Source organism: Haliotis rufescens, unplaced genomic scaffold (genome assembly GCF_023055435.1).
Source record: "Haliotis rufescens isolate VD_foot unplaced genomic scaffold, xgHalRufe1.0.p SCAF_16, whole genome shotgun sequence".
Classification (NCBI taxonomy): domain Eukaryota; kingdom Metazoa; phylum Mollusca; class Gastropoda; order Lepetellida; family Haliotidae; genus Haliotis; species Haliotis rufescens.
In genome coordinates, this window is record NW_025963846.1 from 8735095 (window position 1) to 8939041 (window position 203947).

Here is a 203947-nt window from a genome sequence, read left to right on the forward strand (position 1 = left end):
TCACGGTGGGGGACACCAGAAATGGGCATCACACATTGTACCCATGTGGGGAATCGAACCCGGGCCTTCGGCGTGACGAGCGAATGCTTTAACTACTAGGCTACCCCAATACACCGTGTTGTACCCAGTTAATCAAGTAAGAATAACCCATGGAGAAACTGGTGAGTGAGTGAATTGCCCATTTGCATTATTCCACCTAATGCCGGGCAAAAGAAAGTATGCACTTGACCAAAAAATAATGAACGTTATCAAATCGTTAGGCTTGAAACAGTCGCCGAAACACTGCAAACTTAAGATCCCAAAAGCAACTATGATACCCGTTTCAAATACATCACCATCGAAATACCATTTTTCGTTTTTAGCCGCAATCAAACAAGAAGGGTGTATATGTTTCTATTGTCCGACAGTTTGTATCACGGCAGCCTGAATGTGATCGACGAGTTAGTCAGATGAAGCATTGCCAACAGCCTATCCTCATTTTAGTGTACTCTCGACACAAACGCGGTCCTGTGGACATATTCTGACCCGTAATCCCCACGTTCAAGTACAGCCTCAGAGTCGGCATCGTATCTATTCTACTCAAAAGAAGTTCGGGACCACCCGGTGTTTTCATGTCACGTGGATGTCACGCCTTGTCAGATTAACCCATAGTCGTATGAAAAAAGATCATCGGGTTTTCTTTAATTTCTTTGAGTAGTATACCAAGAAGGCAGGGAGTACCTACCGGACACACGTCACATGAAATATGCTGTCCAGACGGACGAGGTGTCATAGACTGTAGACACATTTATAAAATAAATAATGTTTTGTTCTTTGTGTTTTAAGCTTAAAGATGTTGCCTGAACATGTAGAACCACCTTAATGTATCAGCACTGCCACCATAATAATAAATTGAAAATGGAGTAGACAAGAGGCTGAGGCGTTGGTTCGTTACTCCAAAGATCCGGGTTCGATTTCCCTCCCCTCCAAACACATGCCGGTGTTATGCTAAAATATTGCTAAAAGCGGCCAAAGACCATATTTATTTTGATAAATCCAACACAGTAAGCATGCCTGTTTGTACGGCACTCTCGTACGGCACAGTGATGGATGCCGACATTTGCTCGAACAATACCCCCACCTAAAATTAAATGTCAATAACCCCCTATCAAAATACAATCGTCTTTCTTTACTTGTAAACAAGTTTGTTTACCTGCGCAGTGAAGGAGTTCAGAGATGCAAATGTCAGTAACTGAAACCGACAGTGAAATGAAGAAAGAGTGACGCGTCAGAGAAGTATCTATTTTGAGTTGTTTGTATAACTGGAGTCTGAATGACGTGCGACAAACAGAAATAACTGCTAGAAACGAAATATAATGCACAATCTAACATATACCGTTGCCATGGCAACTGTGAAGGATTTTTCTCTTCAATTATAAATAATGTCTCCTTTCCGTGGAACATATCACTTGGTAGTCAATCACTACTAGTTGATAGCCTTCAATAACATCTATATATTATCATTGTGCATTTGGAGTCAAATAGACTAAGTATCACAGAAACGTTATACAACATATACGAGTAGATAACAGCAAGTATGAAGGGCAGTAACGAGTAGGAGGTGTACCTATCACGACTTTACCCGAGTCAGCGGTGAGGGGTTGATTGACATTGAAATAGACATATAGCTAGGGGTTGATTGACATTGAAATAGACATATAGCTAGGGGTTGATTGACATTGAAATAGACATATAGCGAGGGGTTGACTGACATTGAAATAGACATATAGCTAGGGGTTGACTGACATTGAAATAGACATATAGCTAGGGGTTGACTGACATTGAAATAGACATATAGCTAGGGGTTGATTGACATTGAAATAGACATATAGCTAGGGGTTGACTGACATTGAAATAGACATATTGCTAGGGGTTGACTGACATTGAAATAGACATATAGCTAGGGGTTGACTGACATTGAAATAGACATATAGCTAGGGGTTGACTGACATTGAAATAGACATATAGCTAGGGGTTGATTGACATTGAAATAAACATATAGCTAGGGGTTGACTGCCATTGAAATAGACATATAGCTAGGGGTTGACTGACATTGAAATAGACATATTGCTAGGGGTTGATTGACATTGAAATAAACATATAGCTAGGGGTTGATTGACATTGAAATGTCCAAGGTTTTGTGGCCCCTTAAAGATCCGGGTTCGAATTGGTCTTCTCTTACCCATACTTGTCGTAAATTTGTCTAATGCACAACATTTACTAACGTAAGTAATTTTGCACATGTGTAACTATACATACGTGTGTATGTGTACATTTACTAAAAATTTACTGAAAATCAACTTAGGTGTGTAAATAAAGTATGTAAATTGTGTAAGGCACACATATTTATCAGTCTGTTCACGACTTTCAACACAAAACAGGTTGTTTTCCAATTGAATGAGAAGAGAGTTACTTCACCTAATTTTTTCGCGTGAAGCAACATGTAAACATTTAATTCGTACACAAAGTTTTGACTCCGTGAAACCAAAAGAAAACACCTACCGCTCTACTCTGTACATACACATAAAAGTTGGCAACTGTTGATGCAACTGTTGGTGTTTGCAACATATACACACAGTGCAAATTTACATTTACATTTGCACCTGCTCCAGACATGATGCAAATCTGCTCCTGGTGTAAATATACACACACGAGTAAACGCGATCACATGACAAGTATACTCACGTATGTATTTCTACACACGTATACACATACACACATATGTATAGAGGCGCATGTGAACGGGGTATACGGGGTGGTCAGGCTCGCTGACTTGGTTGATGCATATCGTACCCCTCATCGATGCTCGTGATATCAATCACTGGATTGTTTGGTTATGTAACTGGAATATTGCAAACAAACAAACAATATTTTGTTTTTCTGACTGGTCCTGTCCTGGTATTTACAAACCTGTGAAACAACAGCTGAAACAGTAAAAATAATTACAATACATCAGATTACGATTTTTCATAGAAAATGTCTAAATGTTTTTTCCTACCATAATTCTTCATTCAGCTGCATGTTAATGACAGTGATCACCGTCCGTGTCTTTGTTATTATTGTCATCGGCCCTTGATACCTTTTACCTACCTAAATACAATAATTGTTTACTATAAACATGTATGAACATACGCGAAGCCATTCTCTGATCCAGGAGGGGTAGAATAGGTCTTCAGCAACCCATGCTTGCCGTAAAAAGCCACAATGCTTGTCGTAGGAAGCGACTAACGGGATCGGGTGGTCAGGCTCGCTGGCTTGGTTGATGCATGTCATCGTATCCAAATTGCGTAGATCGATGCTCTTGATATCAATCACTGGATTGTCCGGTCCAGACTCGCATATTTACAGTCTGACGCCATATAGCTGGAATATCATTTCCTAAAAAATATTTTGATTTCATATGAACCTTTATAATAATGTGGTTCTTAACATGTTATAAGTACAGTGTGTTCAAATGCATATGAACTGTTATATTTACGTGTTATGCAGGGAATTGTATTCATTTGACCTTTGCCTGTGACTTACAGTGAAATTCCTTCCTCACGATAAGGCAATGATAAACAGCTGACGATTGTAAATTGCCATTTGACATATCTCGCGGTGGTCGCCCTTCCACGCCCGGCTGCGCGCTGCACGTGTTGTAGCCCCGAGGATATAGAGACGGCACCCAGTTTGTACGCACTCTGTGACCTCGGGCGGGGTTGAGTTCTGTGGCGAACTGTATCATTAAAATTCATACGCGTGAGAAAGTAAAGTAGACCTAGGCGGAGTGTTTTAGGATCGTAATACAGCGTGCCTGGAAACTAAGCGTACAAAACAGTTAAAGATTAGACATTAACTTTCTACGCTGGATGGATTGTCAGGCTATGTGGGCATAGTGACATGATAGACGACGCTCATGTCAAAATTAAATATTTTATTCTTTGAGTGAAGAATGACACTCGCTGCACGCTGGTTTTACTTTTCTTGGCAAAACGCGAAAGCAATTTGAACGTTTTTGTCATTAGCGACAGCTGTTTAATGGGGAGTAATGAGCTCTGTGTGCAGCCCAAGAAAGTTACGAGGTCAACATTCTCGGCTGGCAGATGGCTGGCGTGTCATCATGATGTATATTCTTGCAGCAGGAAGGGTCATGTTTACACTTACAGGTAAATTAAGAGTATAATGTGGCCCGTTTATAATGCCAAACTGGTTGCGACATCAAATCTCACGTCCTTGTGAGCAGAGATCGGACTCCCCTTAATAATACCCACCATGAACTGTCGCAACTGACACAGTTTTATGATAAAAATGTTTTTGTTTTGCTTCAACAGCTGGTAGTTTTTAAGAACATTTTTTTTCTGAAATAATTGTGAAAAAAAAAACCGAGGCCAAGTCACTGATAGATTTACACTGAGAGATAACTAGCACTACCCTCCCGTTACACGGGTACTTCAGACAGCGACTGATCACAGTCGCAGGTATTTGGTTATGATACCAAATTTATAGTTATTGAGTTCATGCGTCTCTTTCTAATACCAACCTTACCGTTAAGCATTTGTATATAATTCCAAAATGCGTGTTACGCATCTGAAAATAATGTTAAACAAGTCATAATGCATATGTTTATAAGGTCAAACTGCTCACTGCACCTGTTATCAGGTCAAACTGATCATAATGTATCTGTTATCAGGTCAAACTGATCATATTGTATCTGGTATCAGGTCAAACTGCTCATATTGCATCTGTTATCAGGCCAAACTGCTCATATTGCATCTGTTATCAGGTCAAACTGATCATATTGTATCTGTTATCAGGTCAAACTGATCATATTGTATCTGTTATCAGGTCAAAGTGCTCATATTGCATCTGTTATCAGGTCAAACTGATCATATTGTATCTGTTATCAGGTCAAAGTGCTCATATTGCATCTGTTCTCAGGTCAAACTGCTCATATTACATTTGTTTATCAGGTCAAACTGATCATAATGTTTCTTGTCAAAATGTCAATGTGATTACAATGTTTTCGATTTATCATGCTGAATCAGATTTTAATGTGCAACTGATCGTAACGTATACGTGGTAAAAATACAAAAACCGGCCAGGATTTATTCGGTTATGATGCCTAACTAGGGATTGTGTATAACATGAGGCAAAACAGTCTATATGGTGCATTTTACCCCCTTGATAAAACGGACCCCCTTCGTCGTCTGGTGGTAGAGCGTCCGCCCGGAGAGCGGAAGGTTCGGGGTTCGATCCACGGCCGCGTCATACCAAAAGACGTTAAGAGATGGTACTTGTTGTTACCCTGTCTGGCGTTCGCCATTAAGGGACTTAAAAAACAAGAACTGGTCGGCTCGGAGTCAGTATACTCTGTCTGAGTGGGGTATTCATGTTAAACTGCGGCATGATATCTCAATGGGCTAGCACTATAAATCGGCATCAGTCCGGACTAGTACAAGCAGCCACACACACATGCATGCACGTCGCTATAAAAGTGCAATAATCTTGGACGCGATGTAAACCCAATTTCACCTCACCTTGACAAAACGGCCACACTGTATAGTGAATATACAGTGTATAGCCACTTTGCGGAGTGTTTCTGTTATAAAACGTGGGACGAAAGCCCAAAGCATTGCGGGTCTTAGACGGGTTTTACAACACATGGCGAACAAACGAGCGAAACGATATTCGAACCCATGATATTAGGTTTCTTGCACGCCTAAGAGATGTAACTCTGCACATCCAATTCCTTAAACCACTAGGTAAACCTTGTCCGGCGAAACTATAGGGGTGTGTTTGTACATATACACTTCTGACCAAATACCTTACGTGTATAGGGGGCGGTCGGGTAGCCTAGTGGTTAAAGCGTTAGCTCGTCACGCCGAAGACCCGGGTTCGATTCCCGACATGGGTACAATGTGTGAAGCCCATTTCTGGTGTCCCCCGCCGTGATATTGCTGGAATATTGCTAAAAGCGGCGTAAAACCATACTCACTCACTCACTCACTCACTTACGTGTAGAGAGCGCCAGGTAGGGAAACGAGAAGTCATTTAACGTATTTCGGTATGATGCGGCCGGGGATCGAACCACCGACTTTCCGCCGACCGGGCAGATTATCCACTAGACCACAGAGGCAGCTCACATCAGAACATAATGTAATTATAATGTGTAATGATTACTGGGTGTGCCAGATGTTTCAATAAATGTAAAATATAGTACGGCTGCCATTAACAATGTTCCCAGCAATAAAACGACAACTTCCTCAAACTGCATCCTCGGTATAAACACGCCTAACAGTTCTACGCAATCGATGTTTTAATTACCCGAGACTAATTTATGGTTATAATGTCATGTTTTATATACGATGTGAATCCGTTTTGATGTTTTGTGTGACATGGTGAAATAGAAACGTTGAATGACTTTTAAAAAGTCACAATAATGGAAGATGCCTGGCATGACCATGGTGGCCATAATTAAATAAGTTAACAGGTTTTACACTCAGTGTCATTAATATCATACATTGTATACATAATTAACAAGGTTTACATTCAGTGTCATTAATATCATACATTGTACTCAGTGTCATTAATATCATACATTGTATACATAATTTACAGGTTTTACACTCAGTGTCATTAATATCATATATTGTATACATAATTAACAGGTTTTACATTCAGTGTCATTAATATCATACATTGTATACATAATTAACAAGTTTTACACTGACCTCAGTGTCATTAATATCATACATCGTATACATAATTTACAGGTTTTACACTCAGTGTCATTAATGTATGTAACATCATACAATGTATACATAATTAAGTGGTTTTACACTCACCCCAATACTATTACTATCATACATTATATACATAATTAACTGGTTTTACACTGACCTCAGTGTCATTAATATCATACATTGTATACATAATTAACTGGTTTTACTCCCATCTCAATACTATTATTATCATACATTGTATAAATAATTTACTGGTATTGCACTGACCTCAATACTAATAATATCATACATTGTACACATAATACACTGGTTATATCCCCATCTCAATAATATTGATATCATACAATGTACACATAATTAACTGATCATCAATAATAAGGGCCTCTAAATAGTACCAGGGCCGGGTCCCCATCCCATGTTGGGCGTGTAAGGCGGCCAGGGGTCAGGCTCTCAAGTTCTACATAGCTATTACACATATTTAATTCTTAGCAGAGAGTAAACTGTTGTACAAGACATAACCTTTACCCCTAAAACCTTCAGGTTAGAATCGGTCCCCAGCTTCCTTTACCCCCACCCCTAAAATCCTAAAACCTTCAGGTTAGAATCGGTCCCCAGCATCCTTTACCCCCACACCTAAAATCCTAAAACCTTTAGGTTAGAATCAGTCCCCAGCATCCTTTACCCCCACACCTAAAATCCTAAAACCTTTAGGTTAGAATCAGTCCCCAGCTTCCTTTACCCCCACACATAAAATCCTTAAACCTTCAGGTTAGAATCGGTCCCCAGCAACCTAAACTCGTCACAAGAGAGGCAGGCGACGTGGTGGATCGGGTGGTCAACGACTTGGACGATGCATGTCAACGTTATCCGGCGGTGTGGATCGTTTCTAAGATATCAGTTGCTAGGTTTCTAATCCTGACTCGATTATTTACAGACTGCTGTCATATGGCTGGAAAAAACACACAAACAAGCAAACAAACAAACCAGGGGTGATGTATACGCCCAGTGGGTAAAGCTCGTGACGCCATTAACACCCAGTCGCTTCCCCACATGGTGTCACGATGGGATACATACAATGACAATACTAACACATGCTAAATCAACGTTACCCTCATAGTAATACGTTTTCAACAGAAATCTCTTGGTGTAATATTAAATCGGCTTATTTCTTGCAATTAGTCTCACACTTATGTATTTTATCGTGCCAGTAGGAGTGTGTGAATTGCTGCATCTTGATAATCATGTTGTCCGATTGTCGCAACACCCTTACAGTATACTTATGAAAATCATCTTCCAAATCCGGCTTCCACGGGAGATATTGCTTGGGTGAGGTCAACGACATCTCCAAGGAGATATACATTGTTACGACATCGGTTACCATGGCATCAGAATGAAAACTGTGATCTCTCTGCCATTGAAGTTGTTTGGCTGTATTTCTTACACAAGACGCATCTTATTACCGTTTACAAACTGAAAATGGGTTCAGAATCCAATCTGTGATCTCTCTAGAAATACTAGCAAATACTAGAATCTAATTTAAGGGTGGATTTGACCAAGGGAATCCGATGCAAACACCACTGAATATTTTACAATGATTTTGTTTGTTTGTTGTTTAACGCCGCACTCAGCAGTATTCCAGCTATATGACGGCGGTCTGTAAAAAATCGAGTCTCGACCAGACAATCCAGTGATTGACATCACGAGCATCGATCCACGCAACTGGGATACGATGCATCAACCAAGTCAACGAGCCTGACCACCCGATCCCGTTAGTCGCCTCTTACGACGAGCACAGTCGCCTTTTACGGCAAGTATGGGTTGCTGAAGACCTATTCTACCCCGGGTCATTATGTAAATAGTACATGTAACCCCACGCCACGTGTTTGTTGCGAGCCTCTAAACAATATGTAACCACGCGCTTAATGACGTAATCAAGGGTGGAGCGTCAACCCACTGAACCTCAAAGTGTTCGTCACTTGCCGCTGCAGTTATGTTACAAACTAAGCTCCACGAGGTAAGATATTCAATAAGTAATGACAACATACCTCAAAACGTAAATGCACATTTTAACTTGACCAAACCTGATCTAATGATAATTTTGCATCAGCACAATCGTATGCACCGATGATGTATCGACTGCTGTTTGTAAACGTCCTGCCTGTCATGTCACGTGACTGATGTTTTGCATCTATTTTTAACTTTTGACTGTAATGGGGTAATGACGGTAACAAGATGGCGCCAGATCGACTTGTCTGGAGTGAGTGAGTGAGTTGTGTTTAACTCCGCTTTTAACAGTATTCCAGTTATATCGCGGCGTGTCAGCTTAATGTGGGAGGAAAACCCGAAGTGATGCAGATATAAGACGTTTACCACTTCGGTGAAACCCACGAGCACAGAAACATAATCGGGGGGAACAAAGATTCGAACCCACAATCATAGGTTTCTGGCCTGCCCAAGGGACGCAAGTCTGCACCGCGAATTGCGGCGCCTTAGACGACTGGGCCACCCGTGCCCTCGATTTGTCTGCATCCGCGAACCATTAACACTATAAAGTTAACAAGACGCGGTCATTTGACCATCAAAGTGTTACCAGAAATATATGTTCTAAAAGTTGAGACGTAATTTTAGTGTATTGGGATTGTTACAAGTCACGTTGTCAGAAATACATTTTAGGGGATCGAAAACACAATAAGCCAGGATATATATGTAAATAAGAATGCAATAATGATAAAAGTTCAATTTAAGGTAAAAATCTACTGCTTCATTTCAAGTAGTGATTTATCAACGTGGTATCTAAAAAACACATTTTTATTGACAAGTGATTTCGAAAGTCGTGTTCAGAGTGACATCCCTTTGCTGCAAAGATCTGCTCAGTTTCGTATCGATATAGACCCAATGGTACTTCTGAAACACACCTTTGATCAACACAATTGTGAACGTATATTAAATTGACACACCATGAAACTCACGAAGGAAATACTTTTCAAAGCAGCGTTAAATCAAAAGAATCGTTCACCTATTCATCTGTTTATCCTGTCTACAACCACAAGATAAACCACGACACGATATCACTGACGGCACTCCTTGCACTTATAACCTCTAGTTGTGTGGAAAGTAAAATTTGAAATAACGCTAGATCTGTTGAACCCTCTTACGGATATATGAGGTCGTAAGTGTAAAATAATTGCTTTGATAACCTAGCCCGAGTCAAACCATTCCGCTCTCCTCGCGACCTTCCGTGAGGTCAGAGGTTCCGTGTGTTCAGACAGCAACTGACTAGCGACTGTCACAGATGTATTTGTTCCTGTCAAAACGCAAAGTCATGCAACCGGAAATGACTTCCGGAATCAATCATAGTGATTGGTGAGGCCGGGAGAGATCGCGTGTCTTTTTCTCAGTTGTTTGAGAGATGTCGGTTGTGATGTAGGCCACGGCCAACACCACCACTTTATACCAACCCTTATCGACAATAATACTCCACCTCAAGACTCCCACGTCCTTACTCTATATCTACCCGTTTCCACACCTTCCCTGTCGCAACCTCAGTCGTTCACCAAGCTCAACCCAGAGCCCTACAACCACAGTCACGCTCTACAACCACAGTCACGCCCTACAATCACAGCCACGCCCTACACTACAACCACAGCACGCCCTATAACCACAGCCACGCCCTACAACCACAGCCACGCCCTACAACCACAGCCACGCCCTACAACCACAGCACGCCCTATTACCACAGCCACACCCTACAACCACAGCCACGCCCTACAACCACAGTCACGCCCTACAACAACAGCACGCCCTACAACAACAGCCACGCCCTACAACCACAGCACGCCCCTACAACCACTGTCACGCCCTACAAGCACAGTCTCCCCCTACAACCACATCCATGCCCTACAACCACAGCCACGCCCTACAACCACAGCCACCCCCTACAACAACAGCCACGCCCTACAACCACAGCCTACCCTACAACCACAGCCACGCCCTACAACCACAGCCACCCCCTACAATCAATGCCACCTACACCCGCACCCGCACTCGCATCTGCACTCGCACCCGCACCGCACCCGCACTGCACCCGCACCCGTACTCGCACTCGCAACCGCAGCCGCATTCGCATCCGCACCGCACGCGCACCGCACGCGCACCCGCACCCGCAACCGCATCCGCAGCCGCAATCGAAACCGCACTCGCACTCGCATCCGCACACGCATCCGCATCCGCACGCGTCCCATACCCGTACCCGTACCCGCGTATTTCTACCCGTAGCCGTATCCTTGCCATACAGCTTAACCCACATACCACAGATACGGTAGACTAACATTTAGTCTCTGAAATCTTATATTACACAATATCCTTCTTGACTTTAAAAATAAAAAAAAATCCCTATGCTGGAATAGAGCTAGCTTGAGCTGGCTAGACTTGCTTTTGTATGCATTTCTAGATTATTATTTTTTCATAAAATAAATATATTCCACGGTCATGGTGCAGGACTACAGATACGGATTCTAGTCGAAATAAGTCGAGTCACAAGTGTCCATTTGAAATCTTTGCCGTTATTTTATCACTCCAAATACCCTCGGTGATCTAACACAAATGTAAATAGCAGGATTTGATACTCAACTAACTCCACAACCTACGCAATCAAATTACATCCGGTAAGAACGTTTTTAAAATCAACTCAGTTTAACTGAAAAGCGTATCCTGTTTTTGTGGTTGACACATAATAAAAGCGTTTAATGTACATCCTCTTTGTTGTGCTTTGCCGGGCCTTGAACAGGATATTGACGAGGTGAGGGGGCTTTCATGACCATAAGTGACACAAGCCACGCTGTAATATAATCTGTTTCCTGTTTCGTGTCGGATATTGGTAGTTATAACTAGTACAAGGACGATGTATCGATTTGGTGTATGGTGAACTTATCCTTCTTATTCAAGTGAGTGGGTGCGTGGGATATCACGCCTGCTTTAGCAACAGTATTCTAATACAGAGACGATCATCATCATCATCATCATCATCATCATCATCATCATCATCATCAACTCACTCGAACGCTAACTCACTCATTCAAATGATTGTAATCAAGTATTGTCCTCACGTTCGTCCCGAACCATGCCAGTTTGCCTTGTAATAAAGAAGGGTAGCCTGGTGGTCAAAGTGTTCGCTCATCACGCCAAATGTCCGGATTCGGTTTAAATGCTATTATGTCCTCTGGAAGAGATCAGCTTGTTTCTCATATGGCTCATTTGACGGATGGCGTCGCCCGAAGATAAAAACAGCAGTTCACATAAAAATTTCGCAAGTTAGAGTGAGTGTGGTTTTATGTCGTTTTTAAGCAATATTCCAGCAATGTCAGAATAGGGGACGCCACAAATGGACTTAATACTTTTTACCCACATGGGGAATCGAACTCGGACCTTCGTGACGAGCGGACGCTTTAACCATTACACTACCCCACCGCCCTCACAAAATACACAAACATTTACCTGCCTAAGGGATTAGAATTTGGTTTCTTCTAGCCAATGTTATATTGGAAATATAGTATCTGTAATGTACAGAGTTGGTTTTATATTTGGTATTGAATTCTGATATCGTGAAACAACTAAATCGCACATTGTCACTCCTTATTAACGCTTTACTCCCGCCCTATTGACGTCGGCATGGTAACTCGACATCACGTTTCTGCGATATACATGTTTTGTCGATGTTTTGACAATTTTAAACTAAAATGTCAACCGTCACGTCAACAGGACGTTTCAAAGACGCAAACAATCCGTGAAAAGGCAGATTATTTTCAGTTTGTGATAGAGAATAGCCGTAATTGCATGATAAACCAATCCCCGGTCAGTGAACTCGCGGCTAATCAACAGTTACTTTGCCCATAAGAATGATAGTCCAAACCTCATCAAGTGAAATCTCAGAGACAGATTCTTGCTGAACAATTGAGTAGAACGGTGTGTAGTCCCTACTGAACATGTAAGTCGTCCTCACTGAACATTTGTGTAGAACAGTGTCTATCCCGTACTGTACATGTGTGTAGAACAGTGTGTAATCCTCACTGAACATGTGTGTAGAACAGTGTGTAGTCCCTACTGAACATGTGTGTAGAACAGTGTGTAATCCTCACTGAACATGTGTGTAGAACAGTGTGCAGCACGTACTGAACATGTGTGTAGAACAGTGTGTAGTCCTCACTGAACATTTGTGTAGAACAGTGTGTAGCCCCTACTGAACATGTGTGTCGTCCTCACTGAACATGTGTGTAGAACAGTGTGTAGTCCTCACTGAACATGTGTGTAGAACAGTGTGTAGTCCTCACTGAACATGTGTGTAGTCCTCACTGAACATTTGTGTAGAACAGTGTGTAGCCCGTACTGTACATGTGTGTAGAACAGTGTGTAGTCCTCACTGAACATGTGTGTAGAACAGTGTGTAGTCCCTACTGAACATGTGTGTAGAACAGTGTTTAGTCCTCACTGAACATGTGTGTAGAACAGTGTGTAGCCCGTACTGTACATGTGTGTAGAACAGTGTGTAGTCCTTACTGAACATGTGTGTAGAACAGTGTGTAGCCCGTACTGTACATGTGTGTAGAACAGTGTGTAGTCCTCACTGAACATGTGTGTAGAACAGTGTGTAGTCCTTACTGAACATGTGTGTCGGCCTCACTGAACATGTGTGTAGAACAGTGTGTTGCCCGTACTGTACATGTGTGTAGAACAGTGTGTAGTCCGTACTGAACATGTGTGTAGAACAGTGTGTAGTCCCTACTGAACATGTGTGTCGTCCTCACTGAACATGTGTGTAGAACAGTGTGTAGCCCGTACTGTACATGTGTGTAGAACAGTGTGTAGTCCTCACTGAACATGTGTGTAGAACAGTGTGTACTCCTTACTGAATATGTGTGTAGAACAGTGTGTAGCCCGTACTGTACATGTGTGTCGTCCTCACTGAACATGTGTGTAGAACAGTGTGTAGCCCGTACTGTACATGTGTGTAGAACAGTGTGTAGTCCTCACTGAACATGTGTGTAGAACAGTGTGTAGTCCTTACTGAACATGTGTGTCGGCCTCACTGAACATTTGTGTAGAACAGTGTGTAACCCGTACTGAACATGTGTGTAGAACAGTGTGTAGTCCTCACTGAACATGTGTGTAGAACAGTGTGTAGTCCTTACTGAACCTGTGTGTAGAACAGTGTGTAGTCCTCACTGAACATGTGTGTAGAACAGTGTGTAGTCCTTACTGAACATGTGTGTAGAACAGTGTGTCGGCCTCACTGAACATGTGTGTAGAACAGTGTGTCGGCCTCACTGAACATGTGTGTAGAACAGTGTGTAACCCGTACTGAACATGTGTGTAGAACAGTGTGTAGTCCTCACTGAACATGTGTGTAGAACAGTGTGTAACCCGTACTGAACATGTGTGTAGAACAGTATGTAGTCCTTACTGAACATGTGTGTCGGCCTCACTGAACATGTGTGTAGAACAGTGTGTCGGCCTCACTGAACATGTGGTCCCTACTGAGCATGTGTGTAGAAGTGTGTCTTGTCCTCACTGACGTGGGTGTAGAATAGTCCCAACTGTAGATGTGTATTGTAGTGCTCTGCGCTCTACGCAAATCATAAATTAGGTAAAACTACATATAAACATGTCATTGACAACTGGTAGAATCGTTCTCGATGTGATAGGCTCCTACAAGTGAGGGAAGTGCGTGTTTAATGTCTGGCTATGACATCAGACTTGAACACACACCTTAAGGCTAATATGCTAACAATTTGCGAAGGGAATTCAAGGAAATATGTTATTTAAGCATTTGTTTCAGTAATATTTACTCAAATTTCTTTATCCATAACACACTATGGATTCCTATGCGTGTCCCTCTTTCATAACATGACAACTGGGAATGAAATAATGTTTCATCAGGACGAATTATTTGAGAAATATTTTTCTCAATAGGGAATCCGTTTAGCCTGTGTCCCAGACCCCAGAAAATAGATTTAAAATGAATCTCAAGTCTAGAATGATTTGGCAAGGCTAGATTGCCTTTGAAATTAAGCATTGTTCTGGACTCCATTTGGATTTTTTTTTGTTAGTAGATATGTATTTTGAACCAAGATAACTTTATTTCCGGGACTAAATGTTTCTACAGGCTCCTTACACAGGCTTCAGCGTCAACGTGTGGTGAAGTAAGGGAGGTAACCCTGCCGATACACATGGACACGCGTCTCCTCACAAGCTCGCGTTGTTGCACTACATAAATCACACTCACTGGGATACATGCACACAATAACTACAAGATCTTGGGTACCAGAAATCAGACCACATTACCCCTTTCGGTTCTTTGTCGTGGAGTCAGATTCGAATGATAAATTAACAAAACAATTACGAAGTTGATGGACGTTCTCATCTTCACAGTGAAATAGTCGTTGTAGTAGACGTCAAAAGACGAAGTTGATGGACGTTCTCATCTTCACAGTGAAACCGTCGTTGTAGTAGACGTCAAAGACGAAGTTAATGGACGTTCATATCTTCATGTTTAAACCGTCGTTGTAGTAGACGTCAAAGACGAAGTTGATGGACGTTCATATCTTCACAGTGAAACCGTCGTTGTAGTAGACGTCAAAGACGAAGTTGATGGACGTTCATATCTTCACAGTGAAACCGTCGTTGTAGTAGACGTCAAAGACGAAGTTGATGGACGTTCTCATCTTCACAGTGAAACCGTCGTTGTAGTAGACGTCAAAGACGAAGTTGATGGACGTTCATATCTTAACAGTGAAACCGTCGTTGTAGTAGACGTCAAAGACGAAGTTGATGGACGTTCATATCTTCAAAGTGAAACCGTCGTTGTAGTAGACGTCAAAGACGAAGTTGATGGACGTTCATATCTTCATGTTTAAACCGTCGTTGTAGTAGACGTCAAAGACTAAGTTGATGGATTTCACATCTTCATCATTAAACCGTCGTTGTAGTAGACGTCAAAGACGGCCATTGTGATGGGCGAGATAGAAAGTCCTTTAACATCATAGCGCCATAATGAAACCGGCTTAGTGACATTCGTCGCAGTTGGCGTTGTATAAGGCTCCATCACGACTTCGTGTTGCGTTGTAAAAAAACTAAAGGACATGATGTCAGTACCTGGATTGCCTGATCCACACTTGTTTGTTGTTTAATGCCGCACGCAGCAATATTCCAGCGGTCCAATATATGACGGCGGTCAGGGTTTGAAATTACGAGCATCTACCTACGCAACTGGGATACGATGACATGCATCAACCAAGGCAGCGAGCCTGACCACCCGATCCCGATAGTTGCCTCTTACGACAAGCATGGGTTGCTGAAGAACAGTTCTAACCCAGATCTTCACGAGTTGCTTTAACAAAGCGGTATTCTTAATGCCACACTGTAGTGCGTTCGATGCCATAAAATGTTTATACGTGGATGCCAATATTTTAATGTTGAAATATATTTTCGTCTCTGTTTATTTTGCAAAGGGTCACAAATCAGAAAATGCCACTGCGCTTAAGCGTAGGCATGGGGATACTATCTACGTGTAAATCCCTTACACATTTGATGCCAAGACAAATTAAGTGATATTTTTCTGTTATGTAACAAGTCTACGACTTATATAGGATTGTGGGCTGACATATCACTGTTTGTTTGTTTGTTTGTTTGTTGTTTAACGCCGCACTCAGCAATATTCCAGCTATATGACGGCTGTCTGTAAATAATCAAGTCTCGACCAGACAATCCAGTGATTGACATCATGAGCATCAACCTACGCGCTTGGGTAACAATGACATGCATCAACCAAGTCAGCGAGCCTGACCACCAGATCCCGTTAGTCGCCTTTTACGGCAAGCATGGGTTCCTGTTCAAAGAACTGTTCTGACCCGGATCTTCATGTGTCCCATATCACTAAGATAGCAAAGTAGGAACATAATTGTGCTCTCAGGCCATTAAGCAAATGTCTGTCAACGTAGTAGAATATTTGTGAGCACATTTTAACACATTGTACTGAATAACGAAGATTGAACGGCAAACGGTTAGAACGAGAGAGTGAGTGAGTGAGTATGGATTTACGTCGCTTTTAAAAATATTCCTGTAATACCAAAGCATTTTAGGTACACCAGAAAAGGGCTTCACACATTTTATCCTTAAGGGAAATCGAACTCGGGTCTTCGGCGAGGAGAGCAATCTCAAAGCTACGATCCATCAAGATGCCGTCACATTTTAATACACAAGACAACATGTGTGTTAACGTTTATTTCAGGTGATATATATCCCAAATGATCAACATCTAAATTCTAACATTCACATCATCTTAACCTGCAAATCATCAACAGCGACGACGGACGTTCCAGTCGTCAACAACTCAACACCATTGTGAAGATGTCTTGTACTTGAAGCGGTGGTAAAATATCTAATCGCTAACCAGCTGAGACCCGACCACAAAGGATCGTAGCGATACTACTTTTATACACGACACACGGCCGTCGTACCGCTATGACCGCTTTGTAGGTCGTGGCCCAGACCAATATGATTTTATGTATTGCTAGGACATAAAGTGTACATAAAAAGATATGCTAAAATGTTTGACTGACCTATATTCTCTATTGGTTACTGTAAATCATGAATTCAATGCGAAAGTTCCAAGTTTAATTGCTTGCATTAATAGTGTGACACTGCTCACGCACGTAGTGAACATGTGCAGCAAAACTTGTGGGGAAAACATAAAACTGCTAATTTACGTTCAAAGGTGAGTGAGTGAGTTGGGTTTAACGCTGCTTTTAACAGTATTCCAATTATATCGTGGCGTGTCAGCTTAATGTGGGAGGAAAGCCCGAAGTGATACAGGTCTCAGACGTTTACCACTTCCGTGAAACCCACGAGCACGGGTATGGTGCTGACAAACCTAGAAACATAATCGGGGCGAACCGGGATCCGAACCCACAATCATAGGTTTCTGGCGTGCCCAAGGGACGCAACTATGCACAGCGAATCGCGGCCTTTTAGGCGACTGGGCCACCCGTGCCCCCTACGTTCAAAGGATTGTTCTCTCTCGTGTAACAACACTAGTATAACATCTTGCAATCTTCGGTGACCCGACCTATCTCACTTGAAAATGCGCTTTTGGAATTTCCTTAGTTTGATTTCACGTCAAGCAGTTGAAGTTAAGTTTGTGAAGATAGCAAATGATAGTATTCGTTCAAACAGCTATCGCCTCATACTATCCAGCCTACGGTGTTGGTATCAGTTTTTTTATGTTTAGTTTTTCCAGTTCTGTCAGGGCTACTTGCATTAAGTTTATGACGCATTTTAGGCCAAGGGTCGACACTGATTTTGTGACACATGAATTTCACGATTTACAGTATATTTACACAACTGCTGGTCATCTCAGGACCACCTTCACTCACTAAGCAAGCCAATACTACAATTATGCTGGTTCCGCGATGGCCCGCCAACAGACTTGGACGATTGGAAACAGTTATATAAGACCATGCCGAGTATAAAGGATAGACGACAGGACAATTACCCTTGTTATTATTGCTCATAGCGGAAATCAAGGAACATGTCAAGTTGCAGCTGATTTGATATCAACAATGTATAATAGATGTATTGCTTGTCAAGAATCAACCTAAGACCTCCTAAAGGAGGGTTCATTTACCGCACGCACGTTGTACATGTACTACAATCCTATATTGGTCAACATTTCGACATAGGCCTTCAACTGTTTGGTAGAGTGCACCGCGGAATATATCGACAGGAGCAGATATTTTTATTGCACACCTGATAAATACATACTGATATAAGTAAAACATACAGTACAGTTTTTATAGCAAGCCCTTTATATTGTATAGCTTGGTCCTTAATACATCTTCCCGAGGCAAGGGCGTTAACTGACTATAAAACTCCAGTTTCCACCCTTGCCGAACTAGGCTGGAATTTCGAGGCTCGATCGTAGCGCCACCTGTGGCTATTACGAGTTACGTCTATTCTATGTCCCTTCTTCTGACCAATCAGATCCATCTCTCATATCACTTGCATTTGCTTCAAACAAAATGGCGGCGCACAGTCAAGACGATCTGATCGATAATCAAGATCTATATTGTAATAAAACGGGTCTTACCCCACGAAGTGCATGAAATCACTTGAGCACCTTGACTCAAAACATGAATAAAATTGCAAAATATCTGTCAACACCCAGTTGACGGTACTATTGCTTTGCAATTCCTGCAGTCGACCGAAATTTGCACGTTGAAATCCATGTTGTTCAAAAGCCGGATGTCTAGGTCTTTACGCGAATTTGATTGGTCTATGCATAGACTCGTTAGTCCAGCCAAAATTTTACTCCGGAATTATATAACGCAGTTAACACCCTTGCCTCGGGAAGATGTGCTTAATAGAGCTATGTGGTTGACCCATGAGGACACACACAACAACCATACCATCGTCATATTGCACGGTAAGTTCCATTGCGGATGAGACGAGTCCCTGTTGAGCATAAGCATCTCACTACACACATCCACGATACACCAGACGCTCGATTCCAAGCTAGAGAAACACACTTAAGCAAACATTTCCTATCCCCAGTTCCCAACTGCATCAACTGATCGCTGAAAGGAAGTTTAAGTCTCTCATGATATCTCCATTGCGATACGTATCGTAAAGTAGACATCGTAACACGTATCGCTGGCCAGATACTGCAATACGTATCGTAAGGTGCATGTGACACATATCGTAACGGTTATATCGAAATAAAGTAGGTGTTATCTCGATGCGTATCGTGAAGTATAAATCGTGATGCGTATCGTGAAGTATAAATCGTGATGCGTATCGTGAAGTATAAATCGTGATGCGTATCGTGAAGTATAAATCATGGTGCGTATCGTGATGCGTATCGTGATGGCTCATAATTGCAGCATCTCGCGCGTCGTCTCATCCCCTCATCATCATCACCATCTATACACGTTACAAAACAACAACGAATATCACAGACTAACAATATAAAACAACGTTCGATCTAGCGAGGACCACAGTTCATATATACACAAACACTCATTGAGCATAAGAATATTGTAACACATATATGTTTATATACACAACAATTCAGCAATAAATAATAAGCTGTGCCAATTGCTTCATCACCCGAGTACCCAAAATGGTTAGTATTGAGTCGGACATCATCGACCCTTCTCGTAATCTGACACATGCGGGTTCATTCGGCTTCTGCGGTTATCATCACCTAATTGAGGTACAGCGAATTCGGAACATACAGACTGCGAGCGTGTATCTCGGATCTACATTGCCGGGCAAAAGAAAGTATACACCCATGTTTCATGGCGGTTAAAATGAAACAAATCAGAAATGGTTCGATAGTGATGTACTTGATACGTTATCATACCCGCGTTTTGAACCTTAAGTTTTCCGTGTTTCAGCGACTGTTTTCAGCCTTTTATGTTTTGATAACGTTTGTAAAAAATTAGACAAATCCAATTTTTTAGTGTATACTTTTTTTTGGCCTGCCAGTTCATTTTAAATTTATAGAAACATGGACTTGCTGGACACATGGGCTCAGGTATGTGTACAATGAATGACTTGAAGCAGTAATTATTTTTTCGTTGTGTTATTTGTGAAACATTTTTTAATTGTTTTCTGCAAACTTAACCTTGGAACACATGGAGAAAACATGCCCTAAAAATCAGGAACTGAGCACTGCCATCTATTCAAAGAGGCACAACAAACATCGGCAACTAAACAGACACTGTGCGTTTGATATAAGTTATTTTGTGTATTATTGATTGAGGAGGCAAACGTACCACTCCTACTCTACCTCTCCATCATCAGCAATCAAGCAGGGTCAGCTGGCTGGTGGTAAACCTCACATGCGTCGTTCCCTACCAAGTCTACACGTGTTCCGTGGTGTTGTGTAAAGCATCATACCATCTGACATTACGGAGAGGTGCTCAAGGCTACAAAACTACAGCGAACGAGAAAATAATACACGCTTCAAAAACTGTAATGAAAAATGCCACTGGCTCCAAGAAATGACACAGGCCTGAAGGTGGTTGGCAACCATCTAGAATACAATATATTATTGGAAATAACATCGATAATTTATACTTGCGCCAGTACAAGTCTAAACTTGTCTTCATCAATATTTGTTGACTATTAACGCCCAGGTTTGATGGGTAGATTCACCTACAACGGGATACTACGACAGAATATCATACTCATCAATGGTAGGTTGACCTTGAACCTGCGATTCCCCTTGTACCTGCGAACAACTGCGGGTAGATTCACCTTGAACCAGCGAACTACGCCGAGTAGATTCACCTTGAACCAGCGAACTACGCCGAGTAGATTCACCTTGAAACAGCGAACTACGCCGGGTAGATTCACCTTGAACCAGCGAGCTACGCCAGGTAGATTCACCTTGAACCAGCGAACTACACCGAGTAGATTCACCTTGAACCAGCGAGCTTCGCCAGGTAGATTCACCTTGAAACTGCGAACTACGCCGAGTAGATTCACCTTGAACCAGCGAGCTACGACGGATAGATTCACCTTGAAACAGCGAACTACGCCGGATAGATTCACCTTGAACCAGCGAACTACACCGAGTAGATTCACCTTGAACCAGCGAGCTACGCCAGGTACATTCACCTTGAAACAGCGAACTACGCCGAGTAGATTCACCTTGAAACAGCGAGCTACGCCGGGTAGATTCACCTTGTTACGTACCTGCGAAGTACGACAGGTATAGCATACGTAGAAACCAAAAATAAGAAAAAAAGTTACTTGAGGTTTAATGTCGGATTGACCATCTGATGAAACAAGTCCGCTAACATGACGACGTCATCAAACAAAGTGTGTTTTCCCAGCAGGTACTGTTCCCCACACAACTGGCCCCTGATGTCTGGCAAGCTCGACTGTGTCCTTTTATAACCAGACAACAGACTAGCAATTACACCCATAAACAATATATCACAGTCACATCTGCTGTAGCCGACTCGCTGTCGGAACGCTAGAAACATTATTATTATTAACAACATTACTGCCACGAGACAGAAAGTCGAACATTCAGTTCTTAATGTCAAGTGTATTAAAGCGTAATATCTTTACCAGAAGAGTGATCAATCTGGAAATCTTATAAAAAGTGGTTGTCATATTTTCACGGTTTCACAATATTAAGTTTCTTTTAGATTTAATAGATTTTTACATTATAAGTAAGAAAAATCTTTAAGTGATTAGGTGTAGGTTTTTGTCTAAATATTACTGACAAATATGTCACTGTCCAGAAAGCATAAACTATAAGTAAAGGTTTAACAAGTGAAACTGTTTCACGTATTGCCGTGGTTTCAAACAACAGAAAGGTCAATAACAACATTGTACATAATTACAGTCATAAACAATATACACAAACATATACATATCACAACGATTTAGTCGTCGTTATCACGTGACAGAAGCTACATAATACTGGCGATGATTACATGGGGAGAGGTTAGGGTAGTGGGAGGGGGTGGGGTGTGTGTGTGTGTGGGGGGGGGGGGAGTAATGGGCGGGGACAGCGAAGTTGAGGGAGGCGTTCATGATTGGTTGGTGTGGTGGGAGAGGGGGAGGGGATGCGTACATAATAGTTGATGTGAGTGGGGTTGGGGCTAGGGGCTGCGTTCGTGATGGTTGATGTGAAGAGAGAGGGGTGAGTGTGGGTGCTGAGATGACAGTGGGAGGGAGCGGGGTGGGGGTGGGGGGTGCGTTTATGGTGTTTGATATGACTGCACTTGTAGCGGTGATGGCTAGTAGTTTAGTTATATCTGGCTCGTATCACGTGTCCCAAAAAATACTGGATGCAACCATTCCATAGCTGCTTCTAAACTGGGCAGGCTAAATTGTTCCAGAGTAGCGGGGTTTCAAGTCAACAACGAGGTTTACTTATGTATGGAAACTACCATTCTGAGGTGTTAATTTGAAATAATTTTCGGCTTCAAATCGTAATAACAGTTAAATAAAGTAATGCAGTACTGCCACACAAGTCCCGCCCATTATATTGTCAACTAATCAGGAAACAGTGATAAACTAGTGGGTGTGGCATATAAGCAACGCAAGCCAATCAAATGTCACGGAATCACTTGCAACTTGTTTGTTCTCAACCGACATAAAATAACCGGAACAGTTCATGTACATGTAGGTATCGGGTGTGGACAGTTAGTGAACCATATCGCAAGGGGTCAGACAAATGGGAGGAGAGGGATGAGGGACAGGCTAGGTTGTAGGTAGGGGGTAAAAATCACTTGATTTGATGAAGGGCGGTTAACCCATGCGCTGCTCATCTTCACTGACAAAACATTTGTAAGTGTTGCACAAACTGAATTAACAAAACTCGGTCAGTTGGAAAATGCTAAACATCCTAAGGGACCGACTATTTCATATTCTGGGGGTGGTATGGGGGTGGGTCTGTAATCTTATCGAAAAAAAACCCCAAATTGTCACGGAACAGAAATGAAATAATGCTACAGACTAATAAAAAATGTCTGTCACAAAATATACATTGTTGCAAGGTGGGTTTTTATGAATAATAATTAGGTTCATAGTTTCATAGGTTTAATTAAATAAAGATCTGATTACTACCCAGTCTCCAAACAGTCTCCAAACAGTCTCCAACCCCACCCCACCCCACACAACATCAAATAGTCGGTCCTTAACAACCTTTAATAATTCTTGTCTAACATTAAGTAACACATATAAATTTGAAACTTCAAAAGACATAACATGTCATCTTCATATAAAATAAAAAGTGTTTCCTTTGAAAGATACCCCTTTTAAAAAGGATTTCAACGATTACGCAGTAATTCCTAGTGTGGAGTTTCATACGAAATATCACCACTCATTAACGTGCAGATATAATGAATATGTAGTATTGCAATAAAACATACATTCATTAACGCAACAATGAAATATAAAATAGATATTTGTCAGATTCGTTAAACTAAGATTCATATGGTTGTTGGTGCTCAGTGTTGTTCGGTTGATGGGGCTCGATCGCGGCCATCTCCACGTTGCTGTCGCTCTCCGGCATGCGCGAGTAATACTTGACACTTGACGGGTCGATCAGAGTGCTCTCCCCTGCTGCAGCCACGGGGTTACTGCTTAACCAGACGAATGATCTCGGACTGGCTACTGAAAACATGTGATTAAATCAAACATACAAACTAAGAAGTTGTTATTATACATATACAGAGTGCATTTAATTAAAATGTTTTTAAGTGTTCACCTTGAAGAATCTACAACTGACTATACCTGAGGCCACATGCTATAACAACTACCTTCAACATATTTAGAGAATAATTTTATTTTAAATTACATAAATATGGGCCCAGGTTTTTTTTTAGTACAGAGCTTTTGAAGAGACGCATTGACCTTGGACCTTACAACTCACCTTTGTATTTGGCCTTCTGTAGCTATTGTACAGAACCCAGTACATTATGACCGACACTAGGAGTAGGGTACAGTACAGAGCGTCTACAACTCACCTTGGTATTTGGCCACCTGCAGCTATTGTACAGAACCCAGTACATTATGACCGACACTAGGAGTAAGGTACAGTGCAGAGCGTCTACAACAGATCTTGGTATTTGGCCTTCTGTAGCTTTTGTACAGAACCCAGTACATTATGACCGACACTAGGAGTAAGGTACAGTACAGAGCGTCTACAACTCACCTTGGTATTTGGCCTTCTGTAGCTATTGTAAAGAACCCAGTACATTATGACCGACACTAGGAGTAAGGTACAGTACAGAGCGTCTACAACTCACCTTGGTATTTGGCCACCTGTAGCTATTGTACAGAACCCAGTACATTATGACCGACACTAGGAGTAAGGTACAGTACAGAGCGTCTACAACTCACCTTGGTATTTGGCCACCTGTAGCTATTGTACAGAACCCAGTACATTATGACCGACACTAGGAGTAAGGTACAGTGCAGAGCGTCTACAACTCACCTTGGTATTTGGCCTTCTGTAGCTATTGTACAGAACCCAGTACATTATGACCGACACTAGGAGTAAGGTACAGTGCAGAGCGTCTACAACTCACCTTGGTATTTGGCCACCTGTAGCTATTGTACAGAACCCAGTACATTATGAGCAACACTAGGAGTAAGGTACAGTGCAGAGCGTCTACAACTCACCTTGGTATTTGGCCTTCTGTAGCTATTGTACAGAACCCAGTACATTATGACCGACACTAGGAGTAAGGTACAGTGCAGAGCGTCTACAACTCACCTTGGTATTTGGCCTTCTGTAGCTATTGTACAGAACCCAGTACATTATGACCGACACTAGGAGTAAGGTACAGTGCAGAGCGTCTACAACTCACCTTGATATTTCCCCATCTGTTTCCCGGCCATGTAGAGCGCCCAGTACAACAGGAGCGTCACAAGGACTATTGAAAAGCAGAAGGCCAGAAAACTCGTCGCTCCGAGAGACACCACCAGCTGAAAGTAAAAGCACAATGAATATCACATTGTCCAGTACGGGCACTTCAAGGGAGGTAAACACGGACCGGACCCACATACGTTACAATTGAGATCTGATGTGATGACATAAACGTTTATAGGTCTATACCAATACACCAAAGACAGTAAAATATATTAATTAACACAGTCCAGGAAACTAAACTCCCAGTGGTATAAGGGTCTCCAAACAATGGCGACAATGCATAGCCCACCCAGAAACTGTGTGCAGACTCCGAGTCCACCAGTCCCTGTTTCATCCTCTTTATGGCGAACGTCAGGCAGGGTAACAACAAGTACCATTTTTTAACGACTTTTGGTATGACGCGCCGGGGATCGAACCGTGCAGAGGCTCTACGTGGAAATGAAATGATCACAGTCTACCTATGTGTGTCGAGGTACTCACGTTGCCGACGATGATGGGACAGAGCGCCTCTCCAAGGGCAGCCATGACAACCAGGCACGTCGTGATGGATGCTGCAGAACAGAGGTGAAGGTCAAGTAATTCTTACACTAAAATGTTCATATGAAGGAGATCATCAAGGCGGTCTCAAATCAAGGACGCCAGATCAGGACATGTTAACACATTACATAACCAAAAAACCAAGGCATGCTTTTGTTGTTTAATGCCGCACTCGCAATATTCCAGCTATATGACGGCGGTCTGAAAATAATTGAATCTGGACCAGACAATCCAGTGAAATCATGAGCATTATATCCACGCACTTTGGTAACAATGACATGCATCAACCAAGTCAGCGAGCCTGACCACCCGATCCCGTTAGTCGCCGCTTACGACAAGCATAGTCGCCTCCTAAGACGAGCAAGGGTTGCTGAAGACCTATTCTACCCCGGATAGGTCAGATGTACCGTCTCTTGAATGTCTGTATGATATACTTTAACACTGAAGGCTTTCTGATGGGATGACATAAAGATAACCAACTTCACAAATGAAATAGCTTTGAGTTTAATTATTCATAATAGTATTGATATAGAAATATAGAAATATATTAAGTGAATTAAATATGTATGGTACCAGAGTTACGATAAGGACATTTTGTAATTACAAAACACTACTTTGAGACGACAGGTTTGGTTATCAGCAAAGGAGCAGGTTCATTGACAAATGATTAAAACATGACGCTGTTTGACGACACTCACAATTCATGTCAATGAACTGCTCCGTGAGGGACAGCGCCGACGGAGACATGCTGCTGACGAACAGGCCAACGAAAATCGTGCCGACGTAGATGGAGACGTGGTTGAATCTAAAGATGAGTGTGAACACAAGAGCGAGGCTGCAGCCGACCTGAAACACAGGACCACCGTTAAGGAGAACCGGGTTCGGACCATTGGCAGGCGTAGCATATATGATTGAAGTCATTAAAACTGTCATTTGTGGGTCAAACATGAACTGAAATTGTGCAGTGTTGGCAATACACTGCCGGGCAAAAGACAGTATACACTTGAAAATTGGATTTGTCCAACAGATTACAAATGTGATCAACACGTTGCTTGACTAGAAACAGTCACCGAAACACTGCAAATTTCAGGTCCAAGACACAACTAAGACACCTGTATCAAATACATGACCATCAATATAACATTTCTGGTTTCCAGCCACTTATAGCCAACATTAAACACGGGTGTATACTTCCTTCCGCCCTGTCGCCCCGTCGTTCACATCATAAGCATGTGTTTATGAATCACATAGTGATGGTAATAGGGGTTCTGGGAAATAGGGAAAAGAAAGCTGACCGTATACAGCCCCATCCGTGGCACCCGTTACAAACACATGCAAAGGCAAGTCAGTTGTTCAATGTGCAGAATGAAATACAGTCACTATTAACGTATAATACGGTAATAAAAGTCACTAATTGAAATGTTTAGATCTTGTATGGAAATTAAACATAGTCCCCTAAAATACTCTCGTAGACACTCACTCACCCCGAAAGCGATATTCGTTTAACACCGGAGACTGGAAACGTACGTCGCGAAGCTAAGTCGCGACGCATCAACTTCAAAATCCAAAGTAATACTAAAGAACATGAAATGCCCATACCCACCGCTGATGATATGTTCTGTTGAGTGTAGAACTTAATCATCTGACCACTTGTTCTAAAGCGCCAATGACAATGAACCAAAAACTGATCATAAATGCTGCGAGTTTTGTCACCCCATTGAGTGGTGCTACTGTACGACGATGACTGGAAGCATTGTTGACAATCGTACAATGGCCTCTGCATTTCGCAGAAAACTTCTTATGACTATGGAAATGATTTACTTTTGTCGCTTTTGTTAACAGCAGCTTTACACTGATTTCTCTTTGTTTATTTGGGTTTAAAACATAGAGAGTAAAATAACCAAACCGTAAAACTCACCAATCACCAGTGATAAGTGTGAAAAATACACATGGCACATGACTATTGAGAATACCAACGTCACGCCAGTGTCATTACAATGCGAGGAGGGACTGAAAAGTTCTGAGCCTAACTACGACGGATGTTGCGTACACACTTAACTGTTTGCATTGCAAGAACAGTATCACCCATGCTTACTTTGCTGTATTGGAAGCAAATACACAACCTTGCAGCATATTTCTGCAGGCATCAAAGTGACTATTCCTTGTTAATGGACATGGACTAAACTGGACTAAACTGGCTACTGTGCTGTCATCGAGTATCTCCAACTGAAAGGGCTAACTCCAGCAGCCATCTATGCCGACATGGTGTCGACTACTTCCTTTGTGACTGTTTAGAGGTGGGCAGTGGAATTCAAGAGGAGAAGAGAGAGCCTCGAAGATGATCCAATATCAGGAAGACCTTCAACTGACACCACTAAGGATAATGTTGATAAAATATACGCTATGAATATGGATGATGGACGATTCGCCACACGTCACACAGCCACTACGGTAGGCATCTCTCATGAGGGAGCTGAGCACATTCCGAGGAATGAAATGGTCATAACAAGGTTTCATCACGCTGGCTTTCGAGGCTTCTGAATCCTGATCAGAACCGCCCCTGGGATTCCAGTGTATCCCACTGATGGGTCCCCAAGAAGGCCAGACCATAAATGGCCAACATTACGCTAATCTGCTTAGATAACTGCGTTAGAATATCAAGGCTAGCCTTTGCGGAAAAGTCTCTTAAGGTATGTTTTTCTACCAGGATAATGCATCCGTGCACAAGTCAGTTGGCGCCGTGGCTGCAATGCATTACTATGGCCTTCAGCTCATTGAACATTCTCTGTATTCACAAGAATTTGGGCACCGTTTGATTCCCACCCCTTCCAAAAATTGAAGAAAGAATTGTCTCAGACTGGCAAGCATTATGCAAATGATGATGACGTCATTTCTGCTTAGGACGTGCTTTTGCACCACCTGGAGGAAGCCTTCTATACCAGGCTCTTATGTTGAAAAATAATTAGTAGCAAACGCCATCAACACAGTCCTTTATAGTTAGGCTCAGAACATTCCAGCCACACCTCGGGCCGTGCTGGTAAATGTCCGTGTTACAATCCGTTATATATACAGTATATATCAGGGGATGAACATACGGTATTCCCTTCATGAGATGTACGCTGTGCCCTGACTGAGTCGTATAAGCAGCCCTTTATATTAGGATACATTCGCCAAGCCCTATATAGTAGGATACGTACGTTATGGCCTTTATATTTGAATACGTATGTTATGCCCTTTATATTAGGAAACGTACGTTATGCCCTTTATACAAGGATACGTACGCTAAGTCATTTATATTAGAATACGTACGTTATGCCCTTTATATTGGCCTTTACATTGGGACACGTACGTCATGTCCTCTATATTAGGATACACGCGGCATGCCCTTTATACGAGGATACGTACGTCTTGACCTTTATATTGGGATACGTACGTTATGCCCTTTATATTAGGACACGTACGTCATGCCCTCTACAATAGGATACGTATGTTATGGCCTTTATATTAGGACACGTATGCCATGCCCTCTATATTGGGACACGTACGTCATGCCTTTTCTATTAGGACACGTACGTCATGCCCTCTATATTAGGACACGTACGTCATGCCCTCTATATAAGGAAACGTACGTCATGCCCTTTATATTAGGACACGTACGTCATACCCTCTATATTAGGATACGAACATTGTGCTCTTTATATTAGGATACGTACGTCATGCCCTTTATATTAGGACACGTACGTCATACCTTCTCTTTTGGGACACGAGCATACTGCCCTCTATTTTAAGATACATACGTTATTTGTGGATACGCACGTTAAGCCATTTAACGAGGATGAGTTAGATATGCCCATTCGATTGGTTTACGTACGTTATGTCCGCTTAACGAGGACACATGTGCTTTACGTGTCTTCTTTCTGCAGAGTAAACGTAACATATCACCATACCTAATTTACATCATCATAAAGTCGTACTTTACAGCAGGAAGCAACCAGTTGTCTCATTCTGTATGCAGCAGTCGTATAGATCGTTCCCTTGCCAACACCATTAGCCTTATATATTTTATGGATTTTTTATTTCAGTAAAGCTTTTATGGCGCCCCAGATGTTCCAATGGACGCAAGAATACCATGTCCGGAAAGACAACAAATCACAAGCTTCATATATACTGCGGCCTGCAACATGTGGCGGCATCGATCTCGGTGGGAAGACAATAGGTAGAGAGATAGCGGGCGTACTTACAATACTGAACAGTAGCATGAAGCTGGGGGTCAACTTCGCAGCCGCCGGGACAGACAATAGTCGACCGAGTGCAAACATACCCTGCAAAATAAATGTTGGTGTGATAATAATAATAATAATAATAATAATAATAATAATAATAATAATAATTCATCTGAAATACAACTAATTATTTATCTAATGCTGATCCAGAAATAGAATACCTGTTTGGACATTGTAAAATATATCTACAGTAGTAGTAGTAGTAGTAGTAGTAGTGACAGTAGTAGTAGTCGTAGAAGTCGTCGAAGTAGTAGACGTCGTCGTCGTCGTAGTAGTAGTAGTAGTAGTAGTAGTAGTGGTAGTAGTAGTAGTAGTAGTAGTAGTAGTAGTAGTAGTAGTGGTAGTAGTAGTAGTAGTAGTAGTAGTAGTAGTAGTGGTAGTAGTAGTAGTAGTAGTAGTAGTAGTAGTAGTAGTAGTAGTAGTAGTAGTTATTGGGATTAGATGTTTTTTCAGCATTAGGTGCAAATCCAGAATATCAAATGCTCGGCCCCTAACGATGTATAGTTTAAGGCTTCAGAGCCTAATTCATCAATGACCAGCCCAAATGTGGCTTCTGTGACGCAGGGTTCCCTGTATTGATGACTGGGACATACTCACCCAGAAGCAGGCATCTAGAATAGCACCTTCGAATTTCTGTAGAGACTTGACGCTGGCTTCGTGGGCGTAGGTGTAGATGTAGTTGGCGTACGTGGACTGAAGAGGAAGACAGAGAGAGTGAGTGAGTGAGTGATTGAACACCGCAGTATTCCAGTTATATCATGGCGTGTCAGCTTAATGTGGGTGGAAAGCCCGAAGTGATGCAGATCTCAGACAGTTACCACTTAAGTCAACAGTTACCACGGGTATAGTGCTAAAAGAGCCTAATCGGGGAGAACCGGATTCGAACCCACAATAATATATTTCTGGCGTGTCCAAGGGACGCAACTCCGCACAGCTAATTGCGGCGCCTATAATATAAGACAGCAGACAGAGGTATGTAGGGGGAGGCTGATGGATGAAGAAAATGCACATCATCATGTTTGTGGATGAACAGTAGTCCACATCATTGTGGTAGAGTAACCCACTACCAACCAGACCAACACTGAGGTCACCTTATCCTCATTCAAATATAATAGGTAATATGAAATAGGTCCTGTTCAGACCAGAATGTAATGGGGAGGTGCTGGTTAAACATTGTTTGCACCAAACAAAACAAACAAAAGCACCAAAAACGTCAATGCTATATATTTTCAGCGTTGCAGTAGTAGTCGCTGACGTTGTTGAAGCCTGTCACTGTCTCATCCGCAAGCATTGGCGACACGACAGGGCAAGTGATGTTTGGCTTGGCAAACTTGCGTCCTATATGCGTGCCAGGATTTCAGATTATCCTTGGTTTATCAACACCATCCTGAGATCGTGGGTTTTCGCAAAAGTGGTAAACCGATATGGCATACGTGACGTTTTGCTTTTCTTCCGCATGAATCTGAATCGCAGAAATATTTCTGTTTGATTTAATGTATAGAGTGATTTAAACTCCATCTAAACCACTCACCTGTAAACCATCAAAGAGGAAGACGGAGATGGAGGCGAGGAGCGTTATCAGAAACACATCTCGGGGACTACAGGCGCAACACTTCCTGACCCAGGCCATCCCACCTTCACTCGCAACTGCAATACAAGAACACCATGTTAGACCTACAGTAGGACAAACACACAGATCCACCTTCAGTCGCACCTGCAATACAAGAACACCATGTTAGATCTACAGTCACCATGTTAGACTTACAGTAGAACCAACACACAAATCCACCTTCAACGACACCTAAAATACAATAAGATCACGTTAGACCTACAGAAAGACCTACACACAAATCTACCTTCGGCGACACCTACAATACAAGAAGACCATGTTAGACCTACGGAAAGACCTACACACAAATTCATCTAAGACCTACACACAAATCCACCTTCAACGACACCTACAATACAAGAAGACCATGTTAGACCTACAGAAAGACCTACACACAAATCCATCTAAGACCTACACACAAATCTACCTTCAGCGACACCTACAATACAAGAAGATCAGACAAATCCACCTGCAGTACAAGATTACCTATCGTCTATCTTAAAAGAGACACGTTATAGGGATAGGCTCTCAGTGCTCATTTCTCCCTATCTAATCAAGCCGAGGTTGTTTACTCATTAGAGTGTTGAGTTAATTAGCTCTCAGGTGTTAATTGGTCACGGCTGACTGTCTGTGCATCTTGTCGATTGTTTTGTCAGAGTGTTTATTTAGCTATCTTTTGTTACAGCTGTTATACAAGTCTTTGAATGTCATTTAGAAGTGATACACATAAGGAAGAGAACTAATGGAGTATATGCTTACTCCTTCATCTGGTGAATGAAGGATGGTGACGGAGTAAGAATATACCCCGAAACGTTGTGTTCCTCATAATAAAGAAGTTGACATCCATAAATGCACTTTCTTAGCTGTTATACAGTTGCTTAGCAAATCAGCTTGTATATATCGTCTAGTTGAATTAGTGATAATTGTCAGTGTTCACTGGGATCTTGATCCTTTAGATTGCCTATCTTTATTTAGAAGTAGCTGATGATAATAAACCTGTGCATTTTACAACGATACTATTATAACTTTCTTCTTACTGAATAACACCGTGGGCTCGGAAGCAGAACTTAGTGACAAGTATGTGTGAGAGTCAAACTGTCAGCCCACAAGATAGCTAGTGGAAGGTGACATCCGTTATTTGAAGGAACTCTTGTGATATCCTTCCCGCTGCTACACAGAAGACAAAGTGTCATCTTGGAGGGGACGTATTTAACATGTTTCGTAGTTAGATAACGTGATTATGTCTCCAAAGTCATTCTCTGCTATCAGTTTCGGTTTTGTCAACAACATAATAAATGTCACTGCGGATGTATTGTAAACTTCTACAAACAATTCCAAAGGTCAGGATCGGTTGGGGTACCTAGTGGTAATACCGTTCACTCATCACCCAAAAGTTCGATTTGCAAAATTGGTGGTGTGTGAAGCCAAGTCCTGGTGTCCCCCTCGTGATATTGCTGAAATATTGCTGACAACGGCTCAATTCACACTCCCTCACCCTTATACCAGCTAGAGTTATATGACCTACAACCACAGTCTACCAATACCAACTGACAAGCCATCCATTATCTTGTGTAATACAGCACGATGAAGCATTTTCCTTAAACTACGAAGCGTAAGCCCATCATTTAAGAAAAATATTTTTACCCTAACACAAATTCTGATAAATCTAATTATAACGGCTATTCGTCAGCCTTAAAACGTAGAGGAAAGCCAGAAGTGACACTATCTACCACCAGACAAGAGGCTTTCAAAGAAACCCAATTTCTTGTTCACACAATCTCCGCCACCCTGTTTGAACACGGAGACAAATGATTGTCCCCAGGGACAGCCTTGTCACGACGAGCCATTGTAAACCGATTCCAGTCATTGAAATCCCACTGCAACCGACGGAACTGTAAGAAGGTCCCTTTGAGACTGTGTGGAATGAAAGGAGCCTTATTTTAATCTGCAGCATGTTTTAACTAAACCAGCCTTCAAAGACTTCATCAAAGTAAGGGTCCGTTTGAAGGAGATTTAGGTTATTCTTTGTTTATCGCTATATGTCGATCCACAAGATGACGTACAGCTAGCTACCTTACATTTACAACCTGAAATACGTAATGGAGGTGAGGTGAAATAGGGTTTAACGTCGCGTTTATGATTATTGCACTTGTGTAATGACGTGCACGCGCGTGCGTGCGTGTGTGTGTGTGTGTGTGTGTGTGTGTGTGTGCGTGCGTGAGTGTGTGTAGGGGGGGGGGGGGGGGGGGGGGGCTGCTGTAGTCGTAGCCCACTGAGATACCATGCCGCAGTTTAACATGAATACTCCACTCAGACACAGCTCACTGACTCCGAGCCGACCAGTCCTTGTTTTATACCCTTACTGTCGAGGGCAAGACAGGGTAACAACAAGTACCATCTTTTAACCTCTTTTGGTATCACGCGGCCGGGGATCGAACCATCGACCCTCCGCATTCCTGTCAGACGCTCTATCTACTACACCAAGGAGGGACACGTTTGACGACGTAAGTAAGTGATAATGGTTTAAATCCGCCTTTAAGAATAAACCAGCAATATTACGACAGCGGACTCCAGAAAAGGCTTCACATATTGTACAAATGTGGGGAATCGAACCTTGACATTCGGCATGCCAGCTGACGCTACCCGCCGCCCCAGTTGACTAAAAGTAACTTCTTCATCAATACATTTGGACATCATATATTTGGTTCAGATACCATCCTTTAATACCAATGAAAACGTCTTACTATCACTGTCCGCTTCACACCACGTCTCGCTTATATAAGTGTAATAATCTTAAACGCTACGCGAAAACCCACTGCACTACAACATACATTATTGCATATCTAAACACTGCCTATGCAGTTTCCATGACTTTTATAGTGAGTGTAGGAATGGTATATAACGCCGCAGTCAGCAACATTCCATCCATATCACTGCGGCCCGTACAATATCGTGCATGGACATTGGCGGATCATAAGCAATGATCCTGATCCACGTCATCTGGGTGAGTGAGTGAGCGAGTTGGGTTTAACGCCGCTTTGAACAGCATTTCATTTATGTCACGGTGCGTCAGCTGAATGTGGGAGGAAAGCCCGAAGTGATGCAGGTCTCAGACGTTTACCACTTCGGTGAAACCAACGAACACGGGTATGGTGCTGACAAACCTAGAAACATTATCGGGGCGAACCGGGATTCGAACCCAAAAAAAACAACAACAAAACAACAAAAACAAACAACAGAAACGACTGACCACCCGATTTCGGTATTAGTCGAATACTGGAAACGAAAACAAGATGCTTTGCTTTCATGCTGAATGTCAAAATAGTCTAATGATTAATAAAAAAAAATGTTGTTCACATTATACGTCTTGTGGCAAAGGTGGATAACTTATTCTGTTCTATTCAAACAAATCGTACGAGGTTCAAGAAGTAAATAGTGGGTCTCTAACATCTAGCACTGTGGCACCTACAGACAGAGAGAGACTCACCCCCTTCTCCGCTGTGAGTAGTCTGTTGTCCCACCGGGGACTTCACCGGGCCTCGCATCCTCTCTCGCAAGATGACCAGCGCCACTTCTAACGCCACAAGCAACTGAAACATACATGAAGTTATTGTTGGTTCAAAGATGTATAATGCGGGTCATATTTTCAATTCTAAAATAATGATAAAATATCAAATATGAGCTGAAATTGTGCTTAGTTGGCAAATACGCCGGGGAAAAAGAAAGTAAAAGAACTTCAAAATTGAATTTGACCAACAAATTACAAACGTTATCAAAACGTTATTGGGCTGAAAGCAGTTGTAGAAACACTGTAAACGTAAGCTCCAAAACACAACTATGATACCCGTATCAAATACATCGCCATTGTATACCATTTCTTGTTTGCTTCATTTTTAGCCACCATCAAACATGGGTGTATACTTTCTTTTGCCCGGTATTTTTTTTGCCAACTACGCACAATTTCAGCTCTCAAACTGATTTATTTATTAATATTTTTATTTTATTTCATTTTATTATTTCTCCCTTTGCGTTACACACTCACAAATAAATAAACATTAGATATATACACAAATAAACATTGCTTTTTCGGTGTCAAAACAGATTTTTCCTTCGTCAATATTTTCCAACCATCTTGTCAAATCCCTCCCTATTTTCAGCACATGTGTTTAGTGCAGGCTTCACGTGATTTACATGAAGGAGAGTTGTAATACCCAACAGTATGCAGACAACTATTTGTAGTCAACATATCATGTACTACATTGCTGGAACCATCTGATGTTAACACGTTGTGTACAGCTAAAGACACTACATTACGAGTTTCCAAATACAGTCAAGACTCGTTAATCCGACAATCGGCTTTATCCGACACCAATGATGGGAACCGATTAAATCAGTGCTCTTTAGACCCGCTAATCCGACAGTCTCGCACTCCGACTCCGACACACCTAATTTGCAACGAATTGCTGAAATCACTCATTAATCAGTCTCGTTAAACCGACACAGTGATCAGCGTACTCCGTGGTCATCTGCCCGCGAGTACACAGCCCGTGTTTTGATGCGAGGCGAGTCGGCTGGTAGCTGCATATTACAAAGCTGCAGCGATAAACTTGCTTAACAATAAACAATTAATGCTTTAAATAAAGATAACAGGATAATTCACATGCTTGGATTACCTCAATCTTATTAAAATCAGATACAAGTTCTTGCTATCGACGAGGACATCCCATTACAAGTCACGTCAGAAGACGTAATTATCATCATAGCTTCAGCGTAGTAGGTGTTCCCGTTTATTATAACAATTTGTTCTCATTAAATATTAATTTAGTTGGGATTATTACATTTTTTTGTAAGTTTGTAAGGTCAAAATGCATGCAAAGGAAACCCAGGTCTTGGAGACGTTTTGTTAGATCAACACTGAGCTTCCGGACATTTATTTTTCATGGCAATAGCTTCCGAACATGATTTAGTATTGAATTATTTATACCCTGCTATGAAAAAAATGCCATATTTGTTTTTAAATTTCTCATAATTTAGAAATTATCTCTTATATATATATATACTAACGAAAGTATTTCAATTATGTCAAGGACGATAGGACCGCGAAGATGATAGATGGGGCATGGGTGATGCAATGATCTAAGGCGTTCCAATTTGCTTGATAGAGTTTTGTCCCTTAGTAGTTCCAGGATCCAGTGATCGCCTTAGGCGAACGGGCCACCAGTGAACTACCTTCACAACACAATTTCGGCGCCTTCAACCACTGTGTCTTACGTGCCCAATCTAACCTCTTTCGGGCCGTGGGGTAGCCTAGTGGTTAAAGCGTTCGCTCGTCACGCCGAAGACCCGGGATCGATTCCCCACATGGGTACAACGTGTGAAGCCCATTTCTGGGATCGCCCGCCGTGATATTGCTGGAAAATTGCTAAAAGCGGTGTAAAACCATACTCAATCAATCAATCTAACCTCTTTATAAAATAAACCCAGACATTCTTCGAAATCCTGTTTCCTTCTCAGTCGTTCCAGAACATCATGTCAGCTCAGTCATACTTCAATAGTAAAGATTATATCTTCAAGAAGCCAAACTTGACATTTTAAACTCTATTGGCAATAACGCCATTAATTGATTCACATTTAAACACGAACGTTCTTGTCAATGCTCTAAATATCATGGAAACAAGATGACGTGAAAATAACGCAGTGTTTCCGGGCGTGTAGGAGGGCGAATGAAAACGTCTTTCACAACGTCGCCATGTTTGCACGCCTCTCGCCACGGCTCAAAGACTGACTTGCGGATCTGTAACGCAAGAGCTCCATGCAGTAAATGCCGATTCCACACAATGGTAAATCCGACACAAGTGTGCTTCACTAAAGTTGAAGTGAATAGGGAACTGGTGCGGCTACAAGTTTCCGCCCGTGACAAGCAATGCTACTACTTAATCACCAGTCGTGCTATAACATCTCTATGTAATCAGTGTATCGACCGGCACTGGCTAATGGACAGGTGACAGGTAGTGAAATAAGTTGCTGCCAGACATTGATCAGGTAATACGTTGTGTAAGCACGGTGAGATTGTCCCTGGGGTGACATTTGGCTCTCATGGGTGTCTTACAGCCGTGGGTAAACACATGCATGTGTCTTCTAGGCGTCGTGCATGTTGAAGGATGCAGTTAACATGAAGCTCGGTTGCTAGGGGTCATGAAATCAATGCTATGAATTCTCGGATGTGTACTATGTAAATACAACACGTCAACCACCGAGAGTAATCAGCCTCGGTTATCTGCCAAAACGTATTCCATGGGGCGGAAAGGGCAAATATTGGAGAATTATAGGAATGGATCACTGAAAATCAGCAAGGACACCAGGTGTTCGCGAAAAGGGCACTCATGTCCTGGTGTACCTGTACACCCCTCAGCCATAACTTGCATAAATAAAGTAATAGTTTGTTTGCCTCAATAATGCATAACAATTACAGTACCCCATTCTCTCTAACCCGATAAGAGCATTTATATAGAGAGGAGCTCCATGCGTCTTGTGAAAGATGATGCATCTCTCATATGATGTATAGTTTCGCGAATGCTGCTCGTCACGAGATGAGAGATACATCATATTTCACCAGACACATGAAATATCATATTTATTATATACTTCATTTGTTATTGCATTGTTTGTTTTAAAACAAATTAGCAAAAACAATTAATACGAAAATCTTAATTCTCCTTACCATACATATTGACCTTGTCACACATGACACGTAAACACGATATAGAGCTGATATAAAATATATAAAAAAATAATTAAAATAACAATATTTCACGCCTTCTGAATTAATAAATTCTCATTTTCTATTTGAGGTATTTAACCAACCTAATGCACTCACGTCGCTACAGAAATGCAATACTCTTAAACCACATTTCACCTCATCTCACCAGAATCAGCTTGTCTGGTTCTATAGATAACTTGATACACATGTTTGTCACGAAGACTTCAAGTTAACAAGTTTCTGTAATTATATTTTACAAATAAACGACAAGTGGGAGTTGTTTATTGTACAAGAAAACACTGCAGGGAGAATAAACCATGATGGGCGCAGGTGTTGTTGATAGAACAATGTTATATCGTGAAATAAACCACGCTTCGTTCTTCATTGTTCTTTGAGATTTATTACACAGCTGTCTAATATATATATATGTACTATGTATTGCGACATCGATAATTTATGTACATATCACACATTCCATCACGTCCAACACATGTTTTACTGTTTTACCAACTGGTACCTTACAAACTATACAGGTAATATATATTTATCTCAACGACATCCATATTTACATATGATCAAGTCACAGACCAACTGCACGTGATCTGGACCCCGTTCACATGTGATCGGCCCTCCTACTCATCAACTAACTCCGCTGCCCGCCTATAGCATTACATCAAAGGGGTTGAAACCGTTATACGGCTTGTGAGTAACGTGACGTTCTACACGTACTGACAGCACTTCGGGTAACGCGAACCAGGTCTACTTCAAATTACATCACACTCTTAACAGTCATCATCTATCTTGATTGTTTAAACACAATTTACGTACTGAGTTTGGTGATCTAATTGTTTTCTACTTTATCCACTTTATCCTTCATCTTTATCACTGTCTGGTTCTTTAGCGGACATGTTCTTCAGCGGATAGATAAGAACGCACTTTGAAAGCGCATTTTTCTGATTTATTCCTCTACTTAAGCAATAGTCAGTTTTAGTTAGCACATAATAACTCATAAAAAGTGTTTGTGTGAGTGGCGGAGATACCGACAGAGCAGGACATGCTTACTCTTTTTGCGAACACCTGGTGTCATCACTGACTTTCAAAGATCTGTTCATGTGGTTTTAGCCGCTATTTTACCTTTGGCGCCCAGTGGAATGTGTTTCTGTAGGTGATGGAGACACGTTGTTCTATGGCGTTGGCGTTTTTTATTTAACCGGATTTAATTACAATTGCGAATAACACGTGCCTGTAGTACGCACTTAAACTCTAGCCATTTGGTTATCTCTTGAGCCATCACTGTTTCACGTGACAAACATCCCCATTTTCAAATAATGTTGCAGATTATATTCATGATTATTCCCTTAAACCAGATTTTATTCATGATTATTCCCTTAAACCAGATTTTATTCATGATTATTCCCTTATACCAGATTATATTCATGATTATTCCCTTAAACCAGATTATATTCATGATTGTTCCCTTAAACCAGATTATATTCATCATTATTCCCTTAAACCAGATTATATTCATCATTATTCCCTTAAACCAGATTATATTCATGATTATTCCCTTAAACCACTTGTATAACACAGCGGGTTCCATTTTCATTTATGTTTTTGGTTTACGGATTCTGATTGGGAAACCTTTCGGCAGGGCGGAAAACAAGTAAAAAATATAATGCATTGTAGATCTACAGCATTTTTTAATCATCTTAAAGTTTGACATGGAATGGTAGGCGATATAAAAAAATCTTTAAAAATCTTGACCTGGTTCGGGTCCTTATGAATATTAAAGACCTATCATCTGTCTGTGGCTTTTAATGTCATTTTTATTGTCAAAATGATCTTTAACCTTATTCAAATTTTATTTATTTATTTTGAAGTTTCGATTTTTAAGGTCTGCGGATCCGTAAATAAAGTAAAAAATGTAGGGCCAAAGCCTGGTATTTAGTAAAAGAGCATTTCGTTTTCGATATTGTCAGATAGTCTTCGTGCCAGTGGGTATTTTGTATTCGTTATCTTGATTATCTTGTTTGATATTAAATAGAATAAACAATTTGAGTGACACACTCTCTTAAAATCTCATTGTTACGTTTAGTTGTATTTGACAAGATCCAGCAAGTCATTTTCGGCGCTTGCTTCAGGCTGTAGCCAGGGCCAGATTGTAGACGGACACAGAATTCAACACACGCAGGGGCATGATTAGCTTGCTCAAGACAAGAGTAAACTGTCACTTGCAGAAAGCCCCAACAGCTCGCCTAACAATCAACGGATATGTGGGGGTCAGGTGGCAAGGCTGGGAAGTGGGTTTCATTGTGAAAAATCTATAAACATTCCATGGGTTTTGTTCGGAAGGAATCGAGGTAACTACACTTGCATCCCAATATAACTATCTTACCTTGAGAAATATCAACGTTTAATTCAGTTATCTGTGGGGTTATTTATTCAACAATAGCTATGACATCACGTTTCCTGAAAATATTATTTGAATTTACCTGATATTTGAATTGGTGTGAGAACCACAATGGGGATATGGTGGGGTGAGGGGTGGGTGGTTGTAAGGGTTGGGTGAGGGGTGGGTGGTTGTAAGGGTGGGGTGAGGGGTGGGTGGTTGTAAGGGTGGGGTGAGGGGTGGGTGGTTGTAAGGGTGGGGTGAGGGGTGGGTGCTTGTAAGGTTGGGGTGAGGGGTGAGTGCTTGTAAGGGTTGGGTTGTGGGTTGGCGTGAAGGAATCAGCAGAGGTGGGGAGGAAACTAGTTGAGGTGAAGGTTGGAGAGTGGAGATAGAATGGGTGAGTGTGGGATGGTATGAATGAGTGTGGGATGGTATAAATGAGTGTGGGATGGTATGAATGAATGTGGGATGGAATGAATGAGTGTGGGATGGTATGAATGAGTGTGGATGGTATGAATGAATGTGGGATGGTATGGATGAGTGTGGGATGGCATGAATGAATATGGGATGGTATGAATGAATGTGGGATGGTATGGATGAATGTGGGATGGTATGAATGAGTGTGGGATGGTATGAATGAGTGTGGTATGTTATGAATGAATGTGGGATGGTATAAATGAATGTGGGATGGTATGAATGAGTGTGGGATGGTATGAATGAGTGTGGGATGGTATAAATAAATGTGGGATGGTATGAATGAGTGTGGGATGGTATAAATGAATGTGGGATGGTATGAATGAATGTGGGATGGTATGAATGAGTGTGGGATGGTATAAATAAATGTGGGATGTATGAATGAATGTGGGATGGTATGAATGAATGTGGGATGGTATAAATGAATGTGGGATGGTATAAATGAATGTGGGATGGTATGAATGAGTGTGGGATGGTATAAATGAATGTGGGACGGTATGAATGAATGTGGGATGGTATAAATGAATGTGGGATGGAATAAATGAATGTGGGATGGTATGAATGCGTTTTGGATGGTATAAATGAATGTGGGATGGTATGAATGAATATGGGATGGTACAGGTGAGTGTAGAGGTGGATGATGGGTGGGTTTTGATGTTGTAGAGAAATTGAGACGGTAGGGATGTAGTAGCCAAGAAACAAGCCAGAACGACCCGGATGGGTTTACATCTGTACCCAGTCCTGTTCAAAACAGGCGCATGAAGTCAACTACGTTGAAAAAAGGAAAGCCATTATCTGCCCATTGTTCCCCACCTGTCTCCATGCTGCACACACTCCACGGCTTCTTTAAGAACCCACCCCAACATGATAGTGACGTTATATTAGCCGATAACTGAGACAAGATTCGGAAACAATCTTTTGATCTTGCAGCTTGATGCATCGATTTATTTTTCCAAAGTCATGACAAGTAAACGGAATCGTTCAAGAAAGACGTGGCTGCTCTTTAACTCCGCGGTGCCATTTCTTTACGGGCAGATAAAGTGACGCGCAATCCGCCTTACCGTCGTCTCCCAGCTGTTAACAGGGAGGTGGGTGTAATTAACTCATCTAATGGGGAAGGAGAGATGCGGAGCCTGACCGAGTGAGTAAATATTGGTTCTTGGGAATCTTACGTTATCGGGAGTGTATACTACTCAAAACAAGTAAAAGAACACCCACAAATTGGTAGGCTGTTTGTTGCCATACCAACCAGACGTGACTGGTTAACTATTGGCGTTGAATTAATCGGATGTTCTTTATCATCTTTTGAGTAGTATTTATCACAACCAGGCGGTAGGGGCACTTCTTGTAGAATAATTAACACCTTGTAGCTACGGCACAAAGAATAAGTTGGTAATCATTATACAACAGCCTCGTGCAGCGGAGGTGGTATTGGAATTTTTTAATGTGGTCTCACGTTGGAACGCAAATAATAATTGTGTGTGTGTGAGAGAGAGAGAGAGAGAGAGAGAGAGAGAGAGAGAGAGAGAGAGAGAGAGAGAGAGAGAGAGAGAGAGAGAGAGAGAGAGAGAGAGAGAGAGAGAGAGAGTATTTTTTCGTTTGAATAAGCTTCGTACAAAGGTAGCCGATGGAATATCATGTATTGATTACTTCGTTTGAACATCTTGGTTGGAATCCCGATGCTGGCCTTGGGTTGGTTGGTTGTTTAACGCCGCACTCAGCAATATTCCAGCTATATGACGGCAGTCTGTAAATTATTGAGTCTGGACAATCCAGTGATTGATATCATGAGCATCGATCTACGCAATTGGGATCGATGACATGCATGAACCAAGTCAGCGAATCTGACCACCCAATCCCGTTAGTCGCCTCTTATGACGCTGGCCTCAGGACTTCGCTCGCAATGCGATTCACCGGAGGCACGAAGAAACAATGGCACTGCTTAAACCAGGGACTAACACGGTGTCGAACTCGGGTGGTTACAGGGTAGGTTGGTCTGGTTGCTTTAGTGTATCATTATACCCGATGACCCATTGCGATTATACCTCATGAATATGCATTGATATTCTAATGTGTGAGCTAGCCCTCGCATGATGATATTCCGTTTTCTACCCGATGACATTATAATTAGCAATTACATAACGCGGAGGCATTGCACATTGTTATTAATTGGCACAGTTACCCCTAACTAATTAGCCTATCGCACGGTCTCGTATACATATTGAAAGATTTGTCAACTTATTTTTGTTACAATAAAATAACTGTTAGTAAAGGTATATAAAGGCGTCTCCTTCAACCAACATACATTGAACATAGTTCCACACTTGTCAAAGCCGAGATATCTTTCCCTTCTTTGTGGTCCTCTTGGTTGTTGTAGGCACGGGTGGCTGTGCAGAGTTGCGTCCCTTACAAGTGCCAGAAACCTATGAATGTGGGTTCTAATCCCATTTCGCCCCGATTATGTTTCTAGGTTTGCCAGCACCATACCCGTACTCGTGGGGTTCACCAAAGTAGTAAACGTCTGAGACTTGCATCACTCCGGGCTTTCCTCCCACATTAAGCTGACACGCCGCGATATAACTGGAATACTGCTTAAATCGTATTCACTAACTCACTTTTGGTTTTTGAGGACACGATAATTTTAGAACACTAACGATTTATGCTTGGACCGATAACTGGCCGGACCCTTGACTCGTGGGCCCCCTCAAGGGGCTAATTGTCTCACCAGTGGATCTGAAGAGGACAAACACTTTACGACAAATTAGCCGCCGACGATGAATACAAACTTGTTTGATTTCAAACTGCATGTTTTCACCAAAACACAGTCTCTAACACGCATCTGAGGAAGCGGTTACCCTCAGCACTCGCTCACAACCGTGCGGGACACACGAGTGGTATATTCTCCTTGTAGTGTTTTATTGTACGATAAACAACGATCACGAGTCGTTTATTTTTTATATGAGATATCAACATTATGTACAGCCTCTTTAAGGATGATGATAAAATGTACAAGCTTTGAAAATATTACCCGTATTTTACTAATGATGACTCCCTGGGGAACAACTCACTAGACACTACTACATTCGTGACCATCTCGTGTTATTCCGGGACAAGCCGAATAGCGACTCGTGCCCCTCTCATGGCCATTTTGTGCGACCGGGTTCCGTCTTAGCGCAAACGGGCATACATAAAACAATTGTCAACTCGTTCCGTAATGGTTCACACATATTTCCCCATATATTATATATATTTCAGATGCAATTTAAAGCACATCGGGACGTGCGGGATTATACACTGTGATTGAACACACTTAGCTGTGTCTTGGGTATATTTTTAGACGCAGGACATATATAAAATCAAAAATTATTTCTGAGGGATTCTTTGATGAAGAACTTGAAATCATACGCGCATTCTGATTGGTTTGTCGTATTTTCGCACATAACATTTATCGATAGGGGGACGAGTCTTCTTGCAGGTTACGGAAATGGGCGAGTGGTGACGAATGGACACTACTAGTCATCAAGTCGAATCTCCAGAAATGACGTCATGATAGAACAATGTTTTATCGTGAATTAAACCACGCTTCGTTCGTTATTGTTCTTTGCGATTTATCGCGTGGCTACATTATAGAGATGCATATACGACCCCGGACTGGGGTATAAACACCTATGTATGCCGTAATTCCGATGAAGCATCTCTGTAATCACTTGGTTATCTTTTTCCTCAGGGTGGGTTGTCAAAAATATCTTCATTATTTGTTTTGAAAGAAATGACGGCAAGGTGAAATTAAAACAAGAAACGAAAAAGATTCCCGACACAGGAGTATATCTTTGATGATTCATTATGCTTTGGTTGTAAGATATATATATATGTTTGCCGGCGGCCATCTTGATAAAAATGTTCAAATTGGATTTATTAGCGTTGACGTTTCTCAATTATAATAACTGATACGTTAGAATGCGAAAACTGTTCTCAAAATGTTTCCATCTGTAAATCAAGTTATGAAAGAACAGCGCGTATGGCAGCAATATTCTATAAAGGCTGGAGAAATAACCTCATCTTTAGCTCCATGACAAATGCAGTTTTTGCAGTTTTGGAGGGTCGACACACAAATGGCATGAAGTCATTATTTGCTTCAAGCCCCTATCTATAATAAACCCAGGTCCCAGACACTGAATACATGGTCACTGGGTCATACAAGTGTACAGGAGCAACACGTCTTTGTAGAAAAGAAATTAATGAACATACAGATTAATTTACATTATAACACGCTCGGACAAGTTTCGGTGTTTGAGGATATAACCATAATACACAAACTATGAATATCTCCCGAACTAAAACGTAGATTCAAACGATCATTTATTAATGAATGCACATGTCTATGAACAGAAACATTAACTCCGCTACTGTTTGCCTGCAGACATAACAGCGATCACAGTGTCTACAGGTGTTCACAACGTGGTAGATAGTTGTATGTGGTTTTATTACGGTAGATAAATCATTGGACGAGTGTTATAATTTGATTGGTGCGTTTTGTATGTTGCAGCAGATGTTTCTAGCGATGAATTCATTCTCCAGGAAAAAAAATAATTTAATATATTCTTCACTAATAGGTACAGGTGAGTCCACACCTACGAATCACATGGAAGTACGTGAACCCTACCACTCAAACAAACCATGCCAAGTCAGTTGTGAAGTGACAAGATGCTGCTGCCGTTTGATACATTAGTCTTGAATGTTTAATGTACTCAGATTGAACTCATCAACAGTCGACAGCAACACGATATTCTTACAAGCGTAACAATTCTCCAGATAGTCACAATTCAGCAAGTAACCAAAACAAACAAGACAAACTATGTACAATCATGATCATACAGTAGTATTTATCCGGCAAATATAAGGTGTGTGTGTTGTTGTGTTGAATTGTGTGTATAGCGTGTGTTTGTGTGTGTGTTGTGTTGTTTTGTTTGTGTGTTGTGTGTGTGCGTGTTATGTCGTGTGTGTATGTGTTATGTTCTGAATGTTGTTTTGTTAGTGTGTTGTTGTGTTGTGTGTGTAGTGCGTGTGTTGTGTTTTGTGTGTGTTGTGTTATGTTTTGTATGTTATTTTTTTGTATGTGTTGTATGTGTTATGTGTATTATGTGTGCTGTGCTGTGTGTATTTATCCCGCAAATATAAGGTGTTTGTTGTGTGTGTTACGTTGTGTGTAATTATACCGCAAATATAAGGTGTGTGTGTGTGTGTTGTTATGTGTGTTATGTTGTGTTATGTTGTGTTGTGTGTAATTATACCGCAAATATAAGGTGTGTGTGTTGTTATGTGTTTTGTTATGTGTTGTGTGTAACTATCCCGCAAATATAAAGTGTGTGTGTGTGTGTTGTTATGTGTGTGTTGTGTTGTGTTGTGTTGTGTGTGTGTCTGTCTGTGTCTGTGTCTGTTGTTTTACGCCGCACTTTATTACAGCTATATGCCGCCAGCCTGTAAATAATGGAGTCTGGACCACACGGTCCAGGTGTGGGTAACGATCCACGCTGTAAGGGGACAATGAAACGCTATCAACCAAGTCACAGAGCCTGACCACTGATCCATTACGTTGCTTCTTAAGACCAGCATGGGTTTCTGGGGACCAATTCTACCCGGGAATACTGGCGGGGCCACAAATACAAGCCTGGAAAAACGTTCAGCACTGCTCCACCCCAATGTCCATATATTCAATGTACCATGTGATACTGAGCTCATGTTAACAAATATCTAAGATACCTGATGAAAAGATGGTATACATAACTGTGTGTTCCTCCAGATGGTCGTTAGGACTGGTCATATCACACGAGGCATGGTATGGTTTTACGCCGCTTTTAGCAATAGTCAAGCAATATCATGGCGGGGGACACCAGAAATGGGCTTCACACATTGTACCCATTTTGGGAATCGAACCCGGGTCGTAGGCGTGACGTGCGAACGCTTTAACCACTAGGCTACCCCACCACACCCATGAGGCAAAGAAACAGGTAGCAGTTGAAATAGTAGTCATATTAAACGTCATAATAAACTGCCGGGCAAAAGAACGCATACACTTGAAAATTGGATTTGACCAAAACATTATACGTTATAAAAACGTTAACAGGCTGAAACATTCGCCGAAACCCTGCAAACTTTAGGTCCAAAACACAACTATGATACCCGCATCATCATCATTCAATAACCATTTCTTATGTTTATTTGTTTTCAAACATTGGTGTATGCTTTATTTTGCTCGGCAGTTTATTTATGTGCTATCTGCATGTAGTTTTAACGTCAACGAAAAGCATAATACTATTGATTTAAGGTACTTCATCAAAGTATGCATCCAAGCGGCGTCATATAGCGAATTATTAGCGAGCACCAAAGACGGGTGTGAACTTTCTTTTGTCCGGCAGTATAGTTATGGAGCAGTTACATACATTATGTATTAGGTAATCGATTCCGATTTCTGTATTTTAATACGAGTACGTCACTTTGAAAATAAAAAATAAAAGTGTTTTGTCCTTACCTAAAAAGCAGATATTATTTCAAAGCATTACAATTGTATGTGGAAAAACAGAAAGCGACGCCTAACACTTCTCCAAGTGTAAAGTATAACAAATAATTATGTCAACATCAACTTGTTCTGGGAGTGTTTCAATACTAACACCTACCTGCAGCCCTCCTAGTATATAGAACGCTATAGGCACGTGACTCATGTTTCTGTAACGGAAGACCTTCCGTGGCTGAGGGGGAATTTCAACAGAGACATTTTCCTTCTTCTCAATAGCGGTGTGGGGTTCGACGGTGTACCCGTCGACGAAGGGGGTACAGTCCATGTTGAGTAGGAACGCTGATGCTATCATTGGACTGACGAACGCCCCGAGACCATAGCAGCAATGCATCGCCTGTAGACAAGGACATATGTACGGTAACAACAGAGAAGTCTGTAACTGAAGTTAATGTTTTAACGCCGCTTTGAGGTGAAATGGGGTTTAACGTCGCGTCCAAGATTATTGCACTTACATAGCGACGTACATGCACGTGTGTGTGTGTGTGTGTGGGGGGGGGGGGGGGGGGGGGGGCTGCTGTAGTCCTAGCCCACTGAGATACCATGCCGCAGTTTAACATGAATACCCCACTCAGGGTCGAACCTTCCGTTCTCCGGGCGGACGCTCTACCACTAGACCACGGAGGCGGTCTAATGCCTCTTTGAACAGTATTACAGTTATATGACGGCGTGTCAGCTTGATGTGGGAGCAAAGCCAGGAGTGTTGCTGGTCTTAGACGGTTACTTTGGTGAAACACACGAGCACGGGTATGGTGCTGACAAACCTAGGATCATAACCACGACGAAACAAGGATTCCAATCCACTGGCCCGAGAAAGTGGCGAGCCTCTGAACGACCAGGCCACCCAAGACAGAGTGAGTTGAGTTGTATTTTACGCCGCTTTTAGCAATATTCCAGCAATACCGCGGCGGGGGACACCAGATATGGGCTTCACACACTGTACCCATATGGGGAATCGAACCCGGGTCTTCGGCGTGACTAGCGAACGTGCTTTAACCACTTGGCTCCTTACGCCCCCTCCTTCAGCTGAATATATTTTGTACTACTGCCTCCACATTGCACAACCGTTAAAAATGTATGCTTGCGAATTGTCAGGTGACAAATGTCACGAAAACGCTAGTCAGCACCATTCCAGTAAAACAATAACGATGGTGATAATTAATAATCGAGTCTCGGCCAGACAAGCCATTGGGGACTAGTGGCCAAGGGATTGACACGGCCACTACTCCGTTAGACCGAGACTAGTGAAACTCTAGGGGCGCTCGTTGTTTTCTCCCAATATCTACATAAATTACATAAGCCGCTAGTCCAAACTAGTGAGCTGAGGATTACCTAGATTTGACCAATGGTGTCAACTCCCATTGGTCCAAGCTGTCGGGGCACGCACGCACGCACGCACGCACCTGTTCGCACGCACAACAAACGTCACACGGTGTCCCCACCCGATCCATAAGCACCACCCGGACAAATAGTGCACTCAAACTGATGAACTGCGAACGATAAGCCGTTTTCACCCCAAACAGCTCACCTGGAGGAACGGACCGACGTTCTTGCCGAAGAGGGTGATCATGCGCAGATTGGCGATGGTGTCGATGCAGCCCATGCACCAGCCCATGATCATCAACACCACGATGAGGCCGCCGAGGGTGTCGCAGGCGGGGATGAGGACCATGGAGAAGGAGACGCCGGCTGCACCCACGAGGAGGAGGATGTTGTTCTGGACCCTGGAAATAAACAGACACAATATATATAGTAGGTCTGGGAGTAAACAGACACAATCTTTGACTAAATAGACACAATAATAGCTGTATGTCTGGAAGTAAACAGACAATAAATAAATGTAGGTCTGGGAGTAAACAGACACAATCTGGGAGTAAACAGACACAATAATAGCTGTATGTCTGGAAGTAAACAGACACAATAAATAAATATAGGTCTGAAAACACATACAATATAATACAGACAATAACAGGTGTTTGTCTGGGAGCAAACAGAAACAATGAATAGGCGTAGGACTAAACAGATACAATCAGTAGATGTAGGCATGGGAGTAAACAGAAACAATAACTGGATGTATATCTGGGAGTAAACAGACAAATAAATAAATGCAGGTCAGGCACAAAACAATATCTAATAGGTTTAAATCTGGAGGAATGGTCAGATACAACTACACAAGGTGGCTCAGCAAAGCAATTTTCTCCTAAAAACGTCGAGGCAACAAAATAGGCTGTTCTTTGATTTGTTCTTGAAAAAAAGTAAAGTAAGAATTAAAAAACCCGAAATCCATAACTCAATATAACAAATAAGATAATGCCAAATTTCGAAGTTATTCTGAAAAAGGCAGCCCGCTTGCCTCGAACGACGAATATGTCAACATATTGGGACTTTGATCGAAGAACTTTCGGTGTAATTTGCATTCATTTTTTGGTCCCGGCCATTTGCTGTATATATGCTTAAAACGAAATACAAATATCTCGAACTAAAATCAGTGGTCACTTCGTTATAACCGTAGTTTCCTGTAAATTAATGTCTTGTCATCTGAGCTGCTATTTGTCAGAGATGAAGACGGGGAAGAGTAATGTTGCTTCGTGCCATCTTCGATTATCCAAGGAATTGCATCTTCTTTCTATTACGATAAATACCCATTAGCTACAAGTGTTAAGCCCAACTCACTCATTAGCTACAATAGTTTCCTTTTAAGCCCGATTCAAATTACAAGACGCGAAAAGTAGCCGCCCAATCAAATCACACCCACGAGCGAGAGAGAAGTTAGTGACAAGAGATATTGAGATAGTGACGTCACTTCAGAAAAGAAGTTTTGTTGGCGACGGGTGAGGTGGTAGTGAAAGATTATTGCACTTATATAGCGACGTACATGCACGTGTGTGTGTGTGTGTGTGTGTGTGTGTGTGTGTGTGTGTGTGTGTGTGTGTGTGTGTGTGTGTCTGTGTGTCTGTGTGTGTCTGTGTGTGTGTGTGTGTGTGTCTGTGTGTGTGTGTGGCAGCTCGTATTATCTCTGACCAATACCGGTTTTATAGTGTTAGCCCAATGAGATACCATGCCACATTTTAACATGGATACCCACTGAGACACATACTGACTCCGAGCCGACCAGACCTTGTTTTATCACTTATTGCCGAATGCGAGGCAGAGTAACAACTAGTACTATCTCGTCCCGTCTTTTGGTATGGCGTGACTGGGTATCGAACCAACGACCTTCCGCTCTCCGGGCAGACACCCTATCCACTTGACCACGGAGGCGGTCTGTTTCTGAATGAGGCCAATGTATTTTTCTCAATAGAATGGAGGTACAATACATTAGGTAATCGAGCTGCTCCCAGCTGACACCCACTCTACTGCTCGTGCGTCATACGGTTCAGTCTGAATGAGATCTGTTACACTTACAGACATCAATCTTAAAGATGGCCGGGATCTTATAAGAAGAACCAGCATTGCAATTAGGATATTTTCTTTGAAATAGAAAAACGTAAACAGATTTTTTTAAATATCATCTAAATTTGTACAGCTCATCTTTCAAATGCAAATTTCCCGTAATAGGTGCACGATTTCAAAATGGGTCACTTATTGACCACTACACGACTTCACACAATCGCAGATAATAACTTCAAAGGGGAGACCAATTCTGGGTTCTCTTCACTTTTTGCAAAGATCAAAGGCTTATAAATGGCATTACTTTTGCTTATGTAACCCGTCATATTCTACTTGTGATTTCTATAACAAAAGCGCATATGTTCCAAAAAAAAAATCCAATTGTCATCCACGCACAGGTGTAGCTTTATGAAACATATGTGTCTGCATAGTCATTATGCACGGTGAATATATGGTGCGTCCTCTTAGCCTTGTCATTTTGTATACAGAACGTATTGGTATATCAGCATTGTTTGTTTGTTTTCTTGTTGTTTAACGCCGCACTTAGCAATATTCCAGCTATATGACGGCGGTCTGTAAATATCTAGCTGGGACCAGAAAATCCAGTGATTGACATCATGAGCAATTGAGCAACGATGGCCTGATCAACCAAGTCAGAGACACTGACCGACTTATCCCGTTAGTCGCCTCTTAAGACAAGCATGGGTTGCTGAAGACCGAATAACACGGATCTTAGCGGGGGGTATCGGAATTGACCTCTAAATTTAATTGGAAGCCAAACAATTCTTATGCATGTGTTTATTACGACTATACTTAACAAGATGACGCGGCCCCTCGAAACTGAATTAAAGAAGGTTTAAATTCCCTTATTCTGGAATGTATCTAAATTCTGGACTGAAAACAACGCGGATCAAACTTTATAATAGAGGAACAAATCCAAATATAGTTGCAGTTAATGTTGTTTAGTATAGGAGATATACTCCCCTGATATACCCCATTAATGTATTCTAAGAATGTATTCAAGTGACAGCCCAGTGATATATCCCCGTGATATACTTTAGTGATATATTCCAGTGATATACATCAGTGATATTCCTCAGGGATATATTTTAGCGATATACTCCAGTGAAATATGCTTGTGATATACTCCAGTGATATGCCTCAGTGATATATTGTACTGATATACTCCAGTGATATACATCAGTGATATATTGTAGTGATATACTTTAGTCATTATATAGCAGTGATATTCCTCAGTGATATATTTTAGCGATATTCTCCTGTGGTAGTGACATACAGCAGTGATATTCCTCAGTGATATATTTTAGCGATATTCTCCTGTGGTAGTGACATACACCAGTGATATTCCTCAGTGATATATTTTAGCGATATTCTCCTGTGGTAGTGACATACACCAGTGATATTCCTCAGTGATATATTTCAGCGATATTCTCCTGTGGTAGTGACATACAGCAGTGATATTCCTCAGTGATATATTTTAGCGATATTCTCCTGTGGTAGTGACATACACCAGTGATATGACGAATACAAACCACCTCCCTCCACCTCAGTCATATCCAATCGGCGGTTTATGCAACACAATTTCCTCTGCAGTCCCTTGATGCCATAAATGACTCATTAAATTATAAATGATGAAAGCAATATGTGCAAATGATACTTTGTAAATTCATGATCAAATGTGATAACAAAATTACCATTCATATCAGATTTCTTGTATTTATTAATACTCATATATAACACACTCCGGCAATAGATTTGCGCAAGTTATTTTTTTCTGCATCATTAACGACAGAGTTTAGGAGTTTCAGAGAGACAGGTCTTGTAGTGTTTTGGCGAATCTAGTTAAGTATTTACGAGTGAGTGAGTGGGTGGGTGAGTAGGTGGATGAGTGAGTGGGTGGGTGAGGAGGTAGATGAGTGAGTGAGTGGGTGGTATTCGAGTGAGTTAAAATTAAGTCGAGTCTGACTTGAACACGTTTAAAATTATAATGGTACCAACTAGCAATATATTTCATATTGACTTAAAACCAGTTGGATACTATTGAAAATATCTGACTATTAAACAACGATACAACCGAAAAATGGGTCTCTTGATCGACAGCAACAAACTACAGTCACAATACTTGGGACATGGCCTCCCGCTTCATTAACAATGATTTCAGTGGTTCCATTTCAAGCAATTATCCAGAAAGGCTTATTTTCTCACTGTGAATGTCTTACGACAGTAACTATAGGGGGAATGACTTTTTTCAGGTGAACAATTGACTTGCCTTTGCATGCGTTTGCGACACATGTTTATGATATAGTCGAAATCCCACATTGGTCCGTGCTTTTAGCAGAAATGTCTTATGGTTATGGAAATGGTTAATGTTTTTTCTCTCTGGGTGTACTGAACAAAAACAGCCGTCTCATGAGGATCGAGAGGCACGACGCGGGGATTTGGCTGACTGTGTAACCTCATGCCCTGATGGCGTGAGATGCTGCCATTGCTGTCAGTCAATGATTTGTCTGGCCCGGACTGGATTATTAGCTGACCGCGATATAGCTGAATATTGTTGACTGCCGCGTTAAACAAAACTCTGGAATGGAAATGAATTGCCACTGTACCTACATGATAGGTTCATCTCGTCTTCTGCAACATAGAGTCTAACCCTTAACATGCCCCTAAATAGTTAATGCACCATCTGCAGAGCGGAAGAAATACCGATCAGAGGTTCTAAACCTCACAAGTGTTTTTCGTCATGGGTTGAAAGCTCTAATGCCATGCCCTGTGACATTTACACAGAAAAAGCCTGCCCTTGTCTCCTGTTAAGTTCTTTCCTTGAAACATTCACCCATCTGGTCTGCATCCTAGCTACTCCTGCGTGCCGCATCCTGTCACAAGGACATCAAACTGAGTCCTGCAAGAACACCACGTCTTTCGCCTAAATAATTCCAGATGACGCGAAATCTTACAATGACAGAGCGTAATTACCCACTTGTGTAGTTAATCACCCAGAGGTTGGAGAAAAGTAATTGGATTTGACTTGTATGGCTCACGTTCCAGCCCTGGGACAGGCTCTGCTGGAGAGTCAGAAAGAAGACACTACGTCGTTATGGAGGCACGTGCACCGGGCACAACGTATTGAATTCCGTTGTGCAAATAGGCAGAGGAATTTCTAAGATTTAGATACAAGAATTTCATAACCTAATAGCTATAACAGATAGGGTGTAATACGGAAAATGGTTCGAAATACATCTGTAATATATACACAGCCGGACTGTATATTTGACGATGTGTTTTGTGCCTCTTTGAATAGATGGCAGTGCTAAGTTCCTGACTTTTAGGGCATGTTTTCTCCACGTGTTCCAAAGCTAAGTTTGCAGAAGAAAAAACTAAATGTTTCACAAATAACACAAAGAAAAATAATTTCTGCTTCAAGTTATTCATTGTACACATACCTCAGCCCAAGTCTCTAGCAAATCCATCTTTCTATAAATTTAAAATACACTCCTGGGCTAAAAAAGTATAAACTTGAAAATTGGATTTGACCAAAGAATTACAAAGGTTATCGAAACGTTATAGGCTGAAACATTCTTCGAAACACTGCAAACTTTAGCTTCAAAACAGAACTATGACACCCGTATCAAGTACATCACGTCGAATAACCATGTCTTATTTGATAAATGTTTAGCCACCATCAAACATGGGTGTATACTTTCTTTTGCCAGGCAGTGTATATTCGGTTTGTTCGTAATTGTTTATATTCTTTTGTATAAGCAGCTTTTGAAGCAGAATGGAGTTGATCTTAATGTGCGTTTTGGAATATACAACCTTTGATATGTGTTTACAAAGCACATGTGGAAATGCGAAGCATACATGGATGGTTACAGCACACACTGTTTATCTTACAAAATGAGTGTCAACAAATAACAATCTAGCAATGGCCTTAACAATTTGTTTACAGAAATTCTGCAGTACCGGCAGTCAGTGTCCAATATTAGTACCAAGATAATCCCCAAGTATAAAAACAGATCAAATCTCCATTTAACTAGCAGCGTTTGTCCTCATCTATTTTATGAAGACTTTATGACAGTATGTGTGTGTGGGGGGTGGGGGTATGTGTTCGTGTGTGTCTGTGTGTGGCCACGTGGTACTCGTTGCGTGGTGTTCCGACTATTTGACCTCTCTAAAAGCAACACACAGACACACACAGACACACACACAGACACACACACAGACACACAGACACACACACACACACACACACACACACACACACACACACACACACACACACACACACATACGCACGCACACACACACACACACACACACACACACACATATGAATTTGAAAAACAGGGTGCCAGTTTGTATATCATTTGGAACTCAAACACTTAGAAGCTCTGAGTGCTCGGAGGCCAAGGGCATGATGACCCCACACTGCCGCCACGCTAAAGACACCATGTCATAGTGCTCGTTGATCATTGTCTTGACGAATAGCGTTGCGAGTCCATGCCCTGGGCACTGACGGAATAGAGCGGGTGAGAGATCTTGTTGATCAGTCTGTTATTGTCAGCCTGTTGGCACCAAAGGATGCCAGGTTGAGCTGATCTGTAACTGAGCAACGTGACACATGCTGCCATCAAATGATACTGCATAGATGAGTACATTGGAATCCGTTATGATTTGTCATTTGGAAATCATTCAGCTATTTAACGTCCATTATATATTTTGATTGTGATTATTAATAAATATGGACGCCCACAGGCAGACATACACACCAGCAGGGACCAACAGGGATTATTTATAAACGACAGTTTGCGACAACAATAGACCGTTATTTTGACAAGAATAAACCCTAGTGTTGACAGAAATCTACAATAATATGACAAGAACATACCGTTATTTTGACAAGAATATACCGATGTGTTGACAGGAGTTTACAATTGATGACAAGAATATACCGATGTGTTGACAGGAGTTTACAATTGAAGACAAGAATATACCGATGTGTTGACAGGAGTTTACAATTGATGACAAGAATATACAGTTATTTCAGACGAACACGTCAGTAAACTAATTGCATTGTCTCGCAACTGGAGGTGGCACCTTGAGGCTTTGCGAGCAGTGCCGTGGTGATTAGGTAAATGTGAGTATAGAGCCCCTCAGATCTGAGGGTTAGCTGCAGACAACGAGAGGGCGCCATGGCTGACTTCGTCATCGGCAGTGCTAATAGCAATCAGCGATTGGACACTCGTTTGAAGAAGTCTTAATTAATTTAGTTAATTGGTTATTTTCTATGTCACAGTAGGGCAGAACCTGCTTATCAATATGAAGGGCACATTATGTCACAGTAAGGCAGAACATGCTTACCCATATGAAGGGCACATTATGTCACAGTAAGGCAGACCATGCTTATCCATATGAAGGGCACATTATGTCACAGTAAGGCAGACCATGCTTATCCATATGAAGGGCAAATTATGTCACAGTAGGGCAGAACATGCTTATCCATATGAAGGGCACATTATGTCACAGTAAGTTAGAACATGCTTATCCATATGATGGGCACATTATGTCACAGACAGAACCTACCCACACATAAGTTGTCACAGTAGTATACTTATCTATATATTCAAGGCATAATATTTACAATACATTCATCCGAGGTACGACAATGTTGTTATTTATCTGAATTTAAATCAGATAGCATATATTTGATAACAATATCATGACACTGACATTCTCTTACTTAACAACGATGTGTAGGAAAGGAATTTCAAGAAAGTGGAGCATGTGATGAATCGGATCTGTCCCAGTAGGATCCATGTTAATATTAATACAGAGTTACATCCGTCATATTCTCTGCCCGAAAGGTGATAGTGCCACGTGGCCACAGTGAGTTAAAGGGCACCTTTCATCTTGAAATTAATTATCCTATTGGTTTGTAAACTCAATGGATCCATCACACAGGAAACATGATGCACCAGTTAGAGTAGGCTGAACCCATAAGTCCATTATCATCGGAACATGTTATCTTTATCACATCATGGGATGATCTTCCCATCACGTCCCTACACCAGTGCCTTGGGGAGCCAACAGTACTAAAGCACCGCCCCTGGGGAAACAGTAACCATATACAGACATCACCTGAATAGACCCAAACTAACTTCTGACGCCTCAAAACACTCAAGTTGAAAGACGCAAATTTGTAGCCTGACGAATATAATCACAGGACAAGGACTAATTGGATCACGCAAAACGTATTATAATATTGGTATTCCAAGGTGCTTGGTTCAGCCGGGTATTGTATTAATTACCATGGTTATTCTGACCGCGACAATGGTGCAGTGACCAGAGACAGACACAGCTATTCTTAGCCCGCTCATTCAGGTAATGAAATTTGTCGACTGTTGCAAGGGATGGACCTCAGCTCTCAGACCAGCACGAACCATTACGAACATATCCAATTATTATCGATTTGATTGGAACATGGGCACCTAAAGTAACGAGAACGTTGTTACCACGTCCACGTCGCGGCACGCTCAGTCGGTTCCACGATGACGTTAATGCTGACGGAATCACCTCCAAATAGAATTCTGAAATGTCTTTGTAATCCAAAGATATCTCATATCCAAGGTTTTTGACTGTTTGCATTTACTAATGAAAATGTGGTTTGGAGTTTGGAAGGCCTGGCGACTCTGATGAAACACAGAGCATGGGTATGGTGTTGACGATTGAAGATCATAATAAGAGCGAGTCTGGGATTCGAACCCATGATCAAAAGATACTGCCAGGCCCTTGGGACACCACTCACAACGTCTAACATTGACGGGAGTGTAGAGGTAGTGGTTTGCGCGTTCACGCAGTAATCCTGAGTTTGACTCTCATGGAAATGTAATCACTTTGATGCCATATTTTGTATTCTGTGATATTCAATACACCCGTGACCTTAGACAAAACCCACAGGAAAGTGACATATCAAAGAGATATGTCCAACGATATTATAAACAGTTTAAAGAACAAACCCATGCGTTGCATTTTCAATTTTCAAACATTCGTTTATAATCATAATTAATAATACTTAATAACTAATGCCATTAAAAATATGAATAACCCATTTCCATAATCAGAAGAAATCTTCATTGCACGATTCCGATTATATCAAGCGCATGTGCTTATGAATCACTATAGAATAGCCATGATTCCAGGTCTTCGCGAAAAGGTCAGCGTATCCTGCCCCACCGGTCAACCATACATATCCTGACTCCCTATTCCCACCCACACATCTCCACCGTTCACATCACCACCCCCCAACCACCACCACCCACACCGAATGAGCCAGCATCAGGTCTCTAGGGATACCTTTGATATTTAAATCCGTAATCTTCTCGTAACACGCTCAGCAATAGAATAAATACGTGTTTTTCCTTCGTGGGCGTTATGCTATTTAAGAATTATTGTTTGAAGGGTGCTACTTTTTTTAAAACATAATTGTATTTAGTATTTGTATGGGAAGGATTTCCTGAAATCGTCGTTGGCAATGTCTGATTGAGGTGTCAGCTCACAGTTGTAGCTTAAGGGCATAATGATATTTACATTGATTAGAAAACAGATACCCCATCTGTGTGACGGCTTCGCTATTGGAGTGGGAAGTTCAGTCTTCACGTTTGCGTTCCCTAATCAAATTCTTACTTTGCTAGTTTCCGGGTCAGCCGAAGCCACGCAGTGTGATAAATGCTTAATCACGATTGGATGAAAAGGTTTAGTGAAAGGGAACTATTCTTAAGGCAAGCTTCGTTGTACCAATACCGTCTATTTGAAAATCTGGATAAAGAAAATACAATATAACAAATAACTATTCACGCTTTTTTGTTTCCACTGTTTTGAGAGCAATATGGATATTTGCCCAACATATGTCGTTTCCGATGACGATTTGGCACTTGGCTGCTTCTTCAATCAGAATATTTTCAGTTCATATAACCGCTCCATTTGCTGCATCGATCGTATGTTAGGATGAGCGAGTGTGAATGACAGGCCATATGCTTTGACTGCAGAAACCAAGCTATTAATTCATACATTTATTTGCTTTTATTGACAGAGTGCATAATTGATCCGATCAGCTGGAATAGGTTTAATATCAGCAACCGGATCTATAACGTACTCCGGGACCCAGGATTAAAGCTGGTAAACGAATGAAGATTTAGATATACATGACGGAATAAGAGCCATATTTCAAATACTGACAAGTGTCATTTTATCCAAATAGGTCAAATATCTACGGATGATCATCCTTTCGGGCAGATACCCCATGACAAAGCTCTCTTCCCATCGCCGAAGTGTTCGTAAAGGACAGTGATAAGCGGGAATATCATTCATCATCAGTATCTATACGCCTCATGCCCTAATCGATGAATTCAGCTTTTGTATAACAGAATACTGCTATAGAAAAACTAGGAAACCGCGCGCGGTTACATGGCCCGATAGACACCTGATGCCCTCGTCGATCATTGTTCAGTTACAATAGATTAACCAGCATCATGGACAGAATGGTTAAATGGTTGGGTTTTTTTAACAGGCCTGCTAGAATCCTATGCCAATGCTATGACTTGGCAGTATCATCCATAACTGGCCTCCACGGGAGATTTCGCTGCAATGAAATTGCATCATAATGCTTTGCAGACCACCATGAGTGAGTGAGTGAGTGAGTATGGTTTTACGCCGCTTTTAGCAATATTCCAGCAATATCACGAAGGGGACACAAGAAATGTACCCATGTCGGGAATCAAACCCGGGTCTTCGGCGTGACGAGCTAACGCTTCAACCACTAGGCTACCCGACCGTCACTGCAGACAATCAAATGACATCACTAATCTCCCTGCTATTGAAGCTGGTTATCAGTAGTATTTACACTAAAAAAGTTGGAAGAATGATGTTGGGTTACAAATAGAATCTAATCCTTATGTCTTTTGTTATATATTATCAACACACGTCAATTCATATTTAAAACTCCTCGGCAAACTCCTCGACTTATCGAGGTGAGATTTTATATTTAGTTAATTACAATTCACAGACCTATATCAATATTTTAATAATTATTCTTATGGCGCCCAGTCGTCTAAGGCGCCGCGATTCGTTGTGCAGAGTTGCGTCCCTTGGGCACGCCAGAAACCTATGGTTGTGGGTTCGAATCCCGGTTCGACCCGATTATGTCTCTAGGTTTGTCAGCACCATACCCGTGCTCGTGTGTTTCACCGAAGTGGTAAACGTCCGAGACCTGCATCATTTCGGGCTTTCCTCCCACATTAAGCTGACACGCCGTGATATGACTGGAATACTGTTAAAAGCGGCGTTAAACCCAACTCACTCACTCACTCACTTGATGCAATCGTCTGGAGGCGCCCACTCTCGGTTCACCAAAGTATAACGTCTCCGTTCTATTATGATAAATACCCTGGACCCATAGCTTCGTCTCGGAAGTGACGCAACTATGTCCTATCACAAACTTAGCACAGGGTGTCTCTCGCTCATTAGAGTAAATTCACTGGATGACTAGCTTTAGTGTTGCTCCGACCTAAGAGGGCTACAAATGAAAGCACAATAGCGAAATTGTCAGAATATTTTACTAAAATTGAGGTATAATACACTGGATGATTGAGGGTGCAGGCAGACGTAAAAGAGCTGGAATATTTGTTTTCTGTAACGTAATACAATATTGTTTGTTTGTTTAACGCCGCACTTAGTAATATTTAAGATTTATAACTGCAGTTATGTAAATAACAAAGTCTTGACCAGACAATCCAGTGATAATATCATGAGCATCGATCTACGCTTTCAGATACGATCACATGTATTATTCCTGTCAGAGAATCTGACCACCCGATTCCGTTAGTCGCCTCTTACAAGGATAGTCCCTGTTACGGCAAGCATGGGTTGCTAAAGACCTATTCTTATCTGGATCTTCACGGGGCGTAATACAATATTAACTCCCCGTGATACAGACACAGACATCCGACAGTGGTGATGAATGTTGGCTGACTGTGGACTGACTGTGGACTGACTGTGGACTGAGTATGGACCGACTGTGGACTGAATATAGACTGAATGTGGATTGAATATGGACTGACTGTGGATTGAATATGGACTGAATGTGGACTGAATATGGACGGACTCTGGACTGACTGTGGACTGACTGTGGATTGAATGTGGACTGAATGTGGACTGAATATGGACTGACTGTGGACTGAGTATGGACGGACTCTGGACTGACTGTTGACTGAATGTGGACTGAATATGGACTGAATGTGGACTGAATATGGACTGACTGTGGATTGAATATGGACTGAATGTGGACTGAATATGGACTGACTCTGGACTGACTGTTGACTGAATGTGGACTGAATGTGGACGAGGACTGTCCTAATGGTATGGATGTATTCAGCGAAGTAGATCCATGCTCGCCCCTGAACAACAACAGAGCGTGACAAGGACACGCCGTGTATTCCACTCGGGCTTGTCCCTGCCTCTTCTCGATTAACTTGGACTCTTATCGCGTAATGAAAACCTGCTGTCATTCCTTATTAACGACCACTGTCCAATTGAAGCGATCCGAGGTGGAAGTCAGTGACCGGAAATTGCTGTAGTTCCATGAGGTGACCAGCTCAGATGGTGAATAATTTCTCCTGGATGCCAGCATCCGATCAACAGATGTTATCTACCTAGGGATGTTTCAGTCGAGGGCCAAAGTAAGAGCCATGCATAATAAAAAGCAGCTGTCTACAACTGGTGAGCCTCCAGGCAGTAGGAAAACTCCCTAAAGTCTTTAATATTGGTGGTTCAGATTTTCATAGCGATTTTGTAACATATGTTTTAGAACTGCGATATTCGCCAGTAGTTACGGATACAATCCTACATAATTCTACACAAAATCCTTCATGGCACATAATCCTACACATCACATAACCCTACACATATTCCTAAATTACGCATAATCCTACATAACACGTAATTCTTCATGCTACATATTCGATATAATCCTTCATGACACATTATCATATACAACATATAATCCTTCATTACACATAATCATACATAACACATAATCCTTCATACCCCATAATCGATATAATCAATCATAACACAGTATCCTATGCAACACATAATCTTTTATAACACCTAATCCTGCATAACACATAATTCTTCATACCACATAATCGATATAATCCATCATAACACACTATCTTATGCACCACATAATCTTTCATACCACATAATCCTTAATACCACATTATCGATATAATCCTTCATAATATATTATCCTGTACAACTCATAATCCTTCACAAATCATAATCATACACAACGGTGTCCTCCCATTAGTTAGACGTCCCAATAGTAAGACAGCTTATAACAACACTTTAAACGGTTGAGTGCACACTAATCCTTATGCTTGTTACCTCAGACTTTAAAATGGAATAGTCCAGATAAGATCTGACAAACAAAGCAAAGTAGCTTTAAATAGATACTTTAATATTATACTTAACATTTAATGACACTTTACATTTGATAAATTTTATACAGTTTGTAACAACACTTTGTGACAGTTTTTGGTAATGTACACTTTACATTTAATAACTGTTACAGTTTATTTATCGCCGACAGTCGTACATTTCTCATTGCACGTCTTGACGACACATCTCCAATGTGTGCAGGTTTGCCTCTCGCGGTTTCTGTTGTAAATATATCCATCTAATATCAACTGCTTACTTCCACCCCTGAGAGGTGATGTACTCCTCTCCTTAAACCAGCCATATCGATACTGATAATGACACGTACCTCAAGATCATATTTATTTGTTTGATAAGTAGATAATCTAAACTCAACTCCTCCAACTGATCATACAGTAAGACAATTAAGCTACTCCATAGTTTACATAGTTAATCTCATGCCTATTGAACCTGTGCTGAGAGTAAGGTAATTTAGGTTAATCAAACGAAATTGTAACATATATACTCCCTAAACTGTGAGTCCCCTATCCCTACTCAGTACTTTAATCTAATAAGGACTGATCCATTACACCTGTAGGTATACTCCCTCTTTGCCTAAATAAAAATGTCTAACAATTGGGACATCTAACTAATGGAACGTCTAACTAATGGGATATAACCTACACAACACATCGTCCTACACAACACATAATCCAACATAACACATATCCTACATGATTCTGAGAGAAACAGACAATCTACAAAATCAAGTTTACTCGATTTACAAATGCCTTATTGGGCACCTACTCACTATAACAAAATAAATCCATTCGTTTTAAATCCTTATGGTAATACGCCAATGAGAGGAAGTTTGCTCAAGACTCGCATTAATAGGCTTGATCCTCTATATGGCATACGAAATGATAATAATGGCAATAAATAGATAAATATATTTATATATATTGGATCGTTGATTGAACCAATATAGATGAATCTCCTAGCTCTCTTTCAAAGTCTTTAAACACATCGAGTATTCCACGACCAGTGAGCGTGTGAAAAAAACAATATATCACCGGCATCGGACACGTATTGCCAATAATTTGCAACGAACGTAGATTATCCTACAGGTGGATTAAAGCCGTCTTTTCTACGCACAATGTTGAAAATGGTAAATAAGAGTTTATGGAGAAAAAGGGAGATTTCCTATCAAATTTGCATCGATTTGAGCCTGAATTCGCCGACGCTCGGGTATAATCCGAACTGTGAAAGTACCGCGGCTCTAGAGTAGTGGCAACACGGATAACGGTATCCTGGTCCTGCGGTAATGTTGTCCATACGACTGATTAGATAAATCAAATTGCTGGCAAAAAGACGAATCCACGCCAGGCTTGCAAAACTCGTAGTGCATCATTATAAGTCGACGAGAACAGTTTGGACCAGAGATTCTCCTGGCCATGCATAAAGAATTCCGTTCCACAAGCTGCTAATCAGTTTGGAAGGCGTGAACACGTGTCCCATGTGTAATACAATACAGCATTATGTCGTTAAACTTTTTCACAAACAAACTTTATTGCCAAAATAAATCATGTAAAAGCTTCCGTTAAATATTGCTCTCCGCAAGTGATGAACAATAAGAAGAGTTGGGATCAATCATTCTTCTTGGCCGTACAAGTGGATTTCGACATGTTTGTGTAATAAGTTATTCATGAAAACGATAACCGAGTGTAAGATTAGCAATGGTGGGGATCTGATCGTACACTACGTAATCGCGTTCATGAATAACTTATTACATAAACCAAAGTATCCATGGAAACGAAAAAACCTTAAATTTTAATCACAAGATCAGATCATTCATCCTGCTCAGAGGCTACCGTATACGGAACAGACATGATAGGCTTCTGTTTGGCGTCTGCCCGAAGAGCGGAAGGTCGGTGGTTCGATCCCCGGTCGCGTCATACTAAAATACGTTAAGAGATGGTACTTGTTGTTTCCCTGCTTCGGTTTTAAGAAGAACAACAAGGACTATTCGGCTCGGAGTCAGTATACTGTGTCTGTGTATGGTATTCATTTTTAACTGCAAAATGGTATCTCCGTGTTCGCACGTCGCCATATGTGTGCAACAGTCTTAATCTTGAGCGCGATCCTATTTCCCATGCCTCTTCTATTTCAGGGGCGGTGGGGTAGTCTAGTGGTTGAAGTGTTCGCTCTTCACGCTGAAGGCCTTGCGTGCCCATGCGTGATATTGCTGAAATTGCTCAAAACGGCATAAAACCATATTCTCGTGTTTGAGACTTGCTAATATATATTGTTTTGTATCACAGCAAATACTGGTAACAGAAATGACAATGAACTATTTTGACAATTTTTAAAATAAGATTACCTCGGAAAACCTATAATCGGTGCCTAGTACAGCCAAAGGCCGCAACACTGAACACTTGGCCAACCTTAGGCATGAGACTCTATTATATAACAGGTATCCGTGGTGTGTTGTTGCCCACGGCTCAAAACAACAAACAAACATGTACTGTACTCCCAGATGGTGTTTACCAACAGTAATAGCCACTAGCAGCCATTAAACGAATGCTTGTTGGACAAACTTCCATTCCGATACTTTTATATCAATTACGGAATCTCTAAATCTTACGAATGTACCCCAAAACACTTTATCAAACGTCAAATGGATACAACTATTGTGTAAAACTGAAAATTTCGCAGAGAACCTGTTATATCTGCCATCTTGATATATATTTGGTATAAATTGTCTTTATCATTTAACTAAAGCATTTATCCATGACATAAGCTTATGACATAAAAACATGTATGAGATACCCCAATGACATAAATATGCAAATTAGATATGCAAATTAGATAACCGGAAGTGGGACTTTTTTCGCCGGTGCACGTGAGTAGGTGTTTACAAACAACATGGATACCTTTGATGTTGGAGACATTATTTCAATTATTCTGCAAAAGTCTGTTCAAGTATTTTGTTTAAAATAATCCGAGGAACTTTTTTTCTCAGCGAAGGAATATGCCATAAAGGGGTTAAGAGGTTGTTTATTTTGGTTTACACGGCTATGGAAAACATGTATCACTACGCACGATCTATACGTAAGATTTCGACAAGTTGCTGATGTTAATGTTTAATGCAATTATTCCTTAATTGGGAAGCAAAAATGTGAATATGATAAATAGAATTCATCACTCGTGTTTTTTAATATGGGAAATATCAACCTCGTCCCGTTAATCGGTATTTGCCTCGCCAAAGGCTCGGCAAATACCGATTAACTAAGACTCGGTTGATATTTCCCATATTAAAAAACACTCGTGATGAATCCTCTATGTATATACTCATGAACCACCGTTGGTGGTTTGGAGAATACAACTTTTCTTGTCCTAACAGTTACAAAGTTACAAAGTAAACTATTGCTATATGGTTATTTAATCTGTCTCCGAATTAACAACTCTATACGTTTATCCCCCTGAAATTACCACGCACATCTGGCTTGATTGTAAACATGTAGATCTCTGATATATGCTTCACAGTCCCTGGAACCAGGATCCATAAATCACACGCTTTACCGCCATATAATTCTCTCCGTCAGCGAGTTAATTGTATGGTACTTAATGGCTGCCATCAAGGAGGGTCGCATGTGACATTTGTGCCAAAGTCTTCAAAGCTATACAGCATTGTAGTCCATAGTATACAGCATTGTAGTCCATAGTATACAGCATTGTAGTCCATAGTATACAGCATTGTAGTTCATAGTATACAGCATTGTAGTCCATAGTATACAGCATTGTAGTCCATAGTATACAGCATTGTAGTCCATAGTATACAGCATTGTAGTTCATAGTATACAGCATTGTAGTCCATAGTATACAGCATTGTAGTCCATAGTATACAGCATTGTAGTTCATAGTATACAGCATTGTAGTCCATAGTATACAGCATTGTAGTCCATAGTATACAGCATTGTAGTTCATAGTATACAGCATTGTAGTCCATAGTATACAGCATTGTAGTTCATAGTATACAGCATTGTAGTTCATAGTATACAGCATTGTAGTCCATAGTATACAGCATTGTAGTCCATAGTATACAGCATTGTAGTTCATAGTATACAGCATTGTAGTCCATAGTATACAGCATTGTAGTCCATAGTATACAGCATTGTAGTTCATAGTATACAGCATTGTAGTCCATAGTATACAGCATTGTAGTCCATAGTATACAGCATTGTAGTTCATAGTATACAGCATTGTAGTCCATAGTATACAGCATTGTAGTCCATAGTATACAGCATTGTAGTTCATAGTATACAGCATTGTAGTCCATAGTATACAGCATTGTAGTCCATAGTATACAGCATTGTAGTTCATAGTATACAGCATTGTAGTTCATAGTATACAGCATTGTAGTTCATAGTATACAGCATTGTAGTTCATAGTATACAGCATTGTAGTTCATAGTATACAGCATTGTAGTTCATAGTATACAGCATTGTAGTTCATAGTATACAGCATTGTAGTCCATAGTATACAGCATTGTAGTCCATAGTATACAGCATTGTAGTTCATAGTATACAGCATTGTAGTTCATAGTATACAGCATTGTAGTTCATAGTATACAGCATTGTAGTTCATAGTATACAGCATTGTAGTCCATAGTATACAGCATTGTAGTTCATAGTATACAGCATTGTAGTTCATAGTATACAGCATTGTAGTCCATAGTATACAGCATTGTAGTCCATAGTATACAGCATTGTAGACCAGAACTGATCATGGCAGTGCAGGGGGTTATCTCCCAAAACCCCTACATCCCATTTCCCCTACAACCCAGTTCCCCTACAATTAGTTAAAACAACACGCGGCATTTACCTGTCTGGCATTATGAACTCACCTAAAGGAGAGATTAAGGTCTGGAGTAGAGGTAGTAGAAATGAAAGGGGTAGAGCTTTATGGGATAAGGGGACTTAAAGGAAAGTTTTAAAAAAAATTAATTATTGTAAGTGTAATGAAAGATGCCTGTATGATGAGAAGATCCTGAAGTCTGCAAGAAGAGCAGCTGGCCTACCCCTACTACCCAAGAACAAGATCCCATTTGAGATGAAATTTATTATAATGTATTATGAATTTCTCAATCTATTCGTGTTTCTTGGGTTGTTCCATTGTATGAAATAGGTAACAGACTAGGGATTAGCAGTGCCATGGACCGTGAACTTTGTTGTCTTAAGCTGCAGGGTCACCGGGGCCAACAGAACGGTCGGAAAGGTGCGGCCGACAATTCTATAAACTGTCCCCGGGGATAGGCCCTGAACCGCAGGGGGACAACAGTCTAATAAATGTAGATTAAGTTTACGTAGCATAATGTGCCAAGGTAAAACCACTGCATCAATGTTTGAGGTCAGGTCGGCACCTCGGCGTTGGAGGTCTGACGTTGATATTGGAGAAGGAGGTTTAGGTATAGCAGACGTAAGGGTGAGTGAGTGAGTGAGTTGGGTTTAACGCCGCTTTTAACAGTATTCCAGTTATATCGCGGTGTGTCAGCTTAATGTGGGAGGAAAGCCCGAAGTGATGCAGGTCTCAGACGTTTACCACTTCGTTGAAACCCACGAGCTCGGGTATGGTGCTGACAAACCAAGAAACATAATCGGGTCGAACCGGGATTCGAACCCACAGTCATAGGTTTCTGGCGTGCCCAAGGGACGCAACTCTGCACAGCGAATCGCGACGCCTCAGACTACTGGGTCACCTGTGCCCCTCTGTAGACGCAAGAAAAAGACGTCAACGCCAGAGTAGAACCAGTCTCGATTGTCTGCCGATACAGATTCCATTGGTCGAAAATGCACACAAGAAAATGGTATGAATGGTTCAATGAAAATCAGGGATGACACTGGGCGTTCGCGCAAGGGGCAAGCATGTCCTGCCTTACCGGTAACACCGGCCCTCACAGAATCTACATGAAAACTGTAAGTTAGGAAAGTGCGTGTACGTATGTGAACCACACTTAATCCATCTAATGAAAACTATCGGAGGGGACATCGTCATTTTCCATCAAGCAAACGTGTTTATAAATCATACATTCAGATAGAAATATGTAATGTATTATACATACATACAGAAATATTATCCTGCAATTATATTTATATTTTTTTGTACACCACTTTCATACACGCATATTTGTCACATATACCTCTTTTGTACGCACATATTTGTCACATATACTACATTAATACACACATATTTGTCACATGTACCACATTAATACACACATATTTGTCACATATACCACATTAATACACACATATTTGTCACATATAACACATTAATACACACATATTTGTCACATATACCACATAATTACACACATATTTGTCGCATATACCACATTAATACACACATATTTGTCACATATACCACATAATTACACACATATTTGTCGCATATACCACATTAATACACACATATTTGTCACATATACCACATTAATACACACATATTTGTCACATATACCACATTAATACACACATATTTGTCACATATACCATATTAATACACACATATTTGTCACATATACCACATAATTACACACATATTTGTCGCATATACCACATTAATACACACATATTTGTCATACATACAACATTAATACACACATATTTGTCGCATATACAACATTAATACACACATATTTGTCACATATACCACATTAATACACACATATTTGTCGCATATACCTCTTTCGTACGCACATATGTATCACATATACCATTTTCGTACACACTTATTTGTCAACAACAGTCCATTGATACACACGCATTTGCTATGAATACCGTATGCACACACGCACACACAAACTCACACACGCACGCAAGCACGCGCACACACACAGACACACACACACACACACACTGTCATGTATTCTTCATAAAACGCAGACATGTCAATAATGATACGTGTCATATGCACGTCACATATGAATACCCAAGTCTATCAATACAGCAGTAAGTAGCGGTTAAAGTACTTGGCCATTATCTACTGAGATCCCAGCATTACGGTGGCGGACATAATACCACAATATGTAGACAGCCATTATGCTTTTCCCCAGCAGCTGCGCTCGACACATATAGCAGGGAATAGACTGCAAAAACATGCACGTTTTACTGCCGGCGATTGTCATAGGATGTCAGTACACGTGCATCGTCTGTTCTATTCTGCACGTCGTTGAAAGACGTTGAATAAATTTAATAACTACAACGAAGGGAAAGAGCAGCAAAATTCTTCCAAAACATATCTTTCCATGATCGGAGAATACACATGTACTGTGGGATACAATATATTGAGGATTCGATCCCCGGCCGCGTCATACAAAAAGACGTTAAAAGATGGTACTTGTTGTTACCCTGTCTGGCGCTCGGCATTAAGGGGGTAAAACAAGGACTGGTCGGCTCGGAGTCAGTATACTGTGTCTGAGTGGGGTATTCATGTTAAACTGCGGCATGGTATCTCAGTGAGCTAGCACTATAAATCGGCATCAGTCCGGCCTAGTACAAGCAGACATACACACACACACATGTGCATGCACGTCGCTATATAAGGGCAATAATCTTGGACGCGACGTTAATCCCCATTTCACCTCAATATATTGAACATATGTGAACCAATTAATGACAAAACTAACAATCAGTCAAGTGTTAACACACAGTGTCTTTATTCTTATCACGATATGCTGCAAGTAATTTCTACACTTTACACCCTAATCGTGCACAAGACAAATGGTGCTTCTCGAGTCATGGATCTATGACGTCACATGTGATGCGTTCATGAGCATCGGTTCGCACACCATACCAGTATGTTCGTTTGTACATCAAACCAATCTAATATCTCTTAAATATGAGTAAGCCTTTATATATTAACCAACATGTATGATATTCGCCTTTCTGTTGGCGGAAAATATATATTTCCGTGCTTGTAATTTAAGTATCCATGTTTATTTTTTACGAAATGTTATATAATCTTGATTCAGACAATAATCAGCAAAACATGTCAGGCATATTGTATTCAGTTCAGGTCTTGATGCTTGGGTTTACCAAGATGTTAGATGCATTATTAGTTTTCTTAACTTTGTCAATCCAGATTGAAAGATATGTACAACTAAGAATGAACTAATATATTATCATCTTGTACTAGATATGAATGCTATACACTGTTTAAGATAAGCCTAGAAGTAGAGAAATATTTAACAGATTTGACCTTGTGTACATTTGCTATTACTGATTTCGCTCGTGTCGGATATACACGGCCTAATCTTGTTACCGGGACACACCACAAAACCCGAAGGATCATGTACATATCATTGTAATCTAACCTTATCGAAGATCTGCACCATTTCCCCTTTATATATCTATTTATAAGAGACATTCGAAAGCAAGCCATTCCAAATAATAATGTAATTCGACGTTCAGTCAACAATGTATTCGCCTTATGGCAACAATAAATTATTAGTGAGTGAGTGAGTTTGGTTTTACGCCGCTTTTAGCAATATTCCAGCAATATCACACCGGGGGACACCAGAAATGGACTTCACACATTGTACCCATGTCGGGATTCGAACCCGGGTCTTCGGCGTGACGAGAGAACGCTTTAACCACAAGGCTAACCGACCGCCCCTAGAAATTATTAAGATATAAAATGTGTTCTGTTAACTTTCATATATGCCTTCAAGAGCAGAAATGTCCCGAAATTAAACGTGAATCTAATTGTAATAGGATCCTGCACCATATTGCATGCACTTCATTTATTAGGGTCAATGGTCTTGCCTGCAATAGATATTTGAATTGGATGACAGTACACCATCTGGGCATACCGTTTCTGCCCTTAAATCACTGCGTGAAAATATTGGTTTCCTTTAAACAGAAACCCTACGGAAATCAACAGAACCCTGATAGGAAACTTCCTGGAAGGTTGCAATGACACGGAGCTAGGCAGTCGCGGGCATGTCCGCGGCTGTTTCACACAGACGTATGTTCACAATAGTTGACCATGCATTGATTTATGGGCAATACAGCACATATGTGTGCTGATAATTTGATTGGCTTGTAAGGTTATATGTTTTTCATCAAACCTAAATATAGCACTCATATCCTGTCCAATATCGTGTCTGTACAAGGAGAAGAATCTTTTGCAAAATAAGCTTAGCTGGGAGCCAGAATTATCTTTGGCTATGTCTAAGCTACAATTACTATCTGTGGTTTGGTTGTCTGAATAGCTCCATGCTGGAACATATGGACAAATGTATTTCTCCCTCGACATGCCGAGCTCAAGTAAATCCGCGTGGGATCCATTCTGTGTCCTTTTATACACTCTTTGTCACAGCTGTTTATTTTGTTGAAAACCTCTTCATCGGCCCACGGAAACGCCATCCTCGAGTTACGTTTTAGCGATGTCAACCGCTGGCGTGTTGAAAAACTATATAAACTTATTTCTGTATTTAGATGTTTATCGTGGGTTATGGAGGTTCCAGGTGTCATGGGGCTAAACTAGAATGTGTTAGGGGTTAACAATATTACAGTTACAGTAAACTACGGTTAAAACGAACACGCTTAAAACGAACTGACGGATATAACGAACTTACCTTTTTGGTCCCGACTATTTGCTGTAGTTATGCTGTATATATGCTTATAACGAACTACGGTTATAACGAACTAAAATGAGTAGTCCCTTTGAGTTCGTTATAACCGTAGTTTACTGTATATTCAGTTATGGGAAAGTCCAAAAGGACGACCTTAGACGAATCAGGATGAACAAGAATATGATTCAGGAGTCTTTTTTGTTGTTGTTGTTGTTGTTGGTTTGTTGTTTAACGTCGCACTCGGCAATATTCCAGATTTATGACGGCGAACTTTAAATAATCGAGTTTGGAACAGACAATCCGGTGATTGATATCATGAGCATCGATCCACGCAATTGGGACAGGATGACATGCATCAACCAAATCAGAGAGCCTGACCACCCGATCCCGTTAGTCGGCCCTTCCGACAAGCACAGTCACCTTTTACGACACGCATGGGTTGCTGAAGAAGGGGTCTTTCTAACACAACAGTACAGTGTAGTTTGTCTGTTGCATATTTCAAGTGAGCGAAATCAATAGTCTCTTCATGTTGAAATTATTCGATTAAGTTAGAAACGTTGCTATGGTTACTTTGCTATATGACGCTGCTTAGTCACATACTTCGATGAAGAACTTGAAATCAATTCAATTATGCTTCACGTTGACGTTAAAACTCTATGTAGCTAACCCATAAATATACTGCCAGGCAAAATATAGTATACTTCAATGATGGTCGCTAAAAGGAAACAAAGCTGACCCGGTTATTCGATGGTCTTATACGGGTATTTTAGTTGTGTTTTGGAGCTTAAGGTTGCAGTGTTTCAACAACTGTTTTCAGCCTAGTAACGTTTTAATAATGTTTGGAATTTTTGGTCAAATCCAGATTTTAAGTGTATACTTTCTTTTGAAAGGCGGTTTAAATGTTAACATGTATTCTATTATGATGCAAGAGTAAAATATTATTAGTCAAACGCTTCTTACCAAACATTCACTCCTAATGACTTTGATTTCCTTTGGTGTTAATCAACAAACTTAGCGCAATGCCAGCACGAAACACACGAGTGAGTGAGTGAGTATGGTTTTACGCCGCTTTTAGCAATATTCCAGCAATATAACGGCGGGGGACACCAGAAATGGGCTTCACACATTGTACCCATGTCGGGAATCGAACCCGGGTCTTCGGCGTGACGAGCGAACGCTTAAACCACTAGGCTACCCGACCGCCCCACGAAACACACGAACACCTTATAGGTGCATGACACCATTAAAGAAACAGACGGGAAGGTACGAATGTTGTTTTACGACGCAATGAGAAAGGTTTCAGCTACGTAAACATCACACATCCATATAAACCATCAAACCTTGGCCAGGCCAACTAATGGTTAATAGTATGAGCACCGAGCAACGCCGTCGGGCACAATGACGCTGCAATGTCACACAAGTCAGCCCTCATTATTATTAAATCTTTATAACCATATGAGTCTCCTATATTTCAACGACAGTGGGGTAGCCTAATGGTTAAAGCGTTCGAACGTCAGGGCCGGGTTCGATTCCTGATATGGGTACACATGTGAAGCTCATTTATGGTGTCCCCCACTATGATATTGCTGGAATATTGCTAAAAGCGGCGTAAATGCGCGCTCACTCACTGCTATTTTTCAAGTGCATCATGTCTAGTTCAGTGCATGAGTGAGTGAGCGTGTCAGCTTGATGTGGGAGGAAAGCCCGAAGTGATGCAGGTCTTCACTACGACGAAACCCACGAGCACGGATATGGTGCTGACAAACCTAGAAACATAATCGGGACGAACCGGGATTTGAACCCACGATCATAGGTTTCTGGCGTGCCCCAAGGGGAAGCAACTCTGCACAGGGAATCGCAGCGCCTCAGACGACTGGGCCACCCGTGCCCCCTCAAGTCCAGTGAAGAAACACAACGGTCATTCATCGCAACAGGGACAGCTGTTACCAGATTTGAAACACAAGCGATCACCAGAACACAACATTTTACTAAAACGAAGATGTCAGACCTGGCAACCAGAAAATGGCGACTGTAATTGATAAAGAGGACTCCAAACGAGATGGAGAGAGTTAATAGAATGACGTTTGAAAAAGGCTTCAGTGTCCACGAATCAGGCGTCCGCCCTGTAACAAGAGTTCTAATAGATTAGATAAAAGACTGAGAGTTTCCTATAACAAGAAATCGATATGTTATTTCCCCCTGGGTCAGGTGGTGGTATCGAATTCATCTGAAGTCAATTGCTGAGATAGCTTCTCATTATGAGGACCTAGGGCCCAGTCCCGGTACTTGATAGCATTACATCATCAGAATAACGAGGTATTAACGCCACTGCATGGTCAACGCCAAAACAATCGCAATAATTGCCAGGATACGGTCTCCGACATCCTTATCCTATTTGGGTATAATATTTGTTCCTGATTATTGACGTTTGATGTGATGGTGATGTTTCGTTGTAAATGGCTTGGATAACTAATGCTATTGTATGTAGGGTTAGGGTTATTGTAAGCAAACGTAATTTCTGTCCTCTACTAAGATCCGAAATGAAAAGCTTAACTGTATTTTAGCTGTAATCAATCATGGTGTGTGATCTGGCAATATAGAACATATCTTTAAATAACACGCTACCAATGGGTATAATTTTTATATAGACCACATTCATACATACATATTTGTCATCCATACCACATTCCTACACATATATTTGTCATCTATACCACATTCCTACACATATATTTGTCATCTATACCACATTCCTACACATATATTTGGCATCTATACCACATTCATACACATATATTTGTCATCTATACCACATTCATACACTCATATTTGTCATCTATACCACATTCCTACACATATATTTGTCACTTATACCACATTGATACACATATATTTGTCATCTATACCACATTCATATACTCATATTTGTAATCTATACCATAATGGGATATTCCTACACATGTATTTGTCATTTATACCACTTTCATACATACATATTTGTCATCTATACCACATTCCTACACATACATTTGTCATTTATACCACATTGATACACAATTATTTGTCATCTATACCATATTCATATACACATACTTGTTATCTACATCACATTCATACACACATATTTGTATCTATAAGATAACTACGCGATAAACCGCAAAGAACAATGAAGAACGAAGTCTTGTATAATTCACCATAAAACATTGTTCTATCATGGCGTCGTTTCTAGAGATTCGAATACGTGCTCGAAACTTGATGAGGTCGTATATTGGACGACGTTATTTTTTGGAGTGTCTAGTGAGTTATTCCCCGGAGATTTAGCTGGGCAACGCAGATAAACGCCGAACGGTCGCATTCAAAAGTGGGAGAGATATGACAATAGATATTGGGAGAAATGGTACAGATAGTAGACGTGAGGATTGTGAGAATATGCGAGAAATACCAAACTTTATTCACCTGTTCATAAAAAAGGACTTGTCCGACATAGCCGAAGTCGGATTGTATTCAGGGAGTCATCATTATTAAAATACGGGTAAATATCTTTAAGCTCGTACATCTTATTAATATCCTTTAAGGGACTGTACTTAAGGACTGAAATTGTATTTGTTCATGTTCATCATCTGATGAAGATAGTGCCTCGCGTGAGCAAATTCCATGATGCGCGAAGATAGCTTAGATTCTTTAATGATAATATACATGTATATGTCACCATAATCCCTTCATGAGTTGCACGGGCTGTGTCTAACCCACGGAACGGCTGGTCGGTACAACTTTACATTAAAATATCATTACATATAGTACTTGATATACATATCAATAGTTCTCGGAATGATGGCCGTCGAACTACACGCGGTCACAGATAAAGCAATTTGATGCATACGTGGTCAACGATAGGGCAGCATACGCCCACCTGCTCGCGAACACCTGGTACCATTATTATTTAATAGTGATTCATAAACACATGCTCATGATATATTCGGAAACGTACAATGTATAGATTTCTTATAATTATGGAATGGTTTTTGTCGTTTATTTTCAGGACGGATCACGCAATGGATGACTTCCCACATGCAGCAAGCAATCACATTTTGCCTCCTTATCACTGTCCCAGGTGACTCTCCAGGCAGCGCTTTCCCTCCATAAAACATAGTTTGTTTATTTAAGACATTAATTGTTAATACAAAGTGGTTTATTTTTGTCTCGCCATTTGTACATAAAGAAAATAAAAGTCAACGGAGCATGATACATTAAAATTCAAGTACAAACAACACCCAAACGGGTTATGAGAGACAGCAAAAATCAAGAATAATTCTTCATAAAAAAACACTATAATTACATACACATAAGGTATGAAATATATGAGTATATATACATAACTTAGCGTTACATACACCATAGAGAAGGGACAAGTAAAAGAAATAAAATACATAAAATGAGTAAATGCATAAAAAAAAGGATAAAATAACAGATAAAATTTATGAATGATAGAAATGTTTTCTACGGCTGAACATTTGAAAGCGAAGTGTACCGAATGAAGGTGCTAGGGTATTATCGTTGAGCAATTTATTCAAGTACGTGGCAGTGCAATCACTGAATGAGGTCGGGGGTTCACTCCGGTGGATATCATTATTAAAAGAACATTGAAGTAGGAAATAGTTTTCATCTCCAACAGCATCTGAATAAAAATTACAAAAAAACGTTGGTTTGCTGGGGCTGGTGGGTTACTGTATCAGCCCGTTTCAGTCTCCAACTTTAGGGAGCCAGATCTCAAGGAAGCAAGTAGTGAGTGAGTGAGTATGGTTTTACGCCGCTTTTAGCAATATTCAAGCAATATCACGGCGGGGGACACCAGAAATGGGCTTCAAGGAAGCAAGGAGGGATCTCTTATGACGTGGTAGTTAAGTGTAGGGTCGGGTGTATAATTCTGACTTAAACAGTTTATAAGTTCTGAGTTTAGGCATTCACTGAACACATGCAATCAGTTACGTTTATCAATACCGTTGATACATTGCAGCAATCGCTAAAGGACACGGTGAAAAGGCGGCCGTATTTGCATCATTATGATCACATGTTTTGTTTGTTTGTTTGTTGTTTAACGTCGAACTCAGCAATATTCCAGATATATGACGGCGGTCTGTAAATAATCGAGTCTGGAACAGACAATCTAGTGATTGACATCATGAGCATCGATCCACGCAAATGGGATACGATGACATGTGTCAATCTAGTCAGCGAGCCTGACCAACCGATCTCGTTAGTCGCCTCTTACGACAAGCATAGTCGCCTTTTACAGCAAGTATGGGTTGCTGAAGACCTATTCTACCCCGGATCTTCACGTGTCATGATCGCATGTGGCACGGCCGAAGAGCTATAGAAGCATTTAACAGCAGCTTCACTTTGTGTGTCATCGAATAAAGATCATATGATTTGTTAAAATGCAAATGATGCTTTGAAAAGTTTAGCAACACCCCAGGCACAAAAAGTCATTATTACAGTCACGTGGACAGAAAGTCATTATTACAGTCACGTGGACAGAAAGTCATCATCTCAGTCACGTGGACAGAAAGTCATTATTACAGTCACGTGGGCAGAAAGTCATTATTACAGTCACGTGGACAGAAAGTCATTATCTCAGTCACGTGGACAGAAAGTCATTATTACAGTCACGTGGACAGAAAGTCATTATTACAGTCACGTGTACAGAAAGTTATAATCACAGACACGTGTACAGAAAGTCATTATTACAGACACGTGTACAGAAAGTTATAATCACAGACACATGTACAGAAAGTTATAATCACAGACACGTGTACAGAAAGTTATAATCACAGTCACGTGGACAGAAAGTCATAGTCACAGACACATGTACAGAAAGTCATAGTCACAGACACATGTACAGAACGTCATAGTCACAGACACATGTAGAGAACGTCATAGTCACAGACACATGTACAGAAAGTCATAGTCACAGACACATGTACAGAAAGTCATAGTCACAGACACATGTAGAGAACGTCATAGTCACAGACACATGTACAGAAAGTCATAGTCACAGACACATGTAGAGAACGTCATAGTCACAGACACATGTACAGAACGTCATAGTCACAGACACATGTACAGAACGTCATAGTCACAGACACATGTACAGAAAGTCATAGTCACAGACACATGTACAGAACGTTAAGTCACAGACACGTGAATAGAAAGTCATAATCATGTACACAGAAAGTCACAATAACCGCAGTGACGTGTACACACAAGCACAGAGCCTGTTATTCTCCAAGGTACAAGATCAGCTGACAACTGTCATGTCTTCAAGCTGTAACCAACCCAAGGAGAGATAAATCAGTGTTTCTGCAGTGTGACCAGAGGCGGGGGGGGGGGCAACATTACCTTGACAGTGATGTCTGACGATCAATTACACGGCTACAGATCTGATCTGCAGCCCTTGCTGTTAATGACTTGGATTAACTGGGTAATGAGCGAAGTGAGAGGGGCTTATTCTAATATTTTCCTGAGACTGTACTTTATTCCAGCGCACCATCCACGAGTTGAAAGAGTAGCCACACCATGTACCGTAAATCTTCAATCCTTATAGTTTTGAGATCAATAAATTGCCATTTATTCTGGGTTTTTTCCCGTAGCAAATCTGCCGGTGTTAAAGACACGGGGAGTAATTGGCGACAACAAGGGAGAGTGGTTTTATCATTAACTCGAATAAAAGGAAATGTTCCATAGAAAGAGCTTGCTTCATCAGGTGCTGATTCGCCATGGAGAAACATTGCCCTGTGATGTAGTCCCAGAGTATTAATAAGAGTCCTATTGAAATTCCATAATGCGATTCAATCAAGAATATTGGCCGGGGAGTTTACAACTTGATGAAACCCACGCCAACAGTTTTACGCTGACAGACCAGGGATTGTTTTACTGATGAAAAAAGATACAATCATCTCCTAACCCAAGTCATGGGACAACAATACATTTATTGTGAAATCTAAGTCCATCTTGGCACATGCCAACGTTCATAAAATCATCTGAGAATATGAGGACCAATGGCCAAAATGGCGTAGTATAATGAATGCCCTGCAAACCAAGCCTTACTTTGGGTGGAGACGATCTGTGGGTCCATCCACGCAAAGAGTTATCGTCTTTAAAGAAATACAAAGGGACCACTAAGTTTAGTTCGTAATAACCGTAGTTCGGTATAAGCATGTATACAGCATATATATAACAAATGGCCGGGACTAAAAAATAAGTTCGTTTTATCGATCAGTTCGTTGTAAGCGTGTTCGTTACAAACGTAGTTTACTGTAGTTTAATTTGTTTTCAATTATGAAAATTACATTTTGGCAGGACACAACCATCCCGTGTTTCATCTCAATAGGGAGAAGTAAAAATGCGAAACATCTCCGGCCGACTCTCCCGACATAAGTCTATAGGCTGAACCAGATATCCTATCATTCGCCTGATGGCGCATGTAGTTGCCTCGAAACGTCGTGACTCGAAGTTGAAATCGATATCTCTTGTGCCGCTATGAACTACCAACATCTGCCCATCAGAGAACTGAGGTAGTCTATCATATTCGAAAATGATCTTAAGATGCTTTTGAATGAATATATATAGTACCCTCTGAAGGCAGATCAATCTGTGTGGCAGATCAAACAGTGGTGTTGACGCGACACCTGATTTGGATCCAAAACAAAAGGAGACCTTGGAACCGCGCTCTTTAGTCAGTAAGTTAAATGCCGCTTTGAACAGTATTTACGTTATTTCATGGTGTGTCAGCGTCGTGTGGGAACAACGCCGGGAAGCGTTTACCATTTTGCAGAAACCCAAAGGGCACTGTGTTAAAATTTCAGGGCAAATCTGGAATTCGAATCCACGATCACTGTTCGATCCTGGCACGTCAAAGGGACAGAACTTTGCACAGCCACTTGCGACTGGATCACGCTTTTCAATCAAATCACCTCTGCAATAGTGTTCAAAGGACCGGAATTCTACCCTCGTTGCTCTCTTTATCCAGAAGATACTTCGAATTATACACAAACCCGTTAAATATTTCAAAGTATTAAACCGTACTTGGAGTGACATGATGAAAACACTAGGAATCGTTAACGCGTGCTGACGCAACAAAAAATTAGAATAACTTAATAACTTAAATAAAACAGCAGTGATAAAGGACATTAGACCTGACATTCAATCATTTACCGAAATTGGCAGCAACGTCACAAATAATTCTAAAAGCACCCTCAAGAGAGATGCGAATCTCTTATATAAAACTGAAGTTTCTCAATGATATTCTAAGCAGCATGAAATACAACACTAAGTGAACATTTCACTCCATGTCAGCGTGATCAATTAATGGCTTCACAACACATTTCCAACTTCTCCGGAAAGTCATATATTTTTTAAACTATTCCAATTATATGAACAAATAGTTTGCAGTGAATCCCGTCATTTGCTGTGACGAGAGCCACGGAGCCTGCAGGATGCCGTGATAGAAATAAAGGAAACCACAAAACGTCTGTGTGATTTCCCACGGCTCTCGTGCAACCTTCACGGGACCATCTTTGGTGACCGTCTTAATTGAATCATGCATGCCATCTTATTAAGTTTTTGTCACTTTCCACCCACAGGGTGCTAAAAACGTGCAGCGTAACTTCCGCTACAGAGAAGCTAATATTTTCGTAACAACTATCCAGATTTTGTAAATTATACGTGCACGACTCTCAGGAGGGGAAGTGGCGGCGAGTCCATTTCCTTCCTTTAACGGAACTCTGATTGCTACAGTGCGCCGACCATTCCTAGCACCAAAATCCTGTCAAACAAAATACAGTCGGACCACATGATACAGTGAGGTGGTATGCTTTGATAAAATGGAACCTGAATATCTAAAATTACGCAATCAAGAGTAATAATAATCGTAGAAGCTCTAACCATTGGATACCTGCCATATTAACAGGCGAAATGGTGTATCTGGAATATAATGTTCATCCTACTAACAGATATAATTTAGGTCAATAGTCTTGTCGACCCGTGATGATTCGGGTTAGAATTGTTCTTCTGCAACCATGTAAGAGGTGACTATGCTTGTGGTAAGAGGCGACTAACGGGATCGGGTGGTCAGACTCTAGGACTTGGTTGATGCATGACATCGTATCCCAATTGCGTGGATCGATGCTCATGATACCGGTCACTGGATTGTCTGGTCCAGACTCGATTGTTTACAGACCCCTGTCATATATATGGAATATTACTAAGTGCGGAGTTAAACAACAACAAAAGATACAAAACAATATTTTGTCATATAATCCCGCGGGCTCTTGGATAGAGTAGGTCGCACATGCTTGAGCCGATAACATTGTTATGTTACCGAAATTACGATGAATCTGATAGTTACCGTGTATGTAATAGTTATGGTGCGTCTGACAATTATGATGCCTCTGATAGTCACGCCGTGTCTAACAGTTACGTATACGATGCATCTGATAAGTACGGTAGTTCTGGCACAAACGAACTCAGGCAGTTAAGGTGCATCTGCTAATGCTGATGAATCGGATAATTCTGGTACATCTGAAAATTACGATGAATAGTTAAGGTGCACGTTGTCCATCACTGAGTACACTAGACCCGTGAAGATCCGGGGTAGAATAGGTCTTCAGCAACCCACGCTTGCCGTAAAAGGCGACTATGCTTGTCGTAAGAGGCGACAAACGGGATCGGGTGGTCAGACTCGCTGACTTGGTTGATGCATGTCATCGTATCAAAATAGCGTAGGTCCAGTGAACCAGTGGTTTGTCTCATACGATGCTCATGAAATCAATCACTGGATTGTCTGTTCAGGCCTCCATTATTTACAGACCGCTGTCACATAGCTGGAATATTGCTGAGTGTGGCGTTAAACAACAATCAAACAAAGTGAGTACACTAGTGAGGACAAGGATCCCTGCGTTTGCATTATTTGCAAACAATCTTTGGGTGCGTGCTAATTAAATAAATTAGCAAGTGTTAAGTCACGTCTTCTAAGATGAAACTAAGCAGGACAGCAGCATGTCTCACATTGTTTATTAGTTAGACTGGCCAGAGGAGTGTCGAGAAGCCACTTCAACGAGTAGTAATGACATGTAAGGTGTGACGAGGGGACTTTAGGCCTAATGATGGTCACCAGCCACGTCTCGGTCGCCCACGTCTCTCGCCTCACAGTCATCACATGATTAAAGCACAGAGCAAGTTTGTCTCTGTTGACCTTTCTCTATACGCACAGGATTAGCCAATCAACAAAGGTGACACTGTGAGTGGGCCTCGGGCAGCGAACCAATCAGAAGGGTTTGTTCTTTTCCTGGCCATTGTGATGCCGCCTATGAGGATACTGTTGGAATAGGGTGTTGTCAGAGACCATCTATTATATGGTCTCTGGGTGTTGTGGTTCGGTCACTGTGTGAGTGAGGGAGTAGGTCTTATTCCACAAATTTGCAATATTGCAGCAATATCTCGAGGGACATGCACCAGAAATCTGCTTCACATCGTGTACCCAAAGCCGGGAATCAAACCCAGGCCTTCGATGTGACGAGAGGGCTACAACCACAGGACCACACACTCTCGAAATATGTCTGGCCAGTAATTGTTACGTTACCCAACCTTTTGGGAAATCAACCCGGCCCTCGCCCGACTACCGAACACTTTAACCACTGGGCCACTTCATGAATACTGTATGATAGAGACCAGCACGAATGAAACTAGTGAGCGAGTACCCCTAAAAGAGGACAATCTTATTCTACGGTGCTCCTTTTCTGTCGAGTTCCTGACATTGTAAGTTGCGCCATGTGTTCCAGAAGATTTGGGCTAATGGTCATCCAGTAGATTAATCTACATCATCAACTAGCAGACAAGTGAAGTGGTGTTTGAGGGTCGTCCTGGGACAAATAATTAGCCCGACCAGAGACCCTCTTTTAAAACTGTTTAGTGGTAATATGAATGCCTAAGTTTTCAGTAGCTGAGCTCTGAACGGTTATCATGAAATATTCACTACCAGGCCACTGTATAGTTAGTAGTGTCATGAAAACCTCAGTATCCGAGCACCGAGCGATTTTCATGAAATACTTGGTACCTGAGAATGGTTAAAATGTGAAACTATTTGGTATTTATTTTGACTTACCAAACAAGGCATACTGACTAGAAATATCGATTATTTTGTACTGTTCAGTACATCACTTGGCGGGTTGCAGTGTATGCGGCCTTTGTCTACCGCGGTCACACGCTCAGATCCACACAGTACCCTGCAATACAACGGAAGATGCTGACAATCCCGTCATTAATGTACGCCAGGGTTCCCGGGGATGCAACATGTTCAATAATCGAGAATCGACCAATCAGTCTACATCCAACCCTACAGTAATCGAAACCAGATGAGGCAAGAGTGTTTAATGGCATTTCTAATGTGCCTGAGAGTTTGTCAGAGGGTCCCAAAGTGCAAATGGATATTTTCCGGTCTGCCACTGTGTTTCGGATGCGACTCATCGTTGCTTCAGAGTCACGCCTCTGCAGCGTCTCGCTCTGAAGAGACTTCTGCGGCGCTCTTTATATTTCAGAGTAATTACATTACAGAGAAATCCTGACCGATTACCTAACAGTCGCTGCATGCTTCGTTACAGAATAATCTTTGAGCTCGGTCTTGCGGCGGGACGGCGGAAATGACGCGTCACTGTCCAAATGAGAGCTCGGTGTTTGGTCTCCTGTGAACTCGGACAGACATACCACGGTGCACGATGCTTGTATTGTCATTAGATAACAGAGACAGAAGGTCCGAACTAGGGGCCACACATCTGCATATTCCATTTGGGCTTTGGCAGGAACAAATCTAGTGAGTGCCTGTGTGCGGTTTCAGGTCGCGGATTACCAATATTCCTGTTAAGGAACACCAGAAATTGGCTTCACAACATGTACCCATGTGGGGAATCGAACCCGGGCCAGCGGCGTGACGAGCGAACGTTACAACCACTTAGCTACCCAACCGCCCCTGTTTTACAGACGTGTATTGTAATTTATTCTGTAACGTGTTATTTGTTTGTGTGTTCTTTAACGCCACACTCACCAATGTCCAAGCAACCCGTGAAGTTCCGGGTTAGAATCAATCAATGTTCATGATGTCAATCAATGGATTGTCGAGACAAACAACAAACAAACAAACAAACAAACAAACAGTGCCAGTCATCAACCAAGTCAGCAGCCTGACCACCCGATCCCGTCCGTCGGCTCTTACGACAAGCATGGGTTGCTGAAGAAAGATTCGAACCCGGAATCCTCACGGGACGACATGTAACGAACACAATGCCCATCATAACATAATGAATACAAAGAACTAATAAAATAATAAAAAATATGACTATTTTTAAAATAACATTGCTTTTCCTTAAACAATGATACTAAAAAAATATAGCCTGTATCCAACGAACGTGGCCAAATACATGTACAGTTCTAAATTTAACTAAATACCTTACAGGTTACAATAAATAGCAGAGGAAGTGATGCTGTTTTACGCCGCGATGGGGTAGCCCAGTTTTTAAAGCGTTTACTCGTCACAGCGAAGGCCCGGGTTGATTCCCCATATGGGTACAGCTAGTCCTGCACCATGACCGTGGAATATATTTATTTTATGAAAAAACATAATCTAGAAATGCATACAAAAGCAAGTCTAGCCAGCTCAAGCTAGCTCTATTCTGAAATCAGCATAGGGAATTATTATTTTTTTTAGAGTCAAGAAGGATCTTGTGTTATTTAAGATTTCAGAGACTAAATGTTAGTCTAGGGTACAGCATGTGGAGCTATATCTGGCGTCCTCCGATGTGATATTACTGGACTGACTAAAAGCGAAGTAAAGTAACAATCACTCACTCATAATTAAACACCAGTGAACTATATATCCTTAAAGTAAAAGAGAGGAAGCTGATTTTGAAATATCACAATACCACATAAAAAAGCTAATTACCTTTACTGCTATCTGGTCTTCAAGAAGACGATCATTAGGAAACAATAAATGATTAACTCAATTCATATATATATAAATAATATATTATTATTGGTCCAGAAAGAAAACATGCATAGGAAACATGAACCACCCACTAACAGATTGTCGCTATTTTAGAAGATTCATAGCAAGGCCGAGTCGTACAATTGCCTCTTCTGATCAATTTCTTGCTAACCTTCAAGGATTCCTCAACGCCATCATATCGGGAGGAATATTCCCTGGTAATTACGCAGTACCATCTGCCTGGGGTGCCTCGGCCTTCAACAAACAGCCCTGGCCAAGTGGTGAGGTCAGGACATATCTTTCTTCATGAACAAACACCCAAGGTGTTGTCCGTCAGCCCTGCCATTACCAGGCAGTTGGAGTCGTTAATCAATCGTGTGTGAGATACCCTGTACAGAACAGTACCAGCACAATTTTAGAACTGACATTATTCTATATTATACACCCGGATACGTATTATAAACCACTATAACCCCGGCCCCGGCCCCGCCTCCACGGTAAGAGTGAGTGAGTGAGTTGGGTTTAACGCCGCTTTTAACAGTATTCCAGTTATATCGTGGCGTGTCAGCTTAATGTGGGAGGAAAGCTCGAAGTGATGCAGGTCTCAGACGTTTACCACTTCGGTGAAACCCACGAGCACGGGTATGGTGCTGACAAACCTAGAAACATAATCGGGGCGAACCGGGATTCGAACCCACAATCATAGGTTTCTGGCGTGTCCAGGGACGCAACTCTGCACAGCGAATTGCGGCGCCTTAGATGACTGGGCCACCCGTGCCCCCTCCACGGTAAGAGAGAGTGAGTGAGTGAGTATGGTTTTATGCCGCTTCCAGCAATATCACGGCGGAGGACAACAGAAATGGGCTTCACACATTGTACCCATGTCGGGAATCGAACCCGGGTCTTCGGCGTGACGAGCGAACGCTTTAACCACTAGGCTACCCGACCCCGCCTCCATGGTAAGAACTTGAAAATACAGATAGGTACAGGAGACCGTAAGAAGGAAAGAACAATAAAACTGAAGGTAAGGAATATACGCACGGCTGTAAAATTGGCACTGCATGTATCATAAGATAATCTGGCAATGTGGTGAACTCCCAATTCTAACTTCTGGCAGCATAACGCCTGCAATACCATCCTCGTTATGATGACCACGAGACTATATCGACGGCTAGTTTTCAGGGGGAACAAGGCAGTGCCTGAGTTGAGACACTCTTGCCTCGAGAAGATGGTGATTCCACATATTGAATATATGAACTTGTAATGAACACAAACAATAAGAATAAGAAATTGAAATACTAACATCAACTGCATACAATTGTTTGTTGGTTGGTTGGTTTATTGGTAAGAGAGACGGAGATGACGAATGGTTTATTTATCATAATACAGTTTGTTTGTTTGTTTGTTTGTTTGTTTGTTTAACAGCACACTCAGCAATATTCCAACTATATGACGGTGGCTTGTAAATAGTCGAGTCTGGACCAGACAACCCAGTGATTGACATTGTGTGTTCCTTAACGCCACACTCATCATTATCCAAGCAATTGATCAGTTTTCATAATGTCAATCTCGGGATTGTCGGAACAAACAAGAAACAATCAATGTCCGAGTCATATGACGACTGTCTGTCAATAATCGAGTGTGGACCAGAAAATCCAGTGATTTACATCATGAGCATCGCTCTACGCAATTGGGATACGATGACAGGCATCAACCTGGTCAGCGAGATTGACCACCCTCTCCCGTTGGTCAACTCTTATGGGTTGCTGAAAACCTTTGTGAAACTCACAGTGCTGACAGACAAAGGGGTCGTAATTCGAACCCACGATCAGCGGATCTTGTCACGACAAAGCGACGCAACTCTGCACAGTAAGATGCGGCACCTACACAACTGAGCCATCCATTCCGCCTAGCATCTCTATGAATAAACGCCACAAATACACGGGAACTGTTAAGCCGTCTTTATCATTCCACTGTATCAATGTACTTTCTGCAAGTATTTAACTTCCTGGATCTCATATTTCCAAGACGAAAGGATGCAGGTTGATGAGCGGTACTGAATTGATGGCACCCAATTGGTCGGAGATGTGACAGATGCGGGCTATAACGCCTCATAACGCATTCCACAACAAAGGGTTGGCAAAGACTGATCATTGCACACCAGCCTTTGGAAATCTGCATCTGTCATATTGACATGTCTCCCATAAAACATGTGAAGCATGTTCGTGGTGTAATCACTAAAGTTGTTAATGTAGAGACCGCAGTAAAAATAGATTTTCAGTCTGATAGCATATTGGGTGACAATGAATTGGTCACCACAGCATGATGGAGTGCCGAGGGTGTTGCCAGTTTTCTGTAAGGGGAAATTACAGTCTTATAAAACACCTCGAAAAAAAGTTAAGCACCACCCTTCTTTATTTTAATATATCCAGAATTTCCATGTGTCTTTTTGAATATCTGCAATGGAAGTATTCTGATGTGATAAATGTCCAAGAACAGTAGTTAGGTCAAGAACACAGTATGCTCTTCCAGATGTAGGTCAGATAATATACAAAATGAGTGAATATTTTTCTGCGCCAATTTAAGAAATATTCCAGCAATATCACGGCGGGGAACACCAGAAATGGGCTACACACATTACCCATGACGGAAATCGAACCCAGGTCTACGGCGTGACGAGCGAACGCTTTAACCACTCGGCTACCCCACCGCCCACGATGCAAAGAAGCAGAGGAAGAAATTGAAAGGATTCCCAAAAAACTTTGCATGGATCAGTTACAAACATGTCGTTGGGTTATTCGATTTCGATTTCGATTTCAATATGTGCGAAAAAATTATATAATTTGTTTTGTCATATTAGAAAATGGTCCGATTTAGAAAAATAAAAATAATTTCTACTTTATATGACAATAACTGTGCATATCGAGATATAGCAAGGAGTAGTGAGGCGAAATAAGGTTTAACGTCGCGATCTAGTTTTTTGTCTGTATCAGTGTACGTGTGTGTATGTTTTTGCGCTTAGTAGACCTGACTAACGCCAGAGACAACAAGTATCATCTTTTAACGCGTGTTTGCATGACGTAGCCAAGTGATCTAAGGTGTGGGGACGGCATCGGATAGTCCGGTATAACAAGGTTCTACTGTATAGAGACACGAGTAGGGGTCTACATATGAGGAATGACTGGAACGTCTTCAGAGTTACAGTATATTTGCTGAGTTGGCGTTATCAGCAGCACACCAGGAGTCGGTTTACATCAACGCGCTCTACCTCTGCATAATGCAAACTCAGCAGGTGTTTCAGGCAGCGTTGTTCTGAGTGGACGAACTTCACGACTCCATTATAGATCAGCTAGACGTAACCTTTACACACGCGGAGTTGACAAAGGGACATTCAGAAACATCTGGCTTCCTGACAACTACTCTAGCTTCAGCCTGAGAGACGCGTGCTGGCATCACACTCTTTGAAAGCCGGCTGATAGCAAGGAGTACAGGTAGAAGGTATACACAACGGCAAACGTAACTGCGATCATGTTTGTTTGTTAAGCACCACCCTTCTTTTTTAATATATCCAGAATTTCCATGTGTCTTTTTGAATATCTGCATATGGAAGTATTCTGATGTGATAAATGTCCAAGAACAGTAGTTAGGTCAAGAACACAGTATGTTCTTCCAGATGTAGGTCAGATAATATACAAAATGAGTGAATATTGTTCTGCGCCAATTTAAGAAATATTCCAGCAATATCACGGCGGGGAACACCAGAAATGGGCTTCACACATTACACATGACGGGAATCGAACCCAGGTCTACGGCGTGACGAGCGAACGCTTTAACCACTCGGCTAATTTGTTTGTTTGTTTGTTTGTTTGTTTAACGCCACACTCAGCAATATTCCAGCTATATGTCGGCGGTCATTAATTAATCGAGTCTGGTCCAGGCAATCCAGTGATTGACATCATGAGCATCGATCTACGCATTTCGGAAACGATGACTGGCATCAACCAAGTCAGCGAGCCTGACCACCCCGTCCCGTCAGTCGCCTCTTACAAGCATAGTCGCCTGTTACGGCAAGCATGGGTTGCTGAAGACCTATTCTGTCCCGGATCTTCATGGTTCTGTGATCATGTTCTTATTGTTCAAAACTATGATAGTTTCAAAAGCACATTACCTCAAAACTTCCCAATAAATATTATACCATGCATTGTTTGTGTCCAATCTTCAAGTTGAGGTAAAGTGTTTTTCATATCCCAGTTCGAAAGTAAAAGAAATGATGAGGCGTGATCGTTATGTTGGATCACAATAGGTAAAAAGAAGCTGGTCTCTCTTGACAAATGTGTTTTATCATACATCCATGTCAGAATGATGATATCTGATTGGTCCACGTGATCTTGATAAAATACTGTGTATCCCGCCTTTGAGGGGAATAGATTTCTCAGAGGAGGAATAAATTTCTTGTACCCCGCCACGAGCAACACTCTCAAATTTTTGAGAGGCTGAATAAATCCCTTATACTCCGCTTCTAAGCAAAAAGCCGTACGTTTTTTCCGAGTCGATAAACGTCACGTGACATAGCACAAATTCACCTCCAGCTGATTTCTATCTCTTTTGAATTTGTTTTAACTTATTTACAGTGTCATACAAAAACATATCGATAAGATCAATTCGTTGCAGCATGACCACTCGGGGTACATTGGGTATCAGCGTCCCTCGTTAGGTTTTATACCACTCGCCTCCGGCAGTGGTCAGTCTCCGTGACTTGATCACTGGATTGTCTGGTCCAGATTTAATTATGTTCAGGCAATCGCCATACAGTTGGAATATTGCTAAGCGTGGCGTTAAACCAAAACCTGATCAAAACGTGTAAATAATGCTCTGAATTAATATTTCTAAGTCTTCTCCATATTTTCACATCGGAGAAATAACCAACCGCCCCCCCCCTAACGACCGAATTACACAATAGTTACTTATCATAATGTAACTTAAAAGATGGCTTTATAAATAGAAATGTGGCGACAGTTTGGGGGAGACCGAAGACACATAAACCAGACTCTCTGTATATGGAAAAGGTCATCTCGACTGTTATTTAACGACTAACACCACGACTGATGTATTTATGGCAACGCTGGTCCGTCAAGGCCAAAGACTCGCGTCGTGTCACCCTATCACAGTACAGCATAGAGAAGCACCTGGGAGCAGGAAGATGGATGCTGGTGATGAGACTGGTCAACATGATTTCCTTTGTACGGTGTACTTAGTCTCGCAGTATGTTCCTGAGGTAGAATTCATCGCATTAACGCAACCTGTCAGATCCCTTTCTAGCACAGGAAACCCACTGCGTTACGTCTACGGAAAAAAACATCTTGTTGAGGTATAATTGTTGTGTGGGTTTGTGATTTCTTTAAAAACATCCTGTGACGTCAGTTAGTGTTTCCATTGATTTCTGACTTGCTCATAGTCTGATACTTCTTTTCGGTGTACTAGTACTTAATGAGTGACGTAGGGCTTTATAAATATTATGTTTTGTTTGTTTGTTTGTTTGTTGTTTAACGCCGCACTCCATATTCCAGCTATATGACGGCGATCAGTACATTATTCTGGACCTACACAATAGGGATACGATGACTTTGCTACCACGTGCCTGCTCCAAATTAGGTGTTTACAAACCGCTATCCCCGTCGTTCAACATGTGTTAGTGCCAGTGTCAGACAACACTGACCAGAGATTACAAATATAAAGTGGTCTTATACTAAAACATAACGTTAACACGTTACGACGTTAACACATTTATTCGGTCTCTGGTCGGTGATGTGGCCTTGTGGTTTTAGCGTTCGTTCGTCACGCCACATACTTGGGTTCGATTCCGGGTGTAATTTGTGAAGCCTGTTCTGACTATTCAGGCTGGAACAATCCTAAAACACTGGAACAATCCTAAAACACTGGAACAACCCTAAAACACTGGAACAACACTAAAAAACACTGGAACAATCCTAAAACACTGGAACAACCCTAAAACACTGGAACAATCCTAAAACACTGGAACAACCCTAAAACACTGGAACAACACTAAAAAACACTGGAACAATCCTAAAACACTGGAACAACCCTAAAACACTGGAACAATCCTAAAACACTGGAACAATCCTAAAACACCGGAACAATCCTAAAACACTGGAACAATCCTAAAACACTGGAACAACCCTAAAACACTGGAACAACACTAAAAAACACTGGAACAATCCTAAAACACTGGAACAATCCTAAAACACTGGAACAATCCTAAAACACCGGAACAACCCTAAAACACTGGAACAACCCTAAAACACTGGAACAATCCTAAAACACTGGAACAACCCTAAAACACTGGAACAATCCTAAAACACTGGAACAATCCTAAAACACCGGAACAACCCTAAAACACTGGAACAATCCTAAAACACTGGAACAATCCTAAAACACCGGAACAATCCTAAAACACTGGAACAATCCTAAAAAACACTGGAACAATCCTAAAACACTGGAACAATCCTAAAACACTGGAACAACCCTAAAACACTGGAACAACACTAAAAAACACTGGAACAATCCTAAAACACTGGAACAATCCTAAAACACTGGAACAACCCTAAAACACTGGAACAATCCTAAAACACTGGAACAATCCTAAAACACCGGAACAATCCTAAAACACCGGAACAATCCTAAAACACTGGAACAATCCTAAAACACTGGAACAATCCTTAAACACTGGAACAATCCTAAAACATCACTGAGTGACTCACTCTTATTCAGTGAGTACCTGGGTCACAATTATGGGAGTACATTGCAACGTTATACTTTGGAATGGTTAGGAACATTTCGGGAACATAATATCATTAGTGGGCATACTGAAAACCACCTGGATGTGTCGTGTTTTGTTACTGAAGAGGCCCAATCAAATCCAAGCGTTTCTTAAAGTTCACATTGTCTTTGACAAAGTTTGTAAATAGCTGTGAACCAGTATTGATTGGAACAGGTGCCTAATTGACTAGAAAATTGCCTAGACAACAAAAGAGTGTTTTTGATCGATATTTAACACTTTTTAGCAATTTCTTGACATATGCTATGATTAACCTTCTAATTATATAAATTACCTCTCGACTATGCTATAAACAATTTTGATATTGATTGTTGCTACACAGAGCTACGGGCTCTATAGTGTTTTCCTAATAGAATCCGGATTCGGAACATACCTCACTGACATCCCTGCCATAACGTACATAAATCGTAATCCAACGAGAAACTGCAACATGATTCCCTTCCTAAGATACTTGACTTCAAATATGTGTACGCCTCCAAGGTCTAGTGGGGAAGCGGAAGGTCCTGCGTTCGATCCCCGGCCGCGTCATACCAAAAGACGTTAAAAGGTGGTACTTGTTGTTACCCTGTCTGGCGCTCGCCATTAAGGGGCTAGATTTGCTTCTTAAAACACTTGTCTTCAAATATGTAGACTTATATTTTCGATCATGCAACATTCTATATTCTTAGCGAGATGGAAGCATCAAGGTTCGGAGTTTTGGCCGCCATCGCAGAGCAAAATAGTGGAAAATAATCTTTACCGGTAACGGTTTCCAACTCGGTAAGAGAATATATAGTTGCATGATCTAAAATATAAGTACTCGTATTTGAACCCAAGTGTCTTAGGAAGTGAATCACGATGCATTTGTTGTTAGATCACTTTTCTGAAGCACATAAAGAGATGCGGATTTTGATCGGGGATCTATTAGGAAAACACGATGGAACAGTCCGAAGCTCTGTGTAGTGAGAAGTCAATATCAAAATTGTTTGCAGAGAGCAGCACCGAGATACTGTTACCGCAGTAAGCCTTGAGGGCACGGTTGGGTCAGGAGTTACGCCCCTTGTCATGTCAGGATCCGCTGGTTGTGAGTTGGAATTCGCCAAGTTGATGTTACAACACCTTACCCGTTCTTGTAAGCTGGCGGAAATACCGTGAACCTGTATCATGTCGAGCTTCCAGTCTACATTAAGCTGATACTCCGTGACGTATCAACAGACAGTTCAAGCCGGAGCTAAATCAAAGTGCAAACAAAACCAGGTCATTAATTTAAGGCAGTAAATTTGTCGTAGATATTTAGCACGGAAAGTCAGTATGCTCTCAGTAAACAGAACTATAACGGGTTCAGGGAAGCATTTGAGATGAATAACAACCTTCTCCGCTGATCCCCACGCTCATTGATCTGAGGACGCTCAAGAGGTACTATTCTCAGTGCCGTTTCTGCTCTGCCGAGATGGGAACAAAACGGCTTGCTGTGAATACCGCTTTTTGTACTTCAAAGAGATAATGTCATCTCAGTAAAGACAGACAGGACAACCTTTTGATGTTCCGTCTTTCACTAGGCTCTACTATTTATATTACCTTCTTCAACTGAAACGTAGGCAGGCTTACTGAGACGGGTTGTGGACTCACCGTGGTGAGTGTTGACGGCTTAGGGGTATTGGTGGCGTTTAGGTGTTGATGCCACCGCTTTGCTTGTAAGTATTGATAAAACCCGTCTAGACAGACAATTGTCTAATACACGATGTCAAATACAATCAACGACTGAATCTGTCGACCATTGCAAAACAGTAACTGTATCTGACAAGTAAGATGGCCGATAACGATAAATGATGGACGACGCGCAATTCTAAAAGGGGGCTACAGTCGGTGGATGTGTACTCCTATGGTTAATTTAAGTTGAGAGAGAGAGAGAGAGAAAGAGAGAGAAAGAGAGAGACTATGGCACATATCATTATCCATAGGCATATTTATCTTAAAATGAGCACCAGGCCACGCTCTTTATCGCCGCATCATTAGACAAGAATTTGTATTTAAGACCAGATGCCGGGCAAAAGGGAGTATATACCCACGTTTGATGGTGGCTAAACATGTTACAAACAAGAAATAGTTTGCAGTATCGATGGTGGTGTATTTGATACGGGTATCATAGGCGATATTACATGCATCATATCAATAAGTATCTCACAACAGGTGACGTGACTTCTCCAGAAACATGGACCTCGCAATTTCCAATCCAATTTTTAAGTGCATACTTTCTTTTGCCAGTCAGTATATTTCATTAGAATCCTTTTTACGACCGAGAATAGTATTTTATTTAACGATTAACACATGTATCCTTATTCCCTGACCCATCACTGTTTTCTTTAATCAGAATCGCATCGCAATGCCGTTCCCAACCGATACCAATCAGTGAGTGAGTTGGTCTTAACGCCGCATTCAGTTATTAATATTCCTACAATATTACCACGGAGGACGCCAGAAATTGACATCATATATTGTATCCATGTGAGCATAAAGCCATGATGTTAGCAATATTTCCTTTATTGTTCGTCTCGATACATCTGCCTTGTAGTTCCCCGCTTCCGTTTCCTTGCACCAAGGGAGGTAACTCCCAAGACAATGTATCAGCTATGATAGTTCAGCGGTTAAGACACTACATATGCCCGTTTGCGTGACGAGCGAACACTTTAACCACTTGGCTAACCCGCCGTTCTGTTACAAGCATGACGATCTGCTATTGGTCACATCGGCCATCACGGTTCTCATATCAGGAAGTATTGGTCGTCTGGCACATGACCTTTGTGAATAATGTTCATTTCTTCTCCACAGGGCACAGTATTACACCAAAGCGTGTAACCCGTGAAGATCTGGGTAAGAATTGGTATTCAGCAACCCATGCTTGTCTTAAGAGGCGATTATGCTTGTCCTTTGTGGCGCCGAAAAGGATCGGTGGTCAGGCTGACTGACTTGGTTGATGCATGTCACGGTATCACAACTGCAAAGATCGATTTTCATGTTGTAATTCACTAGAGTGTCTCGCCCAGATACGATTATAGATATTGTCCGCCGTCATATAGCTGGAATGTTGCTGAGAGCAGAGTTAACCAACCAACAAACAAACAAATCAAAGTGTGCATGTTGTTTGAACGTAGCCTTGCCATGGTAACATACCAGATGGTATTAGTGTAATTGTAGCTAGTTTCAGTATCACCCTGACATGCCCGTCGCATCATGATTCCGGGATAGAATAGGTCTTCAGCAACCCATGCTTGTGGTAAAAGGCGACTAACGAGATCGGGTGGTCAGGCTCGCTGATTTGGTTGATGCATGTCATCGATCCCAATTGCGTGGATCGATGCTCATGATAATAATCACTGGATTGTCTGGTCCAGACTCGATTATTTACAGACCGCCGTCATATAGCTGTAATATTGCTGAGTGCGGCGTTAAACAACAAACCAACCAACCAACCAACCAACCGTCGCCGCATCTGTAGTAAACTGCCGGGCAAAAGAAAGTATACACCTGTGTTTGACGTCTTATACTCTTTAAGCTATAACCCAGCAATATCCCGGCCGGAGACACCTAGAATGGGTGTCACACATAATATGTAGTTCAAACCATGTGGGAGAATTTAACTCCGGTCTCGATGACACTAAATACATAATTTACATTAATTCCAACATAAAAAATTTTAAAAAAAGAAAAAGTAAATATCCATTAACTTTTGCGACAATACCCTTATCAATAGTTACCACTGCACAAATATCTTGCTCGAACAGAAGCCCATAAACTCTGTCATGTAGGTTACTGTTACAATGGCCCACATCTGTTGCAAGCCATTGAGATTTCAAGTTCATCACAAAGTATTGAATATTTTCACACAGAAATTGCACTTTGAACATAGGATTACATCTGTCAACTTCTCCTTCAAACGGTTCCTCAGGACAAGTAACGCTACTTACAAATATTGAACCATGTAAGACCAGTTTAATCGCCTGATAAGCCACGGTTATGCCTGCCCCTTTGACGAACGCTCCAGGACTATTTGACCTGAAGTTACAGCTCCCTCCAACACAATACTCATACACTTACAGTATTAACCAAGACAGTACTGTGTACCTCGTCACACGTACGTGTCACCTGTTATGTTCGATATTAAGCGTTGTTGTGTTTGTAATGCCTTACTTATTCATCAAGCCTAATGGCCCACGGTGACATAAACAGAAGTAATATCCGCCCGCACCGGTCACCTGATGCTGTAGAACTGCTCAATAAGCGCAACGTGTCACCCGTTCAATAAATCAATGCTCACATGCAGACAAGTCACTTGCTCTATCTGCACGATATGAATACTGCTAATAAAGTTCTCCTGATATTAGGATTATTTGAGTGAGTGAGTGAGTGAGTTGGGTTTAACGCCGCTTTTAACAGTATTCCAGTTATATCGCGGCATGTCAGCTTAATGTGGGAGGAAAGCCCCAAGTGATGCAGGTCTCAGACGTTTACCACTTCGGTGAAACCCACGAGCACGGGTATGGTGCTGACAAACCTAGAAACATAATCGGGGCGAACCGGGATTCGAACCCACAATCATAGGTTTCTGGCGTGCCCAAGGGACGCAACTTTGCACAGCGAATCGCGGCGCCTTAGACGACTGGAACACCCGTGCTCCCAGGATTATTTGAATAAAGCGTCGTTGCATTTTTTTCCTGTTCAAAACGAGTCACACTATTTCCTTCAGTTGGTTGGTTTGTTGTTTAACGCCGCACTCAGCAATATTCTAGATATATGACGGCGGTCTGTAAATAATCGAGTCTGGGCCAGACAATCCTGTGATTGACATCATGAGCATCGTTCCACGCAATTGGGATACGATGACATGCATCATCAACCAAGTCAGCAAGTCTGACCACCTGCTCCCATTAGTGGCCTCTTACGACAAGCATAACCGACTTTTACGGCAAGCATGGGTTGATGAAGACCTATTCTACCCCGGATCTTCACGGGCCAATGATGTTCTGCTGAGGTGGTGTTTTCATATTAATGTTTTATTATCCCGAAATCCAACACTATTTGAAGCAAATATTGGCCCAGTAGAGGACGCCTTCTGTATCACATGTAAACATTAACGATGTCATAATTATTTGCCCTTTGTATAGTTCGTTAAGAAATATATTTTTTTCATTTAAAGTCAATAATTATGTTAAGGATTAACAAATGTTGTTTTCATCTAGATACGGGACGACATTGTACTATTTTGCTAAATATATTTATGATGGCTTCCAGTAAAGAGAAAAATTGTAACTTCCCGCATGTGTTTGTCCCATGTATGTATTGAAACATGGGTCACATGGCCTTTAATGAATGGGTCACATGGCCTTTAATGAAAGGGGCACTTGGTCTTTAATGAAAGGGTCACATGGCCTTTAATGAAAGGGGCACTTGGTCTTTAATGAAGGGTCACATGGCCTTTAATGAAGGGGCACTTGGTCTTTAATGAAAGGGGCACCTGGCCTTTAATAAAAGGGTCACTTTGTCTTAAATGAAAGGGTCACATGGCCTTTAATGAAAAGGTCACATGGCCTTTAATGAATGGGTCACGTTGCCTTTAATGAATGGTCACATGGCCTTTAATGAAAGGGACACTTGGCCTTTAATGAAAGGGTCACTTTGTCTTTAATGAAAGAGTCACTTGGCCTTTAATGAAAGGGTCACTTGGCCTTTAATGAAAGGGTCACTTGGTCTTTAATGGAAGGGTCACTTGGCCGTTAAATTGAATAATCATTTCTCTCTCTGAAATATTAGCTCATATTTTTGGGTAAGCATCTATTGAATATGCCATGAAGGTAGTGCCATGAGATAAAGTAACTCCAACATCGTTCATGTTCGGCTGAAGAAACCAATACTATATAATGAAATATAGTTCATATTAACAAAAGCGTTGAAATCGATAAGTCAGCGATGTTACTACAGATTCTAAACGTCCACTTACAGACATGTATAGTTATATGTGTTAGTTCAGGCGTATAGAGTTCAGACAGAAACAACCTCCGCTATTTTCTAGCGCAAGGAAACAACCTATAGCACAACGCCGTGATGACACAAGAGCTCCAAGCCGGCCACAGGCTCATCATTAAGGACAGTGCGCTACTCGGTCTCCCAGCTCTATGACATGTTGAGGATGTAGTCGTCCATATGTGACGTAAATAGACCTGGATAAAGACATCTATACTACGCAACTAAGGACAGGGTTTGTGAGATATTAATCCTGTAACTCACAACACAACGGAAGGACATGAGTGAGGGGTGGACACCAGAAAAGGGTTTCACACTTTGACCTCATGAAGGGTATCGATCCCGGTCTTCAGCGTCACGAGCTAATGCAATTACCACTAGGCTACCCCACCGCCCCAAATTTGTCATAGACGTGTATAGGTACCCATGCTAGACAAAATACTGCCAATAGGTCTAGGGTAGCGTTAGAATCCTAACCAAGGCATTCAAGGTCTCAGACATGCTTTCGAAACGTTTTAAGGTAGATATGTGAAGGGCATTTCCAAATCTGACGCATCAGGGTCTAACAGTATGTCCTTTTCAATTCAGGCGAACAGTTGGACTTGCCCTTGCTTGTGTGTGCGACGGATGCCACCGATAAGGCAGGATACGCTGACCTTGCGAACACCTGGTGTCATCACTATTTAATAGTGGTTCATAAACGCATGCTCATGATACAGTCGGAATCGCACAATATACTCTGCTTTTCGCAGATATGTCTTATAGAAAATGTTTAGTTTGTCGCGTTTATATTTATCTTAACACGTTTAGAATTTAAATAGGTATTTTGCTCAGAATTTAAACACTTTAAAAATCTGAATATTGATCATATTTCGAAGATGTACTTAGATGTGACATTTCACAGTTACCTCCCTTACGCGAGTCAATCGGAAGTACGTCATTATGCGTAGAGCACATCTGCAGTCGCGTCAGTCAGGTTATCAAATACATAAGCATGGTGCTGACAAACCTAGAAACATAATCGGGGCGAACCGGGATTCGAACCCACAATCATAGGTTTCTGGCGTGCCCAAGGGACGCAACTCTGCACAGCGAATCGCGGCGCCTTAGACGACTGGGCCACCCGTGCTCCCAGGATTATTTGAATAAAGCGTCGTTGCATTTTTTTCCTGTTCAAAACGAGTCACACTCCTTCCTTCAGTTGGTTGGTTTGTTGTTTAACGCCGGGACAATTATATCGCACATCGGCCTGGAGTGAAATATTCATCATTGTGTGTCAGCATGTTCAAGTCTGAACGATATTATTGTCTTAAGATGATCGATCACAAAATCATAGTTCAATATTCTCTTTCAGTCCTTTACACATCAAGTATTGATGGTCTCCATATTGCTTTTATAAATACAGCAGCATACACAAGTCCTGGGTTGCAAGGCGGTATCTATTTTATCTGACATATGTTTCTAGTTCAGACGACTCTTTTTCAAAAGTGGTCTGATCAAAGTTTCAACATTCAAGGCCTAATCAAAGCTTTCAAAACTTTTTATGGTAGACATGTAGAGGACATTTCCAATTTCCAAATTCAGTGACACAAATTATGTCCGATGCAAATCTATGTTTTCCTTGTACCATATGTCCACATGTTGTTGTTTTTCAGGCGAACAATTGAATTGCCTTTTCATGTGTTTGTGACGGATGCAGGATACGCTCATATCTTTTTGTGAACACATCAATATTAATAAATAGTGGTTCGTAGACACATGGAATCGTACAATCGACTTTCGACAAATATTTCTTATGAACATGGAAATAGTTTTATCGCTTTTAAATATATAATCAACATTTAGATTTAAAACATTTTACGATCCTAAACACGTTTTTGCTTCAAATAACGAGACAAGATACTCGTTCAGGTTCTACTGTGTATTGACATATGTCCTTGTGTTTACCATTGTGAATCGAAGTTATACATGCGTCAGTTTCATGGCAATGCCACATACTATTCGACCCGTGAAAATCCGGGTTAGAATAGGACTTCAGCAACCTATGCTTGCCTTAAGAGGCGACTATGCTTGTCTTATAAGGAAACTAACGGGATCGGATGGTAAGGCTCGCTGACTTGGTTGATGCATGTCATCTTATCCCAATTGCGTGGATCGATGCTCATGATATCAATCACTGGATTGTCTGCTCAAGTTTCGATTATTTACAGATCGCCGTCATATGGCTGGAATATTGCGGAGTGCAGCGTTAAACAACAAACAAACAAACAAACAAACAAAACCAAATACTATTCAAATGTACTCCAAGAAATCAGTCACATTTGCCACCTCGACATTCAGATTATCTCTAATATAATTGGAGTGGTATATGTTCGATATCGCCCTTGGCTGGGAGACTGTCTACCTCGGATATAGATAACGCGGCTCAATCTGTGCTAGCTGTATGATGTCGCGGTATGTAGGTATCATTAGCAGAACCCACATACCTATCTCATATTGCATCGTGGCAGAGGCGGCAAAGAGTACGAATACTTTCTTACCGCCTAAAAATATCGATATTATTATCGATCTTCTCAACACACTACACATAAACACGATGCAGTGGTCGTTCAGAGAGTCTTGCCTTAAGAAACCGAACCTGTGGCGGTTTGATGTGGCACTTCGCTTTGTTGACACTTATTTCCGTACCATCCAGCACCACAGCCCCATTGACAATATCTACACTGGCATTGAGATTATATCCTACATCCTTGGCTCGTTTAAGAAACTGTTGAATGCCTTGTTTTAATTAGGAGTCTTGACATGCTTCACAAGAGGATCATCAGACAAATAAATGTGTGCAAAAGTGCACAATAAAATTCTGTCATGAAGAGCCTCCACGTTAATCAAACCACGCCCTTCCATTATAACTGGTAACTATATGCGTTCCTTGGGATGGGTTGGATGGTACGCTGTAAATGAGTAAATGTTCAGTTCTGTTATGTCTATCAAAACCATTGAAATAGATCCTTGTATCCGGGATGTCAATCTGGAATGGTCGACAAAGTATTGTCAATCTGGAGAGATGGTAGGTGGCTGGCTATCACTCTAGAGATGTTACAAGTAAGTAGCTATCACTCTAGAGATGTTACAAGTAAGTAGCTATCACTCTAGAGATGTTACAAGTAAGTAGCTATCACTCTAGAGATGTTACAAGTAAGTAGCTATCACTCTAGAGATGTTACAAGTAAGTAGCTATCACTCTAGAGATGTTACAAGTAAGTAGCTATCACTCTAGAGATGTTACAAGTAAGTAGCTATCACTCTAGAGATGTTACAAGTAAGTAGCTATCACTCTAGAGAGTTGATACGGGGAACTAGCTACATGTATCACTCAAGAAAAACCGTACAGGGTACTGGCTATTTTACCAGGCCTTTCAGTGCGGCGAACAATTGAAAATACGCTAGACAACTGTTTAAGAATCGAAAAATAATATTTTTAGAATTAACACTTTTTAACGCAGAAAAATAAATTTGTGCGACTAATTTAGCGCGTTGGCATTAGATGTGCCAGAAATGTTTAGAACTTCGTTTTGTTTTTTACTGACGGGAATATTTGCTGGTGAACGTGCGCATCTATTCAAGCGTCCATACATTCTAAAGATCATTGTGTTCTTGAACAACACAATGTGCGATGTTATTACGCGAACAAAACATCTTTCAAAACAAGTGTCTGAATGCATTTATGAACGCCAGAATATTCAGTAGATCTCACGGTAGATACATCGATCAACGTTGATCAGTATGCAACCTACTCATTATTTTAGATAAAGGCTATTAGTATATGCTACAGCAAGTGCTGATTTAGCACCACAGCGTGTGCTATTCTATTGAAGTATTACCATGCCTGGCTTATCTGTTCACGCTTGGGGTGTTGAAGCTTAACATAGCTGCATGATCACTATGTGCAGCTTTCCTGCCGACTGATAATCGTCATGTAGAAAATCCGATCAGCAGTACTGCCGATACGATTACGATTTAACATACGTGTATATCAAAATATTTTGTAATATGTAATTAATATGAGGCAATGATTGAACATGTGTTGCAATAGTTGATGGCAGGTTGTGATAATTGAGAGCAAACGTTGTAGCAATAGTTGGTAGCAGTGGGAATAGGAAATAGTGTGTAGTTATAGTTGGTAGCAGTGGGAATAGGAAATAGTGTGTAGTTATAGTTGGTAGCAGTGGGAATAGGAAATAGTGTGTAGTTATAGTTGGTAGCTGTGGGAATAGGAAATAGAGTGTAGCTATAGTTGGTAGCAGTGGGAAAAGGAAATAGTGTGTAGCTATAGTTGGTAGAAGTGGGAATAGGAAACAGTGTGTAGCTGTAGTTGGTAGCAGTGGGAATAGGAAATAGTGTGTAGCTATAGTTGGTAGAAGTGGGAATAGGAAATAGAGTGTAGCTATAGTTGGTAGCAGTGGGAATAGGAAATAGTGTGTAGCTATAGTTGGTAGCTGTGGGAAAAGGAAATAGTGTGTAGCTGTAGTTGGTAGCAGTTGGAATAGGAAATAGTGTGTAGCTATAGTTGGTAGCAGTGGGAATAGGAAACAGTGTGTAGCTATAGTTGGTAGAAGTGGGAATAGGAAATAGTGTGTAGCTATAGTTGGTAGAAGTGGGAATAGGAAATAGTATGTAGCTGTAGTTGGTAGAAGTGGGAATAGGAAATAGTATGTAGCTATAGTTGGTAGAAGTGGGAATAGGAAATAGTATGTAGCTATACTTGGTAAAAGTGGGAATAGGAAATGGTATGTAGCTATAGTGTGCAGTAGTGGGAATAGGAAATAGTATGTAGCAATATTTGGCAGTAGTGGGAATAGGAAATAGTATGTAGCTATAGTTGGTAGCAGTGGGAATAGGAAATAGTATGTAGCAATATTTGGCAGTAGTGGGAATAGGAAATAGTATGTAGCTATACTTGGTAGAAGTGGGAATAGGAAATGGTATGTAGCTATAGTTAGTAGCTGTGGGAATAGGAAACAGCATGTAGCAATAGTTAGTAGCAGTGGGAATAGGAAATAATATGTAGCTATAGTTGGCAGTAGTGGGAATAGGAAATAGTGTGTAGCTATAGTTGACAGTAGTGGGAATAGGAAATAGTATGTAGCTATAGTTGGTAGCAGTGGGAATAGGAAATAGTATGTAGCTATATTTGGTAGCTGTGGGAATAGGAAACAGTATGTAGCAATAGTTAGTAGCAGTAGGATAGGAAATAGTATGTAGCTATAGTTGGTAGCTGTGGGAAAAGGAAATAGTGTGTAGCTATAGTTGGCAGTAGTGGGAATAGGAAATAGTATGAAGCTATAGTTGGTAGCAGTGGGAATAGGAAATAGTATGTAGCTATAGATTGCAGTAGTGGGAATAGGAAATAGTATGTAGCTATAGTTGGGAGAAGTGGGAATAGGAAATAGTATGTAGCTAAAGTTGACAGTAGTGGGAATAGGAAATAGTATGGAGCTATAGTTGGCAGTAGTGGGAATAAGAAATAGTGTGAAGCTATAGTTGGCAGTAGTGGGAATAGGAAATAGTATGTAGCTATAGTTGGCAGTAGTGGGAATAGGAAATAGTATGTAGCTATAGTTGGTAGAAGTGGGAATAGGAAATAGTATGTAGCTATAGTTGGTAGCAGTGGGAATAGGAAATAGTATGTAGCTATAGATTGCAGTAGTGGGAATAGGAAATAGTATGTAGCTATAGTTGGTAGAAGTGGGAATAGGAAATAGTATGTAGCTATAGTTGGCAGTAGTGGGAGTAGGAAATAGTGTGAAGCTATAGTTTGCAGTAGTGGGAATATGAAATAGTATGTAGCTATAGTTGACAGTAGTGGGAATAGGAAATAGTATGTAGCTATAGTTGGCAGTAGTGGGAATAAGAAATAGTGTGAAGCTACAGTTGGCAGTAGTGGGAATATGAAATAGTATGTAGCTATAGTTGGCAGTAGTGGGAATAGGAAATAATATGTAGCTATAGTTGGTAGAAGTGGGAATAGGAAATAGTATGTAGCTATAGATTGCAGTAGTGGGAATAGGAAATAGTATGTAGCTATAGTTGGTAGAAGTGGGAATAGGAAATAGTATGTAGCTATAGTTGGCAGTAGTGGGAATAGGAAATAATATGTTGCTATAGTTGGCAGTAGTGGGAATAGGAAATAGTATGTAGCAATAGTTGGTAGTAGGGGAAATAAGAAATAAATAGCTATAGTTGGTAGTAGTAGTACGAATAGAAAATAGTATGTAGCAATAGTTGGTAGCAGATAGAAATAGGAAATAGTATGTAGCAATAGTAAGTAGTAGTGGAAATAGGAAACATATGTTGCTATATTTGGTAGTAGTAGAAATAGGAAATACTTTGTAGCAATATTTAGTAGTCGCGGAAATAGTATGACTGTTGTAACAGTTCTTAGCAGTTGGAAATAGGAAAGTGTAATTAGTAATAGTTGGTAGTCGTTGAAATCGTATGTAGTAACAATTGGAAATAGTAGCAGGATGAAGTAGGAAATAGTATATATGGTTGGTAGCAGTGTGAATAGGAAATAGCAAGTAGCAAGCTTTTGTAGCAAAGGAAGTTGGAAATAGTATTTAGCAGGTGGTAACAGATGGAAATAGTAAGTAGCAATATCTAGTAGGAGATGGAAATAAGAACTAGTTGGTAGCAGATAGAAATATGAAATAGTATGTAGCAATAGTTGGTAGCAGATAGCAATAGGAAATAGTATGTAGCAATATCTAGTAGAAGATGGAAATAGTTGGTAGCAGATAGAAAAAGGAAATGGTATGTAGCAATAGTTGGTAGCAGAAATAGGAAACAGTATGTAGCAATAGTTGGTAGCAGATAGAAATAGGAAATGGCATGAGGCAATAGTTGGTAGCAGAAATAGGAAACAGTATGTAGCAATAGTTGGTAGCAGATAGAAATAGGATATGGTATGAGGCAATAGTTGGTAGCGGAAATAGGAAACAGTATGTAGCAATAGTTGGTAGCAGATAGAAAAAGGAAATGGTATGTAGCAATAGTTGGTAGCAGAAATAGGAAACAGTATGTAGCAATAGTTGGTAGCAGATAGAAATAGGATATGGTATGAGGCAATAGTTGGTAGCGGAAATAGGAAACAGTATGTAGCAATAGTTGGTAGCAGATAGAAATAGGATATGGTATGAGGCAATAGTTGGTAGCAGAAATAGGAAACAGTATGTAGCAATAGTTGGTAGCAGATAGAAATAGGATATGGTATGAGGCAATAGTTGGTAGCAGAGATAGGAAACAGTATGTAGCTGTGGGTGGTAGCAAGAGGCAATAATTGCTAGCACGTGGAAATATATACTTGGTAGCATATGATAAGAGTTGATTGCACATGTTATAGCTCCACTATCACGAGAACACACGTTTGATCAATACTCATTATCTTAAGCTATAAAGATATCGCCAAACGCCGATATATACAGAATTTTAACGTGGGAGGACGCTGGGTGAGATATTGCCGTGCTTTCAAAAAGTTACAGAATCAGTATTCGGCACCAATCGCAGCAAAGAGATGAATCTGGTACAACTTGGCGACGAGAATATCTGATGAAACCTCTTTTGGTGTGGACAAATTGTTCCTGGCACTCAAGAGTCTCGTTAGTTGTACAATTAAATGGATTAAGGTCAAACACGTCATGGCCTTGCATATCCCATGGGCCACACAGACAGTTCGCGAACTGCGATCTATTGCAAATGTCAGTGCAGACCCAAACATGATAGCAGTCATTTACAGTAATGTAACAGTCGGACAAATCCTGATGTCCAAGGGTACAGATTCGTTAACAGGACTCCCTTCAGCGCTCAGCACATGCCGTGATAGAGCGGAAATATTGCTGAACACGGGAGTAAATCCCCAAGCACCCATTCAATACACTCCGATCTACCACTTGAATATCGGCACTGCAACCCACAGATGCGATGCCTTATACATATGACATATCTTTTTACGACAGTCGCAGAAAGTATGTGAAAATCTAGGTGTCTAATACACTGTCTTAGCTCTTAAACCGCATAGCCAGTTCTGTTTACAGCTGGTGCCTGTCACAGTCCGTCAGACAGCAGGTCAATTTTGACCGGATTATAGATATTTCAAGGGAATACAATATGTATTTTTTGTTTTTTTCCACATGTAGTTTCTGTATCTGATATTGCCTTGTGTTAAGTTTGGCAATGGGCCAGGATTAATGGCGTGTGTGTGTGTGTGTGTGTGTGTGTGTGTGTGTGTGTGTGTGTGTGTGTGTGTGTGTGTGTGTGTGTGTGTGTGTGTGTGCTATACCACGCAGGTTAACATGAATACCCCACACAGACACAGTATACGGACTCCAAGCCGACCAGTCCTTGTTTAAGCCCCTTAATGCCGAGCGCCAGACAGGGTAACAACAAGTACCATCTATTAATGTATTTTGTTATAACGGAGTCTCTAGGTCACAGGTCAAGAAGATTAACAAAAGACAAACTTCATCCAATGTGATCAAGCCTTTTAACATTAATGAAGACTTTCGGGGCATTATTAATATATAACAAGTTGGTGGGGTTTTCACACTATTAAAACAGCGAAACAGTTCACATATTGAACCCACGTGAGGACTAGAACCCGACCTAAGGTAATACGAGTAAACGCTTTAACCGATTCGCCACCCAATGCCCCCTTTTAACGTATTAAATTATCAAATTTGATATAAATAATCTCACCTCTCATAATGTAATTTGACTATATCACGTTGTACCAAAGTCCTTTTAAGTTAATTAATCAACTAAACTCTTTTTGCGTATGACATCAACACATTTTATTTATAATTAATTTTGATTTAAAATCTTACCTCTGGAATTGTAATTTTACTACATCACTTTGTACTAAGTTGATGAAATTAGTAAATACACCCTTTTTATGTATTAAATCATCAGATTTGCTTAAGAATTAATTATGATTTGTAATTTCACCTGTTATAACGTAATTTTACAATTACATGTATGTCACTTTGAACTAAAGTGCTCTTAAGTTAATGACATTAATAAATTAAACTTAAAACCAAGTCTTTTAACATCCAGTAATTAAATATCACCTTTGTAATAGGATCTTTGTAGGTGAAGTATGTTCCTTGAGTAGCGTGTACTTGGATACCTTGTGCCAGCGTATAACATAATGGCGTTATACCATATTTCTATTTCACTGTCCTTCTACTTGGGTTATTCCGATCTCACCTCATACAAAACGTGTACGCCTCCCAGGGGAGACAATTCTCGCTCTTGGGTTACAACTGTTTTTGTTTTATTCATGCCTCTCCGCATGGCTAACCATGTAACCTTGGAAACAAGAGTATACAAGCACTAAGCAAAATGGATTCTCTTGATGTGATGTCTGTACGACACAATACCTTGGGGGACTGCTTCTTCACCAACACATACTAGCCTCGCTTCCATTCCGTAAGGTAAATGGATTTCGTGCGGTTTTATATTCTTCTGCTGGGATTCACTAACTCGGCCCAGCTAAAGAGTGAATGGCATCAGATCAGATAATCACGTTTTTAGTACAGATTGTAGGAAACAGAGCGCTCGACTCTCGTGTGGAAACATCAGACTTCCCCAAAACATGCCGACAGTAATTAAAATAACCCTCGTCAAAAGCCAGACGCACCTATAAAATAATAATGACGGCTGTCGATCAGAAACAAATGGTCTCGCTGACAAAGACGGAATCTTAAAGCATGAGGGATGCTCTCTTTCGTTGTGCCACCTCTTAAAGATGCCGATCTTGCATTAGCATCTTAGTGTTGAGAGCCGCAATGTGGTGTTGTTATTGGCATCGCTTTCATCTCTGATCAGGTATGATCATGCGTCCGTGCGCCTAACTCTAAATCATTGTGAAATTTATACACTGATCCTTCTCCTAACCATTTTATTCATATATGTAAGTCGTAATATGGCAGAAATTGTGGTGTAATATATCTAATGTTTCTTCTTCAAAGAGAGTTATGCAACCTGTGTAGATCGTTTACTATGTCTCCATAGCAACAGTGAGGTATGTGGTGCAACTTTTATGCATTTCATGAATTTTATGGCAGAAAGCATCATCAAATACAAATTAAAACAAACACGGCTAAATGGTACCAGTGCGTTGAGTCTATTGCCGCTTTGACGAGTGATTCAGTTATATCATGACAGTCAGACGAACGTGAGAGGTAAGGGCAAAAGTAGACCTCTTGTGAAACCACGTGAAAACGTGTGATTCTGATAGATCATGAGATAAATTATTAGTTTCGACCCCGACCCCGTGACCAAAGGATCCTGAAACAACAAAGGAACGCAACACTTCGCGGCGACTTGAGGCGACTTTCGGGGATATTGACCAAACCGAAAGAGCAACTATGTCTTCGGCAGATTTCAGCAATATTCAACACTATCACAGCAAGGGACACCAGATTTGGACTTCAAACAGTGTACCCATTTGGGGAATCGAACCCGTGCCTTCGGCGTGACAAGCGAACACTTTAACCATTAGGCTACCCCAACCGCACCCCATCCGGATGAGCCTGGCGTTGTTCAGAGTAAGACTATTACTAAACATTGAGGTGAACACAGAACTATATATAACAATTTGTAAAACTAAAAATGATTATAGACAATAAATAAATGGGACATCAGGTTCCCAATTGCAGTAATACACTGCCATCATCCCGAAGATCGATGAATGAGAGTTAAGAGTGAAGAGATGAAAGATCCGCAGGTGTTATGAAAAATAACGGATACTTCTTCAATAATTCATACACATCCTGTCAGGTGACGTCGTCAATGCATGCAAAACTCGGTGAAACAGATGCATCAATTCTAAGATTTAAAATAATTACTATTTTACATTTATTTTAAATTTTAAATACATTTTCTGTTGGTCATCACCTATCACTGGTATTTATTGATATTAACATGTACCCATGGTATAGTGTTGGTTATATGTGTTGGTTGCGTTATTAAACTGGCGGGCAAAAGAAAGCATGTATACACTTGAAAATTGGATGTAACCAAACAATTACAAACAGTATTAGAAAAGACTTTACTGGGCTGAAAACAGTCACCGAAACGCTGCGAATATAAGGTCCTAAACACAACTGTGATATCTGCAGAGAATACATCACCATCGAATACCCATTTCTTGTTTGGTTCATTTTTAACCACCATCGCACATGGGTTTACCCGTGAAGATCCGGGGTAGAATAGGTCTTCAGCAAACCCATGCTTGCCGTAAGAGGCGACTAACGGGATCGCGTGGTCGCTGACTTGGTTGATGCATGCCCTCGATTCTTATGGCGTGGATCGATGCTCATGATGTCAATGACTGGTTTGTCTGGTCCAGACTCGATCATTTACAGTCCGCCGTCATATAGCTGGAATATTGCTAAGTGCGGCGTTAAACAACAGGCAAACAAACAAACCAGTACTTTCTATTGGCCGGCAGTTTGACTTTAATTAAAAACAATGTTCATGTCCTACAGCATAGAGACATGTTCCGCTAGAGACTAATCTAGTCAGTAATAGTAACTACTAGTAACACAAATATCAACATATACCAACAGTGTGGAGATTAACTCACTAAAACTACATTCACCTAATCACGCAGTGAGTACTGCTTTTCAGCAACGCCCCTTTTAATGATTTAGTTTTAGGTAAACAACTATGTACATATATGTCACCTCTGTAGGTTAAACCAGCATAATCATTATGACAATATCAATATATTTATTACACAACTGATGTTTTCGCCAAACAGTAGGCATATGCGCCACCCATCTTGACTACCAAACACGTTCACATACAGATTCAAGTTAAAGATATATATTGTCTCAGAATTTCTTTGAAAAAAAAAAATTATGCTTCAGACAGATGACAAAATAAGAAATTTTCTGCCACAAAATTACATTGTTGCAAGGTGTTTTCCATAAAAAAAATATTTAAGCACATAGTTTTATTTTTAAAATATCTGTTTTTGTAGCTGAAGCCGAAAAACATCTATTGTCAGTAAAAATAATCCCAGCCCCAGCCCCAGCCCCAGCCCCTACTGGACGCCTATTATTTTTTTTTAAATAGTAACAAGTGGAGATACCTGAAAAGCATGAATAAATAACTGTTCCCACTATCAACCTGTGTTCATTCGTTGCTACGCCACCGATCACTAGTATGCATGCACCTGTATTTGTTGTTATCAAAGACCACGACGAAAAACACAATAGCTCACTCGTAAGAAACCGGTGACTTGGCAACAGTTCAAATACACGTTTGTTAATTTAAACAGCTTAGCATTTATCCGCAAAGCTTCATTCCAAGCCTGGGTCTTGTCAGATTTGATATTATTTTATGAATTGTCTTCAGATACCCTTTGTTGTATTATAAAGTCCCTCAAAGCATGACACCCCCCTTGCGTGTGGCGCATTCAGCTCTTCGACCTGCCACGACCGTCAGTCCTTATCCCTCCGCTCTGTCATGTCAATCCCGACAGGCGGATGTTGATATAATGGAACATTATGGCCTAAATTAGGTAAATAAATCACAAACAAAGCATCAGGAACAATGGACATTGATCCGGGATGGGCAGAAGCTCACTCGGTAATATTGACACCTTAGCGACTTCAGGAGACAGACAAGTCAGTGTTGTAATACATCCGGAGCGTGCGTGCGGTGCGTGCGGTGCGGTGCGGTGCGGTGCGGTGAGGTGCGTGCGGGCGTGCGTGTTGTGATGGCGGCCTGTAAATACTTGAGTCTGCAGTGATTGCAGTCGGGGCACGATGACAAACAATCAACCAAGTCACCAAGCCTGACCACCCGATCCATTTGGTCACCTCTACCGACCAGCATAGACTGCAGGGGACCACTTATAAGCGGATTTCCCCCTGGGATTACAAAAAACAAAATTAAAAAACGAACAGTTGCTAATCGCCACAAGTTCCTATGTACTCAGCAAAGATTCAATCATAAGATTCATATACGAGTCTTAAGAACAATAATAATCTAATATTCGTAATATTAAGAAATACTTACGTAAATATAAACTGAGATATATTCTCCCTTTTTAATTTCTCTCCAGCGAGAAAGTCGCAAGCGATTGATTACCATCCAGGAACATAATCCAGAAAGCGAACGCAGAACAACAGCAGTCGTAAGCCTATGTTGAACTAAGAGCAGTGCCACGAGGCCCGTGAAGATCCGGGTTAGAATAGGTCTTCAGCAACCCATGCTTGCCGCAAAAGGCGACTATGCTTGTCGTAAGAGGCGACTAGTGAGTGAGTGAGTATGGTTTTACGCCGCTTTTGGCCATATTCCAGCAAAATCACGGCGAGAGACACCAGAAATGGGCTGCACACATTGTACCCATGTCGGGAATCGAACCCGGGTCTTCGGCGTTACACTAAGCTACCCGAACGCCCCATGTAAATGGCGACTATCGGTTTCGGGAAGTTATGACATCGTTAATGTTTACATGTGATACAGAAGGCGTCCTCTACTGGGCCAATATTTGCTTCAAATAGTGTTGGATTTCGGGATGATAAAACATTAATATGAAAACACCACCTAAGCAGAACATCATTGACCCGTGAAGATCCGGGGTAGAATAGGTCTTCAGCAACCCAATGCATGCTTGCCGTAAAAGTCGGTTATGCTTGTCGTAAGAGGCCACTAATGGGAGCAGGTGGCCAGACTCGCTGACTTGGTTGATGATGCATGTCATCGTATCCCAATTACGTGGATAGATTATCATGATGTCAATCACAGGATTGTCTGGCCCAGACTCGATTATTTACAGACGCCGTCATATACTGGAATATCGCTGAGAGCGGCGTTAAACAACAAACAAACAAACAAAATGCTACGATGTGTTGTGTCAAAGTGCTGAAACTGAGCCTAGTTCCCATGTGAGTTTAATGTATTAGCTGCATTTGTGAAATTCAGGCCATTTGGGAACTACTTGTTATCACAAATTAGTTTATTGATCGCCAGTGCATCACGCATCATCATATGTCGTGATCACACAGATGACACACTGGTCGATGTCATGTCGCCATGCACCAGCGTCAGATACAACTATTCGACACTGAATTATTAACAATGAACAGCTGTGTATAACCTTTAACGAGTATTACCGACAGCGTTCCCCGACAGCGTGAGACAATGCTGCCACTACCCAACGTGTTAGAAGTACGCTGGAACAACACACCATGCCTTCCTAGTCTGCCATACAGACCCTGAAACAAATATATCCCTTACAGCCTGTGCAAGTCTATAATAGTGGGCGAATGTAGATTACTGCAGTTTCTGAACATGAGGTAGAGTCGCAGAGATCTTTTTGTCATATTTTATAATAATTTAACAACTTTGTTTTCTGTAAAATATGTTCATTTCAACGTAGGACGTGAGGTATTCCTGGTATGTTCTGATTGTACCTGTAATGGAAAGTCATCAGCTTATTGTGTAACGGTAGCGAGCACTGAATCAGTTCAAGATGTTAATTTAGTGCGTTCGATTAGTAAATGTGTGTGACCGGAGATAACCGAGGTCACCACTTTCAGGGCAACACGGGTTGGCGATATTCAAGCAGAGGTAACCATTAATCAAGGGAACCTAAAATAAACCACATATAATTCAACCTTGGTTTTGAAATCGAACGCAAGCACACGATCGGCCATTTCTAGTTACGTAAAGGGGCGAAGTTGACCGATTGTGAATAGCAGTGAGGAAGATCATGCTGTTGATGTATGTGTTCTATTAAATTACCCCTTTCCATTAATAGCAATAATGGAACCGTTAGGCCCGCATGATGGGATGTATATACATGCTGAGATTTCCAGTGAAATATGGTACAAAACAAGACACGTCAAAGCACAAACCGCTTACGAAGTACTATTATTGTCACTTAGGAAAATTGATTACCAGTAATGAGGATGGCAATTATCACTTGACTAAGTATGGCAAATTAGGTAAATTATTCGCCTCCGACTTACAGACAAGTAAATCCATATTATCCACTCGACGACTCCAGCAACTTCTCAACGTTATATAGCTACCTGTAGTCCAGGCAAAATAAGGTTTCACTTGGAACAAATTGCAACAGAATATATTTCTGGAATTTTGGGCCACCAGGGGGCTCTGGTGACGGAGTTTCTATCTAAAAGTGTTAACTATCCTTCAATGAGTTATGGTGCCAAGTTATATGCATATACGTCCTAGCAAACTGTTTTAGAGTTAAAAGATTCAACAGAGTAAACGACACATTTAGGAAACGTGTCGGCCATCTTGAAATTGGCTGAAATCTTAATTTTTTGCAGATTTGTCAATAGTCTAAAACGTTCTGTAGTTGTGAATATCTTTTTAGAAACATACTACGGCTATTTCGCAATACAACAAATGCTTTTTTTTCATCAAAACATTGATCCTCATCTGAAATATGGAAGATATATTGACAATTGGTGGCCATATTGGATTATGCAAATTAGACATATTTTCCAAACTAGGATTGCTTGGGACTTTTAGTATGATGTTTTCGGGACCTTGTAGAAATGCATTGTGGTGAAATAAATTCTGAAGTAATTTCTTCCAAGTTGAGTGAAAAAATGGCCTAGACTGCCTGGCCTACTGTGGGGACTTCGGGTTAGAATATATGCAACATATCGTAAAAGGCGTATAATGGATGGCGTGAACATGTTCGATGACTTGGCTGATGGCATGTCAATATACCAGGGAGGCGTGAATGAGTTGTTGCTCATGATGTCGATCACTCGATTTACAGGCCGCCATTATATAGGTGTGTGTGTGTGTGTGGGGGGGGGGGGGGGGGGGGGGGTGGCCCAGTCGTCTAAGGCGCCGCGATTCGCTGTGCAAAGTTGCGTCCCTTGGGCACGCCAGAAACCTATGATTGTGGGTTCGAATCCCGATTCGCCCCGATTATGTTTCTAGGTTTGTCAGCACCATACCCGTGCTCGTGGGTTTCACCAAAGTTGTAAACGTCTGAGACCTGCATCACTTCGGGCTTTCCTCCCACATTAAGCTGTCACGCCGTGATATAACTGGAATACTGTTAAAAGCGGCGTTAAACACAACTCAACTCAACTCATATAGGTGGGATATTGTGTGGCGTTAAACTAAAGACAAAATCTCGCAGTGTATCCCACCATGATGACAGTTCCTACCAAAGTGGATTGGGTGGTCAGGACTCGTGACATCAACCACTTGTTTGTCCGACGTAGTGAGTGAGTGAGTTGGGTTTAACGCCGCTTTTAACATTATGGCAGTTATATCATGACGTGTCAGCGTAATGTGGGAGGAAAGCCCGAAGTGATGCAGGTCTCAGACGTTTACCACTTCGGTGACACTCACGAGCACGGATTTGGTGCAAAATGATCTTTCTCCATTAAATATTGAATGTTTATTTATAAAAGAAGATACAGAAAGAGGAGACAGATATCTGGAAAATTGCTAAAAGCGGCGTAAAACCATACTCACTCACTCACTTTTTAAATGAGATGGCATAGTTTTTTCATCTCATTAAAATCTGATTTAGTGCTCGCTACCGTTACACAATAAGCTGATGACATTCCATTACAGGTACAATCAGAACATACCAGGAATACCTCACGTCCTACATTGATATAGTTAGGCTGAATCTGTCTGGGAATACCTCACGTCCAAGGTAGGAGTCAAACACGGGCCTTCGGCGAGACGTGAGATGGCTTTAACCACGAGGCCACCCTACCACTACTTAGCATGACTGGTTGTTGTTCTAGATCCCGCCCTTGTCTGTACCAACATTTACACAACCATGAAAAGAAACATGCGAAAAACGTTCGCGGATTTCTCTGTGAATAACTACCAAACAACGTTATACATAATGACCAGTGTAATTATCAATGCTTTCTAGAATGACATTTGATTTTGGCACAATAGGAAATGTCCAACACTTTGAACCTAGAGCAGGACTCCACTAATAACGTGTTATTATCCTGGTATGGAATGCAAGAGTATGAGGTGCACAATGCCGGTCTGATTAATGCCAGGAACGCTATTATAGATCAACGACGTGTAAAATTCCAACCGTGCATATTTCTACCACAAAAGCAAATGTGCAGCTGTTCGATGTAAACGACTTTCCAATGATACAAGTTATAATGAACAAATCTGCAATGTCCCAACAGGCTTTGCATGAGTAAATTGATGTGGCCTATCTTTGAAATTGTTTGTACCATTGAACAGGGTACTTGCTCGAAACGTATCATAATCTAATTCTCGTCACGTCATATGCTACAGCGGTGCAGCTGTCCTGAAATTACATTTATCATCCAAAACTGGCTCTCACGGGAGATATCGCTTGGGTGAGATCAAGCGATATTTACACTGAAGATATCGCTGCAATGAAATTGCATCACAAGGCTTTGCAGACCGTTGTGACGTCATTGGTTACCAGGACGTCACAATCAAATGACATCACTAATGGCTCTGCTACTGAAGCTGTTAGCAGTACTTTTTACACTTAAGACACAGTGCTTATAACTGCCTACAAACTGAAAAAGTTGGAAGAATGATGTTGGATGATAAATAAAATCTCACCCTCGTGTCTTTTGATATCAAATATATCCACACGAGTTGATAAAAGTGGAAAAAGTCCTCGGCAAGCCTCGGGTTTATCCCACTTTTACCAACTCGTGTTGATATATTTGATATCAAAAGACACTCGGGTGAGATTCTCTATTTATCACCAAAGGAGGTATCATAGCTGCAATGAAATTGCACTACAATGCGTCGCAGACAATCATGACGTCATCGGTTACCATGACATCACAATCAAATGGCATGACTAATTCTCTGCTCATGAATCTGGCTGCCTGTACATTTTACATTCAAGACATGTTTTATTACTGTTTACGAAGAGAAACAATTGGAAGAACGATGTTGAAAGGCAAGCCTCAAAATGTTAAAACTTTATCGACTCGTGTGTCCAGTATCATCTATGTATATTTGTCATAAAATCCCAAACAGGGAAAAGCGTTGAACCCCTTATCTCGGCCCTTAATGAATAACAGATGCAACGGAGGTGTTCATTACGTATATGTCCGATACATCATTCATTTAACACTTTAAAGTGCAAATCATTCATTTGTAAGAAGAAAACTGAGAAACACACACCCATTTTGACGTGTTTTGACGCCTGTGACACGAAACTAGTAAGAGATAGAATAGGTCCTCAGCAACCTATGCTGGTCGTAAGAGGCGACGAAATAGATGAGCGGCCATGCTCGGTAGACTTCCGGTCATCATTCGTCACCACGCGCCCCTTTCCTGCAAGAAGACTCGTCCCCCTATCGATGAATGTTATGTGCGAAAATACGACAAACCAATCAGAATGCGCGTATGATTTCAAGTTCTTCATCAAAGAATCCCTCAGAAATAATTTTTGATTTTACATATGTCCTGCGTCTAAAAATATACCAAAGACACATTTAAGTGTGTTCAATCACAGTGTATAATTCCGCACGTCCCGATGTGCTTTAAATTGCATCTGAAATACATGTGAACCATTACGCAACGAGTTGACAATTGTTTTAGGTATGCCCGTTTGCGCTTAGACGGAACCCGGTCGCACAAAATGGCTATGAGAGGGGAACGAGTCGCTATTCGGCTTGTCCCGGAATAACACGAGTTGGTCACGAATGTTCCGGTCATCACACCCCGACGGCCTGGGACACTTCGAAGTAGTTTTGTGAACCGAAACCCCACTGGGGATGCCTGGTGAAATAAAACAGGTCCCCACAACCTGTGCTGGTCGTAAGAGGCGACGAAATAGATGAGCGGCCATGCTCGGTAGACTTCCGGTCATCACACCCAGACGGGACACTTCGAAGTAGTTTTGTGAACCGAAACCCCCTGGGGATACCTGGTGAAATACAACAGGTCCCCACAGCCTGTGTTGGTCGTAAGAGGAGATCAAATGGATTGGGGGATCATGCTCGGGGACTTGGTGTCAATGTAACCCGACGGCGCGGATCGTTGCTCACCATATTGATCAGTGGAGTGTCTGATCCAGATTTGTTTATTTACAAGTCGCCGATATATGGCTGGCATTTTGAGTTCGGTGTTAAACAACAAACAGGAATAGCTCCCCTGAATGACAACCTGACATTTACATACTGAATAATTGGTCTTATCTGCCGCTTCCACGCTCCACGCCAAGGCCTACAATTAAACCATCCAATAATAACATAAATATTTAGGCCACGTTGGAGCACTTTCCTCAAAAGCAGGCATGTTGAAGCGATGAAAGAGAGCCTAAAGCTGTTACTTCGTCAATTATTCAACATTGTTTCCAATGGCTGTGAAACTGCAGCAATGTAATTTCTCTGGCCCCTCTGACATCACATGCCTTGGAATGGTTCCTGTAAGTATGTGAACACAAGTATGATGGTACAGATTTGAAATTATCAGTTTACATCGTCTCTGGCGGATATATAACACATCTGGTATACCGCATCCGGATCAGACAAATCTGTTCCTGATAGCGCGGGTAACGGTCTTTGCCGTCGGGGCACGATGACATGGCCAGCAAAGTCGCACAATGTTACCAGGAGATCCAAGTGTTTGTCGTTCTTATACAGCTCGGCTAAATCTGTCTGAGAATACCTAACGTCCTGGGTTGATATACTAAGGCTGAATCTGTCTGGGAATACCTAACGTCAAAGGTTGATATAGTAAAGCTGAATCTGTCTGGGAATACCTAACGTCAAAGGTTGATATAAATAGGCTGAATCTGTCTGGGAATACCTCACGTCCTAGGTTGATATAGTTAGGCTTAATCTGTCTGAGAATACATCACGTCCAAAGTTGATATAGTTAAGCTGAATCTGTCTGGGAATACCTAACGTCCTGGGTTGATATAGTTAGGCTGAATCTGTCTGGGAATACCTAACGTCCTGGGATGATATACTTAGGCTGAATCTGTCTGGTAATACCTAACTTCCTGGGTTGATATAGTTAGGCTGAATCTGTCTGGGAATACCTCACGTCCTAGGTTGATATAGTTAGGCTGAATCTGTCTGGGAATACCTAACGTCCAAGGTTGATATAGTTAAGCTGAATCTGTCTGGGAATACCTCACGTCCTAGGTTGATACAGTTAGGCTGAATCTGTCTGAGAATACCTAACGTCCTGGGTTGATATACTAAGGCTGAATCTGTCTGGGAATACCTAACGTCAAAGGTTGATATAGTTAAGCTGAATCTGTCTGGGAATACCTAACGTCAAAGGTTGATAAAAAAAGGCTGAATCTGTCTGGGAATACCTCTCGTCCTGGGTTGTTATAGTTAGGCTGAATCTGTCTGGGAATACCTCACGTCCTAGGTTGATAAAGTTAGGCTTAATCTGTCTGAGAATACCTCACGTCCAAAGTTGATATAGTTAAGCTGAATCTGTCTGGGAATACCTAACGTCCTTGGTTAATATTGATAAGCTGAATCTGTCTGGGAATACCTAACGTCAAAGGTTGATATAGTTAAGCTGAATCTGTCTGGGAATACCTAACGTCAAAGGTTGATATAGTTAAGCTGAATCTGTCTGGGAATACCTAACGTCAAAGGTTGATATAAAAAGGCTGAATCTGTCTGGGAATACCTCTCGTCCTGGGTTGTTATAGTTAAGCTGAATCTGTCTGGGAATACCTCACGTCCTAGGTTGATATAGTTAGGCTTAATCTGTCTGGGAATACCTCACGTCCAAAGTTGATATAGTTCAGCTGAATCTGTCTGGGAATACCTAACGTCCTGGGTTGATATAGTTAGGCTGAATCTGTCTGGGAATACCTAACTTCCTTGGTTAATATTGTTAAGCTGAATCTGTCTGGGAATACCTAACGTCCTGGGATGATATACTTAGGCTGAATCTGTCTGGTAATACCTAACTTCCTGGGTTGATATAGTTAAGCTGAATCTGTCTGGGAATACCTCACGTCCTAGGTTGATATAGTTAGGCTTAATCTGTCTGGGAATACCTCACGTCCTAGGTTGATATAGTTAAGCTGAATCTGTCTGGGAATACCTAACGTCCTAGGCTGATATAGTTAGGCTGAATCTGTCTGGAAATACCTCACGTCCAAGGATGATATAGCTCGAATGAATCCGTCTGGGAACATCTCACGTCCTTGGTTGATATAGCCCGCCTGTGTCTGTGTGGGAATAACGCAAATAGGCTGAATCTTAGTTGTACTCCCTGAATGTCACAAATGTTGTCACAGTTGTATTACCTCTCAGGAACCTCGAAAACGTAACTACAAAAATTCAGCAAGGCTGCAGTGAACCACCCATCCTAGACTATCCAACTAATTGATCTGGTTTTATTTTTAGATCAATAATACAGAATTCTACCTTAACATTAAAAAATACTCGTTAATGATTTAATATCACATTTATTAATAACCATCCAGACTAAAACTGCTGATATTAGACGGTTTGAAATTATTGGATGGCTGGGCTAATTCTTTTTGCCTTAATAGCATTACTGATAATGGGCTATCCATCTGTTTATCATTGATTGAAAAATTAATTTCATATTCCTATTATTCATCGCGGATTATTAATGTGAGATTAATTACATGTCGCATGGAAGCGTCCGGTAATAGAGGTTGCTTCTTTTTACCGTTACGATGACGGTGGTAAATATAATCTGATGAACTGTCAGCAATGGGGATCTCCGGATGTGTAGGGTTGGCATTTTGCTACAGGTTATGATTCCTATTGCCCTGATGGTTGTGCTTGGCTGCAGTGTTGACTGTTTGTTCTTGACTAACCGTGCATCTGATGTGCATTTAAATATTCTGTGGCATTAGGAAAGCGGCATTCCGATTAGATGACTTTGTTCGTTTTACTATTCCACAGTGGTAGGGGGCGTGGGTGTCTTAGTCGCCGAGTTGCTTCCCTTAGGTGGCCAGAAACGTATGATCGTAGTTCGGATTCTCCCTGATAAGGTTTCAAGGTTTATCAGAACAATAACCGTGCTCGTGATTTCAAAAAGTGGTAAACGTAAGGCCTGCATCACTTCGTGCTTTCCTCCCAAATTAAGCTGACACGCTGCGATATGATTGGAATACTGTTAAAAGCGCCGTTAAACCCAACACACTCACTCACTCGAAAAGTGGTAAACCTGCATACTTTCGGGCTTTACGCCAATATTAAGGTGTCACGCCATGATGTTATTGAAATATTGTTCAAGGCAGTGTTTAACACATTCATATTGCGTGCACACGTGATATTAGCACGGCATTATTTCAGTTAGAAGATTTTGTGAAGGTTCTCGACTCGTCTTATTGCATAACCTTTCAAATACACCTCGGATCGCATGCAGCATAGTCACTCGCACTCCTTGCCTCAGTTCTTCTGAGTGGGTTATCTTGGGCAGCGATATGACGGCGGTCTGTACATTTCTGGACCAGACAATCGAGCGATTGACACCATGCACGTCTATCTACGCAACTATAATACATGCAACAAGTCAGCGAGCCTGACCATCCGATCCCGAAAAAGAAACACACAATTGTAAATACGACATAAAATACGCATGCATGCATGATAATGCCTATGTGTGTATTTTTGGCCGGGGCCTTATACTGAATAAAACTGTCTGTCTGTCTGTCTGCCTGCCTGCCTGCCTGATGACAGGTCCTAGATGGTTAACACTTTGTTGAAATCCACAAGCGTTGACGATATGGCCATGACAAACCTAGTTGAGTCATCAAGGCGAATCTGGGACTCGAACCATCCTCAGTGGATCCTTGCACTTCTAAGGGAGACAACAAAAGTTGATGTTTTAGAGGAATTATGCTTTTCAGTCCAGGTCTAGATGCTGTAGCTAGAGCCTGTGTTGTACACAGACATCCTCTCTATGTAATAAGGGTCACAATGTACAGTTAGACTGATATATTTGAAATAACAGACAACGGAAGCGGGTTTTGAACGTCTTGAATCAGATTTGCTACGTCTACCAAGCGCCTCTTAACTTGGGACTTTGGTGGAGCCAAGGTTTACTAGTAATCATCACCATTACGCTACCTTGCCAGAGGGATTAGTTCTCTCCCCAGTCTAGTTATTCTAGGTAAACCACCAGTCCCACATGAACTGCATACTAGCTGGGTACGACCAATGGCGTCTACCCCAGTACAGGGTTGGTATGTGATGAGTCCATGACTGGTTATATTTACAATGGAAATCAATAGACGACTGGATTTATTTTTATCTTTGATAAAATACATACGGATATACCAAGCGCACAGCATGCTTATACAAACTACACGAGATGTACTTTTCAAAATTCAAAGTTTAAATATTCCCGTGAAGATCCGGATCATAATTGGTCTCCAGCGATCCATGTGCGTCGTAGGAGGCAACTAGCGGGATCGGGTAGTCAGGGTTGCTGACTTGGATAATGCATGTTACCGTTGCCCAGCTGCGTAGATCGATGCTCATGATGTCAATCACTGGATTGTCTGTTCCAGACTCGATTATTTTCAAACCGCCGTCACATAGCTGGAATAATACTGATTACGGCGTTAAACAACAAACAAACAAACAAACAAACAAAACTAAATAACCAATATTACCACGACAACGTGTCGGCCGAAATATACCACAGAGTTGATCCAGCATGAATTATTCAATATGATTAAATATATCACTGCACACGTGATCCCATCAGGACATAATAGGCAGTGAGAACTGGAAATGTGCAATGAAGTGCTACTAATTATCAAAACTTATAGTGTAACAGTTAGTGACACATAATACAACCAGCTGCGGGTCATTCACGAGCTGATGCACCTAACGGTATATTTCTTTTGCATGATTAGGATAATATTATTAGATTACGATCATGAATCAGCTGTTTTGACATGACCCGACAAAGGAAAGTAAATAACAAAGCCATTCATTAATAAAATATGCTCAGAGTAAGAGCATACGGGGGAAGCCCTGGAATCAATATCCTGCTTAAATACCTACAGCAAAGGGTAAGCGAGGTCACTCGTTATTTGAAGTGGACATTTGCGAGTGGACTTCTGACCAGAAGGAAATGACTAGAACAAGTTCATTCCATTGTGAATATTCATTGATTATCTTATGAGAAGGATTACAAATATGGACGCAGTAAAATTACTCGAACTAGACAGAATATGATAAATAATTAAATGTAATGCTTGTCTCCAGACCAGCCGTGTCCCGAGCGTTACTGCAAACGTTAACATCTTTGTATCACGTGCGCATTAATGTGATCTTCTTCTGCATTGTCAAGGCCTGGAATAACAACTTTTACCCTTTTGTGCGTATGTTTCTTGGTTGTCAAGGTGATAAACAATCTACAGTCGAGTGATAACTAAATAGTATAAATAACATTATGTCATGGTTCTCTGACAACCATAACGATTTTGACGGATATCTTACGATATTTTGCACCAATTTCCGTAAATATTGCCCCTGAGTTGTTGATCTGTCATGGTGGTTGCGGTTACAAATTGAAAAAATACAGCGAATGGCACTGCCTTTTCTGCCTAGTCAAACCCATCCAGAACTTGAAATTAATTTAATGATGTATTTATTTTTTAAATTCAAATAGTTATTTTTATTTATTTATGACAGCCAATCATACTGATGATTTCTATTACCTTTTTAAATTACTAATTGTTGGTTCCAAGCGTCCCAGATATTCCCAACTGCTTCAGCCGTGGTGAGCATCTCTGTCAATGTGATGACATAAGGTTACTACTGTAACAGTAGGGTAGCCACAAATTCCCACATGCCAAAACATCTACGGACTAAAACACACCCGAGAAGATCCTTGTGTTCAGCAACCAATGCTTGTCGTAAGAGGCGATTAACGGGATCGGGTGGTGAGGCTCTCTGACGTGGCTGGTGTATACCAATTGCGTAGATCAATGCACATAATGTCAATCACTAGTTCAGACCTCATTATTAACAAAGAGTCATCATATAGCTGGAATACATCTTCCCCAGGCAAGGAGGTTAACTGACTATAAAAGTCCAGTTTCCACCCTTGCCGAACTAGGCTGGAATTCCCAGGCTCTATCGTAGCGCCACCAGTGGCCATTACTTACTCAGTTTTGTCCCTTCTATGTCCCTCCTATTGACCAATCAGATTCCAGCTCACATATCACTTGCATTTCCTTTAAATAAATGGTGGCGCCCAGTCAAGGCGATCTGATCGATAATCAAGATCCATATTGTGATAAAACAGTCTCACCCCGCGAACTACATCAAATCACTTGAGCACCTTGATTAAAACCTTGAAAAGATTTGGGAAATATCTGTCGACGCACAGTCGACGGTACATATATACACAAATCCTGCTGTCGACCGAAATCTTAACTTCGAAATCCATGTTGTTTACGAACCGGATGCCCAGTTCGTTCTGTTCGGCCTCGGGAAGACGGATGGAATATTACCGAGGGCAGCGTTAAACAACACACACTCAATCAGACTAAATCAACTAACAGCAGGTTCCAGTGAACAACCAATCCTTCGTGACCATGTCTAAAGAATGGCCTACTTTGCCATGCCCTGGTGACGAACGTAAAGTAGTAATGAGTAAAGTACTATTATGTTTGTTTAGTTAACCTCACTGACAGTTATTCTCCACTAATTACTATATGGCTGCAATACTGCCAGTGTGATGTACAACATTAATTCACTCAATCAATATGCTCTGTGAACTGCATACGATGGTGACCCGTGAAGATCCGGGGTAGAATAGGTCTTCAGAAACCCATGGCTGCCGTAACAGGCAACTGTGCTTGTCGTAAGAGGCGACTACGGGGATCGGGTGGTCAGCCTCGCTGACTTGGTTGATGCATGTCATCGATCCCAACTGTGTGGATCGATGCTCATGATATTAATCATTGGATTGACTGGTCCAGACTCGATTATTTCAAACCGCCGTCAAATAGCTGGAATATTGCTGAGTGCGGCGTTAAACAACGAACAAACAGCATACGGTGGTGCAAGAGAATTTAACTTTGTTATAACATTGCATATTCAATCGAGATGATACGGGTCGTTTAGGTACAAACTGCATATCTTCCAAATTAAATACACACTGACACATTCTTAAGTTTTAACACTTAAATACCAAACGTATGACGTAATAAATGTATTCTTCAAGGCTATCTGTTTCAACTGAAACATTTTGGTAACAAGTTCTCCACATTTAGACTTGAATAAGAGATGGTGTGTCTCAATAGAGAACGAAAAGGATGTGGAAGCATACATGATGTGACCTGACATGATGTGTCATAACCAGATGGTGTCCTTCGATCATCTCGCCATCGACCTGATAACTGTCGGTAACAAGTGCTGATATCGAACTCTTTCTTCCCCTGTCAACTCCTGTGGACGTCCTCTCATTGTGTTCACTCAACAATCATTCTCAGCTCCCTAGGGAGTATACAACCCATGTTGCGTGAGTGAGTGACTGGGTGAGTTTGGTTTAACTCCGCTTGCAGTTCAGTTAAATAATAATAATAATAATAGACATATTTATATTGCGATATATCAACACCACAGGGGCATGCTCAAAGCGATATACTATTATTTCCCCGGTCAATGGATCAGTGTACACTCAACAATCATTCTCAGCTCCCTAGGGAGTATACAACCCAAGTTGCCTGTGAGGCGCTAGAAGGTTAACCACATTACCATCTCATCCTACCGGGTACCCACTCACTGCTGGGTGAACAGAGGCATATTTCGAATAAAGTCACTTGCCTAAGGAGACGCCACATGTGGTACATGTGCTTCAGTGTGGGGAAGGACCGAAGCCCTAGAAACTCTCAGGAGCCAAGCTGCTGAACACGGTCACCAATCCAAGGACTCTCCGCGACCGACGTTGCTTAACTTGATTTGTGACCCGTGCGCTGTGCACAGGACCACGTACCGACACTTATACCATGGAATGTCTGCTTCATTCAGTAAGACCACCAACTGCGATACCTCTCGAGGACGTTGTTTACGGTAAACTGCAGACTAAGAAATCATCATAATAGGAGGAACTCTGAGAATAGAACCACCGACCAGCAGATCCTGGTACTGCAAAGGGACGAAAGTTTCGCTGTGACCATAAGGACAATCGTGCCCATTGTAACCCGTGTTTGTTCCGCAGTAGCCAACCATTGTATGTGAGACTTGGAAGTGCATGACAACATTGTGAAAGTTGCCCTGTTACCTACAAACGAGGGACTCCGTGAGCATCTCGGGTTAGAACTGATCCCCAGCAACCTACACTGATCGCAAGGACGACTCAATTGATCGGGGGTTCAGGCTCGCTGAGCTTGTTGAAAGCGTGCTGACGGCGTTGATCGTTGCTCACAATATCGATCACTAGATTGTCTGGTTCAGACTCGATTATTAGCAGCAACGTTGTTGACTGCTGCGTTAAACAACAAAACAAACATATTTTCATATTCGCAAGAATTTTAAGAGCATGTACAAATGTCATCTAGCTGCGATCACTGAAACAACACTGGTTGCACATTTATCTATAAACACGTTCCACCGGGTTAGAATAGGCTTTCAGCAACCCAGGCTTGCCGTAAAAGGCGATTTATTGGATCAGGTGGTCAGGCTCGCTGACTTGATTGATGCATGTCATCGTATCCTAGTTGCGTACGTCGATGCTCATGATGTCAATCTCTGGATAGTCTGGTCCAGACTGGATTATTTAGAGTGAGTGAGTGAGTGAATATGGTTTAACGCCGCTTTTAGCAATATTCCAGCAATATCACGGCGGGGGACACCAGAAATGGGCTTCACACATTGTACCCATGTCGGGAATCGAACCCGGGTCTTCGGCGTGACGAGTGAACGCTTTAACCACTAGGCTACCTGACCTCCCCGGATTATTTAGAGACCGCCACCATAACCGAGTTCGGTGGTAAATAACAAAGAAACAAACAAACGATCTATAAACACCTGGCGACAAGACGATGAGTATATTAACAACAACTAGGTCAGTTGTGACGATCTATACATGACAGCACGTGCACATGACAGCACTAGTAAAATACGCGTAGAACATCAAACGAATTATGAAATAATCATCACAGATGCATTATTGATTCGAGTGAGTGAATTGGGTTTAATGCCGCATTTAACAGTATTCCAGTTATATCGCGGCGTGTCAGCTTAATGTGGGAGGAAAGCCCGAAGTGATGCAGGTCTCAGAGGTTTACCACTTCTTTGAAACCCACGAGCACGGGTATGGTGCTGACAAACCTAGTCACATAATCGGGGCGAACCGGGATTCGAACCCACAATCATAGGTTTCTGGCGTGTCCAAGGGACGCAGCTCTGCACAGCGAATAGCGGCCCTTAGACGACTGGGCCACCCGTGCCCCATATTGATTCATAAGTATTCATATTAACAATCGAAAGTTACATTTCCCTATCGCATATCAGAATACATATATACTATCAATACATGATTAATTTTATTCATTAAAATCCTTACATTCATGACTGAATCAATGAGTGAAACGAATCAGCTTGAGGCGTAACTTTGGGGCTGCTAACCAGCGTACCACACCCCAGGGGTTCACTAGTTAGGGCAACCGTCAACCGAAGTGTGACGTTAATCAGTTAAGATGAGCTAACATTGGTCAACCAGCCTTGGTCAACACGGGTTCAGACCCGTGAAGATCCGGGGTAGAATAGGTCTTCAGCAACCCATGCTTGCCGTAAAAGGCGACTATGCTTGTCGTAAGAGGCGACTAGCGGGATCGGGTGGTCTGGCTCGCTGACTTGGTTGATGCATGTCATCGTATCCCAACTGCATGGATCGATGCTCATGTTTTCAATCCCTGGATCGTCTAGTCCAGACTCGCCGTCATATAACTTGTTTATTGCTGAGTGCGGCGTTAAACAACAAACAAACAACACGGGTTCATCTGGGGCGTCCAGGGTTTTGAAATCTAACGCAGTCAGTCTTCACCTGCACGTGCATTCCACGTAACCTGTGACCCCTCTTCCGGTTGATGGATAACTATATCCGCTTATCAAGCCCGGCCATACCTCACATAATACCTCGGCTTATACGTGACGAAAGTCCTATCAACACAGATCAGTGTAAATGAGTATATCATTGCAGCGTATTGATTCTTGTGTTGTGTGACAGACGCGCCCGAGGTGACAGCAGCTGTTATTCAGCCACTACAAGACAGTGTTGACTCGGGCAATATGGCGTGTTATCGAACAGCAAGGCGATGTTTAGAAATACTGCCAAACCTCTGCTCATCACTGATCACACTGCGCTATATTTGACATATGCTAACATCCTAACGCTTTCCTATCTTGACATAACACAGTGACTCCACGCCATTCACATGTTAATGTGGTGTTTTTGTTTAAATAACTGTGTATACCAATAATTTGTGTCCTATTCACTACTTAAATACATTACTATTTTCGCCATTTGTGGTATAAAAAGAATAATTGTTGAGCTCCCGTTGAATGCTGAAGTGACGAGCGTATGCCGGGCAATATAAAGTATGCACCCACGTTTGAAGGTGGCTAACAATAAACAAACAAGACATGGTTCGATAGCGATGTATTTGATACGGGTATCACAGTCATGTTTTGGACCTTACGTTTGCAGTGTTTCGGCGACTGTTTTCAGCCGAGTAACGTATTGAAAATGTTTGTAATCTGTAGGTCAAATCCTGTTTTTAAGTGTATACTTTCTTCTGCAGGGCAGTTTACATAGAAAACTTTACACTCGTTTTTCGGGTGTTGTGAATGGGTTACTGACAAATCCCACACAATGAGTCACTTCTGGAGACAACACACAGCTAACATTGATTAAGCCCATGGTGTTTATTTTTAAACGTAAAGTCTAATGTCAATTACATTTTAAAGAGAAAGAGAAAAAGCTTTGAGAGGAAAACGCAAAGCAGGGATATCAGGAAACATGCTTTACTTCGATAAGTGCTGAAAATGTTGTTTGGCTTTAGTCACCATTGGCCATATCGAACTAGTGAGTGAGTGAGTGAGTATGGTTTTACGCCGCTTTTAGCAATATTCGAGCAATATCACGGCGGGGGACACCAGAAATGGGCTTCACACATTGTACACACGAACCCGGGTCTTCGGCGTGATGAGCGAACGCTTTAACCACTAGGCTACCCGACCGCCCCCTATATCGAACTGGTCCGTAGCTCACTTAGGAATAATAGTTCATGTAAAATACATAGATTTCGGAAGAAAACAACTAGTCCCAATAGATATTCACTAGTCTCGGACTAGCGGCCTAGGGGCATTGTCCAGCAAAGTACTTGGATCGTGAAATCTAAACCTAACGCATAAAGACAAGTTTTGCCCTTTTTTTCCTTCTGGATTCGGAAAACTAGCAAACGAAATATTCCTGGGTGGCGTTGTAAAAAAGCGATCTTAGCGCTAAGGTGGTCGTAACTCCCATACCTTAACATAGACTTACGACAGTCGTAGCGCTAAGGTGGTCGTAACTCCCATACCTTAACATAGACTTACGACAGTCGTAGCGCTAAGGTTGTTTTGTGCAGCGGCACCCTGATCACTGACGGAATTCGAGTTGAAAGCCATATGACTGCAGCCACTATATTATGTCAGATGAAATCATGCGGTGCGTGTCTTCCTCTCTTTGTACATCACGCACCAAGCATCAGGTGCGCAAACAAACCTTGGACGATCGGTATCATATTGCCACCACCAGGAGAGACCTCGAACCCGTTGAACGCCTTCCTCAACCCGTCTCTCATAACGTCTTATTTTTCCTCTTTCATAATTAAGTAAATGGTCGTACAATAAGCACGAAGAAATATCTGTCCATCAATCAGTTTGCAGGATGATATGTTTCGAAGTAAACAGCCAGGCAAAAGAAAGTATACACCTGTTTGGTGGAAGTTAAAAAATGAAACAAACTAGAAAATGGTTTTTCGATGGTTCTGTATTTGATGCGGGTATCATAGTTGTGTTTTGGACCTTAGGTTTGCAATGTTTGGCGACTGTTTTCAGCCTACTAAGGTAATGATAACGTTTGTAATATTTTGGGGAAATCTAATGTTGAAGTGTATACTTTCTTTTGCCCGTACAGTATACTATGTCTACCTATTCTGTTCCTACATACCCAGAACAGCCCATTAGTCTTGCAGGAATACAGGGCAAAATGACACTGATTTGCAACGATAAAATATACAAGGGGTAATCACAGGACACTTTGCCACTTCTAAAATGTCAATACCTTGGGGTTGGGTTGTTTTCCTTACCGCATGGAGGGCTACAGTCTAGCTGAGGTAAATAGTTGGGGAATCTCATCTCGGTATCTGTCCTCTATTAACAACCTGACGATCTAAATAAAGGCGACAGAGCACTTCCATAACAACACAGTGCTTAAAACAGAGTTCAGTGTACGATCCCGACTATATCATAAGCATGAGTTTATGAAATATTGAGGTGAGGTAAGGTGAAATGGGGTTTAACGTCGCGTCCAAGATTATTACACTTATACAGCGACGTGCATGTACGTGTGTGTGTTTGTGTGGCTGCTTGCACCAGTCCGGACTGATGCCGATTTATAGTGCTAGCTCACTGAGATACCATGTCGCAGTTTAACATGAATACCCCACTCAGACACAGTATACTGACTCCGAGCCGACCAGTCCTTGTTTAAGCCCCAGACAGGGTAACAACAAGTGCCATCTTTTAACGTCTTTTGGTATGACGCGGTCGGGGATCGAACCCCGGACCTTCCGCTCTCCGGGCGGACGCTCTACCACAAGACCACGGAGGCGGTCTATGAAAAATTGACAAATACTGAGGATACCTGATGTTCCCGACAAGGTGACCGTATCCTGCCCCACCGGTGGCACCCGTCCAGCTTGAGGTAATGGGTAGGGTCGAGGGTTAATGTTATAGATAAGGCCCTGACCTCCAACATAGTATACACAAGAAGGTTATTTGTTTACAGTTACTGTATGACAGAAAAAAAACAATCATAAAAGTCATACTCAAACAATATCCGGTCTGAGGGCTCATGAGGCACGAAAGTGTCCTTTTTATACAGCGAAGGATTTCTCCCATAGCATTTGCATAACATCGCTGGGGAAAGGGGGCGTTGTACATAATCAATCATTGAAAGTGGGAACTGTTTAATTAACCAATCCTGGCAAATGGAACTGTATCATTAACCAATCTTTGGCAGATTGAACTGTTTAATCAACCAATCATTGGCAGATGGAACTGTTTAATTAACCAATCATTGGCAGATTGAACTGTTTAATTAACCAATCGCTGGCAGATGGAACTGTATCATTAACCAATCATTGGCAGATGGAACTGTTCAATTAACCAATCTCTGGCAAATGGAGCTGTATCATTAACCCATCTTTGGCAGATTGAACTGTTTAATTAGCCAATCAGTGACAGGGTGAACTGTTTAATTAACCAATTACTGGCAAATGGAGCTGTATCATTAACCAATCTTTGGCAGATTGAACTGTTTAATCAACCAATCATTGGCAGATGGAACTGTTTAATTAACCAATCATTGGCAGATGGAACTGTTTAATTAACCAATCATTGGCAGATGGACCTGTTTAATTAACCAATCATTTACAGAGAGGGGTGTTTACAAACCTTAGGTGCCCCTTCCCGTCACACATACAAAAGGAACAAGGAAAGGCCTCTGGTAAGGACCGTCTTCTAATTGGGGTTATAACAGAATACTGAAATCGGGCCTTAGATAAGGAAATACAATGCATAGGAATGATTACATCAGATGATTCATTTGGTAAACAGTGTCAGCCCTCTGGGGAGAAAACATCCGAATATCTATCTATTTATCGGGTGCCCAATGGTATAAAAATGCATCTGGCACTGCATGACAAGAATACAGCAAGAAGTTAATGACCTCCAAATATATCGTACCAGTTATTGTTGTGCAAGATTTCCCAGGGACAAACGCATGAACAATCAACACATGGAAAATGAACATATGAACACATGAACAAATAAAAATGAACATATATGAACACACGAACAAATGAACATGTTCAATGGACAGTATGATGAAAAGAAAGAATCCTGGGGATTCAAAAACAGAAAATTGCATTATCAACTTTATGGATTGGTTGGTTGGTTGGTTTGTTGTTTAACGCCGCACTCAGCAATATTCCAGCTATATGACGGAGGTCTGTAAATAATCGAGTCTGGACCAGACAATCCGGTGATTGACATCATGAACATCGATCCACGCAATTGGGATCGATGACCTGCATCAACCAAGTCAGCGAGCCTGACCACCCGATTTCGTTAGTCGCCTTTTACGACAAGCATAGTCGCCTTTTACGGCAAACATGGGTTGCTGAAGACCTATTCTACCCCGGATCTCAACTTTATGGAAGGGGGGAAACTACCTCATGGTGAAATGACATTCACAGACTTCAAAGACGGATCAAGAGTAGACTTCTTGCTGGCACACTTAACTTTCAAAAGGAACATTCAAACATCGTTAGGGGTGCCCTGTTGCACACTTGAAAGAAAATGCATCTCTACCCATGTTACTAGCTTAGGACAAGCATATCATATAAGACAGCTTTGTGAAACCGGGCCAAGTGTTTAATATTGGAGTTATGTCATGCGGCATGTCCTGAACGAACCACAATGTCACGTAGACCAACCGATTTTGTAATGCTCAAATTTATCAATACAATGTGTTCACAATCGTTGCCAAAGCGAACAAAAGGCAAACTAGACGATTGATCATTCAAACAAATCATGTCCGCGTCGACTTGACACGGTGGTTAAAACGGAGCTGTGTTGTGTGGAATTCCATAGCTCAGTGTTAAATAGCAATCAACGATGCTGCATAAAACAGTTCAAAATGCTCAACACGTCAAAAGAGAAACATGGACCATTTTAAACGTTATATCAGCATCGACTCGTCACAATGTTGATGTGTGCAGTATGTGGTCTGTGGATTTAATACTTCAATAATAAATATCCATCATCAATACTGTATAATACGTGTGAAAGATGGTTGTCGTGTTAACAAGAGGCAGCCTTGACCGTTCAACACATGTAGCATCGACTGGTCACAGTATCTCGCACGAAGCAAGGTACATGCGGTATAGGACAGGGCGTTAATTAGTTAAATAGCCCTCTACAAAACTGTGTTTCGTCCTAGGACAGTATGTCAACTTACCTGTCGGCCATACAGCCTGATGTTATCGATCCTACTAAGGTCATGAGGAGTTGCACAAAGAAGACCCAATTCATTTCCTTCAGATCGGAGTTCGTTTGACATCCCAAATCAAACACTGTTGGGCCAAGGAATCCAACACAAACTCCAAAACTGCCGAACACGAGACAATAGGTGACAACTTGAAGCCTGTTGTCCATAAACAACCGCCAAAAAGAAACTTTTTCTTCTTTTCCCAGTGTCGTCTGCTCGCTGTGGGTTATCCATTTGGCTCCATCCACAGAAGCTGAATGATTCAAAGAATTGTCAGTTTCACCCCACTTTTCGTCCGTTCCATCCATTTTTATTCAATTCGTCCCCTCCTCCCGGCTGCTCTTGCTTGTATTTCTTGGCATGGGTTAAGTTCGTCTGCTTCACAACGTCTACCCAAACGAGCAAATCCACATTCCGCGTGATCCACTTGAGCAGCTGACTACAGTAGCAGCCGACACAATCTGCCGCAATGAATGCATAGGCTGCCTTATTGAACACATGAGGCTATGAAAACTTGGATCGGAAACTGTAACGGAATGACATGTTGTATTGATTTTACAAGCTCCCTCAACACAGTTGGGGCGATCTACTGGGTTTCACCTGCCGCTCAGCGCTTCATTCGCCTGACGTTTTTGAAGTTCCATTTAATTCTCTCAGTGGAGAAATTCTCGTTTACAAATTGCAGAGCAGTAATGAAGAAAAATGATGTCATAACGAAAAGGGTTGTATGTCAATGGGTTTACGCAACATAAAAATAGAGCAGTAATTTGACGGAGTCGGTTGTAAATGGAGAAAGAAGTTTCCAAGTGGAAATCGTAAATAAGACGCTTTCCTCACGTTCTGAAACGACTTACGTAAAGGCTGATTGCCTGGCGTTGTTAACTCAAGTACAAGAAGTTTGTCTGAATCATTTCAGAATTACTTGTTTAAAGACATGAAGCAAAACTTGTAACTTGTTTACCTTCTAAATACTCTTGGTGGTGTAACGTGGTGCGCAAAGCTGTTTCGGATTACAGAGAGCTGCAGGACGTATAGGTGTCTGACAGTACCCTTCAGCACGACCTACCCTTCTTTTTATCTGAGGTGTGTTTGTTTGTTTGCTGTTTAACGCCGCACAGCAATATTCCAGCTATATGACGGTGGTCTGTGAATAATCGAGTCTGAACAAGAAAATCCAGTGATTGATGTCATGAGAATCGATCCACGCGATTGGGATACGATGACAGTTATCAACCAAGACTGCGAGCCTGGCCACCCGATCCCATTAGTCGCCGCTTACGACAAGCATAGTCGCCTTTTACAGCAAGCATTGGTTGCTGAAGACCTATTCTACCCCGGATCTCCATAGGGTATTTTATCTGTGGTAGTAAACATAGTTTTCCTTGGGTGATTATGACAAGTGGTCACATATACTACTAATACAGGTTAAGGACCATTAAAGACTCGGGTGGTCCTTAACTTCTTTTGAGTAGTATATAAAGAAGTTGTTATACATAACACTCCTTTACTATGTAAGCACTTTCCGATTCTTTCACACACACGCACGCACGCACGCACGCACGCACACAGGTAGTCAACATTAGTTGTCTCTGAAATTGAACCAGCCGGTTGGGCGAGTGACTTTCGTCATCTCGTTACCGTTTTGTGAGATTCCCAACCACGAGCAGCTCGGACAGTTGCGGCTTTGTGACGTAGTTGTGTAATTATTACTGTAGCATGTATTGATTACAGTGGGCAGGTTGATCTTAAATAATTGCATTTCAGTTTTCCCCTTGTTCATTGAAGAGCGCACGTCGTATGCCCCGCCACATGCAGATCTCGGCTTCAAGGGAAATGCTTAAAACAGTCTCCATACCGTTCCAAACATCAGACATGCCATAACGATGTAAATGTCTCGTAAAATCGAAACGCTGTAATTAGCTTGCTCTCCCAAAGTTTTGGGTTTTAAGCAAGAGTGTGAATAGATCCTCTAAACAGTGAAATCAACCAACGTGAAATATATATTCAGTACGGAAATATGTGAATTCACTGATAAATTATACGTATAATTACGATACTGAGATTATCAGATTGAACATCATGAGTGAGTGAATATAGTTTTACCACGCTTTTAGCAACATTACAGCAATATTACGGCGGGGAACACACACCGACTGCTGAACATCACTTCTGTCATAAGACAAACCATAACTTCATACACTGTATCTTCACAAGCAGTCAGAGTACAGAGTGAGGTTGAGAGACGCACTTCATGGGGTCAGGAGTACAGAGTGAGGTTGAGAGACGCACTTCATGGGGTCAGATGTACAGAGTGAGGTTGAGAGACGCACTTCATGGGGTCAGGAGTACATAGTGAGGTTGAGAGACGCACTTCACGGGGTCAGGAGTACAGAGTGAGGTTGAGAGACGCACGTCATGGGGTAAGGAGAACAGAGGGAGGTTGAAAGACGCACTTCATGGGGTAAGGAGAACAGAGGGAGGTTGAGAGACGCACTTCATGGGGTAAGGAGAACAGAGGGAGGTTGAGAGACGCACTTCATGGGGTCAGGAGTACAGAGTGAGGTTGAGAGACGCACTTCATGGGGTCAGGAGTACAGAGTGAGGTTGAGAGACGCACTTTATTGGGTAAGGAGTACAGAGGGAGGTTGAAAGACGCACTTCGTGGGGTCAGGAGTACATAGTGGGGTTGAGAGACGCACTTCATGGGGTCAGGAGTACAGAGGGAGGTTGAGAGACGCACTTCATGGGGTCAGGAGTACAGAGTGAGGTTGAGAGACGCACTTCATGGGGTCAGGAGTGCAGAGTGAAGTTGAGAGACGCACTTCATGGGGTAAGGAGAACAGAGGGAGGTTGAGAGACGCACTTCATGGGGTCAGGAGTACAGAGTGAGGTTGAGAGACGCACTTCATGGGGTCAGGAGTACAGAGTGAGGTTGAGAGACGCACTTTATTGGGTCAGGAGTACAGAGTGAGGTTGAAAGACGCACTTCGTGGGGTCAGGAGTACATAGTGGGGTTGAGAGACGCACTTCATGGGGTCAGGAGTACAGAGGGAGGTTGAGAGACGCACTTCATGGGGTCAGGAGTACAGAGTGAGGTTGGGAGACGCACTTCATGGGGTCAGGAGTACAGAGTGAGGTTGGGAGACGCACTTCATGGGGTAAGGAGTACAGAGTGAGGTTGAGAGACGCACTTCATGGGGTAAGGAGTACAGAGTGAGGTTGGGAGACGCACTTCATGGGGTAAGGAGTACAGAGTGAGGTTAAGAGACGCACTTCATGGGGTCAGGAGTACAGAGGGAGGTTGAGAGACGCACTTCATGGGGTCAGGAGTACAGAGTGAGGTTGAGAGACGCACTTCATGGGGTCAGGAGTGCAGAGTGAAGTTGAGAGACGCACTTTATGGGGTCAGGAGTACAGAGGGAGGTCCTCGATGCCTGTGCCCTGAACACATGCCGTCCTCGATGTCTGTGCCCTGAACACATGCCGTCCTCGATGTCTGTGCCCTGAACACATGCCGTCCTCGATGTCTGTGCCCTGAACACATGATGTCCTCGATGTCTGTGCCCTGAACAAATTATGTCCTCGATGTCTGTGCCTTGAACAAATGCTGTTCTCGATGTCTGTGCCCTGAGCACATGCTGTTCTCGATGTCTGTGCCCTGAACACATGCCCTCCTCGATGTCTGTGCCCTGAACAAATGCTGTTCTCGATGTATGTGCCCTGTCAAAGTGAGTGAGTGAGTTGGGATTAACGCCGCTTTGAACAGTATTCCACTTATAGTAGGGCGTGTCAGCTTAGTGTAGAAAGACACCCACAAGTGATGCAGGTGATGTTTACAGCTTTGGTGAAACCACGAGCATGAGGCATGGTGCTGACAACCTACAAACATGATCAGAGCGAATCCGGGAATCGGACTTTCCTACTGAGCACACATCACCTGAGTAGACTGGCCCATCGTACCCCGCCCTGTTAAACTGGCTGCCCTTCGTATGTCCCCTTATCTCTTTATGTACTGGAGCGGTCGGGTAGCCTAGTGGTTAAAGCGTTCGCTCGTCACGCCGAAGACCCGGGTTCGATTCCCGACATGGGTACAATGTGTGAAGCCCATTTCTGGTGTCCCCCGCCGTTATATTGCTGGAATATTGCTAAAAGCGGCGTAAAACTATACCCACTCACTCTTTATGTACTCCACGGTCACTTTCATTGTCTTGATTTTGCAAGCAAAGTTAATGTTTCTATCGGTATTCGTTGCAATGGAAGTAATCAGACTCGTTATTCTTTCAGTCCTTGAACATGTACTAGTATCTAGTTGATGAATAGCAGTGTCTATTAAACTGACACTTGTCTGGCGCTTACATGATATCATGCTGACTCATGAGATCAGATATGAGTTATTGCTTTGATCAAAATTAATATATATAAAAGTTAATAGAATGTAGTTAAATGGTCTTTTGTAGATAGGATATTACTATTATGAAAAGTATACATATCCACACCCAAAGTATCAAATATACCTATTCTCGCACATCATTAATAGAAATCGGACTACAGTCCAGGGCTGGATAAAACATGACAAGCTTCAATCAGGCAGTTAGTGAGTGAGTTGGGTTTAACGCCTCGTCGCAGGGTATTCCAGTTATATCACGGCGTGTCAGCTTAATGTGGGAGGAAAGACCGAAGTGATGCAGGTCTCAGACATTTACCACTTTGGTGAAACCCACGAGCATGGGTATGGTGTTGACAAACCTAGAAACATAATCGGGGCAAACCGACATTCGAACCCACAATCATAGTTGTCTTGCTTGCCAAAGGGGCGCAACTCTGTACAGCGAATTGCAGTGCCTAAGGCAGTGATAGCATGCTACATATTCTACAAACATGCAGGTTTGGGAAACATAATTAGTTTGGTGTTTTCCAGTCTCCGCTGCAATTGCCATGGACCTGTAAGGAAGCATCAGAGTGAGACTGTCAGTCGCCTCTTACGACAAGCATGGGTTGCTGAAGACCAATTCTAACCCGGATCTTCGGGTTTGAATTTAACGATAAGGGTCGGATTGTTAGTGTAATGGTTGAATGTATAAATATATGATCGATTGTTAATTAGCGTATTGGTTGAAATTAATACATATAGGATTGATTATTAGCTTTTGTTTTGATTGAATTTAAAGATAAGTGAACGATTGTTAATTAGTTTATTGAATCAATTTAATAACAACCTCATTTGTTTTTCGTGTGTTGGTTGAAATAAACGATAAGTGGCCGCTTGTTACTACACAAGCAGTTTACTTCATACAGGACATTGTCTGTCATGGTTAATCATGGTTACAATAGGTTTCGGACGACGGATGTCGTACAGATGGTCAGTGGTAACGTCAAGTTCGATATCTGTTATGACCACCACGTGCCTGCATAACCGCAGGGCAACGTCTAGGCATTGGTTGTATTTGTCTCTGAATTCTGGCCTGGGGAATCCTTCTCCATTCCTCGAGCAGTGTTTGAGCCAGTTCATGAAGTGTTGCAGCCTGTGGTTGACTCTGTTGTGGACGTCGGCCGAGTACTTCCCAAAGATGCTCAGTTGACGATCTGGATAGCCAAGAAGAACATTTACGTGTAATTGGCCAGGAAGACTCCCTTGACGCGAACCATGTGCGGCCTGGCGTTGCCATGTTGGAAAATCTCATGTTGGACGTCAATTGCAGGAAGGTGTTGCTACAAAATGTCGTCCCTGAAACGTCAAGTCGTCAGACTACCCTGCACGTAAACAAGATTCCTGCGTTGAGTGTAGGATATTGCCACCCACACTTCCTCCACCATTTTTTTCCACTTGACGTGCACAAGTACGGCAAAACGTCCGTTAACACGAACTCGGCCATCACGTCTTTGAAAGAGACGGTGTGATTCACCACTAAACCATATTCGTCTGCAGTGTCTCAGACTCCAGATCTGAACGTTGGTACACCAACGAACGCGTTGAAGGCAGCGATGACGTCGTAAGATGAAGCCAAAGTAAGGTCTCCTGACTCTCAATCCAACCTGGCGAAGACGATTCCGTACAGTCTGGGCGCATATCCTTCGTATCCTGGCACGTTGACAGCTGTGTGTTCGGCCGTGACAGTCCGATCACGTAAATGCAGCACCCGGATGTACCGATCTTGGGCGGGTGTAGTGACTCGTGGTCGGCCGGAATGTGGACAGTCATTGGTTGACCCAGCGTGTTGAAATCGTACAAGGAGACCTGAAATTGTCTGGTTGACATAAAGACGATGTCTGAGTCTCTCTAGCTTGAAGTCGGCGTTTGGCGGTATTGCCTGTTGCAGAGTCAGGTCGTGGCATAATTACGTTCGATCAAAATTGCAAACCTGTACGTTTTCTATGATTTGCACGTGTGAAACGCTTAAGGTTTGCGTTTGGGCGACATGTTTTAGAAATTTGTGAACAACGCACCCAAAGTGAAAATTTCAAAACCAAATGGCATAATTTCCTGTACCAAATACTCACCTCCGTAAATATAGATGATCCATGGCGTATTTCAACAATTTTGAGGCCATTTTGGTGAAACAAACAATATTCATTGTAATACAATCGGGTATGCGGGGGTTTTTTTTGGAGAGTATATTGGAATCATATTATGTGTTTTCTACATACAGGGGCATATAAATGTACATGCATATAGGATTACACGTTGAATGGTGATCTTAAGGCCTGGTAGCAGTCTTAGAGAATCTTGGCTCTGGATATTGATGATGTGTTTTGGCGATTGTGCTGATGGTGAGTTTGGGTGAATATTTCTACATGAAATGAAGTTGCGTTTTTGTGCTGCAAATCAGATGAATCATTTTAGTAATCAATTGTTGATTTGACGGCGGTTTGGGTGGACCTGGTCAACTGACTGTGTTTTGAAAAAATGCTTAAACTATGTATTTAAAGCCGCATTGAGCATTATTCCTGCTATATCACGGCCTATCAGCTTGGTATGATGAAAGCCCAATATCACGCAGGTTGAGACCTGCGTGATATTGGGCTTTCATCACATATCATTAAACGTTTACGAACCGGGATTCGAACGCTCGAAAATAGGTTTGTGGTACGCCTAATAGACATAATCCCACCTTAGCGTAAGTCCTGACCAAAATGAGTGAGTGAGTTTGATTTTACGCCGCTTTTAGCAATATTCCAGCAATATCACAGCGGGGCACACCAGAAATTGGCTTCACACATTGTACCCATGTCGGGAATCGAACCCGGGTCTTCGGCGTGACGAGCGAACGCTTTAACCACTAGGCTACCCGACCGCCCCTGGCCGAATTGAATATAGGCTAGTAGTGTGCACAACCACCAGTGTTTTAAGTGATGGTGCAAATCCTTCTTTGGCATCATCCAGGAAGCTGAGGTACCGGAAGTTCCAATGATCCCCAGCGAGGTGGCCTAGCTTTGGTTACTGGTGGGCTATAGCCCGTGTTTTAAACTGTATACATTATATTGTTATGTCCAAATATGTTTGACAAATTTGTTTTTAAATATAACTTTATATTCATGACTCACTTGTGTATATCAAATGTTCTCGTCGCTATAGGGCGACGTTAAATTTTAACTCACTCACTCACTCACTCACTCACTCACTCACTCACTCACTGAAATGAGGACCGGCGCAAAACGACATAACGCGCTGAGTATATCCATATGTTCTTGCTGGCCTGACTGTTCCTGTTTTAGTAGCATGGCTAATAATGTTACTTAAAACTAATTTATATCATAAATGTACAGAATAATCCTCTAAACGACACGTACAAATGTTGCCAGGCTCTGAAAAAAACAGAATATGAGATATGATGACTGCGCTATAATCAATGGCGTTTACAATTCCAGATATTCAACGGAATGAAAAACCAATAAGGGGCACTGTATTATATAAACGGTCTATTGCTAATAGGCAATTCGTCCAGACGTAGCGACACGCACACGGCATCGAACCCAGTTCTTCGGCTTTACAAGCTAACCCATCCATTTACTCTCCGAGACCGACGTTGCTTGACTACACCTGATTAGTGTTTGTGCGCTGTGCATAGGACCACGTGCCACCACATATGTGTACATGTAACAAGACACGTGCTACTGACATAACTCGGCCACGTGTACACGTAACAAGACAAGTGCTACTGACATAACTCGGCCACGTGTACATGTAACAAGACAAGTGCTACTGACATAACTCGGCCACGTGTACATGTGACAAGACAAGTGCTACTGACATAACTCGGCCACGTGTACATGTAACAAGACACGTGCTACTGACATAACTCGGCCACGTGTACATGTAACAAGACACGTGCTACTGACATAACTCGGCCACGTGTACATGAAACAAGACACGTGCTACTGACATAACTCGTGTAATGTAACAAGACACGTGCTACTGATATAACTCGGCCACGTGTACATGTAACAAGACACGTGCTACTGACATAACTCGGCCACGTGTACATGAAACAAGACAAGTGCTACTGACATAACTCGGCCACGTGTACATGTAACAAGACACGTGCTACTAACATAACTCGGCCACGTGTACATGAAACAAGACACGTGTCAGTGACATAAGTCGGCCACGTGTACATATAACAAGAGACGTGCCAGTGACATAACTCTGCCACGTGTACATGAAACAAGACACGTGCTACTAACATAACTCATGTAATGTAACAAGACACGTGCTACTGACATAACTCGGCCACGTGTACATGAAACAAGATACGTGCCGGTTACATAAGTCGGCCACGTGTGCATGTAACAAGACACGTGCTACTGACATAACTCGGCCACGTGTACATGTAACAAGACACGTGCTACTGACATATCAGACATCAGACATCAGACATCGGTAGATAAGTTATTTTTTACATCTGTAGATACAGAATGTCGTACAGTAGCACAATGTATAACAGTTTGGTATGGGCTGATGTCGGTGGCCAAAAACATCTGGCGATCCTGTCACTTTTTCTACATAAACCTATAATTTGCCTTTTTTGTTAGTAAATTAGCTGTGAAGCAGCCATTGTGAGAAATTTTTGCCACGTCCCGTCATTAATTATTCAAACCAATGAGATCTTATCACAATAGCGAATGGCTGATTATTAGGTCATGTTGTAGAGAGGTGTTATGCCACGGGCTGATAATCGTGTTGCTATTTCCGTCTTTCAATCTACATTCCACTATTTACACTGGCAAAGAGAAAAGGCATGCTGTACTTCAGTTCTAGCTACGCTCTCGCTCAATACAACTTCACCCTGGTTCAGTGTCGGAGCACGTCGGATATGTCAGCACCATGACACTGCCAGTGGGTCTCACCAAAGCATGCGTCTCAGATGGACATGAGCTCTCCTTCCACACCCAGCGGACAGCGGCGTTAATACTCACTCACTCACTCACTCACTCATGTGTGAGTGGGACAACACGGAAATAATAAACATTAATACACCACACAAGTAGAAACAAATATACCTTTTATAAATATATAGCTGAGAGTGAGACAACACAGAGAGATATAGACTATATCACACTAGCTGAAATAGTATATACACCCATATACCACAGTGACTAAGACATAGATAACGTGTATACACCCATATACCACACTGATTGAGACATAGATAACGTATATGCACCCGTATACCACACTGATTGAGACATAGATAACGTATATACACCCATGTACCACACTGATTGAGACATAGATAACGTATAAACACCCATATACCACACTGATTGAGACATAGATAACGTATATACACTCATATACCACACTGACTAAGACATGGATAACGTGTATACACCCATATACCACACTGACTAAGACATAGATAACGTATATACACCCATATACCACACTGATTGAGACATAGATAACGTATATACACCCATATACCACACTGATTGAGACATAGATAACGTATATACACCCATATACCACACTGACTAAGACATAGATAATGTATATACACCCATATACCACACTGATTGAGACATAGATAACGTATATACACCCATATACCAAACTGATTGAGACATAGATAACGTATATACAACCAGTAACCACAGTGACTGAGATAAACATAACATATATACGCCAATATACCACACTGAGTGAGACATACATAACATATATACACCAATATACCACACTGACTGAGACATAGATAGTGAGTATACACCAATATACGAGGGGTGTTCATTAAAGATTTCCCCTAAACCACTTAGGGTTATCATATTTGGTTGAAATGATACATGTATCTATGGGTTATGTCTGAATTTGCAGCACCGAACTATTGATCTTACCACTTTTACAGGTGTTATGATCGAGTAGGGTGTGACAATGGAGCCGGTAGAATACCGAGCAGTGATTAGGTTTTTATATTTGAAAGGTCGCACACCAAAAGAAACTTTCGATGAAATGAAAGCAACTTATGGGGAAGATGCCCCATCATATGACGTTGTTAAACACTGGCATCGCCAGTTCAAGTGTGGTCGGACATCTGTGGAAACAGCTGCCATTCCTGGTCGCCCCCATTCAGCCATCGATGAGGACACTATCCATCAAGTGGAGACCGCCATTTTGGCAGACCGACGTATAACTGTTCGCCAGTTAGCACAAGATGTCAAGATCAGTGTAGGGTCTGTGGAAAAAATCATCCATGACAATTCGAACATGCATAAGGTGTCTGCACGATGGATTCCCAGGTTGCTCACATCTTTCCAAAAGCAGGAACGAGTCAATGGCTCAAAGGATCTTTTGGACATGTGCCAAAAAAAACAGGCAAACCTTTTTGACAGACTTATCACACAGGATGGAACATGGGTCCATCACTATGATCCTGAGACTAAAGTTCAGTCGATGCAATGGAAGCATGTGGAGTCACCACCCCCAAAGAAGGCACGTGTCCAACCCTCTGCAGGCAAGGTCATGCTCACGGTGTTTTGGGACCAGCACGGAGTAGTGATGATGGATTTCTTGGCAAAGGGTACCACAATTACAGGAGCTTATTATGCTTCACTGCTGCGGAAATTGCGGGACGCTATCAAGCTTAAGAGGCGTGCCATGCTGACCAAGGGTGTCCGTCTCCTGCAAGACAATGCTCCAGTACACAACTCTCATGTTGCCCAGACAGAAGCGCGGTCCTGTGGCTATGAAATCCTTCCACATCCTCCTTACTCTCCTGACCTTGCACCATCTGACTTCCACCTCTTTCCAACCATGAAGTCATTTTTGAAGGGAAAACGTTTCACAGATGATGAAACACTGATTTCTGAAGTCAAGTCCTGGTTTGAGACGCAAAATGAGGGCTTTTACAAGCGAGGTCTCCATAGTTGCGTAAAACGATGGGAGAAGTGTGTAACTCTTGGTGGTTCCTATGTGGAGAAAGACCAATATCTATGCCAAGTTTCATTCCACTAGGTCCATCGGAAGTGGGTCAGGGGAAATCTTTAATGAACACCCCTCTGATAACGTATATACACCAATATACCACACTGACTGAGACATAGATAAATTACATACACCAATATACCACACTGACTGAGACATAGATAGTGTATATACACCAATGTACCACACTGACAGGCAGATAACATATATACACCAATATACCACACTGACTGAGACATATGATAACGTATATACACCAATATACCACACTGATTGAGACATGTGATAACGTATATACACCAATATACCACACCGACTGAGACATACATAACGTATATACACCCATATACCACACTGATTGAGACATAGATAACGTATATACACCAGTATACCACACTGACTGAGACATACATAACGTATATACACCAGTATACCACACTGACGGAGACACTGAGGTATAGCACAGAAGGCACAACAGCCGATGGCATTATGTCCACAGTGAATGAACAACCACATCCCTCATTCATCATCGACTGGTGTGCGACAGGGGAATCAACTGGCGGGGAGTGGTCACTCTCCACATTAATCCGTTTTGACAGCTATCCCCAAACGACAGCTGCATGACGTCACTGTCAGGGTCACAGGTTCGATCCTCACAAAACTCAGGGGAGTTTTAGCTGTTTTTTAGGCTATGTTTTAAGAGTTGCAGCCTTGGAAATATTGATAAATACTTACCATCAATGCGTATGTGAGACCAGAGTGATCCCCAGATGAAATAAAATTCCGATAACATATTAAGGAATGGAAAGCAGACATGTATACCGTATCATGAAATAAACGCCCAATGCTACAATACTTTTTCACATTCTCAAGTGACGCTTTTATATTTGGCGTATTGGAGTTCATTTGTTTGGGCAAACATTATCTTATAATCAAGCAAAACTCAAAATGCATTTGATGTATAGACATTTTTATTCTTTTAGCTGCAGTTTTGTCGGCTTAAGGGTAATGGAAGTGTTCAAAGCATTCTAATGAATTATGAATCGACTAATGTCATTGTTAGAAGTACGTTGTTGTGGCGATTCCTTGCGATGAACAGTAGATGGGGGTTTCTGAAGATGTCACAGTATCATCACTGTCTCGGTTGGTTCGCCGTATGACGTCGAAGCCTTTGTGCAGTCTGGGGGCATCCCATCTGGTACGGGGGGCTGCTGAATCTATTGTCACAATGCTACATTTGTTGGTTTGGGTTGTTGTGGCTGTTCCGTGTCTGCCGTAAGTGTTACATACATAGGTATTTGGTTTGAAACAATTTACTACCGCTGTACCCACTTGACCCCACCGCCCCATTTGTCTACAGAGATACATGACTTGTATAATGTTATCAGTGTTATTATCAACATGAATCTGTCTGTATTCACAATACCGAGACAGCAGTTTGTACTGCTATATCATCCTCGATAGCCCAGTGTATTTTATCTCCTTACTATTATGATAAATACCCTTGACCATTCACAACCTCGTCCGGAAGTTGCGTATTCGATTACTTCAAAAATGGTGACATGACTTGTAATGGGAGTATAGCTTATAATGTAGGCGCTACTTGTAATAGGCTTTTTATATTGAGCATATTTCCACACCAAACAGGGGCATGATCAAAGCGCTGTTATTACCCGTCACTGGATTAGTGTGCACTCAAAAATCATTCTCTTCTCCCTGGGGAGTATACAACCCAAGCTGTCTGTGAGGCACTGGAAGGCTAACAACCACATTACCATCTCATCCTACCGGGTACCCATTCACTGCTAGGTGAACTGAGGCGCATTTCGAACAAAGTCACTTGAGTTACATGTGCGTCTGTGTGGGACAAGACCGAAGCCCTAGAAACTCTCTGGGGCCAAACTGCCGAAACACCGTCACCACACCACGAACTCTCCACGACCAAATTGGCTTCACCTGATTTTGTGATTTGTGATCACGTGACACCACGTAATGGAAGAGTGAGTGAGTAAGTATGGTTTTACGCCGCTTTTAGCAATATTCCAGCAATATCACGGCGGGGGACACCAGAAATTGGCTTCACACATTGTACCCATGTCGGGAATCGAACCCGGGTTTTCGGCGTGACGAGCGAACGCTTTAACCACTAGGCTACCCGACCGCCCCCGTAATGGAAGAGTGTGGGAGGTTGCAATGACATCAACTACTTGGCAACTCCCTGAAAAGTGATCTATATGTGCCTCATTGTTATTTAAAGTGAATATTGTGGAAATATAGATCAACTAGACAAACGACTACAGAAATCCAATCATAAAGAAATTTGTGAAGGTCAGTTGGTTGGTTGAATCAATACTGAATTGACTAAATGTTTTGACAAAACAACAAACATGTTATTGACACAGATATGTTTATTTCATGTACGTATTGTTGCAAACCTTCACACTTCCACCACCTGAAGCTAAACAGCTTGTTGTCCACATGTCATGCTGTGTTGTATTGTATCTATTAACACTGCCAATGGCCATAAACCACTAAGGACAAGTCAAGGATGGGTCATGCCATCGTCAAATTCACATTAACACTGAATCATAATCCCACAATAGCTTCAGGGGGGGGCCCTTATCTAAAGTAGGAAACAGATTAGTAGCTCATCATAGCAAACAGAAAAATAATAATAATAATAATAATGAAGATGCGATTATTATTATTATTATTATTATTCATTGTCCGGAAGATGCATCCAGACATAGGTGGTTTCCTATTACGGTACACCCACAGAAATATATAGACAATCAACAGTCTTGATTGATTCTTGGGATTACTATAGCATTTGCTTTTGAATTCAAATTGTTCAAGTTTAACAAAAACTAACATGGATACCATGGTTAATACCCAAGCTAAAAGTAACTTCTCATAAGTAAAAATAATAGAGTCTGGACCAGACACTCCAGTGATTGACATCATGAGCATCGATCCTCGCAACTGGGATACGAAGACATGCATCAACCAAGTCAGCGAGCTTGACCACCCTATCCCGGTAGTCACCTCTGACAAGCATAGTCGCTCTAAACTAATGCAAAAGGTCATCAGAAGACATGTTTCCTAAACATCTACCACCTGTGGACAAACATCACTTGCATCTCTGGAATCCTGTTTAACATGTACGCTTTGACAGCTATTACAAAAATAGTATTTATTCTATGTACAAATATTGTGGAGGGTTACAATGTAGCACACACTAAGTAACTTCTATATACAGACGATAAAGTAGCCGCTAACATCAGTGTCACCCTCCACAGGATAATTATATTAATAGTATTTGTATGTATTACCTAGGTATACGGGATATTATTCCAGGTGTAAATGTTCAATGGTCATAACAGTATTGACTGGCATTTGATTGGCGAGTAAAGACGCACTGTTTCTGAATAACTAACACCTACTCATAGTACACCAAATATACTCATCACCAAAAGAAACGGAAAGCATCACCAAAAGAAACGGAAAGCAAAGAAACATATTGAGAAGTATGTACGTTGAAAAGGGATGTGTACCAATTAGTAACAAAACTAAGAATCAGTCAAATGTTACCACAGTGTTTTTATTCAGATAACAAAATGCGTCATGTCATTTCCAAACTGTACAAGCTAATCCTGCACGAGTCAAATGGTACATCTCAAGTCATGGATCTTTGACATCACCTGTGATGCGTTCATGAGCATCGGTTCACCTAATATCTCTTGATTATGAATAAGTCTTCATATATTAACCAACATGTATGGTATTCGTGTTTCTTTTGGCGGTGATAATATATAGTCAACAATAGCTTCATGACTTTCTCTTGCATCAAGTAGTGATGTTCTCAAAGTCGATTAAACTAAAATTAAAATAAATCTTGTGTAATAAAGACATTCTGTGCAACAGGCCGCCTCTTCCTTGCAAATTCAAGTGTACCATATTTCCTCTAATAAGCACAATGAAGTTAACTATTTCAGCGATCAGCCGCCCACCACTAGCTTGCTTATCATTTCAGGGTCAATGTGAGTGAGTGAGTGAGTATGGTTTTACGCCACTTTTAGCAATATTTCAGCAATATCAAAGCAGGGGACACCAGAAATGGGTTTCATACATAGTTCCAAATATTGGCGAATCAAACTCAGGCCTGAGAAAACGCTTTAACCACTAGGCTATCTCACTGCTCCTCAGGATAAATGTGCTTGGTTGGGGCCATTATTATTGTACATGACTTTCTCTATGTTAAACGTACTTACTCAGTGCTTATTAGAGACCTGGAGCCTTCCAACAAAACTACAATGAACCACAAATAAGGTTTGAACCAGTTGTAAATGGACATCCCAGGACTTCTAGTTCTGGTGGCAATATATCCCATTGTATGCTGGGAACTATTGTCAGGATATTAGTTACCACGGACAACCAGCAATAGTCCCCAATAGACAATGAATACGTATACACCGGGCTAACACGAGGCAAAGTGATTTCTTACATTAAATCTGCTTATACCATAGCACTTATTAGAGTTAATACCTTAAGTCTGTCTGCAAAATATTAGGTGTTGTTCAGGGTAGAGATCTTCTTTGTCTACTAATCCCAGGACACATCCAGTACACCATCACCCTCCTGATCAACACCACAGCGACACCGAGTTACATCAACAACACTATTACATCATACATTGGCAACGGCTATTAAGTACCACCTAGTTTACACAATGGGGAATAAAAAAGAGTTTTTCAGATGTATTGTTATTATTATTATTTATTCATGAAAGGATCACCGTTGCCTTTATGACCATATGAAGCACAATACAACATGAAATGCCTGTCAATTGTCACGACTGTGAGCCAATCATTAGTGAAACAGGTATTCTAAACCTGGGCAATATAACACATGTTATATAGATAGATTAACAACAGCATTTGGGCCTGATATCAGGTGAAGGTTGTTTGTACTCTTGTCAACAGTAGTGTCTCCAAGTCAACAATATTCTACGGCCTGTGAAATCATTATCACAGGTAGCAGGATTTGATTATCACATTTATCTTGAACCATATGGTAATACAAGTTAACAGAAACTATCACTATTACAGGGTTTTACCTTTGATATAACACATATACTACACAAAAGAAGTTAAAGAACACCCAATTCTTTCATGTTACTCTAGTTATTGCATAAGAGATTAACTCTAGTAATGTGAAAGAACTGGGTGTTCCTTAACTTCTTTTGTGTAGTACATGTATATGACAGTTTAAGTCATGAACAACATCCGGGCCCACTTGCACAAAGCGATCTTAGCGCTAAGATGATTGTAACTCCAATACTTTAGCATAGGCTTACAATAGTCTTAGCGCTAAGATTGCTTTGTGCAAGTGGGCCCTGGACTTTATACATTAGGTCACAATAAAAATCAATCAATAAAATGTACAATGATTTACAACTGACACCATGATGTTTGTTCTGATGCGGTTTTATGGCAGGACCAAAACAAAAGTAAAGTAAACAAAGACAACAGCAAACCAGACAGAAAAACCTGCATAGCACTTTTATCATAAAAAGACATAAAAACGCAAATAGCACGATGAGCTTTTCCCATTTTGGGATAAGCACTTGTCATAATAACAAACGCAGCACTTTTCTCATAAATAAACATAAAACGTCAATAGCACAGTAAGCGTCCCGTTTTGGGCCAAGCCTCAAAATAGAATCCTACGAATTTTTCTATCAAAGACTCTCTATAAAAGTTAAAATCTCAAGGCTTGCCAAAGAGTTGATATATTTGATATCAAAAGACACACAGATGAGATTATATTTATCATCAAAATCATTTTTTAATTTTTTTTAGTTTGTAAACAACACAAATCAGTTTCTTGAATGTAAAAGTACAGCTAACCAGCTTCAGTGGCAGAGAGATTAATGATGTCATTTGATTGTGACATCATTGTCATCAATGACATCACAATGGTCTTCAGAACATTGTGATGTAGTTTCATATCACCGATATGACCAGTGGAAGTTTTGGATGATAAAACACAATAATATGGAGGACAGAGAACTGAGTCAACACAACATAAGCAGATGCATCAATTCTGCCAATAATAAAATTAATTCAAAATATTAAGATATCGTACATCCAATTAACAACAGAGTCAAGAAAGCCCATTAACTGTCTCACTCAGGAGCTTCCAAAGATAACAGGTAAACTTCCATAACAAGCTTATAGCCAGCACATCATTTCAAACACCTTACATCACTATGTATTATATACATAATGCTCAAAATCATAGTATTAAAATTAATATTAAGTATAAGATAAAGTTTCTACTCAATAAGTCGAACCTTGTAAGTAGACAAATGCAAACTATTGAAACCTAATAACATAGTTATACCACTGAACCCAGAGGACAGGTGTCGTGATATGAATACATAAACTATAATGATTGTTTCGAGTTTGATGCTGATGTAGCCCTGAGCATGATAAAAAACAAAGAGATCTTGTTTTCAGCACAGGTACTCCCTTTCAAGCAGACATTCATACAACGTAGTCGGAATAAAAGGAAGTTATTTACATGTTGGAGCATTCACTGTAGGGTATTTGCACTATTTCTAAGATCAGCATTGTCAGCACTATGACACAATCAGTCAGTACTACAACACAATCAGTCAGTACTATGACATAATCAGTCAGTACTATGACATAATCAGTCAGTACAATGACACAATCTGTCAGTGCAATGACACAATCAGTCAGTACTTTGACACAATCAGTCAGTACTATGGCACAATCAGTCAGTACTATGGCACAATCAGTACAATGACACAATCAGTCAGTACAATGGCACAATCAGTCAGTACAATGACAAAATCAGTCAGTACAATGACACAATCAGTCAGCACTATGACACAATCAGTCAGCACTATGACACAATCAGTCAGTGCAATGACACAATCAGTCAGTACAATGACACAATCAGTCAGTACTATGACACAATCAGTCAGTACTATGGCACAATCAGTCAGTACTATGGCACAATCAGTACAATGACACAATCAGTCAGTACTATGACACAATCAGTCAGTACAATGACACAATCAGTCAGTGCTATGACACAATCAGTCAGTACAATGACACAATCAGTCAGTGCTATGACACAGTACAATGACACAATTAGTCAGTACTGTGGCATTATCAGTCAGTACAATGACACAATCAGTCAGTACAATGACACAACATTCAACAAATAATCTTAGTTCTTATAGAAAGGTATACACTTAAATACAAGAGACTAGCGGAGCAATAAGGTCACTCAGTGATGGTGGGTCCCAGACCTGTACCTTGAAACAGGCCAGCTACATCAATCACATATCACATACCTTCTACTCTACCTGACATTACGTGATGAGGAGAGATTGAGCAGCATGTTTGGTACCTTCATTTGAATTGTTAGTTTTCGTCTTACCCGACATCCTGACAAACAGACAATGCAGTTAACAATAACAAAAAACCAGTAGGAGTTTACATTCACATTCAGTTTTTAAACAGATCAAGCCTCTATTTCTATAAACCAAAGTCTAGAAAATACACGACAACCATGTCTGATTTACACACACTGCACTAACTACTACGGACCTAGATTTGAAAGGGCATTAAACTGAAACATACTCTTCACTATGGCTACAAATATGGCCTCAAACTATTTCTTGATTATCTTTATGGTATAAATCTTGCTGCAGTATAAGTACCTATGAATTACTGACTGCATTATATAGTAAGCAACTTGATTCACAGTACTGTGATTATCCCATATCCCCCAAGCAGCCAAGGACGCTATCCTCTATGATGGTTCCTTCAAGGCAAAGCAGAGAGGCAGATAGAGTCTTTGGTAGAAGCAGGGTACACAGGACTAGCTGGGGTGTTAACTGCACGTCCACCCCTGTCAGGCACTCCAATGAGGTTCTGCAACAGAACGGACAAAGAATTCTAGTAACATATTTATGGCAGTCTGAGGGCGGTGTGGTAGCCTAGTGGTTTAAGCACTTGCTTGTCAAGCCAAAGCTGCTGGTTCGAATCCCCACAATGGCACAATATGTGAAGCCCATTTTCTGAGGTGATATTTCTGCAATCTCTTTAAGGTTGAATCAAAGGGAATTCCTCTTTGATATCATAGTGGGAGAGGTTAAAGGTTTCCTGTGAGGAATATAAAGAACAGAATTGGTTCATCTTTTGTTTGTTTATTTGTTTTCTAGTTTAACACCACACTAAGCAGTAATCCAGCTGTATAACAGTGCCAAGTAAATAAGATTGTCCAGACCAGACAATCCTGTGATCGATATTGTGAACAATCCACAACATGGGGGTACAATGACACACAATCAACCAAGTCACCATCCAACCGATCCCTGAAATGATCTTTTACGACCAGCATAAGTTGCTGGAGGCTAATCCTAAGCCCATGGGAGAAATATGTTAACAGCAGTACACACCAATCATTCCCAGGGTGCCTTAGTGGTACTCCACTGTCACAGCCTTCGTCTTGAGGTATTCATTGAGAGCCTCCTGACCTGCAACACACAGTGTCATAAGTAAATTGTCATGGAAGTCAGATACACAGTCTCTCAAATAATATACATTTGGAGACGATATGTAGAGATATTTGAGCTAAAGATATCCATGAAAACATGTGGGAGGAGTAGGCTATACTGTTGTTTTCATTATACACACATCTACTTTGTATCAGGACAGAACAACAGAATGATTTTGTTTGTTGTTTAACGCTACACTCTGCAATATTCCAGCTATATGATGGCGGTCGGTAACTGGACCAGACAATCCAGTAATTGACATCATGAGTATCGATCCATGTAATTGGGATACGATGATATGCATCAAGTCAGCGAGCGTGTCCACACGATGCCGTTAGTCACCTCTTACGACAAGCATAGTCGCCTTTTTATGGCAAACATGGGTTGCTGAAGACCTAATCTCTTGTCATATAAGTTGTTATAAAGGGTGAGTGAGTGAGTTGGGTTTTATGCTCTCAGTTAAATCATGGAATGTCAGCTTAATGTGAGAGGAAAAACGTAAGTGATGCAAGCATCAGATGTTTACTACTTTGGTGAAACACGCGATCATGGGTAAAGCGCTGAAAACCTAGTCAGATAATCAGGGTGACCCGGTATTCAAACCGTGATCACAGGTGTCTGGTGCGCCTAAGGGAAGCAACTCTGCACAGCAAACTGCAGAGACTTAGACCACTGGGACACCCGTGCCATGTCAGAAAGACAAGTTGAATTAAATGCCAAGTCACAGGGGTTTTACCATTGTGCCCAGCATGTAACAGTATATCTTTAATAGCTATAAAGTGAGCGTCGAAGGTGGTGGAAAAGCAGAATATTGTTAAAGAAGCATAATGACACTGGTGCCGTATATGTCTGCAGATAACCCGAATTTTAAGGACCAGAAAAATTATTCTGTAGACAGGGGTCGGCTTATCAACTGGATACGCTTTCATGATTGTATTTTTCAGATCATGATCTGTCAGAAACATCGCCTGAATGACGGTCCGATATATTACAACTTCCCGAAAGTTTGGATGTTGCCACAACTACAGCCATTGTTGTTATAAATGATCAATAAAGTTATTATTATACCCAATGTTGTCATTATTTAAAAAGTTATGCATGTTACTATTTCCGATCATAAGTTTTCAAATGAATGTTCAAGGTTTATCGTTCTTCATAAACTCCATGATCTTTACATATAACAATATAATCAACGAGTTTTGATATCAAAAGACACAAGGGTGAGATTTTATTTATCATCCAACATCATTCTTCCAACTTTTTCAATTAGTTGACAGTAATTAGCAGTGACTTCAGTGTAAAAAGTACTGCTAACAGCTTCAGTAGCAGAGCCATTAGTGATGTCATTTGATTGTGACGTCATGGTAACCAGTGACTTCACAACGGTCTGCAAAGCATTGTGATGTAATTTCATTGCAGCGATATCTACAGTGTAGATGATAAATAATATATAATCCACAGATGAAATCGCCAATAGCTATTACGTACATTTTGCAAATTTCATAAATTGATAGTGAACAAGTAATGCTGAACAGTCCCAACTCCTTCCCAAACTGCGACACCGTCATTACCTTCCTGCTCTTATTGCTGCAAACTTAACTTTCACAATACATTCTCACTATACAAATACCATGATAGTGGAAATGAAATAGAAACTAAAATAGAAAAACCAAAAATTTGATGGGGGAAGATTATTCGGCCGACTGTCATCTCAGTTTGTAAAGAAAATATCAGTCAGTTACAAGTTCAACTCCAGGCATGGTTGTAGGCTGCCAATCACAGTGAGGAGCTTTGACTGTCAGCAGCCATAGTATAGAGAGATGTACAAACGGGATATCACTGTGTGGAGCTTGATGTCTATGTGACCATAGGGCTAAAAGAGTTACTTCCCCTTAACTCACATTTAGAGAAAGGATTAGACATATGGATGAACAACTTCTTTTTACAATTAGGAGCGACGTTTTGGTGTAGGTTCTAACACCGTTAGCAAGCAAGTGATGTTTATCCACATATGGTAGCCTTACTTAGTACTTGAACTTCTAAATGCCCCTCAAAGAAGTTCACATTTGGTGACTACCAAGGAGTAATCAAATTGTACAATATTCATGTGTCTGAAAAGAAAGAAGGCAAGTTCTTCTTGAAAGAAGCATGCTCAATTTAGCAGCTATGACAAATCTGCAGAGTTACATTAACAAGATATTAGAGGGAACATATTACCCAAATCTTTCCCAAATCCAGACTGCTTGAATCCACCAAAGGGAGCGGCAACATCAGTCTTGTTGTAGGTGTTGACAAAGACAGTGCCCGCCTGGATGCTGTCAGCGACGTGAAGAGCCTTGTTAATGTCCCTGGTAAAGACGCCCGAAGCCAAGCCATACTCTGTGTCATTGGCGCGCCGGATCACGCCTTCTACGTCCCTGGAAGACGGATGAGTGAGTGAGTGAGTGAGCACAGGTTTGGTGCAAAGAAAACCAAGAAATACAAATCTGGGATTCAAAGCCATAACCATCGGTTTGAAGCACACCTCAGGGAAGATGGGGGACACTTCAATAAGGAATGTGGTATTGTTGGATACTCCCCAGGGAGCTGAGAACATAAAATATCAGAACGCATGAGGCTGGTATTGATATAGTCTGATACAGTGTATATTGATAACAACCCATCAGAAAACTTTGAAGTGTGTTTGATACACTTTACACTTATATGGTGTCGTATTAGGTTAGCAGAAAAATACATATATTTTTTTGCTAACCTAATATGACACCATATACGGCAACTAAAGACACCATAACAAATTTATTATGACGAAAAGTTTACACTATCTGGTATCCATATCACACATGTCATGTCAAAATGAAAACCTGACACATAACTTACAACCGTTGATGTTAATGGTCAAAGGGAGACTACTCTTCAAACCTCAGAGGCCAAACCTTGTTGATTATTGATAAAGATTACAGTTAAAATTAAGTCACGAACGTGATATAGACCAATAATAATGTCCTTGCACATCAAAATTAATTATATAAAACACAAAACAGTGTCAAATAACAAATTTCTGTACCAGAATTGTCATGTGAGGTGGGTGTTGGAAAATCCAAAATGGCTGTTACTGACAGTAAACAGTCTCATATTAGGTCAGTAACAACCATCTTGGATTTTTACGGTATATGGGTTCATATTGGGTTAGTAGTTCTGCTCTCTGATTGGTCAATCTCACTTTGAGGCATAATACTGATACTGAAACTGAAACTGATACTGACCCATCAGGAAAGGTGGAGATGATCATAATCGGGCCGAATGATTCTTCTTCAGCTACGAACATGTGATCTTCGACCCCCGTGAACACTGTCGGCTCCAGGAACAGGCCTGTAACATCACACAGTCACTCAACTTCAGTGTCCGGAATATTGCTGACAGTTTTGTAAATCAAAAACAGCACTGCCGTTACAAAAAAGTGAATCATTTAAGTTAATTTGCGATAAAACTCACATTTCTGGCAAACATGACGATGGGTCTGTAAATGACATTCCTCTTGCAAATTCAGATTATCTCAGAAAATATAATTTCATCTTTTTTGTCAGTGCTTAATTTCTACTCATTTTACGATCATATTTTGCCATTCAAGATTGTGTGAGGCAATACAGAACTGCCATTTTGTACTGTGTTGAAATCTACAAAAATATTGCTCAAACAAGTACCACACAACCCACCTGGCCCCTATAATCACCACACAAACCACCTGGCCCCTATAATCACCACACATCCCACCTGGCCCCTATCTCCACCACACAACCCACCTGGCCCCTATCTCCACCACACAACCCACCTGGCCCCTATCTCCACCACACAACCCACCTGGTCCCTATAATCACCACACAACCCACCTGGCCCCTATACTCACCACACAACCCACCTGGCCCCTATCTCCACCACACAACCCACCTGGCCCCTTTCTCCACTACACAACCCACCTGGCCCTACCTCCACCACACAACCCACCTGGCCCCTATCTCCACCACACAACCCACTTGGCCCCTATAATCATACACAACCCACCTGGCCCCTATAATCACCACACAACCCACTTGGCCCCTATAATCACCACACAACCCACCTGGCCCCTATCTCCACCACACAACCCACCTGGCCCCTATCTCCACCACACAACCCACCTGGCCCCTATCTCCACCACACAACCCACCTGGCCCCTATCTCCACCACACAACCCACTTGGCCCCTATAATCACCACACAACCCACTTGGCCCCTATAATCACCACACATCCCACATGGCCCCTTTCTCCATCACACAACCCACCTGGTCCCTATCTCCACCACACAACCCACCTGGCCCCTATCTCCACCACACAACCCACCTGGTCCCTATAATCACCACACAACCCACCTGGCCCCTATAATCACCACACAACCCACTTGGTCCCTATAATCACCACACAACCCACCTGGCCCCTATCTCCACCCACAACCCACCTGGTCCCTATCTCCACCACACAACCCACCTGGCCCCTATCTCCACCACACAACCCACCTGGTCCCTATAATCACCACACAACCCACCTGGCCCCTATAATCACCACACAACCCACTTGGCCCCTATAATCACCACACAACCCACCTGGCCCCTATCTCCACCACACAACCCACCTGGCCCCTATCTCCACCACACAACCCACCTGGCCCCTATCTCCACCACACAACCCACCTGGCCCCTATAATCACCACACAACCCACCTGGCCCCTATTTCCACCACACAACCCACTTGGCCCCTATAATCACCACACAACCCACCTGGCCCCTATCTCCACCACACAACCCACCTGGCCCCTATCTCCACCACACAACCCACCTGGCCCCTATAATCACCACACAACCCACCTGGCCCCTATAATCACCACACAACCCACCTGGCCCCTATCTCCACCACACAACCCACCTGGCCCCTATCTCCACCACACAACCCACCTGGCCCCTATCTCCACCACACAACCCACTTGGCCCCTATAATCACCACACAACCCACCTGGCCCCTATCTCCACCACACAACCCACTTGGCCCCTATAATCACCACACAACCCACCTGGCCCCTATCTCCACCACACAACCCACTTGGCCCCTATCTCCACCACACAACCCACTTGGTCCCTATAATCACCACACAACCCACCTGGTCCCTATAATCACCACACAACCCACTTGGCCCCTATAATCACCACACAACCCACCTGGCCCCTATCTCCACCACACAACCCACCTGGCCCCTATCTCCACCACACAACCCACCTGGCCCCTATCTCCACCACACAACCCACCTGGTAAATACAATCACCACAACCCACCTGGCCCCTATAATCACCACACAATCCATCTGGGCCCTATAATCACCACAAAATCCACCTGGGCCCTATAATCACCACACAACCCACCTGGCCCCTATAATCACCACACAACCCACCTGGCCCCTATCTCCACCACATAACCCACCTGGCCCCTATAATCACCACACAACCCACCTGGCCCCTATCTCCACCACACAACCCACCTGGTAAATACAATCACCACAACCCACCTGGCCCCTATAATCACCACACAATCCATCTGGGCCCTATAATCACCACACAACCCACCTGGCCCCTATAATCTCCACTACACAACCCACCTGGCCCCTATAATCTCCACCACACAACCCACCTGGCCTGTCTACTTGCTTGCCTCCGTACACCAGCTTGGCTCCTTCCTTCACACCATGGTCGATGTACTCCAGCAGCTTGTTGAAATGAGCCCGGTGATTCTGAGGCCCGTGGTCGGTAGATCTGTTCAGCGGGTCACCTATCTTCATCTTCTTGATTTCTTCAACCTGCCAACAGAAGATTACCTCAAGGTTTCTTTCTACAAAACAGTGAGTGTGAGTGAGTGAGTGGGGTTCAACCCCGCTTTCAACAGTTTTCCAGTTATATCACGGCATGTTAGCTTAATGTGGGAGGAAAGCCCCAAAGGGTACAGTTTTATACTTCTTTAAGCAGTAATCTAGCAATATCATCATTTGAACCCAATTTCAGTTATATCGCAGAGTGTTAGCTCAATGTAGGAGGATAGCACAAAATGATGCAGGTCTTAGATGTTTAATTACCACTTTGGTGAAACCCACAGGTATGGCACTTACAAACCTGGAAACATGTTCAGGGTGTGAACTGACCCCATGCTAATAGGTTTCTGGCATGTCCAAGAAACACAATCCTGCACAGCAAATTGAGGCTCCTTCGATGCCACCCGTACCCATGCCAACACTGAGGCTTTTCACACTGTACCCCTTTCAGGAATCAAACCAGGGTATTTTGCATGACAAGCCAACACTTCAACCACTGGGCCACCCCTGCCCTGTTTCAGAGATAGATTTGTGGTGTTCATGTTTTGTCCGAATACAAACTATTCCAGTGAATATAAAGTAAAATATTTATCTATCTGATGCAGCTTTGTCTCTCACTTAACATCTACAAGATATTTTCTGTATTGACAAGATCCTGCACCTTCAAACATATACATTTTTCAAGGCCGAACTTTATCGGCATCTTGCTCAACTCACCACTCGGCGGACATACTCGTCGTGTATGGACTCCTCTACAAACAGCCGCCCAGCTGCAATGCAGTTCTCTCCCTTGTTGAAGAACACGGAGCTCAATCCCTAGAAACATAAAAGTGTCCAATTATATAATAGCATAGCTTTGTAATGTAAAATGATCTTTCCAACTCATAAACACATCAGTAAGTATTAAACATATGATCAAAACACAATAAATTTAGTTTGCAAACTATCAATCAGAGAGGGCATGGAAAAAGCCTCAATACCATGCATGACATGCATTGGCTACCAGTCTAGGCAGCACTCCTGCAGTCAAGATTCCAGAGTCAGGACTATGCTGGGTTGGTTGGTTGGTTTGCTTGTTGTTTTACGCCGCACTCAGCAATATTCCAGCTATATGACGGCGGTCTGTAAATAATCGAGTCTGGACCAGACAATCCAGTGATTAATATTATGAGCATCGATCCACGCAATTGGGATAGATGGCATGCATCAACCAAGTCAGCGAGTCTGACCACCCGATCCCGTTAATCGTCTTTTACCACAAGCATAGTCACCTTTTACGGCAAGTATGGGTCGCTGAAGACCTATTCTACCCCGGAATCTTCACAGCTGACTATGCTGGGAGTTGATCCAACAGTAATAGTACTTGCAATGTGGTCAAGGTGGTTCAACAGACCAGTGGAACATGTTATGTTGTTTACCTTTGCCAAACAAGAGTCTTAGGGAGATGACATATCCGAGTTTGGACACTTATACCCCACTTTTGGTTCATTGCCATTGGATACGTTCAGTTCAGTGAAGAAAAATGCTGTTTAGTATTTTTCAGTCACAAGATTTTTCACCACTAGACTGATCTGTATTGCAATATTCATCAAGAAATATTCAACGGTTTTGGAGTTCTGCTTTGGATTTGAGCACTACCCTCATTTTTAGTGTAAATCCAACTTGTCATGAAAACAAACAAATGAATAAGAAAAACAAAAATCCCAAATCATCAAAAGGCACCAGGTCACCACTACAGTGATCTGTATAACAAGTTTCATAAAGAAATACTCAATGGTTTTGGAGCTCTGCTCCGGCAAGAAGCACCAGTATCATTTTTATTATAGTCAAACTTTTGTCATGAAAACATAACAATTTAAGCGTCATCAGGAGATGACACATCTCCCTGGTCTGGTGCAACTTCTGGTTTGTTGCCATTAGATACATTCAGTTCAGTGAAGAAACAAATAATGCTGTACACTATTTTTCAATATCACAAATCATCAAAAGGCACCAGATCACCATTAGACTCATCTGTATAGCAAGTTTCATCAAGAAGTATTCAATGGCGTTCTTCTCTGGAAACGAGCATTAGCCTCATTTTAAGTAAACATATTCATGAAAAAACCCAAAACAATTAAAATAAATATCCGAAACCATCAAAAGGGACCAGTTCATGACAAGACTGATCTGAATAGCAACTTTCAACAATAAATACTCAACGGCTCAGGAGTTCTGCTCCAGAAACGGCAAATGGATGGCGAACAGACGGACGTGCTGATCCCTATATCCCCCCATTTTTCAAACCCAGCAGATAAAAAGGAGAAGAAACAGGTGGAATAATGACAACACAAAGGTCTTAGAACAGTGAAATTGTTTAAAACAAATGTATAGTTATCTGACAGTCTATTGTCTGTGGGGCATGTGATATATTTTATACTGGTCTTGATATTGCAGACTTTCTGAAAAATCATATTTATCATCCCAAACTGGCTTCCACAGGAGGTAACGCTCTGGTGAGATCAAACCTCACAGTTTGACACTTTTATTGCCTTGTTATATTTGATATGCAAAGACACTCGGGTGAGATTCCCAACTTGTCCAACCCACACTCCAACAACTGTAAAAGGTGAGTATCCTACCATCCTGACGGCCTTGTCCATGTCACAGTCACTGAAGATGATGAGGGGGGACTTGCCTCCCAGCTCCAGGGACACCTTCTTGAGGTTCGCATTGGCACAACTGTCAACAGAGTCAAACTACAGTGGTATCTCTGTACGACCTGTCTTACATCAATGATGCACTTGCAGCAGGCATGTGGCCGTGGCTTTAGAAAATGTGTACGACAGCTTGGCATTCACAGTCAGTGAACAAAGAGTGATTGAATGTTGTGTTATGATGTTCATGAGGGAGCTATACAGCTATCTCACTGCAGCCAGCATGTAACAGATTCTGGACCAGACAAACCATTGGTTGATCCTAGTGGCATGGATACATACCATCATGGCACAAGGGAGGAATTCAATGAGTGGGTGAGTGAGTGAGTATGGTTTTATTCCGGTTTTAGCGGTTTAAGCCGCAGTATCATGGCAGGGGACACAATAAAAAGGGGCTTACCAGGAATTCAATGAGTGAGTGAGTGAGTGAGTGAGTGAGTGAGTGAGTGAGGTTTTATTCTAGTTTTAGCAGCAGTATCATGGTAGCATACACAAGAAAAAGGGGCTTACCAGGAATTCAATGAGTGAATGAGTGAGTGAGTGAGTATGGTTTTATTCCTGTTTTAGCAGCAGTATCATGGCAGGGAACACAAGAAAAAGGGGCTTGAATGTTGTACCCATGTTGAGTAACAAAGCAAGACCATCAGCTTGGTGAGTGAATGCCTTAACCACAAGGCTACCTCACAACTCTCCAGAATTCAATGAAGAGATCTAAACTCTACATGCATGTCTGCAAGTGTCTACAGTGTCCCAGCTCACCTGGCCATGATGGTCTTGCCGATGGGTGTGGATCCTGTGAAGCCAAGCTTCCTGACATCGGGATGGTCTGACAAGGCCTGCCCCACCTTGGAACCTAGGGGAGAAGAGTGAGTGAGTTGAGTTTAACACCAATTTGAGTCCAAATTTACTACCAACTCCCTATTACCTGACCCTACCCGGTACCCACTGTAGGTCTCAATAAACGAGTACAAAATATCTGATTGGGAATAGTTGGACCGTAGCCTTAGCAAAATGTATTTAGATACACGCACAAAACAATCTGGCCATGCACTAACTGAAGTTGCTTTATTCAAACATTTAGTGTAACCATGGAGTTGGACTGTAACCATGGAGTTCTTGATAATTATTGTCATTAAACAATATATCACGTGACTAACCATGGGTCCGGTTGGTCCTGTGGGTACCTGGGTCCTAGTAAGTACCCACCCGAGTACCCGAGTTACCTGTCCAAGTCCTAGTCATAACTATAATAACATGAATATGGAAATTCGTACCTAGTCATAACTATAGTAACATGAATATGGAAATTCGTACCTCATCATAACTATAGTAATTTGAATAGGGAAACTCGTACCTAGTCATAACTATAGTAACATGAACATGGAAACTCGTACCTAGTCATAACTATAGTAACATGAATATGGAAATTCGTACCTAGTCATAACTATAGTAACATGAACATGGAAACTCGTACCTAGTCATAACTATAGTAACATGAATATGGAAATTCGTACCTAGTCATAACTATAGTAACATGAACATGGAAACTCGTACCTAGTCATAACTATAGTAACATGAATATGGAAATTCGTACGTAGTCATAACTATAGTAACATGAATATGGAAACTCGTACCTAGTCATAACTATAGTAACATGAACATGGAAATTCGTACCTAGTCATAACTATAGTAACATGAATATGGAAATTTGTACCTAGTCATAACTATAGTAACATGAATATGGAAATTCGTACATAGTCATAACTATAGTAACATGAATATGGAAATTCGTACCTAGTCATAACTATAGTAACATGAATATGGAAATTCATACCTAGTCATAACTATAGTAACATGAATATGGAAATTCATACCTAGTCATAACTATAGTAACATGAATATGGAAACTGGTAGTTCCAATTTGGGAATTATTACTGACATTTGCTGCAGATTTGGGACCAAGTATTGGCCCCTGAGAAGGTCTAGATATATCCCTGCATTTGATCCTCTTTCAAATCTATTATTATAACCAGAATACCCTTACAATACTGTTACCATCTTCTACAAATTACAGAGAATAATACAAAATGATGCTTGGAACATTGCCTGCTCAATTTGAAGGAAACATACTCTCCTATTAGTGAGTGAGTGAGTGAGTGAGTGATGTGGGTTTAACACCGCTTTTAACAGTATTCCAGTTATATCACGGCGTGTCAGCTTAATGTGGGAGGAAAGCCCCAAGTGATGCAGGTCTCAAACGTTTACCACTTCGGTGAAACCCACAAGCACAGGTATGGTGCTGACAAACCTAGAAACATAATCTGGGCGAACCAGAATTCGAACCAACAATTATAGGTTTCTGGCGTGCCCAAGGGATGCAACTCTGCACAGCGAATCGCGGCGCCTTAGACGACTGGGCCACCCGTGCCCCCTACTCTCCTATTAACTATCAACGATAAACTATCTGTGATATTTGTGCACTGTTCCAGTTTTCAGTGCAGAAAAAGTCGTGACTTGTGTCATGATCAGATATATTGCTATATGCTGAGTTCGCTGTTGAGAGTTTGTTATATATGTACATTTTATATGATAATATAGAGGAGACAAATCATGGATTTTGTAACAGTTCGTTGTGTCTTAATCCGTGTTCATTATTTCTGTGTTCTACTGTATAAAGTACAGGGTGTATATTGCATGTTACTATATCATTCAGGTAATATTTTGTGTGACAGACAAAATATGATCCCATGACAACAGACACTGCTATGAAGCATTCATGATATTCTGTCACTAATCCAGTGTGTAAATACTTGTCTCATGAAAGATGTAAACTCTGATCATTCTGGAATCAGAGCTGTTGCACATCTTGTCATGACGCCATGTTGTTCCTCCACACCCAAACAGGGGCAGACAACTCTTGGTCTGACCTGTCCCCTTAAACGTGGAGGTTACAAATTTCTTGACATACAGCATTCAGCTGTCCTATCACTGACCCTATAACCTAAATGTTGGGGATTGCACCCTTCTACAAACGTAGTAACATGAATATGGAAATTCAAACCTAGTCATAACTATAGTAACATGAATATGGAAATTCGTACCTAGTCATAACTATAGTAACATGAATATGAATATTCATACTTAGACATAACTATAGTTACATGAATATGGATATTCATACTTAGTCATAACTATAGTAACATGAATATGGATATTCATACTTAGTCATAACTATAGTAACATGAATATGGATATTCATACTTAGTCATAACTATAGTAACATGAATATGGATATTCATACTTAGTCATAACTATAGTAACATGAATATGGAAATTCATACTTAGTCATAACTATAGTAACATGAATATGGAAATTTGTACCTAGTCATAACTATAGTAACATGAATATGGAAATTTGTACCTAGTCATAACTATAGTAACATGAATATGGAAATTTGTACCTAGTCATAACTATAGTAACATGAATATGGAAACTCGTACCTAGTCATAACTATAGTAACATGAATATGGAAATTCATACCTAGTCATAACTATAGTAACATGAATATGGAAATTCGTACCTAGTCACAACTATAGTAACATGAATATGGAAATTTGTACCTAGTCATAACTATAGTAACATGAATATGGCAATTCGTAATTCCAATTTGGGAATTATTACTGACATTTGCTGCAGATTTGGGACCAAGTATTGGCCCCTGAGAAGGTCTAGATATATCCCTGCATTTGATCCTCTTTCAAATCCAAAAAAATAACCAGAATAGCCTTACAATACCGTTACCATCTTCTACAAATTACAGAAAATGATGCTTGGAACATTGCCTGCTCATTTTGAAGGAAACATACTCTCCTATTAACTATCAACGGTAAACCACTGTGATATTTGGGCACTGTTCCAGTTTTCAGTGTAGAAAAAGGTGTGACTTGTCTCATATATTGCTATATGCTGAGTTCGCTGTGGAGAGTTTGTTATATATGTTTATTTTATATGATAATATAGAGAAGATAAATAGGGGATTTTGTAACAGTTTGTTGTGTCTGTATTCATGTTCATTATTTCTGTGTTCAACTGTATAAGGTACAGATATATAAATACATTGTATTATTATTAACCACTAGGCTACCCGACCGCCCCTGGCCCCTGAGAAGGTCTAGATAAATCACTGCATTTGATCCTCTTTCAAATCTATATATTGCATGTTACTAAATCATTCAGGTAATATTTTGTGTGACAGACAAAATATGATGCCATGACAACAGACACTGCTATGAAGCATCTGTGATATTTCTGTCACTAATCCAGTGTGTAAATACTTGTCTCATGAAAGATGTAAACTCTGATCATTCTGGAATCAGAGCTGTTGCACATCTTGTCATGACGCCATGTTGTTCCTCCACACCCAAACAGGGGCAGACAACTCTTGGTCTGACCTGTCCCCTTAAACGTGGAGGTTACGAATTTCTTGACATGCAGCATTCAGCTGTCCTATCACTGACCCTATAACCTAAATGTTGGGGATTGCACCCTTCTACAAAAGTAGTAACATGAATATGGAAATTCAAACCTAGTCATAACTATAGTAACATGAATATGGAAATTCATACTTAGTCATAACTATAGTAACATGAATATGGATATTCGTACCTAGTCATAACTATAGTAACATGAATATGGAAATTCATACTTAGTCATAACTATAGTAACATGAATATGGAAATTCATACCTAGTCATAACTATAGTAACATGAATATGGAAATTCGTACCTAGTCACAACTATAGTAACATGAATATGGAAATTCGTACCTAGTCACAACTATAGTAACATGAATATGGAAATTCATACCTAGTCATAACTATAGTAACATGAATATGGAAATTCGTACCTAGTCATAACTTAAGTAACATAAATATGGAAATTCGTACCTAGTCACAACTATAGTAACATGAATATGGAAATTCGTACGTAGTCACAACTATAGTAACATGAATATGGAAATTCATACCTAGTCACAACTATAGTAACATGAATATGGAAATTCATACCTAGTCATAACTATAGTAACATGAATATGGAAATTCGTACCTAGTCATAACTTAAGTAACATAAATATGGAAATTCGTACCTAGTCACAACTATAGTAACATGAATATGGAAATTCGTACGTAGTCACAACTATAGTAACATGAATATGGAAATTCGTACCTAGTCACAACTATAGTAACATGAATATGGAAATTCATACCTAGTCATAACTATAGTAACATGAATATGGAAATTCGTACCTAGTCATAACTTAAGTAACATAAATATGGAAATTCGTACCTAGTCATAACTATAGTAACATGAATATGGAAACTCGTAATTCCAATTTGGGAATTATTACTGACATTTGCTGCAGATTTGGGACCAAGTATTGGCCCCTGAGAAGGTCTAGATATATCCCTGCATTTGATCCTCTTTCAAATCCAAAATAATAACCAGAATACCCTTACAATACTGTTACCATCTTCTACAAATTACAGAAAATGATGCTTGGAACATTGCCTGCTCATTTTGAAGGAAACATACTCTCCTATTAACTATCAACGATAAACTATCTGTGATATTTGTGCACTGTTCCAGTTTTCAGTGTAGAAAAAGGTGTGACTTGTCTCATATATTGCTATATGCTGAGTTCGCTGTGGAGAGTTTGTTATATATGTTTATTTTATATGATAATATAGAGAAGATAAATAGGGGATTTTGTAACAGTTTGTTGTGTCTGTATTCATGTTCATTATTTCTGTGTTCAACTGTATAAGGTACAGATATATAAATACATTGTATTATTATTAACCACTAGGCTACCCGACCGCCCCTGGCCCCTGAGAAGGTCTAGATAAATCACTGCATTTGATCCTCTTTCAAATCTATATATTGCATGTTACTAAATCATTCAGGTAATATGTTGTGTGACAGACAAAATATGATCCCATGACAACAGACACTGCTATGAAGCATTTGTGATATTTCTCTCACTAGTCCAGTGTATAAATACTTGTCTCATGAAAGATGTAAACTCTGATCATTCTGGAATCAGAGCTGTTGCACATCTTGTCATGACGCCATGTTGTTCCTCCACACCCAAACAGGGGCAGACAACTCTTGGTCTGACCTGTCCCCTTAAACGTGGAGGTTACGAATTTCTTGACATGCAGCATTCAGCTTTCCTATCACTGACCCTATAACCTAAATGTTGGGGATTGCACCCTTCTACAAACCACAGTTCAGCCAAACATTTTTTAGCAACTTTGGGCAACTCCCGATACATCCAACATGTCTGCCCCCTCCTGATGTCCTGCTACAGAGGTGAACTGCATGTATAGATGCCTGAGACACACGACTGCACCCACCTGCACCAGGGATGATGTTGATGACTCCAGGAGGGAACCCCGCCTTTACCACCAGCTCCGCAAACTTCAGCGCTGTCAGAGGTGTCACCTGCAAATTTAACAATACTTTGATGTTCTCTGGTGACACACACCTGGGGAGCCCCTGTGAGGATTCCAGTGAAAAATACCGTATTCGACGCAATAAGCACCCCACTCTAATAAGCGCCCACGGCGACATTTGCTACTATATTGGCTAGTGAACAATCCCAAACTGGCATCCATTCCGATTGGTCAATGTACACAAGACATTTTTTCGCATATAATACGCTCTCATGTGTCATATGCACCCTTAATTATGGGCAATTAATTTTCGAAAAATATTTCTGTCGTATATAAACATTTCAGGCTGTCAGCATAAACCACGCAATTTATCTTTCAACTCTTGTTTTTTTTCACCAAAAAAATATTCTAATGAGAGCCCCCTATTTCTAATTTTGAGCGCCCTAGGCGCTTTTTACGTCGAATACGGTAGGTACCTAGTATCTCAAGCATGTCATCATGGCTGACTAAGGATGATTGGATGGTTAGCCTAGGTGTTTGCCCTATTGCACTAAACACTGTTCATCCCTTCTGTCACTGGATTACCAGGTCCAGACTTGATAAAAGCTACCAGGATATAGGTGGAATATTGCTGACTGTGGCATTGATCAAAATAGCTCACTGAGCTTGCAGTACATCTAATGACATCCATCTGTACAGCATAATTAATGACACTTACCTGTACAGCATTATTAAAACACTCACCTGTGCAGCAAACGTAATGACATTTACCTGTGCAGCAAACGTAATGACACTCACCTGTGCAGTATAATTAATAACACTTACCTGTGCAGCATAATTAATGACACTCACCCGTGCAGCATAATTAATGACATGCACCTGTGCAGCATAATTAATGACACTCACCTGTGAAGCATAATTAATGACACTCACCTGTGCAGTATAATTAATAACACTTACCTGTGCAGCATAATGAATGACACTCACCTGTGCAGTATTATTAAGAACACTTTCCTGTGCAGCATAATTAATGACACTCACCCATGCATTAATTACATGCACCTGTGATAGAAAAAAGTTAATGACGCTCACCTGCATGGGCAGTGCACCTAATGACATGCACCTGGCATTTATCTAATGAAGCTCACCTGGGCAGGTTTCAGCACCACTGTGTTCCCTGCAGCTAGACAGGCAGCCATCTTCCATGCCAGCATCATCAGGGGGTAGTTCCACGGCACCACAATGCCACACACACTGTACACAAAGTCAGACAGTGAGTGAGTGAGTGAATGAATGAGGTTTTAGAAACATACAACAGCATGGCACCAAGCATGAGACCCACACATAAATCCATGCCGAGACTCACAAACTCAGCATGGCTCCATGGGACATGGGAAAGTTGAGAAGAAATAGAGGTTTACATCGCGTTGAAGATTATTGCACTTATAGTGACATGTATGCATGTTGGTGTGGCTGCTTGTACTAGTCTAGACATTCCCTGGATTTATTGTGCAAGCCCACTGAGATACCATGCCATTGAGATACCATGCCACTGAGATACCATGCCCAACTCGGATGCAGTATACTGTCTCTGAGCCAAGCAGTCCTTGTTTTATCCCTTTAATGCCGTGCCAGGCAGGGAAACAACAAGTACCATCTCTTATCTTTAGGTATGATATGGCTGGGGATCGAACCCCCGACCTTGAGCTCTCCTGGCAGAGACTTTATCCAGTAGACCATGAAGACAGTCAGACATGGGTAAGAATTGATCCTCAGCCATTTATAACTCCATAAATGCATAAAACATTTATCAACAATAATCACTTCACAGACTGCTTTATTAATAAAAAACCCAAAGAAACTGTAGACAACAATACAAAATAAGTGATATCATTCAACACAAAATTGCGACACAAGCCGCCTATTCCATTATCAGTCAATTAGGAAACAGTAGTCAGGTAATGGATGTGACCTAAAAAAACAACATTCTGTTTACGGAAACAAACACCTAAAACATTGCTAGGTTAGCCAATCAAATCCAAACTATCATTTGTAATTGTATTTCTAGTGTTGTACAAGGTCAACTCACCCAATGGGCTCCCTCTTGGTGTAGGTGAGATTCTTGCTGGGTCGGGCGTGGTTGATTGGGATCGTGAGGCCCTGGGGGATACGACACAGTTTCATGTGCAGCTGACACAGGTCATACATGCAGCTCTGTTAGAAGCGACCATTATTGTGGCCAAATGCGACTTTAATCTATAATTGGAGACCTACATTTATCTATTGCTCGCCACTTGGCAACCTAAAAGTCAACAGAGCTGGTGACAATATCTGTTTAAGATATCTGCTGGCTCCTAAAAAATTAGGTTTAGCTCCTAAAATATTCATGTTGGGAGACGCCTGGCTCCCAAACCCAAAAACAAACAAACAGAGGATTGACATGCAATGGCCAACCATGGCGCAGGATAGGCAGTCAGTCATACTCTTACAGCAGAATATAAAGTCTATCGAAAACGTGTATTTTATATATTTGTTTATATATTATAATGTTATAAATGAGATAAATTCAAATAATGTCATAACAGTAACATTAAATAACATGATTCATTGCTGTTCATGAAACTGCACTAATGATAATCATATCTGTGTTATGTTGTCAAGTAAATATATTCGTTTGTTATTTAAGTAATTATTTAACACTGCACTCAGCATTATTCCAGACATATGACAGCAGTCAGTAAATAATCAAGTCTGACCAGACAATCGTGTGATATTGTGAGCAAAGGCCCACACAATCGAGGCATGTTAACACACTACCATCCAAGTCCCTGAGTCTAACCACCCGATCCATTAATTAACCTCATACAACAAACATAGGTTGCTAGAGACCTTGTCTAACCTGACCTCCGCACATGGTTTTCTATTTGAAAATATCCCTATTAACAGTACTAATTATAGAATGGTGCCTTAATAAGTTGTCTACAAGCCCCACCTATGTTTAAACATGCTAAGTTTACTTTTACATTAGAACATGGATATAACGAACTACAAGGGATCTGAGACATCAGTATTGCCCGGCATAAGAGCATGTGCAAGTGAACTGACACCTTGCCACAATCTCGTGAAATTTATGTTTGTCTTACAGTGAAGATTATTCCAGTAACAGGTAAGATTAACAAGTTCAACACGTCTGATTGTGTTGATTCGCTGTGATTGTGTTGATTCACCGCTGATTTCGCTTAGCAAATTGTCAATGACATTTGACACTGAGTGAGATTTATCAGTTTGCATTAATCGTCACTAATTACTGGCATTTGGGCTTGTCGAAGATCAGATATTTGTTCGCTATACATTAGTTCGCTGTAGAGAGTTTGTTATATATGTTCATTTTATATGATAATATAGAAGAGATAAATCGGGGATTTTGTAACAGTTCGTTGTGTCCGTTTGTCTGCTCCATCCGTGTTCATTATATTTGTGCTCTACTGAATAAGGTACAGGGCGTATATTGCATGTTACTTAAATCATTCAGGTGATAAAGTTTTGTGCGACATGACAACAGAGACAGCTATGAAACATTCATGATATTTCTGTCCCTTGTCCGGTGTGTTAATGAAATGACTTGTCTCATGAAAGATTTAAACTCTGATCATTCTGGAATCAGAGCTGTTGCACATCTTGTCATGACGCCATGTTGTTCCTCCACACCCTACAGGGGCAGACAACTCTTGGTCTGACCTGTCCCCTTAAATGTGGAGGTTACGTATCATGCATGCACGCACACTTTTCAACACATAGCTTACCTCAGAACCTGACCCTGTATTTAACTATATATCAAACACATATCTTCAATATTGATTCATAATGGATTCTTGATAAAAGAAATCTCATCTTTATTTATACTATAGCTATACCACTATTGTCCCTTATTCCACTAGAGCATATGAATAGAGAAGTACTGCAATGCTATAGAATGGACATCCAACCAGGCAGGAACCAGGTATGTGGTAAATACTCAGTTTTGATTGGTCAATCAGAGGTAACAAATCACGATAAACCCTGTCTGTTTGAAACTGAAGATTTGATGTCCGCATCATCACAGCAGCTGATATATTTAGAATAGTACTTCCTTTGCAGTCATTGTCGGTTGGCATATTTCAATAATTTATGTACACTTACAGGCTTCGAAATGCAAAGTTGCTGTCACTACAATATTCAAAGGATGTGTGGCAATATTTTCATGCAGGGAACCTAGTCAACAGAGAGCTTGCTATTTGGTGCTTTTCTTTGTACGACGGTGACATCATAACTTTTGCGCCACCATGAGTGATATGACGCTATGATAGTGTTGGGCATTGTAGAACGAAATCTTTGCAAGGCTTGCTTAGTTTTCTTTAGGGGTGCCCACCTTGTGTTAGCTTACAAAGTTGGCGTGCTACATACTTTCAGTGCCAGTCATAAGTTTGTGTGAAGTATTATGGTGTAAACAAACTGCTTGAGCATATAGAGTACCATATTTTGTTTACAGGCTGTTGTCGGTGATTCCATAAATTCTGGTCGATAACGCACTCAAAACACTGGACTCAACCAATGCCGCTTCACTCAGTATATTTGCTAACACCAAAGAGTTCGAGTTTTATTCAGTCATGGTAGAATGGAGATAAACATACTGTGTTTTCAATGTAGAGCTAGGTTACCTGTAGATTTAACTGCGGTAAATTGAATTTGGAACTAAACGTGTAGCATGAGGTTTCAAATGTTAAATTTAACCCTGTTAAATCTACAGGTAACCTAGCATTATGTTTATCTCCTAATTAACGGCACTTAGTCACCTGGCTCTCCTGAACAAGAAACAAGAGAAGACAGGGACACTATCACTTATTGAGTTAACTCATAAATATCAATTTTATTATTTTATTCTTTATAAAGTCCATAAGTCAACTCTGTCTTTACTGATACTACAGCATCAACAGCAAGATACAGTCTACAGAGGAACCATTTTGCACACTTTTGAATGGACCCGTAAAGCGATTCTACTGTTAATCAATGGCCGTCTAGGGAACGTACATTACTACATAGCGAAAAGTACCTGGGGTAAAATAGAACTTTAAACAACAACAATGGCTTTCAGACACTAGCATCCTTGTATACATTCACATACAAGCATAGGTATGGTGCTCAAAGGATCATTTAGATCAGGGAGAATCAGACACTGGGAGCTATGATCTGCAAGTGAATCCTGGCATGGCTACGTTCATAGACTGATATACCGTATTCAACGTAATAAGCGCCCAGGCCGCTCTCAAAATTAGAAACAGGGGGCTCTTATTAGAATATTATTTTAGTGAAAAAACCAGTTGAAAGATCGTAAATTTCGTGGTTAATGCTGACAGCCTGAAATGTTTATATACGACAGATATATTTTTCCAGAATTTAATTGCCCATAATTAAGGGTGCAAATTACACACAAGTATGTATTATACACGAATAAATAAGTCTTGTGTAACTTGATCAATCGGAAGGGGTGCTAATTGGGATTGTTCACTAGCCAATATATTCACAAATTAGCCATGGGCGCTTATTAGTGCGGGGCGTTCATTACGTCGAATACGGTAACACATAATCCATTCCCAACATGATTTTTTAATTAATGGGGAGACCTGTGAAGATTCCAGGGTAGAATAGGTCTTCAGCAACCCAAACTTGCCGTAAAAGGTGACTGTGCTTGTCGTAAAGGCAGGAAACAGGATCGGGTGGTCAGGTTCCCTGACTTGGTTGATACATGTCATCGATCCCAATTGCGTGGATCGATGCTCATGATGTCAATCAGTGGATTGTCTGGTCCAGACTCGATTATTTACAGGCCGCCGTCATATAGCTGGAATATTGCTGAGTGTGGCGTTAAACCACAAACAAACAAAAAAGTAATTGGCAGGTCGGGTTGCCTTGTGGTTAAAGCGTTCACTCGTCACCCGGAAGACCCTGGTTCAATTCCAAACATGGGTTCAATGTGTGAAGTTTATTTCTGGCGTCCCCTGACATGATAATGTTGGAATAATACTAAAAGTGGCAAAAAAACAAACTTACTCATTCACTCACTTATGCTAAAGTCAACAATTTCTGCGGGAGTTTTACCTGAATCTTGTCACACCATCCAGCGAAGTACCGGAATGTCTGAATGGACATGCCCACGTGGGTCTTCAGCGCCAGCGTGTACACAGCCCCCGAGTCAATACTCTCGATAGTGGCCAGCTCTTCCTCATGCTGTTCCATCAAGTCCGCCAGTCTGAAACACGGGGACATCGCTGATCATGCATACCAACAAACTCAGAGTAACAAACATTTACCTCGGTGTCACACGCCATGCCTATGTTGACATCAATATTACACTGGTTTGTGGAGGAATACTGTTTTACAATGAAGTCAACAATATTACAGCCACATCAAGTGGCTTGTGAGTAATCCTGTTTGGTACACACAATGTAGTAGTTGATAGAATGAGTCTTATACATGGGGTCGACTTATACACTGCGATATACGGTATCTATCCTTTCTGTCTTGGTATTGCCACATATAGCCGAGTTTGTTTGTTTGTTTGTTGTTGTCATGCCAAAGTTAGCAATATTTCAGCTACATGATGTCTCCCTGGCCAGACAAACCAGTGATTGATATTATGAGCAATGACCCATACCAATTCCAAATCAACAAGCGTAGGTTGCTGGGGTCCTATACTCTAACCTGGAATCCTCACAGGGCTATCCTAAGTGATTTGGTGTAATATTCCATACCGATCACCAGGTCGCACAAAGCAATCTTAGCGCTACGACTATCATAAGCCTATGTTAAAGCATGTTGGTTGGTTGGTTGGTTTGTTGTTTAACGCCGCATTCAGCAATATTCTAGCTACATGACGGTGGTCTGTAAATAATCGAGTCTGGACCAGACAATCCAGTGATTAATATCATGAGCATCGATCCACGCAATTGGGATTGATGACATGCACCAACCAAGTCAGCGACCCTGACCACCCGATCCCGTTAGTCGTCTCTTACGACAAGCATAGTCGCCTTTTACGGCAAGCATGGGTAGCTGAAGACCTATTCTACCCCGGATCTTCACAGGTATAAAGCATGTTAAATCGCTAAGATTGTTTTGTGCAAGAGGGCCCTGATCTAATACAAATGTACAAGCATAGGTTGCTTGAGGCCTACATTCCAACTCAGTATCCCCATAGTGAACAAACAGCTAAGAGTTCTCCATTTGTACTTGGCCTGACACTGTAACCACCCATTGTAACATGCTGCAACAACCCTGTTGTTACAGACTTATCATGTTTAGTTGGTTTTTTCTTTCTGTGTACATGTAATCTTAGCGACATAACAATACCCAGAAAGCACCTGTTTTCAGTAACCCACATTGCCCTGCCGAACAGCCTCCTCAAGGTACAAGTTGACATCCATACGTGAGCCCTATCTTCATTGACACTACAGCATCTAAACACCACTAAACATGCTAAGAGATACTGTGTGCACACTCTACTGATCTCACCGGTACATGAGAGTCCCGCGATCCCGAGCATTCATCCTGCCCCATGGTCCCTCCTCAAATGCTTCCTGGAACAGAGACATTATCATTATCATGCCCTATATCTAATGACACATGCCATATATTCAATGCTCTATAATCTATACTAAATATTCTAAGCAACATGTTCAATGCCCAGTGCTCTATATTCTATGCCCAATGCTCTATATTCTCTGACCCATGCTCCATAGTCTATGCCCCATGCTCTATATTTTCTGCCCAGTGCTCTATATTCTCTGCCCAATGCTCCATAATCTCTGCCCAATGCTCCATAATCTCTGCCCAATGCTCTATAATCTCTGCCCAATGCTGTATAATCTCTGCCCAGTGCTCTATATTCTCTGCCCAGTGCTCTATAATCTCTGCCCAGTGCTCTATAATCTCTGCCCAGTGCTCTATAATCTCTGCCCAGTGCTCTATATTCTATGCCCTATGCTCTATAATCTCTGCCCAGTGCTCTATATTCTCTGCCCAGTGCTCTATAATCTCTGCCCAGTGCTCTATAATCTCTGCCCAGTGCTCTATATTCTATGCCCTATGCTCTATAATCTCTGCCCAGTGCTCTATAATCTCTGCCCAGTGCTCTATAATCTCTGCCCTATGCTCCATATTATATGCCCTATGCTCCATATTCTATGCCCTATGCTCTATATTCTATGCCCAATGCTCCAAGTTCTATGCCCTACCTTTGCCGCCTCCACTGCTCTGTTGACATCTTCCTTGGTAGACAGCGACACATCACATATCACCTGCAACAGGTACAAGTCACAACATACAGGCAAGATTCCAACGAAGGCTCCCTCTGCATGACTGGCTACAATAAGAAAAAACCTGTCCCTGCAAACTATCCCCCAAATGAGGCCCGTCATGCAGGGAGATACAGCAGCTACCATGTCTGCATAATCATCTCAACTGACTTTATTCTTAAAAAAATATATAATTAAAAAATTATGTACCCAACTTCATAACTTGGTCAAGTTACCCAAAACATATTGTTACATTTTGCTTCACTTTTCTGATGATTTCCAAGGTCACATTCAGTGACAAGCCTGCATTGAGTGAGTGAGTGAGTGGTAGTTTACACAATATTTGATGATATTATAACTGAAAGGCAGTATTTATAGAGGAAAAGATACAGTAGTTGGTACTGCAAGCTACTTGTTGGTAGTGACTGGTAAATTATGGCTTCCAGTAGAAATTTGGTGTACTAGTAAGCATTATTGCCCCTGCAGCATACATTAACTCAGTTAGCCTTAATGGTGAAAAAGTACCACAAGAAATAATAAGGGCAAAAGTGAGCGTGGCTCTCTAATACCCCCGACCCGCCTAGTGTGTCAGTAGTTTCAAATTAAATAGCTAGGATAGGGTTAGGGTTTGAAAAATTCATAAAAAAATGGAAAGTTAATAAAAACAATTTTTTCCTTTTGACTGCACCCCTTCATATGACACAGATTATATGTACTAAGTTTGAGATGAATCCACTGGATAGTTTAAGAGAAATCACGCAAACAAAGTTTTCGGACGGACAGACGGACGGACCGAGGGATGGAACCTTGGTATAACTATATACCCCCGACCTAAAAGGGCAGGGGTATGATTAATGTGTGAAATGCAAGTTTGTTTGTTTGTTGTTTAATGCCACATTCCAGCTATATGATGGCGGTGTGTAAATAATCGAGCCAGTGATTGATATTATGAGCACGGTATAAATATGATGCCCTACTGAGGATGGTGCTCCCTTTATCAAGACATGAAAGAAACCACTGGTTCACACTGCACAAGTTTTGACACATTCTGAGATTTCAATGAAACTGACTAAAACGCTGATACAAACAGTATTCAATCACAAAGTATCAGGTCAAACTTTCAAGTGAGACAAGTTTACTAGGGCTGGGTCGAGTCTTTGAGGCGACCCTACCCAGGTCCCCCCTGTAGGTCTCAAGAGTTGGGTACAAAATATCCGAATGGGAATCGTTTGACCGCAGCCCTGGCAAAATGTATTTAGATACACATGTTATTTAACAATACGTCACGTGACTAACCATGGGTCTGGGTAGTCCTGTGGGTACCCAGGTCCTACTCAGTACCCACCCGATCCGAGTACCTGAGTTACCTGTCGCAGCCCTAATTACCAGACTCTGCACTCTAAGATGTGTGATCATTATCACTGACATTCAATCTCATACCCGTAGAGCATCACCTGAGGGAGCACTTCAAAAAGTGATGATAAAAAAACTCAATGTCAAATTTTGAGACACCCCAAAAAACACATCTGAAATGTAACTGTGAAAATGGCAACATCTTCAAGAGATTTTCAGAATGAAAACACACAGAAATCATAGTAGCTCTGACTAAGGTATATGAGTGAGTGAGTGTGTGGATTTAACGCCGCTTTAAACAGTATTCCAGTTATATCGCGGCGTGACAGCTTAATGTGGGAGGAAAGCCCCAAGTGATGCAGGTCTCAGACGTTTACCACTTCCGTGAAACCCACGAGCACAGGTATGGTGCAGACAAACCTAGAAACATAATTGGGGCGAACCAGGATTGGAACTCACAATCATAGGTTTCTGATGTGCCCAAGGGACGCAACTCTGCACAGCGAATCGCGGCGTCTTAGACGACTGGGCCACCCGTACCCCCCTAAGGTATATGAAAACATAGTGCAACAGAAGTGGTGGCCCAAAACACCATGCAAGGTTTTTGATCTCGTCTGACAGTTCATCTATTCTGAGGATAGTGATGATGACCTCCCCTGAATCTCTAGGAGGTAAATCTGAAATATGGCCCACAACTCACAGACTCATCAGCTGGGTTGATGGATTTGTAGGTCTGGCCATCAGAAGAGTTGAGGAACTCATTGTCTATGAACACCTGGTGCGGCATGCATATATCCATGTTGTTGATGTGTTTCTCCACCTGAAGGAAAAACATTCACTTGAAAAAACTGGTAATAGAGCGAAAGGGAAAGGAACATTTGTCTTCAACATTTGTCTTCATTCTATTACAGATCACTAATTGTGAGTGAGTGAGTGAGTGAGTGAGTGAGTGAGTGAGTGAGTGAGTGAGTGAGTGAGTGAGTGAGTGAGTGAGTGAGTGAGTGAGTGAGTCCCTAGTCAGCAATATTCCAGTTTATTAAGACTGAGCCAGACAATCCAGTTTTAGATATAAGGGCAATCAAACAAGTCACAGCCTGACCACACTTTCAATTATAGCCTCATACGACTGGTATAGGTTGATAGGGGCCAATTCTAACCCCAAATCTCCACAGGATCAAAGTGAGTGTGTGAGTGAGTGAATATGGTTTTACTCCACTTTAAGCAATATTCCAGCAATATCACAGAGGAGGACACCAGAAATGGGTTTCACTCATTGTACCCATTGTGGGGAATCGTACCTGGGCTTTCCAGAGGAGTGAATACTTTAACCACTAGGCTACCAAAGTGAGTGAGTGAATATGGTTTTACGCCGCTTTTAGCAATATTCCAGCAATATCACGGCGGGGGACACCAGAAATGGGCTTCACGCATTGTACCCATGTCGGGATTCGAATCAGGGTCTTCGGCATGACGAGCAAACGCTTTAACCACTAGGCTACCAAAGAGTAAGGCAATGCCACCTACTGCATCAAAGGTGAAGGGTTCCTTGTCCTCAATGCCTCGTCCTCGCTTGATGACGCAGGTGGTGAAGTCATCGAACACAGTGTTCATGTAGACGTCCTCAGGCAGGAGCCGGATGTCATTACACTGCTCCCGAACCTCCTCCACTAGCCTGCATCACGTACAACATGGGAGTGAGTGAGTCAGTCAGTCAGTTTTGTCACAGTTGTCAGATTGTTGTGGGAGGAATGCCAGAAGTCATGCAAGTCCTTAGAAGTTTACCATGAGTACAGGTATGGTGATGACAAGCCTAGACAAATATTCTGAGAAAAACGGTTCTTTATGCCTAAAACTTAAAGACTTGATCACCAGTGTCCCAAGCAATATACATGATACATACCTTACTTACATATCATGTAAAACATAATAGTCCTTCATCTTGTATGCTGACATACAATGCAAACCTCACTCACATAGGACACATAACTCCATAGGTCACCGTGCATGCTGATACATGATATAAAAGCCAATAGCTCACTGTCTATTATGATATATAAGATTTATAACTGATTTCAGCGGTTATGATTTGGGAGGGGGAAATTAGAAACTAGGTGAATAGCTAAACTTTTAAAGGCAGTTTTTAAACTTGATAACATGCTCATCATTTTACGATGTATTCAAAAATGTCATCTATAGTTGTTTTCGAGAAAACGAGGGTCATCAAATTAACTATCGATGCTGATTTTCAAACTTTATTCACACATATGAATTTAAATCTGTTCCACATGTCTAAATGATCAAACGAGAGCAATAGGTCTGCAAAATAAAGTTTTTGAAGTTGATCACTGTAATAATTCTTTCATGTTTGTCATTTAAATATACTAAAATTAATTCAATATATGATTCTCACCTGACTACATCCATGGAGCCGGCTCCAGACTTGAAGAAATCTGTTTGGTCCTCAATGTCAATGTTTAGGATACCATTCCACACACCCTACACAAGACAAAACCAGTGATTGATATTATAAGCACCGATCTACGCAATGCCGAGACAACCAAGTCAAGGAACCTGACCACCTGATTAATTCTAGTTGTCTCTTATAGTGGCCTTCCAACTAGAAGGCTTGTGCCAGTGTGCATTACAGCAATAAAATATAATACTCACAGACAAGTGAAGGAAGAAATACAAAATACAAATTACCAAAAAAATAATGATCCTTAAAACTTCTACACAAAAGGCCATGGTGCCATTGTACAAAACAACCTTACCGCTATGATCGTTGTAAATCTATGTTAAGGTATGGGAGTTGCGATCACCTTAACGCTAAGATCGCTTTGTAGAACAGCACCCATCTCTGGTCTGGATAAGTACAATAAGTACACATACTTCACATTCAAGGGGGACAACTCACCTTCAGGGCTGTGACCATGTTTATCTCTTCCTGGGTGAGCTCCAACTTTTCTGTAGACTTGTCATCCTTGCCGAACTTGGAGGCGGGGATCATTTTGCCACTCTCCAGTTGTACTTGGCTCACATTTACCTGAGACAAATGAGGAAACTCACCAACAAGCTACACATTCCCCGCCACATAGTTCTCTCTACGTCAGTCCCTAAACTCAGTCAGAAATGGTCCCTAGGGGTGGTTGGGCAGTCTAGTGATAAGACCGTTTGCCTGTCACTCCAAAGAGTGAGTGAGTGAGTGAGTATAGTTTAACGCCGCTTTTAGCAATATTCCAGCAATATCGCGGCGGGGGACACCAGAAATGGGCTTCACACATTGTACCCATGTCGGGAATCGAGCCCGGGTCTTCGGCATCAAGAGCGAACGCTTTAACCACTAGGCTACCGACCACCCCAGCACTCCAAAAGACGGGTTCGAGTTCCACGAGGGTAAAATGTGTGAAGCCCATTTCCGCGGTCCTCCGGCAAAATATAGATGTTTGGCGTGACAAGCAAACGCTTCAACTAATAGGCTACCTAAGTAGAAATTTTCACATGCCATAGTGTTATACTATACATGACCACCAGACAACTAGAGCTGGCTAAAAGATCAATAATCAAAATTATCTTTGACAGAAAGAAGTATTAACGATTATCACTATGAAATTGTTGTCACTGATAATAACTTACATAAACTATTGTCATGAAATAAAGTTTACATTTACCGAAACAGTCTTGTTATTGTCAATCATGTCAATTGTCGAAGACAGGAAGCAACTATTTTTGTTAATCTCAAATGTCCATTCTTTAGAGTAGCATATATACAGTGAGTCCCTGACATCCCTGACTACCACTAGTACACAATGAGATACGACACGACAGTAAATGTTAACAGACCATTTTGCCATCATTTCCGAAGAAAACCATTCCCTTCTTGTGGACAATGGCTGGCTTGCTGGCACCGGGTATGTCAACAGTTGTCCCCCTTGGCTCAATCTTCTTCCACAGGCGGGATCCGTACAGGGTCACTCGCTGCACAGAAAACAACTATCTGGTCACCAAAGGACTTGCAACAAAAATTAATGTTAAGCGTAGAAGGAACAAATTAACTATCATCTCTGAGTGTTTGGCATCAACACCGAAATGGGTGTATCATGTAAGAATATTTGTACTTCAACTCAGGGCACAGCTGGTAAAGAAATAAAAAAGAATCAAAGTTGGTTGGTTGGTTTGTTGTTTTACGCCACACTCATATAGGTGGAATATTTCTGTGTGCATTGTTAAACAATAAATAAATATTTGAATATTACTCAACTACAAAACAGTTTATTAATAATTCTTAATAAGTGTCAAAATATTTAAAAAGATTCCATGTTTTGGGGGTGAATGTCAGTATTATTCCAGCTGGATGACATCAGATAATCTAGCCTTGGCCAGACAAACCAGTTCTACTCCCAAAGTTTCAAGTTTGTTTTTTGTTTAACACTGCACTCAGCAATGTTCCAGCTATATGATGGCGGTCTGCAAATAATCAAGTCTGGACCAGACAATCCAGTCATTGATATCATGAGCATCGATGCACGTAATTGGGATCGATGACCTGTTTCAACAAAGTCAGCAAGCCTGACCACTCGATCCCGTTAGTTGCCTCTTACGACAAGCCTTTTACGGCAAGCATGGGTTGCTGAAGACCTATTCTACCCCGGATCTTCACGCTTTGAAACAGAATTGTAAACAAAGCAGACATCTGATTGGCTGAAAACTCCACAAATCCTTTGTCTTGATTGGACAGTCAAACTTCACACAAGACTCATCTGGTGTGACCTCTGATTGAGGATTTGTCAGATTGTGACCAAGAGAGATTGACTCAGCATAAAGGATTTGATTTTAATGAAATTGAAGGAGGAGGTTACCTCGCCATTGATGGTCGTCCAGGCACCGGGGACCTTGTCGTTACCACGGACGTAGTTGTGTATAGCTTCAGCTGACTGGTCCATGTTTACCTACAAGGGAGCATTATACCTACATAGTACCCAGTATACCTCTTGTTTTTTTGTTTGTTGTTTACTCAGCAATATTCCAGCTATATTCCAGAAGGCGGTCTGTCAATAATCGAGTCTGGAACAGACAGTCCAGTGACTGACATCATGAGCATCGATACACGCAATTGAGATACGATGACATGCATCAACCAAGTCAGCGAGCATTACCACCCGATCTCGTTAGTCGCCTCTTACGACATTATACCTAAACACATCCCATTATATATAAACAGAACCCATTACACATATATATGTATACCATTACACATCAATATTACTCATTAAATTTACCAACCTTTATACATAAATACACAAAAACACCACCCATTATACACCAATTATACACATGCTACTATGGTGAAAACAGATTATCATGATGACTTGTCTCGACCGTGCACAGAGCACTAGTAACAAGTTAAAGGAACAGTATGTCGATGGTTCTGTGTGTTTGAAAATCATGCATGAAATAATGTTTGAGGGTGACGTCACATGTCCGATTCAATTCCCAAAACGAAACAACAGAACTCCGCACAGTAAATCCGACAACGCAAGAGTAAATTAGCTTCAGTCTTGCTTTTCAAAAACTGGAGCAGAAACGGAATAAGGCGAGCAGACAAACAAAGCTTCAAAACGTCCTGTCCTTTTATGCAACGTTGGTTGCGGAGAGAAGTGAGCGTATTCAGCAAGCATGGCTCCTGAGTTACTAGGGCTTCAGTCCAGCCCAACACTGAAACACATGTTACATGTGGTCTCCTTAGGCAAGCGACTTTGCTTGAAATATGCCTCTGTTCACCGAGCAGTGGATGGGTACCTGGTAGGATGAGATGGTAATGTGACTGTTAACCCAGCAGTGAATGGGTACCTGGTAGGATGAGATGGTAATGTGACTGTTAACCCAGCAGTGAATGGGTACCTGGTAGGATGAGATGGTAATGTGACTGTTAACCCAGCAGTGAATGGGTACCCGGTAGGATGAGATGGTAATGTGACTGTTAACCCAGCAGTGAATGGGTACCCGGTAGGATGAGATGGTAATGTGACTGTTAACCCAGCAGTAAATGGGTACCTGGTAGGATGAGATGGTAATGTGACTGTTAACCCAGCAGTGGATGGGTACCTGGTAGGATGAGATGGTAATGTGACTGTTAACCCAGCAGTGAATGGGTACCTGGTAGGATGAGATGGTAATGTGACTGTTAACCCAGCAGTGGATGGGTACCTGGTAGGATGAGATGGTAATGTGACTGTTAACCCAGCAGTGAATGGGTACCTGGTAGGATGAGATGGTAATGTGACTGTTAACCCAGCAGTGGATGGGTACCTGGTAGGATGAGATGGTAATGTGACTGTTAACTGAGCAGTGGATGGGTACCTGGTAGGATGAGATGGTAATGTGACTGTTAACCCAGCAGTGGATGGGTACCTGGTAGGATGAGATGGTAATGTGACTGTTAACCCAGCAGTGAATGGGTACCCGGTAGGATGAGATGGTAATGTGACTGTTAACCCAGCAGTGAATGGGTACCTGGTAGGATGAGATGGTAATGTGACTGTTAACCCAGCAGTGAGTGGGTACCTGGTAGGATGAGATGGTAATGTGACTGTTAACCCAGCAGTGAATGGGTACCTGGTAGGATGAGATGGTAATGTGACTGTTAACCCAGCAGTGAGTGGGTACCCGGTAGGATGAGATGGTAATGCTGACCGTTAACCTTCTAGTGCCTCATAAGGAAGCTTTAGTCGTATACTCCCCAGGAAGCTGAGAATGAAATTCGACTGCATACTGACTGATCCATTGTGCTTTAGGATGTGGATATTAAATATAACCCTACCTGCACTTTGTCTTTCTTGATGAGAGGGTCGTAGGTGGCGCCCTCTTCTGGCTGCGTTATCTTCGGGGCCTTCCCATTATCGATCATCCGAACAGCCTCACCCTTATCAGAAACAATCACAATAAAGCATCAGCTTACCCAAATACACAAAAAAACATGTTTATTAACATATACATTTATATAATTATTGAAATCAAAACAAACACAAGTACAGGAAATCTGCTGATGGACGCTAATCACTCACTCACTCACTCACTCATCTAACCACCATTTCCCCTTATTCACATGTAATGATATGATGATGCACAAGTGAGGTTACGCTTCATGGCCACCCGTATCTCATTTCAACTCTTCTATGAGTGAGTGAGAATGGTTTTACGCCGCTTATAGCAATGTTCCAGCAAAATCACACCATAAAGGGGTTCACACATTGTACCCATGTGGGGAATCGAACCCGGGTCTTTTTGGCATTACGAGCCAACACTTTAACCATAAGGCTACCACACCGGCCCCTTGGCTCTTATGACAAGCATGGGGTGATGGGGACCTCTTCTGACCACACAGGGTGGTATTTACTGTCAGTGTTTTTGAATGAAATAGATAATTGACTTGTGAAAAGTGCATTAGCACATGAATTTTAATCTAAAGACGGCTGGATTGTCAAACTTCCCAACAAGCACCTTGACACACAAGGATCACATTATCACAGCCAACATGACCTTGACACCTATCACTATCTATCAAAACCTTGACCCCTTCACCCACCATGGCCTTGACCCCCTCTGGGAAGAGAAAGCGGTTGTAGATGGAGTCAATGGTGTCGTTCTCCTCCACGTATGTACGTTTCTGCAGCAGGATGGGTCCAGTGTCAAGGCCATCGTCTGCCCAGAAGACGGTGAATCCAGCCCGCTTGTCACCCGACATCAGGGTCCTTAAAATCAAACAATATTCATTGATATTAACAGAACTGTTAAGAGTCATATTTAAACAATCATGAAATAGCAAAGCTTTGTCCAATCTGTGTATGTATCTGACAATTTACATTATCATTTATTTGTTTATTGCTTAACACCATACTTAGTAATGTTCCAGATTTATGGTGGTAGTCTGTAAATAATTGAGTCAGCCTGACCACCCAATCTATCATTCAACCCGTGAAGATCTGGGTGTAGAATAGGTCTTTAGCAACCCATGCTTGCCATAAAAGGCGACTATGCTTGTCGTAAGAGGCGACTAATGGGATCGGGTGGTCAGGCTCGCTGACTTGGTTAATGCATGTCATTGTATCCCAATTGGATCGATGCTCATGATGTCAATCACTGGATTGTATGGTCCAGGCTTTATTATTTACAGACTGCCGTCACATATCAGGAATATTGCTGAGTGTGGCGTTAAACAACAAACAGTGATAACATCAGTGATAACAGTGATAACATCATACACACCCTTAAATGCCAGAATCTACAACGACCATGAACTAGTCTGGGCTAGAAGGATTGTGCCAGTACTGACCGCCATCATACAGCTGGAATATTGCTGAGTGTGGCATTAAACAACAAACAAACAAACCCAATCCTTTTGGTCAGCCATTAGGTCAACTCTCATGACCAGCATAGGTTGCAGTGGACCTGTTGCGGGGGACCTATTGTAACCCAGCATCCCCTGAGGGGTTCAAGTTACAAACAAATACTTGACACACCAGTTGATGGCCGAAGCTCCACGATGCAGTGGGAGGATGGAGGGATGGTAGATGATGGACTGGTTCTTGGGGAACGTGATGACGTCCATGGGGATAAACTGTGAACAGAACGGCAGAACGTTGAGCTCCGCGCCCACCGACTTGTACTCTTCCAGAACCTCCGGGATGGCCTTCTTCTTTAACTGCCATCGCTTGTACTTGAACACAGGGATCCCGTCCTTCTCTGCCGCCAAGGCTGGGAACATGATGAGACATGGCGAGACAACTCTATATGCGAGAGGGGAACTGTATCTTATGCTGCAGTGTATCAATCTATATCAATCTATAACACAGCTGTCTGTTTACCTGACTGCTATACATAAAATAATTTAGGCCGAAATAATTCTCAGAATTTCATACAATCCATAAAAAATGTGAGACATTGTCTGTCAGCAGTGAGGCCATGTATAGGGCATATTAATCAAGTAAAGAAAAAAAGGCAACACACAGAGCGCTTAAGTGTAGATACTTTACCACAATAAAACTATGTGTGTCTGGTAGTGGCGCCACTAGGATGACAAATCTAATAATAAATCTACTGAATCTGAACCTACTAGGAGCATCTGGCTCCACCCCTAAATCTGAACCTACTAGGAGCATCTGGCTCCACCCCTGAATCTGAACCTACTAGGAGCGTCTGGCTCAACCCCTGTATCTGAACCTACCGAGGTCTGGCTCCACCCCTGAATCTGAACCTACTAGGAGCATCTGGCTGCACCCCTGAATCTGAACCTACCGAGGTCTGGCTCAACCCCTTAAAATGAACCTACCGAGGTCTGGCTCCACCCCTGAATCTGAACCTACAAGGAGCATCTGGCTCAACCCCTGTATCTGAACCTACCGAGGTCTGGCTCCACCCCTGAATCTGAACCTACTAGGAGCGTCTGGCTCAACCCCTGTATCTGAACCTACCGAGGTCTGGCTCCACCTGTAATCTGAACCTACTAGGAGCGTCTGGCTCAACCCCTGTATCTGAACCTACCGAGGTCTGGCTCCACCCCTGAATCTGAACCTACTAGAAGCATCTGGCTCCACCCCCGAATCTGAACCTACTAGGAGCATCTGGCTGCACCCCTGAATCTGAACCTACTGAGGTCTGGCTCCACCACTGAATCTGAACCTACTAGGAGCATCTGGCTCCACCCCTGAATCTGAACCTACCGAGGTCTGGCTCCACCCCTGAATCTGAACCTACTGAGGTCTGGCTCCACCCCTGAATCTGAACCTACTGAGGTCTGGCTCCACCCCTGAATCTGAACCTACTGAGGTCTGGCTCCACCCCTGAATCTGAACCTACTGAGGTCTGGCTCCACCCCCGAATCTGAACCTACCAAGGTCTGGCTCCACCCCTGAATCTGAACCTACTGAGGTCTGGCTCCACCCCTGAATCAGAACCTACCGAGGTCTGGCTCCACCACTGAATCTGAACCTACTGAGGTCTGGCTCCACCCCTGAATCTGAACCTACTGAGGTCTGGCTCCACCCCTGAATCTGAACCTACTGAGGTCTGGCTCCACCCCTGAATCTGAACCTACTGAGGTCTGGCTCCACCCCTGAATCTGAACCTACTGAGGTCTGGCTCCACCACTGAATCTGAACCTACTGAGGTCTGGCTCCACCCCTGAATCTGAACCTACTGAGGTCTGGCTCCACCCCTGAATCTGAACCTACTGAGGTCTGGCTCCACCCCTGAATCTGAACCTACCAAGGTCTGGCTCCACCCCTGAATCAGAACCTACTGAGGTCTGGCTCCACCCCTGAATCTGAACCTACCGAGGTCTGGCTCCACCCCTGAATCTGAACCTACTAGGAGCATCTGGCTCCACCCCTGAATCTGAACCTACTGAGGTCTGGCTCCACCCCCGAATCTGAACCTACCAAGGTCTGGCTCCACCCCTGAATCTGAACCTACTGAGGTCTGGCTCCACCCCTGAATCAGAACCTACCGAGGTCTGGCTCCACCCCTGAATCTGAACCTACTAGGAGCATCTGGCTCCACCACTGAATCTGAACATACTGAGGTCTGGCTCCACCCCCGAATCTGAACCTACCGAGGTCTGGCTCCACCACTGAATCTGAACCTACTGAGGTCTGGCTCTACCCCTGAATCTGAACCTACTGAGGTCTGGCTCCACCCCCGAATCTGAACCTACTGAGGTCTGGCTCCACCCCTGAATCTGAACCTACCAAGGTCTGGCTCCACCCCTGAATCTGAACCAACTGAGGTCTGGCTCCACCCCTGAATCAGAACCTACTGGGAGCATCTGGCTCCACCCCTGAATCTGAACCTACCGAGGTCTGGCTCCACCCCTGAATCTGAACCTACCGAGGTCTGGCTCCACCTGTAATCTGAACCTACTAGGAACATCTGGCTCCACCCCTGAATCTGAACCTACCGAGGTCTGGCTCCACCCCATCTCCCTGAATCTGATCCTACCAAGGTCTGGCTACACACCATCTCCCTGAATCTGAACCTACTGACAGGATCTCAACCAACCGAGAGGGTCTCAACCAACCGAAAGGGTCTCAACCTACCGAGAGGGTCTGGCTTCCCATTGACGTCTGGGACGGTGAAGACACCAACCACATGGTGTCCATCTTTCTGTAGCAGTCTAAAGACCTCCGCCCCGAACAGGGACTGACCAATCACAGCAATCTTCATCCTGCTAAGCACTTGCTGAAACATACAATAAAACACACTCACATCTAGACAGGATGTTGTGGGTGGGGAACACAATGTAGAAGGTACATGTAATTGAATTACGATGCACATCATGAGGAGAGGACAGACATATTATTCCAACTGCACTTAATCATTAAAGTTTTGGCATATTTCTTTTTACAGACAGCTGTTTTCTTCATTTCAGTGGATTAATCTAGTGACCAGGGCACCGTTCAACTTAGTGATCGTAGCGCTACGACAGTAGTACGTCTATGTTAAGTATGGGATTTAACTTCTTAGCGCCATAATCGCTTTGGGAAACAGAACCTAGAATAACACACAAAACCATACAAGATAGTGACACATTCAGCGTCAACACAACATTGGTCAAGATAGTAATATTTGTCTGTTTGTTTGTTGTTTAATGCCTCACTCCAGCTATGTGAAGCCGGTCTGTAAATAATCAAGTCTGGACCAGACAATCCAGTGATTGACATCATGATCATAGAATCCCATAATTGGGATTCTATGACATGCATCAACCCAATCCCTTTAGTCGCCTATTACGACAAGCATAGTCGCCTTTTACGGCAAGCATGGGTTGCTAAAGACTATTCTACCTCGGATCCTCACGATCCAAGATGGTAATGGAGGATGCTACAAGACTTGAGGTTACTTTCTGCGCTGCCCGAGGCAAGGGAGTTAACTGACTATAAGTCCAGTTTCAACCCTTGCCGAACTGGGCTGGAATTAGGGAGTTATATTTTGGCTGGACTAACGAGTCTATGCAAAGTCCAATCAAAATTGAGTAACAAAATCGACATCTGGTTCATTAACAACAGAGCTACCACCATGCAGATTTTGGTCGATAGCAGGATTTGCCAAGCATGTGTATTGTCAACTGGGCGTCGACAGATGGTTTCCAAAGCTTTCAAGATTTTGATTAAAGTGCTCAAGTGACTTGATGCATTTCGTGAGGTAAGACCTATTTCATTACAATAAAGATATTGATTATCAATCAAATCGTCTTGACTGGGGGCTGCCATTTTGTTAGAAACAAACAGTAGTAATATGCGAGGTGGAATCTGATAGTCAAAAGGATAGACATAGAAGGCACATAACTTGAAATTCCAGCCTAGTTCAGCAAGGGTGGAAACTGGAAACTGGAGACTGGAAACTGGGGGATGAGTATGTGCTTATGCCGCTTTCAGCAATACTCCAGCAAAATCACTGCAGGGGTCACCAGAAATGGGCTTGACATATTGTACACGAATCAAACCTGGGTCTTCGGGGTGACCATAGTCAGATCCAAAAGTGGGGCCGGGGTCCATGGGTTCCAGAACTCCATCCCCCCACCACCCCCCACACCCCTTCACACCCCCTTTTATACAACGTAGTATAAACAAGAGCAAAAGTGATCGTGGCTCACTAATACCCCCGACCCGCCTAGTGTGTCAGTAGTTTCAAATTAAATAGCTAGGATAGGGTTAGGTTTTAAAAAATTCATTAAAAAATGGAAAATTAATAATAAAAAAAAAAATTCTTTTGACTGCACCCCTCCATATGACACAGATTATATGTACTAAGTTTGAGATGAATCCACTGAATAGTTTAAGAGAAATCACGCAAACAAAGTTTTTGGATGGACAGAACCTTGGTATATAACCTTTTAGGTCGGGGGTATAAAAATATGTGAAAATTGGCACTAGATGTTATAGCACAGACTTTCTTTAACAGACTCATGGGGACTCCAGGTCAGAAGAGGTCCCCAGGTCATAAGGCCACTCAATCTATGAAGTGGTTAGGCTTGTTGCCTTAGTTGGTTGTGTGGATTGTTGCTCATAATATAGATCACTGGATTGTCTGGTCTAGACTTAATTATTTACAGACCGCTGTCATATACCTTGCTTGAATATTGCAAAGAAACACATATACCTTCTTCAACAGGTAAGAAACATACAGACATCTGATGAAGAGATTCTTGTATGCATGGCATAATGTTCACAGTGACACAGCTATTCACATATGATGGGTGCCCCACTTTTTTCTGCTTGAACTGTTTGTTGAGTTATAAGACAGGTCCAGCTTTCCAGCACAAATTTCAACATTGATATACCTGAATCACTGGTGTTGAAATTGGCATTCAAATACATGAATGACTTTTCTGAATGAGCTTCAACATGTTCAAGGTTCCATATTATTATCACAAATCTAATCTTTATTTGCTGCAGTCACATGAAAAATAATTGATAGCTGCTGACACAGTCGCTCTCACTAAGCCACCTGCCTACTTCCATGTTTATCAGTCAATAAAAAAATAAACTTATCAAACTGCGTCTCCTCCAAACACCCTTGATGATTTCTGCATGGGCATGACGTGATAGGGGCATGACGTGACTGGGGCATGACAGGGTCATGGCAGGGACGGCGTCAACCCTTTCAACATCAACACTCAACATCTACTCCAGTCACCTATGTGATGATTGTGTGATTTTCAGTGTGTTTTATCTTAAGCTTACTTTGCAGTTTCAAAACTAGGTTTATTTAGGTCATCTATTATCTGTTTCGTGTTTCATTCATTCTTTCGCCATGGGGAATTTATTGTACCAAGATGAGAAATTCATGTAACGAGAAACCAGAAAGTAATTAAGATGGCTTTACATTATTTTTTTGTAGGTTGGTGGTCTGGCATGCCCAAGGGACGCAACTCTGCACAACCAATTGCAGCATCCAAGATGACTTGGACACCCATGACCCCAGGAGGGCGGGCGAGTGAATGTCACTTTTAGTAACTTGTCTACAAATCGTAGTTGACAATTTGCAACTGACATCACCACACAACCAGTGAGGTAGCAGGGGTGGCCCAGTGGCGTCACAATCCACTGTGCAGAGTTACTTCCCTTGGGCATGCTGGGTTGAGTATCCAATTGTGCAACGTACTGTGAAAAGTGATGGCAGGACACACAAGATAAAAAAGTAGGTTTGTCTGTCATCAAACGACAAGTTTATTATTTGTGATGAGAACAGCCACGCAGATACTAAACTGGCTCATCAATGCCAAAAGGAAAAAAGGAAAATTGCAGGATGTAAAACACTGTAAGTTTGAAAAGACACATTTTTGGTAACTAATCTGGACACTCCTGAAAGTGGTCACTGCTGCGTCACTCACTGTTTTGCCAGCAAGTGAATAATGAGATACCTGAATATTACAATCTCGCTTGACAGATAAGATAGCAGCTCTGGCAGCTGAATGGCCAGAAATTTGGCCATAATAAACAAACTGGAAAACTCTTTTCCCCTGAAATACTCATGCCCAGTTGTGTGCAAGGCTTTAGCCCTCGGAAACAAGCACGACCTCCATTGTCAGTTTAAGGCAAAGTCATTGCTATGGAAACTTTCAAAAGGCACCAGTTTACCACTAGACCTATCTATGCCAAGTTTGGCAAATATATCTCTCATGTTTTTTTTAGTTCTGCTCCGGAAACAAAACATGAAGGACAGATGAACAGCACCCATTCCTTTATCCCCCCCTTCCACTTCGTGGTGGGGGATAACAAATGTTTTCACACAAACAGATTTGAGACATCAGCATTCTTTGACTACCAAAGCTACTGATGGGAAATACAACTTTCTGTATTTTAAGAAAACATGACTTCTTTGTAGATTCTTATTCTAAAATCATTCACAACGTAAATATGTGACCCTTCCAATATACCGGTAATGTATTGAGCTTAGAATTGGTCTTCAGCAACTCATGCTTGTGGTAAAAGGCAACTAACGGGATTGGGTGATCGCTTGCTGACTTGGTTCATGGATGTATGCTGTATGTATGATGTCAGTCACTGAATTGTCTGGTCCAGACTCCATTATTTACAAACCGCTGTTATAAAGCTGGAATGTATGTGTATGTGTGCATGTGTATGTGTGCATGTGTATGTGTGCATGTGTATGTGTGCATGTGTGTGTGCATGTGTGTGCGTGTGTCTGTGTTTCCGGACTGTTAACTGAGACTGACATACCATGTCACAGTTTAACAGTCCTTCATTAATCCTTAAGGCCAAACTCAACAACAGGTGCCATCTTTCAACCCTCCCGACCAGACACACTATTGGTTGACAGCATTGGTCCACGCCACTAGGTGACAATGACAGTAATCCAGGCAATAAATTGTAACCCAATCCTGATTAGTCATATCATACAACAAGCATGGGGACAATCTGACCCAGACATCCAGCAGGTTTCAACAAGTATGTTTGTTTGTTGTTTAATCCTGCACTCCGCAAATTTTGCAGCTATATCATGGAGACCTGTAAATGATGAAATCTGGACCAGGCAATCCAGAGATAGACATCATGAGCATCGATCCACGCAATTGACATGCCATGCAATCAACCCAATGATCACCTGATCAGTTTAGTAGCCTCTCATGACAAGCATGGGTTGCCTTGCAATCTTTCTGTGAATCTTCACAGGTTTACTACAAGTAGAGAGTTGAGTTGGAGGACCTATTCCGCCACAGATTAAAATAAATTCTCCCATGAATTTGAACGTACTCATTTCTGATTGGTCAATCAGAGGCAGTCAAATGACAATAAATCCCCTCTGACTGAAACACTGGTTTGACGGTCGCATTTCCAAGGATGATAATATTCATAGAATAGTACTTTTATTCAGTTATTGTCGGTAAGCATATTTAAATAATTATACATACAATTATAGATTACAAAATGCAAAGTTGCTGTTACTCCATTATTAAAGGATGTGTGGCAATACATTTCGTGCAGAAAACAAGATAGAAATCTAAAAGAGAATTATTATTAGTTTTGGGAACTGAGAGCTGAATATGGCACTTTTCTATATACGAACCATGCTAAATTTAACATTTGAAACCTGACACTGCACATTTGGTTCCAAATTCAATTTAGTGCTGTTAAATCTATAGGTGACCTAGCTCTACATTGAAAACACAGTATGTTTATCTCCAAAGCAACATTATTTATCAAATGACCACAAACCTAAAGATAGCACACAGCAATTACACACGGGGTGACCATATCATCGACACAAAATCAAATTCAAAAGACAAACCAAAAGAAATTTGAAACAGCAATATTTACAGACCCACCTCACAGATAGCCTACTAGCTGCCGAAGTAACTTGTTTGTATAAGTTATAACTGCCCTAAACCAGTGCAAGACGGTAAAAAGATAGCGTCATCGTTCTCCCACCAGAGCTCAACACAAGTGACTCCTGCCTTATTATCACACCTATCCGTGCATTTTATCACACCTCTCAATGTTAATCAATTATTCCTTATTTACCGGTAATGGACGGATGAAAATATACATACATATACTTTATTCATACAGCATATTAAAGCTAAAATGGTCAGAATATTATCATTAAACCGCCCGCATGTTATCAGAAATAAGTGTGCCACTGTAACTTGATAATGCCCTCATACGCCCATTGATGTTCAATAGTGACGTCATCTGGTTTGTTCTATGACGTTTCCAGATTTTTAAAAGTGGGTCAGTGACATTCGTTGTTTGTTGATTGCAGTAAATGTCTCAAAACCGATATTGTTGGGGTTTTTTTATTTGATAAGAAATTCTATCCATTGTAGCTAAAATAACGCTATTTTTCAGGGTATTATCTTTTTATCCTTTGTCGGGCAGTTAATCGAAGACCTCAGGCTTCTGCAAATGATAATGCCCTGAAAAATAGCGTTACCCTTATATTGTAACTGTGTTAGAAATGACTTTGCATGGACTGCATTGATGTTATTCCTGTTCTTGTTGACAACATGATATTTTGTTCCTCAAAGTTGTCCTCACATCCAGTCACTGCAACTCCTTGCCAACTCACGGAATGTAATTTACTGTTATAACATCACATTTAAATTATTGTAAACACATGACTTTCAAACCCTCGTGGGGACTCGGGGTTAGAAAAGGTTCCCGCTAACTGTTCATGGTTGTCCCAGGTGACTTAATGGATTGTTTGTTTGTTTGTTTGTTTGTTTGTTGTTTAACGACACACTCAGCAATATTCCAGCTATATGACGGCAGTCTATAAATTATCAAGTCTGGACCAGACAATCCAGTGGTTGACATCATGAGCATATATCCACGCAATTGGGATCGATGACATGCATCAACCAAGTCAGCGAGTCTGACCACCCGATCCTGTTAGTCGTCATTTAAAACAAGCAGAGTTGCTTTTCACAACAAGCATAGTTGCCTTTTACGACAAGCATAGTTGCCTTTAACGGCATTAGTTGAATATTACTCCAAAACAAAACAGTTTATTAATAATTCTCAATAAGGGTCAAAATATTTAAAAAGATTTCATGTTTATGGTGTGAATGTCAGCATTGTTCCAGCTGGATCACATCAGATAATCTAGCCTGGGCCAGACAAACCAGTTCTACTCCCAAAGTTTCAAGTTTGTTTTATGTTTAACACCGCACTCAGCAATATTCCAGCGATATGATGGCGGTCTGTAAATAATCGAGTCTGGACCAGACAATCCAGTGATTATCATCATGAACATCGATCCATGCAATTGGGATCGCTGACATGCATCAACCAAGTCAGCGAGTCTGACCACACGATAACCATAGTCGCCTCTTACGATAAGCATAGTCGCCTTTTACAGCAAGCATGGGTTGCTGAAGACCTATTTTACCTGGATCCGAAAGTTTCAGCGGCACAATCGACCAACGGTCACGGAGTGAACCTGCACAGCCTCACAGATACAACTTTGGATGCATGTGCAGCAGAGTGATTGGTGTTTCTTTATAACATTCTGTATTGTAAGTTGTAGCTGGATCAAGAGGGGTACATGGGGTTTTATGCACCCCGCATTAAGGTTTATGCCACTTGCCGGGAAAGACCACGTGCAGCCTGACTTGCTCTAGGCAGGGTATAAGAGATATATTCCCACAATACACTTATGGAATGCTCTACCAAAGTCCAAAGAGTCAAGTAGTCTGTCAGAATTTAAAAACCTAATTACGAAAACCGAAAATAAGACTTATTTTGACCTTAGCTATGGCACTCGATTCTGTCAAATCGTTCACTGCCGCCTCAGATTCGGTTGTAGCGACCTAAACGCCGATAAGTATTATAACAGACATTTAATTGACAGTCCCTGTTGCTCCTGTGGTTATCAGAATGAAAACGTCCTACATATTTTTTTTACTTGCTGTAACTTTACTCAGATAAGACTTAATATGCACTTTTACACTATCAGTTATAACCTTGATACTATTATGAACGGAAACAATGAACTTGCTCACACACAGAAATTAGTTTAATCCGTCCACGATTTTATCATCAAGACAAAAAGGTTCAGCTCTTCACAAATTAATAATTAAATTAACCGAACAATAACCCCATGATTGACTATTACTTTTGTTACAAACGACTTGTTAGACACACACAAGCTGTAACTTTCTATTTATGCTTACTTTGTATTTGTATTTGATGTAATATGTACAGACATATTATTTAAATAATGTCTATATCGATGACGTCACATCCTTCATTTCAATATGTAATATATGTTATATGGGAGCTGTGTTGACATAAGCTGTAAAGCTTGTTCACCAATCCCAACTCATTTCAATGAATAAAAATATGTTTTAACCATATATTCCCCCACTGATAAATTTATTACCCTCCAAGGCCAGTTACACAGTATTTTATCAAGATCACATGGACCAATCAGATCTCATCATTCTGACATGGAGGTATGATAATACTTATTGTCAACCTCTAATTGGCATGTTAAATACTTTTATACAATGACTTTAAAAACAGATCATCAATGTATAACACAATTATTTTGAATATTTTTCTCATAATACAGCCAAAATATTTTGGTACATAGTTAAATTCACAAACATCTTTCTCCAAGACAAAATCAGGTATTATTACCCGATAAGTCTCAAAACAACTTTGAAAAGAATTACATTGTTCCCTGGACTTAACGCTCCTCGATGTACCGCTCCTCGATGTACCGCTTCTCCGGATGCACGGAAGGGAAAACCTTGGCTCCCAATAATGCATGAAAAATTTCCCCCTAAAAGCGAGTTAAAGTTACAAATAAACTGATGAGATTTAATTCGAAAGTCGAAGTATACGTGTGTGTATTTATGAAACAATTTATAAAACAATTTATAAAACAATTCTGCCTTTTGTTCCGGTTATGAAAAAACATATCGTACACAGATCTGGCATTGTACTCACATAAAATCATAAGCTACATTGTTTGATTAAATACTCATCTCAGCTTGTTGTGATTGGTAAGACAACATGTGAGATGTCTTCGAACTTCAAACCGGCCGCGTGTAATGCAATAACAACAATAGAAACAATGGCTTCCGGTATTTAATCCGGACTTGAGTAACCGTTAGAGAGATCTAAAAAAAACATTGGAACTTCATTGTTTAAATAGCGTTTATTTATTTTTTTATGCATGCATTTTGAATAATCGTCCACGATCAGTGTTACATAGATCTACATGTCCCATGCCACTGTGAAATAATTGCGCCACTGTTCCATTCAATACCATCATTACGTAATGTGAACCACAACAATGAATATCTGTACAACGCTCTTTCCTAGAACGCGGGGTCGGTATCTTGGACCCCGATGACAGCGGTATATCGAGGGATCACTGTATCAAGAATTTAAAAGTCTATTGTTGTGTTGGTTTTCTGAGCGGTGGAGATTACAAATTTCAATATTTTTGTGTGAATATTGTTTCAAGTTTCATCAGTCAGCATTATTCTAGCAATTCACAGCAGCCTGTAAATAATCAATCTTGCAGACCAGGTACTGTAGTACCTGCATCAACCCAGCCCTTGGGTCACAGTGACATAGATAGCAGGGTCTAAGGTTGTACTTGTAACCAAGCACATTCTTTGATTTTGACTCAACACAAACATGCAGGAACATTCTGGAGTCCCCTGGGGCCCATTTCTATAGTTAGCATTAGATTTGTTTGTTTGTTTGTTGTTTAAAGCTGCCCTCAGCAATATTCCAGCTATATGACCGTGGTCTGTAAATAATCGAGCCTGGACCAGTCAATCCAATGATTGACATCATGAGCATTGATCAATGCCATTGGCATGCATCGACCAAGTCAGCAAGCCTGACCACCCGATCCTGTTAGTCGCCACGTACGACAAGCATAGGCGCCTTTTACAGCAAGCATGGGTTGCTGAAGACCTATTCTACCCCTGGATCTTCACTTTCAGTAAGCATTAGAGAACAATCGTAATGTGAATAATGCATGGAGGCGATACCAATGGTTTTTGGTATTTTTCTGACATACCTTAAATGTTTTACATTTGAATAATAATGTTTTCAGTTCAAATGGCATCAAAAATATTTCTGCATATAATGTTCGCCAAATGAAGACTATCTTATATTGCTAGAATATTGCTAGTCCTACACCATGACAGTGGAGTTTATATTCTTTATGAGTTTTTTTTTACTAAAATCCAGGCAAGTCTTGATGAAACTAACCAAGTCTAGTTGGCTTGATTCCACTTATGAAAACAGCAGAAAGGAACGGCTCTTTCAAGGAAAAAAAGGTTATTATTATTTTAAAAAATTGTTTTCATTGACTAAATGTTAGTCTAGAATATTGCTGATGCGGTGTAAAACCATCTCCAACAACACTCTCATAAAATGACATGAGACAAGCATGAATAATTCCTAGTGTCACCTTACACATGTCAGAAGCTGGCAGAAAGGTAAGAAACTGGTACACACGTTGTTTGTTTGGTTGGTTTCTTATTAAACGCTGCACTCAGCAATATGCCAACTACATATTAATATAGTATATGAAGGCGGTCTGGAAATAATCGAGTCTGGACCAGTCAATCCAGTGATTGACATCATGAGCATCGATCAATGTAATTGGGATATAATGACATGCATCAACCAAGTCAGCTAACCTGACCACCCGATCCCGTTAGTCGCCTCTTATGACAAGCACAGTCGCCTTTTACTCAAGCAAAGTCACTGAAGACCTATTCTCTACTCGGATCTTCACAGGTACACTGGTGACAAGGGGGACAAATGAATATTATTTTATGCCAGTCAGCATAATAACAATAAACATCATGGTCTAGGTTGAGGAGCCATAATCATTTGTTTGTTTGTTGATTACAGCTGCATTCAGCTGTATTCCATCCACATTACAGTGGTATAAAGGTGCATATTGATATCAAACTTTTCCAAATTCACCTTGCAGACTATCAGGGTCAAGTCTAATGGCATTCCTTTCCTGTGCAAACTCTAGGAAATACATTCGTGCACCCACCGCAATGTTTATCTGGCATAAGGGAAACGTGACACGCGACATGTAGTTGGGGCCATGGTAAACTCCCAGACATTTTTAGTTTGAGATAAGTATGCATTCTTCAATAAGCTCTCAATATACTTAAAATTCAGTGATTCTCAGATACCATTCACTAATAATAAAGCCTGCATAACTTAACCAGACATGAGAACAGCAAAACTGTTTTTACAACAAGGATTAAAACAAGTGCATTTTACATCCTTCTGAGATGAAAAATCGCGGAATTCCGTGAATCCGAGGAAAAATCTCATGTCTGCTTAACAAACTCACCACTCTTTAGTTTGTTTGACAAACCAGTGATTGACATCATGAGCATCATTCCACACAAATTGGGATACGATGATGTGCATCAACCAAGTCAGCGAACCTCATCACCAGATCCCGTTAGTCGCCTTTTACGACAAGGATAGTCAGAGAGCCTCACCACCTGATCCTGTTAGCCTCTTACGACAAGCATAGTCGCCTTTTACGACAAGGATAGTCGCCCTTTACGACAAGCATAGTCGCCTTTTACGGCAAGCATTGGTTGCTGAAGACCAATTCTACTTCGGATCTTCACAGGTCCCACTTTTTTGTAATCTAATTGACAGTAAACTACACTATTACCTTAAGAGTAAACAAGGAATGTGACATTCCAGCAAGATGATGGCAGCCTGTAAATAATCCCGTCTTATGATATGAGCAAAACATCCACACCGTCGGTTACGATGACATGAAATCAACCCGCTCACTGAGCATGCTGAGCTTGATCACCCGATCCATTTATCACCTCTTATCGCATAGGTTGCTGGGTAGCAATTCTAACCTGTATCCCCATAGGGGATTATGGTGCACTGGTGAAGGTTTGTGCATTTGTAATACAAGAGGAGCAAGAACAAGCACCACTATTTATGAAATCATAAAATTGACACAAAAATGTCTGTGTGTGACGCCCCCTTTGATATTGCTTGTATTTGAGTGTTCATAAAACACACATCCCCATGAAGATCCAGGTTAGAATTGGTCTTCAGCAGCCCATGCATGTTGTAAGAGGCGACTTTTGGGTGATCAGACTTGCTGACCTGGTTGATGAATGTCATTGTACAGTGATCCCTCGATATTGCACTCTTCGATAAAGCGCTACCTTGGTTAATACGCGCAGTAACGCATGGCTCCCAAAATTTATGTACACTTTTAATACTGAGAGTTTTACACAAACATGGTATTGTTGTTCGTTGTTCATTTGCACATAACGCTTCTCATTGCATAATCAACCGTTTATTGCTGAATGGAGTTCTAATAATCTGTTTGAAAACATCCGCGGCAAGTCCCGGATATATGATTGTTCTACTAGTTAACTTTTCACACTATACATCCTTTGATCTTAGAAGCGCATGCATGCAATAAAAGAGAACCACAAGCGAAGTTCACAAAAATCACAAGTTATCCCAATTGTGTAAATTGATGCTCATGATGTCAATCAGGGGCGCAACTAGGCTAACTTTATGTGCAAGCCAAACCAATTTTATGAGGGTGTGAAGAACTAGAGCTCCCCGATGAAACATTTCACAGCTGAAACTGTCTTTTGTTTGTTTTGTTTGTTGTTTAACGCCGCACTCAGCAATATTCCAGCTACATTATGGCGGTCTGTAAACATTTGAGTCTGGACCAGACAATCCCATACCTGTCAACTCTCACGCATCTCGTGTGAGTCTCACGCATTTTTAACACCTATGTCACGCTCACACGCAAGGTTGGGAAATTCTCACGCATTCATATAAAATGTAGATAAAAATATAATTTTTCAGAATACATGCTCTCTAAGGCCATTAAAATGGTCTTAAAATCATTCAAAACCAGTTTTCCCCGGGGGTGGGCTTCGCTGGACCCAGTGGGGCTTGCAGACCCTGCATCCTGGCTTCTCACTCATTTAGACATCCAGGGGTTGACAGCTATGCAATCCAGTGATTAACATCATGCGCATCCATCCACGCAATTGGGAGACGATGACATGCATTAACCAAGTCAGCAAGCCTGACCACCCAATCCTGTTAGCCGGGTCTTACGACAAGCATTGTTGCTGTTTATGGGACTGAAAATGAAGCTTTCCAATGATAAATCCATATTGGTGCCATAGGCGTTCCTCCTCTTGGCAAGCTATATATCGTTGTCGCGTTAATGTAAAACCAAAACCAACTGTCAGGCCAACAAGTCCATAAACCTGAAATGCTGTTGTCAGGTATATAATATTTAAAGGACCCAAACCTGGCTAAGATTATTTATCACCTTCCGATCCAATTCAAACTTTAAGACAATTAAATAAATCCTCTACAATGCCTTATATTTTTTAGACCTACCTACCAAATGTTTCACTGAGGGTGTGCGATATTATCGGTATATTGGTAGATTGAGGTCCATTCTTTCAACAATATGTATCTTTTTTTCATACTCGATATATATCAAGTTTTTTCAAATTGCGATTTTTGTAAGGTGTTTAATGTTATTTTCTTGCCAAATGTCTTCACTGCCACACAGCATGCATCCGGGGCCACATGATGGCCTCAAAATTTAGAATTAAACAAAATATTGTGATACACATCACAATACGGCCTGCATTGCTAAATGTTGATACACTTTAAACCTCCAAAACCCATCCCTGTTTCACTATCAAAAAGACAAACCCCAAAAGTCTGGCCTCACAGAATATATAACAAATGACATTCTCATCATCCCAGACAGGTCATATGCTGGATATTTGTCATACATCGGTTTGGACAAATTAATGTTATTGTTAATAACTCATGTTTGCAGCTGTGTAGCAAATATTCTGTGGGAACAGTGATTTATTTCCCTGCAGCACTGAACCTGTCAGCTATCTGGAAGTGTTCTGATGCCCAACCCCGAGTCTTGCAAATAAGTACTGCGTAAAATCATACCCACTCTTACATCACACTACGAAAGTCGGAGTTGATAACTGTTTTTTTAAATATTCTGCAGCTTTCTGTCCCACACATTACAGCACTGCTCCCGAATAACCCATGTACACAAACTGCCAATTGCACAATCGTCCAAAGTGTACATGTTTACTTACATTCTAAAACTCCAACCTCAGTACCTGCCAGTGCCTTTTTTCCTTACAGCTGACAAATGCTGAATAACGGATGGTTCTCAATTTCAAGACACAAGCACTCAGATCATTCCATTATTCTAAGAGGGGTGGTTGTTTTTGATAGTTTTCATTAGTTGACCTGTCTGATTCACTAAATGACATCAAGCCACATGCAAAGTATATTTTTGTTATACAAATTTTGACTTATTTCCATTTCTGTCCCATCAAATACATAACTGTCATAACGGTAGTGTGATTGTTGGAAGCGTACATACCACAGGTAGAAAGTTGACAAAACGGTATTGTGCACCAGTTATCAACCAATCATTACGCGGTGGGTAGACACACCCACGTGACATGGCCTTGACCTATGACACTCATTATCCCAGTACTTCGCTTGTGTCACATTCGTACAACATTGTGTCGACAGACATGGAATACATCGTCAACAACTGACCGTTTTAAGCCATAAGGCGTTATTTACACAACATTGGATGTATATAAATTAATCTGCACATTTATATTCACGATAAGATTTACGGAGAGGAGGTTCTCTTAACCAGACTTCGTCTTGTGCATTGTGGTCTTGGTGCTTATCTAAGTGTTATTAATAAAGACATTTCTGCACACTGTACATTTTGTAATCAGCTTGATAATGTAGCTAATCTTTTATTGCATTATCAATAGTGTGTTAATCAGCGTAAGGCAATGGTGGAGTCTCTAACAGGTCTCAATATTGATTTCTCATTGTCTGGTATTTTTTATGTTCTAGGAATATTGTTCACCATGATGTTCAGAATGTCATTCTCGCTTATATTAAAGCGTGAGGCAGTTTTGATACTTTATAAAATATCCAGGTACCTAGCAAACCCTTATTATAGGCAAGGTGTAAATGGGCCTAGTTGCCCAAACACCTATAGAACATTTACTAATTAATCAATCGATAAGATTTACAGTTTATTTACGATGGAGTTTAATACCACGAAAAATACTTCTTTCGAATTTGTTTCCGAAATAGTGCCGAGAATGGCAATATTATTACGCTCTGCGAAAATAAACTGTAAAGATTTTTTGATTTTTTTAAAAAGATCTATGTCCGAGTATGTGTTTCAAGTAGAGATGATTTTTTTAAAAAAGGATAGGTAGTTACATTTAATGTATTTTCTTATCTCGAGAAATAAAAATACCAACACTACTTGTTTTAACAATTCGCCCTAGCAAAGACGTATACGTCTTGGCCCAGACTTATTCCGTATGAGGAAACAAATATGTTTCTTTATACCGTGCGCTAGGGGAATCAGACTTGCATCATCACGCAACGTGGACAGTTTCATTGTACCGCGGAGGGTTAACAACTGATTCCGTACCATATTCTGTTAGACTACGCACAGAAACGCGAATTATTTTCTCCCTGAACAAATAATACACAAACACAAAACAGAATCATTTCATAAACGCATTGACAAGGCAAAATGTCAACCTGTGAGGGTTTAAAACAGCCTTAACAACTGACAATATTACAACGTGGTTTCGCGCATTGATAACCTGTTGACCATGCGTGAATTGGGCCGCACTCGTGTTTGGACATATATCAGCAAATGACCCGACTGTCACTGTGACCTACCTGTGACGTGCTGAAGCATCTCACTAGTCGACTAACACCAAACATAAGATAGTTTATCAGCACCGGGTCAGCCCTGTACACGGCGAAGAGAGACCGGGATACTACACTGAGGCTGACCCGGGGTCAAGGTCGCTTTACGGTGGGGGTTCGACATGGCGGGAAGTATGAAATGTTAAACATTGTATACACGTTTAGTGGCGAGGTGAGGTGAAATAGGCTTTAACGTCGCGTTCAGGATTATTGCACTTATATGGACGCATGGATGCATGCACACGTGTGTGTGTGTGTGTGTGTGTGTGTGTGTGTGTGTGTGAGA

General features: G+C 41.4%; 3 protein-coding genes across 8 annotated transcripts; 1 reads left to right on the forward strand and 2 right to left on the reverse strand.

The window, feature by feature from the left end:
* The first annotated feature begins 8996 nt into the window (after positions 1 to 8996).
* Positions 8997 to 11039, forward strand: LOC125380954 (mucin-2-like). Its single transcript, XM_048396738.1, has 2 exons — positions 8997 to 9021; positions 10192 to 11039. The coding sequence occupies exons 1-2, from the start codon at positions 8997 to 8999 to the stop codon at positions 11037 to 11039; spliced, it is 873 nt and encodes a 290-aa protein (XP_048252695.1).
* An 11279-nt stretch (positions 11040 to 22318) lies between these two features.
* LOC124134224 (major facilitator superfamily domain-containing protein 4A-like) lies at positions 22319 to 133119 on the reverse strand. 2 transcript variants are annotated; one of them, XM_046498956.2, is made up of 11 exons: positions 132553 to 133119; positions 49370 to 49565; positions 47945 to 48178; positions 35135 to 35237; positions 31570 to 31685; positions 30636 to 30731; positions 29997 to 30077; positions 26454 to 26601; positions 25699 to 25769; positions 25157 to 25274; positions 22319 to 23954 (listed from the first exon to the last, which is right to left on the reverse strand). In XM_046498956.2, exons 1-11 carry the CDS (start codon positions 132888 to 132890, stop codon positions 23767 to 23769), a joined length of 1689 nt encoding a protein of 562 aa, XP_046354912.2. In that variant the 5' UTR covers positions 132891 to 133119; the 3' UTR covers positions 22319 to 23766. The 2 variants fall into 2 exon arrangements, with proteins under 2 accessions (XP_046354912.2, XP_046354904.2); XM_046498948.2 differs by having other exon boundaries at positions 22319 to 23957; positions 132553 to 133117.
* Positions 133120 to 146394: 13275 nt separating this feature from the next.
* On the reverse strand, positions 146395 to 203731 carry LOC124134281 (cytosolic 10-formyltetrahydrofolate dehydrogenase-like). Of its 5 annotated transcripts, none has more exons than XM_046499026.2 (25): positions 203632 to 203731; positions 188413 to 188554; positions 185839 to 186073; positions 184905 to 185070; positions 184140 to 184241; positions 182179 to 182268; positions 181163 to 181297; positions 180237 to 180365; positions 179733 to 179818; positions 178847 to 178994; positions 178023 to 178142; positions 175910 to 175972; positions 175188 to 175252; positions 173775 to 173925; positions 169729 to 169799; positions 168788 to 168893; positions 167601 to 167688; positions 161944 to 162037; positions 161110 to 161209; positions 159206 to 159304; positions 158314 to 158479; positions 155864 to 155969; positions 154818 to 155017; positions 152502 to 152579; positions 146395 to 151974 (listed from the first exon to the last, which is right to left on the reverse strand). In XM_046499026.2, the coding sequence occupies exons 1-24, from the start codon at positions 203674 to 203676 to the stop codon at positions 152521 to 152523; spliced, it is 2766 nt and encodes a 921-aa protein (XP_046354982.2). In that variant the 5' UTR covers positions 203677 to 203731; the 3' UTR covers positions 146395 to 151974; positions 152502 to 152520. The 5 variants fall into 5 exon arrangements, with proteins under 5 accessions (XP_046354982.2, XP_046354989.1, XP_046354974.1 ...); XM_046499033.2 differs by lacking the exon at positions 203632 to 203731 and adding an exon at positions 201990 to 202099; XM_046499018.2 differs by lacking the exon at positions 203632 to 203731 and adding an exon at positions 199526 to 199679.
* Between the last annotated feature and the right edge of the window lie 216 nt (positions 203732 to 203947).

Excerpts from the sequence above, each read along its gene's own strand:
- LOC124134281 (XM_046499018.2), bottom strand. The coding sequence starts at position 199,609 with ATGTTTTGCTCATATCATAAGACGGGATTATTTACAGGCTGCCATCAT. Across the intron at positions 185,071-185,838 it reads GGAGCTTCGGCCATCAACTG|GACCCTGATGTCGGGTGACA; the intron begins GTGTGTCAAGTA and ends TTTGATTTTAAG. Across the intron at positions 155,018-155,863 it reads ATCTCCACCTTTCCTGATGG|GGACGTAGAAGGCGTGATCC; the intron begins GTCAGTATCAGT and ends TCCGTCTTCCAG.
- LOC125380954 (XM_048396738.1), top strand. The coding sequence starts at position 8,997 with ATGGCGCCAGATCGACTTGTCTGGA. Across the intron at positions 9,022-10,191 it reads GCCAGATCGACTTGTCTGGA|GCCACGGCCAACACCACCAC; the intron begins GTGAGTGAGTGA and ends GTTGTGATGTAG.
- LOC124134224 (XM_046498948.2), bottom strand. The coding sequence starts at position 132,890 with ATGGATGGAACGGACGAAAAGTGGGGTGAAACTGACAATTCTTTGAAT. Across the intron at positions 48,179-49,369 it reads ACGTCGGTCCGTTCCTCCAG|GCGATGCATTGCTGCTATGG; the intron begins GTGAGCTGTTTG and ends CCTTGTCTACAG. Across the intron at positions 35,238-47,944 it reads ATATACTAGGAGGGCTGCAG|TTGCTTGTGGCGTTAGAAGT; the intron begins GTAGGTGTTAGT and ends TGTATGTTTCAG.